Below are 287,925 nucleotides of genomic sequence, written 5' to 3'. Positions count from 1 at the left end.
AGTTATTGCATTTTAAATTGATATGTTGAACGTGTTGGCAAAGTTGCCTATTTACACATCCAGCAGATACAGAGAACCTGTAGCCTTCATTTGGAGGTGTGTCTCTGTCCAATACTCATCCTTCTTTTAGCTCTGTTTTTGGTCTCCACCAACTCCTGATGGCTCTTTAGCTGCTAAATGCTCCACTTCACCAGCTAACTTTGTCTGTCTGCTTTTTTTTGCTGAAAACAGCTGCTGGTTGCAACCCGAAATCCATGTCGATGAGAGCAGTGAGAATGACCCAGAACGGTAAAGTTGTGGGCAGTGTAACCAAAACAATGAGCTGAAAGACGCTGCAATGCAATGAGACTGTCCTGTGATATTTCTCTGTGAGGTCATCACTACCAACGACCCTGTTCACATTAAAGTACTTACATGATCCACTGTTAATGTAAAAATATTGATTAAGCTGCTTTAATGAACTTCAGCTTACATAGTGTGATGTTGCCTACAATTAAAACTCATATTTATCTTTATTTAACCTTCAAAGGTGCAGAAAATCTGTAGTGCTTTAAAGACATAATGGCACAAACTATCTACCTGCCAGTGCGCAGCATTTCTTTAGATAACATGCTGCATTCATTGCTACAATGAAATCAATTATGCTTTATTTATTTTTTATTTGTTATGCACTAATTATGCTTATTAGTGGTAACAAAGAAGATCCCTACATTTTTTCTTGAGGCAGGCTCTTGACAGTGTCTTTGCTGCTTTTCTTATCATCAGATCAGGAATGCAAAGCACTATGGGATGTTTCTCTAGACATTAGAAAGTATGGCCTAGACATGGAAAGTCCTTTCACTCAGCATCTCAAACATTTGCTTAGACAAATGTGAAGGTAAGCTAAACGTGCGCTACCTCCCTCTCTGCCACACTAATATGTATTTCTGTTCCAGAGATGCTGCACCTGGGAGATGGTAAAACACAGAGCAATGACTTTATCTGTCGGCTTCAGTTTTTTGATGCAGAAAGCAACATAGATTGATGTAGAAAATGTGCTTTCATGCTTCTGTGTTGAGTTCAGGCTTCAGTATGTTTGTGGTGAGGAGGTGGCAACATGGTGGCTATGTGGCAATCAGGCCAAAGCTCTATTGAGGACAAGACTACACTGATCCTCACTGGCCTCATTGGTAGTCTTACAGCAGACGTAGAAAGTACTTGTGATTACTTCCCCGCAATCTATGGTCTCATCTCAGGGTTCAGGAGTCACTTGACTCCTGTTTCTCTTGTCTTGCACTTTCTGTTCATTTTACTCATCAGCTCCTCAAACCCTGCTTCTTCTTTGTCTATTTGATCCTTAACTCTTTCACACAGTGTAAGTGCAGTGTCAAGAGGATTGTCAAGGGAAGCTGTATCCTAGAGACCACCTCATCACTGATAAAGACAACTGTTGAAACTGTGGGATAACTTCAGGGAAAGACTCCTGACTTGGATTGCCTTACTTGCAACAGACGAAAACACCTGAGGAGAATTCCACTGTCTGACATAACAAACATGCAAAGGTTAGTGCAACAAAAAATGTTTATTTCGTTCTTTATTTTTAGGATGTGTGAACAATAATTTACTGGCAGGAATAATTCCAGAAAACAGAGCCAAGACAATTAGGATACTGCAGTCTTGAACTCAGTAACTTTTGGATCTTTTGGATCTGAGCAGATTCCACTATTTTTAGATTCTGTTTATTTAAATCTTAAACTATGTTTGACGAAATAATTTTAGAAAAGAAGTTGCAGTATTTCCCCATCTGTATTCCTCACAGTGCGCAGGGAGAACACATTGAAACAGGATTCAGGCCCTCATCTTGGGGTCAAGAGGTCAAACCTGTGGCAATGAGACAGTAAAGGATTCCAGTTTTTGTAGAGCCAGGATTCAGTATTTCTCCACCAGAATGTTATTGTTGGCAGCTTGGAGTGGGATTTGAAACCTTATTTAGATCTTGGCAGATAAAACGGTAGCACTTTATTTTACTGGTTCGTAATTTCCTTGGAAATTTCCTGGAAATAACTATGTAATGTGGTACTAATTATACAGAAAGTTCAGCTATTTTAGTTAGAGTTCAGTGATTTGTGTTGTTTTTCAGAGAACTTTCCTCAAAAAAAACTGCACACAATTAAATTAAACTGCATAAAATTGAACATTTATCAGTAATCCAAATATTTAAGGTTTGGAGACCTTTTTGGTATGGGGGGCTTGGACTAATGACATCAGTATTTCTGGCAATGGCCCTGATCACAACAGAACTATTAGGAAATATAGAATCATCATTAAAACTAATAAGAATTGATACAAGCATTTTAATATATGCTTGGAGAGTGGAGAGTCCCCTTCCACTCAAAAATGCTATTCTTATTGTTCCTACGGTTGAATGTTTGAGTTTCACTGTACAGAATGATGTATGTGCAGAGTTTGACACTAGAAGGCTGTTTTCACATTCACCTGCTGACAATGTTAAGTTTCTCTGTGCTCATTGAAAATCCCATTTTTAGGGATGAGTATTATTTGTGACATCACAAATAGTTTGGAAACCAATTGTGGTCCAATATTCAACTCACACAAGTGTGATGGGGCAAGTTGAAACCTCCTGTGCACATACACTGACAATGGACTTTACCGAGAAATAGGACACATCTTGTGTCCAACAATTAAACCTCTGAGATGAAATATATTTGCATATGTATAGATTCTGAATTTGTTATGAGGGAGAAAGAATAGGTGTCATTTTAAGGATTTTAAAAGATAATTGAACTTTTTTGTGTAAAAACCTTTTCAAACACATTATTATTCACAGTAAAGTATTTTATATATATCTTAAAACATGTCTGGAGGTCACCTTTAAAAACAAAAGATAGAGACTAAGCTTACTGCACCACAATAAGTCATTAGGAATTATGCAGTAATATTACTATTCATCTTCTGGGCTGGTTTACAGTGATGCTTATTTACATTATAATGAAGCCATTGTTTACCCACCTGTTTTATAATTTAGCATTACATGACAGTGGCAGCCACAGGGCGGTGGTAAGGAGGGGTGCCTGTGTTTCCGCTCACGTCCTGTCTCGGAAGCATCGTTGGCTCCTTTAAGGAGGCAGCACTTACGAAATTTCCTCGGCCCTGCTCACATCCATGCCTGCTTTCTGCACGTTTCTGCGAAGCCTTATTTTTTTTCCCTACCTGCAATCCACGAAGACCCGCCCTACTCTGCCTCTGATTGGCTAATACCCGTTACCCTCGTTGGTTAGATTGGTTAGGTTTAGGCATGGTGAGTGAGATGATTGGGTTAGGATATGAATATCAGAATCAGAGCCAATCAGAGGTAGAGTAGGGGCGGGTCTTTTCAGAATGCGGGTGTGAAAAAAATAACGCTTCTGCGAAATCAACAAGAGACGAAGGCAGACTAGTATCTGCAACCTCCGGGCCAACGGCGCTGGTCAGGGCTGCTCTCTCTAGGGAGGAGGGACGCAACTGGTATTTTTTTTCCTCTCTCACAGAGTCTGTCTAACCGCCCAACACTCAGCAGAAGACGACATTTAGTCGGTGAATGGTAACAAGCGGATATTATCGGGATGGACGGCCCAAGTGAGCAGCTTTCGCCGTGAGACTGGCGTTAATTTGGACGTCCTGAGCAGCAGGTGTAACTGAAGGATAAAACAGTCTAAAGGCAATCTCAGTGTTCATGAAACTTTGCTACGATTTACGTGCTGGGTAAGAAGACTTGTTTTTAACCCCTCATTTATAACGTTCCTCAAATGTCTAGTGTCAAATAAAAACCAAGGGTATTGTTTTATGACATTCGTCTGTCCCGCTTCTCCATCTTCGTTGTCATCCAAAATGCGGATTATTCGGTTTTAATGCTGCGTCTCGTCACGTTATGGATTTTAAAAAATGTCCGACCGTTTAAAGGTTTATTGAAACAGTTAACTCAAGGCCTAACTTTAAACTACAGCGTTTAATTCAGTAGCTGCCTCAATTTGTCAAATATAACGGACACATTTGAATTCAGCATAATAGGCTAGCTTACATTATAGTTAGCTGTTAGGCCTTGTAACGTTAGGTTAACGGCTGCAGTGTTGGAGCATGAACATCAAAGTCTAACGGTCGCCCGCTGTCAATACAGTAACGTTATTTTCTTAATGAATGTCTATTGCTGGTTTTGTAAAGGACCATTTCGTATTCCTGTTTAACCCCTAGGTACAATAATACCCTATTATTATTATAATAAAATAATGATGTAGTTAACTAATTAGCTACTTTGTTTTCATATTTTTGAATTTTCAGGAATCCATTAATTTAGTGTTTCATTCATTTTCGAAGGCAACAGTTTGAAAATGAACTATCAGAAGTGAAACTTCTCTTAAGTAGATAGTCGACAACCGTCAACAACATAATTCCTTGTTTTATGTTTTATCAAAGTTTAGCTTGCGTTTGTTGAAAGTGCAGGATCATTTGTAAAGTGGTGATGTGTTCACATGCCAGTAGAAGGCTCGGGCATCCTAGATGAGAGAGTATTGCTCTAAAAGGTGCAGTCCGACCAAAATTGTCCTCCCAGCTCTTATCTCTCTCAGAGGGGAATTGGGGACAGGCTTTAGTTTCCTACAACCAGTTGATCTCGCCCTTTACGCTTCACACAGGGTTCAAATTTGATTGCACTTGTCCTGTCATGTGAAATGCCAAGAGTCACCATTGTCCAGCCAGTTTGAGAGAGAGAGAGAGGGTGGATTGACCTATTGTTCAGAAAGTATTGATTGTTTGTATGTTTTATGTAACTGCGTGGTAAAATAATAGCAGCAGAGAAGGAGGGATGCTGCATGGTTGGCAGTGAGTGCAAGGACAATAAAGTGTTTTGATTATACAGGTGAATAATTTTCAAGCTGTCTCCTGAACAATTCGTCATTTCTGGTCTGATTGTCCCCTAATGTATGAGGCCACCAAATTTGTATTACCCTTTTCAAAACTCTCATGTGTGAACATCAGTGCTCATTAAATTGCTGCAGGTGACTCTTAAATCCATCATCTTAATCCAGCCTTGAATGCACCACAAGGGCATGCTTTCATTTGGCTCATTGTCATTGTCTATAATTATGTGTTCAAGAAATATGACGCACTCTGACATTTTCTAAAAAGAGCCTGTGGAAGTTGGTTACCTTTTGCTTAGTCTATTGAGCACTTTTCTTTTTTTCCTCATTCCTTGGCGCAGAGGTGTAATGCAGAAAACCATGAGAAAAGGGACAAATCATCAGTTACTTTTGTTGTTGTTTGCATGTCAATGGTGTTTATCACCACTTAAATGTCAAACGTATCATGCACACGACTTACCATGTCAAAAAAACACAAACTGACGAGTGCCATTCAAAAGCAGCACTGACAAAAACTAACCCAGACATGAAAAATACACACCATAACTGACTTTTTACTTTTGCTCAGCCAACTACATGCTGCCCAGAGGGTTGCATTAGTGGACTAGATACAAGCTCGTGCTTATTCCTACCATTTCTGTCTTATTCTTTCCTCCAAATTTGTTGACAAGGACTCTACTCGTGTGCATGTTTCTCCACACTCGAGACCCTTGTTTAGCCTCCAACTACAAGCAGAGTAGACTGTGTCTAATTGGGTCTAATTAGAGTTCATCATCCCCTCCCTTCATCCTGCTCCATCCCCAGGGTTGACATCAAATAAAAAGAAGAGGCTTGATGAAAACATCTATAACAACAATGTCTGTCAAACTTGATATTATGTACTACTTCTATTTGGCAGAACTTTCGCAGTTAGGTTGGAAAGGTGATACAGTAGTTGGCTATTGGCCGATTTAGAAGATATTAATGTTTCTGTCCTCTTCAATGGCACCTGGCAGCACACCTTTTCTCACCAGGCAGTAACTATTTAGCATAGCAGTAACCTGATGTTTTTTTCTTGTTCTGACCATCTGTCGCCTGTCACTTCATTATGAATGCAGTAAGGTGAACTGAACAACAAAAACTGGAATGCCCTAGTCAATGCGGGCAGATGAGATATTTAAAGTTCATGTTAATCCCTCTCACTGTCTCTCTCAGTGTCTTAAGAAACTCATTGAAGTTGAGAATAGCTCCACAGGCGAGTGTCTTCCTATGCTGAGCAGGATGGGCTGCATGGTTTTAAACAGCGCACTTGAATGAGAGCACCTGTTAAACGAAACAAGGTTTTCATCATTCACCAAAGCGGAAACACTACACCGTGGCATTTCCGTCTAACAAGCATTTATTGTCAAACTTTCTATTACTCTAAAGCAAAACCTGACTGCCTAATGTCCCAGAAAATACACTTGCACAGAAAGTGGCCTACTTGTACAAGTGCTCTAGCCTGTATTGCACAGTTTGAGTGCTTCTATTGCCCCCACCCCTTCTTTCCCTTTCATGCATGGCTGATAGGCAACAGTGATATAGGATGTAATTGTAGGAAGAGCAACTCCCATCTCATGTGGCTACCATACCATAGATGTAGATAGCCAGGGGTGATGGTGAGGCCATGCACCTTTTATAAGTATTAAATCACCATGTACGAATAGTGGGTTTCCAGCAATACCATTCAGTGTACATTAATAGCCAAACAAATGTATACTTTGATGAAAGTAGCCATGCCATGGTACTACGAACATAAAAGAATGCAGTGACCGTAATAGTGCACATAAAAAAACGCATTATTATGGTTTCTAATAAGGATGCATATCTGGTAACATGCTCTGCTTGTAATCATGGCTTGTGATCAGTGTACTGTGATGAATATGTACGGCTGCTCAGCTAGATTAAGTTTGCCAGATTGTTAAGATCCGGAGGGCAAGCCATTAGTCGTTTCATCGATTAGCCGACTGACAGAAAACCAACTATTTTGGTTCAGTGGTTTCAGCTTCTAGAATGTGTTTCTTTTCTGGTGTTCTTAGTCTTTTATGACACTAACCTGAACATCTTTGGGTTTTCAACTACTGATTGGACAAATTAAAACAGGATTATTTTTTTTAACTATTTACTGACATGTTATAGACAGAACGAACTACCAAGACAATAATTGGCAGATTAATCGATAATAAAAATGATTTAGTTGCAGCCCTACTTAATTATTTGAAACAAAATTATGTCACATTTTTGTACTTTTTTTTTTTTTTTAAATATTACATATAACAGTGGATATTTTAAATGTTTTTGTCATTAAATACTAACTGTAGAAAGTAGGGCTGCAACTGATTGTTATTGTCTATATTGATTAATCTGTTGATTATTTTCTTGATTGATCTTTTGGTCTATAGAATATGAGAAAATAAAGAAAAATCCTCAGTGATGTCTTGAAATTGCTAAGTGTCCATAACCAAAAGATATGAATTTACAATGATATAAAACAGAGAAAAGCAGCAAATCCTCACTCAATCCTCACAAAGATTACATAAAAGATAATTCAGTTTATCAAAAACATTTGCGATTAACTTTCTGACAATAAACTAACTGAAGTACAAATGACAGTTACAACGTTTGATGAAGCCTTTACACAACTGTCTTGTTATGAAATGGAGAAACAGTGATGTAGGGCAAAGGGCCTTCAACAGCCTGATATCTGTGAATGACTGTGACTGGCTGTTGCAGTGAGTGTGACCCGCATGGCCAAGACTAACCTCAAGCCACTAAAGGTCATTAGCAGAACATAACTCAGAAAGACATAAGTGTCCTCACTCATACTCATAGTATATTAGGCTTGCACCGCTGATATACACCGGGCTTGTAAAGCTACTCACCCTTGACTAATGTATGTAGTAATAAACAAACACTAGCACAGTGTTTGTGTGTTGTTAAGCTGTTATTTTATTTTATATGCATATCTTTGTCTCCTTGTTTATGTGTTATGACTGCACCAGCCTCTCCCCTAGCCCTAGAAGTGATGCATGGTTAAGTAAAGGTGGATGGTGTCTTTGTGTTTGTGCATAGTTGAGCAAATGAGTCATGAGGGTTGTTTGTGTGTATTCCCGCAGTAACATTCACATCAGACCTTGAGCTACAGCCCCCCCACTCCCTTCCCTTCCTGTCTTCTCTTTTCATTTTTTCATCCTCACATTTAAGAAGATGTTGTGGTTGAAACTGCCTCTAGACCGGAGAAAGCAATCCCTCAAAAAGAAAACAAGACAGAGGTAGCCTGAAGAACACAACAGTGAGAAGGAGGCAAGAAATAGCATGGGAACGAGTAATATGCTCTTAGAATAGAGTTTCATTTATACAAATGACAGCTGTCTTTTGTAAATATTAGCATTCACTTACAGACTGAATGGCTGTTGATTTGTTTATAGCATTTTTCAATGGAACTCTGAATGCAACTGTCCATTTCCGGGGTGTTATCAAATTGGTAGAACGTGCATCCCTATGCTTTCATTAGTCACTATTATTATGGCTGCATGAATTGGTAAACGTAGGTAGTTTGAGCTGACCAGTGACTCAGTGAGCTGTAGCCTCAAGCAGGCTGCGAGTGGATTCAGGTGGTTATTGTGAGAACAGATCTCACTCTGACAGATGTCTCGACAATAGGAGGGAGGCGTTTATTAACCCGCCACTCAAAATGTTTCCACTCAGCCCTCAGGGAGGAAAGATCAACCCACCAGTCTCTTCGGTAAATTCCACTTATACGTGCCCATATGGGTGGGTTGTGCACATGCGGAAATGAAATATTTGTTCCTTAGATTTCAAGTTCACAAACACTTTTGGCTGCTTTTACGCCTTTCTTCTTGTCTGCTTGTCTGCCGGTACATCTCAATTCCCTTCATTACATCCACGTTTTCCCTCACCTACCTCTCACTGAAGAAACGAGGAGAGGTGCAAGGGAAATATGCGAGGCAAGAGGAATCAAGGAAACACGTTTTCACATGAATGTGACATGTGACAATGTGACATCCTTCCCTCTGAACCATCATCTGAAGCACCAGCTTGCGGATTAGCTATTAGTCTGCAGGGGTTAGAGCTCTGTAGCATCTTTTGATGCCTTGAAGTTTGTACTTGCACAGATAATGTGATGTTCTGTCCAGTTAATAAGAGTGCATTGCTACCACTGCCAGCGCTATTATTTATTTAATTTTTTCATTATTGATGTCCTCCCACAAAGCAAAGCAGAATATAAATATTATTGGGTGCATGTTTCCTAGTAAAATAACCAATTTGTCGCTGAAAGAGTACAAACTGTCCTCCTCTCCCTGAGTACAATATAATCTAAGATACAGGTTTAAAGTAGAAATGACAGATCAGAAAACATCAATCTGTCTGACAAATGAAGAAAGTTGTTTATGGTTCCTTTATTAATCAGTAGTAGAGGAGTACGTCTGGTAAATAAGACCACTGGAATGTCCTGCATGATGACGGACTGGATTGATTTCTGGATCATGCGAGGAATCAAAATCAAAATTGTCTGTATTTATATGAAGACATCGAAAAAGTGATTTGGTTCATATCTTTTCAGTCATGCAGAAGACCAGGCTATGGTAGGTCTAGGATGTTTTTGAGGAATGGAGTGAGTAAGCAAGTTACACTAGCACCGAGTCCCACACCAAGCCAGTCAAGTTAGCCAATCATTCACAGAAAAACTGTCCGACAGCTCGTCAGTCAAATCTTGGCAGTATGACAGCCAGTCAAGCAGATTAAGTAATCTCCGAGAATTACACGAAGAACTACACTTAATCCCTTTCCAAATGACAAATTGCAGCAGTCAAAAAACAACCCAGTCATGTTTACTACACAATCTCTGGCTCCGCATGCCACTGCTGGAAATGATGATGGATTGTTGTGACAATTTTTTGACGCGGTGCATTCGGTCAATTCAGGAGCGACCTCCTCGTAAGCTTGCAGTAATACCATGGGGGAATCTCACTCTGATTTCAGACAGTCAGCAGTTCTCATTCAAAGAAAGTGTTTAATGGAGGTGGTGGCTAGAAAGTCAACATTTACCTGCAGGGTGCAGACAGTCAGAGTTTAAACATTTGGGAACTGGAGACTGGGATATTATCAGTGTTTGCCTGCAGATGTATCGCCAGTAACAGTTTCAGTACCTGTTGGGGTTTAAAACCGTCTCCTTTTTGGATGCTTATTATGATGTACACTGCACAGTTGTACTGTGTCTGGCTTTTATTGGCTTACTTTTGGTCAGCATTAAAGAGGTAATAAATCCTGTCTGTGTTTTGTCTCTATCTGCGCTTAGTTTTACTGCAGTGTCAGGCCACCGTTGCTGAGCACAGAGGAAACACTGCAGTAGCTTGACTCCTGTGACTCTGGATATGATGACCCGAACAGCCTCTGTGATCTATCTGTCATCATTACATCTCAGGCCCCGATACCAAAACACAACCATTAAGCCTTCCACAACCGCTCCTGCCATGGAAATTAAATCAATAAATGAGGTCAGCAGATCCGCTGCTGTCAACTGTTTGCCAGAGGAGTGCGAGGATGTGGTTGTCATGGGTAACTGGTTCCATCTCCTGTGTAGGCTGAAAAGTAGAGCAAATGACAAACACTGACAAGGTTAGAGATTCAATAGCATTAATGGCTAGAGGTTGGCATGTGTTATGTCATACAGTACAGCATGTCACCTTCGGGAATGTTTGCTGAGGGCTTGTCTGAAACACGTAACACCTACTTTGATAAAATAATTGCTATGTGACCACAGCAAAACGCCGTTGTTTATGAAAGTAATTGTCTGTATTGATCTTTCACTTCCTGAAATGAAGCTTAGTCCCTGTGCTCCGTGTCCCTTTACAGGGTTGCCGTCCGCCATGTTAAGGTAAAGCCCAGGTGCGCGGTGTTGACCATGCTAAAGCGCCTGGACAAGATCCGCTTCCGAGGCCCCAGGACGAGAGAAGACTTCCCGGATCTGGCCGAGTCGCCACCCGCCTCCGACAACGAATGTAGCGACGACATGCAGCTGAAGCCCAGAGCAGCTCCTCGAGACACAGAGGACCTCCTGCGAGACCCTGTGAGTGCTCATCGTGCATATGTGTATGTGTGTGTTTTGTGTGTGTATAATACAGTACAGATGCACGTTTCATGAGGGGGAAGCAGAAAGCGATTTGTTTCTCATCCCCTTATTTCTTTTACTTTTTCAGTGTCTTTCATTTTTACATCATTCATTTTGTCTGTTCATTTCCTTCCCCATTTCTTCTTTCTCTTTCTCCTAAATTCTGTCACTCTTCCTCTTTATATCACTCTGTTTCTGTATTTGTCATCCGTATGCCTTGATTCCACCGGGCACAGCTGTGTTGCGTTCTGGCTGTGATGTGGTTTTGTTCCTTCCTCCTCCACGGCTTCACACCCCACTAGGAGCAGTTCAGAAGCTGAGCGTTTTGCCTTGACTGGCTATGAAAAACACACATAACGGCATTGTTCTAATGCACTTATAAATCATTCTATCATTTCCAGAACAATATTTCCATTTCACCTTTTTTGTTGTCTTGATGTTGTTTTTAGCATCCTCTGCTAGCTTAATGAATCTTTTTTCTTTGTTGTTTATCTAAGCCCAATTTTCTCTGCTTTTGCTTTGTGATACTGAGTTGAAGAGAAAGGGAGAAATGCTGGAGGGATGAGTTGTCATGATAAAGAAAAATGGAAGAGATGAGAGAGATAAAGATCTTCAAATGGGAGACATGAAGACAAGAGCGGAAAAAGCGAAAGCAATGGTGAGATGAACAGATATTGAGCAGCAGAAAGGGAATGAAAAATGGATTGAGAGAAAAGATTAAAGCAGGGAAAGTGATAAAGGAGGCTAGAGGACAGGGATTGAGTCTCAGAAGACTGGACTCTTAAGAATTCCAGAGGGGAAGAGATGGACGGGATGAAGATGAAACGGTTTGGAAGGAATGAAAACACTCCCAGAGTACAAAACAAGAATCCAGATCATGTTTTCGATATGTCCTCCCACGCTAGTTATTGTTCATATTTTATTGCAGAGATGCTCTCATGAAATCTGCAGCTCTATCTCATCCTTGAGGATGACTAAAGACACCAGGATTGTCGTCATCATGCACATGCATTGATAGGATGACCGGCTTAGAAAACACTGGATTAGTCACTGTATTGTATCATTTCCTGAGTGAAGGCTCCAGAGAACTTCATTCCTTTCATTTGTTTTCTCAGTCTTTTGAGTCTGCATTTTTTCTTGTGTCCCATTGAAAGCTGCACAGGGCCTGGTGGTGAATGAGTGATTCTTGGTTCACTCATTCACACCATAAAAGGTGTCTGACTAGCTGACTATGACCCCTTTTAGCATACTCTGTGTGTACACAACACATGTCTATATTTGCATCCGTGCACTTGTGCTTTCCTCTGTGCGCAAGTGTGCCTGTGAGCCGGTGTTAGTATGTCTGTGTGTGCACTGGTGTTTGCCTGCATGAGTACCAGCCCACTGGGAAGGCATCGCCCACATCATGGCACTGATGAGTCAGAAGCCCCAAAATAGAGCTAGCTCTTATCCCTGCTGTGACACACATACACACAAAAACACACATGCGTACGCGCACACACACACACACACACAAGGCATGCACTTGGTGTCTCTCCCACAAAGCATGCAATTGCATTCAATATCCAAAAGCTGCTACAGCTTGGTGAAAATCTCATCTTCCCTGCGTGGCGCCCTTCATAGGTCCTGGCTGGCACACTGGATCCTGCCCAGACTGTGCTGGTGTCTGCCTCTCCATCCTCCAGGACCTGATCACATGACTTAGGTCTAAACTTCACCTTCATTACCTCATCTTTTAGAAAGAGGACAGAGTGTGTCCTCAGGCTGCAGAATACATGCACTGAGACTTTTTGACACACTAGCCCGTCTTCCATACTAAACAGGAGGAATGTCATGGGGCGAATGCTGCATGTTTGCTTCCTCACTGCATTTGTCATACTTTGTGTCAAGGTATCATCATCTAAAGTAAATGACTGAATGCAAACAGATAATGTCTATTACTCATTCAGTATTCAAAAATAAAGTGATTTTGCCTTGCTGAGCATCTTGCGTTTTTCCGCCCTATGCATTTTGCGTTTTTGCAGGAGCGCCCTGAATGTCTCGAATGGAAAAAATTTCAACTCACCAGAGCAGAAAAGCACCCAACGTCATTAGCATTTTTCCCCTCTGTCCAATCGGATGAATTGAGAGGCGGGCCTTCCGTGGTGGTGATGACAACAAGTGGACATAACCAGACCGGTCTGGGACAAACTGGTGGTGGCTGTTGCTGGATACCTGGTGCTATATGACTTTATCAACCATAGTTACCATGATCTGAACAGAAAACCGCAGGCCTGGAGTGAGTTTACGTCACAGCCTAGCAACAGTTTAAAAAAACAAAAAACAGAGCAAGCTGCTCTTTTTTTTTTTTTTTTTTTTTTTTTTTTTAAATGGTAGGCTTCCACAGAAAAGGCAGCACGCTATGCCTTGCATTTTGCAAACTGCAAAAAGCACTCTGTTTGACAGGGGCCCTACTCTTGGTTAATTAGAAGTCTCTTAAAGCTACAGTATCATGTATTTCAAATCATCATTAGAATCCACTTAACCAGCCGTCAGTGCTGAACAGCTCTTCAACTTGCTGCTCCATGCAGAAATCTGCACTCTCATTGCTGGTCAGGAGTACTTGAACCTGTAATCATATCCTTAGGATTTAATATCTCTTATCTCTTTCAATGTCACAGTAAGGCTACAGATTTATTCTATAATAGCAGAAAAATCTCATAACAGTCTGCTGCTACAATCAGTTTGGATTACAGTGCTACACTTTAATCTCTCCATTGAAATGTAAACTGTAGACAAGCAACAAGTCATTTTTTAATGTTTTTATACTAAGTATCGACATCCAGAATACCTCATACGTGGGTTTAAATTTACCAACTAACTTTAAGAAGACATGTAGATTGCGCCTTAACAGCTGATGACACTTCATATGACCAAGAACCAAGAAGACCTCTGTTCAGATCAAATGGAGGTTCTCACTTGTGTTTTGTGGTGGGAGATGTGTCTCTATTCTGATCATACCTTTTAATGTAGCAGCTTTTTTTTGTTGTTGTTTCGTTTTCATAGTTTGTTAAACTGTTTCAATTTTATGATTTTTTTTTTTTTTTTTTTGAGCATGCAAACATGATAAAATTGCACTCCTACAAAGTCTCAAATTTGAGTTCTTCTCAGACAGGTTTGCTATGTGTACTATTCTGAAGGCAAGGAAATCATAGGGTTTATAGGAAGTCAGGTTGGGTGGGGGTGGGGTGCATGGTTTCACTGGCAGGAAGATAAAAGTGAAAGTTGAACACGCAGATGAGATGGGCCGGCTGATCAAAAGTACCACAAGCCTGCTAGACCAACATATCTGCCATATTTAGAGAAGGTTTCTTGTGACATTTGTGTTTATGAGCAGAAAAATCACACCTTGTGTATTTCACCTCCTACTGTGAGACTCACATTTAGCCTCATTAGAGAGTTGCAGGCATAAAAAAAAGCACAAGCCTTTGTGCGTAAGAAGCATGACCAATTGCTGGAGCTATTCTGTAGGATAGATCAGACATTTCTAGACCATGCAGCACATTGTCTTTTTCACAGGATGAGTGCAGATGAGCTTCAGTAGAGGACGAGCATGAGCAGAAGGTTATGATCAAACATGAAGAACTATCTTAAAACAAGAGGTAACACAAGAGGTGGCAGACAGCGTTGAGATCTTCACTGACCCCATACAGAAAAGTCAGGCTGAGTTCATCCAACTGACTGAAGAGAAGCGGAAAATAATAGAACCAGGATGAAAGCTTTATTAAGGAGATGGAGCAGGAAATTGCTGACCTGAAGAAGAGATGTGCAGAGCTGAGTTCACAGTGGGCAGTGTGGAAACTGTGCAGAGAGCTGTGGCTGAGCTAGACAAGGCGTTCAACAGAGAGCTGTAAAAGCTCTCTGTGTGTGTGTGAGACCAGCAATTAGAAGTGGATGTAAGTCTGGACTCTGACACAGCAAATCCCAGACCTACCCGGAAACAGAAACAGGAAAAGTGTAAATTACGGAGATATGAGAAAGATTGTCTAAATGTTTCTCTGTCTTAGGAGAAAGGAGCTTATGAAAAACAATAATAGTTAATTCTTCTTTTAAATGTCATAAATGTAGATAGAACTAAAAAAAACTAATTATCTACTTTATTATGTACTGTTTCATTGACAAATTCTACATAAAATGTGTAGAAATGCAAGATGTGCTCATGTAAAATAACCCTAAAATGTCATGGATACATGTGGATATGTATCCTCTATAATATGTTTTGTGGTGGGCAGTTGATTGCAATTCACCCAGTAGACATCACTGGGTGTTTACCAGAGTTGTGGATTGTGGCTCATTTGCAATTCAGATTCATAATACTGATGTAAAAACTGTCTATAGCAACATCTGTTCACGTCTATTCCGCACCAGACAGAGACGATTAGTCTTATATTTGTAACGCATTCTGCTCAGTGACCTTACATAAAGTTCAACAGAACCAACAGCCAATTGATTGTAGGCTGAGATTGGATGTTAGGGAAATTACATTAGCTATATCACTGCACCGTTCCTTTACGGATCTCATTAGATGATGATTTTCACTTGTTTGTATACATCAATGCATTCAATGATGAAATGTTCACAGCATGTATGTAGAAATGATGTTTTAGAGCGAGACAGTGGGATTCCTATGCTCATATCAGCCACAGTCCTTAAAGAGGGAGAGGAGGAACACAATAATTAATCAGCTGTTAATCGTCCAGGGTGACGTCAGGGCTTGACCTACTTTTGATAACCAGGAGGTTCTGACTGAGGATTGACGACATCGTTACCAGCATAAAGGTGTGCTTACGTTATGTACTGCGTATCGTCCTTGGACCATTAGCGCAGTGACATTTTGAAAAAGCAGCGCTGACAAAATTCAAACCAAAGAGCATTGTAGCCGAGCGCTCGTAATGCAGTAAAACTTCTTTTCACTCCTCACATCTGCTCCTTTCATCTCCTCCACGTCCTCCTCGTTTGCTTCTTTTTGCTTTCTTTCCCTCTTTATATCCTCCCGTCTCCATTTAACTTTCATACCCTCTTTGCCTTTTTCTCTCCGTTTCTTCCCTTTCAGTCAACATCCTTTTTCTTCTCCATGACACACTTCCAGAAGGCTCTCATTTGTTTTCTTTGAAGTGCTTCTTTATTCAGGGACACTCTCCTCATCGCTGTTTCTCCTTACGTGTTTCTGTGTCTGTCCGCCCGCCTGTCTTGTTAGGCTTTGGCTCTCTCCCAGAGCACATTTTTTCAGGTCACTGTCAGTTTTTGTGCTATCTCTCTCCCTCTCTCTCTCTCTCTCTGTCTCTCTTGCGCTCTTACTCTATTGCAGAGAGCACATCAGCTAAAGACATTGCAGTGCGTCTATGCAGGCACACAAACCCTGCTGGTTACTGCCAGGCAGAAGCTGCTGCAGCGTGTGTGTGTGTGTGGCAGGAGTCTCTTAAAGGACCCTGGCTGTAGTCGAGCAGCGATGCTCAACCTGCAGTGCTCATCATCCGCTCGCACAGCCATCTCTCCTCTCCTCTCACTTTTTCCTCTCCTCTCCCTCCGTCACACACTCACCCCTTTTTCCTCACACGTCCCTCATTCCTCACCTCACGCACAGTCGTCATCTCTCAATCATTCGCTTCGTCCACCTACACACACGTTGTGTCGCTAGTTGTTGGTGTGTGTTAGAGTTAAAGCCCTTAGTCAGAGGAGTGTGAGTCATCAGTGTTGCTGTAGTCAGAAGAGGGGGATTCTCCTCTTTTTTGCCTTCCTCCTCCTATATCGCTTCAGCTGGACTTAAACCGGAAGAGGAAACATTAGCGTGAGTCATGGCGCCATTCTAATATGTGTGTTTGTGTGTGTATGTGTGTGTTACATCATATGGGATATCCCTGCTTGTGCTTTCTTGTGTGGATTTTGTTGTCAAGTGCATGTACCAGTATACTAAAGCTAAATCTCTCTTTCTTTTGCTTTCTGTCTGTGTGAATGCAAATGTATATGTGGGTGTGTGCTTGTATGTACGCTTGTGTATGTTCTGTTTGCATGAATGTGTGTGTGTGTGTGCGCGTGTGTGCTCGCACTCAGGCAGGTTCGGGGTCTCCCACCATGGCTGCGGCCATTCAGGACTTCCAGAGATCGGAGTCAGACCGACTGAACGAAGTTAAAGGTCACCTGGAAATTGCCTTATTGGAGAAACATTTCCTACGTGAGTACGCACAAACACACACACACACACACCCCACCAGGCCTAGACCAGATTACACTCTCTGGTCTTCTTTTAGAGCTATTCATTCACAATTTACTGAAAGAATTTGTCTTCACAGTCATCACAGGCATATTAGTTGCTTTGTTGTTGGTTGTACAGACCAAACGTTTGCTGGAAGTTCGTTGAAGTTAGCATAAGTCTGTGTTGTTCAGTGTTCAAACTGTTGTATTTGACTTTTTGGTTTACCACAAGAGGCCTTGTGTACCTTTTTATTTTGGTTAGAGATTTCCTACATAACCCCATAATCCCTCTTGCCAAGTCCCAGAGAAAAGCACTGAACTTGTGGCATTCAGCTTGTGGTTATACAGTATAAGTGGGTGGGGAGATTGCTTACAGCAGTGACAGCAAGAAGTCTTGCAGTGGTGACATTTTTATGTTGTGGAGATATTGTTTTCTCTGCCTCTTCTATAACTCCTGCCCTACAGTGCCTTTCCTTCAATTGATTCCTGTGTTACTGTTGAAAACTGATGCAAAATTTGAAGTGTAGGAGGAAGCCCTGTCTTTTTGATCCTGAGTGACTTCTTAAAACTTCTGGAAACGTGGCTTGAAATCATAAAAATGCATGTATGATATCAAAGTTGAGTGTCTCATTAAGCATCCACAAAAATCTGAATGAAAATAAACATTCATAACTATTAGAAAACCTAGCTCAAAAACAGCTCATTTGGCTGCTCAAACCATTTCTCAGGACTGTGTGGGCGTGTTCAGATCATGTTTGATTGACAGCTCACTTTCAGATCAAGTACCACTTTATTTTCTATTCATTCACTAAAATGTTTTGCTGATATGGAATAAACTACCAAATCTATCAAATGGACCCTGCTTGGTTAGAAAGCTTGATTAATCGACTAACTAGCAAAACAGGTTAGACCACCCAAATCTTTGTTTTTATTTAACTATACCTCCCGGAGTATGATGCTAATCGTTTTAGCATTCTCCACTCACATACATGAAACGGTTAGCATAGCTTAAACGTTTTGCTATTAACTACCAAATCTATCAAATGGACCCTACTTAGTTGAAAGCTTGAATAATCCACTAACTAACAAACTAGGTTAGACCACCTGAAACTGTGTTTTTATTTAACTATACCTCCTGCAGTATGGCGCTAATTGTTTTAGCATCTCCCATTCACTTACATGAAACGGTTAGCATTAGCTTTTCTATTCAAAACTTTTGAGCTTATTATCAATTACCCCAGTGGTCTACTGGTCATCTTGACTAATCGGCTAATTAGCAGACTAGAGTAGACCACACATCTGTTTTTATTTAACTATACCTTCCAGACTACGAATCTAAGTGTTTTAGCATCTTTCATTCACTTACATGAAATGGTTAGCATTAGCATTACTATGCTACACTTTTGAGCTACTTATCCATTCCTGATGAATACAGATTTGGATTGTGTACCCAAGTCTGCTAGTTAGCTTAACACAGTAACTTCCAAACCATATCAGGCTAATTTGAATTCTCATTCTAGCAAAAAGCAAAGAAAATTGCACTGCATTGTTTTCTCTGAGAGTAAGTGTTGTGAAGTCAGCTTGGCCGGATAGCCATGTCAATCATCTTTCTCTTAAATATAATTGGGCAGATATTAATTACGTAATAAATTCCCTAGCTTAGCCCCGCCTAACTGCAACCCAGTAACAAAGGAAGGGAGAGAAACTTTCTAAAGAATTACATGGACTATGTCAAAGGCTATGTTCTCATACTTTTTAGGTGTTTACTGTATGCACATTAGATCCCAAATTACATGATTAATAGTCAGTCATGGATTTGCCTTTGCAGGGGCTTTAAACTCAATTGCACCTGAAATGGAAATCTCTCCTCGACACACCATGCTGGCACTTCATTAAATGAATAAGCATTTCTTTGGAGGAATGCACTTAAAACATTTGATGACATCTAGCTTTCCTTTGGATGCACTTATTGAAATGTGCTTTGGACAAAAGTATCTGCCAAATTAATATAATGTAATGCACTATACTAATATGTGTATACTATGCTGTTTCTCTGACAGTATATTTTATTATCAGTCTGTTTTGTGGATGAACAGTGTTGCTGCACTGTTGTTTGCTGCGCACCTTGACTCAGCTTATTCAATTTAAAAGCATTTGTTTCAGTGCTTTGTCATTTTGATTACTGCTATTATTTTTCATTTTACATACCAAAACCTGGGAGTTTTATCTTTTGCCTTTTTTACCTTCAAGATGGCTCATTGTAATGTGCACTCTGTAAAAGCAAAATTCACATTTCACCTGAAATTAGTAACCCTGAAATTACACAGGAAGCTTAATGGCAGCAAGCAGCTGCTGAGCTACTTGTTAGTCAATGTACCATGCTACATGAGAGAAGTTAATTTTGTAGCAGTGAATCAGAAATTACACTATAAACCTTTTTATTTATCTATTATTTATTATTTCCGTATGTCTACCATTCGTATCCTTGCATCCATGCAATCCAGAGTATCTGCAGGGATGTTAATAATGAAATCTTAAATAGCAGGCAACATCATGTAACACCAAACTCTTGCTTATTTTGTAAACCTACAGCACTGTTCCCACGGTCAAGACTGAATGAATTATGATCACGAATGATGAGTTCTGTATGAAAACGCTGATCACAATTACGACTCCCACTCAAGGTTCAGCATTCCTTGGTGAAAGAAAATGTTCTGCCTCTGTTTCAGGATTCAGAGTGAACTTAAAACTTCTGCTAATGGCTAAAGTAAAAATATTAATTGACTAACTGCACTGAGTCGACCCACTTAACAACACACATTTACAAGCTTATCTATCCTGGTATAAACTGAGGGGCACTGGTTGTCCTTTACCGTGCAGCACGTTGACAGTCCCGTGGTGTGTAATGGACTGTTAAGTTTTTTTCCCCTTCCCTCTACTGTGTATGTCTATTAGAGAGAGAGAGACACACACAGGGAGAGAGTGTGTGAAAGAAAATACCTCAGGCTATGTCCTCTCCCATAATGCCTGTGCCTTAGCTAAAAGGACTGGACTTATTGTCACAATGTCAGGATGCTAGCTAGATGAGCTCCCTCTTCCTTCCTGTTTGCCCTTTCCTTGCTTGTGTTCTGTCCATTTTTTCCCCCTCCTCCTTTCCTTTAAAAAAAAAAAAATCCTCTAGAGCTCTCTTTGCCTTTTTCTCTCCATCCCGCTGAGCTGCTCTTTCAGATCCTGCCTGCCACTCCCTGCTCTCCATCTCTCTGGAGCTCTCTTTTTGCTCATTTGTCCCCCCCCCCTCCCTCCCTCCCTCTCCTCTTTCATTGTGCTTTTGATATCCCTTTCCCTTCATCCTTTCTCTCTGTCAGACACAGTGATGATGGTATGATCTTCTCGGATTCCTCTACGATCTGACAAACACACATGCTCGCACACACCCGGCTAAGTAAAACAGCTGTGACAGCATCATGCGCTATAAGAGTTAGGAATAGAAATGTCATCGTTGCTCTACCTAAGATGGCAGCCACTTGGCATTTTGTAAGGGGATTCTGAAGGGGAGGAACCCTAGTACACGTTGCCTTCTTTTAATGTTTTTGTTGATAGTGAAAGGGTAGTAGTACCTCTGGGTAATGTTGTTTTTTCTACTAACATTACCTCAAGTGCTTCATCTTTTTATTCCCTCTGCTTTCTTGTAGCTCTCTGCCGCTCCTGTTTCTCCTTTCTCCTCTCACTCTCTGGTTATCCATTTCTCTCATGCCTCTCAATCTATCGTCCTGTCTCCGGCCGGCGCAATTGTACTTGAGGGAACACTGAAGCGTGACAATCCATTAGCACCTAATGGAGTCCTGAGCTCTCTGCTCTGCACTCTAGTTACTGTGTATTCTATTTCTACTATTTTCCTTCGCATTCTCCTCCTCCTTTCCTGTCCTTTTGTGTAGTCATCATACAATAAACAATGGACTGGTGAGTGTGTGTGAACCCTCCACCAGTATAGCTTGCTTTAAAACTTACAGAAGTGTGTATTCATCATGTTCTCAGTTATGTGTCGAGAACAGATGAATACAGACTTATATGCTTATATATAGGATGTTGTTAGGTAAAGCTAATCAGATTAGCCAGGCTAAACAAAAGATTTGTTGTAGCACGAAGTTATGGGTTTATGTGTTGTGTAAGGGCTTTGCTGGAGCATATGTAGTGTAGGAAAAGAACATGCCACACTGTGAGAAGACTAGCCATAGTTAGTGTAAGTGCAAGGATGTAAAAAGAAGAATAAGAGTCTTTGTGAAGCTGTACACAGGGAAAGTGGTGCTTTGAGCTAAATGCTAAGGTTAGCATGCTAACATTTTTACATTTAGCAGGTATGATACCGATACCATATTGGCTGGAATATAAGATGACACCCCATCCCCTTTTCCAACAGCTGTTTTTGGAAAGACTTTTTGAAGATAGAGCACACTTTCACACTTTTCCTGTTGGGAAAGTTTCCTTAAGATACTATTTACCCAAGAAAGTCCTCATCCTTGAAGCCTTCCTCTAGTAAAAAAAAAAAAAAGGTTTAATACTTCCATTAAAGGAGAACATAGATTCCACATTTGTATATTTTGTCTATCAGTCACATACTTGCATTCTCTCTCCTGCCAGGCTCTTGGAAACGGTCAAAAATATTTTTTCCGACAGTTAGCATTTTTCCGAGCGTTTGAGCTCATAATCATCTGTGACAGCAGTATAATTCTTGGCTGCTTGACAGACGATTTGGTCCCCGATCTGTTTCTGCAGTAAAGACATCAGAAGGCGCTTCAGACTCATTTTCATTTGTAATGAATTTATTTCCTCCACAGCAGAAAAACAGGTTAGACAAACCTTAAGACACTCCTGTAGGTTAAACTTAGCTCATTAAACACTTTTAGGGCTGACTAACTCCAAAAGACACTCTATAAACAGACCTGAATACACTTGCTAGCCTAGCAACATTAAGGCTACAAACAACCCATAATGCAACACTGTTGTTGCTCTCTGTAGGAGCCAGTGTTATAGTGGTACACTCTCCATTCAAATATAATATTTGATCTTGTGAATATGTGAATTGTCTTGTCCTCTAATATAAGATGATCCCACTTTTTCAAATATAATTTCCAGAATAAAATATCATCTTATATTCAAGCCCATACGGTAGTTATGATGTCAACCATCTTAGTTCAGCTACTTGCTACTTAGCACTAAACACAAAGCACATCTGAGGCTGTTGCAGCTGAGGATGTCAGTAGTTTTGCACTTATTTGGTGATAAACCAAAGTATTGGACAATTTGAAATTCTGACTCGATGATGGTGCTAGATAAAAAGTCAGGGGATCAGCAAAGTTATATTTCATCCTAAGGGGACATGCATGTAATACCAGCTTGATGGACTTTTTTTTTTTTTTTGCTATTTTAAAAGGTCAATAGTGAAAATAATTATTAGCTGAATTCTTAACTAACTCAGTCATAGTTCATTTAGAAGACTTTCATAATGTAAAGGTCACAGATTTGAACTCTAACAGCCAGCACATCCTGCTTGTTAATTTTAAGTTGCTCTAGATAAGACCATCAGCCCAGCACCTTAAATATGAATGAGTTCCACTTCTGCCGCTGCTACCTTTTAACAGCCCCCACCCCCCCTCCAGTCCACCCACGCCTAATTTCAGTTTACAGTTCAATTCTTAAATTCTTAAGTTCTTGCTACACTGATTCTCAAATAAAGGCAATAAAAGAAAAAAGTTCACAGTGGGGTTTCTTTCACTGTGGGGATGAAAAGATGTTTTGGTCTTTTGCACATTTTATATTATTTTAAAATGAAGCAATGTTTTGGAATAGGAACTAAATGAACTGAGACTCATTATTCCCAACCTCGGAGTGTGTTTTGGTTTAGTGCTCATTTCTCTAATGGTGCATCAGCATTTCACCCAAGAAATGATTTGGGCTTCTCGGATCTGTTTCACACTCAGAGTGAAGTGGGTGTAGGCTTGCACTCTCTCTCTCTCTCTCTCTCTTTCTCTTTCACTCTCTGACGTATCTCTCTGCTCCCTAAAATAAAGCTGGAGCCCACGCTTTATGCTAAAACAAACACACTGCTTAAGTATATTGTGTCTTGCCTTCACAGGAGGCATGAGTTTCCATTCCAGATGCTGTGTGTTTATGTGTGTGTGTGTGTGTGTGTGTGTGTGTGTGTGTGTGTGTGTGTGTGTGTGTGTGTGTGTAGATACAGTGATCCATGTCTTTCCCCTTGGCATTTGTTGATGTGATTGACCAGTGCTATTCTGAGGGCACTTAATTGGTTAATTTGTAACCATGTTTCCGGACATGAGATCACATTGAAGGCTCACACACTCACACACATATGCAGCAGGGGTTCATGATGGCCTTCTGCTGTCTCACACGTATGTTTCCTTGCGCTCTCTTCTTCGTTTTCAGCAATTATATCATGTGCCTGGTTTGTGTTATTGCATTGAATCTCTTTATTTTGCCAATATGATAATATAAATACGTTGTAAATCAATCAGTAAGCTTTCCTCATGGCAATATTGGATTAACATTGTTGCATCAAGTTGAAGGATCTTGATCTGTCAGGTATTTTATTCAGTGGATAAACCAAGAAACATTCTCATCTGGTTATTTTATCTATAGGTACTTTTTCGATTTACCTTCAAGGAAATGTAATGTGTAATAAAATTACATATATGATAGAAGATTTTATCCATATCACACCAAATGTCAACAGTATGTACTTTTTTGTGTTAAAATGTTTTTTGTAGCACCTTTTTTTTTTTAAAATGGTATATCTTAAAATCCAAAATGAGAGAAATTTCAAATCATGAATTCTTAGTAGTCAGATACTGACTTGATCAGCCAGTTCTTTATTATATGCAGACTGGCTGCTTCATCCTCTATTCTGCAGAGCTCTGTACGGTAGGAAATTTATAGCAGCAACCACAGAAGACACAAACATAATGGAGATGTAAATCATGCAAATGTTTTAATATAAAACTGCGCTTGCTGTGTGTGTGCGCGTGTGTGTATACGTGTGGGTGTGCAATGACCATCATGGGAATATGTGGAGGTATGTTTCTGTGCCTCTCAGTCTGCACACACTGTACGCCACTCTGAGAACACAGTTTCCTTGAGTGATAACCTTGTGATAGTTATATGATTATAGTAGTATCAGACGTAAAAGCAGAGGAATATATCAAATAATATGTGTCCCGTGGGCCACAGAGCTGAGCTCAACTGACTGGTGGTAAAAGAGCAGAAGGGCAGAAGTGGCAGAAGGGAGTGCCAGTGGAAATCACCTCATGTACAGTAATTATATGAGCTGGCTTAAAGTGCTGAGCTTTTATCACCTCCTTTCTCTGCCTTCCCATAGCTCTCTCCTCCTTTCATCCATATTTTCTTTCACTCCTTCCTCTAAGGGCCACTGTCTTGTTTTTCCTTTCCCTTTGTGTCCTTTTTGCTTCTACTCCCTTGCCTCGTTTTTATTATTGGCTTATTGAAATTTGTACTCCAAAAGGAATATTGGCAAGGTAAAAAAAACAAAACACATGTAGCTATGGAGCACACGAGTCAAATTGATGATCACGCAGAAGCACGGGATTTTTTTTTTTTTCTTTCTTTTGACATCCATCCTCATCCCAGTGTGCCGAAGCGTGTATGTGTTTGTTGGGCTTCCATATTCTCACATTGCTCTGTGTTTACAGGCAGGCCCTGTTTTTAATTGGGTTTATTGGCTTTACCGCTCTTAGTTCCATAACATTTGAGAGATGTGTGCGAGTGAGAGTGAGGCTATCCTGTTTAAGGTCGTGTATTGAAGGTCACTGCAGGGGAACAGGCCTGACTGTGTGCTCTACAGTGGCTGGCTGATCAATACAGTGTCCTAGCTGCTGTCCTACTTCACAGCGGGTAGACGAACACACACACACACACACACACACACGGCACAAGGCTACACACAAATGTTCACAAAGCAGTAGCAGTAGCAGCAGCAGCACAACTGATAGCTAATGGATCCAGAGATGAATTGCAGTAGGTCTGTAATGCAATGAGTTTTTCACAATACCATCTGGTGCTCGATAAATCTGCTGGTATTGGGAAACCACGCAGAATAACAAGTTCATCCCAGTTCAGTATTTCAAACAGACATTAGGAAATGTCTCATTCCCCACTGATAGACATAGAAAAAATAATACCTAGCTATTAGTTCACTCACACATGTTCACTTTGACTTTATTTAACTGATCAGACCTCTTCTTATACTGTGGTGTGTACAGACTGTGCTTGATTGACAGCTCTCTCAGACCCCTGTTAGTTTTGTTGCATTTCTAAGGGCGGGACAGTGTGCAGTACACCTTCATCATTGTTATTAGTTGTTTGGTAATATATCATGTAATTCCCTGCATATTTCATTTCACATTTAATCTTGTTTTAGTAGGAAAAAGCACAATGTTATTAAAAACATTAACAATGGTTCTGCTGTATTCAAGTGTCCCACTAAGCTCTGACAGTGAGCCAGCACACAAAAACCAGGACCCTGAAACTGAAGTAGCCAAATGGAATTCAACCATCATTAATCCTGTTATTTATACCTGTGCTTTTCCTACTGTGATATGTCACAATGTCTCCTTGAAAAAGGCCAGTTGGCCAGAGTAGTTGAAAAGGTCGGTCTGGGCTATTTGTCTTTGTTCTGTTTTTTCGGATGTAAAAACCCTAGACACGTGTTGACACATCCTGTCTGCGTTTTTGATGCATGTTTGTGTTATGTGCCCTCTACCCTTACCAAACTACATGGGGAAAAAGAAATAAAAAAAAAAGTTGATGACAAAAAAAAAAGACATGATGGGTCATGTAGATGGGGCGGAGCGGGGTTTTTTTTTTTACCTACTTCACCAACTGTGTCTTTTCATGTTAGCTGTGGAGATTTCAAGTAGGATACTTTGGAAAATAAAGCATTTGCCACTTAAACTCATACAAAATTCAGACCTGTCTACATGTGTACTATGGATTTATTTTCGTATGTGTGTTTCCAACTTTGAAAAAAGCCTTGATCCAAGTCCTTGTTCATTCCTAATGGTGTGAGAGTCTGTAATGTAGTAATCCAATATGCTTCATGTTTCAGGAGGGCTTCCTTTAAGTTACCTCCTCATCTGGAAATTTGAAGTCTATCGATACCAGTATAACAGTATGAGGTCGGGGGATGTTTCATATGTGCAAAATGAGGGCAACTGAACTGTCTTCGTTTGCATTTCTTATAGAAGAACGATGTTCGCCATTCTAGTCTTAAAATATCTGGTTGTCATGCCGATGTATACTTTACCACTAGGACACTTGATGAGATATATGACTCCAGTGGTTGTACAGGAAATTGTGCCCCGAATCTTATACTCTTTTCCTGTTACAGGATGGAAGAAGGATAAGCACTTAGTTGTGTGTTTACATTGAGTTCATTGACTACATTTAAAATGACCCTCTGGTAAGGGTGACAGCAGTTGGTTTGGTTTAGTATAGAGGCATTCTGAGTCTACCAATATGTCTTTACGGTTTCTTCCTCTACGAAAGGTTATCCTGGGAGGTTCTTTGTACAGTTCACCATCTTGTGGGTCACTGGTTAGGATATGCTTATGTTTTATGATTGAATATTCAATTCGCTGTGCTCTGTTTGAGTATCTAAGAACACATATCATGGAAGATTTGGCAGAGGCTTTTTTTACTTTTGAATCTCCAAATACTTTATTCAGTGCTGTGTTTAGTTGTTCATCAACATATCCTCTCTCCTTGATTCACCTTCATAATATCCACATGTTGTTCCAAAGACTCTGGTGTGCTACAGATCCTTTGTAGTTTGTGAAACTGACTAACGGGGATAGCATCCTTAATATACTGTGGATTGATGTCTGTTCTGAGAAGGTTATTATGATCTGTGGGTTCAAGTAGTTTACCTCCAGCTTGAACTTGAGTGATGGACCTCTGTCGTTCAGCTATGTGGTGAAATCAAGTTTCTGTTCACCATCTGTCCAGAGAAATGTTATATCATCAATAAACCTTTTCCAGTAGATGATATGTTTCCGATAAGGAAGGACAACATCGAGTTTTGCGTAGTTTGGTGCCACAACTGTGCCCATAGCACAACCACAGCGTTGCCAATAGAAATCATTCCCCACACCGTCTCTTTCCATGTCTGGTCTTTCTCTGTCTTTTGTTCCGCCCCATTTTTCGGCCTAAAAAAACTTCTGACTTCACTGATCCGTCTGATGTATATTCACTGTTGGATGTAGTGGTAGGGGAAGTACCCCTTTTGTTTGTAAAAGTTCCTGTGAGTGTTGTATTCTTATATTGCCAAGTATAAACTTCATCCCGTTGAAATTTTTCAGTTTTTTTTGTGATCAGGGTGTCTTCTAGTTCAAGCTTCAATTTCTTGACCATCTCCATGTTTTCATTGAATTTTGTTGTGTCTATGTTGTGTTTTTTTTCAGGTCCTCTATGATTTCACTGACAATTAATGCCATTAGATTGATTGAGCATTTATTAAGTCCATTGTTTACAGAAGGGCTCATTGTCTGTGCATAGAGTGGATTCCTTTTGAATTCTTAAACTCCGGGGTATGATTTTCTTGGCAAAGTTATTGGTCAGGGAGATTCTGTGTAGATTCATTCTTATTTCCTTTCTGGTCAGGTTTTCCAATTTTCAAAGAGAATCATCTGGTCCAGTCTCATTTGTCCATAGTTCAAATCCATCAAATATTCTTTCATAGTCTTCTGGTGCGAATTCAGATGTTTAAACGAATTCAACAGGATTAGACATAGTTACCAGTTCAGTGTGCGGGTTGTTTAATTGCGGGTGCTGTGTTGAAAGGAAAGGGAGTCCTGCTGTGTTGAAAGGACGGGAAGTCCTGCTGTGTTGAAAGGAAGATCCTTGTATTTAAGCACTGTGTCACTTTATGACAGATATGTCTTGAGACTTTCACACCATTAGGAACTAGGACTTGGATCTCGGGGTCTTCCTGTAAAATGTCCTGTGAAACAAATCCAACTTACTGCCAAATCCCCCCAAATAGTTTGTGTGATGGACTGTCATGGAGTTATGGATTGTATTTAAGCACTATGTCACTTTATGACTGACCTTCTTCAGAAAGGTCCGAAACATTGACACTTTTTATTCAATCAACGCAGAGGTGATAAGTGTGTGTGAGAATTTACTTTTTTAACTTTGAAATTGATTCCCTTCACCACAGGAGAGACTGAGCAAGTGGTGTGCGTATTGCCTTCTACTCTTGAGACCTAACAAGCAAACTTGTTTAAGGCTTCTTGAGTTATTCAATTGAAAGTACAATATAAAAGAGAATGGATTTGAAAAGTCTTAAGTTTTATTCTTCTGATTATGCAAGTGATTGAGTATTCTGTGGGATTCTGTCTCATCACTTGTACTCTGATGATTCACTCTCTTCCTAAATAGGCAGCTACAGTGCATACCGCATGAAAATGAAGAAATCTCGCTCAGTGCCTGCTAAGGAGGGACTGCTCACCTAAGACTTTTCCATCATAGATGAGCTCTTTTCAACAGGGAAATTAAATCATTGAGGCAGAATGGGTCTCGACAGCTCTTGGAGTCCAATATAAGAAGCAGAGGTTTTTTTTTTTTAATGGGAGTTTCGAGTGTCATGTTACAGTTGGACCAGATATCTAATTTTACATTAGTTTCATTCACGGTACTTTACTCTGTATATCAGTTCTTACGTTTAAATGTTGTTGTACGTCATGCCATCATGTTTAGATACAGTAGTGTTTAGTCATCATTCAGTAGCTGTAGCTGAGCGTGTGAGAATGCAACAGGTGGCTATGTGGGCAGAGAGACTTAGTTCTTAGAGAAAATTCACAGACTCTATCTCTTAACAAGGCAGCTTCTACTGTATGTGTGCTCTCAGAGAAGAGTTTCTAGCAAATGTGCACAGTGTTGAACTCTGAAGATGTCATTTATTTTCCAACATATTTTCCTGTGGATGCATCCTGTGGTGCTTAAAGGAGACTGCAGAGCCTTGACCAGATATCTCTGATATAATGAAATTTATAATATGATTACTGTTCTCTAAACAGCAGATGCTATCCTCCCTGCTGACACAACATTGGATTATGGAACATTGTTTATCTAGATAATTTATTGCATGCTTTCTTTCACCATATAAATATTTCAGCATGCACACAAACACACACACAGTAACATGACTATCCTGAGAAAGAAGACTGCCTGTCAAGGGGTTTGACTCTGTGTCATGTGAACTAGAGATGAGCAAAGATAGCGTGGCACAAGAGAAAAAGAGTGCTATTGTTTTTATGTTGCAGGGAGAACTGTGAAGTTTGAAATTAGCCACGGAGTCAACAAAATGTTTTAGAAGCGGGGGGAAAAAGTGAAACAAGTGATTGGAATCACCCAGAGACATCAGGGCCAGAGTGAAAGAGACCACAGAGAGAAGACAAAAGACAAAATACAGTACTTGCTCTTTGTTCATCACAAGTACAATCTGAATTACAGTGTAATAATTATAAAAGAAAAAACAAATTGGAAAGAAAAAAGGAACAGGCTTTGAGTAAATCATTAATATTTAGGTCAAATATTTGATCATTTGGTGCTGGAAGTCACATAGAAACACCTGTTTAGGAAACTCAAATGTTATGAACTCGACACTTTACAGCTTTAATTAAGTTTATATCATTTTCTTTACCTTTTATTTCCTTGCGTGTCAGTCAGTGTCTTAAATGGTGTATTGACATCTGATCATTGGCTGGTGGCCATAAAGCTCAACTTTGCTTTTTACTCAAGTCAGCCAGTGTTGTGGCAAATACTGTGAAGAATGGGAACAATGAGAGGCCAGTGTGAAGCGGCCGGTTCTCCGTCTCTCTCTGTCTCTCTTTTGCTGAACCCCCGCGCCCCCACCTTCCTTTAATGAAAGGAGCCATTGTCTCTGGCCTGGATTGAAAAACTCACACAGTACTTTTCCTTTGAGGTCTTAAACAACTTTGCCTGCTTAGATGAAAAGCGATTTGCTGTGCTTGCATATGTACAGTATTCATGCACCCTTGCACATCATCACACACATGCTCTTGCACACATTTATGTCCATGCACAAACCAAAACACAACAGACACTTAGCATATGATCCCACTAAATGTACACAACCACATATAAACCCGTACTAACACATTAACATGAATAATGTGTGTGTGTCTGACGGCTCCAGTGTGCTCAGAAATCTCAGATTCCAGGCCCTCTTAGTCTGCTGGCCACCCAGCAAAGCCCCACCTCTCTTTACCTCCGCTGCCCTCCTTCTCTTTTCACCCAGATCCTAACACACTCAGACCAGCTGGGATCACTGACCATCACTCTCATTCTGTGGAAGCCTATCAGAATAGTATATTGTGTTGCTAGTGACAGATTAGTCCTGAGGAACCTGTCATTGGTCTTTGCTTTGTCTCTGAATGGAAGGATGTAAACATGGAGCCTATACCTAAACTTTGAGGAGTTTTGAGGTCATCAGGTGGCAGAGGCTGCTACAGTAAACAAGCTAGGCTGGACTAGGAGAACCAGCAGCCATGGCTCAATTTCAAGAAAGAGCCAAGTCGGCCACTCTGCCACCCCGATTATGCTCGAGTGTCCCGGGGACTAGCCGACTACCAAGACGGATGGGTGGGTGCAGGTTGGAGGACTTAAGCTTTGACAGCTTTGAGCTGCTTTACAGTGGAGCTGTTGATAAGATCAAAAGCCACAAAAGTAACCTCAACCTCAGTAAGTGTCAACCTCAGGAATTTTTGGGCAACTTCAACTCATAGTAATTATGTTTTAAACATGAATAAAATAACTTGAGCTTCAGTAAATAGACTATCCTTGCTGTTTGGCAACTAAACTACCATATAAAGTTATTTATAGTGAAGTCTCATGTTAGGTAATGTAAAGTTCTGTTTAATTGATCATCCCAAATCGGGAAAATAGTTAATACCAAGGTATTTGATAACCTTATTTTTATTGTAATATCAGTCAATTTAAACGTCAGCAAGTTAGATAACCCCAACATGTTGGCTCATAAACTTTGAGATCTCAACTTCAGTCTCTATTTAGAAGCTAACCTCTATCGTTCTCAGATAAAACTTTAGTAACCCAAATATTATCAACTTCAGCCAGTTGTTAACCCAAACTAATGTCAGCTAAATGTTGTCTCTAGATACTGGTTTCAACAAAACATGGACTGTATTGACGTCAGCGTGGTACCAAAACCCAACTCCTGTATATGTTAGTGTCATAAGTTGGGTTTTAAATGGTTAATTTCACTTCTTCTGTTGTATTTGCGTCATGGTGTCAATTTTGAAATGTAAGGGATATAAAGGAAGTCGCTCATATGACACTCAGCCGTGGCGATGCTTGCTCATGACACCTCAGCTGCACCCAGGCTACGCAATGTTTCCCCAACAGATAATCTGAGTCTCAGCAATTTTTCACAGCTGTTACTCTTAAGTTTTCCAAACAGCTCGCCAAAAGAAACCTGTTGAAGGCAATCAACTTCTAACTTTTTAAGATTCAAGCACAGCATCAGTGAGTTTTTTTTTATTAGTCCATTTTAACCAAATTCATTCAAACAAACCCAGATTTAGCCCATGGCCATGTTAAAATTGTGTCAAAGACCTCACCTTTCAGATTATTTTATTCAGCCTCAGCCATTTTCATCTTCTGACATTAACTTTATCTGGTCCTTCATGAACTGTATTACCACCAGTATTTTCTGCTGCTGTTAAACCTTTATTAGCAGATAGTGTATTGTATGTAACTCAAATTGCTGTTTTTTGTAGCTTTTTTCCCAGAGATTAGTTTCACGGAAACCCTGCATGGGAGAGAAGGTCAGCACTATTAAAAGTGACATCTCCTGGCATGGCATTTAGCTAATCCCCTCTCTGTGTTACAGATAAATGGTCTAGTTACTAGACTTCAGAATGGCCAAAGAGACCCTGTAGATTTATATATAGAAGAGCAGTCCAATTTTAGCTGCAGAACAGGAGTGTTGACAGTATTATTAATATGCTATCTGATGTAGAGGGCCTCTGCGGAACAGAAAAACGATTGTACTCTATCTCTCTCTGTCTGACACACTTAGCATATTTTGTCATGCTTTGCTGTATCACACACTTGTGGCCCCACATCAAATACAGTATTAGGGACTCTGAGAATAAGCCATCTCTCTCTATGCTTGTTAAGAAGGAAACAGTCAGTGTGGAAAGAAGGAAACTAAGGGGGGAAGGAACAGGGTGGAGAAAGGGTAAAGGAGTTACAGAGGATCATATATGCACAGGGAAGATTGCACTATGGGGACAGGATATTGGGGGGGGAAGGAAGGGAGTGACAGTTTGGTGAGCTCAAGTGTCAGAGGTGAACAGTTTCAAGGTCTAGAAGGTATAGACAACAGTAAGGTGACAGCAGAGTTTGAGTACAGTACAGTACACTCATTGTGTGTCAACAGTAGTGGAATTCACTCTTGAGGGAATGGTTATGAATGGTTTCAAAAATAAAAAGTTGCATCACTGTAAATCACAAATTGGGGCATCCCCCGACACCACATTGTTTGCCCTATATTCTGAAATTGAGTTTTAGAGTATAGTAGCTGGCAGCAGGACAAATGAATGAAATCACTTGAGTTACATGGTGCGATGTACAGTTTACCAACATCACATGAATTCAAGGTGTTATCCTTAAATTTCAAGCAATTATCTATTGCTGCATTTTGGAACGAGCCACGCATCTTAAATAAAGATAGATTAATCTTTGAAATTGCTGTAATTCTGTTAACCAAATACTGAAATTACTTAAAGCTGCACAGAATGATGACTATGTGTAATGTGAAAGGTGTCGCTCATAGTGATGAATTGTCAGAGAATAGTTACCCAGCACTGTAGTTTCCCTCAACTCAACAGAACATTTTAGCGTCTTTCAGACCTTTATTGTGGTTTTGCAGCCGGCAAATGTATTGGCTTGTTTCACTGTCAGCTCTCATGAACCTCGTTTTGATTTTTATGCTACTGGTCTAACACCAAAAGACTGACAGACCCACTTAGCAACTAGCTGATGCAGATAGTGTATCATTTAACTGTTAAGGAGCCAGATATTTCCCTCAAGAGTTGGTGGACCAAAACAGAGCTAACTTTTTGTTGCACTGCCAAAAAAAAATCTACTAGTACAGTTTTAACTTAGTCCGCTTTGACATAGTCCTGTCACCCTTCACGGTCCTTTGACTGGATGAAAAGTCGAAGTAGCCTTTTTTGTGTATGTGTGTTGCTTGGCTTTTTGTTTTTGTTTTGCTTTGAGTAACCACTAATCTAGTTTTGCCTACACCACCCAGGGTGCATTGCTGCTGTTGCTTCTATTTGTCTAATAGGTTTACAGTTGGCTGTGGAACTCCTGGCACTGGGCAGCCTAGCCAGTACTAATCTGCTTAGCCCATAGAAACCTTTGGCCGGCCTCCCACTTTCTCTGTCTTACGCACATGCAGACGCATGCACACTCACTCTCTTGTATTGTTTACATACTATACAGTAAACAGATGCTACAGTTAGCAGATAAGGAGAAGGGAGACAGGCACACTGAGCAGATGGAGGAATGAAAGTGTGTTAGAGGGGTCATATTACATACATGAAATAAGAGAGGAAAGTTACCTACTGTATGTTTACGGTTATCCTCCAATGCACAAGTTTTTCAAAAGGAAGACCAAAATGGCTCTTGTTAAACCAGAAATGTAAAAGAACATGTTAAGCAGGTACATTATATGGAACCAGGTGATAAAGTATATGTCGCCTCTCAGTTCAAGCACACAGCATTGCAGCCAATGCTGTAGCTGCAGGAGGTGCGGGCAATGAATGTTTTATTAGCCTTAATGGGAAGAGATAAAGGACAAGAGTGAGATATGAGATTAGGTGATGAGAGAGAGAGAGAGAGAGAGAGAGAGAGAGAAACTGGCAGCTAAATTCTGGTAACATGAGTCCCGGCTGACTGTTTAATGAAGTGTTGTGCATGTGTCAGGCTGTGCAGTGGTCTAGCTAACATTTTTCTGTGTTTTTAGTTGGAGACATTTTGACCTTGGTTCTCGGTGGCACAGCCAGTGCTTCTTTTATCAGTAGATGTTGTTTCGTAGTAGAATTTTCCTGTAAAATCTGGGTCTGTTGGTGTTTCCATTTGAAGTGGTGCCACAGCTTAGAATGGTGGAACTCTTTTTATGCCTCTGTGCTGGTGACAGCCGTGGCCGGAGGCATTATGTTTTTGGGTTGTCCATATGTATATATGTACATATGTACATAATGTCCGTCCATATGTCTGTCCCATCCTCATGAATGCAATATCTCAGGAAGACCTTGTGGGAATTTGGTACAAACATCCACTCAAACATCCCAAGTTGACTCCCTGTTGGGCCTAACCATCAGGGATTTAAAAAAAAAAAAAGTACTTTAAGATGTTTTCTAGTAGCTCCTTAAAGGAATAGCTCAGCGCGTAGCGAGTGCGTGGTCTAGAGAGAGAGCGAAAGTGTGTGTGTGATGGTGAGGCTGCAGCGACAGGAGCAACCAGCCTACCATCCGAAAGTAGGCCGAGAGTGAGAGAGTTTCTGGCGAAAACAAGCACCTAGACTTGGAGACATGAGAGCAGCTGTTCGCTAACAGCTACGTGTGTTTACAGCAGAGAGCAGGAGGGAGGACAGACATCTCATTCCTCTACCCTACCCCGGGCCTAACAACTTTTCTGGCGGAAACCCTGCTCAAGGGCGAACTGATTACATTTTGGTGGTCAAAGATCAAGGTCACTGCTACCTCACATCCGTCCCTTTCTCTTGAGAACAGGATATCTCAGGAACGCCTTGAGGAAATTTCTTCAACTTTGGCACAAATGTCCACTTGGACTCAAGGATAAACTGATTAGGTTTTGGTGGTCAAAGGTCAAGGTCACTGTGACCACAAAACACGTTTTTGGGCATATCAAGAATTCGTATGGTAATCATGACAAAGTTTCACAGAAATGTCTAATAAAATTGTAAATTGTAACATTTGCTTGGATACTGAATTGGTGACACTAATCTTGGGTGCCCACCTTGAAACTGTGGTGATTGTTTAGATCTACTGTGCTGCTGGTTTGAAGATGTGTGTGAAGCATCCACGTTTTGGAATTTGTAGCTTCTTTACAGCAACATCCATATCTGAAGCTTTGTCTGCTGTCTACAACTTTGTGTTCTATCAGAATCAGTTTTATTTGCCAAGCATGTGAATACATACAAGGAATTTAAATATGACTAATGATCAGGTCCAAATGCCCCTGCCTCTTTCCAAGAGTTTTCTTCATCTTCCAGATCTCATCTTGACCTCCTCAGTTCCCCTAAACTGCCATCTCGTAATTACATTTCGCACTGTGACTGCAAACTGACAACACTTTGCTATCCTCTTGTAGCCTTCCCTTGCATTTTGGGCATCAATAACTTTCATTTTCAGTCTTACACTGCTGCTTAGAGGAACCCATGATTGCTGAGTGTTTGCACAAGGTTTGAAGAGTCAGAGTATTTGTAAAGCTTTGAAACTGGCACCAGCTGACATTTCCTAATGACAGTTGTTGGCATGCCACAGGTCTAACGAGCTGATTAAGGTCTGAGACCTTGTAAAAAGAACCTGAGCCTTCAGAACTCTTAGGGTGCCCAAACTTTTGAATATGCCACAATGGTGTTTTTCTTTTATTATTTGTGTTCAATATATGACATAAAAAGTAATGTTTGCTGAACATATTTTGTTTTATGCTCCATATCCCAGAGAGGCTGTGTTTACATCTTTTATTTAAAAAAATCACAAAAATGTCATTTATCAAGGGTGTCCAAACCTTTGCAGACAACTATAAATGCTTGCAGGTAATCATTCATTTGTGCCTCTGCATGTGTCCCCACTTTTATTACCTCTCCCCCTTTAATATTCATGTGTCCCTTTAGTCAGGGGACAATAGACAGGGAGGAAACACTGCTGATGTTGCACCCAGGCTTAGAAAGCCTGATACCTGAAACCACTTGATGCTAGAGGCTGACTGACAAGGAGGAAGAGAAGGGGATAGGTGGAGGTGAAGGTGAAAGGAGATGGACTGAGGGAGTGATGGGAAAAAAGAGAGACATAAACGAAAGCAGGGCTTTGAAAAAAATAAATTCTATGACTTCAAATTTGACCATCAAAAAATTATTTTTTCAGATTAGATTGTATTTTAGAGTTATTCAATTTGAAGCCTTTTTAAAAAGAAAGTTTGGATTGTGTTTGTATTGTTGTTCTACTGGTGCTTTTTTTGTTGATTTACTAAAACATAATAAAATTTAAATGCTGGATGAAATGTTGGACATAGATTACTCAGCAGACGCCTTTTTCATGACCATGAACATTTGTGTGTGGAGCTCTTCTGGTTGCATTGTTTTCAAGATTTTTGATACTTACGTCCAGTGTTTGTGTTTGTTTTTTTCCAGAGGAGGAACTGAGGAAGCTGCGGGAAGAGACCAATGTGGACTCTCTGCGGCAGGAGCTGGAGAGAGAGCGAAGCAAGCGTTTAGACCTGGAGCAGAAGATGAGTGAGGTGCTCAAGTCCAGGTAAGACAGGAGAGCAGAGTCAAAGTGAGTGACGTGAGCGACAGGAGATGAGGACTAAAATGTGCGATATGGGAAGTAATAATAATGACGGAAAGACAGGAAATGGTGACACTACAGCTCAGCAGAGTTTACCATGGGTTAAGTCAGACAGGGGGTGTTTGTATGTGTGTGTCAGTCAGTCCAAGTGCTACCCTAGGTTTCTGTTATAAATAGAGGCCTCAGCAGCTTGGGAGGCGGGGAATTCCACAAGGAGGTGTGCTTGAGTGTATGTGTTTTGATGGCGATGGAAAGAGAGAGAAAAAAAAAAAAAAACAGCAACGAGTCACGCGCCAGTCTGTGTAGCCAAGCGCACACTGTCACACCGTCGCTATGCTGGTGACAGGAAAAGCTTGCGTCTCTTGGCACCCTTAAAGCCAACCCTAAACCCAGGGTGCGCATGTACGGCTGTGCGTGTGTGATCAGATGATGTTTCTGTGCCTGCCAATGGGAAATTCCACTGGTGCTCTCCAAGTGATTACCAACACAGAAACACAGACCCAAGAATGTGAGACTCAGTGCAGGATTTTGTAAGAGTTGAACTAATGGACCATGACCCGGGAGTTTTCTTCAGTTAATCCTTGGTCAGCAGCATCCAGCCAGAGAGATGTAGACGAGGACAGCAGATTACAGTCGTCTTCTGTGGCTGTTATCCAGGTGCCAGTGAGCAAGGCAGTGGAGTACGGTGGTGACATTTAGAACACTCTGGTTTCACTAGGAATTTTCCAGGTGTGACTAGAATAGGCTCCTAAATTTAGACTGTACTATATCAGTACACTGCAACATCCCAGATACAGATGAGAAACAAATTAAAGGAAAAATCCACAAGCGTTTATTTAGTCACCACGAACCAGAACAGCTTCTGTGCTCATTGGCAGATATCCTACAAGTCTGCATGTATGTGTTCAACTGGGTTGTTGACTGCTAACACCATACTGTAGCTTATGATTCACATCATTTTCATACTCATGAAACCATTCAGTCACACCTCGTACTCTGTATGGAAGCATGTGAATTTGTTATCTACTCATATATTCAAGTTTTTCCTTCCTTCCTTTTCCCTTTGTCTCATGTCTGTATATAACTGCAGCAGCTCCTGTGTATAAAGTGGCAATGATGGTTATGTGGTCATTAGAACAAAGGTTAGTTGATTAATTGATTAGTTAATCACCAGAAAATTTATCAGCAACAATTGTATTCGTTTATTCATCATTTTGAGTCATTTTTATGATGAAAAAAGCCACATTTCTCTGATTTCAGCTACTCAAATGTGAATATTTGCTGGTTTCCTTAGTCTTCTATGATTGTAAACTGAATATCTTTGGGTTTTGGATTGTTGGTAGGATAAAACAAGACATTTAAAGAAATCACCCGAGGCTTTGGGAAATTGTAGAGGGCGTTTCTTGACCATTTTCTGACATCACATATTCAATTAATTGAGAACATAAATAGCAGATTAATCGATAATGAAAGTAATCATTAATTGCAGCCCTAGTGGTCATTACTAGGTAAGTTAGTTTCAAATGCTATTCTTTGTTTTTGTCTTTGGATGAAAACAGACTGTAGTAACACATGGAGGCTGTTATTATTGTATTGTATTATGTACATTGTTTTTCGAAGCTTGTATTTGGAGCCTAAAAATCTAAATTTGAGCTGGCAGCCATAGTGAAACTGACGTGGGACAACCAAATGCCAGCCACAACGTTTGTGAAAAGCTAAGACACCTGTTCATCAAACAGTTGTTTTGTATTCATAGAGAGAAGTTCACCCACAGTCTTACTATTTCTTAGCCATTAGCAAGAAATACGACCACCATTAAACCATTAAAGATGAAAGGACAAGATGCTTGCCAACGCCAATATCATCTTGGAATGTGTTTAATCTTTTAATTGATTTCTATTTTTATTCTGCATTCATAACTATTCATTCATGTCAGTGCAAGAGATGGAGACCTCTTTAATGATATATTTTGTTTTGCATAAAATTTGCTTGACAGTTGAATCAAAACATAGTATGAAGCTAATTTGTATGGTTATAAGAGTATGCATGCTTAGTTTAAGGAAAGGCTGTCCTCTTTCTATGTATCTTTCTTTGTGAAGCCACTGCTAGACATTTTAACACTGAAATTATTCATTTCAACAAAGGCAGTTTGAGACTGAAATGTCTTCTCATTCTCTCTCTGTCCCTATATGTGTCTGTCTTAGCTCAACTCAGACAGCGACTGATTTATCCAAAGCAGCAGCTTTCTTAACATGAACTTCCTGAGACGTGCCTGCTATAGCATCTGCAGCTCTGGCAACAGAGAAGTGAGACTGACACTTGAAAAATCTCTCTCTTTCTCTCTCTCTCTGCCTCTCTGTCTCTCTCTCTCTCTCCCTCAGGCTGGAGGACTCTCCGCCACAACCTCCCCGAAAACAGCAGTCGCCCTCTAACAATGGAACAGGTAAGACCCCGGAGGGAGAAAGACAGCCAGGCGAGTGAGAGTCAGGAAGGGGGGTGAGTGGAAAGGAAGACTTTGACGTCTTCTAGCGTGGGAGTAAATCAAGAGGACCGTTCGTGTGTGTGTGTGTGTGTGTGATGTAGGATGTATGCGTGGAAAGCTTGAAAGGAGGGGAGTGTGTCAGAAGTGCAGATGGGTTATTCCAGGGCATATAACAGTGTGTGGTGTGCGTGCGCTTTCTCATGGCAACAGTATTACACACTTATGGAGACTACAGGGTCATTTTGAGTTTGTAATTTGTTGTCTGTTGTGTATACATTGCACCAAAACCTATTTAGTTGTTTTCATTAAGACAAAGCTGCACTAACAATGTCAGTGCTGTCTGCGTGTGCGTGTTTAAACATACGTCAAGGGGAGGGGAGCGTGTGTATATTTTAGAGAGAGAGAGAGAAATGGAGCAAGAGACAGAGAGACTTATTTTGGAAAATGGGTTATGATTGTAGATCACTTCATCTAGGGCAGACGTGCCTGATTGGACTGTGTTAACTGTGTAAACTATAAATGAAAATGGCTTCTAACACAATGTCATCATCAGCACAAAGATACTCGTGTTCATAATGAATGTGCAGCAGGAAAAAACCAACCCTGCCAGAGCTTTCACTTTGCCATAATTACATTCTTTTTTTGTTTGTTTGTTTACGTATTCATCCTCTCAGTGACCGAGCATACAGGCTGTTCTTTTTTTTTTTTTTTTTATTCAGCTGCATATTCACAGTCACATTCAGGCGCGGTTCTGCAGCTGCATTAGTGTCCATTAGTGTACGACACAGGGGCATTTCAGCATTAGTAATTGACCGTTTATTAAGCCCCACCCACCCCCGTAGGCAATGTTGCTACGCCTGTCAAGCTTTCAGTTCTTGTGCAACACATATGTACTTCATAGTAATTACAAGGGCCGATTTACTACTAGAAATGTTAAGTATTTTCATAATCAATAGGTCAGCATCCTCACCAGCTGATGATCCATTTAGAAAACATAGAAATAAAGGAGCAGCATAATTCTTGGATTGCATGGTAGAGTGAGTTAGCCCTAGTGTCGCAGTACAGTATTTCAATAAAAGTTTGTTCTAACATAACTCTAGATCACATTAGATCACCACATAGCCATCTTTTTATACAAACAACAGATTATTTTATGGAAATCGATCATTTCGGGAAACACACAAACCTAATCTATCTGTTCTCTTTAGCGGAGAAACAGCAGAAGGAGGTATGGAGTTCGCGGCTGCAGAAGTGGCTGTACGAGCGCTTCGGGGTTTACATCGAAGACTTCCGTTTTCAGCCGGAGGAGAGCACTGTAGAGGCTGAGGAACCGCTAAGTGCTAAAAGGTGGGTGTGAGAGCCGCTCTGAAACAGAGTATAAAGGGTCTGTCCTCAGGTATTGATTCTGCGGTTGTTCAAGAAGATGTGGAGTCAGACAGCTAGACAGCAACCAGGGAATACTAAAGGTGTGCAGCCAAATACAGTTATCATGAACAGTGTCACAGTTGTCAGGGAATTGTATTTGCTTTTATTTGATGAATAGAGTCATATTATAGACCGTGAATGCACCATAGATTAAAAAAAACTGTTGTACTTCAGTGTACTGTAGCTCCCTTGAACTGTGCACTTGCATTATGTTGGTTGCAAGAGGAGACAAGTTCAGAAAAACATTTATTGTGCAGGAAGAATTACGAGAGGACTGAGGAAGAAAGCTCTTTTCTTATTCCTCCTCTGTAAAGGCGAGTGAGTCATGCCAGGCTGATTAAGGCCAAAGTGTCAGCACTTCCTCTCGCACACAAAATAGCATTTTCTTTGTGTGTTTTTAAACATGAGCATCTGTATGTGTTCTGACCTTCACTTTTTGTGTTTGTTTTACATCCAGGTTGACAGAAAATATGAGGCGACTCAGTGAGTATTCAAAAACACACACAAATAAATAGAAAGCTACAGTGGAAGTACAGACTGTTTTCTAACTTTGCTGTCAGTTTATTATTAGGTTTTCAGTAGTTATTTGTTGCGTAGCAGCTTCTGCAAAATTCTGCAGTGCTACAATATCAACCACAGTGAAAATTATGCACCACACACACCCTGTTCATGTTATTTCCCTTTTAACATGAAGACATTTAATTAATATGGATGGATTGAAAGTAGAATTTAACCATCCAGAACAGATTTTCACTGTGAAAAAACTAATTCTCATTTAAGAAATAACATTTTTCATACATTTAAGTCCTACAAGTCACTATTCATAAATTGAACTAGAGGTGTCACGATTCTCCAAATCCACGATTCGATTTGACTTTCGATTAAACTTTTTTTTTTCCAGCACTGACGGCTATGACATTGTTAGACTATGGAGTCTTGATTTGTAAGGATCAACAGATCCTGTATGCCCTGACAACTGTCATTTACATTTTTAATTCTTCTTTAAAAGGATAGGCTACATGGTATCAGGTGTGATATAACCGCCATATTTTTTTGGAATGTACCTTTAGGCCATATGGTCAAATTTAAATAATTTATTTAAAATTTAATAACAATAACTTCTTTTATTTCACCAGTCAATTGGGCAACACAAACCTGAAAAGAAGAGCCACTAGATGGCAGAAGGGAACTTTACAACAACAGCTGGTTTAAGTTTAAGTTTTGCACTTTTTAGACGGTCCCTGTGCACTCGTCTCACAGCCGGCTGTACATAGAGGCCAATGTTATTTTCGCTTATGAGTCATTGATCCGGGAAGTTTGATTCTGTCAGTATGTTTCCAACTTCACTGAAGTGTGTATAGCATAGCCTACGAACTATAGTTTGTTGTTTACACAAGTTATGGGAAAGGCAAAATGTTGCCACATGGGTGACAGTTCTGTTGTTTCTCCATCATCTCCAACTCCAGTAGTGGCCACAGTGTCTCAAAAAGTAATGCAGCTGCAGGCTACCTGTAAGCTACCTTGTGTTGTCTTTGAAATGTTGTTTTGTTTTTTTTCCTTCGGATAGGCACAGGTAGATGGGGTTGGAGAGAGAAAAAATACTGGTAGAATCACCAATCCTGCTTTTGATTTCAAAAGTTGAAATCAAACACTCGTTTCAATCGATTTTAGAATCGAAATCCTGACACCCCTAAAATGAACACACACATAAACCACATTGAATATATCCCTTTACCCTTGTTTTAGAGCGAGGAGCCAGACCTGTCACCAACTTCTTAAGGAACCTCTCCGCCTTATCTAATTGGCACTCAGTCTACACCTCAGCTATTGCCTTCATTGTGAGTATTCACTTTTCCTTCTCATCATTTCTAACACTGTATTCTTATAAATTCAAATTATTTGAGCCGGTTAAGTTTAGCCCAATCTTACACATCCAACACGTAACAGTGAAATGAAAAGAAAGTCATTTCTGCACTGACAGATTGCAGGGGCCTCTGCCAAAAGACCGCAGAGGTCTCATCAGACCTTCATTAATGTCCACAGCCGGTGATTATTTTAAATCATCTTCAACCCCATTGATTGTGGCCACACATGCCAAAGCCATCTCAGATTCTAGTGATGATCCCGCTATAGTGTTGACAGGAGACTCTTAATAGCATCTTTCACTGCCAGTGAAGTCTCCAAAATTAAAATGCTTTGAGTCAGTGTCAGGATAAGCCTCCCAAATCATAATTGAAGGAAATCTTTATTGAGGTCTTGTCATCAGTTTGTCTTTCTCTCATATGTAGAGCAACACAGTGCTTTTTTAAGTAGAGGCCTGTCAAATAAACTTGGTGGTTATTAAGAATATACCAATATGTTAGAAAAGTAGAAAGGATACATGTTGTTAAACTGTAATTTGAACGTAATTTGAATTGAACACATTGTTGTAAACTGTGATCATCACTATAAAACGAACAATAAAGCTAAAGTTAACCTGCTTTATGTTGTGCTCTGTTCTGTTGCAGATCTACATGAATGCTGCTTGGCATGGCTGGGCCATTCCCATGTTACTCTTCCTGGCTATCCTGCGCTTGTCCTTAAATTACCTCATCGCCAGGTACAACATTTCTCTTCAGTGGACAGTCGTGTATTAGAGAGACATCCACTGTGCCATTTTTTAAAATCATTTAAATTGGAGCATTTCGAAGATCATTATGAAATGAGGGCATATTAGTATTTGTCAGACATCTGTCTGGACTTGGATCTTTAAACTGGGACACCTGGTCACCTTTTAAAGTAATAAAAGTTGTATAGATGTTACTCAAAAGTAACATAGTAGTTTTGTAGCTTTGGTTTATAAAAGTGCACACCTCTTCTTACTTTCCAGAGGTTGGAGGATCCAGTGGAGCATTGTGCCTGAGGTCTCTGAGCCCATGGTAAGACGATTTCTCACTGCTTCCTGTTTTCTTTGTTTCAGTAGGAAAAATCTATGAGTGAGAAGCAAAGGAGAATATTAGTATATAGTCTCACTAACCTGTTGTCTTTTTCGTGTTCTGCAGGAACCTCCAAAGGAAGACTTGACTGTATCTGAGAAGTTCCAGCTTGTACTTGACGTTGCACAAAAAGCACAGGTACAACATGTTACTCCTCAAACCAGTGTGCACATATAGTGAAACTGAATTTGTTCATACAGTGTTTCAACTCTCCTTGCAGAACCTTTTTGGCAAGATGGCGGATGTTTTAGAGAAGATAAAGAAGTAAGTTTAATTAGTTGTATTTTAAATTAAAACACTTTAACTTTTAGACCATATTGACAGATATTGTTTCTCTCCTCCGTGTGTGTGTGTGTGTGCGTGTGCGTGTGCATCTGTCTGTCAGCCTCTTCATGTGGGTGCAGCCGGAGAGTACCCGCAAACTTTACATCTGCCTGTGGGTGGCTTTCATCACCTCCTGCGTCCTGCCATACAAACTGATGGGTTTCATGATCGGTGAGAGACACACACACGCAAAGCTTCTCTATCCTTTTGTACATAACTATGCAGGATACTTGAATGAATGCAAATACTTCTATTCAATCCGGCGCACACAAACAAATGCATTCATAAGACTTGTGTAACTGTTCTCCCTTTGCCTGTGAGGGGCAGCTGTAGGCTGTTTACATGCCTGTCTGATAATATTAGTTACTGCTACAGTATTTCTTGTAAACAAAGTGTCTCCAAACGGCTTTCCTCACAAGATGCTTAGAGAAAATATAGTTGTAGACACAATGGCTGTGTTTATTCAGTCAGCAAAATATATTTGTCTCCTCATGTGAGCACTAAATGAACTTCATCTCTACTGTAAATGAGTCAGAGAACCAAAATCAGGTGGTCGATTTCTGCATTAGAAACTAGCTGTCGGCGTTTTCACTAAAAGTATGACATCTGCAGCCAATCCAACAGAATTGCTTACACCAGTTTTGTGGCCCGGCATACAGACCTGAACCAGATTTTATTGGGATCAAAATGTTCAAAATGATCAAAAGCAGACTGCTTCAGTGCCAGCCATCAGATGTGTTCAGTGATTAAAACAGATAGGTTGGAGAAACAACTGACCAATCAGAGCTTAGTAGGTGGAATCAAGAATGGGGATATCATCTTCTTACATAGCTAGCTTGTTAGGTACCTAGCTACATTTATGAAAAGTAGCGTCAGGAAAACGGCGATAAGCGTAGATTAGATCGACACAGCTGCACAAGAAGTTGAGTGTCTACATGCAGAAATAACAACTCATAAATGACTTATTTCTTTAACCAATTTGGCAAGCGTGGAATTAACTGTTTGTAGCTACTTCAACTAACGGAAATGTCGTCCGTGGCCGGTTAAGTCACTCACAACTGATTTTGTTATGATAAAACAAAACAAAATAACCCCTCACCCCACTACCAACACAAAATCAGCTGACATGAGCTGATATATATCAAGCTGAACCAATGAAATGAAACAAAATGACAATTCAGTCTGTTTATCAGGCTAACTGTAGACCTTTATCACAGCAGACCTTTTGGAAGCATAAAGCACAGGTGTAAATAATAACATTAGTGATGCCTCAGCTCCATTTAGCTGCTTCAGTTTCAGGATTCTGGTATTGTGCATGCTGGCTCTCTGTCACTGCTGTAGCTTAATGGCACATTTGAATAAGTCAGAGACATCGTTAATGATATTAGTAACACCTGTGCTTTTCCTACTGTGAGTCAAAATATCTTTGGCTACTGCATTTTGAATTTTGTTGTGTACTAAATGTCCCTGTTATCACAGGTGTTGTTGTCAGCAATAAGTTATTAAAGAGACTTAACTCCATTTGTACACTCAGTGCCCATTTCAACCTGTTATGTTGTAATACGTGCAACATAACTCAAGGCTTGTTTTTGTTAATGAAGACAAATTACAGTCCCAACCACTCTTCATTGTGTGTGCTAAACAATATCGAAATGTGGAGGTAATTGACACAAAAATCATTTTCAAAGAATATAAATGATGTGAAGGATGGAAAAGGACGCACCATGAATGCCACTGAGACTTAAAACGATAAAAGCTTTGAACTTTGAAATGTGGAAGGCCTTTTAAAAGTGACGTTATTGGAGGCCATGTTTTTCACAACTTTGCCGCACAGTACAAGATTTAGATTTTCTCCTCTCACCGCCTTGTCCTCTCCAGGCCTGTACGCCGGTATCAAGTTCTTCATCATAGACTTCTTGTTTAAGAGCTGTCCGAAGCTGCGGGACAAGTATGACACTCCCTACATCGTGTGGAACAGCCTTCCCACTGACCCCCAGCTCAAGGAGAGGACCAACGCCACTGTGTCACGGCGGGTGAGGAGCAGAAACACACACTTCATCTACTTCTTCATTGCCTTCTCCTGCTCATTCATGCTTTCTCAGACTAATTAAACACACAGACCATTTGACACAGCTTAGTCTGAATCCTAAGACAGAACATGTCTATAATGCACAAAGCATAAGATTATTCATGCTACCTTAATTCTCTGTTTAGGCCCTCCTTGTTGCTAACCTAAAAAGCTGAAGTTTATACCTACAGAGGCATCCCAATCTGTCTAGCAGCTACAGCAGTGATGCCGTTGAGGTCCACTGGAGTTCAGTTACAGGTTCAGTCTTTCATGTTGGCAAGAATCCACCTGCTGAAGTGTCAGTCTAAAAGAGAAAAAAAGGGGTCAATAACGTCACAAAATATCTTCACTCCTGTCAATAGTACATTAACAATCAGCCACTCACTGTTATAATCTAATACCAGAAAGTGTTTTATGTAAGGTTGAGTGTGTGAGCATGTGTGTCTTTGTTGTGGCATCAGTCACAGGTGTCCTCTGTCATTTCTCTCTCTCAGCTGTCTGCCTCTGAGAAGGTAGGGACTCTGGTGTGTCTCCCTTTGGTTCCTCTACTGTGCCTGGGTGTGCCGCCAGCTCACCTCAAAGCGTGTGTGTGCGTGTGTGTGTGTGCGTGCGCACACGATGTGTGACACACCATGGGACTGGCCGCTAGTGTAGAGAATGGATCAAAATGTCATGATAGCCAACAATAAAGGTTTTTTCCTTCTAAAATTGTTTGTGACAGTAAATTAAGACAGTGAGTCTGTGTGTAAACTTTAAAATAACGATTGACATTTTTGATCCATTGTCACAGATGCTTTGTGAGAAGAAGTAGCAGTGTGTTTACTGAGTAGTTAAAATGCACATAGAGTAGCCCCTTTACATAGTTATTTAATATTAGCTCAGTAAATCCTCCCTGTCCCACAACTGTATGTAGTAATTAACCCCAAAATGTCATTGCTGTTAGCTGTTTTAAATGTTGGTTCATTTCCTACAACCTAATTATTATAACATAAACATTAGTGCAGAAAGGACTGAACAATACATAAAATGATCCCTTTGACCTTAATATGTAAATAAAGATGCATTTTTAGTAGAATTATATTTTTTTTCCACAAATTAACAAGTACTTTTTGGCCTATAAACTGGTTATGTATGTTGAATGAATGATGGCCTCACTCTCTGCTTTGCACGTTACACCTGAGCCTGCAGCAAACAAGTGCACACGCAGAGAAGCACATAACGCAATACTGGAAGTGGAAGAGCTGTTTCAATATCGGCTACTTTTCTCAATATTTCTGGGAAGCTGTAGTCTTATCGGACATGACGTGTAGAGATGCTTAATGTTAAATATTTCTCCCTCTCTTTCCTCCTTTCCCTCATCATCATCTTTTCTTCCTCTTCTCCCACGTGTCCTTTCTGCCTGTGTTTTGTCACCCTGTCTGTTTTTCCTTCCTCCCTCCTCCTCCTCCTCCGTTTCCCTCCAGGTTCAGCCGGTGGCTTCTCGGAGCAGCCTGGCCACCGTGCCATGTGGGGTGAGCAGAGAGGAGGAAGCAGGTCGCTCCCACAGCACCAAGAAAGGAGCCTTTCATGAGGTCTTCAACCTGGCGGAGTCAGAGCGCCCTCTGGCGGGTGAGACCACTTACTGTATCTCTGTTTTTCATTTGCAATGACATCTCTCGTGTTCAGCTGCATTGCAATTTGTACAGCTGACATCTTATTTGTCTCAGTTTGTAAGATAAAGTTTAAAAAACGCTTCATCCATCTCTATGGTTGGAAATGATTGACTAAAGTTGCAAGATAAAATCATAACCTAGCTTAGAATAAGAAATAATCTAATTTTTTCTCCATCCTGTGTGTTTTCAGTGTGTGATAACGGCTGGAGGTGTTGCCTGATAAACAGAGACAGGAAGATGCCCACAGACTACATCAGGAACGGAGTGCTTTTCGTCACAGAGAAGTAAGTGGGACATCTTCTCTCAAGAGAACATCTTTTATTGTTAAATCTGAGTGAACGAGAGAAAAAAATAAGTTCTTAAAGGTGCAGCAGGGAGGAGAAACAGGAAACCGAAGACGTTTTAAGTAAATGAAAAGCTATTAGCTTACTAGCAGCTATACCACATCTCTCCCTCCCTCCCTGTCTCTGTGTCAGTCAGTCAGCAGTGGATCGAGTAGGACAGCCCTTCCCCCAGAGAATATCCCTGATCTTTAAATCTCTTAACCTCTCTGGATATGTAACTGACAAGCAGTCCATTCAGTTTGTCGTATGTTTTGCCAGCCTGTTTGTTTTCTGTTTTCTCAGTTACTTGTGCTTTGAGAGCTCCAGCTCCCGATCTGGCTCCTCCAAGAAGAATAAAGTTATCAAGCTGGTGGACATCACTGACATACAAAAGGTAATCACTCTTGAATAAACTCCAAAGACATTTAAATAAGGGGCGGAAACACTTACCGTTGATCATTAAGATTTGATTTTTAACATTTTTTAATAATGTGCGGTAAAAAAAAAACCCAATAATGACTTCCTGTGTTTTTTCTCACCACTCCAGTACAAAGTGCTTTCAGTCCTACCAGGAAGTGGGATGGGCATCTCCATAGCGACTCCTTCTACTCAGAAGGTACAGTATGTAAAGACTGTTGTACGAAACACCAAAACACAGCCAAAAACACAAGATGCTATAGATTGAAATCAGGTTAATGTATTCAGGTTTTGCAGCTAAAGTTCACCATGTGTATGAAGTTTTTCAAATGGCTTATATTCAGTTTAGTATGCATATATTAAAGCTATAAGAAGTCTAAAACATTTGTAGTAACCTAGATGTTATTTGTGTCTGAGTCCTTGCCATCAACTCCGAAAATGTCATCAATAATTGCTATGAATTATTAATGAATTAGTAAGCCAGAGAGATAATTATTAACAGACTGAAATGTAATGTTGAGGGATGTAATGAGACATCAGAACTAAAACAATGGTCAAGATGCATTCTGTAAGACGTATACCAACATACACATTGTATACTTGACTGGCCAGCTTTGCACATTGGCGCCCCCAAGTGGAAACATGAAGACACTGAAAATTTGAGGTCTTCGGAGATGTGACCATGTGATCAGTATTTAAAATTAAAATATATATATATATGTTTTTTACTTATCACTTAAATGTATTCTTGGTTATTGGTTGAAGCAATGAGCTAAGTGATGACTCACCACCGTTTCTGATAGTTTTCTAACTATGATTAATCATTCATGTGTGCTGTAATTCATCATCAATGACCATGTCATCACCGTGCAAAACTAATTTGGTGTAGTTTCTGAGATAATGTGAGAGATTAAGAGTTCCTCTACGGAGAGAGAATATTTGAATCATTCTTAATGTAAATAATCCTTTTAAAGTAAATAACCAGCAATTTTTTATATTTTTCTTAAACTGATTCTACTTAGAAGTGTGTGTGTGTGTGTGTGTGTGTGTGTGTGTGTGTGTGTGTCCAAAGTCTAATATACTGTATCTTATTCCTCTGTGCTGTAGACCTCTGTTGTCCAAAAACTATTAACAACATGTCAAGGAGTCACACCGTTGCGCTGGCTAACATGTGCCTTCGCCCCAAAGATTACAGTCATGTTAGTTTGTTAGAAACCTCCAAAGATTAATTAACAGCGATCACGTTTTCAGTCTTCAGTTGCCACACATGCTCAGTGGTGTCTGCCAAACAAGGCACTTCTCTCCTGAGCCTCAAAACATGATCACTATATTAGTCTTTGGAGTTGTTTCTAAAAAGAACTCTAGTAACCATTGCCTTTGGGGACAAGGAACATGTCACCCAGTGCAGCAGTGTGGCTCATTGACGAGTTTTTAATAGTTTTTAGACAACAACAGAGGTCTACAGCACAGAGGAATAAGATATATCAGTCTTTGGATACACACACAATACTTAGGTAAGTAGGATTAGTTCAGTTTGGTTCTGCACATCCAGCCAAACCCTTCAAAAACCACTGGGATTATCTGAAAAATGCATGATCACAAAGCTGGAAACAGGACTGTTCTTCTTGGCTCATATAGTTACATATTAATCACTCAGCATCTCTGTCTCCCGCAGCCACTGGTGTTTGGCGCCATGATGCACAGAGACGAGGCTTTCGAGGCCATCTTCACCCAGTACATGAAGATCATGACCACCACCAAACCACCAGCCAGTGCAGAGCTCTAGACGGCCCGCGTCCTAATCAACACATCTCCACACCGGGGCTTAAGTCTGGGGCCGAGAGCCTCCTGAGTTTCAACTGGACTGGAAGATACTTTGAAACACCACACTACTCCTGTTCTGAGCGAGCCTCCTCCTCCTCCTCCCCCTCCTCCTCCTCCTCTTGTGACGGGCCTCCGCTTCCTCATCGACGCTCATCGCCCAGCTTTGATTGATGGATTCCCTGTTTAGTCCACGTCGGAGGGGGGATATGTGGGAGTATCCGCTACACGTGTAGTTGGGATTTAATGATCACACACTTCTTGCAGGTGCTGGGAAAACGGACAAAATCCACTAACTGGTTCCGGGAGGAGTGAGGATCAGTGTGGTTTTTATCAATCAGCAGAAGGCCGGTGAGGGGGCTGGTTCTCCTCTCCCACCTGACTGACCAACTAACTGGCTTCCTGACGTAGTCGTTTCCGTGTTTGCATGTGTGAGTGTGTGTGTATGTGTGGGCAGAAATTGTCTTAAACTGTGTCAAGTATCTATTTTTCTCTTCACTCCTCAGTCAGTGAAGAGACTTCTGCTGTGGTAGGAAGAATTCAAAAAGTGCTCATACGTAAAACAACTTATATACGTAAAAAACAATATCATAACACCTGGAAGATTTAAAAAAAGAAAAAAAAGTTCTTTAGGTTGCCAGACATCTGTAGAAACCAATATGTAAGTTTAGCTTTATAAATCACTGCGAAAAACAACTGTCAGTGTTGAATTTTTAGACATTTAAGCTCGCTGATTGGTGCCTAGCCCAACAAAATTATAGTCGTGTGAGCGGTCAGTGATTGTTTTTTTTTTTAAATGTGTATTAGCTGTGAAAATGTCAGACGACTACTTGTCTGACACAAAGCCTTTCTGTTAGTTTACATTGCTGCTGTCAAAATTTTTTTTTTTTTTTTTTGAATTTCTCCTCTTCTTTATAGACACAGACACATCTCAGCAGCGACAGTACGTTTTAGTTGTTCTTGTCGGTTTAACAGAAAATCTGCTGCGCTCAGCATCCGCTTCAGTGTTTTGTAAGTGTGCGTAACGTGTAGTGAAATGTTTTTGTTTTTGTTTTGTTTTTTCAGAAATGCCTTTCTTTTTGAAAAACGTCTTTTCTTTTTGTCTTTTTGTGACAGCCTTTGGGATGAGGAACCGGTCCAGGAGCTGTTGATTGTGTCAGAAATGAGAGCACAACCACTGTTACAGTAGATGGTTCAAACACTGACTGCCATTTAGAGTTTTGACACAGACCTCCCGTGTCTAAGCTTTTCTTTTGAAGGCACAGTCTGTAAATATATAGCGAGAAATTCTTTTTTTTTTTTTCCCCCATCGATGGTATTCTCCCTGCACTTTATTAGAAAGTTAACTGGCATTCCTGACATTTATGCAGTTGCAGTACAAGCTCATTACTCACCAGTTACGCCCTACGGTATTTCACTTCTGTCTACTTGGGCCAGCTCAGGTTCTTTTCCTGCTGGTGTTAGTGCAACTCAGCACAGCACAAAGCACATTGTATTAATACAGGATTGATGTCTGCCACAGGGAGGATATTATTATTATCATTATTATTATTACTATTATTATTATTATTATTGTTATTGTGAGCAAGACAACTTTCAAGCTGACCATAAAAGAAGAAGGTACTTTGACTTCAAACGATTACTTTCACATCACAGCCCACAAAGGGCTCCCTCACACATTCAAGTGTTGCCGTATTTCAGCGTTTGACATTTAAATCCGACCTTGATCGCCTAAGAACAGAGGAGAAATAACATCATATTCACTTTTTAAAATCAGAAAAGAAAAGACATGCCTAATAAGTTTGTTTTGTGTTTTTTTTGTTTTTTTGTTTCTGCTTTACTGTAACGCCACAGTGAGTAGAGATTGACTTCTGGGTGCTCTTCCACTTGTTCCAGATTGTCTAAATGTGCGCTTTTTTTTTTTTTTTCAATAGAATAGTATAAAGTATATTGAACTGGATATTTCAACGTCACTTTATTTTAAGACACCATTCACAAGAGTAAAGCTGGTATTTACTCTTGCCGAATGGTTTGATATGTAGAAATATAATGCCAAACTACGTCAGACACTTTTATGTGTTTTGTGAGATGAATGGAGATAATGGATAATGGGAGCTGGAGGTGACGGATTTCTCTTCAGATTTCTAATGAGAGACAGTAGAGTAGCTGTTTACTGTGTGTCCAGCAGCACAAGCTTTAGTTTCCTTGTAAATCTTACAAAACACTGTTAAAAAAGGGAGACCTTGACATTTAAATATTGACATTTATTCAGGTAATTTTTACTCACAGGCCACTTCTTTCTAGTTGTGTCACCATTCCTCAAGAAAAGCAGAGGATTTCTTTCCATTATCTGCCTCACAGGTTCCAGGTAAAAAGATAAAACAGACTTAAAATGTCAAGGTTTCTCTCTTAAGTCTATACAAATCCTCTTGTCATCATTATCAATTAGAATCAACTGAACTGGATATGAAATTGCCAGAGATGCAGTGGACCAGTTCAAACATTAGACATTAATATTATTTTTAGTTAAAACTAATTAAGAATGGATATTTTTCATCCGTATGATTTTTTTTGGACCGGGCTTGTTTATTGATAGGCTGCCTTCCCAGACATGGATTTCTATTTTTGTTTAGGAATAAATTTGATCCATGAACGGGTAACTTGGATATTAGAGCAGGTGAAGTCAGTAAAGTAATGAACGCTGTCTCACTGTGTGATTGGATGGCACGCCGTAGTCTTAAAAGCTTTTACCTGAAGCCTTTTGTAATCTGTTAACTCTGAAAACCAGCTCTCTGTTAGGTGTTGGAGACCCTAACAAGGCTGCATTCAGACAAAGCACAGAATGTATCACGTTCTAAATGTCTAGGCTACTTTTTTTTTTTCTTTTGCCAAATCTTTAATTTTCTGTCTGCCATATTCTGCCTAAGCTCATGTTTACAGAAGGTTGTAAAAATTATTTTGTTCTTTTTTTTTTCTTCTTTTTCATAACAACCCAGTTTGAATTCCTTTGACTTTGGAGTTATGAAGACTGGACTGCTGTTGTTTGAAATAATGTCTCCGCTCTCATCGGCTCCACACCACTCACATGACTATCTCTGCTCATCTTTAACCAATAGTAAATCAAAACATAGTGACAACAAGAGCAGTATTTTAAACCTCATACAGCATGTAAATGGTCATATCCAACATCTCAGTACTTGGTTACAGTGTAGTGGAAGTTACAGTAAAAAAAACCAGGTTCACAGGCTTCATGCAGAGCAGAGATGGTCATGGACTGAAATGGCAACATCAGTGTTTTTGACATGTAGTTCCCTTCATAGTTGTGACACGATGCACCTTTTTGAAGAGTTATTGAGAGAGCCAGAAAGAAAACATTGTTTTTTTAAAATGAAATAAAATATATGCACACACAATACTGTAAGGCACTTATTAGAGAAGCATCCAGAAAAATGCTCAAAGGGATTGTTGAACATTTTGCAAAATACAGTTATTCGCTTTATTGCTGAGAATTAGACGAGAAGATTGATACCAGTCATGTACAGTACAGAATTTGTTAGCCTTAGACAGAGCCACTTGCTAGTAGATATTGTTAAAACAATTACTTTGTGAACTTGGTTTTGTCCATATCCACAATATTCATAAACAGTCTAACGTAATTTTCCCAACTTTTTAGCTGTAATTTTTTCTGTGTAAAAACGTCTACATTAGGTTTTCTCCCTCCTGCTGTTATTACAGAAATGTCCCTCGACTCGCCCATGTTGAACTTAATTGCTATTATAGCAAATGTTAGGAACTTTGACTAGCCTTTTTAGTCCAGCCAGGACATTTAACCTTATGGGAAATAGTGTTTGTTAAAGGCTGCTAAAGACTGAAATATTTAATAAAAATTAATTTAAAAAAAATACTGTCCTTATCTAAACATACAGTGTGAACCACACAACATATTGTTAAGTAAAGTCATGTTTCCAAACTGAATTTTTAATTATTTGCGTCATTACAAATCAGGGTGATTTTGAATGAGGTTTTCTGGAAGAGAACCTGGAAGCAGTTCTTGCTTCACTGTGACAGTCAGCTCTGTTTCTCACTGTCTTCAGTTAATTTGGTTGCTGGTTCAACCTGTTACATGCAGTGCAGTACGATTAGGCCTTTACAGCCATTGTTAATAAGATTAACCGCTCAACAGTCACCTATTTGCACCTGAGATTTGACCGTACATGAACACACAGGAGTGTATTTCCCAAAATGTCTAAAAACTATACCTTCAATGTAATGAATTGTAAGATGCACATAATGACTGCCATACTGTGCAGAGGATACACAACACTCTAATGAACTGCTGTTGTAAGAGTAACAGGGACCATGTCAAAAACAGTGGTGTTACCTTCTCAAGGTCCCCTCCGCTGAATCTGGTGTCCTCACTGTTGTATTAAATATGAAGTTCCTCTAACTGTGTGTAAATGTTGATTTAAGGGTTTTCTAAAAGCATTTCAACATCTAAGTGATCCACTTTGAATGTACAGTACTAACTGTACTAGTTTAGACAATTCACAAATGAGTTGTCTCATGGCTGCAAATAGCCTTAATCTGACATCATCACAATATGACCGAAGTAAATTTAAAAAAGGTCAAATAAATGAATCTCCAGGATTCAGTCCTGTTTTATGGACTGAGACAGAACTTGTAACATTTGCTACAGTCAGTGAACTGCAAATTAAAGCCCAGGTGCTAGCGGGAAGACAAGCCCATAGCATTCACTGCAAGGAAACACTGCAGTCATTACAGTGAGTCATTTGTCATCTGTGACAGTCGCTATAATGACTTCTCTCTTTCTTTTTTTTTCCTTCTTTTTTTTGTCAAAGAGGAATTTGTATACAAATTATTGAAATGTACAGTGAAGTAAACGAAAACCACCGAGTTTTTAAAAGACATGTCTATTGTAAAAGATAATGTGATGTACATTTTTTAATTTAAGTAAATGAATTTAAGGTATTTTGCTCTTGTGTCTGTCATCTTTTGTTATTGGGAAGTTTATAAAATGAACAATTGGTGAGTTATACAGTTGGATGTAAAAGTTTTGGCACCCCAAGTGTTCCGAAGTCTTAGGTTCTTTCTACAAGGTCTCAGACCTTAATTAGCTCGTTAGACCTGAGGCATGCCAATAATTGTCATTAGGAAATGTCAGCTGGTGCCAGTTTCAAAGCTTTACAAATACTCTGACTCTTCAAACCTTGTGCAAACACTCAGCAACCAACTCTAAGCAGCTGTGTGAGACTCTGAAAATGAAAGTTAATGATGCCTACAATGCAGATAAAGGCTACAAGAAGATAGCAAAGTGTTGTCAGCTTGCAGTTTACACAGTGTGAAATGTAATTAAGAGATGGCAGTTTAGGGGAACTGTGGAGGTCAAGATGAGATCTGGAAGATCAAGAAAAATCTTTGAGAGAACTGCTCGTATGCTGGTCAGAAAGGCAAATCAAACCCCCCATTTGACTGCAAAAAACCTGTAGGAAGATTTAGCAGATTCAAGAGTGGTGGTACAGCGTTCCACTGTGCAGTGATGCTTGCACAAACAAGACCTTCATGGAAGAGTTAGTAGAAGAAACTTACCTGCATCCTCATCATAAAATCCAACATCAGAAGAATGCAACAGAACATCTGTAGAAGCCTGATGCCACAATCTTTGGCCACAATCAGCAAAGGTATGTCTAGAGGAAAAAAGGAGCAGCATTTCATGAAAAAAAAACACCTTGTCAACTGTTAAGCATGGGGGTGGATCTATCATACTCTGGGGTTGTGTTGCAGCCAGTAGCACAGGAAACATAACACGGGTGAAGTGAAGAATGGATTCCACTAAATACCAGCAAATTCTTGACGCAAACATCACACCGTCTGTAAAAAAGCTGAAGCTGGAAAGATGATGGCTTCTACAACATGAACTTCTCATAGACTACCTCAAGAGATGGCCCTCATAGTCCCCTGACTTAAACATAATTGAAAATCTGTGGGTCAAGATGTGACAAAGGGAGATGCTGGTTTCTGTAAAGGGAAGTCAGGGGATTAGCAAAAGTTAGTAAGAATCATTCTCATGACCACACCAATAGTTCTTCCAATAGTTTTTGAGATATTTCTGTCTGGACCAAAGGTGACGGACATATAACCATATCCCCCGCATGGCTACAAAGGTAAGGATACGACAATCGGCACATTCTGGAGGAAAATAATATAAAGTAGGCAGGTAGAATCATGTTGACGATTTCTTATTTTCGCTGTTTGTCTTACTAGTTTTGGAACAGTTTTCCTCATGTGATGTTCCTCCATTCTGAGACACTCATCTCTAGTTGAATTGCCTTCTGTAATGCACTTCTAATCCCCAAAACAATCAGTAAAACAACTACAACTCATCCAGAACCAGGAAGAGTGAGCACATCACACTGATTTTAGCTACTCTACACTGGCTCCCAGTTACTTTTAGAATTGATTTTAAAATGGTTTACAAAGTACTAAAATGGCTTGGCCCCAGCCTCTATTGCGGAGCTATTAAACCACATGTCCCAGCCTGTGCCCATAGGTCCTCCAGTACCCTGCTGCTGCTCTCACAGTACTGCACCCATAAATACACTGAGGCCTCCTCTGTTTACCCACCTAAAACCTGGAACACTTTACCATCAGAAATTAGAGGTGACCTCAGTGAGTACTTCTAAAAGCCAACTAAAAACCTTTTCAAACTGGCCTTCAATTAACTTCCTTCCCAACATTTATTTATGTGCATTGCACTTTAATTGCACTTTGCCTTATTTTTAATGCATTTTAATGTGACAACCACTGTATGAAAAGCGCTGTACAAATAAATAAACTTGAGCCTTAAAGTTGGACAAAAATTAGGGTTCTTTTTGGCTTGACACTGCAGTGCCCATTTATTGCCACATGAGGTCACTGTAAGACCTGTGTCAAGACAAATCAGCTAGGCATTATCATTCTTCCTTCCCTCTCCACAGGGAGGTCAAAGGTCAGGGTAAGCTGTTTTACCCTCTTGCCCTCACTCCCCATCATGGTATGGATTCAGTACGTTGCTCAAGGATATTTCAATATTTTATTCTACATGTAGGAATAAGAAAGTGGGTGGTTTGATGTGTTATACATTCCTACCCAATGTCACCTCATTTCTATGCTGATTGGACGATCAAGGAATCAATGAATAGGTGGATGATGGCATGTTCACACAGTCTCACTCTTGTGACCTCAGCAAATCCAGGCAGCGTTTTTTTTTTCCCCCACATGTCACACAGATCAGAGTAGGAGTGATGAAAATGTAAACAGGAGGAAAACATATATAATCTTATATATTTAGATCTGTATTGAGCCACTTTCATGTGTGTAATCAATATTTCCCAATGTCACATCAAAACACACATTTTCCGGTCTTTGCAGTTCATTCTGAGTGCACCTCGGGTGTTACTCAACTAACAGAGAGGGGAGAAAAGAGCTAATATTGCCTTGCAGAAGACTACAGGCTGTTGCAACTTTAGCAGTCAATATTTCTTGGTATGGCTGATGGGAGATATATTCATCTGACACTTCTGAAATGACAACTGCATTTTAAAACATTTTGAAAATTGCATTTTATGGCACTTTCTGTGGACACATGAAACTGTTTCCTCTTCATACGTCAACGGATGGAGTCTTTTACAAAGTTCTGCTCTACATTCCGTGCAGTTTGGCTTGAATAGCACAATTTCATTTCTACTTTCAGGTAGTGGATGACATTTCTTTTTGTGCCACAGTAGAAATGAACTTCATATACCGGATTCAAGCTGTGAAAATCTTCACCTGTCTGTGAGCCCTGATGGCAAGGTAACATGTGACACACACACACACACACTAGTATTTCTGTGCAGGTAGAGGATGTGACTGCACATCAAAAACATGAAGAAACCTGTGAAATATTCTTCTTTGGGTAGATCCACAGAAAATGTTAGAGTTTGGATTTAAATGCAAAATAACTTTAAAATATTGTGCATGGAATACTGATAATATTATTCATTGTAAACACAGAAGATTAAATGCAAGGGTGAAAGATTAAAAGTCTAAAACTGTAGAACAAACATAAATTCAATTCAAACATAAACTGAAAACTTGACAGAAAAATGAGGCTGTTAACATTTTATTTTCACCTTGCCTGTCCCCCCATTTTCATTTTAAGAATCCTATTTGCAATTTTTTACTTTTAAATTACATTTTGTGTGTAAATGAGTCACCAGTAAGTGCTGTCATTCAGCGCTATGAAAGGTGGAGTGTTAAGATGCTCTTTACTTCTGATTTACATTTTGATTGAGATGTGATTATTCCAAGTAGACGTGCAAATACTAAAGCTCACTATTTCATCCATATCCACATGAAGGTACTTTTGGCAGAGAAATTGATAAATACAGTATACTAAAGGCTAAAATGACTTTTTTAAAAATGTATTACTTATATTAAACTGGATTTCACTCCAATCCAAACCTGATAACTGATAATATTGTTATTGTTATCTCAAAATAACAAAAAACCATCTCAGCTCATATACAAGAAAAGCAATATACCAACATTAACAGATTTCTTGCTGAGGACCTGTCAAAGCTCAAATTTTTTTTCCATCAGTTTTTGAGACACATTCACTGATCTGTGTTGACTTCTCTTTGTTCATAAACGCCGTATTTCAAGGCAGAGCAAGAGACGGAGTGTCAGGAACTTTCATACAGTTAAAGGCGGTTTGAAGCGACACTCTGTAAATGACACCTCAGAGTCATTCAGAGGCTCCTGTCTACCCCGCTGCTTTGCTTGATGGATTCAGTGTATTTTTAGTCTGCCCAAAAGAGACATTGCCAAACGGGGCACCATTTACCATTTGTACACTGCGACAAAATGGTGACACGGTTTGACAGCTCAGCTTTGTCTCCTTGTCCATGTCGGGGTATGTGTGTGTGTGTACGTGCTGTACACATAACACACCGAAGCCCATAACTTTACTTGAATAACTCAAACTCTAACTATATCCTTTTAAGTCCTTTTTCTATTGGCATGTTATACGCATTCAGCTGTGGTGAAGCAGCACAATTTGGAGCACCTCATTAAAAGACGCTTTTAAAATCTGTCTTCAGCCATTAAATTCTCTAACCACATACGGAGTCAACCTCCCTCTGATGAAATCTCATTGATTCATGAAAAAGTAAATCTCTTTAACTCTAAATTTAAGATCTGCTCTCGACATAGTGGCCCCTGTGAAAACTAAAAAGAAATCACAGATTTAGGCCTTGGAAAAACGAGCGAATACGTCTGCTCAAGAGGGAGTGCCGCAGAGATGAGCCAATGTGGAGGAAAAACAAATTAACAATCCACCGAGAGATCCTTACAAAATCCCTATGTGTCTATAACAAAGCTGTATGCTGTGAGAGGCAAGCATACTTCTAAAACTGAAAGTGGGAACAACCCCAGAATTTTATTTCCCACCATCGATCGCCTTTTAAATCCTTCCCAGCTTTGTGAACAACTCTGCCACGCCTCACAGTCAAAATGTGAGGAGTTTGCATCATTTTTTTTGAAAATAAGGTGGTTAATATCTGAGCTTGTATTGCAAATAATCCAAAAAATCTGACAATCAAAAAAATCTGACTGTTAGTGCCTCTCGGGAAATTTAAACTCTCTTTGTAAAATTAGTGAAGGGGAACTCATTCTGCAGCTGAAGTCTTCCACTTGCTCCCTGGATGCAATTCCCACTTTCTTCCCTAAGGAGGTTTTAGAAAGTTTGATTTGTGAGGTACTGGACATTGTAAAGTGCTCTCTGGAGACAGGCATCTTTCCAGATGCAACCAAAACAGCTCTAGTCAAGCCTTTACTCATAAAGCAAAATCTTGACCCTTCTGTTTTGAGCAACTTTACAAAAAATGAATGACAAAAAATATAGTGAAGTAGCTTTCTGTTATTATGCACCAAAGGTTTGGAACAAACTCCCATCACAAATAAGACAAGAAACCTCGGTTGATAGTTTTAAGAAACAGCTCAAAACATATTTTTATGATCTTGCTTTTAATGAATTCTACCTTTTTTTTAAAAAATAATTTTTATTACTTGATAGCTCTTTTATATTTCTCATACTTGTTTTATGCTTTTTATATCTTAAGATTGTTTTTACTATTATCAACTTGTTTTTATTATTAGTATTATCCTTTTATTTTAAAATCTCTGGATTTTTTATTTTTATCTGTACATTTCGCTCCTTGTATCTCCTGTTTTTAATACCTGTCATTGATTTCTATTGTTTCTCTTGTAAAGCAGTCTGAGTTGAATTTATGAGATGAAAGGTGCTATATAAATAAAGTTTATTATCATTATTATCATATTATTTATTCATATATCATCAAGCTTAGACTGCTTACCCTTGTTTAGTAACAAGAAGGGCTTGAGCATATATAACTAAGTTTAGTTTCAATGGAATTTGTCGTGATCAGTGAATTTGCTTTAGGTAGTTGGATGAGTAAAAGTTTAGCCTGAGGGTAGTTCAACAATGCTTAAAGCTGCTCTGATCAATATTTTGTGGATGGAATTACTAAAATATTAAAGGGTCTCACAGGGACAAACCCATAGAGCACATAGAGCATGTTAGCATCTCTTAGCTAATTGTTTTGTTTTCACAGCCTATTTCACTGTCTTGCATTCATCGAATCTCCAAATGAATGCTAATTCTGCTCCATGTCTGCTGTATGTGTAACTAGGCAGCTGTTTGCTACCACTTTCCTCATAACAACAATATGAGGATAATATTTAAATGTTTACAGCTTGTTGCGCTGCCCCCAAGTGGACAAAAAATTAATCAATGCTGCTTTAAGTTTGGCCTGAGGGCGGCTCAACATTGCCTAAATATCAGTAGAGGCTGCATCCTGTCAGACTGGTGTACTCAGGCTCACTTGTGCTTTGAGTTGAATACTAATGTTAGGATGCTAACATGTCATTTTAACCACTTGTTGGTGCTACATAAAAGTCTTGGTATCACCAGAGTCATTAGGATTCATCCTGTGGTCAATCTGTACCAAAATTTCACGCACTTCTCCTGGCATTATGTTTATGTATTAAAGTCAACGTGCTTAAGAACAAAATAATCAATACCTGAAAAGGCCTCAGTTTTTATTTACATGCTCATCAGAGGCTCTTATTTCCTGCCATTATTACACACCATTGTCAACCTGCACAGCTGTTTTCAATGATCTGGTGTGATTAAACCTTTGGTGAATTCCGATACTCATACTGTCATACTATTTAGTATGCCAGCAAAAGATTTAGTATGTCCCAATGCATGGATGTCCTACTACATCCAGTCGCATTTTGCAGTGTGCAAGCCAGCATGCTTTTCTGGTGATTCTGACCCACAATCTTCTGTGCAGTGAAAGATATATCGCAACAACTGAGCTGCAAAGAGAGCATGGACCAATGACAGTGCACTGACAGTGCAGTGATGGAAGCCAGTGCAACGATAGAAGCTGCAATGACAGATGAAGAAATATGTCCCAATTGTATGCATACTGCATGCAACAGTATGCACTTTGTAAGGACAGCTGCAGTACATACTAAAAGTAAAAAGTAGAAGTATGCAATCTGGTACGCACTGCTTGTCTCAGGATTGTGCGAGCTTGTACAGACTGTGGTTGATTGACATCTCCCTCACTCTCCTGTTAGATTTGTTGCATCTGTTAGGGTAGGACAACTTAAATTTTTATCTTTTTTTACAACTATGCTAACTTTGAAGACTCCACAATTGCGCCCAACCTAAACCCGAGAACAGATTTATCAGCCATCAATAACTGAAAACACCTGTGTTGTGTAGGTGAACAGAGCTTTGAGTGCTTCTGAATCTGAAAGGTCAGGAAGATACAAAAGTTGTTGATTTTTCCCGGAAATAAAAAAACAAAACAAAAACAACTTTCACTTGACACACTGCAGGCATGTTTGTTGATGAACTCGTAAGTCAGCAAGTTGAGTTTTTAATATTTTTGATGGCACATACAGCAGGAGGCCTTTAAGTCTTCACATACACACAATCGGTGTGGTGGATGCTGTGTGGTGTATGCTTGCGTGTGTGATGTGGCCAGTGACTAGCTGTGGAGGGTTGAGGTGACCTCTCTGTCTCTGCGTGTGGTAGTGTGTGTGCTGGAGTGGAGAGGACAGGCATTTGGCTGCCCGGCCATCAGTCATTAGTTAAATGTTGAAACGATGCTTCCCCTAAAGGATAGCAGGCCATGCTGGCCATAGCTCTCCCCTCTAGCAGCTGTCAGCGCCCAGCATAATGACTCACACACACACACACATAGGCATACAGTCTCTCTCTTAGCATGATACATCGGCTTGTCTAACTAAAGCACTCATCATGGATGTTAATGGCAGTTATTATAAAATAAAACCAAAGTTCATACTGTGTATGGGTGTAATAAAGATCTACTATAACTGAATGAGGAGAAATTAAAATACAACTCAAGAACAATAAAATAAAATGATATTGTCTTTTGGTCAACACAGTGCATAACATAAATATGCAGCAACATCAGTTGTCTCCTCCTAATGTAATTCTCATCTTCCGCTCTCAGACACACACAGCTATACTGTATATAGGCTGTTAAATGTGATCTAGACCAGAGCACCAATCAACGTTTAGTAAGCACACAGTTCAATAATTGGATTCTCACCCAAAACAGCTCCAAGCAGCAGCAACAACAACAACTGTCTTTATGGGTGATACGTCTTTTATGCAGATCCGGTGTCAGCTTTACCCTCCCTGTGAACCTTTTTGCTTGTTCCATGTTGAAGACTACAAAGCTGTGTTGAGAGGTACACCCGCACTCAGAGGAAGCAGCTATTTCTGTCTGCAGGGCCACATTGTGTGCTAATTCACAAAACACACCACATACTGTTTTTACAGCAGCCAAATGAGGTTTTTCAAACTGTGTGGAGGCTGCCACAGATAGACAAACACACCAGCCATAGTAGACCTCTAAAAGCCTCTGGCTGGTGATAATGGCTGATGGAAGTATTGTCCGTAACTATGGGTAATTAGAAGTTAGTCAACCTCTCTCTTTCTCAGGCACAGGACCGTAGAAAGGATTTTAGAAATATTGATGTCATGAGTCAAAAAAGGTTTGGTGAAAAGAAACCAAACCAAGGAGAAAATGCACCAAGTTTACCAGCTCAACTGATTCAGACCAGAGCAAATTAACTATAGGTTTGAAGACACCCGAAGTGCCCACAGAACTTTCTAAAAAATACTGCTCAACACAACTAACTAAACTTTCTTGGAACTCAGATCAAAGAGTTTTTTTCCAGAAATCTTACAAAGAAATTATTTGGGAAATATGGACATGTAAAATGAAGCGTTACAGTTTTATTTCCCAACATGAAGGTATACAGTACGTGCTGTTTTAAAGTCCTCTCCAAGCTGCCAGGAATTCAATTTCGTTTGAGAAATACTGAATCCTGGTGCAAAAATACTAGAATCAACCTTTTAAATATGGAAGCAACAGTAATATGTAAAGTCCCCCCAGGATGTGAAATGACCTCATTGTCCTCAGTAGTGGCTACAACCCTGCAAAATTTGTTTTACAGCATGTCCCTGTCCTCATAATGTGTTCCACAAACAGCGTAAAATTGCACTAAATGCAGAGGATTAATAGAAAATATATTTTTTTCAGTATGTCCTGCCAAACACTAAGTGACTGTATGAAAATTATTGTTGTAAGGAGGGGAGAGGAACCTTATGTTTAACTTTCTAAAAAAAGCAAGACCCTCCTTGACTTTAAAAAAAAAACAAAAAAACACCAGCAATATCTTCCCTCCAATTAAAAAAAATAATGTTGCAGTATTGGTTCTGCCCAATTCATCATAATAACTAATACAAGCAAAGCATAATTCATTTCTGTCTTAATAGAATAATGTTTTTGTTAATAGAATAATAATTTCTGTTATTTTTCTATTTCTAATACAGAAATTTTCTTCTTCTTCTTCTTCTTCTAGTCTTCTTATTCTTATTATGTTAATGGAATAGGAATTCATATTACTTTTCTATTTGATCCTTTTTTCAACACTTCTGCAAGGGAAAACTGAAAAAATAAAAATCTGGGGTAAGAAAAAATTTAAAGACCCTCTCCTGACTTCCCTACCTTCAGCAAGAAGAAAAAAAATACATTAACCTCCCCCTCCCTATCTAATAATTTTCATACAGTCCCTAATAATAGAAACACTAACATTAGCCTGTGAAGAATAACCACGAGTGCAGAATATGTGTGATAAAACATCCCCAAAATGTGAAATAAATATCTTCTATGTGACAGCAGAACATGTCATGAGATATTAAAATATGCAGTATAAATTAGGTGGAACCGTAATAAATGAGAGCCACTTGAGCTGCTTAATGTCCCACCATATCTCCGTGATATATGGAACATAAGTAGTTATGTCAATGAGGTCATTAATTAAGCTAATTCGCATTCATTAGCAAATAATTCTATGTCAGCATACTTGTCTTCACATAATGGGCAGTATTAATGGGAGCTCTGCATCTCAACTTATTAAGGAGTTATAGTAGAAAACCGTTTTCTCCTCATTTATGTCTAAATTTATCCAGTTAGGTGTTTCACAGTCTTGTCTGATCATGGACTTGTGTGTGTGTGTGTGTGTGTGTGTGTGTGTGTGTGTGTGTGTGTATATATATATAATGTAACACTAAGGGAGATAAATCTAGAGTCACCTTTACCAGAAAATCATCACTTTGGGATTTAGATGTTTGCAGTCTCCTAGCAGACATTTTATGTTATCTACTAGTCATAGTATTTTTTGTATGTTCATTTTAATAAACTTATTATATATCTCTCCATCTTTCCAGTCTCTGTCCTCATTGCCTGCAGCACTGGGATGCTAAAAGTCACTCAGGGGTCGGCAGACTTATTCGCATTCATGCGCCGCTCCGTTTGTTGAGAACAGGGAGTTTTGACGTACAGGGGTGCCAGCTTGGTTCACGGGAACATTTGACATGCCGGTGCCAATTAGGTCCAAAACCTTCCCTCAGGACTCACACACACCCTCACACATAAACACTCACGACCTTCCCCGAGGCCTCCAGCTGTTTGCTGTATAATGAAGATTGTGAAAGTGGAGGAGGGAAAGAGGATCTGTCTGTGTGCTGTGCTGCTACCTCTGCTGTTGCTACCTGGAGCCATTTGGTAGCTAGAAGTATTTGATCTAGTGGCGGTACAATCAGAGTTTATGCTATAAAATGCGTTTTAAATCGGTCTAGGATCAAATAAGTCAAGCTCCCGCTGTTGTCTCACACAATCAACCCCTAACATTTGAAAAAGTTATGCTACAGTTTGCACTTTTGAGTTCTTGCTGCGACCCGTCTCTGGATTCTCTTTAATGAGGCACTTGTTTGCTCTACTCAGCTGTTATCTTAAGCTTTGTTTGGCTTTTGTCTGGTAAATCTCACATACACATCTCTTGCGGTGGTGTCCTGACACACTGTGTAATTGTATCTTTTCCCATATTTCTAATGTGTTGGGTTTCTTTATATTTTACCTCCATAGAGACCTATAGCCACATTATTATTGCAAATAAGATTTTCTCGAATTTAATATTTCTTTCATTTAAGGTAACTCCTCAAAGAAGAAATACCACAGTTTTCCTTTTACAAATGAAAAGTTCAGTTCATAAGCAATAAAATGTACCCTTTGCTTAATGAATACACTTGGAGCTCCTCCACTTAGTCTAATATTACCAGTAGCTTATGGTGGCTAATGTTAGCTCATGTCAGCAAGCTTGTGAGCCAGGTCACCTAATGATGATGTCAAATTACTCAAGAGAGTCTCAGTCTGGTCTAAATCCGACCCACCTACAAGGCGTACTTTGCGAGTTTGAGCTCAATAGTTCCTGTAGCTAGGTGTGCTTTGCGTACTGGGATGCAGATGAGTGAAATCAACAGTTGCTAGCAGCTAGCTGGAAAACTATTTTTGGCCAGGACACCTTCTTCAAGACCATCTTCCTGTGTTTATGATTTTGGTACCGCCCCAGACACATCTGACCAATAAGCGGATTGAAATAAATTTTACTTACTTGACTTACTCATTTAATATTGGCAGTAATCGGCAGGACAACATCTTTCATCTGTGCTTTCCAAAAACGTTTTAAATCACTGCTAAAAAGATATTCTGTTTTATGATCTGACAATGCTAGTTAAGGTGTGGTTAAGTTTAGGCACAAAAACACTCGGTTAGGTTTAAGGAAAGATCATGGTTTGGGTTAAAATGATCACTTTGTTAAGGTTAGAGAAACGTGGTGTAGGTTATTGTTACTATTTCCTTAAAGTAAGGAGACCTTTGTCATCATGGCAGCAATAATAACCACGGGGCTAAGGTTAGGGGACGATCATATTCATGATTTTTAAAAAACTGTCCCGACTCGCAGTTGTAAATGTGACACTTGTGGTTGGAAATGGGAAAAAAACAGCAGTCTCCTGTGGCCAAGTCCACTGTTTGCAAGTTTGGTTTAAGCCATCCACCCAATCCTCCACCCCCAATTACGCCACTTCTCTGGGTCATAATTATTACAGCTGTTAGATGGCATCTGTCACTCAAACTTAATGACAGGTCATCTTTGGCCAACTGAGGTTATGACCTATTGTTTCGTATTTCTTCGGAGGACAGTCTCTGCATTTTGGTTCACTTGGATTTTTCTCTGTGTGAAAAGAAACCAAACCAATGAGAAAATACACCAAGTTTACAGACTCATCCACTGATTTGGACCAGAGCAAACAAACTATAGGTTTATATGCCTTTAGTCTTGCTTTAATAGTTTAAAGGATAATGCTTCCAATACGGTATTATGTATTTTTCTTGTTGTCAATAAATCCCATTAAAAGACACAAAACCAACAATGAATTGATCCTACTAACAATGATGGCCTGTGCCAAACCTGATATAACTTATTCCTGTGCCATTGACCTCCATTGTTGTCCAAAAATGATTAAAAACCCCATCCTACTGCTATAACTAGCGCAACAAATGTATTGTATTAATCTGCCACTGAAAATAGTCTTTAACAAAAATACTATTTACTCCTGTTTGAGTAATATTTGCTAAAAACTCTAGCGGCCAGCTGTTTTGGGAAATTATTGAGCCTTAAAAAAAAGAAACAATATGTGTTTGACCTCTTAGATTTGGAGTTTGAGTTGTTGCCAAAAAGAAAAATCTAGAACATCGCAGCCTTATCCTGGAATCATGTTATTGGCAAATTGAATATACTCTGAGACGTAACCAAGGCTTTTTTGGACATTTTCTATCATCAAGCAAACCTTCAAATGTTCTTATTTCAACATTTGCATCACTACTGCAAAGGTTTCAAACCACTGACCTCAAGTAACCATTGCTCTCCAGAGCTTCTGCTCCCATTTTAGCTCACTCTCCTGTTTAAATGAGCTCGACCTGACTCAACCTGCTGCGCCCCACTGAGGAGGCCACTCATGAATATTTTAACAGAAGTTTGCTTATTGCACAATGAACTGTTTTCCCCATCGCTTGAAGCCACATACATGCAGGCACTCATGCGTGAGGTTGAGTGAGTATATACACACACACGTACACACATGAACGCGCAAAACTGTATTTCCTTCTTACTGTACTTCTACGACGTGCATGAACAGATGCCTACACATACCCACACATGCAAAGAAGTCATCACACACACTCAGAAACACTCACACACCACACACACTGTGTAATTTGATGACTTTGGATGCTAATGAGCTGTTGTGGTGTTTACCCGACATGCATGGTGGGTGTCGCATTGGGGCAACCGCCGCCTGTTTTTAATGATGTTTATTTGGCACACGTCTGCGGAGTGAACAGGGGGATGGTGTGTGTGTGTGTGTGTGTGTGTGTGACTGACTGGCAGATGTTTAAGATTAGGGAGGGAACGCATCAAGCAGATAACTCCCGCAGATAACTGAACAGTGTCGCGACCCGGCGTTCGACGAATGAGAGAACATGGTCGCCGCTTTGTATCTATGATGTTTGAGTTTTTAAATAGCGTGTTCTAATTGTTCTTCTCTTGTCTCGCTGACTGCTGAGGCATGTTTGCCTCTTTGAACAGAGACAGATTTGTTGGGTCATCAAAGGGCAAGCTTCAACTCGCATTAATGTTTTGGTGAGCAGAGCGCCGAAAAGAAAACCAACCCTGAAGACAATTAGCGGTGCAGCCTAGATTGTTTTAGACGTGAGTAAATCTCTTCAATGAAAAAGAAAGGGGGTTGTGTTTGAAAGTAAAAGGTTGGCACGTTGGCTGGAGAATGGACCAGCCTGATTACTAATAACCAGTGCATCCTTGATGAAGACGAGGACTGATATTTGCTTTTGAATGAAGTGTTTCTTTGATTGATTTTCAGGAGAAAAAAAAAATTCATTTGATGTCAACAATAGAGGTCATGGTATTTGTCCAAGATCAGAATCGAGGAACAGAAGTATCAAAAGCTATTTTGAGAAACTGAAACTGCCCATATGTACTTCCAATAAACAGTATGTTATTTATAGATGATGATTAAGTGATTCATTGATTACCATGTTGGTTCATTGTCTATATGCCTGATGATCCAATAACTTTACAGTCCAATATGATAATTTTATTTTTGTCTCTCTAAAACAAAAAGCAAGTGCTATGGAGAGAGCATCTATTTTTCCTGCACCAGGGACAGAAAACAACATCTCTCTGTGTACATTATATCTAAGGTCATGCTTATCTGACAGGGAATCTGTGTGTGTGTGTGTACGTGTGTTGTGTGTGTATTTGTAATACAGAGTGCTACTGCTTGTCACCAGAAGAACATTGGAAAGGCTGATGAAAGCTGCTGGCTGTTGGCACCTTAATTTCTGCTGTCCTCCAGAAGGACGACACAGGATAGAGGATGTGTGTGTGTGTGTGTGTATGTGTGTGTGTGTGTCTGTCTGTGTGTCTGTGTGTGTGTGTGTGTGTTCTGACAGGATATAGATGGCTGATGTCAACTTGTGTCACTCTACTGAATTTTCTTTCCCTCTGTGTGAGAAATGATGACCACTTTCACCTGTGATGTTTTAAAAGCAAATGAGAACCAGCTGGTGATGGTTGTGAGAGAACATTCTGTCAGGCTATTTAAAGCTGCACTAATAAATATCTTTTATATTAACAACCGGTCAAATCACTATGTGTAATATGAGCGGTGTCGTTTGTAGTGACAAACCCACAGAGAATTATCACCCGACTCTACAGTTCCCTTTAGCTCTGTAGTACGTCGCGTTTTAGCATCTTTTAGTTCATTGTTTTGGTTTTACGGCCCAAAACTTTACTGTTTTGGTTCACTGTCACTCTCACCAACCTGGTTTCCAGTTGAAGCAGGCAGCTGTTGATAATAAAAAAGTTCTGATAAACCATTGTAGCGACTAGCCGATGAACATAATAATGTAATATAATGTAGCATTTAGCTTTTAAAGAGCCAGATATTTCCTTCAGGAGTTGGTGGAGATCCAAACAGAGATAAAAGATGACTGAATATTGGACTAACATTTTAATCAGAAACACGAGTGCTGGTGTTGCTCGGGATGTGCAAATAGACAACGGTTTGCTGACAAGTTTGCCATTTCAACTTTATAAGGTGATAATATGTAAATGCATTTACAGCTTTTTGTGCTGCCCCCAAGTGGCCGAAAATTATAAATTAAGATCAATTAATATTGCTTTGAATGTAAAATACAATGGAAACGGCGTGCGCCTCATCTTTCAGGTGATGACAGATAATGAGTGTCAAACTACATATCTTGGTAGTTGTAGTGCTGATGTTTTTACCTTTTTCTGGGTTATATTGAGTTTCTCTGTTGGCAAATGTATTTGTTTAGTTTTATTTAATTTATTTACTGTCTTATTTAGTTGTTGTGGATCTTGTCACTTGTTGTCTGTTTTTCTGTGTGTTTTTTATGTGTCCATTAGAGAGAGAACTCCAATGCAGTCATATGTTATGCCAGTAACTTCTTTTTCATTAGAAGATTTGTCAGCTCCTTAGTTGTAAATAAACTTATCAAAACTGTTACTACGATGTTAGGGTTAGGTCCTACATTTTTCTAAATGTATTTTTGGGGGGAACAAACACTGAAGTTCTTTGCAGTGCGGGAGACGCACCACACCTGTTTCCCCTTATGAGCTAATTCAGCATCTTTGTTGTGATTGGCCAGTTTGAATTAACAAAGCTAGATGATGTTTATAAAAGAACACCTGTGCCAGGTGCTCTGGTCTGTCGTTCTCTGACACAAGACAGTGGAGATGTGCTAAATGAGTGGGAGATTTACCGCTTTTCTTCTCTTTGTGTGTGAACGCTGTTTAGTTTTACAGCTAGTTAGAAATTACAAAGCTGTGAAATGTTTGATTTGTGCCCCTCAATTTTTATGTTCATACACTTAAATCACAAAGCTGCAACAAAGAAGAGCATCTCAATCCCACTAATTGAGTCTTTTTGACTATTTGCTTTAGTTCATTTCCAATATTTGGTATAGCCTCAGGCATGAAATCCACTCTGCAGGTGATGATTCAAAGAAAAAGATTAAAAAAAAAAAAAAAAACTGAGGTAGATAGGTATGAATCTCCACACACATTTAAACTCCTCGATGTCGAGAGTTGTGTGGTGACTTACATGGTACTGGGAAAAACTAAATTGGGAGGGACATAAAATTGAAGTAAAACAGCTCTTTAAATGGCACTAGAAAAGACTTTTTTTGAAAGAAATCAGCTCTTGTAAAATATGAGGCATCCAGACCTGCGGAACTGGTAAACATAAGCCAGCTTTGTGCAGTTTACTGACTGCATTACATGATTTTTGTGTATTCAAGTGCCAAATTAAAGTCATTTCTCGCTGCCGTTTGCTGTCATTGGTATGTACGCACAGTGCATCTTTAGGTTTCCATCCAACACTGTCCATCTCTCTCTTCTTTCAGTAATCAATCCAGATAACAGAGGTTCCTCACTTCATCTCCCATCCCATCCGTCTCATTTTCTTTTCTTCCGTCCTGACACTCAAGTTATTTCCCAAGCTTTTTGCTGTCTTGATTTTAATTACACAGAGTCTTTTGAGTGGGAGGGTTGTGCTGCATCACAGAGCTAGAGGTAATCATAAAGTGGTTATTCATGTCACATCCAAGGGAAGGAAGGTGGAAGTAATTGAGTCCGTGGCAGATACACGCTCCTCTGCTGAGGCCAGAGGGTAATGAGCAGAAATGTTGTGGCGTGTTTGTGTGGATGTTTATCAGTCTGTGTATCCATATGTTTCTGTTTACTTGTCAGTGTGAGGGGATGAGAAATCAAAGTTGCTATATGTATGTTTTGTGAAGTTTGGGGAATCATCATTAAATTAAGTTTGATTGCTTTCGAAAAAGGCCAAATCCAACAGATTAGGAGAAGTACAGTGTGGAACTTATTTCTAGCTCTTGTAGAAGTCTGAAATGCTCTTTCCAGGTCAGTTGCTAACTCATTTTCCCAACAATGTGCCAATTATCAATGACAGACCTCATATTAACATCAATAAAAAAAAAACCTTCCACTAACATTATCATCTTCTGAGCCTCAAACATGACATCAATCTCCAATAATTCAAATTTATAATACTACTGCTTCTATAAAAAGAGTTCTGGCTTTGTATCCTGGGTTTTTTAAAATTTTGGACAAGGTGATGTTACGGACATGTTGACTATTAACTATGTGCAGTAAAGATAAAATGATCTATCAATAACTATTATTATTATTAATGATCACCTTTTTGAATCTTGCAATCTGTGTGTCAAATGCTAAGGAAAATCTTTAAACTCGCATTGGAATAAAGAGTCAGATCAGGGCTTTCTTTTTCTGTCTGAAGTCTCCTGTATGTAGACATCATGTGGCTCAGAGGTGAGACCGTATCCATTCTCATAGATTTCACACCCACGAATTCATACTGCGTAGACAAACATTGTTCAAAGACACAAAGCTTTAATTTTCATATGTATATGTCACGTAATGGTGCACAAGACATCTAGAATATTTCCATTTAATGGAATGATGCAGCCATAAAAACATATATATACGTTGGCTCAGCGTTAAGCAGAGCTTCAGTGAATATTTGCAACAAGTCGATACTGATCTGTAAGATGCTGTCAGACTTGCCTTTCAGCAACAGAAAAATACAGTATTGATTTTTCTGCTCTCATGCCTATTTCATAATCAACTTAATCTAAAGTTCTGAGAAGGATTGTCTTTAAACCCGCATCAGGACATTTGGGAAAATAACTTCTCTATCTTTCCTACAATGAACAGCTCTAAAACTGATGTTACGACTACATGCTTCATTAACTTTATTAATTTTCATGTCTGTCTCTCTGACCACCGTTTCATTAATGTGACATTTTGTCAGTGTTTCCTCTCTTGACTGTGAAGTACTTTGAAACTTTCATTTTTAAAAGTGTCAGTAACGTCTCAAATTATAGTGATTTATTGACGTTAAAACTGCTGCTCCCAGCACCTTTTTTTTTTAAGCAGGGTTTTTTTTTTTGCTTTTTTGTGTCTCTAACAAAGCCTTAGTCAGGAGTAGATTGCACTCTGTGGTCAGCTATTTTCACATCTCTCAGCAGCACTCTATTACACACTGTACTGATGATAGTGATAAACGAGGTAATCCACACAAGACCAACATTTCACTAGTCCCTCTGGGCCGAAAATGAGATGGTGCACTCCTCATATTTATATCTGTGTTGTGATTTAGTGAAGAGCAGGCTGATCATTCAGAACTGCTTACCTTCATCATTACTGGCTGTTTTTAGGTGGTCAGCATTTGTCTGTGCCAATGTAAATATGTGTATTGAGTTAAACCGTCTTCACTTTCCATCATTTTGTTTCATCATATTCTGCTAAGTAAATCCATCTCTCTCGCCTACTTGTGCAGAGTAAAAAGCTTAAGTAGGATTTGGGATTTTAAAATAAAAATGTCTTGCTTAAATTAATATAATCTTTGTAGTTCAATTATTACTGGTGCAGAAGGAGGAAAGTGCATCACCATTACCTTGACCTGCCTCTTGATGGCAGTGTTAGAACACAGCAGCACTTGGTATGCCGAGGAGGTTGATGTGCATGCATACATGTGTGCATCTTTATATTTGTTTGTTGCGTCTGGGGAAATCTGCAAATGGTTTCATAGACTGAAACATGTATCTGGATATAAATGGGAATTATGATTTCCCCAAATATGTGTTCAAATTTTGACTGTCCTGCGGAACTGAAATGATTAGGGATTCAAGATTCTTTATTGCTACATCTCATTACAAATGTAAGAGCAAAAAAAATTAATCAATCAACGGATAATCTGTGATTATTCTGATAATCAATTAATCATAAGTCATTTTTCTTAAGTCAGAATGCCAGATATTGTGGTTCCAACTTTTTGAATAGTCGGTCATACAAGATTTTAAGACAACATTGTGGGTTCTGGAAAAATGATGATCCTTTTTTTTTCTGACATTTAATAGAAAAAAATATTCAAGAAAATGCACACATGCTGCAGCAGCTCCAACTTACTTTCAACTTTATAAAGTCTCCACCTTTCAAATGGCTCAAATTGTAGTTTGTTAAATCCAAGCACCAAGTCGTCTCAGTCAAGTTTAAGTGTATCAGGCGGCTTGCAAAGTGTCTGATTACTGCCTCGTCTTTGGGAATTGTCTGTTTGCGGATTAGACTGGTGATGTGCCGCCATTGTGATGCAACTAACTCCAGTGACAACAACTTTCTGTCTCCGTCCTTTTTATCTGTATCTGTAAGAGTGAGCCTGTGTAACTTTGTAGCTGAACAGCAGCCACACGGTTGCAAGTTGTAATTACAAGAAAATGATAAAATGTAATATAACAGTAGCAAAGATGGAGAAGTAAAATCAGCAAACTGACTTCAGTAGTGTCCGTTACAAAGCAGTTGACGTTAAGCTAACATTAGCCACCCTATGCTTCTGCTCATACCAGACCAAGAAAGGCAGGATCAATAAAAGCCCTGAGTGTATTGAATTTAATGAGGGTGCATTTTATTGCTCATTAATTCAACTTTTCTTTTTTTTTTAAGTGGAAGAACGTGTGTGTTCTTTGAAAAGTCATAGTCTTGCTTTAAGGTGAGGACAGGATTCCACATACAAAAAATAACACATCCTCAACATGTGTCTGTCTCTGCTTTGACCATCAGGTCGCCATTCCGGGACACTTGGCTTCTTACCAGGTTTCAGGTTACCATAGCGACATGACGTGGGCGAAAGAGCGAGTGAACCGGCAAATGTTAGAAGATGAAGATGAAAGGAGGTAGAAGGCTGTAATCAGATTGTCTCCTTCGGTCACGCTTCGGATCCATCTTCTCCCCTCCACCGGCCTACGTCCCGCACACCCGAACCCACCACCACATAAATCACAATCGGCCACAAGTCACCTCTCATTGCTGCACCAAACCACAGATGCAGAGAAGAAAGAAGAGAGAGAGGGGAGAGAGAGGTTGACTTCAACCTTGGCCATACCCAGATTCTGGCTTGTGGGTTAAGGGATGCTTTAGTGGTCCTGGTCCTCACTCCACCCCATTTCCACAGTCAACTTTGAGAAGCTCCATGGCTTCTTTACTGATATAGTTTCTTACAGCACAGTCAAATGAAGATGGATTGAGGGTTAATGGTGTAATGATTCTGTTTTACAGGCAGCTCACTGACACTCTTCTTGGTGGAAAACCCTGCTGAGAAGACTGCAGCTGAAGGACGGTTGTTTCTGTCTCATTGTCTTGTGTCAGCTCTCTTTACTCTACCCGCTGTTTGTTCTTTTCTTCTCACTTCTGAAACCTCTCCAGCAGCTTTTCTTATTGACTTCATTCCCCCCTTCTCACCCCAACCTTTCCTGTCTTTTTCCCTTCATCCTTTAGTTTTCTTTTTGTCACCACTCCTGCAGGCTATAAAATAAAATAAAAGTTTCGATGGTCGAAGCAGAACCACCGAAGTGCTTCATAATTAGAAAACGGCTCATAATTACAGCGTGGTCACAGGCTGTTAGCTCGCTCACTCAGCTGCCCTGCGTGGGATGGCGGCCTCCTGCGATGTGTGTTTGTGTGTGTGTATGTGTTTGTGTGTCAGCTCCCCTCAGAGAGGTCAGGCTGAAGTTGAGAAGGATAGCAGATGCGCTACCCCATACTGCCTATACACCAGCTGGGTGCTCTGTCAAAATACTATTAGTCACAATCAAGGCAGTGAGAACATGTGCATATCATAGCAGAAAACAATGCGGATGACGCTTTCTTTTTCTTTTTATTCTGTTTCATCTTGCTTTTAGAAGTTCTTTGTAAGCCATCCAGTGACTGATTTCATTCCATGGATCCACAATGTGTTAAAAGCAATATTAACTAAAGGCCATCTTGATAGAATTGTATTTGTTGCTGGGCAACGTTATTTCATTACCATTATTTTAATAAACACTTTGCGTAGGAGTTTCTGACATTCTTAAGGGATTACAAGAAGGCAATTAGGGCTCCTGTGAAATCAGTGTTACACTATAACAATTTACTTGAACAATCCAATGCAGACCCTCACAAATAAAAAGATTATCAACAACAAATCACTTCTCTATTTGCAGCATCTTTACAGAATGAAAAACCTAACCCTAACCTAAAGATTGCTATCTAAAGTCCCCCTCCATTCAAAAATGTGTTCACCTGAATGTTTGAGCTTCACTGTGCAGAATGATGTAGTGAGTTTGACACTAGAAGGCTGTTTTCACATCCATCTGCTGAGGGGGGAAAGTTTCTCTGTGCTCACTGAAAATCTGAGTTTAAGGCGAGCGTGATTTAACTAGTTTGGAGCCAATCATGGTCCAATGTGCAACTTACACAATTGTGATGTGGAAACTTGAAGCCTCCAGTGCACATCTTGTGTCAAGCAGCAACTTTTAAAGAAAAAATATTTGCACATTCATTGATTCTGGATTTTTCAAGGATTGAAATCGAGTAAATGTAATTTTAAAGATTTTAACAAGGTAATTGACCAATTTTTGTATGGACAAACCATATTAGACAAACATTTTTTTTTTATTCAAAGCTGAGTGTTTTTTATATGTCTTGAAACATGTCTTGAGGGGGTCTTTAAAGTCTTGAATCACCTGAAACTATATAGATATTTTACTGACATGTAATACAAGTCCAACATGAGCTCTGGATAATCCAAATAAGGTGAGATCATTGTATTCCTTTAGATAATTTTATCAGGTCATCTTTATTGAGTTTGACTCCTGTTTGGCCTTTTTAAATGTTGTGAAATATTTTGGGGTTGCTGCCATGTGAGGTGTTTACCTGGGTCGTTTGCCAGGCGGGTGCAGCCGGCCCCCTCTCGGTCTCCACGGGCAGCTCCAGATATGCTGGTTTCAGTGTCAGCCATTTGGCCTCCATCCCTTCCCATGATACTGGAGCATGTTAGTGACAATGGCCACAGGAGTGGAAAGTGGACATCTGGTGCACCTGTCCGACACCACACAAACACTCATACACACTCCACCATATCCACATCTCCCCTTTCAGTGAGAATATGCTCAGGTTGTGCGTGCGTGTGTGTGTGATAATTTGGCGGTCATGCGTGGTGAAGCTCAGGATCATTGAGACCCGACGACTTGCCCACCAACCAACTGGTTGACCATATGGATAGAAACTAAAGCCCTACACTCTGCACACCTTCACTTCTCCTTTCTTCTCTTCTCCCCACTCCCCCAACCCCTCACACCCCCCTCACATGTCCAAGTATCCCTCCTCAACATAGCACTCCTGCTGACTTGCTCGTTTTTTTTAATGAATCATTGGGTTCACCTGCACCGGAGTGGAAATTCCACCCTCGTCATCCCCCATGTGTCACACTGGATTTTATTTCCCAGTGACATGATGCATGGAAACTATAAGGTGAGATGAGATTTTAATCATTCCCTTGCTGAAATGGGGTAGTTACATTAACAAATAGTAATAGAAAGGAGAACAGAGTTTTAAAACATGTTTAAAAACTGTCAGATACCATGAAAGAGGCTGTATGGAGACCTAAAGTCTTATCATCACTTCCTTGCTAGCCAATGTTTCATTAGTTTCTCTAATACAGTGCAATCTCACATTGTGGATTACTTTGTCTTTCTGAAATTGTTAAACTGGGGTTTACCATTAATTTTCTAAGATAAATATAGTATCAACGACAGCATTTGATCTCAGAATTCAAACCATTTGTGATTTTACATATTTAAAATGTTAATTTGTTAACATTCAAAGTACAGCTCCCATATTTGTTTTTTACCATGTGCATGTATTAGAACTCCACTTGACTGGCATTAGTTTGTCAAACTGGTGGCTGCTACAGTCTTGGGATTCTGATAAATGGTGAATATTAAATATTTTTAAAAATATGTTAGTTTTGAAAAAAATTACCATAGAAACATGGGGTGAACTGCATGATTGTTGAGCAAAGTTATTTTGTAGTAAGTTACTATTTGTAGCAGTGTTTTTGTTTTTTTGTTTTTTGCCTTTTTTATGCCATTTTTGGTTAGCACAGTGTAGCTGCCCTAAACGCAACATTGACATTATCACCTTTTTTTTGTAGTAGTTATGGCTAACGTGTTAGCAAACAGTTGCTTATTTACACATTCATCAGACACTTAGTAAGATTAGAAATCATTTGAAGCTGTGTTTTTAGCCACCTGATGAATGTAAGTCCAATATTTCGCTCTGTTCTTGTCTCTACCAACTTCTGAGTAATATATGGGTCTTTAGCTGCTAAATTCTCCTCTATGTTCACCTGCTAGCTGCTTACTTTGTCCATCTGCCTTTTGGTGCTAGACCAGTAGTATACTGTGGCTTTATTACAGCTTTTTCACACAAACTACTCCTTTCCCATTACATAGTCATTTTTATTATTGAATGGCATTAATTTAGTAATTAAGCTTTGAATTGGGTTTTCATACTTTTAGTACTAGCATATCATTATTAGCATCTACTGCGGCCTTGCTGTCTCCAGCACGGGAGACAGTTCGCTACAATTTTGGCCTTAATGTGTAAAAAAAAGATGACACGTTACTGATAACCGAGAAAACTTGAATTTTGTTTTCAAGCTCTGATTTGTTTCTAAGCAAACTAAACAAACTACATGAAAAAGTGAACTTTTTATTTAAACCAAAGGAAAACAAACTGTACATGTAATGGCACCTTTTTTTTCCCTGCACCTGAATTCCCCTGACACTGCACCTGTTTCTCCATGACACCTCTCCAAATGGTTCCTCTGCCCTCTTCATGACAAAAGTAACAATTAGTGTGAGTCCCATAGCAGTGCTGGCTTCACACTTTACTATCACATCACCCTGAGCCTATATATTCCCAGGCTACACACAGGCGGCTTTGGCACAACGCTATTACCAGGCCAGCCCATAGGAAATAGACTGAGAAGAGAGCTTATTGATTGTCTCTGTGTGAGAGCTGGTTGATTTTCTCTCTCACCTGTATCACCCCTCTAACTCTCTCTTTCTCTCTCCTCCTTTCTTTCCCCCTTCCTCTCTTCCTGTCTGTTGCTTTCTCTCTTCTGTCTCCCTGTTGCTTTACAATCCTAAGGAAGAGAGAGAAGAGAGGAAGGGAAGAAAACAAACCACACGATGACACAGAAATACACAAAACCATACTCGTGTACATTTTATCCCTTTTCTTTCTGTCTGCTACTCTTCTGCAGACACAGACACAAATTCATGTGCATACATTTCACTTTCTGTAGTGTGTAACCATATAATGTCAGCATGTTACAGAGAAGGAATGTGAGTGTGTGCATGTGTGTGTGTGAAATGCTGTGATAAAACTAGCTCAGTAACTCTCTGTTATCATTATTAGCCCTTATTAAAAGTGTGCGCGCGTGTGTGTGAGAGAGAGAAGGGGGGAAAAGGAGAAAAATTGAAGCCATTAGGCCTCTCCAACACTTCACCATGTAGTACTCTCGCTGTATCTTTTCGCGCGGGGAGAAGCTTTTTGGCATCGGCCGTGAAAATGGAGTTAATTTATTATCTGCCCTTTCCCACCTAATTCTGTTTCAGTGCTCACTAACACACCACTGTTTGATTTACAAGAGGCCATTTAATATTCATGCGTGCCTCGGAGACATCAGCCAAACTCTCCGGAGACAGCTGGAGATTTATTGGCTTTTGTGTGCTTTCTCGCTTTGTGTCTATTTGCAATCAAACGGCAAACTTGTTTCATCTCATTCTGAAACTGTTGTCTTTCACATCTCTATTATCTAACTTTCTCATTGTCTGTCCTTGTTTTCTTTCATCTTTTTTTTTTTTCTTTCTTTCAGGTTCCTTTTTTTTTTTTTTCCGTCCCCACGTCTTGAAGCTTCCTGTTGCAGCCCTGAGTCGTAAATAAAGAAACGTATCACTGATGATGAGATGGGAGACGGGTCCTTCCGCATCTCCTGCAGGCGCCGTGCCATATGCCCTGACTTTTAATGACCCACATGCTCCTTCAGGGAGTGCGGTGGAAGAGATTAGAAATCAAAGAACATCCAATATTTCTGAATGTCATCAGCACTAAATAGCAAAGTCCTTTTAGCTCCCCAAAAGGAATGCATGTCAACCTCAACACATGCTGCTATGAATGCATGATAGGGATGAAGATGTTTCTGTGTGTATGTGTGTGTGTATGTGTGTGTGTGGTTTAACAGCCACGTGTTTCTCTTTCAACGTGTGCATGTATCAGTGTGTTGGCACCTATCAGTGCGTATGTGTGTGTGTGTGTGTGTTTGAGCCATAAGTGTGTATTTCTCCTTTAATATGTATGTGTCTCAAAGGTGAAGTGTATTCTAGATTGGCTGGTGGTTTGCGACCAGATCCTGCACCTCCTTGTTTGCACTGGCACCAGACGTAACCTTTTCCATGACGGATCCTCATCCACCCACACACACACACACACACACACACACACACACACACACACACACACATACACACACACACGCATGCCTACATACACACACGGGACTGAAGAGGAGAAGCCAACTGTCAGCAACAAGAAATCATCAGCACCATCATCTGCTCTGTCCCTTGGCCTCGTGTTTGTGTGTATATATCTCTGGTTCTGTCTGCATGTGTGTGTGAACATTTGTCTTTGAATTTTTGTGTGTGTGTGTGTAAATCCTGTCTGGCTGTGTATAGGGGCTGAGGTGAGTGATTGCCTTGTTTCTGTGGGCGGCAAGCTGTGGCGGTTTGCTCTCACTGTAAATTTAGAAGAATTCTTAATGGAACTCCAGAGCTGTCAGGCCTCAAAGTGTTGCACTTTTTTTTTTTTTTTTTTTTTTTTTTTCCAATGATAAGAGCGTTGCCAAGATCCTCAATATAAAACTTTATTTTCAGTGTCATGAGAAGTAAGGTGTCAGTAGTTTGGATGCATATGTGTTGTGAGATATACCACAGTGATAACATTATGGCAGAAAGAAGCAGAGTATTTCTGTGTAGAATAAAATGAATAAATCATATCATTAAAACGAGATGGATGTCTGTCAAAAAAAAAAGGTCAGCGCTTTGCCCGCCAGTCCCATAAATTTCCCCATAAATTTCAGTTTGTCTACAATCTGTTGTATTCTGCAGACTGAATGTGGGCAAAACATCCACACTGATTTAAAAAAAAGAGTTGAAGACATCTTTGCACTTCTCACTTATATAATAAGAGAAATATTATCAGCGCACTAAAGGCCTTCATTTAGCAATATTTGCTTCACTGTAAAGAAAGTCTTCTCTTTCTGTCTATCATGAGTCCTTTTTTTTTTTTTTTACAACCAGTGAAACCAGTGCAGTAAATATATTCCAACATGTCTCCAATAGAATGTAGTTGTGTCAGGAATTTTCTAGAAATGAGTGCAACAAAGAATAAGGCTGCTGATTGGACAACTGCAACACTGGACTAATGTATTGTACATGATCAGGCCATCTGATCATGTACACTGTGTTTAGTCTTTCATTTACTCTGTGATGCAGAGTGAGAGTGGGCTGCACTCGTATAAAACTTTATTTAAAGAAATACTTGAAACAAGTAGATTTTCCTTGGAAGTGAGTGAACATACCTTTGCTACCCTGGCAGAGTTTTCCATTATCTTGAGGAAATGAGACTTTATGAACTCAGTTACAGGCAAAAATCTATGAGATTTTTTACCTTTTTTCTGTGTTGCTTTGACAAATTAACCACTACAATCCCTTAGAATTTTCAGCACTCCTTGGCGTAGATCCACCAACTCTCTGAAAATGGAGGGACTAACAGCATTCCTCCAGATTTTCCCTCCTTCTGTGTTTTTAATGATGGTGGTGGAGAGCGATCTCCCATAGGTGCTCCCTTGAGTGGAGGTCAGATGATTGTGAAGGCAATCACATTTGATTCACATCATTTTCATACTCATCAAACCATCCAGTGATCCCTCGCCCCTGCATTCGTTATGTTTCCCCACTCATGTATATCCAGATCCTCATAGCAACAGGAACTGAAAGGTTTATCTAACACTCCACTCAAGTCTTTTGCAGTATTTTTCCCAGGTTTGTAAATCACCCATAGATCTGAAACGTGTGAGCCAAAGACGATACCTCTGAGAGAGAGAGAGAGAGAGGGATGATGAAGGAAGGAAGGAAGGAACAGAGACACGACAGGCGATAAAAACGGGGCAGCAGATTAGTTTTTGATAGTCTGTATGGAGCAGGAAGGCGACAGCCAAGATGGATATTTGATTGGCTAATGCGATGAGGCGCGTAGCAACAGAGGGCATCCCGCTCTGGCCCTGCTCTCTCTCTCTTTTCTCCTCTTCCTCTCGTTTTCTCTCAGCCTTGACGGAACAAGACCACCCATTGGGGACGTCTCTGATCAATGCAGTCATTATCCTTGCTACACACACACACACACATACGCACATGCACACACATACACAGACGTAGGGGACAAATGAGGGAGAGATGTGCTATGACTAGGTCAGAGCGGTAACAAATGTAAATGTGTCCGGTGAAATATGCTGGTGAATGTCGCCCCATTAGCCAGGCTGCAGAGCGAGCCGACTCTCTGGCCTCAGGTACAATAACAAGTAGAGATTTAGGTTTGTCTATGCCTTTCTTTCTGCTTGCTGTCTTTGCTTTTTTCCCCCCCTCTGCTCTGTCTGTACTCCATTTTTGTTTCTTTACCTTTCTTTTTTTTCATTTTCCTGTCCTCCCTCTGTCCTCTCTTCTTTAGCTGAGACAAAGCAATTATAATCCCTCCTGATATGCGCTTCCTTCGTGTATATGTATGCATACATTGCCATGTTTATGTTTTCCGTGTACCGTATGTGATTTCATCTGTATTTGTGAGAGCGTGTGTGTGTGCCCATCTGCGCATATGTGGAGGCTCAGTCCCAGTGGAACAGTGTAATGATTCCTGTCTGTTAGCTCTGCGACACCTGTACGCACACCAGTGTTTGCAGACCCGACATGTCTGTTTGCCATTTCTTAATGGCTTCACCCAATGGCAACACTCCATGCTTTCCTGAGACACACAACAAAGAGAGAGAGAGAGAGAGAGAGAGAGAGAGAGTAAAAAGAAAAGAGATGTTATAATGGTAAAGAAGGTGGGAAACAAATGAGATGAGCATGAGGTATTGAAGATGAAAGAGAAGGAGAGAGGTGGACTGGAAGTGCAGAGAAGATCCTGATGGGGGCACTGAAGGACCTGCTATCATTGAATATTTTGCTCAGCTATTGGAAGCAGAGGACTGGGAGACATGGCTCCATCTCACATGCTCCATGCAAGCACCATGGGATGAGTTAGTTTATGGGAAATAACAATTAAGCCTGATTCTGGTTTTCTTACTGAACATCCTGTAAGAGGTTGTCAGTCTTGTGAACATCTATGAAGGAGTACTTGAATGCAGCTAAAATGACCCTCGTGATGCACTAAGTTGCAGGTACAGATCGCTCCTTTTGAGATGCACAGTTCTGCTTTCACAAGTAATGGCCACTTGTATGAATAAGATGCTCGAGGAAGATGTAGTTAAACTCAGAGACAGCTCAGCAGATTAAGATGCCGGATGCTCAAGTAGCATCTCTTTTTCTGAGTGGAGCTTTGATAATGCAAAAAACCACTCAGCAATATGCCATGATGAGCCTATAGACAATTTAAACAAATGTAGGTTATTAGATACAGACAGGAAGTGCAGTGTTGTACATAACAGAGGCAGTGATTAAAATAAATGCAATATAGTGTTAATAAGTGTAATTCAGTTATAGTTTTAGTCACTGATAGGGAGGCGGTGTGATCATAAACATAGGAGCCAAAGCCAGTTTTATGTAACCAAAAGCACAGCTTACACACACATCTCAAACAGTGTTTCCCAAAATAATTGTCACTCTCAAATTGCAGATGAATCTGCATGTCCTGCAGGGTTCTTTTACGCTCATGCACAGGTTGTAAGTGTTGCATGTTTTTTGATAGGTGAAACGTGTCAAAATGAGCAAGAGGGAAGGAGTTCGTGTTGCAAATCAGTGCTTACAAATTTGTTGAAACAAGAGCCTGATAACAGATTGACTTGCCATTTTGTTTCACTTCTTCTTGGAACTGCAGGTCAGTGAAACTATTGCCAGAGAAAGTCATATCTACGCCTTTATCGCTCCCATTTCTTGCTTCGCTAATCATTCACGTTTCAGTAGACAAAAACACAAAGAGTGAGTCACCTTATAAAGCAGCAGAGAACTGTGCCCGTGTTCACAGAACTATCATTACAATATGTAACCATCTTTTCTAGTTTGTATGGGTAAGCAGTCGGAGTGAGTACGGTAAGTTTGACACTTGTTAGTCCATGTCCAAAAACTAATCATGGTGTTGTGTTGATGGTATCATCAACCCTGAGTCTAGATATTGGATTTCAAAATGTTTGGACTTTCTAATAAAAGAGAACACTCAGTGGCTGCCATAAACTTCATCACAATGATGCTCTCACCAGCTATTTATCAAGAATTATAGTCACACTGATAGGGAAAGAAATTGTGGATTCTGTCAGTAACTGTGACAGTCAACCATCTTTTGAGAAACTCTGAACACACTTTCTATTTGTCAACCCATCTCAGCTACAACAGCTTGGTTTCTCAGAAAACCAGAGATAAACATGACATCCCAACCCGTGACACAGTATAATACCCTCGATGATTGTCTACAAAATATCTTTCCTCCCTCCATCACCGCCTTTTTCTGCGTCCATCTTCTGAGTTTGACAGAGATGGCTGGTTGCACAGTAAAGTAGGACGCCCTATGGTCCTGTCACTGCGGGTAAATCAGAAGGTCTCGTATCCGTTCTCACCCACGGCACATCTTTGCACCAACATATTGGCCTGTTTTTCTCCCCGACACCGCTGAGATAAGATGTCTACCCCTAGGGAGAAGGCTGCATGCACACACACACACACATACAAAAAAACCCACATACTCAGACATTCACACTCATCCCCCCAATGTCAGTTGAACCCCTCTTAGAAGGTGACAGTTTTGTTTGTCCGTATCCTGCTGCGTTCTCCCCCGGAGCAGAGCTGACACCGGAGCAGCGAGCCTCAATCATCCACAGTCATAAACAGAAAACAAGTCTGTGACATCAAATGGATAAGGAAGAAGAAGAAGACAGGAGAAAGGAGGAGAGGCATAGACACAGGAGAAAATGACTTAAACAAAATATCCCTCAGGGGGTTTGGAGTCTCGGGTCGTAAGGGTGATTGGAGAGTGGAGAGAGGAGGTATCAGTTAGAATTTTCTTGAGGGCAAACTGCCTCACAGCGGCAGTCATTTCAGTCACACTGGCTGAGGTGCATTAATATTGGATTGTGCTGCATCTTGCCTGTAAACAGTCCAAGAGAAAGGGGAAAGAAGAAGTTCTATTCAAAGACAAAACAGACACCATTGCACCATGTTAACGGTGTGGTTAAAGGTCAAATAGAAGGCTTTGAATAGTAGGAACTAAAGGTGACTTAACACAACATTTGGGTAAATACACTCATTTGAAAAAGCTCTATGGCTCTATAGATATAAAAAGAAAAAAATGAAAAAGCCTATCAGCACCTCTAAAGCTCACAAATGAATATGTTATATCTATATGTTATATCTTGTTTTCTTTTCATTCGTACAAAAATGGTGTAAAAACAAGAAGTGGTATTATGTTAAGCTAGGTCAACAGTCTCCTGTCTGTAGCTTCATATATAACTGACACAGTGATATTGCTAGACACATATTGCTAGATTGAAGACTTCTCCATTTCCTAACACAGTGAATCTTTGATTGTGTTGGTTGAAATTCGCAAGGAAAGGTTGGAGGAGATTGCACTGATATCCAGAACTTCTAAATTGAAGATTGATCGGAGGACAGAGCAAATATTCGGAGGTTGAAAATGTAATGCAATTGTACTTTTTATTGTGGATGTACATCTTTGTTTTCTGATATTCCTCTAATCTGTATTGTTCAATAAAGTTTTTGCCAAAAGGTCTGTTGGATATTAAAGCCTGTTTTCTCCCTAACACAAACACTCATATACAAACATCTGACAATGGCTATAACTAATAATTTGTTTGTGTGTTTACTCCCACTGACCAACTTCCCCTTGTATGCAGTCAGTTAGGTTGTTGGTGAAGCATGCCTCATATTCTCGCACAAGAAGAAGTGATCGCAGATGCCTTCTGGCTAATGGAGTCATTTAGGGGAGAATGGTGGTGTGTGTTTGGCACTTCCGAGCTACCATGCTGAGGCTTGCTGGAGAGGACTAGACGGCAAGTAACATTACAGGGTGTAATTACTTCAAGCACCATTAGGAACACAATAACGTCTGTGCTTAGCAGAAAACAAAGTCCAGCATGCTCTCTGAATGTGTTTGTGCACGTGCAACTCTGTTTATGTGTGTCTATACAAAAAGGTCCTCCTATTAAAGTGATTAACAAGTAATGAGTAGACCGCTCCAGCAACAGATTCCCTGTTTGCGAACAAAGCGCCAACGAAGGTAATGACTTGTCACAACAAAGCACTCTGCAGTCACCTGCTGGCAGAGGCCAAAGTGCCACTGTGGATTGAGCAGGTACAACTGCAGTCGCACTTTAGTTCATAACCTAGCTTCATTGTGCAGATATTGTGTTGGGTGTTGTGGTCAGTCTTGGGGATAGTAAACTGTTGGATTTTTTCCTATGTCAAAAAAGATCTATGTATCTATCGTGATCTGTAGGTTACATAAATGATTAATGGATTAAATATAAGAATCTGGAAACAACCTCAGAGACCACCCTGATGAAGGCAAGATAGCTGAAATTGTTGTGAATAAAACTGTTAATTTAGATAATTTTGCATTGAAGCTCACACTGAGCTGCATCTGCATTTTCTAAGTTGGAAATATGAGGGAAATAAGACCGTGATAGGAGGCAAACCATTAAAACCATTATAGTCTACACACTAAATCTGTGCAGCAGCCAGCTCTGCATTTTCCAGGAACTTGTCAACTTTTTCCGTCTAAATTCAGTAACCGTTATAACTCACAGCTAGATTATAGTGTTTAATTATGTTGTCACTTGTCCATCCTCAACATGTTGTTATGTCTATGTTGGTCACTCTACAGACATCCTGTCAGGCCTCTAGTGACTGGGAACATCCATTAATATCATGCATAGATGGCGTGGGTGGACATTAGTCTATTTTATGGCAAAGTTTTGCTGTATAAGTGTATGTGTGCAAGATGTCTGTGTGTGTGTGTGTGTCTTTGGATGCACAAATAATACAACTGAAGCCAGAGATAAGTGAAAAGCCAGCTCATTCAAAATGATAGTACCACAGGCAAAAAAGTTTTCACCCCCAGTGCACATTAGACTAAACTTCATCTGAAATTAATGCATTGTTGAGTAAATTACATATCACAGCGTTGCTTTGAGAAGATTATTACGATTTGCAAGATTAAGAAGACGCTGGGTGTATAGCTTTTCTAATTGCTGCATTAATGCTGATTCAAGGGCCTCTCACTTTGAGTGTTGCCTTTTACTGGAAATTACCATAATAAGGAAAAATGGTTTGCTGTAAATGTAAAAAAAAAAAAAAAAAAAGGGGGGGGGTGGGAGAGAATTATTTCGTTTTGATCTTTTACGTGCTGCTGCACAGAATGGTCCTAAGTTCACCTGACAACATGGCTCACTGTGTTGTTTTTCTGCTTTAGTTTCTGATGAACTAAAGAGCTGTTAAGCACCAATCAAAGGGAGTTTTCAAAATCTGTCAACCACAGAGTTGTTCATATTAATGGTTTGTACTGAAATATCTATAACACACTAAAGTAGTGAATGTTGAGTTTGACAGTTCATTCTTGACCTTGGAAACAACAGCTGACAAACCAATCTCAACTCAAGGTCCACAAACACTTCAGCTTCTGACCATGGTTTTCACCAGCAGCTGGAGTTAAAGTTAAAAATTCAAACTGTCTATTATCTGAGCACTTGTTGGACTTCTTGTGCACATTTTTCCTTTAAAGCTTTTCTTTGTAACAGTAATATTGATGGAAAGCTTGACAGTCTTCATAAATTCCATATACTGACGACCATGAAATATGATCCTCTCATGATAATCCTGAGGAAAGGCGTGTAAGTCGTCCTTGAGTCAAGATTGGTTTTCCACCATTAGTAAATGATTTATTAGCTATTACTAAGGCATGTGTTACAACTTGGGCCGCAACAAACTTTTCCTTTCTCGGTGAACTGATAATCATTTGGCTGTAAAATGTCAGAAAATAGTTTAAAATGCCTCACAATATCCCAGAGCCAAAGATAACATATTCAAATTGTTTGTGAAAACCCCAAACATATCCACTTTACCATCCTACAAAACAAGCAACAAATCCTCACATTTGAGAAGCTGGTTGGAAAATGACTCAAACTATTCTGAAAACAGTTGCTGATGAATTTTCTGTTGTTCGACCTTTTTAATTGATCAGCTCATCTTTTCGGCTCCATAGTCACATCTTCTGAAACTATAAAGGGAGCCTAATTAGAAAATGGTAACAAAATGTCATCATCAGATCAGGTAACATTAGTGCAAAATATTTTTTTCTGGAGTAATTAAAAGGGAAGTGCTCTGATTTTACACATCAAAGTCTGTTTACAGGTAGTACTGCATATATAAAACATTGAATGCAGCCTTTTGTGGCTCCATAGGGAGCTGTGCAAAATCTCAAATTGCCTCAAGTGATTTCAATAGAGTACAAATTTGAAAATGAAAAACATCTGGGGGTGTGGGGTTAGAAAGAAACAAGGTTACCATACCTCTGTAGCCCTCTTCTCCTCTCTGCTTGAGGCTACATTAGCTGCTACTACCATAACATACATCAATCTCTGATTTAACTGTTGGTGGTCGAGTTGCAGATTTGTATTATATATGGAATATTGTTTGGACTTTTTTTTTATTGTATAGTGATATTTCAGTCCATAAACTAACTAGGTGAAGGGTTTTGACAAGGAATAAGTATATGCATGGAATAAAAAAGAATCTCTCTGGTTCTGCTGCATTGACTTTCATACTGGTGTTGTCAGTTGGACTGGTATGACCCGAAAAGCCTGAATATTTCACAGTAGAAAGAAGCATCTCCAACAGTTTCAATGTTTCATCTCCACCATTCAGAATGGATATAATGATTTTTTTTTTTTTTTTTTTTAATTACAAATTTCAGCTTTATGGTTTGACCTACAGCATGTGTGAGTGCATTTAGTGAGTTGAAACGCGTGAGTATTGGTGTGTGTGTGTGTGGGGGGGTGATAGACAGAGAGGGAAGATAAGAGGCCGGTAGTGGCTCCTGACTGAGAAGATTGACTGTTATGGCCTCATTGATCTAAATCTCTCACAAGGAGACTATTCCAATCAATACAGAGAGAAGTGGGTTCACTGCTGCTGTTTGGACCACCGCCCCTGCAATATCTGCTCGCTCTCTCGCTTTCTATCTCTCGCCATGTCTTTTTCTCACCACCCACCTAATTCCCTTTTAGTCTCTCGCACAAGCAAATATCACTACTTTTGTTTCGCCCTTGTTAGCTGAGCTGCAGTGAGAAAACAGCAATTTTCCAGATATGGTCGCTGTAATTATTGGTGTCATACCAGCTCGGCTGGTATAACACTACCTGTAACACTACAGTGCAGCACCTTATCTGACCTCACCTTTCTCTGCATGCTACGAGTGCAGAACAGTTTGTCTCATTTCTGAAGCAGACAAACAGCAGGAACACCCAGCCTATATACACAAACAAAGGTTAGGAGGAAAACAATATCTGCACTGGAGAGAGTTGTTAAGGTACAAAAATCTGTCACACTTAGCTCCCAAATGGAGAAACTGACTGAAAAGGCCAAATCAGGCCAATAATAATGAGAATAGTCTCAAAGTAGGTCCATGACACATGTCGTAAAGTCGCAGGGTCCCCTGAGGGAGTGTGTGTCGGTATCAGGGACAGAAGGAGAAAGGATGAAACTGTGTAATATTTTAAGTGTGAATCTGTGGGAGAAAGAAGACAGACATGTTGATGCAGGAGAAAGTGTATGTGTGTATTTGTGAAGGTGAGAGAGGGGCAGAGAGTGAATGAGAGTAACACCAACTCTTTCTTTGGGTAAAGACACTGGTGAAGTGTGTGTGTGTGTGTGTGTGTGTGTGTGTGTGTATGGTAGGTGTTTGCTGCTGTTTCGTCTCACCTTGCGTCTCAGGTGGGATGTGGGAATGAGATAGTGACTCTCAGTGGGCTGCAGACAAGCAGATGGTGAATAAATCAATAAGGAAGTAGCATAGCAAGAAAATTGAGGGGGGAGGGAGGGGTTGGGGGGTGGTTGAGGGAAAACAATTTGTTTGCCGCTGTGGACAAGCGAGGCTGGAAAATCCCTCTCGTCTACGTTGCCTCATATTAGAGTAATGTATGGCACACGTTACTCAATACCTGCTAGAACAGCAGGTCACTTTGGTGGCTACAAGTTGTCGCTGGAGATAACTCTTAAATCTTTATGAATGTAGGGAACACGAGTGAATGAGTGATGGGGGTCACCTTAGTTTTTACCCTTTTGGAAAATACTGCCAAGACACACACTCGAAAACTGAGGTACTGCTAAAGCTGGTAGTACTACGTGTCCTGGCTCTGACTTTATGCTCTTTACTAACAAATTAACTGTAAAACATCAGGGCACTAAATTAGACAGATAATAGTGTCTTAACACTTTTCTGACCTTGCTAGCCAAAAAAGAAAAAAAACAACAACTGGCATTTCAATCAGCAATATTGACTCTAATAAACATTTTGAAAAAAGGGAGATGTTTATTTTTGTTAGTGTGCATTTAATTTTAGTGGAATAGTGGAAGTTTGTGTAAGATGCAGGAATTTACTATGTTTTCATCTAGTACTCCATATGATAACAACATTCCTCTGTGTGATGTGGGGTAGTATTTAATATTTCCATTGCAATGTGCTGTTCACTTCTAATTATGTCCTGATATAGATTTAAATTTGGTGATTTGTGATTTTTGTCGTCTGTGTTACTGTTTTTGTCTCTACTTTAGTATTGTAATATTGCAATTCTGTGTTAATTTAAGAAAAAAAAGTAAATTAAACTTTTAGATATTTCTTCAACACTGAATTACACTATTCTTTGTGCTATTTTAACCCACTAACATATGTAGACTTATTTCAGATAATCACGGGAAATCTGACATGAATTCAACAACACACAAAATGCGGTGATGTGATGGTACTTGTGTCATTTTGGCACGGTGGAAATATCTTGGAAACTTTGGATTACCTGTGGACGCCCTGTAAGAAGTAATAAAAGTACTGGGGGTTCAGTGGTTAGGCTATTTCCACTAAATAAACTCAGACCCAAGACACTTAAGGAATTGCTTTTTTATCACTTGTTCATGGACAGAAAATTCCAACTGGTGTTTGGTTGACTTTATGAAGTAATTTACAGCTAACTGGCCATGAAAACTAACTATAGGTTCCAGAGAATTGTGCCTGTTGACTGACAACAGGTGAATAATTTGCACCAAAGTATTTGCTAATATTTGGTTAGACAAGAGTTATATTATAGATATTTTGGCATCAGAATACATTTAATCCACTTACTGTTTTGCACAACTTGTAACCTCACAATTTATGGGATTATTTGGCACCAGTGTGATTAGAAAATGCAAACAATGAATATTGCCAAATTCAAATCACTGCGCTCTTTTGCTATCCAACACTTTGGGATTTGTGGTATCAAAAAAGAAACAAGATTCAGACTGTGGGCAGAATGTGCACAGCTTGAAATACCACTCCATCTCAGCAGAGACCTTTGATGTCTGATGTTCTTTAATGAAACATCTCGCTCACATCAGAGCACCCTATTAAACTCCACTCATACAGGGAGACAGAGAAAGAGTGAAAGAGTGAGACTGAGAAAGCCAGAGCAAGAGAGCGCTGACCTTTTGTGTGCATGCGTGGGAGTGTGTGTGTGTGTGTGTGTGTGTGTGTGTGTGTGTGTGTGTGTGTGTGTGAGGAAGGAAAAGGAGGGAATGAAACATTACTGGCATCATGCGCACTATGAAGATCAAGCAAAAGACGGAAAGCAAGAATTGATGTTCAAAAGCACTTTATTAAGCATTTTCATCATATGAATCACATATCTACTCACATCACAGCTTATTTCTGCATTTCCTGAAATATGGAGAACACAGCATGACTGAATAAAAAATAAATATTTGCAATGTCAGTCATAAATCACTAAATTCTTTAGCTTTTCAAATCTGTTTGCTCATAGCTGGAAACAATCACAGCACAGTTTCTGCATGTAACTGCATGTACATTGGAGTGTGTGTGTGTGTGTGTGTGTGTGTGTGTGTGCATGTGTGTGACAGAGTGAGAGTTTAAAAGCATCCGACTCTTTGAAAGAACATCATGAGTTGACAAAAGTGAGCGCTGAAGGTGAAACATTATAGACATCCAGGCTCGGTATTAACAGAGTTGGAGAGGATTCAAAGAGGAGAGGATGCTTTTATGGTGTTAAAAGTTAAGGTGTGTGTGTGTGTGTGTGTATGTGTGTGTGTGTATGAGTGAGTGTGAGACAGAACGAGACTGAACATCAGAAACATCCATTATAGAGAGATAGAAAGGGTGAGTGTGTGTATGTGCTCGTCTATAGGTGCTTGTGTTAGCGCTGTGTTGGCTGCAGTGAGAGAGCTTCTGCAAAATGGCAGTCGTGAGGCTAACTGTGACAGAGCTAACTCATCACATTGTCACCTTCACAAACACTCCAACAACTAAAGGAATTGTGAGAGACACTTAACCCTTCACACACACACACACACACACACACACACACACACACACACACAACTTATCCTAACATATGATACGCTGTTTAATGCAGTTTTATCAATGCAAGAGTAGCAAAAATAGATCCTTCAGCAAAATTTACACTGAAAAACAAAACTGCTTCTTTGACCTTTCCTCCAGACACATCAAGACCAGCTTGACCTGCTACTAAAAGGAGCTAAATCTGGATAATTTCAGAGCTGCACAACAGATTATCTTTAATAACATTAATAATGTACAATTCAGACTAATCCCAGGTGAACTGTTATTGAACTGTTTTTTAGCCAGAAAGGAGCAGAGCTCAGAGCCACAGGTGCGGCGCAGCAGTGCTGAGACACACCAAATCACTTAGTAATCACTTTGCCTTATTACCCAGAAGCCACCAGGGTCCTGTTAGTGTATTAGCAGGCTATTCAGCTCTTTTGATTAGTGTCCCTGGCTCATATCGTCTTTCACCTGGGTCACAGATGAAATGTTTTTTTTCCCCCCTATTTCTTCCCCTAAAGGAAAGATGAGGTGCATGTGAGTTTTTTGTTGTTGTTGTTGTTGCATTTTAAGTTTAAATCAGTGTACTTGACGAGCATTTTTCTTCATCCTTCTAACAAAGCTGTATCTCCTTGGCTTTGTTCTCCTTCATGGCTGTGTACAGTAAAAACCTTTTACTGACTGTCGTGGCTGAGTCCAGTTCAGTCCAGTTCAGTCCTGTTTCATCTGACTGTGTGGAACACCCAGGCTTCTTGAGATCCTCTGAGCTTCAACATCTTCATTTTTCAAAAAAAGTACAGATAAAAAGAAAAAGTGGAAAGTTGTGTTTGAATGTGGCAGCACTAAAACTAGCAGCTGTAGCATATCATATTTCAGTTTATTGAAGCTGTATGAGGCAATTTTGCCCCAAATGGCAGCAAGGAGATTGAATTTTACTGTCTTCAGGAGGCAGAAATCATGTGATGATCTATTTGGAACTCCATTTTTTCCTTTTTAAAGGCTGGTAATGGCAGTTTTTTATCTTCTTGTTGGACCACATCTGTGAGTTTCATTCCATCACTTCTTGTGTGTGAAGACTTCCCACATGTTTCATTTAGGTGAACACACTAAGGATGGATGAGACGCCAGCATTTGGGATTTAAACTGAATTTCTTTAGGAAAATATTGCCAAGTGCAACTCAGTTTTTTGTCTTCTAGCAGCTAAACGTCCCGTCCAGCTCTCAATCCACTGACTAGCGCATGCCTGGCTCCAGGGCCCACAGTGTACAAGAGTCTTCAGACACACACTGCTGCTGCTCCTCGATACCACGGGCAAACAGCCGGATCAACTGGCACTGGACACTGCAGAGAGGAATACACACACAGAGGACAGACACACACATACAACGCATCATTTAGCCTGAATAACAAACCATCAACTTAATGACTATGCTCCTTTCAATGAGACTTTACTGTCCATGTGGCAGATATAAAAGCAATGGAACGGCACCCCTGTGTGCAGACTTGACACGCAAACTTGAAAGTGAGACAATCTTTGTAGCGTGTAAAGTATAAAGACCTTTTAAAGAGCTGCATATAACAGATGTTACAATACAGATGGGGGTGATGCACTTAAATGACACGCATAACAGATCCTGATGCATATAAGCTAAAAGTATACGAACAAAAATGTGTACAATTAAGATGCCTATTATGGCACAGTATGTTGTATAGCCTCAATTACTGGCTATGCCTTTGTCTGCTAAATGACACCTGTATTTTTACCGGAATATCTGATGTTTACTTGCAGGCTTCGCCAGCAGTTGATATAATGGAATAGCATAATACCATATCATTTTAAACGCTGTGTGAAGGGTTTATTTCCAGCCTGCCATTCAAACGTGAACAAAAGTTCAATGCAAATTCATGTAATAACTCTAAAATCAAGGAAGCACTATGTCTGGGTTATAATTACCCGAGAGAACCCTAGCTTGCTTTATTTGTCTGGTTCAATCATGTGTTCACCTTGAGTTTCACTTTTTTGCAAATGCCTATTTCTCACTTCTAAAGCAAAACTCTTCACTCTTTCTATCTTTCTTCCTCAATTTCTTTCTGTTTCGCCTGGGCTATTACCATTAATTATCCAAGCAGCACTCTGGCTGGCTCACTCACTCCAAGAACGATTAGCGGAGAGGAAGAGGCAATAAAAGGATGGACTTCTGCTTTAATTAAAGGGGAGTAGCCTTTTAACATGGGGAGGGCTGTTAAATTAGCAACATTACAGCGCCATGCATCATTGGCAAAGTACAATGGAGCATGAAATAAATGATACGTCAAGCAGTGCCATACCGGCTGTATAGAGATCTGATAGCGGGGAAAGCTGAAGCATGGACATGGCCAGAATAATGAGGGGGGCTAATTCCATCCAGTTGCCAGGATCGTCCAGCAGGGAACAGTGAAAAAGATTCCTGACCAGAGACTGTAGGACATTCGCAGTGTTAATGGCGCTGCTGGTCTCATCTCTGTCTGGCTAAGTAGGAAAATGTCTTTATTATCAACTAACTTCTTCTTTATGATGACAATTTACTCTATATACAATATATCCTTATATTTTACAGGCTTAAAACTTTAGAATGTTGTTGTTGTTGTTGCGAATCATTTATAGTCATCCCTATTTCCATACAGTGTTGTACAAATATAACAAGACTAAGAAAACAGCCATGCTAGCAGCTCTGTGAGGTTATACTTATGGAGCTCGGCACACTCCAAGTCTCATGTCAAATGCAAACAATTAACATGACTAAATGCTTCTTTGGATACATTAACAAAACAGAGGAGGATAAACGACCGATACATCAATTTAATCAGAATATTACACACAACAGCCTATTTCCACATTTCTGATAGCCTATGTCATTCACTAATATAGCCTAACCTAAGTAAACAGTATTCATAATGAGAGTTTTATTCATTTAACACTATTTGAAACTTCTGTGGAGGTTGCCATTGAGTGTCGTCAGAGTATCTGCTTCTCAGTGAAGTTGGGGTGCATGAAATTGGCCCAAGTCAGCATTAGGCACGGTGGTGCATTGAGCTAAATACAAATGTCAGTATGCTAACCTGCTCACAATGACAACGCTACCATGCTAATGTTTAGCAGGTAAATTGTTCAAGTTTCTTATTGTTACATCAAGTATAAGAGAGTAAAAATCTTTAGGTTTCAGCTCCTCAACAATGCAGTAAGGGAAAAAAAAGGAACATTGCTCTCATTTTAGGGCAATTTAAACTGGATAACAGATTATAGTTTAAAGAACAGTCTTAACTGTGAATAGCAGACCACAATGATGCAATAGGTATGATGAGCCCTGCAACTATGTCAATACTTTATCCATTATACCGCTTCTACAATATTACAGTATGTGAGCAGATTCAAAGCCATTTGCCAGCCCCCATCTATACTGAGAGTGATCTTGACTGTCTTCAATGCCTCAAAAGTTAATTTTTTGTCACAGGCTTCATAAAACGGAAGATAAGTGGGCGCAGTGGAAAAGTGATTGAACTGTGCCTGTCTTGAGCAGTCAAATGATTGTTTCAGTTTTACAGCATTAAAAGGCTATATATGTAGGCAAAACATTCATCATTAATGGTAAATAATGATGCATTTTTACTGGTTTTTATGGCATTGCCTGCCAAGTTTCTTTAGTTTTTCAGTTGAGCAACTTTATTTCAAACAAAATAGGGAGAAGCATGTTAAGTGTCTACTAATGTATGTCTGGAGATGTTTTGTACATTCACATTCTGTGATCATGTACCTGACTTGGATGGCAGCGTGAGGCAGGATCTCCCCGTCGCAGTTCCAGCTGCTGCGGGCAGAGGTGTAGTTGCAGGTTGTGGCGGTGGAGCATATGGGACTGAAGCTTGTCTTCTTTTGAGGCTCGCTCAGGTCCTCCAGGGAAACCAGCTCATAGTGCCGCGGCTGGAAACGGAACTTCTGCACTCGGTGGACTTCCACGAATGAGTGGTCAAACTGGGGAGGGAAGCAGCGGTGGATGAGAAATAGATGAAAGGAGAGATGGAGGGATAGAGGGATGAAGGAACAGATGTGCCCACAGATGGTGCAGATGTTAAGACGCCCACTCTCCAGAATCACAAGAGTTTCTTTTTTTAGAGTCAAGGGTAATAGAAAAGTTGAAAAAGAAAGAAAGGGTCTTTATTTTTGTGACAACCCTTTGTTTCCATGCACAATTCCAGACAAGTGATTCACACACTTGAGGGAAGGTAACATAGGAACAAGTCTACATTGGCGGCTATATGAAGCCGGTACTTAGTTACTGAGATAAATATTAACATCAGCATGCAAACATGCTCATGATGACGATGCTAACATGCTGATATATAACAGGTGAGAAGTTTTACACTTATTTGATGATGGCACCTGTTGAAAAGCTAAGGGATCAATACAGATATTACAATTCATCCTGAGGGGGACATGAATGTCTGTACCAAATTTCATGGCAATTCATCCAATCATTTTCAAGATATTCAACTTTTATATTTAATATATTATTATATATTATACTGTATTTAACCACAAATGAAAAGTCATCACCAAAGTCATTAGGATTAATGATCTGAGAAACATAAATGTCTGTACAAAATTTTGTGCCGATTCATGTCGTAGTTGTGATGTGTGATGATATTAGACAGTATAAGTGATTACTGTCAAATAGCTGTTGTGATTTTTCAGTCTGGACCAAAGTCTAGATAAAAAAAATGAAAATAAAGGCTTTTCTTGTGCTTTGGCATGAAACTTCACTATTTGAAAAATCAAGCCCCTGGAGAATGGGGGTGAAACTAACAAGCAAATATGTGACACAAATGATGTAAAAACATGATATTTAATACCAAGAAATGAACCTAAAGAGTTTTCAGTGAGCCCCTGCTGGCTTAGAATTGCATTCAACAAAAAAGTTTCCTCCCTTCATCTCTGTTCTCCGTCAAAAACACAGAGTAAAAAAATAAAACTGCATGAAGAATCAGTTTTTCTAATTGCCTTTAACGTTTTGAACATTTAAATGTCTCAAATTTAACAAACTACTTAATTATATAAACAAAACAACACTGAATATGGGCAGAGTGCCATATTTCTCTGAAAAATGATGATTATATTGGCTTGTTAAATAATTCCTAGCATATAATTTTTTTTGTTTGTTTGTTTACAGGCTCCTGCAGGGTGAGGTAAAAAGTTAATTTCTCCTCCATTGTCTTTTTATGGACGCCTGCTGATTTTATAATGAAAAGCAAAACTACATGTGGGATTTTCCTTCATTCCCCCACATTTATGCAAAAGAAAACAGCAAGCAGGGGATCAAATGCAAAATGGAGGGAAGGAGGGGAGAGGTCAGATAAAATGGAGGTGCATAAAAATGGTGTAAACGTCAGAGGAGTGAAAAGAAGAAGAAAACGCAATGAAAAGAAATTATTTTGTCAAAATCCCCTTTCATCTCACTCAGTGTCGCAGAAAGGTTGAGTTTTGTCAGGCGCACTATTTTCTTCAACTTCACGGGGTGCCACTTTCTCTCTATTCTCTTCTTTTTTTTCTTCTCTTGTGTTCTGTTGCGCTCTCTCTCCCCTCCTTCCCTCCCTTTCTTGGCCTCTCTCATCCCGAAAGAAGAGTGACAGCCATTTATTTCACATCAGACCCACTTTATGACTGCAGCCGCTTTGCATTCATGCTGGACGGTCTGCCTAAAAGGCTTTCTGACAAGGCCATGAATACGCTTAGTGGCTTCTCACTCCTTGTTTCTCTCCGCTTGGTTGGACAGTGATGCTGATATTAAGTGAACTCTGATGCAAAGTCCCGCTCACCCTACTCATACAACGACTTGTCTACCTTACTGTGTTGCAAGTAAAACAGCCTGAAGCTAGAGATGCACCACATAGTGCGTTTTTACTGTTGGTACTGAGATCTGTAGTCATTAAATAACAGTAAAGACATAATCTTTTTGTCTCATGCTCTGACATCTGAATGTGTGTGACAAAAAGCAAAACAAGAGTCTACAGCCATGCTAGCAGCTCTGTGAGGCTGTACTTAGGCACAGTGCTGATTTCAGCTAAATGCTAATGTCAGCATGCTAATGCTTGCAATGTTAAAGCTTACACGGTGATGTTTATCAGGTATAATGCTCTCAAATTGCTAATTAAGGCTAAACACAAAGTAGGAGTGTAATTAGTCGCAAGTATTTGGTCATAAAACAAAGTATTGAACAAATTCTGAGATATTGAGTAGCTGAGATATTTTAGTGTGCACCAAAGTGGTGGGCAGACTGACACTCCGTTTCATCGAGCCATGGTGCTAGCAAGGCTAAAAATTTAAATTGTCTCAGATCTTACTGGGGAGCCAATGTCAGCTCATTAGCAAGGTAGAAAAAATGTTGCAAACAAAGTGTTCAGAGCAGGTTGAACCCCTGGCTTTTGACTTGCAGGGAGCATTTCTGCATACCTTGACCTCAAGTTTTGGAACTTTGACCGTGTTTAACATAGATATCCCACATCATACCAGTATACAAATAACAGAAAACCAGAAAAAGCTAAATATGTCCCCTTTAAATGATGCCTTTTCTGCTGCTGAATCCTATAACTTTTATAAATGCAAATACCTGATATCAATCTAATCTAACTCCAAAGTAACAGTCATCCTTGTAATCCAAACACTGGGTACACAAGTCAAAATGTCCATCTTTCAGAAGTCACCTCTGGATGTCAATGTATATAATGAATGCGTCTGTTTTTCTTAGTGTGTCTGTTTTATCCCTGTGTAATGTGCTGTCATTTTTTGTCAAGATTGTTGTTTTTACACTTTTTGTTATATGACTTATTTGTTTGCAGGGCACCATTGTAAATTAGAGTGTTCTTCTCAATTGGTTTCCCCTGAGTAAATAAAGGTAAATACATAAAATAAAGTGTTAATTCAAAACACTGTTGGCAGTTTTACACTTTTACCAAGGCAGCTACTGCAGATGAAATTACTTACAAGATCCTCCTAAATGGGGATAAACTTCCCGAGGTCCTTCCTGAGGTAATAATTACTAATCACCAGACTTCCCCTGTTAATACTTCTGCTATCCTGAGAGAGCATTAGTCTAGTATCAGCCTGTTCTCCCGTACAGCATATCCCTGATGCAGCGATTACGGCTGCCTCTGTGGACCATGGTGGAAGTTATTTATGATACATGGGAAGGCACAAGGGCTAAGGCATTTGAACTAAAGTGAACCATAGTTGGGAAATTGAGCAGAGTCAGCAAATTGAGGTGCTAGCACAGCAAGTGGGCTGCCTTCTGCTTGGACTGACACACTCTCCATTTATCTGTGCACAGATTGAGCAACTCCTGATGTTGAACTGAGACTTCTGCAGCAAAGTGATTGACGAGAGGCTTTTTGGGAAAGTTTTGCTGTTTTTTTACAGTCTTCCACCACTCTTTGGATAGACCTCTTTTATCTCAGCTGGATCCAAATCATGTCAATTTTCTTTGCTGATTTCAGTTGCGAAATATTTTTTAATGCATGATTCATGCACAATGATTACACTCTCTTTCGAAGTATGAGGGGATTTTTTTTTTAAAAAATGAAGTAGTATTCCCATCAGGTGATACCTTAGAAGCTACATCAACTCCTTCATTCCTACCTGGTCCTCTTTGTTGGTGTGTCGAAGAAGGTGTCTGAGGAAGTCCAGTCGGGAACACTTCCTGACCAGGATGAGGTCTGTGGTGCCGTCAGCGAGGTGGGCGGAGGGCGACAGGCCTTTGGGACTACGGGGACATGCACAGCTCATACTGGCAGCATTGATGGCGATGAACTTTCCACGGATCTCACTCCAACTCCTGCTACCATCTGAAACAGAGGAGTCCCCCATCACTTAAACTGAAAGTACATCATGAAGGGATCTCTTAATGGCCAGTATGAACAGGAGGAATGATTATAGCAAGAAAAACATGTGTCAGCGTTCATTTGGATACCTGATTATTGTTTTAGGACAGACTTTAAAAATTGTGAACCTGACCTTTAAGACCACACCTACACAGCTAACTCTACTTTTGTGTTTGTTTTATTTAGGTTTAGTGCTATATCTCACCATATTTCTCTGTGTAGCAAATTGGTTCAGAGTTCTAATATATACAGGCAGCAAAAGTCTTATCCTCAACCTAAGATGTGTTTTATTAGCATCCTGAGGCAAAAATGACATTTATGAATGAATGGAATCATCTTGCACTGTTATCAGATACCTAAAGCACAGTCTTCTGCTATAGATCCTGTAATACAGTTCATACTTTTTGAAATCCATAGCCCATATTTCTTTGTAATTTATAACATAGTGACACTTATGCACTGTTGTGTAATCATGTATATTTACTGTGTATACATACTGTATAGTGTAATATACTATGTATGCTGAGCATTAAAGTTCAAACCTTTGTAATCTGAGATATTATTCTGTATTTTTGTGTTATTACAACTATATATTAGGTTGGCAAACTTGTATTGCATTGTTCTCCACTGCTGGAATGAACCACACTAACGGAGCAATGTTTCAATACTGATATATTATATATTTGGTGTGGGCTCCAAGCTGGCTGCATACTCCAAATATTTTTTATTTTGCTGCTTTACAGAGAGGAAAATGGTGAATTTGCAAAAAAAAATCTAAATGGTTTACCAAAGCCTCATTCACAACCCTCCAACACACCTGCAGTTGGTCAGAAAATTCTCTAAACTTCTTATTTCATCGCAGTGTTAAAGCTCCTCCATCTGATACTGACACTTTAAAATGAACAGACCTTGAGGTGCATTGATTGTGCTGAAATTTTGTTCCCAGTGTTGTATTCATCAGCATTTGCAAACATGCCACATTTGATTTAGTTTGGAGTATTCTGCCAGCCTTAAGCTACTTACTTGCACAAGTTAGATAAGAGATACTGTTGGTATGTGCCACAAATGTACAGATGTACTGAATCCAATAATCTGTGGATCTCCAAAATACCATCAGGAGTTTGGTTTTGAAATTATATTGCGTATTATTCAAGTGCTTTATGAGTCATGAGGTTAAATTCCGAGCTTATCACACAACAGCAGCGATGCTGATGAGGGTCCATTAAGATCCAGATGTCTTGGCAAGAATTCTCAGAGCAGTTTTACCCCGATGATTGAGCCAAGATAGAAACTTTGATGCTGAAGGTAATGATATTACCCTTGTAGCAGGGCTGAAATTGTCTTATGTTCTAAATTGCAACTAAGATTAGCCAAGGAAGGGTTCAGAATATCTAAAGAGGAAGTCATATAGATAGAAGACTGATTGGATTAACCTCAAATTTGCTTGTTATGATTAAATGCGCACGTGGCCTCCAAATCTCAAATGACAGACGTGATGGTTGTTACACTTCACAAATCAGCACTCTGCTCCTCAGAGATTAGCAACTGTTTACAAGAGATGGTGAATCAAAGACACAGTTTCACCCACGGGACTGCCAGCGCCTGTAACCAGGGTGATAGTCATTGGAATAAGCTGCGAAAAGTGATCACAGACGTCCAAATTAGCATCTGACTGTTTTATGAGCACCTCAGAGGGAAAGTTATGTAATCTCAGAAAGCAAAACGATTCATTACCTTTCCCCCTCATTTCACCAAACAAATTTACAGAGGTGATAACGCGAACCACTGATAACAAGCCCGCTGAGACTACATAAAAACAACAATATTCTAATTGGGAACCAGTGATTAAAGCTAAATTAAAAAAAAACAACAACAAAAAAAAACAACAAATCCAACTGTGGACTGTAGGCTCTGCATTAGGAGAATGTTTCTAAATGAGTATTTGCTTTTGGAGGAGAGGCGGCTCATTTGCAGAGAGAGTGTGTCGTGCCTCATTGATTTAGCAGTTGTCTGAGATTTCCCTCGCCAAGAAGGAAAAGAAAAATAAATTCATAGAACAAACGGCAGCACTGGCGTGAGGCAAACCCCCTGTCAAAGCTGGCAGAGCCAAATTCCTTCCTGATTAGTCTGTCACACATCTTACACGCACAAACAGGTTACGCTCGCTTTCATATTTATACACACACAAAAAAATAGACACATAGACACACACTCTATAGGAACCCACAGTCCCAGATAACCAGGCTAAGACAGAAAATCTTGAATTTATAATCACGGCACTAATTAGAGAGAAAAAAACCCACAGAGCTCATCTGCTGCTCAAAGTATGCACACACACACACACACACCAGTGGACACGCACAGGGGTCAGTATTTCATCTGCCTCCAGAGGTTTGTGCTGCTGTGTTGAGAGAATTCTAGATAACGAAGTGTGTGCGCGCACCACCGCTGGTCAGCGGGACAGACGGGGGAGCGGGAGGTGACGTTGCTCTACTCAAGGCTGAGAGGACAGACACTGGCCTTGTCAGGCAACATGTAATCTCATCATGCAGACGCACAAGTGAATGCCGGAGATTTGGAAATCGACAAAAGAGCAGAATGTAAATCTCTTCTCAAGAATAAAGAGAGCCGATGTGGGACTGTCTTGTCTCCTTTTTGATTTTTGTCTCCTCTCTCGAGCTCCAAGCCTTTAGACATCCAGTTTGAAATGGTTTCAAAATAGACAAACAAGCAGATAACAAGGCAGAGAAATAGAAAAATACACTTTCTGGTTTTATTAATATGACACATTTCAAGTAATAAACCCGACCTCCTACCTTTATCAGACTTTTCCTTCCCTTCTGACATCTTGCAGTGCATGTCCTTTGATGAGGGCTTGTGCTGACAGATGCGGCACCTGAAACACCGGCATAACCTTGTTTTACAATCATCAAACCATCAGCGTTGCTGAGACATTCAGGGTTTTAACAAGCTTAAATGATTCATTAGGTGGGGATAAAATCAGTCCCTGTTAAAAAGACTATTAGGCCTATAGCTATAGACACTGCAGCTATTTAAATATTAGCAGCATTTGGTAGAAATGCTCAAAGAAGTCTACAGCTAGAGAGGCCTTTTGTAGCACAGTCATATCACTTTTTATGGTAATGGAAGTTGTAAAGAAACATGGCGTTTTTACAGATTAATGGTTTTCAGCCTCTTTCAGTCACCATAACAAATGCAAACAATGTCTGTGCCCAGCATATCAAAAAACAAAGCACTTAGTCAAGAGCTTTTTGGAAAAGACTGAATGGGCTCTCAGTCCACAATAAATCAGATAGACTTCATGACAACATAAACTATCCCATTTAAGCTCTAGCAGGTGCACTGCTACTATTGAACTACATCAGATAAGTTACTGCATTGTAAAATACTACAAAAAGCTGCAGAAATGGATATCTCTGATCTCTCTCTTAGCCCTGTGTGGCTGCATTTATTTACCCGGATCGACACTGCAGCTTGTCCCTGGGGTTTCCCATGTTGTCCTCAGCAGGGAGGAATGAGATGGTGCCTTCATAGTAGTTGTGACTCAGAAAGGTTTTAACTCCTGGAACAAAAACACAGTGTGGGCAAGAGAACGTGTGCCAATGTGTTTTATTTGTTGTGTTTAATTTAACTCTGATTATACCTGAGAAGACAATTTAGAGTAAAATTGTAAAAGTGACACATCTGCATGACTAATTGCTCCACTATTCTTTTTCTCTAGCGGCTGGGTAACAAAAGAAATGATTGTTGCAAAGTTTAGAGATAATGCCACAGATTAAACACAGCTGTATTTAAAAGCCTTGTTGTGTTTGGGGGCCCTGGGCGCAGCCTAGGGGCCTCATTTATCATCTGTTCGTACAAACAGTTAGTGGAGGTGCTTAAACCATGCCTACGCTCGTTTCGACGCATAGAATCCAATTTATCAATTTTCTCTTTTGTTTGAGAATGTGTATACAATTAAAAACCACTCCAGACCAGGCACATAAACAAACCCTTTGTGATACACAATTGTAATCATTGGTAAACCAATCCCTAAATTGTAATGTGTTAGATTTATCTGTTTGATTTAGCTGAATTTCATTTCATATTGTGACAAACAGACATTATACTGAATGTTTATGAGCGCCAACGGGTGCTGCAATGTTCTAACCAACAGGTTTTTGGCAGTTTTGATGCAACTGGGTGTAGTGCTGTCCTCTGCAGGACAAAAAAAAAGAATTACTTTGGTACAGGTTTATATCCAAAAATATGAACTGTGATCAAAGAACTGTTTTTGTAATCAGTTAGTGGTTCACATGTTGGACAAAGAAAGCTTTACTTGATCTGATAATCTCTGCATAAAAGTATTCCTTTCAATGTTATATTTGCTACATTTTAGGAAAACATTGAGTCTAGTTAATTTAATGACATCCCTACAAGTTCCTCAACAACCACAACAGGTAACTCTAGGACTTTCTACTAGGACTCTCAAAAGTATATGGTTGACCAAAGGCACATTATGGGTGTTTTGCAGATAGATATAGAACAGGTGAGATTTATTATTGTTTATTGCTTAAAGTAAATACCAACTTTTCTGTTCCTACACACACATTTAGAACGTATTCTGTGTAGTTAGCCCCAGTTTTATTTAGCAGTTTTGCCAGGTTTGTAACTTGCTGGTTAGTGAGCCTATTGGCTTTAGTGAGTCTCACTCCTGAGCTACACAACAGCTTGCACAGAATCCACAAGCCCGAGGCTGTGTGATAGATTTATATCTTTAATCTTCCAAAGTCCAGACTCAGAGCAAGACCAGCAAGCTCCGGGATAAAGTCTAGGTTATCTGACATTAAAATAAACTGGTGTGAGCTCAGTAAGCTCCAAGGCCAGTGAGCCAAGGGTTAAAGTGCGAAAGTGGACTTAGCCTTAAAAAGTTACTCATGTTTAGAAAATGATGGCCTTCATACCTGACAGGTCATATCTAGCGGGGCCCAGCCATCTCTTCCTCTCGCTCTCTGTCAGGACATCCCCATAGAAACCGTAGCCAAGCAATGAGACAGAGTATCTGAGGAAGTTGTTGTTGTGATGAACTGAACACACATCCATGGGCTGGGAATCGCCTGTTAAGATACACACAGCAAAGCCATAAAGCCACTACCTCTGTGGTTACTACAACATGTAAAACACATGAACGCGAAATTAAAACCACTTGCTGTGATAACTGTTGTAAGGTTGAGCGTACACTATCTTCCTGCACAACACTGATAACATCTGATAAAGTTAAAACAGGATGCCGCCTCCCTGAGCACGGAGATAAAAGACCCATGTGCTCTAAGTCTTTAAATGACTTCTACTCACCCACAATGATGTGTAAAGCAGAAGTAACTGGATCGTTGGTTCCCACTGTGGCAAAGCAGATACAGTCAGTGGACCCTGTTGGATTAGAGACACATAGGTCGATGGTCAGTCATTGTAAACCCGGAAAAGACATGTTAGAGGAAAAAAAAAGAAAAATTACTTTTTCAGCTTAAAATTCTAACAAAATGGCATATTTTTATAGCAACCCCCCACTATTTCAAGCCACAGTAAAGAGATTTTCAATGTGTGGAAAATGTTTTAACTTTAGCCACCCCTCAGTGGTAGGATCAAAAAAGACATTGTGGTAGCGACCCCCCCCCCAATCTGACCAGGGGACACTCAATAAGGTATAAATAGACACCAATTGTCATTTAAATTGTATAATTTTCTACAAAATTGTCATATCAGAAGTTTTTAAGATGCTATAATCACACTTATTATACACACAGTGGCTGTATTCTTTCCTGGAAAATGCTTTGGTGGAAACTGCATGGCATACTTGTAATGACATACAAACTAAGGACTAAGAATCTACAGCAATGCTAGCAACTCTGTGAGGCTGTAATTAGGCACAACAGCGCTTTGAGCTAAACGCTAACATGCTCATAATGACTAGTTGACAAAATGACTCAAAATAACAAATGTGGTACTTCATGATGGCACTAGAGGAAAATCCAAGGGATCGTCAAGGTAATTTGAATATATCATCTGGAGACCATGAATGTCTGTACAAAATTTAATGACAATCCATCCAATAGTTAACACATTTCAGTCTGGACCAAAGTGGTGGACTGACTGGCCAACAAATACACTGACATCCCTAGAACCACACAAATAAGGTGGTTAAAAATGTGATAAATAAGACCATCACAGGTTGTATACCTTCCCACGCCAATCAAATAAAACTTCCCTTCTCACACTAATGGATGTCCCTTCGGTTCAGGTAACATGTCACGTTTGGCATCCCCAGTGATGCCCCACCCTAACATCCTCATGTAAAGGGACAGTTCAGTTTTAGAGGGAGTGTTGTATGGAAAAGAACTGTCATTGCTGAGCTATGTGGTACTTTTGTTTTGTTTTGTTGATTTTCATGCATCAGTGCTGGTTTGGCCGGTCCACCCATCCCAGCCTGTTGTTGCAGGGATGGCTCATGCCTGTTTTTAAATCTGTTTCTTCCTCCATGGCCACAAACAGGAATCAAATGCTCGATTTAATCTCACATCTTTATGAAATAACTGAGTTTATAAATGAATTACAGTGTAGCATTTGGTTTCATTAACCTTTTATAGATATAATTCATTACAGACCTCCTGATACAGTATCATATGGATATTAAATATGATTTTTTGTGATCTCTGGTTACTTTTTGAATACTGGTGCGATGTGTATGATGTCTTTTTTGTTTAAGTGTTATTTAATCAGAACATACTGCACAGACATGTTGCCAGCCTCTATTGGCATTTGAAGCAAAATGTTGTTAGATTTCCTTTTCCTCTGCATTTAACCCTGAATGGTATCACTGATAATTACACGTGTACTTGTCTGGTCCTTGGTAGAGCTACATGTCATTCAAAGCAGCAGCCATGTAAGAAGAATTCAGTTGAATGATTATGTTAAGTAGAAGTAAGGAGACGTTTCAGTCATAGAGTTAACTAATCAGATAGCTCCAGGCCTTAGGCTATCATCAGCTCTCTTCAGCCAACAAATGAAGGATAAGAGGCATCCCCTGCCTTGAGAGATATGTTGAGTTAGACATTAAATCTTTCAACTTGAGAGGTAATAAGGCTCTATATCTCTTTCTGCGCCACATGCGCAATTTCAGACCTATCTGCCCTACTTTGATCATCTTCAAGTGGTGAAATGGACCTACTGCTGCTGATAAAAGGCACAGAGAGTGAGGGAGAGAGCAGGAGAGCGAAGCAAGAGAGTGAAATCTAACTAGTGATGTTTTGAGCTGGCTCACAGAAGTGTGACAGAGTAGATCAGGCCTGTCATTCAGCAGCGGACACACAGATGAGTATGAAGATGAGCTCCCTCTCTCTCTCTATTTCTTTGACTCGCTCTTGCACTTTCTCTGAATATCACTTATCTGGCCTTTGCTTCCTCTACTCTGAGCTTCATAATCACATCCGAACACTTTCCAATTGCTCCCGACAGCCATGCACTGCCTGCTTTTTTTGCCGAGCTTAAAAAAATGGTGACATATGCCATTTGACTCCTCTAAAGCTACCCAGTAAAAGCCAACTGACTTTGAATGGATTTAAGTGGTGCACACAGATGTTCAATGATGTTCAGTCCTCAGATGTTCAATGTTTTATTCCCCTTAAGTCACTCACCCGCTGTAGCCTGTTGGCATATTCAGGGGAGAGAGCACAAACTGTCACAAGCCATATCCTCAGCGGAAAAGTTCCACTTTTTTATCTGCATCTACCCAAAACTGTCTCACCAGTAAGATCATCTTGGCAGTGAGATCATCTTTATCTCAGGGACAACAATGGAATCTGGATGCTTTTTAGTGCTGCCCCCAAAAATATTTTTTCTGTTTGAATCCTCACTACATAAATGTATTTATAGCTTTTCTTGTGACAGTGTCTTATAACGACAGCAGTGAACCCCTTTCTGACCTTTTGAACAAATGCTACATATCTAAAAATCATTATTATTTGCATTATGTAATAAAAATAGATAAATCTACCAACAAGCTGTAAAAGAAGCATACAATGTCTGGAAGTATGTGATAGAAAGAACATTTGTGTGTATCAAAGCTCTGTAGCAAGGCCGTAAATAAATTCATGGCTCTTCATTTGATCCTTGGTACACAGGACTTTGATACCTAAGTAAGACATTTCCATGACTTTGGCAGCAGTATTGAGTGTTTTATTGATGAAATCATAATATCTTGGATCACACCCAGATGACAGTTACACATTCATAATGGTACAACCACAGATCTACACATCGTGAAAGTTTACGGACACAAAGCAGACCAAGTGGGTGTGTGTGTGCGCCAACATGGCAGCAATGTACTTTATCACCATTATTTGAAACTTAACAGGCACTAAAAGGAAAGTTTCAGACTGCTTCACAATTAAGGGAGAGGAATGAATGAAAGATGAGTTTAATCAGTATGGTACAAGGACTCAGTGATCATTATAGGTCAATACAGTTGGTGAGGAGCAATGACAAAGTGTGGTTTTTTGTGTATAGCTTCTGTTCTACTGTATAAAGAAATTTGTTTAAAGCCCCTAAAAAGGTGGTCTCAAATCTTAAGTTTTTCTCTATAATGTTAAATACTCATGACTAAAATCAGCAACAATCAAAGTTAAACTTTTTTTAAACTTTAACATTCGAAAATTTCTTCATGAGGACCTTGATCAGATTTGATTGATGGCAGCCTAGTAACATAAGCAAACAATCACACAACCGTCATCATAGTTTGATGCACATATATACATGACGTCACCTCTTCCAACTCATTCCCTCCCCCTTCAAACCAGTGAGAAAAGCAAGGACAAAATCTCCCATGTGAAATAAACCGTTTAAAATAAAATAAAAGTTTTTATACATTAACAGGTTTACTGGGCCTTTAAATCAATTAGCTAGAAAATGTCTTTAGGCCTGTTCTGGAATAAAGTACTGAGCATTAAAGCCATACCATTATAAGAGAATTATAGCATACTTTGAGTGTGCTACTTGAAATGAATCTGACCCATCCTGAATCTACAACATGTACTCTTAGTCTTGGTTTTGATTTTCAGGTAGCATATTGATGAGTTACACAGGAACTTGAATGTTGTTGCATTATACATTTGTGGAATTAATTAATGATAATAAATTATTCTCACACAGGCTGATGTTCAAGAACAGAAAAAGACAAGCTGACATACACTTCTAGTGGCTATAGTGGCTCAAGACGCTAACTCTCTTCCTTCTTTGGCCAAAATGGTCTCTGCACTAAATAATTCATGATCATTATAATATTACTGGTGTTGTTGTTATTCTGATAAATGTCAGACATCTCCTGTCCCATTATTAGCAGTTTCTTTCAGTGACTGAGTCTACAGTTAGAACTTGAAGGTGCCCCTTTTTAGCCGTGATGGCAGTGTGGCTTTAAGGATGGCAATGTTGGTCGGTCATTCGGTCAGTCCACCACTTTGATCCAGGCTGAAATATCTCTGGTTCTTCTGTTCAAAATATTAATTTGTTCAATGCTTTGTGACCAAATGCTTTCAAAACAAATACCTTTCCAATCAGCCTAAGCTGCACTCTGTGTCAAGTGCTAATTAGCTAGGTAAATGGGAAGGTAAATGTTACCTACTAAAAATCAGCATGTTAACACTGTCATTGTGAACATGCTAGCTAGATGTTAGTATGTAGCTTGAAGCCCCACTGTGCCTAAGTACAGGCGCACGGAGCTGCTAGCGCTGCTGTAGATCCTTAGTCTTGTTAATTTAGCTAACTACCTATCAAAATGTCTGCCCTCATGCACTTCCTCTTTAAATGATTGCAAAAACCTGCCATGAGCTAAAAGTACTGAGGGGAGGTTGGTATTTGTCATTTGAGCGCTTGTTTAACTCAATATTATAATTAAAGCAAACCAAAACACTTTTAATTCAACTATTAAAGTCCTTGAATTGAAATGGTATACCACTTAAAAAGCACCTTTGGCACACTTATTGCACATCAGCTTGAGAGTTTACATCCCAGCGGCCCTGTGTTTTTACTGACAGTTTAATGTATCTGAGCTGAAGTGTGGTGACAAGATGTTAGACCTTTGTACAGGTCTCCATGCAGTTGTGTGAACAGATCAGACATTGCACATCTGACGTTTTCATTCATCGGTTTGTAAAAAGGCAAAAAATTTTGAATCAACACATCCAAATCATGGTTCTATCGCCGGACAATTTTCTGCTATAACCATCAAGCTGTGCATCAGATTGCCTCCTATTGGTCTTCATGCTCTGTATTCCTATCCTCATGAAAATTACAGTGATTTCAAAATGTCACTCAGCATGGTTCCGTTTATGGCACTTATAATGATTGACCCTCTGCAAGCCTCCAGTGGGACCCCCTGTCCTGTTGCCATAGAGATTCTCTTATGTAACTCAGCAACCTGGGATTAGTAGGGCTGACGCTCCTCACAACTGGAATCAGTAACAGTTCTGGCGAGTGAGATTTTTATGCGCGGGTGACCCTTTAAGTCTTACTTTTTTCAAACTCTAGCACATCTTATGTACAATTTGAAACACAACATCCATCATGCACTTAAATGTTGTCAACACAAATACACGTACACGTATCTGTACATGCATATTCATATTCTGTGGGACTTGGTGATGTGTGATTTACTTTATAATGGAGTCACTTTTCTTTAACCTGTCATGTGTACAGCTAGAGATTTCCAACATTTCTCTGAGGGACTTTTGACAACTTTGAGAGACCTGGTGTGAACTTGGTACATTCAGCTGTGGGTATTACTGGATGTGTATGTGAGGAGAGCAACAGCGATGGTGAAAGTGTAGCAAGAGTTTTTCCATTTGAGAAAAAGTCAGTCATGTCCTTTAGGCAAATTATTACATGTTGCGCCAGCATTACATTATGTTGTACAAAGGCTGCTGGTGGAGAGAAGTGGTATCTGATTTTTTTTTTTTTCCTTTGGGACTCAGTGTAGAAGCAGAATGTTGAGCTTTAAAAGAAGCCCATGCTCTTTACTTCTGGGGAATGATGCTTACCTCTGAAAAGTTTGTGTAGTTTATTCACCAAAAGATAAGAAAAATACCTCCAACATATTGGAAATGCAAGAAGTTTTAGGCGATAATATTCCTTTCTTTCCTTTCTCTCAATCCTGTGCAATGTTTTAGAGTCATTCACATCATTCACACAGACTTACCAGCATGACATTAAGTAGTCATGTAATTTGACATTTAGACTAGAAACCATTATTGCACAAACTGCTATTTATGCCCTGCTGTCTCAAAACCCTTCTGTGGTATAACACAGAAAGCTCACCTGCTGGGATGATCCCTATGCGTAGAGAGCACGGCACCAAGTCAGCATCTGATTGGTTCTGGTCCACCCCTTGGTCCGTTTGGGTCCTGGTGACCAACCCATGCAGGATCTCACTGAACATTCCATCTCCACCCACACACACCACCCTGGACACAGACATGTGATATACTGTATATCAGCAACTTACACACAGTACACACAGGTTTGACTTATGCTCTGTGATGGAACATTGTTGATGATAATTTCAGGTCATACAGGTAGTCTGGGTGGTTCAGTTCAATCTCATGTACATGTATTTGCAATAGAGTGCAGATTCAAAAGAAAAAGAACTACATAGCCAGAAAACCTTGACAATAATACACCTAGGCAGCAGGTCTAACTGTAAAACCTTTCAATAAGTAAGAATATCACGCTATGCCACCCAGCATTACAACTTTCTAAGTCTATCTCAAAGCCTCACAGAAATGGACCTATAAATTATATGAATTGCAGAGTAAAAGGATAATGGACTCTAACCCTGTTCTGCTGGACAGAATATCTGATAAATAGGAGCTGGAGTTGGCGGCGTGCTCAGCAGGAAAAATCTTTCATGTTATTGATGCCCTTTATGTTCCACTATCAACTGCATTTTACCCTCACTCACTCCCTTTACTCACAAAAGCAGCAACACTGTGTGCAATGTGATTTCAAAACATAAAGTTGATTTATGTAGGTGATCTGTATATATAGATTTATTCTACAGTTATTGCAAGTTATTCTAGAGAAAATAATCAGCTACATGTCTGATGATGGTAAATTTGAAAATTCAAATACACTTTTCTAGTGACATCTGTTTTATTGCTTAGGATCTTACAGCAGCTTTTTGGATACACTTCACCACTTGATTTTAGTTGAACGTCGTAGGCATTGGGTAGGCATATGGGGTACGGTTTTAGATATCTATTAGGTTTTATTCCTGTTTCTCTGAAAGGACCTATTATGTGGCTTTAGGGAACTGTCAATCCTCAACTAACCATTTCACTCATGGAGCACAGCAGGGATCAGTGCTTGGTCTTTTACTATTCTCGGTCTACAAGCTTCCTTTAGGTAATACATTTCAAAAGTATCATATCAGTTTCCATTTTTATGCATATGACTCTGAGATCTACTTCTCCTTCTATCTGACTAATATCATGCAACTGAGCACAATACAGGTCTGTCTATAGGAGTCAAAAACTAAGAACATCCTTCAGCTAAACTCTGATAAACCAGAAGTTATTATCATAGGTTCAGACTATTCAGTTAGTCTCATACAACTGTTAACAAGATCCAATAGAGTATAGTTTATAATCCCAATTTTAGGATTTCTACATTGGCTACCTGTGCATTTTAGAGTGGATTTTAAGATTTTAATGACTCATGGGGTATCACAGGTATCAGTCTTAGGTCCTTTATTATTTGAGTCTACAAGCTACCATTGGGTCAGGTATTTCAAAAGCTTCATATCAGTCAGGAGCCAGCCCCATACATATACCTACAAGGCATGTTTGGGACAGATTCCTGACTTGTTAACTGCATACAACTCTGAGTGTAGCCTGGTATCAGTCCAGGACCAGTCTCTGCAATCAGGGTCCCTCAACCTTGGAATGATCTACCTGATGACATCAAGCAGATTGGCTCTTTAACTTCATTTATATCTCTCCTAAAACACATTATTTTGAAATTGCATTTTCAATATTAAATTGTTTTTTTATTCCATCTGTTAAATTGCTATTTATTTTAATCTTATTTTATTGCACTATACATCTGATGATTTTGGGGTTTTTTTGTGAAGCATTTTGAAACTTGTTTTTGAAAAGTGCTGTATAAAAATATTGATATTATCATTATTATTTCTGACTGTTTGCAAACTCATTATTGTGTTTACTGATGTTTGTCTGCAAAATGTTAGAAAATCCTGATCTGAAGAGAGAAAAACAGATTAAAAAAAATCACTTGTGAGGTTCCAGAAATCCAAATCTCAGGAAATTCTGAGAGAGAGAGTCTGAGATCATCAGAATGACTTTAGTTGTTAAGCATGAGAAACACACTGCCTTTGTCTCAGTGATTACAACAGATTAGAGCACAAAAGGGCCTCATACCAAACTCAAAATGTGCAATAACTTAAACATGGCTCACAGGCAAGTCTCTCAATAGCTTTATTACAACAGACCAGAGTAAACTCAATGTCACAGTGTAGAAGTGTTGGAGTACTTACCCATCATATTTATCTAGATTGGCCTCTGTTTTCAAGTGGTCTCTGGCATGATTAGCACGCTCTGTAACTATGGAGACAAATCAAATGACAAGTGTGTTGCTATTTGTTCAATGAAAGGGAATGTACAGGCAAAATAACTAGACTCTTTGTGCCTTGACTAGTATAAAAAGCATGCTATTACTGGCATTTGAAATACAAGACAAGGAAAATGACTGCACTTTTGAGGTATTCATTGGAATCTGTCATACAGATTAATATTCAGAAAAAGCATAGACACAGTGGCACACAACAACCTAATTCAGATATTGTATATTAGCCCATGAAATGAACCCTAGGCACACAAAAACAAAATTTCGACAGTAAATCTGTTTACTAGACATATAATATCAACATAAATACAATCCTGCAATTCATAGCAGCCGTAGGAAGCCCAGAGTGAGTAGTATTCACTCTGATGGACCATCAATACCCAGACTATGTGTAGCTGTAGCAAACACTTATTGAATAATAGATGTGTTTGGATACCCAAGCTTATCAACTATCACAGCTTCCATTAAGTTGGTGGTGTGATTAATGGCACTATAAGCCAAATCATATCCTTGCATGCCTCTTCGGTCCCTGCGAGACGCCACGTGGCAGTGGAGATCTATATGGGGGCCATCGAGACTCATTTTTTATTTAAATGTTGAGGTTTGCTACTCATAGGAACCCACCAATCACGTCGGCCAAGATGCAGGCGCGGCGAAACAGTGGAGCCACCTTCTGCTCGTAAATACGCTTCCCGAGCCGCTTCCCTCCGTAGGGATTGATGTACACCAGGAGGCTCTTCGGCCGGTTGGCTGCAAAGTGAGGGAGGGGTATGAGACAGTCATTAAAAAGGGGTCTGTGTTTACCTTTTTTTTTTTTTTTTTTTTTTTTACAAATGTGTAACTGACAGCAGCTTGATGAAGTTTTCATTAACCAGAGACCTTTCTCAAAATGCTCAGTCAAACTGACTGCTCACCAAAACACGCCTGCTCAAGAAATAAATGGTGTGTCTACTGACGATGGGAGGAGTGTGAAGCAATTCAGAGGTACTGCATCATTTGGTGATAAACCTACAAAGTGCTGCAATGGAGAATACTAAATGGCTTGTTTATGGCTGTTGTGGCGGACTGCGTTAAGAACAACAAACTGAGATACAGCAACTGCTCAAATTGAAAATGAATGGATTGGGATCAAGTGTTAAATTGGAACAAAGAAATATAGGGTGTGATATTGTTTGGCAATAAGACAAAAGTTTCATTAGATTACATAAATGGATTGTCAATGGGTGATATAAAGGTGTACTGTGGAGCACACTAATGCTATTGAACACAGTAAGACTTCATCTTCACAATGAATGTGGTTCATTTTCTTGGATTGATTCATCCTGCCAGGCAAAATGTGGCCAACTAGACCATTTCAAATGGGTTAAACCTACTTTACTCTCTAATTTCCACATGCTGGATACACACTAAATCCTGTAGAACCCAATAATGTAATCACTTTGCAATCATATTATAAGTCCCAAAGTATAAAACACTCAACTAGGTCACAAATGTAATAAAGCAAAATATTCTCTGACAAATGATGTAATAACATTTTAATGACTATTTAATATGTTAATAAATCATTGGAAAACAGTATGTTTAATTCCTTACATCTGATTGACCATGCTTTTCCAAAGGGCTGAATTTTGATGGTTGATGTCATGTTATGTAGGTCTACATTTTGTCTTTAAAAACCAGTTGTTTTAAAAGTCAACATGGATGAGACAGATTTCTACACATGAAGCTGGACTTCAGCACTAACATGGACATCCTTTAGGCCAGACAAAGATATTTTTTACAGTACACTCTTTTAATGTTTGTAATACCTACATTTATATGTATGTGCCTGTGGCTGTCTAGAAGAAAAACAAAGGAAGGCCACCTATATTGTAGGTTTGCCTATGGACTCTCCTGAGGGCACAGGTATAAGACACTGCTGAAAGGAATGAAATGTTTTTTAAGGATAATAATGCCCACCTTCTTTACTGTGTATTTATGAAGCAGAGGATCTTTTAAATCACACAGTGTGAATCTGAGAGGTTCATATTTGTTTAACCTGTAACTAGTCATACTTAACAAGGTGATAGTCTCAGTACACAGTGAAATATGATATTTCTGGTGGGACAAGGGCAAAGTTTTCCTTGAGTGCTACAGTAAGTGACAGTGTGCTGGTGTCCCAATGAAGTAGTCCATAAACTAGTCAGAAAATGTATAAAGTTGCATATCCCACATGCACATTGCTGTCAGGTGTTAAAAGTGTTGTGGAAATACACTGCGTGATCCTCTCAGGACACCCTGTGCCCTCAGAATGTGAACAGTCTCCATGTAGAATGAATTGTGCAGCACAGCATCTTCTAGTCCAATTATAGCCTGATACACAAACTACAACAGTATCTGTTTCTAAACCACCCTCTCAATGATAAACGAAGTCTAAATATTTAGCAAGGACCAATCATTCTCCAAAGTTCACTATGGAAGACAGTGTGTTATGTAATTTGTTCCCAGTATAAGTTTTATATTAGCTCTAGATTTGCTTTTAATGATAAGGATGAATAACAGCCACTCGACAGCAGATAAGGAGACAATGTCTTGCTCATTATATGACTCTACATCTAAATTATTTAACTGTTTTGATTAAGGTTAGCTTGCCATGAGTATATTTCAACCATAAATAGTGCGGCTTCATGCCTATCTGTACTCTATCTGTACACTATCTGTACTCTATCTGTACTATATCTGTACTCCTGGTGTGTGGCACTTTTATGGCACCTAGTACATAAACTGATTCTGATTAAGACATTTTAAGTCCAAAGTACTTTACCAGGCCCGCCAAAGAATAACAAACAGTATACGTACGGAGAAATGATAGCTGCTCATTGATAACTTGGATCCACTGCTCACAAAGTCCCTGATTGGCGCAGTGGAAGGTGACATTGCTACACCGCCACTGGTGCTGCCTTGTCCTCCTCACATAGGAAACTGTAAAGAAACAAAAAAGAAAGGGGGAACAGAGGGTAAGCAAGGGAAAAAAACAAATGAAATTATACTAAAATATGATGGTTGCCGGACATTTTTGACTGAAGTGTCAATTACATTTATTATCTATTAATCAGCAAATTGTTATCTTGATAAGTACATGGACAGAAAATGGTGAAAAATACAGATTACAGTTTCCAAGAACGTAAGTTGATGTACTCAAATGCGTTCAAAACCCAAAAGTATTCCATTTAGTTTAACAGAAAACAAAGAAAATCAACAAATCTCCACATTTGAATGATCAATTGATTATCATCAAAATTGATTTCTGTCAGTGGACTAGTCAATTAATTGACTAATCGTTTCACTTCTAACTCCAACTTGGTTCATCATATCTGTTGATGGAACACAGTGGTTGTTGCAGGGATTAATCCGTCAACCGCTCTGTTAAACATCAGTCTCTCTACCCACTCACCAACCAACACATCATAGTTCTAAGACAGAATGGAAAAAAACTGTCAATAGCAGAGAAATGCTGTCATCAAGATAAGAGGATTGCTAATCAGATTTCATGAGATAACAACAAATGTGCTAAATAAAGCCACTGATGATTTTTTTTGCCATTCCCATCATGTTTGCCACCCATTATCAAAACACACCTTCCCAGATATGAATCACTGCGAAACGCCCGTCATAGTGTCTGATCCACTATTCTGTGAGTATTTTAAGGCTCTAGGGCAGGTTCTTTTTACGTCAGCAGGGAGGTGTCCATCCACTCTTTTTGTAAAGACTACCTGGCTTTGCTACAGAAAAGATTTGGCCTGAGAAGGACTCCTAGCTTTCCGCGTCACCAGAGTCAATCAGATATGTGAATGAGTAAGAAATGAGGGCATGTGGGAAATGAAGAAGTCAGTTAAGTAAAACACGCTTCTGCTGATAGTCGGACAAAAAGTAGAGATGGAGTCACATTATATCCTACGAGGAACATTACTGAAATATTTACATTAAGGGCCAAAAATTCACTCACTAAGCACTTTGACAGCAGATTCACTCACTAAGCATTTCAAAGTCAAATTATCACACTAAGCATTTTTTTCATCAGATAGAAAAGTTAACTTTCCAGGCAAGTTCTTCAGACCAAATTGCTTACAGTACCTTGTACTTACAGTCGGATAGGCAGAGAGATGTTCAGAGTGGGTGGAAAATCATCCTTTAATATGTTACATAATCAGGATGTAAGTGATGGGACGTGTCTTTGAAGGCAAGTTTCTAAAGAAAGTGGGAATGCAGTCGTGTCAGACTCGACAAACTCTAATGCCAGTAAAAGCTCACATTAGTGAGGTAATTTTTAACATTTGGCTGTGATAAATAATGTAAATCCGGTCTTGTTTGGATATAATCTAATGGCTCAAAATCAAGCATTAGCCCATAAGTCACTGGCATGCTGCCATCTTAGACCCAGTCAGCTAAGCTGTGAGGGACTCTCTTGTTAATGCATTACTTTCAAACTGTGGAGCTGTCTATGGGCTTTTTTCCAGTGTTAGATCACTTGTGATTGGTGGAGCTCAACACAGGCTCTTGGCACACTTACCCAAAATGTATCTGTGATGTGGTATTAACCTTCTACAGTAAAATGAAAGTGACAGTGATGAAAAGTGACTTCAGGCTATGCTTTTGAAAAGAACAAAAGGTGCTGTATCTATTTCCTACTTCATTGATTTATCATTGCACCTCCACAAAACTGGAAGACACAGACAGAGAGATAAAAAATAATGATGATCAAAATTAAAGCTGCAGAAGCTGAAAAATCCTGACTTCTAGTCCATAGTATAGGTCAAGACCAAAAATCACTGGATCCTACACTTCCCATAATGAAACTTGTAATTTTCATTATGGGACGTCTTCTGTAGCTCCTCCAGAGCTACAACTCTTTTCACAGGCTGAGTAGTACTCCCTGTGACTAGTAAATTAACGGTGTAAAATTGGTTGTGCCCCTTTAAGTTTGTATACTAGTGTAGGTTTAGTACCTGTAAATGCATGTGGATACTGCTCAGAGTGCTGCTTTGTTTTTTTCTGACTCCTCCTGGTCTCTGTGTCGTCTTGGTCGCCTTCTTCCGTCTTGCGGACAGCCACTATTTCACACACCAGAACGGCATGGCTGTGAGCTGCAGAGACATAAGCATATTCATATTTTAACCAACTGCTCTACACAATAACCAAAGCATGATGCCCTTTTGCCGGCACAGTTAGTCTGTATAATGACTTATTTACTTTCTTGCACCTTCACAGGCACACACTGACAGACCAAGGCAACTGTGGAGCTGAATATTATATTATAATATTCTCCACTCCAAGCACAAAGGAAATGTTCACCAGAAAAAAACATATTTTCTATATTAAAGCTGCTATAATAAATAGTTTTATATTAACAATTGATCAAATGACTACTGTAATGGGTCAGTCATAGTGACAAACCCACAGAGAATGATCCTCTCAGCTTTATGAAGCCTTTTATCAGGCTTCATATAATTTAGTTTTATGGCCCACAATTTTAATTTTTAGGCCCACTCTTAACAGTCTCATCAACCTTGTTTCCATATTAGGCAGCTGTTTCAATGAAAAAGCTTTAAAAAACTCACTGTACGCTACCTGCACAGCATCAAACGACAGACAGACAAAGTTAGCAACTAGCAGGTAGACCATTTCCATGCTAAAGACCCAAATATTTCCCCCAGGAATTGGTGGAGAACAAAACAGAGCTAAAAAGGCAAATGAATGCTAACGTTTCTCCAGTATCTGCTGGATATATAAATTAGCAACTGTTTGCTAACAAGGTGGTAATATGTCAGTGAAGGTTTAAGTAAATTTAGGTTTCCCCATAAAATTAAATCAGCTTCATCCATCCAGTTATAAAGGTAACTTGTCTTAAAGTGACTTTTACAATCGCAGCCTATCAGTTGTGTCACAAACAGTTAAATGAATGGGAGGAAAACACAGCCATATCCCAAGAGAGCTGGTGAGGAAATGGTGAAGGAACTGCATTCCCTTGTTCTTTTTTCCCACGGGAACTGGATTCAGGCTGCTAGTTTAGAATGACTTTGGGGATGAAAGACTTTGGCAGCGTTTAAATGGTTTGTTCATTAACAGAACTTGTCAAGAATGGGGTGATCTGGTTCCTCCTGGCAGTGAAAAGACGGGGTGGGTCAGTCACATTAAAGAGCTGCTATGTGACATCAAAGAATTTAATAATAGATATCCATTCATTTTACTGGAAGTTTGGGAAAATATAGGGAATTGTTGAGGAAATGGTTTCTTTGCGCATACATCCTGGTAAGTGATGACAAATTGGCCATTAAACAAAAATATACATTAAGACAATTAAATCATTTAAAAAACACCTACGACATGGACTCCAGAAAGGTGCAACTCAGTGCTAGGAAGGTAAATATTCTACACAAAGTCCCACAATATAGTTATCCATCTTGGATCCTGAGCATCCAGGATAAATAAGCTACAAACTCAAAAGTGCACTTTTGCACTGGGAAAGGACAATATTACTTGCAATGAATTTAACTGACCTCTTCAACTGCATCACATACAGACATTCCAGTCTCTCCTACAAATTTATTCAGCTGATATGGTGAAATGGATGGGAGGGAGGCATGGCATATTATTTCTCTCCTGGGAGTCTGAGGGAATAGGATTTCATTTCTTTCTCAAATAAAGATGATGCGCCATGCAGGCATGAATAACTTTATGGCCATCGATATTCACACTTTGACAAATAGGAAGAAGAGTTATGGCCATGTGGGTAATGGCTTTATTCAGAAAAAACAAGAATGAGAAGTTTCACTCCAGCTATTTGAAAAATGGCATCTATTGCTCTGCCAAAGCAGTTGTTGGTGTTGAATTAAAATATAAAATGGATTACTGAAAGTTATTGTGATTTATATATTCTATCCATTTTCTAAATCGCTTATCCTGTTCAGGGTTGCAGGAGGCCTGACAATGTGTCACAGGGGCTAAAACATATACAGTTGCCAGGCACACACATATACAATTTAAAGTTTTTATTCCTCCTATCATCCAGAAAAAAGAAACCAGAAAACCCGAGGGAAACTCAGGCAGGCCCTGAGAGAACATCAGCAGATTCAAACCATCTTACAGTTACATTAAGTAGTTACATCAAGTACAGTAGGCTGCTCTATTCTAGTTTCACTTTCATTTTTATCTTATTTTTACCATTATTATTATCAAGTGGGTTTTATTTACCATCTTATGTTAAATTAACGTTTTAACATGCTTTTATGTTTATGTCTATTTTCATGTAAAGCACTCACTGCATGTAATTTCTTTATTGTAAAGCCTTTGAACTACATTTCTTATATTAAAGGTGCTACACAAATAAAGTTTATTATTGTTATTATTACATATTTTCATGTCAAATAATTCAGATCACCAACTGCAAATGCTGTCAGGAATGTTTTAATAACTTAGCAATAAAACACAGCTTTGTTCACTTCATTACACTCAGTTTTTTTTGCTGCTACAGCCTTATTTGATCTGGTATGATCAGTAGCTCATGGTAGTTAATGCTAGCAAACCTTAGATAGACATAATGGTATGTAACTGACATTACTGAGTCAGTTTACTGATTTTATGTCTCCTCTCTACATGTGCTCCTGTTACACTATGTTTTAGCGTCTTGCATTATCCTGTAATTGCCACCTGTGGCCAGAGTGGCTGCTGTTTTGCAAAAGTTGCATAGACTCCTTTAGGTTTTTCTCAGATAAGATTTTTCAAAGCAGACTTTTTGACTGTCAGAGTAGAAAACCACAGGTGTTACTAGTAACATTAACGATAACTCCGTTCTATTTAAGTATCCCACTAAGATATGACAATGAGACAGTGAGCCAGCATACACAATAACAGGACCCCGTATTGTGTTGAAACCATAGAAGCTGAATGGAATTCAGCCATCCCTAATTTATTATTTACACCTGTGCTTTTCCTAATGGCATGTGAGAATGTATTCTATGAAAAAGGGCCTATAATGTCTCATTATTGACAAAGGAATTCAGGTTGCTATGTCACACTGACCAACACCAATGGGTGTTTGCAGTGAGTCTTAAGTAAGTATCTTACACAAACAAACCAATAGGAAAGCTTATTGTTTGAGCTCTTGATTTAAGCACACCTTCTATGCATGTGCATGAGATTGTGGAAAGTACAACCCAAAAGGAAAGTAACTTTGGACTCACATTAACATTTACAGTTTTTTTTTCGTATTATGCAACATGTAATACTGATGTTTTGATTTATCACTGCTGACAAAATAGACACAATGTGTTGAGGATGATGTTCTAACATGTCAAAAATCATTTGATGCACATAGAAACAGATAAGCAAAAACAGATTATCTTTGGTAAAATGTTGCATGTTAATAGAGATAACTACAGTCAGAATGAACAAAAGATGACAACAAATTGTATTAGATTTGAGATAATTTAACATGAAATCTTAATTTTGCGGTTTATTTTTCCAGCGCCAAACTTGTACCCAAGATATGCCAAAACACAGAATATATTATAATATCTCATATCTTACACATTTACATATTTGTTATCTTAAGCTCCCTGGCTTACATTGAAATCCAAAAAATGAAAAATGTATGAAATCATTGTAATGGCCTGTTAGGCAAATTGACCTCCATCAAAGACAAAAAACTATCATTCATGATTGAGTCAGTACAGGTGGTGTTGCTTTCTAACTGCTCAAACCCTACTCTGGTCAACTTGGTCAAATTAACCCCAAAAACGAAGCACAACAGCAACAGTTCCAGTGACCTGTGTTAGGGAAGGAACTGGAAACAATAGCTAACATTCCCACATTCCAGCACTGCTCCAATAACCCTGCCACACACACACACACACACTCAGATAGATATGCACACACAAGTACACAATAATCCCATAACCACACACACAGAGAACACATCCCCACACACAAATTCCCTACTTTTTAGCTCAGTGCAGTCCCTAAGCTACACGCTAAGCCCTCGGCCATACAAGGCAGAGATCCTCTCTGCTCTGCTCTGACATACTTTTCTTTGTGCTTGAAAAGAATCTTAGTACTGTCAGTCAGCCAGTGTGCGCTGCCTATTCATACCACAGGCCAAAGAGGTCTGCTATCTGCAAAAAGTCAGCTTTTCAGGAACTGGAGGGGAAATGATTTATTTTCTAATGTCTGGAACTTGTTCTGCACTTGAAGAAAGCATTCAAATGTTTGTTTTGTGATACCTGGGTGTCATTTAGGGTCATCTAGCTTCCATTTCCACCAACTGTCTTAGAGTGAAAGGCATATGTAATTTGTTTTTTGTCACTAAACCATTGTCTGCCATTACTGCTGCTCCAGCTTAAAAGACTTACAGTAAATGTGAAAAATAAGTGTAAAAAGAGAAGCTCCAACATCTCAAACTATGAGCTGTATTGAAGCAAACCACAAATAATGTCACATGAAGGATTGATTAACACAAAATTAAAAACAAACGCTAGTATTATCATTCAAATAATATCGAACACATAAGTGATTAAATTCCTGTGACCTGGAGCGTGACGCTCAGTGTTTGTGTAACTAACTCATGATTCTCAGCAGAACCCAGTCACAACAACAGTTGAGACTGCAGGGATATGAATGTTTTCATATAAAGCCAAAAAATATTAACTGTGTTAATAGTGAAAAGGAAAAAGAAACTTAAAAAATAACTTTTCCAACTTTATTATCTATTCTGCCTAAGTGTAGCTTGTGTAAAAGAAGACTATAAATCATTTACAGTATGATTTATGTCTGAACCTAAAAAACCTAAAACCAAAGCTAAAGTAGTTGCTTGCCCAACAATTATCAAATTAACTATCAATACTCACTTGAATTTAACAGGAGACAAATACAGTGAATTACCTTAGAGGTATAATTCAGTTATTTTGAAAAATATGCTTATTCACTTCCTTGCCGAGAGTTTGATGAGAAGATTGATACCACTCTTGTGCCTATAAGCGGAATATGAAGTACCAGCAACAGCCAGCTAGTTTAGCAATGGACTGGAAACAGCTAGGGAAATAGATAGCTTACAGTAGCTCTATTCAAAGGTAGCAAAAGCCGCCTAACAGCAACCCTGAAGCTCACTAGTCATTAATAGTTATAAAAACAGAAGTGTAAAATTAGTCATTTTATGGTTTTACAGGGTGTTTAGTGCAGATTTGAACAGAAATGTGTTAAATTGTAAGCTTTAGATTTGCTAGAAGGCGGGTTTTGTTACTTTCAGACAGAGCTTGTAGTAGGCAGGCAGTTTCTGATCTTTATGCTACGCTAAGCTAAGAATCTCTTAGCTGTAGCTTCATAATGAACGAACAGATATGAAGAGTATTTCCAAAAACATCAAAATATTGCTATATTCCTATAACATTAGAATCTATGTCTGGATTGAGATTGTTCTTATGTTTGTCATTTGGGAACTCGCAAATTGATACTTTACTGTCCAAAAATTTGTATGATGTACGTATTGGTACCGTCCGCAACTGCATACCAGGTTTCAGTTTCCCCCCTTGAGAGCTTCAAGTTGCCAATGGGAGTATTGCCAAGTTCAAAGAGACAATCACATGGAATAAGTACAAGGAGAAAGATAGAAGATGATTCCCTAACCCTGGCATGTATAACTCTATCAATGCGCAAGACGGGCAGTGGGACATCGAATTCTGGCAATGGCAGTACATTGCTTTGCCCGAGAATGAATGTAATCCCTAACTCTGGCATTGTTAGTGCCTTTCTCTAGTGAGCCAGAAACATCCAAGTCCTTAGGGCACAGGGTGCCACTGGTTTCCATTCTAACCACATGAGATGGATTAACACCTGTGATGCAATGTAAACACTATTAAAGGACCAGGACCAGTTTGAAAATCTGTGAATTTGTTATACACGTGATTGTATATACCAGTGGACCTTGTTGGCTTGTAACACTGAGAACTAAGTTCTGTCTTTTTGCAATCCCTTGTCACAGGTTCCATATGTCTACAAATTGTGATAATTGACCATTTCATAGGCCTAAACAGGTAAAAATTACCCAGTAATTCTCAACAAAAAAGCAAATATTAAAGGAAAGTCTGAAGAAAAGAAGAAAAATTTGTTTTTCTGCTCTATTATCCTGTTAATCATTCCCTGACACCCCAGGTTTGTCTTCTGATAATTGTTGGGCTTCCTTTAGGTTGGGAATAACTACTATACACTAATACATGCAGTATACATCAATACAATCTGCTCTATCATTTCCACTAAATCCTGCACCTGACAATACAATACAACCATGAACAGTAGCAAAGCATATTTTTGACCAAAGGCCTTAAATAATTCACTTAACAATATAAAATGGAGACTTTGTTAAAAGAACACTAAACCTTTAGTCTCCATTCAACCCATGACTGTATCATCCTGGTGTTCAATTTGGGACGTGAACAGATCCTGTCTATGAGAGAGAGCAATGGCAAGTGTAGTGGGTTTTTTTGAGTTTCACATTATAAAATGAAAATAGCAATGAAGTTTAAAATCTGTGAAGTGGCCCTATAACTGCTAAAAATCCAGCAGTACTTGATGAGGATTGAGAGCCATGGTCTTGGCAGTAACTGTATTCTATAACAATGGAACAAAGAGGATCTTTGTGTTAATGTAATGGAGCTTAGGAGGTCACCTAAATTCAGCTCTTTTGGTAGCAAATACTATCTACCCTGTAATTCAAGAGCACGGTTCTGAAGAAGAGCCATTGTTCAGAAAAAAGGTATATAAAAGCTTGCCGCTGGGGCAGAACCCAATGCAAGTACCCTTCTTTTTGTACTGTTGAAAGTGCTATTATGTACTGCAAGTAATACAAAATGTAACTTTTTGTATTTGTCTCATTTTCTATCCATTTGCAATAGCCAATCTCATGTCAACAGCTTCCAACCACAGTCTTGTGGTCTCACTCTCTGTGGTCGTGGGTAAGTCTTTGTCCCCTTATTGAGCTACCTTAACTGATAATAGTAACTATACCCTTAGGTCAGATTGAATTGGTACAAACTTTTTTTAATTTTTTACTTTAAACCTGTATTTATAATGTTTTGGCCACTTGTGGGCAGTGGAAATAAGCTGTAAACACAACACTAACATATTATCGCCTTTAATTTGTTAGCATAACAGTTGGCAAACTTGTTAGTGTAACGGTTACACATCCAACAGATACCAAGCAATATTGATATTCATTTGGAGTCATGTTTCTTGCCACCTGATGAACATAAGTTCAATATTCACTCTCCTTTTAGCTCTGTTTTTGGTCTCCACCAAGTCCTTAGAGAAAAATCTGGATCCTTAGCTGCTAAATGCTTCACTATGTTCATTAGCTGGGGAAAATGTTGGGCAGGTAGTGCACTGTGGGTTTTCAGAGGTTTTTAACATTTGCTGGAGGCAACACTAAGAGAGCAATGAGAGTGAATCAAACAGTAAAGCTAAAAGTCACTACAAAGCTTTGTAGAACTGGGGTGATAATTCTCTATGGGTTCATCACTACAAGAGTCAACTTTCACTTTCAGTTCAAGTTGTTAGTTGCTATAGTTAATCTTTTGAACATTAGTACCTTTTATGGTGGATCAGAAGGTACCTGAGCCTGATACGGTTTATATGTGAAAAATATTTTTGCATGATCCTGCTCATCCCGATTCCCTAAAACAAGGTGGCATCCCATCTAACAATTCCACTGTAAATACTGGTTTCCTTCACACTGTCTCAAATCAAACATACCGCCTGTGAATTCCTTGTTACACCTTAGATGTTTCACGCATGGATGTTAGTTACCTCAGACATTCTCTCATCAGCACAGATGTAATTTAAGATGGTGTGCCATAGATACAGAGATGATTGTCCTGAATTTGATCCTAACATAATATCCAATGTGCTCATGTGTGCATCAGAGATTTTGTGTTTGTGTATATGATATCTCTGACAGCCCAGTGCCTGGTCTCACCTTCTTTTAGTCCTCTGACAACAAGCTGTCATCATATTCATATTCTGCTGTTGTTCTCTGCACCCCTCCCTGTACACAGTGGATCAGAATGTAATCCCTTTATTGTTGCTGAGGTTTGGCACTAACAATGTGTTGGAGGACAAGCCAGCACAAGCTTAAGGAAATGCTTGTGTTCTTAGGTGTTCCCACACTATTTATGTTTTTGATGTCATTCCTGTTTTGCTTTTACATATTGCATTTCAAGTGGCATGCAACACAGATGCAAGAGAGGAGATTTGACTGAGGGTGTAAAACTGATGAAACTGTTTATGTTGTTAGGTGATGCACCCTGATACATACAAAGTCTAAAATCTTGGCCCTATGTTCGATATAAGTTGCAGATGAGTCCTTCTATCCAAAACATGAATTACTACACAACAAGGATGCTGTCCCATCATGGACAGGATAGTTATGGACTTCTTTGTCACTTACCCACACCAACCTGCTATCGCCCAGGTCAGTGATTCATTATGTGACTGTTGCCAGCAAACAATTAGTTGTCTTTGCTCTATTCACATTTTTGAAGAGAGACATATCATTCCAGTTACCATTTGTCTGTAATGGGTTATCATAATTTTAAAGATGTGGCCTGATGCACTCAATTGGCAGTAAGTCTTCAATTAAATTGGATTGCAACCAATTTGGTAAATCTTGTACATGCAGCCATAATCCACAAGTTTGTTGCCTTTGATACAATTCTACTAATTTCTGTTGTCTTTAATAAGATGAAACTTGGTAAACATGAGCATGGGCTTGACATATTGAAGCATGGCACCAATATGTACGCCCTGTGGCCATTAATAAAACACCACAGTATTTCTTGAACACATTATTCAGTTATCGCTGATTTTGGTTGGTATCTTCAGACGTCAATCACTAACACTTCTTGCTGGGACTCTTTCAGAGGCTGGGCCCGCGAGCATCAGCAGCAACAGCATCAGATGTAGCAATCACACGCATTTTCTTCAGGAAATACAAATATTCTAACTAGCTTTACAGGTAATGCTCTTTAATACTGACCCAAGCTGCAGGTAAATAAATGCAATCAATGTAATGAAAGGGCCTGTATTGCTGCCAGTGATGCAGTATAAACCTGCACTGTTTACCCAATCTCCAGCTGTCGTTTTCTGGCAGTGTTTTTTTTTTCTCTGTATCTCTCTCCCTCCCTCAGCAGCCGTCTCTCAATGTACAGACAGGGCTGTGCATTGAGCACCAGCTTTAGATTACAAAGCGCAGATCTGCCTGGGTACACATGGCAGTGAGCTGTCAAACAAGACATGTGGATTTCTCCCAGGCACAATGGGTATGTTAAGGCAATGCTTAGACAAACAGATGGAGAAAAAAGGACAAGCAAGGTGGAAGGTATAACAGAACAGTAGAGGGTCAGTAATACTGCTTTGGCACTAAAGAGTATATGCCTAAAGTACTGGATGGTACAAGTCATTACTTTCAATTGAAGATGCAAACTTGCTTTTTTGTAACCTTGATTTTCTGTATTGAACATAAACATGCTCTGGATTTCCCTTTTCATGTTCTGCTTTTGAATTTTAAGCCATGCTAGGGGTGACAAAATAGGTCGGTGGGTCCCGCATTTTGATTGCAGCAAAAATATTTCAGCAAATATTTGATGAATTGCCATAAAATTTTGCACAGACATTCATGTAGAGGTGAAACATTAAGTCAATTAATCAATAGAAAGAAAATGAATCAGGAACTATTTTCATAATTGATTACTCGTTTAAGTTGTTAATTATGCATAAGCGTCAAAAACATACTGTCGACAGCTTCTGTTCTAGTTCCAAATGTGAAATGTGCTGGTTTTCTTGTCCTTCAATAATAATAAACATAATATCTATGGGCGTTGGACTTATGGTTTGACTCATCATGACTCAAATCATGCTCATCATTTAAAGACGTCATCTTGAACTGTGGGGACTGATGGACATTTTTTACAAATTTCTGACTTTTTTTAAACAGTCAATTAATCAATGAATCAAGGATAGAATTGTTGGATTTACCAATAATGAAAATAATAATTACTTGCAGTGCAACACTTGTGTTCCGCAGAAGATGAAACCTGATGACTTTGGTGATGCCCTGACTTTTCCTCTAGCGCCACAAGAGTGAAATAGACTACTGGGTGGATTGCTACGAAATTTGGTACAGATATCTGTGATGTTCAGAGGATGAATCATACTAGATGTATTGGCACAAAACCAGACATTAACAGTCCCCAGACAATGAATCCCAATGACTTTGGCAATCACATCCTAGTTGTACTTTGTGTTAAGTGCTAATCAGCAAATATTAGCTTGCTTAAATGTTACACTAAGATGGTGACAATGGCAAGCATTATACATGTTAGTATTGCTATTGTGAGCATATTAGCGTGCTGATGTTAGCATTTAGTTCAAAGCATCACTGTACCTAAGTACACCCTTACAGAGTTGCTAGCATGTTTGTAGACACTGTCTTATCTCTCTCCATTTCTAAAACTTTGCAGACTTACTGTAGTTCTATGGGTGACTGATGCACACAATCATTTTGTTTCTTTCTTAACTTCTTACATGTGCAATGGGATTTTAGTACTGGGGAAATTCTGTGATGCTGATACCCTATTTTAGCCTGATTTCCTATACTTCCAGTATCACTATAAGTGAATCCCTGGCTGTAACACGTTGGATCTGTATCCAGCTCTGCCATATGGGAAAGCAAATATCTAAACCCCCCCTGGCCAAGAGAGATATCCAGGCTTAGAGGGCCTGAGGAAGTACTACTCCCTAAGCATAGTGATTTGGAGGAAAGGGAAGACGCTCTCTAAAGCATATGCCATGATTTATTCAAGATTTTCCTCCAAGATGGGAGCTCACATTGTATCAGAGGAGTGACTCAGGCATTATGTGGACACAGGATTTACTCGAGGCTCAGAGGCCATGCCATCTCAGTGATTGGATTTTGTTTGTGTGCCTGTGAGAGCAAGTGTGTGTATACGAAGAACAGGCCCAGCTAGGATACCCTGTCTTGTTCTCTACTCAGCACATCTGACTGACGGATGCTCTGATTCGACCAAATCCACTTAAATGTCAAGCAGTTACATTCACTAATGTTGTCTAAACCAAAGCATCAGGGCCAGAGTGATGTTTACCGCTCATAGCAATTCCTCTTGGCATTTAAGGCACTTGTGTGTCAGTTTGATGTTAGGGAAAATACATTGGACAAAAAATTGAAAATATGAGCTGGGGAGGACCTGTCAAATTTGAGTCACGCTGCATGATTTTCTGCTATCAGCCAAGATGAACTTTTTCTGTCTGCTTGGAGCTGTAAGAAAATTTTCTTAACTTATAAACGTTACGTGATAGAAACTGTCATATTTGCACCAACTAGTATCTGTCCTTCCATCTATCATGTTTCTCCTGAAATCCCAGCTAGTTTTCGTAACATTTTATCTTTCAATTTCAATAAACTACTTTGGAAAATTGTATTCCAAGTGACAAAGAAACATAATCCATCCCACTCCTGACTTCCTGCTGTTGTGGGTACTGGACCTGTGAGATTTTACAGATGCAAATCTAAGGTAAACACAAGCGCCACACAGAGAAGGAAGCGTGGCTGGTTAATGCAGCTCATGATGTAACTTATATGACGTTAGAACATTTGCAACACGTGGATTCCAGAGATAAAGTGTTCCTTATTTGCAAACAGAAAAGATGTAAGAGAAAATTTCACTCACCGCCATCCCCACCTTTACCTTAGTCACTGATTAACTAGATTTTATTGACTACTAATAATAACTATACTCCACTCAAGGACTGCATGTGAAATAAGGTAACTATAATTAGCCACTTAATGCTTAAATACTTAATGTCATTCAGTGTTCTCAGAAATAAATGGGACTCCATCCCTTTTCTTTTCACGGTGGTGTCTGATGTTGAACTAACTGCATATTTATCACTGGCAAAGTCTCCCTGTTTGATCCCTAACTCCAGGGTAAACTGACCTGCTCTTGTCACAGTGATCACTAGGGGGGGGATTTTGATGTAGCCGGGTTGAACATTGACTCAATAAATGGAAGTCTTTATGGCAGGTTATTATAGGGCACTTGATACCACTTTGAGGAAGGTCAATGGCCAGGTTTAAACTGAAGTCTGCAGTGCCAGCTGTAATCACTTCACTCGATATGGTACAGTAATTGCAGACCAGGGAACTCATCTAGACGAACAAACATTAGCCTCCGGGGGTTATAAGGACGTACGGATGAAGTGGAAGTTGTCTGATGCAAAAGGATGGAAAGGGCTGCTTGAGAGCCGCGGTTATAGTAAAGAAGACTTTGGGTACCAAATATTCATCCAGTGCATGCTGGGATTGCAACTCACTGTGACCCTGGATTGGGTTGGTAAAAAGTTCTAACAACTATTTGTTTACTAAATCAGGTTCTGCCATTAAAACTTAAGAAAGGTGTTAAAGTAACTAGTAAAATCTTTAGTAGGGTGTAAATTGGTTGCTAGAAAACATCTGTAGCACCATAAAATCAAAAACAATCAACTATGTAAACACACAATCATAAACTGGAGCAGTCAACCAACCAAAAATAACAGTTTTAAAGGGTCAATCAATGTATTAAACTTTACTAAACATTCTTTGTATGAATGATTTGTATATGTATGTATGATGTAGTTTTATTCATATATCAGTAAATGGAGAAATACAGTATGTATTTCAGAGGAGAGCTGCAACAATTAATATATCAATCATTTAGTTAATCAACATAAAATTAATAGGGAACTATAATAAAATAATTGTTTTAGTCATTTTTCAAGCAAAATGCTTTTATTTGTCAAACATGATAGTAAACTGAATATTTTGGGGTTTCGGACTGTTGTTCACATCTTTGACTCTGAGAAATAGTTTTCTGACATTTTATAGACAAAATTAAGATTAATTGAGAAAATAACTATCAGATTAATTGATACTGAAAATAATTAGTTGCAGCCCTATTTCAGAGTTAGTTGTATTCATGCAGTTAAGAATGAGTTGGGACCTAACCAACAGTCATCAAGTCTGACATTATTAGCGTAGGCTAGTAGTATAGGCTATTTTTGTGAAAACGACATCTTCCAAGTTTACATTGTTATTGAAAAGCATTTTAATCTAGTGACATGTCAGATGTGTTGACCAAAACACTTTACTGCTTATGTTACTCATTAGTCTAAATGGGCATATAATAGCTTTGTCAGTTAGCAAGACAATAGTTACAGCTGAGTGAAAATATTAAGTAAGAATTTGTCTGGTACGACCTGTTTTAATTTAGTGACATGTAAATCTCTACTTAGTTATAACTGGTTTGAATTTATGAAGAGCTGGTGCAACTGACTTAAACAGATAGAGAAAACGGATGAATGGATGAACAGATATAATGAAGAAACCCACACTTTAATCCACTTTAATCCACTTTAGCTTTTCAGTTTTAACTTCAGCTGAAGAAATTCATACCTTGCATGTGTTTTGAAAATTCTGCCTCCTTTTGCCTCATCAAGCTCTCTTGAATAAACTTCTAGTGAACAAGCTGAATTCAAGGCAAGTTTCTAAAAAGCTGATATTTTATAGATTTTAAATGAGCTCATTGGGGCAGAACCTCCTTCTCACCAATGATTGAATAAATGAATAAATGAACTTTGTCTCATGTCACTGACAGAACCCATTCTTCGTGGGAAACATAGCTTACTGTTAATTAACAGACAGCCCCTAGTAGTATTTGCTTGTAGGAACAAAGCCTCCCAATTATCTGTGACTGGAAACCCACCTGTGTGACCTGCTCTTGTCAGCGTACAGACCTCAGCTACAGTAGCTACATGACCTGACTGTTGCTCCCCCAACATGTGCATGATCCTGATAAGGAGAGCCGAATGGGAAGCTGAATTCAGACCCCTTAACACTCCCTCCTCCCACCTCCTCTAGCCCCCCTCATGGGTGACAATACATTTTACCAAAGGCAAATTATTTGCTGCTAGGATATGTAAGCTTTAATACAACTAAACAACGTAGGTTACTTCATACATTTTTGTTTCGTTTTTTTAAATTTGTATTCTTATTTATTAACAACTATTTATCATTCAGTTTTTACAGTTGGTAATATATATATATATATATATATATATATATATATATATATATATATATATATATATATATATATATATATATATATATATATATATTTGTTTTAAGTTTTAAGATATGTGGCACAATCTGCTTTGCGTGCGATGACACCGCTATCATACTCACTTCAGCGTTTTAGACATACCTGTTTCAGAAATGTTGCTGATACCAGATCTTCCTTTGCTGCTCTTCTCAGCGTCCTTCCACGCCAAAACACTGCGATTAAGAAGAACTTCCACCTGTCTGCGCTTCAGCAAAAGCTTCGATGATAGTAATTTGGCTTGTTTCTCCATAATATCGCTCAGAAGTGTCATCGGTTACGCTGCCGTACCGACAGTTCTGATCTCAACTTCAGTGACGGCCCGCATAACAAAACGCGTTTGGTGGCTGTAGTGTGTGGAGGCAGAGTGCCGGCCGGCCCCAGCTGTCAGCAGGAGAAGGGACTTAAGACAAAGATCGTCTATAAGAAAGACGATTCACTCGGTAGGAAAGATGAAACTGGCCTACTTTCAACTCATGAAAGTGAGTTCTAACCAGCACTCCTCCTATTGGCATATACTACTACTACTACTACTACTACTAATAATAACAATAATAATAATAACAACAACAAGTACTGAAAGACGCTTTACACAGAAGCAGAAACAAATAAACAGACACACAAACAATTATAACAATCCACAGTATATATAAAACACAATAACAGTAATAGCCTTTTTTAATAATCGGGTTATTATCAATCTATTCGGAGCATAAAAGTCCCTAAAAACCAAATCAAAATATTATTAAAGTATTTGTAGTTTTTGTTCCTGCAAAACATAGAAAAATTCTGTGGTTCAAACTCTGTACTGACAAATACAAATCCAAAGCAAAAATAGTAAATGTCACTACATTAACATGTCATTTTCACTGATACTTAAAGTAGGCTACAAGTTGTAATGTTTCTTACCAAAGAAGAAAAATACGACAATGATGGCTGATGCGTTTGTTGATCAGTAACAGTAAATGATGCTACCTTATCAAGGACTTTAATTTATTTTTTTTAAAGATGATTTTAGTCTGTTTTGGAATTTCCCTGGTGTCCCTGGAGCCTACATTCACACCTGCATAATTCAAAACCTTTGAAATGTGTTATTAACATTCATTTTAGTTTTTTTTTTTAAAAGAAGAGGAAGAAATAAACTTTACATCACTTTACATATTTCAACAAAAATATCCGCAACTTTTCCAATAACACCAATAGCCTAACAGTAGACATGACGCTGGTAGTACCGGGAAATGGGGTCAGAGTGAGAGCTCTCGCATTTCGTCCTCTGTGTTTCAGTTCTGTGGAACACACTGCATCAGCACTTTGCATAAACACATCAGCTTTCTAAATCATGACTCAAAGCAGTCAGGGGTTTCCATGCTCTTCCAGACTGCATGTTTGAATAACAACCTTAACCTTTATCACCTTCAAGCAGCGATCATTATGAGGCAAACATCAGCATGAACAAAAAATGATGAGTAAACTCCAACTGTGTTTAAGTGCCTTCCACAGCAACCCCAAACTCTGCTTTTAACTCAGCGGAAACTGAGCTGATTTTAAGATGATGTAATACTATAGTAATAAAGATATCTTATTTTGCCCCATTTCTCCCCATAAGTTTGTCATTTCCTTTCATACTCTTGGTTTGTGTGTGCACGTGTACACACACACAGTGGATGTCATGTGTGTGACAAAGTACAATACAGTTAATAAAAAATATAGGTTTTTTTGTCAAAGTAAAGTTTGTCTTCTTCTTCTTCTAATATTGTCAAACCAAACAGGTGGATGTCTCATTTCTGAAAAAACAGCAAACAATTTACCTGGATAGATTTTAAACTGAGTAAACAAATAAGGAAATTACATTGTGATCAAAACTAATATTTTACACTAGCACGATTTATGTGCTCACTAACGAGGTTCATCACAGTGACTGAGCGCAGTAAATTTTTGAGCTGATCATTGTTTTGTATTTTTGACACATCATGAAAAAACAGGATTTTACTGTGGTAGTTGGGAATGATTAATTACTGAAGGTAACTAGTCTAAGGTTGTGTGACATTTTGTGCATTTTTCTTATGTGTATAATAATTTCTTTCTGTTCTTTATTTTTTTAGACTTTAGAAGTGTTGTATCATAAGCTCACTTTGTAATTAGAAGCAAAAACATTTGGGACAGGATGTATCAACTTCAATATCCTACTTAGGTTAATGGTGAGTAGGTGGAAAGATGCCATACTGCATTGTGTCAAGAGAAACTCCGTTATAAGAAGAGTGAATTGATTAATTGGCTTGTTGATAATTTTGGGTCAGAGAAGAAAAGCTGCAGTCAGTAATAATAATAATAATAACTTTATTTATATAGCACCTTTCAAAACATAGTTACAAAGTGCTTGACAGTCAAAACAAGAAGTAAAAAGTAATGTGAAATCCTAAACATAAAAATCAAGATAAAATAATCCAGAATGGATACACAAATTGTGAAGAGCCATAAAATAAAAATGAAGATACTGAGTTTGGGATTAAGTCATCATTCCGTTCATCAATATAAAATTATATTTCTAGAAAAGCATTATTTTATGTTCTGTAAATACCACCACTTTTAAAATTTGTGTTTGAATAATAATGTATGGCAACTGTATAAATAATGTTTCACAAACAATAGTAACCCTGCCGAAACTATAGATACATCAAATTATCAATATAAACTATTCAGGAAATGGCAAATATTCTCTCCCTCCCAGCTGGTGGTCCTGATGCTGGTGGTCTCTCTTCTGATTGACACACAGTTTGTAGTTTTTCTGTCAACAAAGCAGAAGACAGTGCAGCATGACGTCACCAGCCTCTACAGCCACCTAACAGCAGATCTCACTTGTGATTGGCCCGCGGCAAGGAAGTGCTGCTCCAAGCCAATTGCAGCCGCGTTTGCTCACCGATTAGGGCAGTATCAACATGGCAGCTTTTTGAGTTTTAGAGGAGGGGAGCTGGTGTAAATAAACACAATATTTCACGTTTTACAAATAACGACAGCGTTCGGGTGCTTGTGTTTAGGGCTGTCAAGAAAATGTCGAGTGACGGAAACAAGAAGCAGTTCTGGAAAAGAAACGCAGCGAAGGTTCCCGGCAGGTGAGTGACGTGTTACCTCCTAGCTGGATAGCTTAGCATAGCTAGCCTTATTCATCTGACGCCGCACTGTTGAGCTTCAAACGCAAAAGTTTCACTTTCACTGACTGGCCTGCGATGCTGCACACAGTTTGCGAGTTTCACACCCTGTTATGTAGCATTGTCTGCGGCGAATTAAGTCTCACAGACACAGTTTACACCTCGCTGCTCGTAGCTGTCGAAGAGCTAACTACGTTGCTAACAGCGGCTAACACAGAGTTGTAACTAATGACACATCAACCATTTTATATCACGGAGTAGCTATGCCCTTACAACGTAATGATGCTATTTCTTATAAATCACACTTAGTCGCAGTATTACAGCGTTAACTGATATTGTTTTGAATATTAGGGAAGCTAACATGACAACCACTCATGAATTAGCTCATTGGTTTACATTCTCTCTTCTCCACTTCCTCAGCATTCAGCATGTGTACGGCGCACAACACCCACCTTTCGACCCACTCCTTCATGCTAAGTAAGTTAAATGCACTTTGTCATGGTTGGTAAGGCTCACTGTGATTTTGTTGGAGTAGTTTGGCTAGTTGTAATACTTTTGCTCCTCTTAGTTTCTACTATACTTGAAACACTAGCTGAAGTTCTTGGCCCTCCTCTTTCCTCCCACATATTTTTAAAAGCTGATGTGACAAATTGGTTCTTGGTGAAATATTAGATGAAAGTATCTCCCCATATCTTGGAAGGCTCCATCAGTGCTCATTAATTAGACTACATTTTGACAAATGAACAAGTTTTTCTGGCGTGGATTAGGCCAAAGGGTACACTCTCTCTCTCCATCTTCAAATGGAAGGGGAATGATTAATCATCTGTGAGGTTAATGTGTCGATAACCATGATGGCTTGATTACCAAATGATGTGATTATCATATGGGATGACTTGTGATGTTTGGAAAAGTATAAAAAGTGGTTTTCAACCCAGTATTCCTATTTTGCCCCAGATGAAGGCGTAAGTTGAACTGTTGGGCTTTGATTCAGCACAGTGCTGTTTAAATAAAGCAGAAGTTGATGAAGCGAACAAGTCTGTGCATAAATGTGATGGGGTTGAGGTGCTTCCTCATTTGAAAACCACCAGCACCTACCTCATAGTTGATCACACAAGACCTTTAATGAACTATTAGGCTAGTACTTTGGAGTTTATATAGATTTCTCACATCCCAATTGACTGGCAGTAGACATTTAAGATGAAAAAAAACCAAACCCAAAACAACAAAAAAGATCTTAAAGAGCAGCTAACCAGCCACTCACAGAAGATAGGAAACAGCTGCTGCACTATCCTCCATGGATTGACACTTAACAACATGTTGAACTTTTGGCCACATCCCAATCAGGAATGTGGAAGCAGCTGTTTTGCAATTTGACAGGTGACTGAAGACGCCGGCTTGTGACATCACAGTTTGGGATGTTGCCAACATATTTGAATGTGTGAAACTATATATATTATATTTGGTCTTGCAGTGTAACTTTTTGCCTGCTCTTCTTCTTATGTCTGAGAAAGTGAACCTACCAGAAAATCTTGTTGGTATCTGGCTGCATGAGTAGCTTTAAGGAAATAAGGCATGCTTTAAGTTTGTTTCATTGTAACTAAGTTGAAAAGCTTGTAATCATTCTCAGTACAAATGATTACATGATCTAAGAACTGAAACAGAAGTTGGAAGTTAAATATAATTTTTTCCAGACTATAGAGTACCACTCACAGGTCTGGGATGTGTGACAGTATTAAAATAAACGACTATTCCCCATTCCCTCAAACACCCACACATTCAGAAATAGAACAACTGACTATTATTCCATAGTAATCCTTTTCTTTCTTTTGACTGATGTTTAATAATATGGATTTCCACAGAGGGTTGAGTTTAATTTGCTTGTTTTTTGTCGGGGCATAAGTTCAGGCGCTCTCTTTTCTTCTAAGTTGTGATGGAAGTCAGCTAATATTGACAAGTCTCCTGCTTTATTATGGTAATCCTCGTCTTTGTAAGAAATCAGAGCACTACTTTTACTACACAGAGCACTCTTTCCTCTACTGCCCGCCTCCCACCTCCCTTTTTCTGCATTGCATGATAAAACAGTAAGTTAGTAAAGCTTTATTTATATAGCACTTCTTAAAACACACAGTTACAAAGTGCTCCACAAACACACACACACACATACAAAATTAAACAAATAGATTAACAAAATAGTGTAATTTACAATATTAAAATATAACATTGCACAGAGAGAAACAGACCAAACTGAAATGAAACAAGATATGAGAACAGGAATGGAGGTCTGTAGAAAGGCTTGCCGATATAAATGGGTTTTTAGGCACCACGTAAAACAGTCCAAAAGTTCAGCAGATCTAATTGATTGTGGAAGATGATTCCACAGAGTTGGGGCTAAGACTGCAAAGGCGCGGTCACCTTTTGTTTTGTGGTTAGTGTGGGGGATGAATAAAAGGCTGACGTTTGAGGATTGTAGTGGTTGAGAAGTGGAATGAGGAACGACGAGGTCAGAAATGTAGCTAGAGGCAAGGTCATGGAGTGCTTTATACGTAATCAGCAGGATCTTGTAGGTGATTCAGAATTTTCAGGAAGCCAGTGGAGGGAAGCAAGAACAAGGGTAATGTGGGACCCACGGCTGGTTCTGATTAGAAGTCTGGCTGCTGCATTTCGGACTAACTGCATGTTTTAGAGCAGACTGACTGAGGTATGTGTAGAGGGAGTCACGGTAGACTAGCCGGGAGAAAATGAATGTGTGGATTAATTGTTCAAGATCAGTAGAGGACAATATAGGTCTTATTTTGCAATATTTCTTAACTGATGGAAACAGGACTGGACAAGCTTATGAATATGATGGTCAAATGTTATATACTGGTCAAAGATGATTCTTAGCAGTGGATTTAATGTTTGGGTGAAGTGGCCCAATAAACTGAGTAGCTACAGTGGCAAAGTTATTAGGACCAGGGTTTAGGTGGAGGAAATTTTGAGTCGTCCACTCTTTGGTGTCGGCTAAACAATCATGGAGAGAGGACAGTTGGTTCAAATTATTAGGTTTGGTAGAGAATTAGATCTGTGTATCATCGGCATAACAGTGATATGACTGACCCAGAGGAAGCATGTATAATGAGAACAGGAATGGCCCAAGAACGGAACCCTGGGGGACTCCGCACTGGAGGAGAGCTAACAAGGTCACATGATTACTGACACAGACATTAAAATATTTATTTGTTAAATATGAATGAAACCAGTTTAAAGCTGTGCCAGAAATGCCCATCAAGGCCTGTCAAGTTAGATGGCCTGATTGATGGTATAGAAGGAGGCAGCAGTTAAATCAATTAGGATGAGAGTGGAATATTCCCCTATGTCTGCATGCATGAGAATGTCATAAGTTACTCTAAATAATGCAGTCTCAGTACTGTGCTTGTGATGAAAGCTGGACTGAAAATTATCAAAGATTTTATGATCCTCAACCAACTTCAGGAGTTGGTCAGTAACAATTTTTCAAGGATTTTGGACAGGAAAGGTAACTTGGAGGTTGGTCTATAATTCTCTAACTGGGCTGGGTTGAGAGAGGGTTTTTTTTAAGGAGAGGCAGGACACTGGTGATTTTAAAATAATCAGGTACAGACCCAGATGTGAGAGAATAATTAATAATGGAGAGCAGGCTTGGAACTAATACAGGAAGGACGGATTTAAGAAATTCAGTGGGGATCATATCACATGAGCTGGAGGAGGGACGCATTTGGGCTACAGTGTTTTAAGGGACTGGAGGGAAATGGGAGAAAATTAGTAAAATTAGACAGCTGAATGGAGGGTAACACAGTAGGGGTAAAATGCAACCTCAGACAATTGATCTTGCCAACAAAGACAGATAAGAAGTTTTCACAGTCAGAAGAAGAAGAGGCAGGAATGGCAGGAAGAGAGGGATTTACAAGCTGGTTGATAGTGCTAAACAGAAACCTTGGATTATTTCTATGACTGTTAATTAAGTCAGAAAAGTAAGCTGTTCGCGCATATTTAATAGTTTGATTCAGTTCAAGCAATAACTCCTTCAGATGGAATTGATGAACTTCAAGATTAGTTTTTTCCATCTATGTTTTGCCTTCCTGTATTCCCTTCTTTGTTTTCTGATACTGTCATTGATCCAGGGAGTTGTGTTAATAACTGGGACAGACCTGGAAATGAATGGAGCAGAAAAATCAAGAACTGATGCGCATAAATCATTAAACCAACTAACAAAATCATTAATATTAGTGAAGTGAGGAGGGCAATAGGCCAGACTAGAGAAAAAGCTTAAAAACAAGACAGCTGATTATTCATTAAAGATGTGGGAGCAGATTTTACATCTCTGAGTTATTGTAGTAGGTAGTAAGTGTACACAAAAGATAATACATTTATGGTCAGAGACTAAATCAATCGTATTCAAGGAATTAAGAGACGTGTCCAGAGTCAAAACTAAGTCAGGGGTGAGTCCGCGGTTATGGTTAAATCCAGAGACATGCTGCACAAGTTTAAAAAAATTGCAGATGTTTAAAAAAATCCAAGGCAAATGAGTTAAATGGATTGTCAATATGGATGTTAAAATCACCAACTATAATAGCCTTGTCAAATTCAACCACAAGAGAGAACAGCAACTCTGAGAATTCATCAAGAAAACCCATTTGAATTGGGTGGTCGATAAACAATTACAGAGCAAATTGGGTTGTCACACACCAGTTTTTAAAAGAAAGAATTTCAAAACTAAAAAGCTGAATGGAATACAAATAAAATTATTCTTAAAAACGGTTGCAGTGCTGCCACCATGACGTGTTAACCTAGGAGCATTCAGAAAATTATAATTGGGTTGGCAGAGCTCCACTAGGGGGGAGCATTTCCCAGGTTTAAGCTAGGTCTCAGTAAGGAATAGGAAATCGTAATTATGGGCTGTAATTAGGTCACTGAGAATAAAAGATTTGTTAGACACGGATTGAGTGTTTAAAAGAGCAAAGACAACAGAATCGAGTGACTTAGCTGAACTGGAGTTACTACAGCAGAATGCAATCAAATTATCTAGCCTAGCAGTTGAAAACACAGGACGCATAGGATGGTGGGTATTAGATCTAGGTGTAATCCTAACAGGGATACTGTATGAGGCCAGGGAGGAACAATCAGATGGATTAACCATGGGTCAGGAGGAAGTTTAATTGAGATCGGGAACAGTTAAGTTTAATTGAAATCTCTTTTTTTCTGTTTCGTTTCTTGTTCCCATTGGCAGAATGAAATGGTGTCCTTGCAGCACAAAGAAAGCAGCTCAGATTCAGTCCTGTTAGGTTTTAGAGACCTGCTTTTGATTAAGAGTCTGTGTGTGTAGAGGTGCTGACTGTGTATTATCACTGGTAGTACTATCAATTTCAGTGTGTAAAATGTTAATATTTTATAGACTTTGTTCAGGCCAAATGTTAATTTATTGATTTTTAAGCTCTTCACTTTTTTCAAAGGGCTAGTTTTTTTTGTTGCTTTTTGTTTATGCACCTGTCAGTGTTTAAATGATTCACTGTTCATATCTCTGTCTTTTTCCCCTTATCCTCACTGTCTGCTTATTTACCTTATCACCCTCTCCTTTTGTCTCCTTCTCTGCCTCTTTGCCACTTTTCCCCTTTCCCTACCCCAACTCCACCCCCACTTGCCGTTCTTTCAATTTCTCTAATCTTATCCTCTTTCTCTTATCTTCTCTGTCTTCATGGTCACGTCTCTGTTGTCCAGCTTAATTAAAGCAGGCAACAAGCCTCCTCCAGCCACACCAGGCAAACCCAAGAAGGCTACCACCTTTCAGGAGTTTGAGAGCATCACAAGTGACGCCTGGGATGTCGGGGACGATGACGACGAGTTACTGGCCATGGCTGCACAGAACCTCAACATAGAGGTAGTCATGGAGACTGCCAATAAGGTGAATGACCAGATGCAAGAGCATCATAATCAGGAGCAGTTGCTAAAAATCACAGTTTCTCAAACAAATGTCAGTAAAGGCCATTTTGGAAGGATTGAAATTGAAGTTAGGTGTCTGTAAGATATACTGCTGTCATTTTAAGATTGGTGTATGCAAACAATTTTTAGTATAGTCACTTATAACCTTAGTCACTATAAATCTTAAGTTGCCAACTTTGTTTACCAAGTAAAGAGAACTGCACACTTTTAATATTTTACATGGATTTTTAACAAGTTATATCCAAAATCAGTAAAACCTAAAGCTCATCAGTACCTTGTTTTTTCTGTCAAATGTCCAGGTGATTGAGAATCACAGCAAGCAGCAGGAGAGACAGCGGCAGGATGACACAACAGAGCTGGAACAAAGAGAAGAGGACACACAGGAGGAAGTGGCAGAGGATGAGGAGGAGGATGAGGAAGATGAGGAGGACAGAGTGGAGGAGGGAGATGTGACCAGTCCAGAGGTGTCATTTGCCTCCCAAAGCAGCCCTTACACTGACGGTCGCCTTGTGAAGTCCCACAGCGAAGCTCCAATTGGGTCACCTAAAGGTTAGTGAACACCATTGCTCAGTGTCCAAAAAGTTTTTTTTTTTTCCTCACCTGCATAATAAAAGCTCGACTGCTTTTACTTTTAGAGCACCAGTCTTATGGAATAATAAGACTATTATAATCTAAAGCTGTTAACTGTTATTCCTGTGCCATAGATAGAATAAATGCTTTATAAGATAGAAAATATATGCTTTGTGAAACATTCGCTCCAGAAAATAAACATATTCAGGGTCTTAGCTCATATCTTGCTCACTCATACAACACACTATATAATGTTTTTTTGTCTGCATCCGTTTTTTTCTTCATTTACTGTGGCATCACAGCTGCTGTGCGCCACCATATTCAAATAACATCATGTTGCAACAGAACCACCCAGCAGAGTCCAAACAGCAGAGAAATAGGAGGAAAATGTTTTGGCAGATGTTATCTGTGAGCAGAGCAGACTGCCAGTGTTGAGCTTTGATTTGACTTGCTTTTGGTTTATGGAGTATGTATAGTGCTCAGCATTGACACAGTTACATACAAAGACTGAAGTCTTTATAACCAAGGCATTCAAGTTTTAATTAAAGATACTGTTAAGTGTGGAAAATGATCCTTATTTACATATATTAGGTGTCTTTCAATGTCACTGACAAAATTATCTTACATAACATTTTAATATTATTAGGGCTGCCGCTGACGATTATTTTCATCATCGATTTAATCTGTTGATTATTTTCACAATTAATGTCAATCAATCAATGGTGAAAAATGTTGATCACTATTAACATAGTCAGTTTACTATCATAGAGGACTAAAGAAACCAGAAAATATTCACATATGAGAAACTGGAACAGGAGAATTTGGGGTTTTTTTATTAAAAAAATTGACTACGATTAGTCAATTATCAAAATAGTTGGCAATTAATTTTCTGTCAGTCAACTAATCGATTAGTCGACTAATCTTCTCTCATAATCACAATAAAAAAAGCAAGAGAAAAAAAATCTGCTGTAGTGAAGAGCAATTTTCAGTCCTTGAGGCAGGTGTTTCTGCCCCTTCCTCTGCTTTTACCTTACTGTGCTCTTACAGATAAACATCAGATGACAGTGCAACCATCCCTTCTTAGTTTGAGTCTGTTTCTCCTGAGCATGTCCTTTTAACCTACACAACAACTACTCTCAAAAGAGGAAAGTTGTGAAGAGATTGTACTTTTGCTTTATAGACTGTAACATCAGTAGCAGCGGCAGACGCTGTACATCATGAACGTCTGGCTGACTGTTGGCCCGTCTTGTAGGTCGTCTGCCTGCTTGTCTGCCATTCGGCTTGTTGCTGAGTGTGTTTAGATATAGATTACGTAAGCAGTTCCTAGGCAGTTCCTCTTATCTCCTCAGAGGAGACACAGCACAGGCCTGCGTGCGCTGTCACGTCATGCGCGGACAAGGAGATCTGTAAGACGACACCCTTTACGCCTTTAGTGGGTATCTTGAGAAAACACAGACGCTTATCAATACAAGACTTAAGTAAATACACACCTAATGTACTTGGCGGGTGGGTAAACAATGTGACGTACAGTACAGTAAGTCAGACAGCTGGTATGCTGTGTTTTATGAAACTGTATATTTGATTTTCATTTATTCCAAGGCTTTGCCCTCTCCTCTCGTCACCTCTCCTCTCCTCTCCTCTCCTCTCCTCTCGTCACCTCTCCTCCTTCAGAATGTATGTACTGTATGTGTGTGTGTGATGACAGTAAAGGATGCTTCGCCCAGCCTAATTAGATACAGCATGGCTGTCATTAGAGAGCCCTGGACTCCCTCCGTATACTCATATACAGTATATACTCGTACTTGGCACTCACCATGCCACTACTCTGGAACTAAGAGAACAAGGGCCTCACAAACACACTCACACAGAGAAATCGGTGGCCAGTGGGCTCTCTGCAGCCTCTTGCGTCCCTTGAGTGTTCTGGAAAAAAAATACACACTATGCTACAGTAATTGTCCATAATAGGCGTTTGGGAGAGTGCTCTCTGTTTGTTTGTGCACTTGCATTCATGTATTTTTCCTTTCCTTATTTGTAATAAGTGATGCAGCATATTGTGGCAGACAAGTGAGCATTACTTGTCTAACTTGGCTTTTTCTTTTATGGCCCTTTTGGAAGATAAAATTTATTAAATGCACTATAAAGAGGGCATATTGTTAAAATCACACAAGAGGTTCCACTACAAAGAAGCTGCCACTGGCTTTAATAATCTTTTTTAATTTTTGTAAGTGCAAATAAAGCAGTTGAGAACAGATTGTAGGTTTTTATTTGTTCTTGTAAAAATTGAAAAGGATATTAAAATAGGCACCATTCCAGTTCTCTTAATTGCAATGTGGTGTTTGTGTGACTCTACCTGCAGCAGATTTGTGGTGATTTGCGCTGAGAAATATTGGCAGCACTCCTCACAGGGATCTTTAATAAACTTTTGCTTAGCGTCCAGTGTGACAGTATGCATCCCTCTCCACATCGACGTCCCAGCCTCACCATCTAGCTTGTTCATGACTTGTCTGCAGTGTCTCTGTTTCGCTCTGTGTAACTCTGTCTTTTTAAGTGCATCTGGGGGAACATGTGGTCCTCAGCAGACTGAATTAATATATTAGTCTACCCATTACAGAGGCTGCACAGTTGAATCACAAAGATTTTGCAACAACTGCTGCCATCCTGGAGGCTCATTACAAAACAAGCCACAGTAACTGCATTCATTACTACTGGGCTAAAAAAGCCAAACAATGTTATAGCTAAAAGGCAATAGTCACATTGGTTTCTAAATTTACGTTACTGTGGCATGATGTAGTACATTGTCTTGTCTTTGCCATATTCCTACTCTCAAGTGCAATATGAATTACACGTTGCATATCGCAGTATACTTAATATAGCTCAGTTCAACTGAAAAAGCAGCCCTTCTATTTTTTACTCTTATAACAAACAAGCTAACAAGGAAGCAAACCAACATGGAAAGTTACAGTACATTAATACAGGGATACAAAAACTGTACAAGACAGAATCAAAGAAGGCTCTGTTCAGACGAAAGTTAATGTTGGACTACCATGTAGCTTTGGTGTAAACCACAGGGTCTTTTGTAATCACAATTATCCTGGGCACAGTTCACTGATTAAAGTTTTAAGGATGGCGATGTTGGTCTGTTGGCTGGTCGGTCCACCCCTTTTCAGAGTTTTCAATATCCAGTGAATCATGTCAAAATCTACTTAATGGATCAACCCAAGATTTGGTGCCAACATTCATGATCCCTTCATGATGAATTGTAATCAGTTGGTGATCTCATGACTTCATCTAGTGCCATCAACAAGTCAAATTTTGGGTTTATGACCAAATACCTGCAAAACTTATGAGTTATGACTAAACTTAGTGCTAAGTAGCATGATTTGTGTGCTAAAACACTAAACTAAGGTGGTGGTGAACATTGTAAACATTGGACCTGCTGAACATCGGCATGTTAGCTTTCTGACATTAGCATTTTTAGCTTTAAGACGAGCAAATTCTTTGTTTGGATACAAAACTTCTCACACTCTCCAAACGCATAATCCCCGATCCCCAAACATTGGTGTTTACGTGTATTGACAGATGTTCTCATCAGTTTGGAAAAAAGCTATAGACCTTTACAATACCCACAAGATCATGTGCAGCATCATCTGAAAGCCCTCTGTTTGTTGTCTCTGTGTTTATGTAACCTTTTTCCCTCTCTCATCTCTTTATCCTTCCACCAGATGCAGCTGGTGAGCACGCAGCTCTGCACAGACAGCGGTCTCTGCCCCACCGGCCGCCCGTCATCCCGCTAGTGGCTCGCATGGCTGACCAGAACACATCTGGCACTCCGGCCATGACCGAGAGGGAAGCATCCCGTCTGGATAAGTTCAAACAGTTATTGGCTGGGCCCAACACAGATCTGGGTAAGAGATACTCATCCTGCAGCGTCCACATAACTGTTAGTGTGTGTTACAGTGTGTGCTCTTGCACGGTCCACTTGTCGCACTACTGTTGTGTGTCACGCTACATCTTTGAGCTTTTTTTTTTCTCAATGCTCCTTTACTTTTTCATTTCCTTGCGCTCTTTTGCTTCTCACTCTTAGTTTGCTCACTCTCAGTCTGCCAGCTGTGCCGCGCTTTTAACGATGCTGTGAGGGGGAAAGTCATCCAGCCATCTGGACATGCAGATTACGAGGGGAAAAAATACCACCAACAACAAAAGCAAATGACAGGCCTTTGTTCTAAGCAAACGACAGGCCTTTATTGTTTATCCAACCCTAGAGACTTTGTTTCCTACCACTGGCACCCCAGTGGCCATGAAATCCCCACAGACCCCCCTCTCAGCAGATGACTTTCTGTCCTCTGAAACTAACTTTTGGCGACTGCTGCGCACCAACAAGTCTGAGTATATGAATGTTTAGATCCATCCAGCGACCAGTCTGTAATTTAAAGAAAGGATATTATGTGGTGAAGTGCTTACACTCGCGGAAACAGAGTATTAACTGTCAAGGATCTATAGAGTTATATGTAGTTATTAAAGCTATGGTTGCATGTCAGGAAGGTGGAAAAGCAATTACTTAACATCTGGTTAGACCACAGCAGCATTTTCAGTTACACCAGCTCTTTTATAGAAACAAACATTTAGAGGATAGGGCTGCCAAAGTAGCACATTTTGTATTTAAACAATTGGTAAACATATATTGTTGGTATATCATTAGTAATAAGACATTTAATTTAAAATGGAAAATAAAAACTAAAGATGTTGATGTAAAATGCAAACTGTGCAGTTAAATATTGTGTTCCTTGAGTTAGCAATATTAATTATGATTATGAATTACAATCACAATCTATAGGAAAAGTGTGGTTATACTTTTAGCCAAATGAAATCCTGTCATAACAGTTAATTGCCTTAATGATGCTGTCAACATACAGGTTAAGACAACGTATTTTTATCTGTATCATCTCATTAATTTAGCAGTCATAGTTCTCGGATTTCCAAATACTGTTTTCATACACTGTGTGCTCTGGGTGTGCTGTTAAAATTTGTGCCGAAAGAAAAATATTGCTTGAAATTGTAGTTGGTAGCTTGTCGCCCTGACCTCAGCTAGTCAGTTTGGTTAAAAGCACAGAGACTTACTCATAAGAAAATATCAGTGATGTGCTGATTATTAGTGGATGGCGCACTCTTGAACTCGCTGTAAAATCTCTGTTAAAAGCCTCTTTACCTTCATATATGCTCGATGTTAAGACTTAAAATGCACATCTGTTGTCCTTGAGTAGAGTGTGAGAGCGTGACAAAAAGGGAGCATGAGGAGAAGAAGAGTGCCTGAAGAGAATCAGAAAAGTGCTGTGTTTAACAAATAATGGCTTATGCGCCTAAATACTCTAAATATGCTAAACACCAAGAGTGTGTCAGAAATATTTCAGTGCAGAAATGACACAGTTTAAATACCGTAGCCTCCTTTCTCAAATAGTGGCTGTGGTCTTAATTTACCTTTACTGAAGAGACTAGCAGGCATTTATTTGAGGCAGTGCTGGGCCTTTTATTCAGATTGACTCTTTTTTATAATTGTATTTATATTTTAGAAAGAATCTTGTCAGTTTTATTAATCTGCTCTTGTTTCTTGGATAATTTAATAAAAGTGCAGCACCTTCTCCATCTGTTTCACATTAAAAGCCTTTCAGCGTTTCAGAAGGCATTGATTTCTGAAATATTTGCAGTGTAGCTCGACAGATAACAGATTTTTGAGGCTGACACCGACATAGATGTTTGAGAGTTTAAAAAAGTCAATATCAAGGGATCAAGATAATAATATAATAGCTGATATCATTAGAATTTTTTTAAAGGAACAAACATTTTTGATGTTTGCAACAAAGATGCGTACTAAGCAGATATGTTTTACAATTGATAACATAGTTTTGTCATTTCTGTACTGACATTTCTCGTTACTTATTGTCCTACATATATGGCTATATGAAAATAAGATCTCAAAATATCAGCATTTAGCCAAAATATCGGCTTGGCTGATTTATCCGATTTGCAGAAAGTTGACCTGAATTGTGCATTTAAACTATTTCCCAGTACATTTGTGATATTATTGTTGATTAATGATGCCACCACTAGATTATCTTGTCCACTATGTTAACATGCATCCGCAGATCCTATGGCATTGGCAGACATGGCTGATAGATTTGCATTTGTTTCAGTTTGGACCCCTGGTTCCCTTTGCTTCTGCTTTACCTGGCGCATGTAGATTACTCTGAGGTACACACAATAAGAGCATTGGCTAAGATCCTAAAATGTAAATGCTAGATTTCATTAAGTTTGAATGGCCTTAGTCAGCACAGCAGTTCACCTCTACGTGTGATCCCCTTGAAAACTTTTCAAACAAAACAAACTGGTTCACAAGTCATCAGCGTTGGTCAACGATGGTTGCGGCCCGCTGGGGCAGAGTGTATCCTGTACATCAGCAGAGTGTCTTGAGATGTCAGCCCTCATTAGGGCCTGCCAGGCATCACAAGCCGGCTGTCTAAATTTAGTTTAGTCTCAGCGCCATGATTAGATAGCCCAGAACGGGCGAGCCACGCTGCCGGCTGCTGGCAGCATGAAAGATGAACTTCATTCACGGGACATAATTAAGTGAAGGATAGGGGTGTGGGGGGTGATAGGGAAACGGAGAGGGATCGGGGCAGATAAGATAAGATAAGATGAAACTTTAATGATCCCCGTGGGGAAATTGGGTCATTGCAGCAGCAAAGAATGGGATATAGATGAGAACACAAAACGAAAAAATGAAATCGTCTGAAGGAATTTAAACCTAATGTAACAAAATATTTTTGGGACAAAAGTAAATATCACTGCTCTCATAAGTATGAGTCACTTTTGGACCTTGGTTTGCAGAGTTGCCCTGCTTTTGGGCATCAAAATATCTGAGTTTGAAATACTGATTTGATTAGGTTGGACGAGTTCAAAATTGTGAAAACAACGGGGGTGTTTTGAATACACATTCGTTTGACATTTTCACAGGTAATTTGTTAGTCTGTCCCTCTCGCCGCAGGAAATAATGGATTAATCCCGGAACGCCGTTGATGTAGCATTTTTCTCCTTATGAAAGTTACACAGCAATTATTCGACCAATGAGAATTTGGTGGGATGAGAGCATATTGACCAACTAATCGACCAGTCAACCAGGAGACTACAGCCCTATTTGAGCAGTGTACAGTTACAAGAGCGATTTAAATCAAATCCCACACATTCAATTGGACCGCTAAAAAAATGGGTGGGGCTTAGAGTTTCATGTGATGCAGAGCTGCAGAGAGAAACGGAGCTATGGAGGACTGTTGGCTCCACACACACATCCTCAACTGTTGTGAGATCACGAGGGAGAGATGAATGAATTAGACCTCAGCCACACTGTTTTGGAAATGAAAACAAACTTTTTGCCCACTGATATCCAAACACACATCTCTTTCTGTCTCTCTGAATACTGCTCTGTTAGCTGCTACGACCCACAAGTGGTGAATTGCGGTTTTATATGACCAGAGTGGCTAGCTACTCACCCAAAGTCACATTTGGTTGAATGAACTTTTGTAAACACTCCTGAGTGCAGGATGAGTCATCAAACATTTGAAAGTGTTTTACAGACAGAGAAAAGACACAGATTTTGATGTAAAAATACACTGATACTGATTTTTTGACATATACTTGGCATTTAACAAGAGATAAATGAAAAATTAACACAGGGACACAGAGTTAAAACTGGGAAAATGTATTTTTCATTGCATGGGGCCTATAAAATAAACTTTTTAGCCTTTAACTTTTCACAGAAAGAATAGGTGAAAAGGAAGATGACATGACGGATTAAACTCCTTGTCCTTAAAGGGAGGTCATCATCCCTGTACACGGCAGGGTGGGTAATTAACTTTTTAAAATGTGAACATCTACCAGCCACTGACAGATAAATGTCCAACTTCACCAGCTACTCAGTAGTAAATCATTATTTTGTGTCTGAGATCTACCAGCCACTTTCATATTTTACCAGCATTTGGCTGGTGGCCGGTGATAATTTCCCACCCAGGGTCTGCGACACATTTACATTCATACAAAATTCTCGCACTTACCAGCAGACGCTGTCGGTAGGGATGACGCCCCCTTGTGTAAAAGAGAAATTCGACCGACTGTCCTTGAGCTCAAAGGAGGGGTGCAGGGATGATCCATTGGCTGGTTCCTCACTTGAATGGTGTAATTAATTGCAGAGGCAGCCATGTTTTTGGGACAAGCCCCCCGACATGTCAGGGCTGGCAGTCTCTGGAGTCCACAGGTGTGTTTGTCTGACTGTGTTGGTCAGTGTGTTAATGTGTGGGATTTTTCTAAAATCGATGGACAGCATTACAGCCAAGTCGGTTTAGTGGTACATCCAGGCCAATCTAGTCAGGGACTGCAGCAGAGTGCACTGAGCAGTGTAAAGTTCTCTTCATGCTTCGATACTTTGCCAAACTGGTAGTTTGAAGAATATTGTATTGAATTTAGAGGGATGATGGTAAAGAAAGACATATCCATTTTCTGCCTTTTTTTCCCCCTCACTTGTCAGTTTCTTCTTCTCTATTTCTTGATCATGTAAAATCTGCCCAAGTTGCTTTCATGATCTCCTCTGCATTCTGATCCTTCACACCTATGTCAGCTTCCTACTATCTCTCCCTCTCCCTCTCTCTGTTTCTCCCTCTCTCTCTCGACAGGTTGTGACAGCGGTCTGTTTAGCATGTAAGGTCATGTAGAGGGTGGTGACCTGTGCGTGTGCGAGAGCGAGGTGATTGATGTCAGGTTGATCTCAGCTAATTATTCCTGGTGTCCTGAGGCGAGCGTGTCTGTTGTGTGAACCTGAACACAGCACCCACTGTATGCACAGTATGGAGGGAGCTACTTCAGCTGAAACTGAGGGAAAAAAATGAGCCGATATAGCTAACCCCATCATGAGTTTCACTTCTTGTTTCCATAACTGAAGAGTAAAGTCAGATTGGAAGAATATGCCTTAATATTTTGCCAATTACTAGACTTTCCTGCATAACTCGACCCAATCCAAAACAGCTCTTATGAGTCCAGGTGAAATGAAAATCATACCTTGATGGACCAAATTTCTACCAAATGACAAGGGGAAACTGCTTCACAAATGCAATACTAGGTGATGTGTCTTATTGTTTTTAGCTGTTCAGTTTTCACCTTTTTCAGTCGCTAAAATTATCTGATTGCCACCTGAAATTCAGGAATAAGCAATGTTTGTGCCTGTGTGTGTGTTCAAATGTGTATAGCTATAAGTCACAAGGCCAGATTTTACAGACTTTGTGCATAGCTTTTTTTCTTTTTAATAGATTTTAAGACTCAGAGCTGGCATCTAACATCAAGCAGTTATTGCTGGATGGCAGAAATACTGCTGTTGCTATGGCAATGGTCCTTTCTCCTCTTCTCTTTCCTGGCAATTTATCCTTACTCTATCTTTTACTTCCTCTTTTCATCATTTCCTTCCTTTGTTTGTCTCATTTTCTTCTTTTTTTTCCCCTCTCTTTTTGCTGGCTCTTTGTGTTGAGATCACCTCACACATGTACATATTACAAAAAAAAAGAACTGCCCACACGAATACACACACATTTCCTTTCATCGCGTTGCTGCCTGTCGGTGTGTCTCTACCCTCTGTTGGGGGTGCTGCAGCTCTTTGTTACACCTCCACCGCTACAGTATGCTTCTCCCCAACTGCCGTCACCTTCACTGCAGCAACTACGGTTAGGAGGCTTGCTACTTTCTGCCACGGTTGCTCGATTCAAATTGTAGTGCTACAATCCGCAATCCTGTTACACAGCAGCCACCATATGATAGGCTTACCATCAGCGCTGTTTGCAAAGTTAATAGCCGCCATCAAAGTGGGACGAGGCGATGTAATTCAATTTAACTTAGTCCTAATGCCTCGTTCAAAAGCACTGTCCATGTGTGACAATTTCAGAGGTGTCTGTCACAGGCTGAACAGTGTAGAAGAAGAGATAATTTGGCATTAGACTGTGTAGGTAGATTAATATCTGGGAAATATGGCAACTTTACTAAGAGGAAGGTTTCTCTGGAAGGTTTCTCTGTTTTGAAACCTCAACAGCATCTATTTGATTATAATTATACTCCACTATGTGTTCCTTGCATAGTAACTGTTTTAACAATCGGGGGCATATGTATGTGCGCATGTCATGAATGTTCATGTGTGTGTTCTGCCTCCTAGCATGTCCCCAGGCAAAACACCTGACTTAATAAGGTTGGTCCAACCACCAGCTGTCTCCTGTGTCAGTAGTCTCCCGGATTGTCTGGCTTAGTTTATTCATATGTTACACCATGCGGTCTTCGGTGTGAATTTTTCATCCTTTCTTCTCTAAGAGAAGGTTGACTGAGCACACTTTTTACAGCCCTTACAGTTCACACCTGTGCTCTGCTGGCCACCGGGAAGTGAAGAATTGCTATATGTGCACGGAAGACATTTTGTGCCCAGAGCAAAACCGTTTCAGTATAATCCTACAATTCATTATCTACTTTTAGTGATTTATTAACTCAAGGATTTAGAAAAGAATGACACCTCCATCTAATTAGATATAGCCAGAGGTTTATTTGTAAAAAATTCTCTTAAGTCTACTCATAAGCTAAAACAGCATTGTAAGTTTAGCTCTGATTAAAAGCACAGCCTCATGTCACAAGCCTGCTTTAATAATGTTAAAGTTAATAATACCATTTTCTATACCAGTGCTACTGATTCATCCAGTAAACAGATAAGTAAGCTGGAACCTTGGTAGAAGTAAGACCAGATATAGATATACAATAGTTCATGAAAAGCATCAAGGTTTGACATCTTGTCTCACCATAGTAAATGCAACTATGGTTTATGGTTTGAGTAACCTACTTGAAATAGAAATAGTATGTATACTTAACTGCATAGACTGTTAAAGTGCAGGGAGTAATATAAGCCTTTGATTGACAAAAAAACAACAACATTCCAGTCAATTTATTCACCATCTTTTAGTTTAGGAAACAAAGTATTCACCTACTCTTGGTGATTTAAAAGCCTTTGGAGAATTTGGAGGGGATAATTGAGCATTGACAGTCTCAGTATGGCATTTTTTGGTCAATGCCACAATGTGGGGAGCAGGTTTCTTTGTAACTTAATATTACAGCCTCCCTATTAACATTATTTTCACTGAATTCCACATCTGCCAGTTGCACTGCGGTAGCTCATTATCCTTTGAATCTGCACTGGTTTCATTGAGTGTATTAATTATTAATTTTTTCTTTTTAACAGTTCCTCCCAAACCAAAATATTCATTACCTGCAACAGTAACATAACTGAAATTCTGAAATGTCTGCATATTCCCTCATAAACTTTGCGAAAAAAAAACCATAGAGTCACCAGGTCAGATATTTTGGAACCTGTTTCATCTAAATCACTTAAAGGCAAGGCAAGCTTCAGGGACTTGACTATACAAGTCCTTGTTATAGCACACAAGAGAACACACACACACATACACGCACACTCCCACACCTGTACGCTCATCTATGCTCGGTGTCCTCTCCCAGCCATCTGGGCCATCCATCAGGTCTCCTGAGCAGGTATAATCCAGGGGGAAGTATCTTTTTACAAGACTCCCATTAGTTTACGGGCCGTCTGCTCCCTGGCGCCATCACTTTGTCCTTTAGACGAGTTAGACCATTCAGGACTTTCTCATAGCATTCAAGGTTTATAGGAGGGGAGCTTAACTTTTTAATACACTGCATGATAAAGGTGTCTGTCCTTTATAGTATTGTTTTTCTGACCTCAGTCGCCAATTGCGTCAGATGACACTGGGACAATGTCTGCAACGAGGGAGAAGAAGTGATGGCGTTAACCTACTTTTGATCATAGCAATAATATCTAAGACAGGTGCTTTGGATGACACTACTGGCACACATTGTAGTAGCGTAGAATACACCTGTAAGTGTTCTGACTTTTCCATATACTGTGGAAAAGCCTTTATTCTAATTCCATATATAAAGAAGATACAGAGATGGCTTTTAAAGACAAAGCAAGAGCTACTAGTTAATGTTGAGGCTGTGCTTGTCTTTTAGTTTGGTACTACAGTAATGTCAAGTATATACTACTGTATTTAAAGCAACTGACAAAATTATTGATAGCTGTGCTACTGAAGTTTCAGCCCACAATACATGTGAAAACCTTAGTGCCACAGTCCTGATGTTGGATTTGCTGAGGCAGCTCCTGTTGCGGAATATAAACGCCATTTTTTTTTGGCAGGTGTGTGTGGTATTCACGTGCGCGCAAGTTGCCCAGAACCTTGTGGTGTTTTGCCCCAGTGGTCGCGCTCCGTCTGAATGATGCCTGAATAGTGCATGGCTCCGGCCCGCCAACCGTCTTCCCTCCTGCTCCCGTCAGCTCCCTGCTCAGCCAGCACTGACTGACAGCACTTTTTCCCTTCTCGCTGTCTTCTACTCTTCTTACTGGCCGTCACACAGAACCATGCACACAGGGCAGGTAGACTGACTGACAGGCAGGTAGACAGACAGACATGGCAGTGGTGCAGGTACACACATTGACATACACACACACTTACAATCACCCATATACACACTTCCATACTTCATTTGATTTTTTTTTTTTCCCCTCAACACAAGAGCCCTCTTCTGGAGCCCTATTGTTTCTGTCCTCTCAGGAAGCAAACAGTCTAATGAATGCATGCATGATTCTAGTAGTGGTACTTAACTGTATTCTTGGCTTTTTGTGTATGAGATTAAGACCCTAAATCCTTAGATCCAGCCCCAGTGTAGGCCCTTGCCTTCGAAAAATGTTGTCTTGTCGCCAAAATGTCAAAGAAATGTTCCTCTGACCCAAATGTAAGTGGTTCAAATCCCCAACCAGCCTTGGAGAATCTGGGCCAGAGAGGTGAATAAGACACATTCTTTCCTCCCTCAGCAAGTACAATCGAGGTGGCCCTTATCAAGACACCCAACCCCATCTGCTTCACTGGAGCTGCTGTCGGCAACGGTACATGAGTGCCTGCACCGGGAAACTCCATCATTTGTACATCTGATGTGACCTTCCCTCCTCTTCTAACTACTCTCGAGCCGCATATTACTTTTGATTATCCTGGCTGGTTAAATGAATGAAATACAAACATGATATTTAGTTGTATTTTGCCCTCTGAATGTTGCAAGAGTCATTGAGCATTCATTAGCTGTGAGGGTCCCATATCAGAGCAGCTGTTGTGGGTGTTCAACAGAAGGTACATGGTGTCCTAATCACCCCCTGTGGTCCCTAGCTTAACTCCAGCCAAGACAAAGTGCACCCCTGTAAGTTCATGCATAATGGAATACAATAGTCAAGAACACAGGGAAGACTTGCAGCAGTTGTCCTTGAGTCGCACATTACCGATGTTACAGGTGTTTTTCATGCCAGTGAGGAATACCGCTTCCTCCAGGGCTGAGTCTGTACCTCCAGACCAATCCCCCGAGCTCTGTGCCTGCCAGCATGATAAACACCCACAGCACTGATCACACTAATTCCAAAGCATGTATATAATAATGTGATGTTTTATTGGTCCCAGTAGGGAAATTCTGTTTTCGCTTGGCCCCTGCTTGCACTTGTATATGTATACTTTAAAATTTGATTGCCTGCAGGGTGACTTGACTGTAAATTGAGTTTTAACCTTAGTGAGTTGCCTCTGCATAGTTTCTATAGAGACCTGTTAAAGGAATGTCTTCACAATTTCAATTAGTAGAGGTTTTTTTTTTCAATAGTTATACAGATTAAAGATGTGTGAGGGGGGGAGATGACAAATTTGTCAGCTAAAAATGGCTTGTTTGCATTGTTAACTTTGTTCACCGAAACTGACGGGGACAGCTAGTCCCTCGCCGCCTCGAGGACAGTTGCAGAAACTTTTCGCCCACATTGTGACAAGTGCCCGCTGAGCAAAAACAACAGATTAATTTTCAAAATGTCACGAAATGCCTTTAATTTATTCTAGTGGAGCTAGGGCCCGGCTGTCTCATTCATAATACACAAGAGATGCCCTAGAGAGTCAGATATGTTTTCTGAGAGATGAGCTAGCCTCACACTAATGAAACGACATCTGCAATTTAGCCTGTACGTCAACTATGCTCATGTCGCCTTCTCTGTCTCTGCCCACGGTAGGAAATGGAATTTTACTCCTCAGAAATGATTTCCCCGGCATTGGAGCGGAGATGAGTATGGCTATAGAGAAAGCATTTAGGAAATGGGGGGGGGGGGGGGGGGGGTGGACATATTCCCATGTGAGTGTATTTGCATTAGAATTAAGCATCACCACAGAGTGTATTTCACAGATGGATGATAGATTACATATTTCCTTCTGCAGATCTCCTCTCAAATCAGCCTTTAAGGCAAGGACTAATTAAAATGTGTGAAACTGGAAGAATAGGATGAAACATTCTTTCCTAGTAGACATTGTCCTTTGATATACTGTACAAGCGCAGTGCATCAGTACTCTGACAGTCAAGCTGTGGGTCTATAAGTCATCTAGACTCATCGGGTGAACTGTGAATTTGGATTCCGCAGCGGTCCGGCTCACTGCTGGAGTGTGAGGAAGGCAGCGAATTGCAGGAGTATAGAGGCTGTGTCTGCGGTTTTCTGTCTGTGATGCATGGTTCTTACCGGGCACATCTGCTTGTTCTGCCGGCCACATGGTGCCAAATAAATAAACACCCCTTACTTTTTCTACACACTTACACATGCCCACACACATACACTTGCATAGATGCCCCCCTTCGACACACACACATTCTTTCTTCCACTAGCTGTCCCTGCAATGGTTAAGTGTTTGACCAGAGGGGACGGGGCTCTGTGGAGATCACTGCAGCATCAGGATGTAAAGACCATTAGCCAACTCGTGCCTCACGCCCCTTCACCCCTCCTCTCTATACCCCCTATGGTGAGATTAATGCCAGGTGGGGGAAATATAACATAGTTTAATTAAGCCCGTGCCCACAAGATTCATGGACTCATTTCTTTGTCTGACAGTGCAAATGAAGGTTCAAAGGGTGCTAGGCAAGAGGAGAGACACCCTTGACTTGCTGTTAGGAACGTAATGAATGTAGAGCTGCACATAGGATAACGATTTCACCCTTAAAGACTCGGACTTAGTAGTTCCTACGTAACTTCACTGCAGCTGACCCGTTCCACATAAAGGTGAATGTCATCGAAAGCAGCCGAATGGTGCATTCAGACATTTTAATGTAAACACGCACACATGAGATTTAAAGATATAAAAATTCACCCAGGCGATAAAAGGGATCTGTGAAATTTTTATGCTAATTTCTTAAATTTATGCAAGTGTCCTTTGACACGCAGTAGTGTCAATCAATAGCCACAGCTCTCGAATCAGTCTTTCATGAGCCTGCAAAACGGGATGTACCCTAACAAACCACATCGGGACTGGCTGTGATTGCAGCACAAAGACAGGACTGCAATGCCAATTAAGTTTGCTTGCACTGGCTATTATTGTATTATTTATTATATGTCAGTAACATGAGGTATTGTATAATAAAGAGGATTTCCTTACAAAACAGAAAAAAACAGCAGTTAATGAACTAATTTGTAAAGTGCCATTATACAATGGTACTCTGTCTTTCAAAGAAAAAAAAAACCAGACAAATTGAATGGAGAGTATGTACATTGAATACTACACATGCCTAAGAGCTCCTGACTCAGAGGGAGGCAAAACATGGCTTGTTCCTTTTTATCTGTATGTCTGAACTCACACCGTAACTCTGCGCTTTCATACATGTTGCCTTCCATTTGTAGTCCTTAGGAGAGGAGATAGAGCCAGGAGACACGGAGAGAATCAGTGGAAAACCTGCAGCACCTTTCCTTTTTGTAATTTTTAAGGTGTGTGTCACATCTGAGAGACTTTTTCTATCAGTTTTTGAATGAGACTTGCTGCTGCACAGGTAGCCTTGGGGTAATCGAAACCTTCCCATACTGCTGGGCTCTGACTCCCTCCAAACCAGCAAAGCCACGCTGTGCACTAGATCACTGTATTGAATATCTATATAATTAAAGTCACAAGGGACAAGGTAAGGGAGAAATTTTAAGTGGAAGATGCAGAGGAACTATAGTGAATAAATAGCTACTCCCATCAGCCGAACAAGCTCTAATGCGTTTCACTCAATTTAGCCAATGGACTTAGCCCATTGCTGTTTATCTGATTGCTATTTCCTATTCTGCTATCTGTCACTGACGCTCCGTTGCATTTGCCTTGAAGAACAGGCAAGGCAGAGTCATTTGGCAGCACTAATCAATACCGTTCACTCTGCGCGAAGGGCTTATCAATTTCCAGCCAGCGCCTTGAATAAGAGTCTAGGAAGAATTTGGCTTATTCATTAGGTACATTTGTTTTTTTTTTTAACCCAGAAAAGTATGTTAAGGCAGTGCCATTTGATTTGCACTGAAATCAATTTCCCCTCTTTCCCTTCACTCTTGGAACGCAGGTAAAACAGTGGCAGTGCAATTACAAGTGAAGAGATTTCCACTGCGTTTTCATGTTTGTCTCAGTTCGGCTGTGGGAACTCATCCTGTTGAATGCTAATGGCTGTTTGTAGACTCGCAGGGCCTGGGCAGAGGGAGACCTATCTGTGAATAATGGATGAGTTAATGCTAGCGAGAACCCATCCAGGAACCTCCTGCTTCTTAAAAAACAGTGGTGGACAAGCGCACAGTCATACATCTTGAATATCCTAAGCTGCCTGGTCTCAGTAGATAAGATCACTTAATAATTTAACTTGCCTTTCAGGGCAGTTATTTGGATATGTTGTGAAGAAAATGTATCAAGGATCCCACAGTTTCATTATTTCTGTGGATCTGATGATGTAAGACAGATTACTTTCTACTTGTGAGGCTTAATTGTTTTCAACTCGTGTGACTTGACTATTATGTCATAACACAAAAGAAGCCCCAAGGTGGGTCAGAATCAGGCAGACTGACAAAGAGTGTGTAATGCACTGGAGGTAGACATCATGGATAAGGTAAAGGTAAACAAACAATAGCTTTAACTCTAATTACAAACATGATCTCTTTATGGTGCAGGGAAAATTATATCCTACATTCTTATTGTAGTCTGGTTATTATATTTGATTCACTGAAACTAGGATGAAAGACAAGACAGTGTTTCCCCTAGGATTCTGTTCAGTAGCTGTGCTGTTGTTCGCGCAGAATCCATGTTGCCAGGACCCGTATTTGCGCACACTAGCAGTGAAATAACTTAAAAGTACAGATAGATAGATTTATTTTATGTTCATCGAGCCATGTGTGTGAAAATTTACAGGAGCTTTTGACACCAGAAGCACTCTGGAGGCCCAGATAGTTATAGTTGTAATAAATGTCAAAGAATGAAAGGCCCCAGTATAGTCGGGGGAGGGGGGGAGTTCTTTCTCTTGATGTTATTTGACTAAAAACTATGCATTTTCACATCATTTTAGACCTTACAATATTAATAAAAAAACAACACTGGTTGTAGTATTTCAAATTACACTCAGACATTAGCAAGAAGTGAAGTGAAACAAATATGCTCACTGATGAAGTAAACACCTGAAGTAATCCTAATTAAGAGCAGGATTAGAATTGATTTATATTTTAAATATCACAAAATATTGTTTCCAGAGCAGCAACTGTAATGTTTACAACAGCAAAGTCACTGTATAAACTCAATAATATCTCACTGCAAAGAAAAATAACATGTCAATAAGATAAATGTCTCTGACATGAAAAATACTGAGTGAAGTTTAGAAACACTTAAGAACACAGACATCAGTCACTGTCAGTCATTCATCCTGTCCGGCCGCTTGAAGTGGAGAAAGCGTGCGTGATTTGCATTCGTCATGACTATTATGTACAATGTGAATTTTCAGCAGTGGCTTTCATCATTTAGCAGCAATGCTATGCTGCTTTTAAAAGCATATATGAGAAACACTGCAAGATCCAAGTTACCAGATACCACAAGACAATGTATTTTCTCTTGAGCCACTGTTGATCTCTACCTCACACCCTCCATCCCCTATTACTATCAAGATGAGTGTGTCAGAGAGGTTGGATGTAATATGTAGCATTGAGCCATATTTTCTTGGTCTTCATGGACCCATAGGGAACTGCTCTCCTCCAATTCAAAAGTTCAATTTGCACCTCTCCATCAGATTTATTTTACGTTATAGCCTGCCGGCTCTCCCACCTGGCCAGGAGAGAATGTAGTTAATAATCCACTTCTAACCCCATCAGATAATTTCAGCGAAGACAGAGCGAGAGGCAGGATAGAAAGTTTGGACATTGAGGACATGGCTGGTTGGTCGGTTGATTGATTGATTGATTCAGCTGCTCAAGAATGACTTAATGATCCTATAATGATTTTAAAATTGTTCTTAATGGCTCTATTTTATGTCATGGTAAATTGATTTCTTTTATCACAGTGAGTCTGTATTTGTTAGCATACAAGAGAGGTTATGACGTCAGTATTTGGTTTGCTGCCATTACTGAAAACAGATGGGGCAATCATTTATGCAATGAGTGTGTACTGATAAAAATACAAACTGTTATTGTGGAATTTTATTGTTTATTTTGCAATCAGCTCAATAACTGATAATGAACACATCTACACAGTGGATCACAGCTGCATGCTGGTAAATACATATGTTAAGCCCGGTGGAAGGAGGAGAAAGCTGTTTTTTATCGGAGGCTGAAACAGAAAACGTGGTTCTCACCACCATGAAAAACTGTCGGCAACGAACAATCTTGGATTGTATTCCAAACTGGATAACTGTTGAACTGAACATCTAAGTCTAATAAATCCCTAAATAAATAAATCAGTAAATAAATCAATCTGGATGAACTAGATTCGGTTTTCCAGAGCAGCAACTGTAATGTTCACAACAGCAAAGTCACTATATAAACTCAATGATATCTCACTGGAAAGAAAAATAACATGTCAATAAAATAAATAATATTTCTGACATGAAAATAGTGAGTGCAGCTTAGATAGGATGAAGAACACAGACATCAGTCACTGTCAGTCATTCTGCTGCTGATGTGATTCACTGCTGCAGGTATCACTGGTAGAGGGAGGGGCTGGTTTTAGAGGGAGGGCTGCCATATCTGCTTGTAGCTAAGTTGACAAGAATTTGCCAAATCAGCCAAACCAGTTAATCGGTCGACCTCTACTTGGCATCGCTCTCAGGTGGACAAACTATGTGATAGAGACACTGTTTATAAATGACCTCACTCATATCTCTGGTTGTCTATCAGCTGACATACTATATATATATTGCCTCACCATTGTATCTGTCATGCTCTGGAGGGGAATCGAAGTCTTTGTCCAAAAACTGCTCAATCTAACATGGACCCTTTGGGATTTTTTGTTGTCTTTCTACAGAAGAGCTACGGAAACTCAGCTGGTCAGGAATCCCACGACAGGTTCGACCAATCACGTGGAAGCTCCTTTCAGTAAGTTCCATGTAGACACACACACACACACACACACACACACACACACACACACACACACTGCATATATATGTTCAAATATCAGCAACATCCTGAAACAAATACAAATTTATGCAAAACGTGAAAACACTCACAACTCACAAAAACACTCGGATACAAGCACACTCAGATGAAAAACTATGTAACCACATACATAAACACCAATGTGAAGACACAGATTCATCAAAAGCACACACACACACACACACACACACACACACACAAAATTGCACAAATAATAAACCCATTACAGATGATCTCAACCACTCACACCCACATGCACACAAAGTTGCTGTCATGTTCTCTCTCCCAACCCCCTCCCCCTTTTGATTTATGAAGACTGGTAACAGTCCTGCTTTTTTTTTTTTTTTTTTTTTTTAACTTCAATAGGGAAAATTAATTGCGAGGCACAAATAATTTATTCATGAGACGCGTGGTGTGTTTACTCATTAAGCCATTGTTGTGGTGTACAGCTCTTAGTCTGCAGAGAGACGACTGGCTTTTTGAACGCCATGACTCTCCCATTAATTACCGCACAATAGCTAATGTGCCGCAGAAAAGATGTCATTAAAGGTGTGTGTGGATGTATGTGTGGCTGTTTGTGTTTTTTGGTGGTGGGAGGTTACCAACTGGGCGCTTTAAGCATTAACGACCGCTTTGTTTGGTACTCTGTTGAAGTGAGGGCTCATAATGTCGTATGAAGTTGCAAAGCATTGGCTGCAGTGTAGGCAGCCAGGCATAGGGGACGGGAGGGGCACCTCTGTACTTTAGTTAACTGTTTGTGTGTGTGTGTGTGTGTGTGTGTGTGTGTGTGTGTGTGTGGATGTTTTAGCTAATGTACCATAGATAACACCCTATTAATGGTTTGTTTGTGTCTGTGTGTTGTGTTTGGCTTTCTGTGTTTGTGTGTATACATATTACAGTATATGTGGGTAGCTATTGTGTGTGCACATGTATGTATGTATACGTACATACAGTTGGTACATATATATGAATGAAGAGAACACTGCTGTGAACTTTGGAGTTGCAGAGCACAGCTGCCCTGTAGCCTATATAAATGATGGTTGGACCGCCTCTGCTTCCCTGCAGATGAAAAGATGGAAGGATCAAAGATGAGTATTGTGTGGAGGGCAAAGAAGCACGAGAAAAACACAAAACACAAAAAGCTGTGTTTTTATGTTGTAATGTTAATAGGAATATGAGAAAGAGAAATACAAGTATGATCCATCCTCTGCAAGGTCTTCCTTCTCTGTTACGAAGCTTCGTCTGAAAGGAGTAGTTTGATATTTTTGTCATGTCTTGTGATTTCTGTTTGTTTATGTTAAATAATCAGTTAGAGGTGCTGTATTTTTCTAAATTTTGATAGGGCTAGGCTAACTGTATCCCACTGCCTCCAGTCTTTATGCTTCATATTTACCACAGAGTCATAAGAGTGGTATCAATCATCTAACTCATGGCAAGAAGGCAAATAAATGTATTTGCCAAAAGTCATACTTCATCTAAAATGCTTGAGTGTTCATATATTCACCCTGTGTAGGATTGCAAGTTGTAGTTTTTGTCTTTATAGATGAATTAAATGCGGTCAGCTTGAATTCTATGGAGAGAGTTCACAGAAATCCCTCAAACCTCTTCTGCAGTAATCTATGTGTCTGTTGTCCAACAGTGTACAAAATACGTTCCAACAGTCATCTTTATGCCACAATAAATGCTGCTAAATGCATAACTGCAGTGTCACACTCACCTTTTTTAAGCTCCGAAGCCTGAAAGCACCTCAGTTCAGGAGACCGTCTCAATATTTGATTTGCAATTTTTTCGTCTGTTGTTAAAAACCAAGGTGGTGCTTTGCTCTCCAACATGGTTACAACAAGCTGTGAAATTTAAACTCTTGTGTCTCTCTTTCAAGGACAAATTGGAAGTGAGATTTTAACAAGTTGAAAAGAGCTACTTCATTGAGGATATTTGTCTCTGTATGATAAATATGTAGGGGCTATTTTGACCATGATGATCCATATCTGAACTTATCTCTGCCCCACCTTGCAAGATTTTCAATAGATTAAAGCAGGAATAATCCTCAGGTTAAACCCAAGGCTTGGATTAAAGCTAAAAGTGGGCATAGTGTCAAAAGCACTCATATCTTCTGAAGTGTCATAACACTTGACTGCCTTTTCTGTCCTGTCTGGGGTATGATCCAGTGGAGAAATAGATAGGAGGGATCAGGCTCGAAAAATCTATTCTCTGTCTCGCACGCATACACACACACACACACACACACACATTCAGACTCCCTGCCCACGCTGTATTCCATAAACTTGGCAGAGGCACCTAATAAAACTTCACTCCAGTGGTGTCCCTTGTGCCCTTCTCCTGCTCACCAGTGTGCACCAACTTATTTGATTTTTTCCTCCCCTCCAGCAGGCATGCTTGAGCCACGCTCGTCTTTGCCCGACAAAGACGAGAAACAAGTTTTCCCACTGCGGTCAGAGCTCGGTAATGCTCCCCCAACGGCCCGCATTTACCGCCACATCACAGAAATCGTACACAAAGGTCTCCACTGTTATTAACCAGTGTGGAAATTAAAAAGCAGGAAGCAGGTGGAAAAAAAAATGGAGAGGGAGAGAGTAGTTTTTATTCTCACTAGATAGCTTCCCTCCGCCTCTTTGCAATATATGAACATGAGGCTTCATGGGTTGCCCCTGGCCTCAGAAACACATCCGGTTGAACTTCCCATTATTTCAGAAATAATACCATCTTATTTCATTTGTTTAAAGAGCACTTGGTGTTGGAGCCTGAAGGAGAAGGGAAAGAAATTAAATGGCTTTTCTGCTTTGTGAAAGAATGTCAGCCTGTGGCAATATGTACATTTGCTAATGGAGTGTGGCTGTTAAATGTGAAGTGGTGGGAGAGGAGAAAACTAACTGGCTGTGGAAATATTGATAAGGCTAAAGGGTTATATGAGATGTATCAGGAAGCACCGGCAGCAGAACTGATTTAGAGATTATTATGTTTAACTGTTACTGTATAACAGTACATATAATTATATTGCCAGAGAGAAAAGAGTAGGGTTGGTTTTTTTTTTTTTTTTTTTTTTGTCTGGGTATGCACAATCTTAAAGCCATCTCACACCTCGCTAGAACACGCTGTGCCTTTTTCAGTACATTCATAAGAAGCGCAGATTCACCTCTCAAGATTACCAACTAAGTCCATAGAAAATAGTTTTTCGTAAACAAGACAAGAAGCAGGAGAAAAATGTTGCCTTTGTGTACACGGAACTTCAGTTTGTACATTTGTGAAGAAATACACTCTGCGTCTCACCTACTCCGTTAATGAAGATCAACAGTGAAGATGAGCCAAAAGCAGCGCTGCCCACCACTGACTGCATAGTACGTGGTCCTCTTTTGGATCATATCAGTGGTGTATTGACAAAGAACGAGGGGGATGTCATTTTATTTTCTCTTAAAAACTTGAAGGGCTTGACTCCAAAGCCTTCTTTAAACCTTAAAGTCTCCCTCCAGTCATAAATGTGTTTTTCATGTTCTTCCTTCAGTCGGATGTTTGAGCTTCTCTGTGCAGAATGATGTATGTGCAGTTTGACACTAGAAGGCTGTTTTTTCATTCATCTTCTGAAAGCGGAAAGTTTCTCTTTGGTCACGGAAAATCAGAGTTAAAGGCGTGAACCTACAGGCAGGATTTGTGACATCTCAACTAGTTTAGAGCCAATCGAGGGCCAGTATACAACCTACACAAGTGTGATGTGGATACTTGAAACCTCCAGTGCACATATACTGAGAATAGATGGTAAATCCATTAAAAGTCCACTGAGGTCTTCTATCAGCCTATGTTGGCTAAAGTCGGTCATTTTTGGTTAAAAACCTGTAGCGGCAATAAATATGACACAGTGAAACCCCAGTGAATCTTTTGCATATTTATATTTGTTTTAATTCAGTTTGCAAAAATGAATTTAAAAAGCAAAACTTGTCTCACAAGATGCAAGTGCAAAATGGAGACAAATAAACATAGAGACGAGCCTTTTTAAAGTAAGATAAGTTTTGTTTCTTCGACCTTTGCTGTTCCCATAGCAGGACAGTTTGTTTCCAGTCTACTTCCACGATAATGCACTCCTGCTAAGTAAAAAATAATTTAGATTCAGAGTAAGCTTACTAAAAAAAAACCCAACAAAAAACAATTTCATTTAAATTCCCCAAATGGATTCCCCAAGCATATTTGTCCTGTTTTTTTTTACAGAGTTTACTGAAGTGGAGGATCCATTAGAGGGATGGAAGGATTGAGGAGTTAGGAGATTGATGCAGGGAAGAATGAAGAGATGAAGTTTATGCAGACAGATTAACAGAGGCAGGAGGAAACACTGCACTGCCACATTTTGTATCACTGGCAGGTCACGCAGATCTCCACTCATTCACCCTTTTTAACCAGTAGACCAAGACATATTGCAGCAGACACATTGAAATGTTTCAATTATGATTAGTAATAAAGAGTAGTAATGAAATAAAACCACCAAGTTGTGCATGACACACTTAATTGTACTACCACAGTTTCGTCCTCTTCATTGTCTTCAAATCTCCCTGTGTGTGTGTGTGTGTTTGCGTTTGCGTGTGTGTGCATGGTCCTGCCCTATCAAGCAGTAATGCAGCTGCAGTGATTGACCTCTATTAAGCTGTCCATTAACCTTCAACACACGCATGCTCTCTTCTTCTTCATTTGGCAGAGTGCACATAACACCAGAGCCTACTGTTTTGTAGCTGGCCTGTTTTGTCTTGCGTGTACGCATGTGTTTTGTGTGTGTGTGTTTGCATATGGAGCAGTTTCAATATGTGACGGATGGGCTTTTTGGCAGACAGCTACTGTGAAAAAGTCACAGTCATTGCTTAGGCGGATTTTTGCGGGCAGAGATGTGACCGTCTGGCTGACTGGCAGCACCAATGGAGAAGCAGCAGTCAGGTAGATGGGACGGGAGGTGTCTGCCATCTTTTGGTTGTGAAAGGCTGACAGTTTTGTTTTTCAGGGCTAGTGACTTAAACCAACAGATAAAGAGAATGAGAAATACTTCGAATGGTGGTGCTGTGAAGGGTTGGGATAAGATGGATGGGCTGACAGAGAATATAAAATGAGATGTGTGTTTATATGTCATATCATGCGCATGTGAGTGTGTTGAACCAGGGTCTTACTGAGTGTATTTTTCACATTTTAGTTCGCCTATGACGTTTGTTTCCAGTGTTTGTATGTGTTAGCCATGTGTGTCGTACGTGTGTTTATGTGTCTGCAAGCAAAGTTGTTGAACGCAACAAATAAACCTCTAGACTCTCCAGACATCTCTTGGGGTCTTGTCTAGGAAAAAAAAGAATATCTCTCTATATAAAGCAAGGAATCTCCTTCTGACTGTTTGTATGTGTGTTTGTCCTTCGCATATCTTGAAAACCATTCGTCCAATCTACGTCATACCTGGTTGATGTATTGCTGGGGACCCAAGAAAGTGCAGTGTCAAGTATGAAGTTGTTTGGATGAGCGCTTCTCGAGAAATATATAAAAATACCTCACAAACAACATTGACTTACTTTTTCTTCTGCTGGTGGAGTCAACAGGTGGAAATATCAACAGCGCCATTGCAACCCACATTGTGGTCGGACCTCGAATTTCATTCGTTGTGGACTTGAAAAAGTTTAGGTGACTTAAGCACTGCTATTTAATTGTGAAATGTGAATGAAACTTTGCATGTCCGTTCAAGACTTACTCAGGAAGTCTTGAACGGGCACTGCAGTTCATCTAGCTAAAAAGCAAGGAATCTCTGTCTGTCTGTTTATATGTATGTGTGTCCTTTGTAGTGTCAAATATGGTGCAATTTGGACATGTGACATGTTTAATATTAATGAGCTTTGACTAAACAAGCAAACAGTGAGACTCTCAGCTCCGTGTCTGAACGCAGCAGGGGCTGTTTGATATAAACACTGTCACGTCACAGCGGGGTCAGTTAAACTGTCCAAGAAAGAAGAATGAGTGCACACAGGAGAAAAAAAACGGAGGCGGAGTCAGTAAAACTAGCCAATAGGAGTGCAGGCACGTTTGATTGGCAGCAGAATCAACCAATGGAAGATAAACTGCTTGTGCAGTTCAACCTCTGTTTAGTCTTACTGGTAAAGTTTCTTTCTGGATTTAGACCATTTAATTTATTAATTCCTTAAATTTAAATCCTTAATTACAAACCAGTTTGCTGTCTCTTTTCCATGGATCTGAAACCTGCATCTCCACTCTTCATATGTCTGCTCACCAAAACTTCGTTCAGTGCTCCATAAGAGTAGTTAGCGTCATGGATATGATTTGGATTGTGATATTAAAAATAAGATAATAATGTTAAATGCGACATGATGTTATGATATTGTTGTACCAAGCACAGACACACAGACGTGTGCTGTGATGTAATGCCCCCACCCCCTCCTTCTTCTGCTGCCCCCTTGGTATTGGATCTCCTATCAGTGATCTCGATTAGCCACAACTGGACGATATGAAAATAGAAATGATCTCCCAGCCCTTTAACAGAGTCACAAGAAAGACAGAGGTCCAGGTAGATGACAAACACACACAGGAAACATCAACCTTTTAAGGTCTGTTATATTTTTCAGAGACTGTGTGTCGGTGCAGGTAGATGAGTTTAGTTTGGTGGTGATTCCACTAAAGCCAGTCCAAAACAGAGTTAATCTCAGATGTGACTGAACAGCAGCCAAATGTGTTCTCAGAAAAACGCGCTTCCAATTTAAACAGTTTAAATTGGAAGTGATGTCAAATAAATGAGAGACAGACAGACTGATAAAAGGGAGCAGGTATACAACAGTATCTGTCTACTTAAAAAATCCTTCACAAGGGAATACAAGTAAGATTTGATCATAAAAAAATATTTACTCAGTGTCCAATTACCAACTTTTTCCTTTCAATTGCCTCTCATGTCAAGGTCTTCATCAGTGAATGGAGTTTGCTCAGTTTTCATGGAGATGGCTCAGTAGTTACTCAACAGGTGGTTGTTTATCACGTGACCTGTCATCATATGGGTGAAGGACCATGTATGCCTTTTTAAAAAAAAAACTTAAAGGAATAGTTTGACATTATTTCTTTTGTTGCTGAGAGTTAAATCAGAAGATCGCAGTAGCTGGAGCCAGCACCTGGTTAGCTTCGCTTGGCATAAAGTCTGGAAACAGGGAAAATAAGCTTGCCTGGCTCTGTCCGAAGTTAATAAAACCTGCAAACCAGTATCTCTTAAGTTCATTCATTAGTTGGGCTTTAGCTAAGCTAACAGCTTGGTGGCTATAACAAAGTGATGTCAATCTTTGCAACTAACTCTGTTATTCATAATGTGCACTCAGCTCTTGTCTTGTCAAAAGGAATGATACAAAGTAGAAAAATCGATCTTAAGTGCTCAAAAGGGTAACAAAATAGATTAAGTTAAGATAATGAAATTATGAAAGATTAATTAGGCTACACCCTACTCAGATGAATGTGATGAGTAACTTTTATCATCATATTGTTGAGAATTAACATAAGAACAAAATATCCCTAACCAATACACGCACATGCAAATAAGACAATTTAAAACACATCAACAGCTACGATATGGATGACAAGTTTTCAGAGCAAGCAGGCGTGTTTGAGCTCTGTTTTGAAGACTTTAACTTTGTGAATATTTTAGAGCCCCTGGTCCCAGCTCTCGTTTTTAATAGACTTAAGATTTGTTGTTCAGTTTGGAGTTGACTTTCTCCTCATTGCATAAGCCTGACCGCACAAGGACAACGAAACACACTTTCACAAATGTATGCTCACATAAATTGTCTGACAAACATGTTCCCAGAAGTATACACATACACACACACACACACACACACACACACACAGAGAAAGGTAGCTCCCTTAAGAGATGGCAAACATTTTGTCAAGAAAGCAGAAAGTTTCCCTTGCAAAGTGAAGTGTGTCATTTACAGACTATGTAATCCCAGGTGGAGGAGTTTGGTTTGTGATTGAACTCGGCTAACAGACTCAAAGCAAACAGTCGAGGTTTTAAAACAAGAGTTTAGAAATAAAACCTCATTAAATAGTGAATACTGACAGACAAATAAATAAGAAAGAGACCGACAACATAAAACGCCATGTGGTTTCAGAAACTGAAGAGACTTTCTTACCGAATATCTACAGAGCTGAATTAATGAGTCCCATGTGGAACCCACTAGCACTAGCGTGTGCGAGAGTGTGTCTGTGTGCATGTGTGTTACAAATAGACAGGTGTGTTAGTAGAGGCCATTACCAGTTACTTTCTAAAGTTTTTATTTGGGCCTGTACAACTATCTGTACACAAGTGCCAGGGAGTTATGGTAATGCATATATAAAATGGTTTAGTGCTTTTAATTTTGATGCAATGTTGTACCATGGCTTAATTGGACAGTACAATGATTGAAGTTATTGCCATTTCAATGAGAACAGATTTTATGATGTTGGACATTTAAAGGCATACTTCAACGTTTTGGGGAGTATGCTTATACACTTCCTCATGGACACAGTCAGGAGACAGTTAGCTTAGCTGGGACATAGCCTGGCTCTGTCTAAAAGCAACAAAATCAACCTACCAGAACCTCTAAAGCTCAAAATAATGCATCATAGCGATTGTTTAATCCAAACAAATCCGTTTTTCGAGACAGATCCGAAACGTAATTTAATCTAGTTAGTAAGAAGAAATAGATAAACAGAGAAATACTGTATTTTGGACAGTATGTATGATATTAAATATGGTATATCAAAGAACAAAACAGAGGAAAAGATTGTATTTCACGCCAAATTTAATTTTTCATCACAAAAGAATATATTTTTCTTGTTCAATCATTATTTTTTCATCAGTGTAAGCTTGTAAGACTGAATTCTTTCTTCTATCTCCTCTATTTCCTTTTCTTTCTCTGCTTCCTTTCTTCTCCTGTCTCTTTTTCAAACTCTCTCTCTCTCTCTCTTTCTCTCTCAGGGTTACCTGCCAGCTAATGCAGAGAGGAGAGAAAGCGTCCTACAGAGGAAGAGACAGGAATATTTTGGCTTCATCCAGCAATACTACGACTCCCGCAACGACGAACACCATCAGGACACATACAGACAGGTATACATGCTCATGCACTCCAAACCACACACAGACATATGTATTTTTTCTTCATGTAATGATTTCTATTACATTGCTTTTTTCCTCCCCCGCACACCTGTCTGAATCCCAGAATTTGAAGGACAGGAATGAGAGAAGGACAACAAAAGGCTCCATTTCCAATTACAAGAACAACTTCTTGTCACTAATGTATTCCCTCAGCAAAAACCCAGGACACAAAGATATTCATGTGTATGTTTGTGTGTGTGTGTGTATCTGAGAAAGAGTGTGTCTTGACAGGGTTGCGCCCTGCAGCCTGGATTACTGAAACCAGTTATCTGGCAAAAAGTGCTTTTCCATGTTTTTTTCCGCTCTCTGTCCCTTCCTTCTTCCCCTCATGTACTCATAGGACCGTTGTCTGTCTGTCTGTGTTGACATGGAGGCAGTGTGGTCGAGCTCTGTTCACAGAGCAGACACAACCCGCCCCGAGCTTCAGAGAGCTGCTTAAATGAACTCTTGTGTTTGGCTTTGAAAATAATATCTAGTTTTACTGTCTTTTCTGTCTGTATTTATCTCTCTCTCTCTTTCTCTGTCCCCCCAATACTCTTTCATTTTAACACTCAACTACTTCCCATTCATTTCAAGCCGATAAGCAACATCAAAGTGGGCTGTAGATAGCGAAAACCCACATTTTTCATATTCTGTCCAATTTCCCATTGATCTCTTCTGCACTGTGCCAGAAAGCCAGCATACTTTGTTTTGATGATTGTTTGGCTCGCATCTTGAAGCCTCTTTTTCTGCCAAATTCCGCTCATTCAAGCACTGTTTGTGTTGATGGAGAAAGGGATGATTTCTAGTGATTTTTTGTTGTTGCCGTGTGTGATTACGTGTGTTTGTTCATATGTCAGTTTATGTTTTGTGTCTAATGTGTTTAAGTGGCTTTAGATATATTTACGTACATGAACCTATATGTTTGTCTGTTTATGTGTCTGTATTCATACAGGATGGTCCATCAGCCAGTCTGAATTTCTCCATCTGTGTCCATAGTTTGTGTCTCTTCTCGTGTCTGTCCATCTGTCTCCTTAATATATCCGTTTATGTAGTTGGTAACCTGCCCAAACAGCTTCTGCATGTGTATACATATGCATATGGATGTAGCCACTGTAGAAGTCCCAGCCTGCACCGCAAGCTTTTTGAAGTACTGCTGCAGTTTCATTCCATCCCAAAAGAAAGTGTTAAAAAAAAAAAAAATCAAGCTTTGCCTTTTATAAAACTGTCAGAATACACAAGATAAGTCTGGTAGCTTGTTGGATGAAAGACACTGGAGATGTGTGTTTGAAGCAACTGTTAAAGTTGCATTAAACTGCCCCCACTAAGGGGCAGTAAAACCAAACATTTGCTTGTTATATTTTGGGTTTGTCAAGCTCTGGTGGCTAAAGTTTAAGCAATCATCCAGCAGTAAAAACGTTGGCAACCCAGTGGAATCCTTCCCGCTACTGGTCAGATGTAAGCTCAACATTCGTTTGCTTGCTTGCTGTTTGTCTTGGTTTCTTCCACTCTTTTAACCAGTCGCTCATTGACGATGTCACTCAGTCATTTTGCACTTTGCAGAGGCAGTTTGAACTCAACCATACAGGCAAGCAACTCAACGAACTGAATGCTGCTGGAAGTTGTATAGAAATGTTGATTCCCAGTGGGATCAGTAGTATAAGCATTATATGGAATCATTTTACTCAGTGTCATTTGACTAAGTTTTAATATCACACATAACACCCCTCGAGGGCAGTACATTTGCATTCACTTGTTGAAGGAAAATTCCAGATTTTCTTTTGTAGGTAACTGTATTGGGATCTACTTTAGTCAGTAGATCCTCAATTATTAGAATAAGACCCAGGTCGATGAATCTAAGAATTTTCCTTTAAGTCTTGACAAGCTCATTTCCTACAGCTAGTTAAAAACTGCACTAAATGCCGAGGACAAGAGCATGAAGGGGACTTCTACAGTGGTACTCGTGAGTGCAAATGTGCGCGTATGTGTGTGTGTGAGTGTGTTTATCTAACACTTTCTCTCCCATGTTGCTGTCAGATCCACATAGACATTCCTAGGATGAGTCCTGAGACTTTGGTGCTGCAGCCAAAGGTGACAGAGGTAAGGTGGACAGGACTGTGAATATAGCTCAATCCCCCAGTCCTGTCAGCAACAAGCCACACACTCTCGCAAACAGTCCGATGCAATCTGGACTATTTTCAGTTGGCTTGGCTCCAGCTGCTGTCCCGCATCCGTCTGGCTCCCTTCTGACGAATCTGTCCTCCTGTTATATTGTTAATCTGTGGGGTAGACACTCTGAAATGGTGGAAACGTGGTCTTACACACACACACACACAAGCACATACTGTACTATCACAGATCTAACTTGACATGCATAGACACATATAAGCATTTAAGATCACTGCCGCCATCCATTTCAGACCACCGAAACCCCCCGTCCGCCTTCAATCAAGGACACCAATCCACTAACTGTTGCTCTCTCTCTCTCTGATCTGTGCTAACCTGCCCGTTGCTTCAGTGTTTGTCTTTTTTCTCTCTTTCTCTCTCTGCAGATTCACATTGACATACCGAGAACTAATCCTCTTATTCCTCTCTTTCAACAAGCTTCTGTCCAAGAGGTGAGACCCCCCCTGCTGCACACACACCACCTCACCTAGCAGGGTTTTCCCCTCTGCTTTTGGGCAGATTTGGGTGGTAGCCAGTAGCGAGTAGCTGTATGACACACTGACATTGTATGAAATACAGAGAAATAAGGCTAGACTGAAAGTCAATGAAGAATCATAGTCTAGATACAGAATAAATGATCTTATGGGGTGTGTTTATGGTATCAGTGGGTGTCATGTTAGTATAATCATAAAACGAAAGAAAAGAACATTCAGAAAGGAGAGTGCAGCATGAAAAATATTCATGAGTCAAGAACAACACGTAGAGTTTTTTTTGGTGTGTTTTCCTTTAACATCTGCCTAGGAGTTTGAAATGGGAAAACCCTTGCTGTTGCACACTGCATGACCTGGCATGGACGAACAACAAACACACATACAGACGGCCCACAGAACTAAGAACACACAGAGAAGAACCGAATCATACCTGCAGTCATGCATGATATCAGATACACATAAACCTCCACCCTGCATGGTTAGCACTCTCATGAAAGCTTCTTTGTTCTGCTTTGTTAGTGCTACTGAACAAAGCATATCTTGTCACTGCTGGGTACTGTGTTGTAGGGGATATAGAAACTAATTATCTTAAAAGCCTCTTAAGCATTATCTTTGATAAAACAATAACTATCAGAGGTAGTTAGAGCACATTAGAAAAACATACGGCAAGGCGGACATTACTGGACCAAGATGCTGAATCCTTACTCTTTGTAAGTTGCTTTTGGATAATAGTGTTACTCACGGTAAATATTTGAAGTGTAAATGTGGTTCGAGTCACTTTTTGTTTCTGCTGCGGTGTAAGACTAAGCATGTGTGTTAGAGGTCGGCTCAGCAGGCCTACGGGACTATTAGCACAGCTCCTCAATACAACTTAACACTAAAATTAACTCGACGCCATTCATTTCTATGGGGTTAAGTAGATCGTATTATTACAGTGCTTCTGGGAGGCCCTGCCATACATAGAACCACTGGCCTGAGAAGCAGCAGAGGTAGAAATATCTCACTCGCATATACACTCCGAAAAGCACAGACACCAACGTATGCATGGTTATACACACGTAAATAAAGGCAATCGGAGCACAAACTCATACATAAGCACATGAATTCATACACACTCAGTCACACACAGTTCTCCAGGTAACGCCACCTCCCGTTGCCCCTGTATTGTTAAGGATACGACTCTGTAACCTGGGTGGTAAGGAGGGAATAAATAAGATCAGACGAGGAGAGTGGCTCTGTATGCTTACCTCTCTCTTTGCTTTCTTTTGTACAGTATATACCATGGCCGTCTATATTCTTTTTTATCTCCCCCCTTACCTCCTTTTCCCCTCTTGTCCTCCCAGAAGCCGTGTCTCTCTCCCTCGCGGTCCCTGTTTACCAGCTCCCCTCTCTTTGCGTGCCAAATGAAAGCCACCAGAGTGCATTGAAATATTCAGGCAGCGTTGCTCCTCTTATATTTTTGTATTCAACTGACTCCGATGGCCCCCCCGTTTTTTTTTTTTTTATATGGTTATACTTGCTGCGGCGCCACCTGAAAATCACCTCTGCTTCATTTCATTCAGTTGTTTGTCTCTGCGCTCCCCTCATGGGGCTCGGGGAGATTTAGCCAAGATGGAAGGCAGTCAACAGTCTGTTCCATTTTGGGGAGAGAGAGATATTGAAGCAATTCTGCAGTGATTTCCTAAGTGGTATCTAAGTGTTTGAGTTTTTCTTGTTTTGGAGAACAATGCAGTCTTCACAAGATGCAGATAATCAGCAATTACAAGTTCCCGACGTGAGAAGAAAACGCTCACTTTTGCCTCCAAATTGTGATTACAGGCTGAATGAGCAGGATTTATTATTAGCTTGGTGTCTTTTTTTTTTTCATTTAAACATTTAACTGATGCCTTTCAAGTAAAGAGTGAGTGCACATGTAGCAATTTGAGATACTGAACCTATCGTCTTTTGACAGTGGGATCGTCTTTTAAACCTCCAGACCCCCCTTTTTACTCCTTTTCACTTTGTGTGTGAGATGTCAATGAAGAGTTCTTTGACTTGACACCATTTTTGTTGTATCAATTTCCTTCCTACCCCTTGAGATTACCCTTATCAGGGTCCCAAGGGGTCTAGAACTAATGGGATGGAGCCAAAGCATTATGACACAGGAGACTCGGGAAAGCTGATTTCCTGTCCTGGAGATGCACGGCATTACCAGAAGAATATGAAATTAATGTGAGATTAACAACATTTACAGGAATCTAGTTTGCCGTCTTTTGAAGACTAAATGAACTTCGGTCAAACCTGAAGACAACATTGTTCGGTTTGAAGCCGGTGCTTTCTCCTTGTCTTGGTTTTCCGTCATTCACATTCAAACGTTGCTGCACGCAAACACACACAGGTGGGATTCTTTGCCAATATTAAAGTGGGTGTGGGAAGGGTAGAGTGTTTATCAGTGGCGGCTGGTGAGGAAAGGAGGAAAACCAACCCACAGTGTCTTGTTATTTTAAACTAGTCGGCTATTTATCTCTATTTTCTTTTGTTCAAAGTTAAAAGGGGCACATGGAACAACATTTTAAAACACCATACACCAACATAATTTATAGCATAACATGTTAAATAATAGCAGCCCATATTCAAACAGAATGTAACGTGGAATATTACAACAAACTGTATCGTACTATATCGTTGTCACCCACCCGATGAAATTGGAGGAGGGACAATTTTATATAAAACAATTTGCTTTCAAAAACGAAAACCCCCGAGTGGTGAAAAGGCTGCTTCTTTAATGAAATGTAGCATATACATATCTTAGTATACAGAAATATCTAAAATACCACAAAGCTTATAATGTGATACAGGTACAGATCAGTGCTGAATACAAGAAGTTACTTTAATCTTATTACTCAATATACAGCTCAGCTTAAAAACAAACAAGAATGAAGAAACTGTCAGAAGCAAGCAGTCAGACCTCCTGCACACTCATTCACTAATCACACAATATCAACAGGTGACTGAACAACAACTCAATGAAAAACTGGATCAATTCCAAAAGAATCAGACTCCTTCCATGTGAGACGAGACAGCTCACTGTAACTTCAACAAGCAAACTACCTGCAGCACATTATATGATCTCTGCTGCATTCTGGTTAAGGAGATAAATTATCACAACAGCCGCACAGAGAGACATTTAACAATCCGAGATGAAATTAGCGACCAAAGAGACAGAGAGAGAGAGAACATGTATCTGACTCCCGTTATCTGATGTCTTCATCCTGTCATGGAGATGAAGTATTCATGCCATAACACTGCATTTATGGCTGTTGGTCATCTTGTTTGTTTGTTAACAGAACTGTCGCTGCTGGTTAACCGGTCTGATATCATTAGCAACAATGACAAACAAGCTAACTCTCCTGGTTGTTTCATTTAAATAATGTTGTTAACTTTCTATTGTTGATGAGAGGAGTTCACTTTAGAACTCCACCGTAGTCCCGCTGTGTGTCGAGCCCGGACAACTGAGGCAGATAGGCCCGAGGCTGCGCCAGCAGAGCATAGCTCTCCATCCGCTCCCCTTCAGCTTCCTGCCACTCTTGCGCCGCCACTGTCCAAATCTATTCTCCCGTTAGCTTAACTGCAGTCCTTAACAGTCCTTCAGGGCTGCAACAACAAGCTAACTGTTGCGTTTGCCAACACAAGTAGCTATCTACTGCTCTATAAAAAAGGGAAATGTAAATCTGAAAGAAGGAAATTTGGACTCTGTTGAAAAGGTCTAAATAAAATGTAATTTCTTAGTGATGTGTTTAAAAGTAGTTTGCAATTTGGACATTATAATTTCTTCTCTAATATGCTACTCTATGAAATATGAATCTATTGCTTCACTGCCAGTTCATCACACTCACATACAATACAGTGGTGGAGAATTGAAGATGAAATTTGGAAATGATCATTGGATCAACACGATGTCAATATTGTATTCTGGTTGTTGATTTGTTAGGGAGGACGTCCTTTTGCAGTGTCATTTTACTTGAATTGGTCCATAACAGATTAGCATGAAAAAAATGAAGTACATGAAATTGATATGAAATCCCGCCCTGAGGAGGACAGCAGGAGCCCGTTCTCCTCCTCCGCTCTCCTCTCCTCCCGCCCTGCAGGTGTCCCTGTTGAAGCATTTTAATCAGCATTTCAATAATGGATTTTTTTCCAAAGAAGACAAAAAAAATATGTTATAGATGACACTGAGATTTGGTATTGGTTTATTTCAACCAATTACTCTTTTTTTTATATTTTGGTCTCCCTTTTACCTCTCAAAAATAGAGGAGGAGCAACCTCCTCTGCCTCTATGGAGGAGCCTCCTGCCGTGTATGTGTGTGTGCATGGGTTCACATGCAGCGCTTCTCTGTGTCGGTGCCAATGTGAAATATGTATGTCAGCTTTTGAGGTTGCATGAAAAGAAAGTCCCATTACCCACTCCCCCTGCTAGCACCAGCACCTCTCCATGTTTGATGGATAGGGCTTTGATAAGGAAAGAGGAGGTGAGAGGTGTGGAGGCAGGTAAAGGGGATTTGAGGAGAAAGTGGCACAGGGAAAGCCAGAGAAAGTTGCATCTTCCCAATCTGTCTGACTGTCTTAATGTTGATGGAATTACTTTAAATAAAAATGAGGGGTTTTGTGCGCTCAGCTTTCAAAAAAACCAATATCACCATGACTGTGTTTTTTTCCTTAAAACAATGAGCTATGAGGTTATTTAGAAAGTGACAGAGACATGACATACCCCCCAAAAAATATGAAGGTGTTTGATGGGTGTGGTGCAGAAAGGTGTGAGTGGGTTTCTGTATTTTTGGGAAAATCCATTTGAGCACTAGAAAAACAAGCTGAACATCAAGCCTCCTCTAATTCACTGGGGCTGACAGCATTAAACAGCCACCCATAACGAAGATGGAAGTGTTTGCTTTGCAAAAAAATATTGAGGAGCAGGGAGAGAGCGGGAGAGAGGAAGAGATGGAGGAGGTGCTCAGATGGGAAAAGCGAGAGACAGAGACAAACTGAGTGAAAAACAGAAGGGAGGAAGGAGGAGACCAACAGCAAAGCAGAGTTTATTAGATTTCACTGTGATTGTACCTTATATGATTACATGTGACAAATAAACTTGATTGATTGATTGAGAACAAAGTTCCAAGTGAGCTTTTGGTGCACAAAATAATGCAGCTGAGAAAGTGATGCGTGAGGTGTTGCTCTGTGCTGAGAGAGAGGCTTTAGCAAAGAAAATGCCATCATAGATAAGACTCTGCTCACCCAGTTTTAACATCCAAAATCCTTAGTGCAGATTCTTATTCTAAATAATTTATTTGAAAATCTTTAATTAAAAAAAGTTATTTGGGCAAACAGTCATAACCTAATTTGAAAACAAGTGTTTTAATTTACAGATTACCTAAAATACATTTAGACAATCAATACCAATATGAAGGTGAGACTATTCAAATACCTATTGCACACACGCAGACACAAAAAAAAAACAAAAACAAAACAACACATACATTAAACATTTAACTTTAAAGCTTGAAGATAGAATATTTTATTCGCATCTCATGTAACATTGAACTCAAGTATTGAGGGTTTTAAGTCAGTGTTTTGTGATGCTGTTGTTAGAATATATGCTATTAAAGGTGCCCTGTGGAGTTTTCTTATAAACACAAAAGTTTTTTTACATAAATTTTTTTTTACTTAAATGCAGCGTGTGTATCCTAGAGACCTGATAAACATTTTGAAGGCATTTCCTTCCTCATAAAACATTTAAAAAACCAATTTTTAAAAAATATTGTAAATCCTCCATCGTTTAATCAATGTTTCCTAACACGCTTCTCTTGCTTGTCTTTGTTGGCGCATTCCTTCGCTTCTGTGCGCATTACTACCATCAGCTGTCAATTAGTAGGATAACTAAGCACATCTGTGACCTGTGTTCATAATACAACCCCCCCCCCCCAAAAAAAAAAACAAAAACAAAACAGGACATTGCTCTATAGCACTACTAGTGTTCAAAAACTTCACAGGGTACCTTTAATGATGTTCTTCCAACACATCCACCAACAAAGGAGATGAGGTTAAACAAAAATACGTCTGTGTTCAGCTTATGTGGAATGATGACTGCAAAAAAAAAGTCAATGTTTGAACCAAATGAATAATACCTTTAAAAAGGAAAGTCCACATCTATAGTTTTCCAACAAGGTCGTCCTCATTCAGCCGCTTTCCTCTTCTGGAGCTTGGCATGCCTCAAATTGTTTCGATTTCTATTACCACTCCCCACACCTCACTCACTTTCTAAAGTGTACACGTTTATGATTGAAACCTGTAATTCTAACCAGATGTTTTCCATGGCATGCCTTATTTGCTGTGCAAGAATAACTTTTAAAGGTGTCAGACGATGTGAAATCTTTTACAGTGGAAGTGATAAGTTGATTTTTCAATTGGTTGATCGATAGATAACTCAAAAGATCAGGGGAGGGTTCATTGTTAGAGTGTAATGTTTTAGTAAAGTCATTTTATACTAAACATTTCCAGATTTTAGCTCTAATAGAGAGGTTAAATGCTTTTCTGTTTGGTGTTAGTGTAAATTCAATACATTTGTGCATTAGAAGAGTTTGGGTTCAATCTACAGATTATTCTGACAGTATGTCTCTGTGTATGTTTGTGTGTAAGATTTTTGAACGGATCCTGTTTATTTGGGCCATCCGCCACCCGGCCAGCGGCTACGTGCAAGGCATCAACGACCTGGTCACGCCGTTCTTCGTCGTCTACGTCTTCGAGTACATCGGTGAGTAGCACCTCTCACTCTCTCGCCTCTGATCTTTCCCTTTTAAAACTCCTAAATCTTTTATGTGATATGCTATTTATGTGAGGTCATGTGTGTCATCTTTTTTCCTGCCCCTCTATTGCAAGTGCTCCTCTCCTCAGTATAGAGCGGCACCTTTTGTAGCCGGCAAGACTCCGGTTTATTTGCCGGTTCATCACCACAGGTCACAGGGAGTCGACCCCAGGACTCTCAAGACAGTCTGTGTTTTAATATCTTTCTGGCCACGGAACTATTCCTCCACCTCTGCCTCTTCTTTTTTTCTTCAGTTTATGTTTTAAATGCGCTCTATTTATCAAAGCGCTGTGTTTAATCGTTATGATTAGACGGGATGTGTTGAGTATGAGCGAGAGAACATGACATGTGTAGGCGTGTGCGTGTGCTCGTTTGCGCACGCTACATGGTTTTCTCCAGAGTTCTCCTGCTGTGTGCGTTTATGTTGAAAGTACAAACATACTTCGTCAAATACAAAGCACACACAGACTCTCGGCAGCTGAGACGGAAAACCAACAGTAAACGTTTCAGGAATGTATGTTTTATGGATTGTATGGATTGTATGGATTGTATGGATTGTAATTGTAAAAACTGTTGAGCTTATTTTCCACCTCAATAATACTTTTTTTTCCCTTGTATTTTTTCTTTTATGAGATAGTTGACAGTATAGAAAGTAGTGATTCTGTGTTTGTATAGACAACATCAAATGCACAAAGTTACTATTGGTGCATAACATACTTTATAGTCAGTGTTTTTTTTTGTTCATGTGTCAAGGATTCCTCCATATTTTTCAGGAAGTTTATGAACAAACCCCACATATATTTATTATAAGTTTCTTTCACTTACTGCAAAAGTTATTTGTTTCTATAGAATGAGACCACCTACTGACAGTTGTTTTTCTTCCAGCATAGAGCGAATGGTTTATTTTTGCAGCATGCGCCTATTCTTTGTGTGTTTTGGTGATAATCTGCAGTAAAAATAGCTGCTGAAGTACACACATGGTACAGAAATGCGACCGTAAGCAATGGGAATTGACCCCTTGCTGTCATGACAGGTTTTTAAGTAGTAACAGCTCTACCGGACATGTCCAGCCCCTATTAATGCATCCCAGCAATATACTGTGTTTGTGTAGTTTTTTTATTTTTTTTAATGTTTTGGCCCATCAAGCTCTCTTTGAAGCCATTCAAAGTAGAACTACCGAATGGAAACCACAATGCTCTGTGGAGTACCTTGCACACTCTGAACCAGCAGCGGTCACGGAGGTACAATTAGGATCCACACGTTAAGTGCTTGTAAGCACGCAAGAGGTTGGAATCTCTGACCCCTGTGCTCATTTGGCACACAGCACTTTACTCAGCGTTAGTGAGAGTTTAAAGAAAATCTTAACTTCTACTTTAACTTCTTTTTAGTATAATGCAATACAGTACAGAAGCAGCAGCACAAGCTACAGTCCAACCTTCAGAATGACCATGAAGTTCAACTTGGAGCCCTCCATAAAACAGTTTCAACAAAATCCTGAACATTACACCCTTCACGAGGATATGATTTATTGCTTTGCTCTTGTATTAGACTACATTAGTTTTTATCTAGCTGTCCCTATTAAACTGTAAACTATTCCAAAATGGGATTTCTGCCGATTGAAAATATGACTGATAATTAGATCCAGTTAGAGCTGCAATGATCAGTCGATTCATTGATTAGTTGTCAACTATTAAATGAATCACCAACTATTTTGATTCGTTAATCATTTGTGATCATTTGTAAGAAAAAAAATTCTCAGATTCCAGCTTCTCAAAGGTGAATATTTCTCTCGTTCGTCCTCCGTGATAGTAAACTGAGTATCTTTGGTCGGGACAAAACAACATTTGAGAACGTCACCTTGTGCTTCAGGAACAGTGATCGACATGTTTCATTTTCTGACATTTTTGACAAACAATTGAGATTAAATGAGAAAATAATGGACAGATTAATCAATAATAAAAAGAATCATTAGTTGCAGCCTTAGATGCGGTACGACTTGAAGACATTCACTCACAAAACAGGTTATAAAACAGTGTCTTACAAATAGAATTATCTATGAATATCAAATCTTTACACATCAAATGTAATGATTTTCTTTTACGAAACAGTTGGTAAACAGCACTGTTGTAGTGAGGAAACATACGCAGGTACATAAAGACTGCATGTCTCTTAACCACAGTGACTAGTTGTGAGCACAATGACGTGTAAAGACGTGACCCACCTGACTGTTTTTTTTTCTTCATTTAGCCTCTCTTGTCCTTCACTTGTTCCTTTCTTTTCCTTTATCATATTCTCCTGTGTCTTGTTCCATCTGCCTCGTCTGTAACTCTTTCATTTTCCGACTTCTCCTCTTCTTCATCCCTACCTCTCCCTCTCTCTCTCTCTCTCTCTGCATTTGTTTCTCTTCCTTTCTTTGCCTTTTTCTGTGGGCGAGTCAGATTCTTGTCAGATCTTCAAAGCATCACCCCGTGCTTTGTTCCCCTGCATCTCCATGTGCTGATGAGCCTCGAATAACACACACAGCCAACAAACCTTCAAATGTGCCTGGCTGGCATTGTACATGATGGGTTGATGCGCTGTGTTGTTGTTGTTAGGTGCTCTTGTTTTCTGATGCAGAGAGAGGTTTGGCTTTTTCATGGGCCTAATTTTGGTCCTTTGTGGAGGAGTAGGAAGTGTGAGATATACTCTCTGATGCTTTCCTGTTCTCTCGCACTCTCTGGCTGTCTCTCTTCTTCTCTCTCAATCTCTCTTTCCCCTCCCTGCATTGTAAGTATGCTCATGAATGCATCTTGAAAGTGGGAAGTTTCTTTTTAAGTCAGAATGTATTTCTTCAAGAATCATTATTAAAAAAAAAAATACTCATACACCCCATGGGTAACGCAAACATATAACTATCACACTTGGCACACAAACAAACATTAAAATAGTCATGTTTGAAGGTGTTTGTAGGTCATACACCCGAGATACTCATCTCTACGACTTTTCCTTTTCTTCTCTGAATGAGGTCAAAGATACAGGAGGCCTGAGAAACAAAAGGGCCTTTGAATTTCAAGTGAATTAAATCTATAATTTAATGTATTTTTTCTCTCTATGAATCTCTCTCTCTTTTTATTTTTTTTAGCATGACTCAGCAGCCGTACACAATGTTACCTCCACGTGGGGAAAACATGCGCAGAAAGACTATTTATTCCAATCAGGGAGAAACAATACAGATGAAGTGTTTACACGGTTATTAGGTGTTAATATTTTCTTGTTGAAAGGATTATCAAAGGTTTACACCAGCCCTCTCTACCAGATTGAAAATTCTTTCCAGTCGGGCCGGTCTCTTCCGAATGAAGTGGTGACACAAGGGATTTTTATTCTGATTGGACTCTTATTCTGATGATTAGTGGACTATTAGGGTCCATGTAAACGTAGCCTATGTCTCTGTTGTTTTTGAGTCTCTTCAGTCATTATTTGTCAAAGGTTTTTATTTCTTTCCGCCACCACATCTGTACAGGTGGCCCTCAGCAGCAGGCAGGGATTATGTGGCTTGCTCAAGGACACACCAATAGTGAGGAAGCTTGAACACAGGGTCAAAGAAACCACCCCCCCCTAAAATGTCAGTCAAACTCTGCCGCCCACAAAATGCCCCTGAATGTTTGTTAGTTTGCGTGAATCAACTTGTCTTCTTTTCGTCGTGAGATTTTTAAACTGTCACTTTGTTAGCGTCTCTTGTTTTTCTTTTTAGCTCCTTCGCTCTATTTCTCTGTCTTCTTTTTCCAAGTCACATAACAGCCTCAGTCTGGCACTGCAGCGCTTGTTCAGCTGCCATACACTCCATTTACCTTTTGATGATGCAATACAGGGTGATGGCTCGACCTCTTAAACACTCTACACATCTTCGCAGCACTTCTCCTTTTCTTCCTGTCGCCAGCTTTCATCAACACCCGACTGTTAATCCAGACTGAAAAGTTCCAATTGGTAGATTATTGATAAACTCCTCCGATGCCATGAAAGGAAAAAATACCACTAATGTCGTTGTGTATCCAACTGGACTGTTAAGCAATCTAGCAGGTCTCCCTCTTATCAAAGGAGAAATTGATCCGGAGAGTCTATCGTTCCTGTTCCCCAGCTGTGAGGCATTACTTTGCTTTTGTCTCCTCTCTAACTTCCACAGTGTAGTGCCTCTCCCATTAGTCGACAATAATAGTCATCTAATTAAGGCCAGGATGGGCCATGACGGGCCAAGGAACAGGGCCAGTTCTCCTTTAATGTGGAGCGGAAATTGATCGGCCAGTGGATCCATAATGTAATCTGCATGCCAATGTCTAAGTATGGATCCACACTGAAGAAAGATGAGAACAAGAGAGCAGGTTAGTGAGACAAGGAAAGAGATGAAGTAGTATATTAGAAGGTGGCCAAAAATTAAAAAAAAAAAACAAAACTCAAGAGAGGTAAAGGTTCGACAGAAAGAAGAGAACAGTGAGTGAAAGATAATCAGAACATGAACAGAGACAAACACAGCATCAGAAAATAACAGTAGCCTCTTGGTGTCTCTCTCTTGCAGGCTTAAGAGAGAGAGAGAAAGAGTGAGGGCATGTAGAATGACAGAGAGGGACAAACAACAGAGCAGGAAAACAAGATTTTCAAAAAAGGAGAAAATGACCAGCTTAGAAAATGCCCCCATGCTGTCAGGAAGCAGCCGAGCCAGGCAGTCCTTCCTCCTATCAACAAAGAGATGAATGGCCTGGCGCGCCCTATCACCATTCTCCACTTTGAAGCTGTACTTGTCATAGCAGGCCGAAAGTGGCTAGCAACAGCTCCTCTGTTAACAGCTTCTCTGTTGCTAGGATTTTATGAAAAAAAGTCAGCAATTAGCTCAGTTCTGAGAATGTTGGTCACCGCTGTGAGAAAGCACTGTATAGGATTTATATGACACCCTGAAGAGCCAACCAAGAGCTTCATGTATATACTATGGTTCATAGAATAACAGTACATACATTTTTTTCTTCTTTTTGTTAGCATGAAGGGAGTTCTGAATGCCAGTTTGACAGGATATTTTGTAAAATATGAACCACAATAGCTCCTTAAAGCTGCTATAATCAACATTTTTATAGTAATAGTACATCAAATGACTGTTTGTAATGTGAATGGTTTTCCAGGTAGTGTTGAACCCAGAGAGAATTGTCACCCCAACTCTGTAGTTCCCCTCAGTTAAACGAAGCTTGACAGCGCATTTCAACTTATCGTTTTGGTTTTCGGGCTGGCAACTTCACTGCTTGGTTCACCGCTCTCATCAGCGTCCAGCATCCAGCTGAACTAGCTCTTGGTGCACGCTACCTGCCGAGCACCAAATGGCGACTAGCAGGTGAACTTAGTGGAGCATTTAGCTGCTAAAAGAGCCACATATTTTTCTCAGGACAGCAAAACCTGACTATAAAGAGAATGAATATTGCACTCCCATCCATTAGGTGGACACAAATATCACTCCAAATGCTTATGTGGCTCTGTATCCCTAACAATTTACACATATCAGCTTGAAAGGTGATTATATGTCAGTTTTGTATTTTCTGCTTGTTTCACCTGAATTTCATGAAGATGTACTGTGTGCAGTGTTAATGTTAACACACTTTTCACCACATGAAATACAACATACGGGCTCATCAGTAACATAAATTCCATTCAATTGCCAAAAGACAATGAAACGTAGTGTTTTTTGGTTAACTTCTGCAAACCATTGTCTATACACCATAGACTGTATATAAAGATGGATGCAGCGAGGTGTGACATCACCAATTGGTTTGCATTGGAGCTGGTCTGAAGACCAGTGTTGCAGCTTATTATGCACCTTAGTACCGTTAAAGGGTAGTACTTATTATACAGCCAAAGGCAGTTACCTAGAGAAAGAAAAAGCACTCTGTATGCGACATTAGAAAAAAAAAGAGTTTTAGCAGGGTCAAAAGTTCTCAAACTTTTTCTTAATTTTAAAAAATCATGATGTACTTTATACCATTTTGTAGGCATATGTTGGAGCTCTTGTAGAAATAGGATAATGTAGTGAGCAGGGCCCTTGAGGAAGAAAGGACGAGGACAAACCTAAAATGTTCTAGGTTAAGTGTATTTTGAAATTTTAAATGCATTTCATCGCAACAGAAGCAGAGGCTCTTCATAAAACGGAAACGGTGAATTACTCAAGAAAAGGGTTTGAAACGCAGTAGGCACTTACACAACTCAACTCACATCACTTAGCGAGGGAGGCAAACAGCCGTAAAGGGACAAATAAGGTGTCTAACCAACCAGAGCCATCAGTAAAGTCAGATTCTGCAGATGTGTTCTTGTGGGTTATTAAGGGAGATGGAGGAAAGGAGGAGCAAGAAGAGCATTATGCCTGTGTGCTGGTGCAACCGGAGGTCTGGATAGTGGAGCGGAAGATTGTGTATGTGTGTCTTTCAGCCAGCCTTTTTAAACCATAAAGCCTCCTCAGATCCCTAGACATGTGCCTTTTTCTCCAGAAGCTACTTAAAGCTCTCACAAATGCAGACAAATATGTACTTTTCTTCACAATATACTCTTCAGCATTCGCTTCTGTATCGCAACTGGTGTCTGCCTAGGGCACATTTGCAAATTATACATGCAATTTTTATTCAGCCTTTCGTATGAAAGAATTTTGTCACCCACTTTTTCTTTGGCATTTTACAATGTTTTAAGAAGTTTTTCTCAGTCACTCGTCGCAAAATGTGTTTTACAAATTGAGAATACTGCTCAAACCAGAGAAGAAAATGGGAGATGAGTGAGAAGTGCAACATTAGTCTTCTGTGATGATGTTTATATATTTTCCTCACTCAAGGAAGAGAGGGAACTGTTATGCAGCTATTAGGACAATGTGTGTGTTTTTGCGTACCTGGTCTACCTGTGTGTGTGTGGTGTGCATTTGGTCAATATAAAATTAAACGTGCTGTTTTCTGTTGAGAAGTCTTTCCTACTTTTTACACCTGTTTTCATTTTGACATTGGAAAATGAATGTCAATTACAAATATGCCCTTTTCAGATGGGGGATATATACATTTGCTGGCTATATCTATTATTTAACAGGGCTTTTGGTGAGTCAGATGTGAGTGTCTTTGATGTAAATCTTTCTTACAGATTTATCCAGACATGGCAGGATATTCACAGAATGCAAAATTGGACACCTGATGCACAAGAAGAAGTGGTAGTACAGCTGGAAGAACTTAGTTTAAGGAGTTATGATATGAGAGACATTTTAAAACGTATTTTGCCGCTTAAGCCTTAAAATAATTCATACATTTTCTCATCAGTTTCAGCGCACACGTATTGCACGGCAAGATTAGCTCACATGCTATAAGTAAAGCGTTTTGCCGGATAGTCATTCATTCATTTGTTCAGTTAGCTTTAATGAAACTTGAACATAAAGAGAGAGTGTGCTACTATGATTATTATAGCGCTTGTACATGTTTTTTTATCGCCTCTTCTGCCTTCTTTTTTTAACCTCTTTGTTTATAGACTGATCTCTAGGAGAACGATCCCCTCAGAGACTTCAAATCAACTCATTCACAGTGTTTATTAACAATTTTATTTTCTTAGCGCACAGGAGATAATTAAGTGATACATTTATTGCAGTGATCTTAGAAGGCAGAAGAAGAGCGCAATTAATATCTCTCCATGCATGCTTTACCTTGTGCTGCTGCAGATTTTACATTAATATGACACCATTCAATTCAGACCTGTGAAGTGTTTTACAAGCGTTAGAGGAATATTACTGTCGAGACTTTTCTGATAAAAGTGACTTATTCACTTACAACGTCCGATGCGTCTCTTACTTTATTCATGCACGTGTCTGCGCTGGCCTTATGTACCATCCATTCCACATAATGCTAACGTATGGTAATGCAGCATATAATTTTCTCCACATGAAGCCAACTGGCTGTAATTGTAGATCCTGACGGGGTCCAGCTGTGAAACTACATGCTACTAATGTACCACAAGTTGGTTATTAAAGAACATATATCTCTTTATGGAATTGTACAATGCCTCAGAGCTGAGGGAGGGAGCTCCGCTGGATGTCTCTTTGAGAAAGTCACTTATACATGCACATACACACAAGCAGAGGCCCTGCATTGTCACTGTGAGTTGGGGGAAGAATGTATGTGTGTGTGTGTGTGTGAAGGGCTTGGAGTGGGAGTTGGGGGGGTTGGGAGGGGTGCAGTATTGCAGATAGACTGGCTAGGTGGAGCACCCAGGGACAAAGCTGGGAAGATGGAAACATAGTGTCAGTCAGCTGTGATGAAAAGCCTGCAGGAGTGTAACACTACACACACAAACACAGGGCACAAGCTGGCGAGCCACCACTAACACAAACACAGACCGAAGCCGATATCTCTCTTATGTACAGAGAAACTCAGATGAAAACAGAAACTCGAATCCGAACGACACCGGAATTGAAATTCTTCTTCTTTTCTGATGCTTCACTCAATTTTTGTCCATTACATCTTCATCATCTTTTTTTTTTCCTCCCTATCTCTTCTCCACATCATCTCCTCTGATCTGTTGTTCGTCCACCGGCATGAAGCTTCAGTCACTTGTATTTCAATTGCATCCTCACATCAGGAGAACACACTACCGAACCATTACGTAACGATCGACTCGACGTGCGGTCGTGGAAAGATGGTGACAATTTTAGAGGACATGCGGGTCTCGGTAGTTTTTTTTTGTAGCTCGAGTACAACATGAGACAGATAGGAGCAACAGAGCTGTGATGAATCGTGTACTGCTGCTTTGAACTAAGGAGACACCCATCAGACTTGTTCTCCTCCAGTACTGATACCTCAACTTACGGTATCCGCAGTCACAGAGTACAGATCCGATGTCAGTGCTTTTTCCCCCCCGAATTCAAAATCTTTATACCTCACCGGAACGGAACTCAGTAGACTCATTTTTATGAAAGGTAACTATAAGATCAGGGACTCCTCTCCTCTCCTCTCCTCTCCTCTCTTCATCCATCTGCCTGTTTGTCTGTCTATAGATTGAGCAATCTGTGGAGTGGATCTTGGCCAGTAGGCGGTTAACTAATATTGGCTTCTTTCTCCCCGTGGTCTGGCTACTGTTGGTCGAGCCTTCTATTCTAAGTCTCCCTCTGATTAACGGCTGTTATTAGCTCTAATGAGCTGCTTAGTGATTGCCCAAGCACAGCTGCTGACATCCAGCAGGAACACTGTCTTTTCTACTTTGTTCCTTATCTACTTTTGCTTTCTCTAATTTCTCCTGCTTTAATCATTCATTGAGATTATTGACTCGGCGTAGGCATTATTTCCCCCTCCTCCCCAGACAGTTTGAGATTTGTTCTTCAATATTCTTTGACGCTGTCTCTCTTTGTTTCTCTCCTGGCTTGAGCTTTGTCTTGGTCTCCTCCCCTCTCTTTGGTTTAGAATGCAATCACCATGTTTTCTGGGGTTAAGTAATAGCATTTGGAGCGGCAGAAATTGAATCAGCTGTGCGGTTTTGACCCCTCAGTCTCTGTCTATCTCCATCTTTAGCTGTGTCAATGTCTCTATTTCATTCCTCCTAAATTTGTTCTTTATTTTCAGGCTCTTTTTGATGGTTGTCATTTTACATTCATTTTCTAGCTATTTTTCATAAGTGGTGGAATGTTTAACCTTTTGGTTGTGGAGCACCATAACACTTGGTTGCCACTGGATTTCTTGTTTTCATGCAGAGAGATTTTATTCCTTTTTATCTGGTTGTTTATGTGTTTCAATGTGTCCATCTAACAACAGCCGTGTTGTTGCTTTCTAAGCATGCTTCTGTTTGCATTTTCTTAGAAAGGACTGTACACTATTGACCACACTATTTAATCTGGACCAGGAACAAAATTTAACCACACTTGACCTCACATCTCCTCAGCTATCATCATTCAGCCGTCCACTAGGTGCCGGTTGTTGTTTGCAAGGTTGTTGTGGAATTTAGGAGCTCTGGTTGATAAAGTAAAACGGCTTGTTCAAAACTAGCCAAAACAAAAAAAAAGAAAGGTTGACAGTGAAAAACATGCGCCTAAGGATGACTGGACCGAGAAATATGTGTTCATTTTTCCCCGAGAGAAGTAGGAGACCATTGTGCTTGATTTGCAATGAAACAGTGTCCATAGTGAAGAGTGAGAAAACGAAGCACCACCACAACACCAAACACGCCTGTTTTGAACAAAACTATCCAAGAAATGCAGAGGTAAGAACCACAAAACTGAACCAGTTGAAGTCATGAAATCAAGAATCCAGCAGAATAAAGTGTAAAATCAAACATTTTCAGCAATGAATGCAGTGAAGAACCCATTAATGAACACTTACATCAGTGTCTCTGCCTGGCCATCACACATTTTTATCCTCAAGTTTAAGGACTCGGTTACACAATGAAGGTGTCAAGTGTTCTTGAGTTTATATACTGAATTATCATCATGTAATGCACCCTTACTGGACCTACTGGACCTACTGGACCTTTGATGCAGTGGATATTTATTAAGTGGACTTGTATTTAAGTACCCCTAAAGAAATAGTTTCAACCCAGAGGTGAAGGGAAGCAAGGAAGTATTTTAGCCATTTAAAACAAATTATTTTCACTGGTGTTGTTTCTAAAAATAAAAATATGTGACAAAAAATAGGACACAACTGTGGTAATTGTTTTCAGGAATGCAAAAAATGCTCAGTAGGAAGCGGCATAAAATATGATTACAAAACTGTAATATTGTATTACATGGAAAATCTCCTCTTCGAGCTATTTGATAGCCATTTGCAAAGGGAATGTACCACATTTGTTGCTTTGTTGCTTTTAATAGTGTGTTGTGAAGTGTACATGTTTTAGCCTGTGGTATAGAAATGACCAGTGAAGTCACAGAGACCGTAGTCAGTGCTTGACAATAGGATATATAAAGCCTGAAAATCAATAGCTTTCATCTGCATCCGGCCTGATCTTATTTCCCAGCATTACCAGAGATTCTCTCATCGCTCCTGATAAAAAGCAATAGAGCTCAGAAATGATCCAGAGAAATAGTTCTGTCAAAAAATGATTTATCTTCTGTGAATAATCGCAGGGGTTATTGAATATTTTTAGATCAAGTTAATTACTTGACTATAAAAAGCCATAAATTGAAGCTCTCCTCACTGAGAAGCTTCAGATCCCTCCAAGTCTCTGTTTCTCGTTCTCTCTGTCAGCCGTGTGATTGGGAAAAAGAAAAATCTGTTTTATCATTCTGTCACCAGCGAGACGCGTTCCGCTTGACCTGATGCAATTGCAGGCAATTGAAACAGTCATCTTACTTGCGCGGCTGCGATGGTGGTGTGTGGTGTTTTGGGTTGCATCATGACCATGTGCACACGCATGCACACACACACACACACACACACACACACACACACACACAGATGTATTCGCACGTTTGCACAGACACAGATATGTTGGCTCTTTTGAAACAAGTGAACTCACCCACAAAGACATTCACCCATGTATACAAAAATACACACAGACACAAAGGATTTGGACCCTTACATACCGTATATGCACACACATACACGCGGGAATACACTCTCAACAGTGTATGCAGCAGCACAGGATTACATCTCGAGGTGTCTCTTTTACCGCCGCGCCTGTGTGTTCAAATGTGTCTGCTGCCGTTCATAATGTCTGCTTATTACTGCTCCCCTAATGTTTTTTCTTCCCTAACTAAGCCTGCAGATTACACACGCTAATGACTTAATGGACTGATCCTTCACTTACATCTCAGGAAACTTTCCTTCAGCTCCCAAATGTGTCTTGTGCATTAGGCAGGCAGATTTATTATGCTTCAACTGGATTGGACATCTTAAGTGATTAAACAATGTTTATGCGTGTTAAAGGAGGCAGCCTATATAAAGTGGCAATGAAGATGTGATTGAATTCTTCACTTTATCTGCTTGGCATGTGTGCTTTTAAACCATTTTAATATAGGAAACCTGTACGATGATGCAGAACCTAGTTATGCATCATTGTGCATTAGGCTGCTTATAGAAGTAGAAGGGTATTACATTACATGCACTGAAAGAAATACTAAAAAGAATAGTCAGTAGTAAGACAGTTGGAATAGTATAAGAAATAAATAAGAAATATCAGTTTAAATATACAGTATAAATATACACCACGGTATTGCACAGTTGGATTGTTGCACAAAATTTTTGTACTGTTAAGTCAGTATTGCACAGCTGAAAATATAAATTATAAATGATGGGGTTATGAAGCTGCTGACATGGGTGAAATAAATACAAAGGGCCAGTCTATTGACTCAGAGTGTCTGACACTCTGAGGGAGGAGTTGAAAAGTTTGATGGCCACAGGCTGGAACGACTTCCTGTGGCGCTCTGTGGTGCATCTTAGTGGAATGAGTCTCGCACTGAATGTACTCCTGTGTTAGACCAGCGCATCATGGAGTGGGTGGGAGACATAGTCCAAAAATGACAAGTAAGTTGGACAGCATCCTCCTCTCTGACACCGCCGTCGGACAGTCCGGCTCTACCCCCACAACGTCACTGGCCTTGCTGATCAGTTTGTCGAGTCTGTTGGCGTCTGCTGCCCCAGCACACAAGAGCAAACAGGAGAGCACTTGCTACCACAGACTCATAAAACATCTTCAGCATTGTCCAGCAGATGTTGAAGGACCTCAGCTTCTTCAGAAGGTAGAGACAGCTCTGGCCCTTTCTTGTAGAAGGCCTCAGTGTTCTTAACCTAGTCTAGTTTATTGACGGTGTACACTCCCAGGTACTTGTAGTCCTCCACAATGTCCACACTGACCCTATGGATGGAAACGGGTCACCGGTGCCTTGGCCCTCCTCAGATCCACAACCAGCTCCTTTGTCTTTGCCATGTTAAGCTGCAGATGGAGCTGCTCACACCATGTGACAGAGTTTCCCACCACAGCCCTATACTCAGCCTCTTCAGCCTTGCTGATACATCCAACTATAGCAGAGTATTCAGAGAACTTCTGAAGAAGGCAAGACTCTGTGTGGTAGTTGGAGTCCGTGGTGTAGAGGATGAAGAGAAAGGGAAGAGCAGTATGTATCCTGAGAAATAGTTACAGAAGGGCACAACTTAGAAACTTAATTAGTTACTTGACTAAGCCAAAAAGAACAAGATAGAAATAGATATTTAGAAAGTGCGAAAAGAGCAACTGCATTAAGCGGCTGTCCCGGTTGATGCCTGTGTACATACATGCATTCAAACCCATCTTACTCGACCAACTCTTCTGTCGTTTGTGACAGAACAAGTCATTTCCAGTGCATAGAGCAAAGTAGGGCTGCAGCTAATGATTATTTTAATTGCAGATTATTCCGTTGACTATTTTTCAGATAAATTGATAAAACTTTTACTCTTTAAAATGCCATAAATATTTGAAAAATACCCATTGCAAAGTTGAAACAGCCCAAGGTTACATCTTAAAATTGCTTGTTTCATCCAACCAACAGTATAAAACCCAAAAGTATTGAATTAACATTGATAAGAGCAGAAAACCCTCAAATTTGAGAAGTCGAATCTGTGTTTTAAATCTTTTTTAAAACTTAAATAACTTCTGAATGAATGAATTTTGATTAATATTTGGTCAACTAGCTGAATAATAACTTAATCAATCATTTCAGCTTTATACTTCAGATTCATTACTTAATACAAATGTTAAACAATACATATCTGGTTAATGAGACCAATTGTTGCCTCATTTTTCAATGCCTGCTCCCCCTTTTGTGTGTCACCACTGTAGAATTGGAAAGCTTTGGTGTAACGCACAAACGAACCACATCCCAGGCAACGTTGCGTCTCTCTGGCATCGCTACGGTGACACCATCGTAGAGCTGAGCATGTCGCCAGCACCGCGTATGTTAAATCACGTTTTCACACACATCTGCATTGTACAAACGCGCCACTGGCCAATATCAGGGGGTGGCGTTGGGGAGGGCTTGTAGTCTGAATAGAGACATTGGCAGCAGTAGCAACAGTTAATGCAATGCGGTGGCCTTAGCTTCCTCATACAAGACACCATCTCACCTCGGGGTAAGTGGATCGTTATGTGTCTGCACATAGGCAGATATGGTATTAATAACTGTATTCCATTTGATGTCAAGGACTTACATTATCTTGCCAACAGCTGTGGGGCCTACTGTTTGATGTATGGACACACAGCTTATAGTGCTGATAGTGGGAGATGGGAACATGGTTGTAGTGATTGTGTAGATTTTATGGCCTAAAGCCTTCCTTATCACTGGCGAGGCTGATGTTCAATGCTTTGAATGAGTAAGCTTTGTGGTGTACTTTGAAGGAAAACCTTGTAACTTCTAAGAGCTATGAAATAAAGACATTAGATGACTTCCCATTGACTTGCTTTTTTGGAAACTAGACAGCAGACTACCAATAAGTTTCTTGGTCTCATGACGGCAAAGATTCATGGAAATCAAAGGGCTTGTTTCACGAGAAAGATTATTCACTCAAATTATGGAAACAATTATCTTTTCTTTCTCCTCCACTCATATCACCTGTTCTCACACACACACACACACACACACACACACACTCCTACCCTTACCATCCTTCACCTCCAGCTGTCTATTTTCATATCTTCACATCTTGTTTCTTGCACCACCATAATTCTATTCTCATTGCACTCTCTCAGTCTCCTGTGTTTCCGTATATTTCCATATATGTGTGTGTGCGTGTGTGCTGTCAGTGCGGTGGTGACACCAGGTTTGCCAGGTTGACTCGCCTCTTAATTATCCGACAGTATGAATGCCACCTCTCTGGAAAATGTTCAGCTCTCATTAACAACAGTGTTATCACACTAATTGTACCACGGTGAGGAAATCTTTTTTTTTTTTTTTTTCCCCCCTTGCAGAAGCCTGAGTGAGAGGTGGGATGGGGGTTCGTCTGAGGTGTGGGGAGGTGGCAGTATTACATGTCTCTCCAGCAGCTAACGCGTGTCTCATTTTTAAGTGTCAAGCCTTCGGCTCTGTCACTTGGGTGTCATTCTGAAAGCGGAAAGTGGATTGTAACATGTTTGGAATCCGCACCCAAATTGTAAGTCATTAGATTCATTAGATTTAAGCTGAACCGCTGCTGTAAATGATAAGTAATGACTGCACCACTTCATGTGATCTTATGAGCTTTGGTGGTGAAATCTTGTTAAAACCAACAGCTCTGGCGGTCGGCAACTCAGGTTTGCTTGTGATTAATCTGAACCAACAGAAGGTTGTCAAATGGGACTGTTTTTTATTGCCAATTGCTGTCTGCACAGACACACTCTGACTCACCACACACACACACACAGACTTTATGATTACATCAGGCTAAACTAGCTCGTTTATCATCTTACATCACATTACCTTGTGGCCCATAGTTGTAGAGGGCAGATGGCAGCACTGGCGTGCGTGTGTTTGTTGTGTGTGCTCGGGCGCGTGCACGCTTGTGCGCATGTAGGCCCCCGCACTCGGTCTCCGGAGGTGTAACCCGGCTCTGCATGCCAAGCTGTGCCAAGTGCTCACAGCTGGCAGTGACCAAGCAGTTGGTCTCTCTGGACAAGTTGCCCCCTGCGCCAGGACAAACAGGAAATGAGCCCTGGGGCCTGGCAGGAAACTGGCTCTGTGGCCACTAGGAAGGAGAGGCGTGGAGAGGGGCAGGAGAACAGCTTGGAGAGGCAGCAGGGCTCGAGACTAACAGCGTCCTGTCGTCCTGGGGATGGTAGAGAATGTGTCTGGGACGAACAGAGATCTTCCCTGGGACGCCTCAGGGACGAAAGGGATTATTTATTTATTTATCTGTTTGTTTAAAACTACTGCAAATGACAAACCGAGCTGAGCGCGTCTTCTCATGCTCTTACTATAGTTACTATCACTGCACTGGTTAAACTAAACACAGTGCTACAGCGCTGTGTGTGAGTATATTAGCTAAAGCATACAATTAGACGATTTCAATATATTATTCTGGTCTTTTTTGTTATAAACTAGCCTTGAACACTTCAGGTCATAAAAAGTTACATTCTGATTAATAGCAGATGGCTCACGGGTAGTGAAATAATACACCATTTGTAAGGAAAATATGAATAACATTCTCTAAAATGTGAACATAGCAGAGAGCAGAGCAGAGCTGTTGCTCAGCTTCATTTTTCGTCAGGCTCGAATTACTGACTCACAACTAAGCAAACTAACAACGGGGAATACTAGGAAATATACAGACACTAATAACAATCATTTTTACAATTATACAAGAGAGGTTACAGGAGAAATTGGTGCAATCTTGCGGACCACAGGGATTACCAGGAGCAGAAACGGGACCGCAGCAAACATAGTACATGAATATGAAACTGTATTACCAAGGTACAGTTCACCATGGAAACGTTCACAATTACTGAAAGAAGCATCTCTAATCTTTAAAGTAAAAAAACCACTCATACATCAACAGTGGTGGATTTAGTGATTTGGGGCCCCAGGCAAACTCTGTCTTGCTTTACAAAGTAAAGAAACAACATTTAGATTTTTGGACGGTTTACATTCACTTCGGAGAGATTCGGGACGGTGGTGGAAAAAAGTGCCCTGAGAGGCAGGATAGCGATAGCAACAGAATAGATGTCAAATGGTTGTATAGAAGAAGTGGAGGGAACAAGGGAGGAGAGAATGTGGAGAGGAAAAGCACTGATGTACCGAAGGAGAGATCACCAGACTACTAGAGTAAAGCCAACATATAAAATGAGATAAGAGAAGGAGACATGAAGTGGCAGAGTTGAAAGTATGTCAAGAGAATAATAGTTCACCTAAAATTCGGGTTGTTGGAGAAAGTTTGGATTCCTGAATTAAACATTTCCCTCCGCAACAATCAGTTTTGGGGTTTTTCTCTGTCACATCGAGACCAAACATCAAAGAAAATGTATGATTCTGACTTCAAGCAGACAATTACAGCTCTGTGTTGTGTACGTTTGTTTCTTCTGTGTGTGTGGATGCATGTGGCACTCCTTGGCTCTGCCTCCCGAGTCTGTGGTCTGCAGTGCCGTTCTGCCAATTTGATCACAAAATCTTTCGGAGCATCTTTGTTTGCGCCGAGACAAGCGAGTTTGTTTGTCTGAGAGAGTTGGCTTCATCAAACAAGCCCTCTTCTCCTACTAAGGTGAGTTCACGCCAGACCCGCTTTTCTCAACAGCTGCCACTCTTCCTCTGAAGAATAATATTTGGTAAAAGATGACTTAAGGGGGGCCCCATCTCACACAGAACTAATGCCACTGAGACTACCGTCCTCTGGTGCGAGGCTCACTGAAGCTTGAACTTCCACAAATTCCCTTGGTTCTTATTTGTAAAGAATTTCTACTGAGACACGGATCATGTCCCAGACATGTATTGTCAGCTGGTCCTTAGTGTGGAGGCAGAGCTCCAAAAGTAATCACCAAGAGAATATCTTGAAGGAATTTCTACTGAGGCATGGATCTAGTGAAAGTAATTAGCGGTTTCTTCTTTTGAAGGCAGGGCAACTGAGACACACACTCCGAGGTATTCAAGGTGGCCTACTGGGGCCTTTTTTTTTTATTATTATTCTACCAAAACACTAGTTTAAAGATGGATCAAGTGGGTCATGAAAACTGAATTCAACTACTCGGTGTTAAATTATCAGACATTTAGCACACAGCTTTGATTCTTTTATCCTTTAAACAGTGAACAGAAAGAGCTGTCTGGACTACCTGGCCATGAAAATGACTAATGACCTGAGCTTTGACTGTTTTTGAGCATTCATCCGTGTAAAGCCACTTATTGGGTGTTATAATCAGTTCCACCAGTGATCACAGGGGGCACTGTTGCCTCGCCATCCAGCCGCAGTGAGTCCCAGCGCGCGGCCTCAGTCTCTCCTCCTCTTAGCCCTTCCTCATGTGTGTCCTTGTTATTGTGATGAGCTATGCCCAGTTCCACTATGACCACTGGATTCTTGGAAGCCGTCCCTTTCAGTCTGCTCCAGAGTCAAGGTCTACGGTTGAAACCGAGCCTGACAGCAAGGCTTTAGCCATGACAAAGACTGATTTGAGACTTTGGGACACTCAGGGTCTCCCCAAACGGCAGAGCGAAGGCACTTCAACACCTTGTTAATCAGCAACGACACCGTGCGAATTGCCAGTCAGATTGTTTACAATTAATCTTTTCAACTACAAATTTAATACCACGACCGGTGCCCAGAGCCACCGCATCCCTCAGAGAAAGGCTGTATTCATGTAACGTCATTGTGTTCTGCATGACTATAGAGGAGCTATCAAATTAAATACTGACTCAAAATTGGTCAGATGGTGGCCTCCTTTGTCTCTGCCTTGCTGGAATAGCAAGTTGCTCTGACACTACATTTAGGTCTAGTTGATTGTAGTTGACTTCTGCTGTGGCCTCAATTTAAGAGTTTTTATCCCATCAGCTGTCTCTGACTCATAATATTTCTTGGTGGATGACCTCTTCTTCTCTGGTTACACAATCCAATACACTGGGATTTTTTTTTTTTTAAGATCTCATTCCAATAATTGGATTTTATGAGATTATATATCTGTATATTTTACTAATAATAGCCGTTATGTGTCCTGCAGCTGTATTACATTTTGCTTTTCTGTTGTTTTTTTTCCCCCTCTTTGCTTGTGTTGGTATCATGGTTAGAATGAACTATGCTGACATTTAATCAGAATACAGCCCTGACCACTTCCATATCTGTTATTAAAGATCTGGTAGCTATGTGAACAAAATTTGATTTTTGCACGTCTGGAGACCTCGATCCGTCCCGGTGCGATAGGATGAAAGGTCTCACTGAAATGAATGAACTGTAGCCTCTTTCTCTGCTTTCTGTCCGTCCTAACCTGACTTCAAGCAGACCATACAATGATGAGAGCGCCTCCATGGCAGGATGTTGGAACGAGCGCACACACATATACACACACACGCACGCGCATGCAGCCTAGTTGTTAGTGGCTTTGTAGTCCTGGCCCACTGCCAGCTCCCTGTCTGTCTGTCTGTCTGTCAGACTGAGCATGCTCATTACAACCTTGACAACATTCCACTGGGGTTGCCAAGGATACCAAGCAGAGCTGCCAGGTCCTGTGTATGTGTGTGCGTGCGTGTGTGTGTGTGTCTAGTAGGAACGCACTACCTCGCACAAATTCATATACCAAACTCCGTTTTTTTTTTTTTTTTTTTGTAATATGACCACACACACATACACACACTTTCCTTTTTTCTCTCTGTCCTCCACTCTCTCTTTTCTTCTTCTCTCTAGATCATTGTTAATCAGTCTCGTCCCATCTCCTCTCCACTGGCTGTCAGTGGCTTGTCAGAAGCCCGTCAAAGCCCCTGCAGTCCGTCACACACTACTGCCGTTAATGACATCTGATGACACCCATCGTTGAAGTCACCCACTGGAGATGACTGGGGACTCAGTGTGCTCGCTGCTTGGATATTGTTTTTCGCTGTGTAGTTTTACCACATTTCTAGGATATGTCTGAAAATTTTAAAAATTCTGCTTTATTTATCATCTTACATATTTCATTTCCCTCTTTACAATTGCTGTGCCCGCGCCCCCCTCCCTTTCTAGTCAAAGTAAAAGTGTGAAGTCATAAAATGCAGACAAATCTCAGCAAAAATAAAAAAAAAAGTATAAGAATGCAAGGTAAAACTAAATAAAGAGTGCGTTATGCAGTATGGAGGCAAGACTTGAAAAACTAACAACATGAGTGGTAATTTAACTTCAATAAGTTCAGTCGCTCAGACAGAATATATGTTAAATACATTCACTGTGTCCGCAGTATAAAAAGTATATATTATGCTGTGTGCGTGGAGACCGTGTGACATTTTCTAAATGCTCAAAGTAGCCATGGAAAACGGTTGAAGCGCTGTTTTAAAAGATGATAATCGTTTGGCTGCTCCATTACTCTTTTACTTCGCTATTTATTTTCTTCCCACACCCTCAGCCGCCGTACTCTCCGCATTGTTTCATCCCTACTTTATTCTCGAGCTTCAATTTGTCAGCTTCTTCATTTCTTTTCATACACCTCTTTCATAACCCGCCCCCTTACCTCTTCCCTCGCTCCCTCACTCCCCGTTCAGTTTGTCCTCCCTTCGTACCGCTGACTTTCTTGTTCCCTTCCTGAGTGGTGGGCTTATGACGGAGCCCCTGCTGAGCTGGTAGACCTGAATTGCTCTTTACCTCTCTCTCCCCATTCCCTATCCCCCCCCCCCCCCCACCCCCACCCCCGCCCCATTTTGCTTTCCCGCCTCAGGCTGTCTCTCTCCTTCTTTCCATCTCTTCCCACTGCACCGCTTTTTTCTCACTCTCTCTGTTCTCCTTTCTCTTCTCTAGAGGAAGAAGTGGAAAACTTTGACGTGTCCAGTCTCCAGGAAGAGGCTCTGAGGAACATTGAGGCTGACAGCTTCTGGTGCATGAGCAAACTGCTGGACGGCATCCAGGTAAGCATATGTGTATGTGTGTCGAAAAGATGTAGGTTGTCTAAGAAGAAACTCTGATAAATCGCTCACAATATACTTTTATACTTTCATATCAACACACTGTACATGCTCATTCTCCCACTGTCTCCTACAAGAATGTAGCCCATGGGTGAAATCTTACCAACCATATAGGCCGTTGATCCAAAAAGAGAGGTTTTCAAACTGCGAGGCGAGCCTCCCCGGGGTGGCACAAGGGAGTTGAAGGCAGGCGGGCGCGGTGGGAGAGATGTGAGGCGCAATTTGCGTCAGTACTCACACTCAATACTCTGTCTTTGAGTCATAACTCAGTCAAATCTGAACACACAGACGCGATACACGTATTTTTATGCCTCTGTGCTGCAGACAGCCTTGGTCAGAGGCATTATGATTTCAGGTTGTCTGTCTGTATATCCATCTCATTCTTGTGAACACAATATCTCAGGAATGTCCAGAGGGAATTTCTTCAAATTTGGCACATACATCCACTTGGACTCAAAAATGAACAGAATTTGTTAGTCAAAGGTCAAGGTCACTGTGACCTGACAAAACACGTGTTTGGCCATAACTCAAGAATTCATACACTAATTATAAAGTTTCAGAAAAAATGTCTAATAGGATAAAATGATGAAGTGATGACATTTTATATCCCAGAGGTCAAAAGTCAACTTTTCAGCATAATGTTCTGCAAAAACACTTTTCTGGCCATTATTCAACACCATAAGTCACTACCAAATTGGTGACCCTAATCTTGGGTGCCCACATTGAAACTGTAGTGATTGTATAGATCTTCTGTCCTGCCGGATTGAAGGTGTGTGTGAAGCATCCATGTTTTAGAATTTGTGGCTTCTTAGCAGCAACATCCATATCTGAAGCTTTGTCTACTGTCATGGCTACAACTTTGTGTTCAGAATCAGCTTTACTGGCCGAGCATGTGAACATATACAAGGAAAACACACTTAATACTTTTTATTTCATTCCTTTAAGTCTTCACTACAAATATTATGAGTCTGGACAGACATGTATGTAAACTGCAACTTGACTGTAGACTGGTTGGTGGAGGCATACTTACACTTCCCAGATATATCACCATATATGATGTGCATCGCAAATAAACCATAAATCCATAAATCTGCTAAAAGCCAGAGCATTATGGGAACTGTAGTTCTAAAACTGAGAGCATGATTATCCCTCAAATCGAAGTAAGACAAGCAGTTGTCTCAACATTGTCTGAGAGCGGGACAACAGTGTCAGACTTTGATAACCCATGATCCAAAACAATGAGCTGACAGTGGCTGGAAGCTGTGTACAACAGTATGTTGGGACGTTGCTTCTCAGTAGTATTAACAGCACTGGCGAGTCCTTCACATTACAGGAAGGTCATATTAACATGTGGTTTTAAGCTAAATCACTTGTTTCTTTGTTGTTAGTGCTGTAGCTTTTACATTCAGTTTATTGCAATTTGCATACTAACTGCTCGGTACCACTAAATCCTACACACTGGTTCTTTAAACACCCAAGGTTGTATTGTTGCTCAGCCTTGGGCGTGTGTGCCTGACATATCAATACAAAAAAACCTAAAAAAGCATGTTTACATGTACAGTGTTAAACGTTCAGGTGGTTTGAGACTCCTGTTCCTTGTGAAGCCTGCAGGACTTTTACAGTGTGAGCATTGCAGTATGTATGAAGCAGCTTTTCTGTGGGTTTAAGGAATATGATTGTCTTGCATATTCTAAAGCAGGCTTGAGTGTCTGGAGACCAGATAATTGCATACGGACCGCAGCACAAAACTTCATTTTGTTTCATCATTTTTTTTTCTCAAACCCTTTGCCCACCAGCTTTCTTAATCGACCTCGCTCTCAGCAATCATGGTTGAGCCATCTGTCAATTCTGAACGTGCCTGCCTGGGCTGGCGGTAGATTCTCCCTCAACAGCAGCACTGTTACTTACAATCCTCAATTCTGTCTCGGTTGTAAAACACGTTTTAACCATCTCTCTATGCTTGATTAAAGCACCAATTCTTCTGCAATGCAGCAGAGTACCTTTGTCTGCTATTATTGCTGTGAGGAAAAAGTGGAAAACGTTAAAACATTTTGACACATTCGACTACATTCTAATATCTTTCGGTGCTGAAAATGATTCTGTTTGGTTCTAATAGTTATGGCCTGAGTGTTACAGGTTGTGTTTGTATTTCAACACAGCTACTCTAATCATTCCTTTCTGGCACAGTTAAAGAAGCATGTGCCAAGTCTCCCCAGCTGGGTCAATGACCCTAATCTAAAGTAACACTTAAGAGGAACAGCCGCAGCAGTTAGTCTTTCAACGTATTGATTTGGCAGTATGCTTACTGTTGTATGGAAATTAGTGTTAAAGGGGTGAAAGAAACGCCCTGAGTCTGGCTGTAGTTACATTTTCATATTGTGCGTCAAAAATACACTACATAATATGAAACCTGATATATTGCCCGGCCCGACACTAAAGGTAATTGTGTGTGTGTGTGTGTGTGTGTGTGTGCACATCCATAAATTACAACCAATTGCTAGGCTATTCATTTAAGAAATTAATAGACACTGTGGCTTGTTGCCCCGGAGAGAGCAAGAAGGAGAGAAAGCAGAGGAAGTAAAAGAGAAGAATAGGGTGTGTGTGTGTTTGTTTGTGTGTTGTCCCCGTGCTTGTGTTTGTTTGTGACCTTGGCTCCGAGCTAATTATGTGCAATGCATCAGGGAAGGCCATGTTTCCCCCCCTAATGCTTTCTAAACAATCTGACGGAGGCTGAGTGCCTCAGCACCGTAATTAGTTGGTGATCCTTTGCCCTGACCTCATCTCAAACCCTCTCACATCCACTACACACTACACTTAACTGGGGGCCTAAAGGTGGGGGTCTGGGGGTTAGAGAGAAAGGTAGTCTGTCAGCGCAATTACATTTTCCCACTGCCTTTAAAGCACCTTTATATATCCAGTATATCCTCTGGAAATGGTTCCACACTGTTTTGGACCAATTTGTGTAAAATATTTAAAGGAGTTTAATTGCATCACAATGCTCATAGAAGGATGCTTTGGAAACCACTAAATGGTCGGGAAACCTTTTCGTGGTTTGTTGTGGAGAGAAATTAACTTTTTCCCATCCATCCATGAACCACAGCTAGTGTGCTTTTCCTGCAATTTTATATAATTACCTGATGTACAGTGAAAATACTTGAAAGTTGTTTTTTTTTCCTTATCTTTTAATACAGTAAATTGGCCATTAACTCTGGTTTTAGAGATTCACTACCATGCTTCTCTATATACTTACTTACTTACTTATACTTCTTCTATTTTGGCTGTCAATTCACTTAAGCAGCTTCTTTAATGAGCTGCTGTTTTAATTGGCAGCGCCGCAACCCCCTCCTCCAAAAGCGCAGGCTGGGGTAGAAGGTAGTTTAGAGCGATCAGTCGTTTTCAGGCAAGTTTAATGTCAGATTTACTTGTAAAGATGTCTTGTACAAAAAAAAAAGGATGTTTTATTTTGTGAGTAACACATTTTTTCTGTTAGACTTCACACTTCAAAAGGACTAAAATGCACAAAAATTGTCATGTTCACATCCTTGAATGCCCCCTTTAATGGCTTGGGACTGTAAGACAACCATTGATAAAATTAAAGCTGTCATCTAGGCCTACACACACACACACCAGAACATGTTGCACACAATCCTCCCCCCCCCCCCCCACATCGCTTGAGCAGACAGTGAGTGACAGTTTCAGGGGTAAATGAGTGAAGACAGCAGTTCCTCTATCCTGGCACGACCTTTAAGGCACCGTTAAACGGACAAGCATTGGTGTGAGCGTGTGTATATGCGTGTGTGCCATCACACAACAGCATCAACGGGGTAACAGCACACACAGCTTCTCCACAGCCCATTTACACATCAAACAGGCAGCTCACAGTAGCCACATTGACTGTAGTTCTGACATGATCAAAAAACATGTCTGAACCACCTAAGCTAGCGGACTGGAAAGGGGCACATTAGTCATGTTGAAATGGGCCAGTGTTTGTTCATTATTATCCAGCCATGTGATCCATTAAAGTGCTTTTAAAAACTACTCTTCCTCACCTGCTAACCCATCATAATTATCTAAGAATTAGGATGAATTAGATTGACAGCTAAACATAAAACCGATGAGCAAAAATGGATCCTCCTCTACATTTACCCATTTGAGACACAACTCTGTTAATTCGACCTCAATGTTACCCCAGTCTCTCCAGCAGCCAATTAGTCTGTGCTGTGCTAAATTGGACAGCGCCTCTGGCTCACTTGATTAATTTAACTTGTTAAAATGGTTCCATATCTGCCGTTTCAAAGACTTTAAATGGAACTGTCATCTCCGTCCAATATTGTGCTGTTGATTTAAACATGTCCTGTTAATCCCAAACCGTAATGTATTATTAATGTGCGCAGTAACAGTCACTCAAAGCGTCAGAGTGATTCTAATCTTCCTTACAGTTTACAGGTATAGACAGCTGGAAGCGCACTCAGTATGTAACAGCTATGTGCTGCCCATGCACAGCCGGCGAGCGCGTGTCTTACCTGCCATGCCCAGAGAGGGAAATGGAAGTCAAAAAGTTTAAAAAGTCCATTATTCCACCAGCACACCCCCGAGGGTTCTGTTTTAAAGCCAGCAGATGAAAACCTGCCTTTTATGCTAATTCTGCAGATATGCCTTTTACAGCAGGGGCTCTGAAATGTATTTTTTCCACCGAAGACCTAACTTTGAGAAATTTAATTTCACCCTGGGATCTGAACTTATTATATTTCAATGCTAGTCATGACAAATGGGGGTCCAACACGAAAATGCCTCTGACCCTTTTTTTGGTTTGCATGCCGTAGTTTGACATACTACTCTGTTGCATGATGCAAACTTGTTAGGAAATCTGTTAAGCAGGCACACAGTCGGAGCTTTTAATTTAACCTCAAAGAACATAAAAGATACTTGTATACATTCAGTTGACTACAACTTTTTGGCTACGAAGTTTTACCTAGCAATAATAATAATTAAAGTTTTGAATCAGGTATTGTATGTCAGGTTCTCTGCTAAGATGCTCCAGATGCTAAAAAAGATCAGCTGTTTAACTTTATCACAAACTCTTATCAAGTGAACCCGGCTGCAGTTAAGGCATCAACACAATCAATAAACAGAATTTAATTAGTGTAAAATATGCAACGATTTAATGGTCAACAGCTCCTTCTCTTGCTCCTCCACGTCTGAGCTGTCTCCATCCCCTCCCTTGGAGCACAAACCAGTCGGTGTGTGTCTGCTCATTGTCAAGGCAACCATCTGTTTCCACGGTGCCAGCTAGAGATGGGGTCTCCCTCGAGCGGGAACAGGGGTCCGAGAACCGACGTCTAGCAGACGGTAGCCAGACCAAACCAGACGCCATGTCCTGTTCTGAGGTCCCAAAGGGATCCCTACCGTCACCTTGGGCTGTCACTCAATCTGCCACCTACACACACACACACACACACACACACACACACAGCCAGCTGGTGTGTCTATGTGTGTGATGCTTGACAGCGTTCTTGTATACATGTTTGTATTGTCTGTCTTCCGAGCCTTATTGGTGTGCAACTAAATGTAGCCACTGTTAGAGAACAACTTAGACCTTAAAACACTCAACCTCCCTCTGATTTTCTTGTTCTCACTTGTACATACTTTCTCTCCTCTTTGTTTCCTTTTCTTTCACACATTAAAAGGCATCATGTTAGCTAAGCTATCTTACATGCAGGTCAGTAGAGATGGAAGCAGTAACAGCTGCTGGAAGGGGGGGGGGGATGAGGATAAAGGCTAAAGCTGGAAAATCAGGCACAGGAAGGATGGATGGAGACAGTTATGTAATAAGAGTAGAAAATTCACTGTTATGCTGGATGAAAACTTGTTAGCAGACTGACAAGTGGTGTTGATTACGTTACGGGGTCACGAAAGGCAAGACAGGTTTATTTATATAGCACAATATGTTCACAAGGGCAGTATCAAAGTGCTTGTTAACTATCTCCAACATGTACTTTCTTGTGATAGAACAAAACAGCTGTTGAATTTGCTGTTGTAAATAAGCAGTTCTGGGTTGGTCTTTGTGGACGATGTGAAAGCAATAGGTCAACGTTTTGAGAGTTAGCCAGTGTTTCATTGCTTTAATATTAGCAGTGCTCGGTCAGCAGGGATAAGACATTGCTGATCTGATCTATGCCTCGAAGTCTTCTACCTCCTCCAATATACAGTATCTATCAGATGCAGGAAAAACAAACAGAGAGAGAAAGCAAGAAATTAAACAAAGATTATATGACCATTATGTTCCCATCATCCATCTCAACAAGGGTATAATAAACCCTGTACTTCAATAATTTTGTGTTTGGCTGTGAAGGTCCATGATATCATTAGTTCATAGTCTATAGTGAGTACATGAACAACCCAGACTGTTGAACAGAGTCTGTTACTTTCTGAAAAACCAACAGTCCAACAAGCACCTCATTCAGCCTTTGGCCAGATGTGCAAAATGTGAGAAAGTAGGCATTTCTTTTTCAGCTTGTATTTGTATACTTTTTTGTGTGTAAAACCGAGTGCAACACCATGAATTGCACGCTTAGCAGCGACTGTGTGAAGACCATCATTTGTAAGATGAATTGCCTCTCTCTGATGGCAGGCTTTTCACACTTGTTTGGGATGTGGCCACTTAAAACCGCTATTGTATGCTTGCTGGGTCTGAAAGTTGTGGACTGCCAATACACAGTCAAGTTTACTGCCCTCAAACTTGAGACCATAAACGTTCACACACACACACACAGACACACACACACGCACACGAGCGAGACAACGGACTGAAATATGGCCAGTCCTCTTGTAGCTTTGAACAACTGTAATTACCTACACCTTTGTCTACACCTTATCGCAACCTGTCATCTCTCTCATATAATCACTTTTCTGCCTCTCTCTCTCTCGCTCTCACACACCGACACACACGTACCAGAGAATAACGGATCACTGCCCTGTCCTTCAGTCTTCTCTCCAACAATGAACGTCCATTATTGTCTACCCTTTATCTTTACCTGTCATCTCTCTCTTTCTCTCTCCTCTCTCCTCTGTCCTTACGTCTCTTTTTCTCCCTCTCTCTCTCACACACACACGTACCCTCGCAGCGTTGTTGTGTTGGTTCTGTCCAACTCGCTGATAGACATCCGGTGCCACAATAGGAGGCAATCTTAGTCCAGCGTGGAGCCATTGTTGTCTCTAATAGAATGGACTGAGAGGTGAAGAGGAGCTATTGATTCAGCTGACTGAGAGAGAAGAGGGGGAGAGCGAGCGACGGAATGAACAAAGAAGGAGAGAACGAGAGGCTGTTGACACCTGGATGAGAAAGAGAGACTTTATGTGCTTGTGTGTCCTTTCGTTCAGCGGACCGGGTCGGTTCCACTTTTCTTGCTGGGTCAGATTTAGTGGATGGACAGATGGCGGGAGAAGAGGAGAATGTATGAATAATGAAGATGTGAGAGTTTCCTCCTGTTGCCTCAGCTGATCAAAGATCCAACATATTGGATTTGACAAAGAGAAGGGAGTGAGTGGAAGAAGGAAGGCATAAAAAGGGAGAAAATAGAAAATGAGACCAAAAAAAAAAAGGATTAAGGAGGTGAGAGAGTGAAAGCAGGGGAGGGGGATTGGAATGGGGAATAGGAGAGGAGAGGAGGAAACAAGGTGAGAAAAAAGGAAGGGAAGCAGGTGAAGACAGAATAAGAGGGAAGTGGAGGAAAAGAGATTAATATGATGGAGTAATAAATGTGCTGAAAAGGGAGGAAAGAATGTGAAAAAAGAGAAATTTCTCCATTATATCTCATGGGGGGAAAAAAAATCCCCAAATCTAACTAAACATCAATCGATCACAAAATAAAATGCAGTGCAGCATGGAACAAAATAAAACACCAGGGAACAAAACAAAGCAGAGGAGACATAATCACATGTTCAAAACACTTACTCAAGTCTAGCCTCATTAGCACCACCAGAATGATGAAAATAAACAAGGAAATGAAAAATGTGGGCAAGGGGAAGAGTTGGAGTTTGATAGAGGGAAGGAGGAAAGATGTAGAAGATGAGGAAGGGGGATAAGTGAGAATAGAGAAAAAAGAATGGAGAGTGCAATGAAGGGAAGGGAGACAGTCAGAGAGCAGCAGAGGGTCAGAACAAAGGAGGTAGATGAAGCGAGGAACCTGAAAGCACAGATAGACAGGAGGTTTAAAAACCTCCCTGCCCTTAAATGCATTACCATCTTTTTCTACATCTAGTTGAGATTACATAACCCGAAGTGGGGAAAAAAAGTAAAATAATCATAATAGCACAATGAGATACTATTTATAATATTAAAAGTAAAAGTCCTGCTGATAAAAGTTGACTCGGAAGAACATATAATATTAAAGTACTTATTTGGAAGAATTTTAGCACAACTAAGTCCTTTACTTTGCACTTGCATAACAGGAACTGTGATCAGAATAAAAGCCATATTTAGAGGGACTGCAAGCACACACAAAGATGCAAACTGATTCCAGTTCAGTCTCAGTGGTGTGAATCAAGGCAGACGTCGGTCTAAATGAGTAGAAATTGGTGGGAATAAATAAATGAATAGAATAAAAATAAAAAGTACTGTGTCTGCACTTCACTGCTTCCAGGAAATGGTCACAGTCTCTCAGTCTTAGTCCATCATTGACAGCTGCTGCTGCTACCATCTCCTCTACATTCTTGCTGCCCTCAACATTTCCTATACATGCTGAGCTGCTGCACGTATACTGAGGAGACCGCCTGGGTGCTTTGGGGCTCATCAGTTTGGCAAGATTCACTGCTGTAGTTTGGATGATAGACTAGTAATGTGTGTGGTTACTGTCTCCATTCATTTGTTGCTACTGCAGTCATTAAACAACATACATATTTGTTCATAGAATATTGTAGATTAACTGTAAAAAAATAATACACAAGTAGAATTAACACAATCATTACAGAAAGTAATGTAAAGCACGCTGTACTTCATAAGTTATTAGCTTAATGTAGACTTCAACTTCATATTTTGGAAGCATAATGAAAGTAAATTGCTTGATTTTCTCTCATTACCAACACATCCTGTTAGCTTTCGCTGTGCCGTGGCCTTAAAGGTGCACAATGTCTTATACTCAGAAACCTGAAAAACTTGAACATTTTATATATTTAGAGATATAAGCTCTATAGAAATTTGCATACATTTTTAACTGAAAGATCTGCCAGACAGGATGTAAAATGTTAAAGCTGAGAAACAAGAAGAGCAGTCATACCTTTTAACAACAACTTCATACAAGTAATCATTTTATAAGTCGAAAGGTGGAGACTGTGACAGACAGATAGACAAAGTGAAATTGTCTAGAAAGCCAGACAGAGGTATGAAATATGAAGAGAGTGTGAAAAAAAAGTCACAGAAGACAGAGGAATCACATCACCCCTGTCCTCCAGAACCTCCACTGATTCCCTGTCCTACAACCCATCCAATTCAAAGACCTTCTCTTCACTCATAAAGCCTCCATAACCAGGCCGATGTGTGATTAATGTTGTGTGTTATGTTTTTGATTTTGTCGCTTTCTTATTTTAACTTATGTTAAGTGTCTTTGAGTACCTTAAAAAATGATCTATAAATAAAATGAGATAAAAAGAGAGAGAGAGAGAAAATAAGAGTGATTGAAAAGCATTACAGAGAGTGGCAGGGAAGAAAGCACGAAAAGTAAAGTGAGCAGTTGAGAAGGGGTATAGAGAGTTTTCAAAAGCAAGATAGAGAACTTGAAAGTGTTAGAAGGTGATTTTGAGGGAGGTTCACAGAAATGAACAAAGAAAGAGGAAGCTGGTGAGAGAAGAAGAGAGAGAGAGAGCAGGGCAGTTGATTAAAGCCAGCAGCTTCAATAATGCAAATGTAATTACTTGTACCGGCCCTCACACTTGCTTAGCACCTAACCACGTTAACGTCGGTGTAGCAGAGAGAGACAGAAAGAAAGAAAAGAGAGAGGTAAAGAAGCGATGTACAAAGAAGAAGTGACGACGTACAAATGTAAAATTCACAAAAAAAGCAGTGAAGTAGAAGGGCACAGTGAATCGGATGGTGGAAAGAAAAGTGCGATGGAGGAAATATGAAAAATATATAAAGGAGGAATCAAAGAAAGGTTGATGGAAGGAGGAGGAGGACAGATATGTGAAGGAAGAAATGGAGTGATGGAGAAGAGATGGGTACAGAGCCTGGCAGGTGTCATGGGGGAAAGATTGGGAGGGAGACAAATTTGTGCACACGAATTTATCATTTGTGGTCTTGAATTAACAATTTGTGGGGGCAAATGGCTACTTATTACCATAGCTGTATTATCTACTGTATTAGTTACACTGGTCAGTTAGGAAGGAGAACCAGAAGTGTTAGCGGCTGACTAGCGGCTATGTCTATAAATAGTGAATAAATTCCTTCATATTTACATCGTTAAGTCATGGACATAGTGTGGATTTTTCATGATAAACAAAGTGTTATCTTAGATATCACTTCAATGTAGAGCTGCAGTGATTAGTTGATGAACAAAAAATTAATCGGCAACTATTTTGATAATCAAATAATGGTTTTAGTGATTTTTAAAGCAAAAATGCCAAACAGGTTGCAGCTTCTCAGATGTGAGGATTTGATATTTCTTTGGATTTTGGGCTGCTGATTGGACAAAACAAGACATTTTAAGAAGTCACAATGAGCTGAAATGATAACAGGCATTTTTTACTATTTGACATTTTATAGACAAAGTAATTAATTGATTAATCAAGAAAATAACTGACATATTAATTGATAATGGGAATAATCATTAGATGCAGCCCTATTTGTATGTATGTTAAAATATTAACAATACTGTACATCATGTTGTGTTCATTCATTTGCACAAATTCAAAAATTTGAGAGCAAGAATTAGAGATTTGTGCACACACGTTATAATTTTTCCCCCCTATGACAGATAAATGGATAAAAAAAGGGATCAAACAAAAACATCATCTGATGAGGAGCAAGAGAGAAACTTAAGTCAATGAGAAAGAATGGGGAGAAGAGGGCTGCTATAAATGGAGGAATGGAAAAAAAAAAAAAAAAACCAGGAGAGAATGCGGTTTCTACCCTGCCAGCCTCTGATGGACTCAGGAGGACACACACGCCTTGGTTCTGCTGAGCCTGAAGGACAACCGGAGCTGTTTATTACTAAATGACCCCCCTCCCCTCTCTCTCTCTCCCTCTCTCTCTCTCTCTCTCTCTCTCTCTTTCTTTCTTTCTTTTTCTCTTTCTCCTTCTCATTTTCTCTTTCCATCCCCTCTCCCCCTCTCCATCTGTTGGATAGTTTGCCACATCAGCTGTTCTCTAGCCACACTGAAATGACCCCTCAAGGAAACGTAATCCTCGTTCTATGTGTGTGTCTGTATACACACCTACAAAATGCTTATGTGCTGTTCTCCCATGCATTGTATTCTGCAAGTTCAACCGCCCTAACACTGCCCACACACTGTTATTATATTATGATTCTTTCAGTCTGCATATCCTAAAATATCTTAATTAAAAATCATTTTTATATGCTGTTTTAAATAAAGACAATTTGTCATACATATGTTAAAACGCACAGATTTTTAATTAAATGATAAAAAGGTGACGCATAGACATGTTTGAATACATATTGAGTACTCTAAATTAGTAAAATGACAATAAATCATAGCATGTTAGCAGCCAGGAGTGGAATAAAATCAGTCATAAGAGTCACAGCGTTAATAAAAATCAGTAAAATGATATCTTTTAAATGTAGCAAAGCTTTTCTAGCACATAGAATATTAGATTAATGCTTAAATGACCATTTAGGACATTAGAGACTTAGTGTCCATTTCCCTACATTTGGCTTCACTTGTAGCTTTATAAACACCTCTCTTGCCATCTAATTTTCAAGCTTTATTAACCAGCTGGCATTAACCAGACTGGAAATTGAGGCACAATAACTACTTGAAGGGAATGAGGAGTGAAATGAAGTCCTCAGCCATCAGCTCTTTGGAAAATTTTATTATCTTACCACTTCACACCAAATATGAGGCCAGGACCCATTCATGGCTCACATGTTATTTTTTTCTTATAGCCGCATTCACAGTCAGCTCTCCACTTTCTTTTCAAGGCTACATGTTTTGTCATGCCAGCGTTAGTTAGGCAGCCTATTTTTTTTTTTTTTTAATCTTTATTGATGGCTCAGGCTTTGTGTGAGGTGTGAATCGCGGCCCTGGCAAACACTTGAGATCTGTAATAGTTACTGCACCTTTCTGTAAATGAACCATCAAAGTGAAAATGTGAAATTTCAAACCCCTTTGAGTATGTGCTATGATACAGGCCAAACGGCCACAAAACGTCAATGTGGAGACAAATCATGTTCATTTTCTCAACAAGGGATCAATTTCACAGTTTATCTAACTATAAAGCAAGGAATCTCTGTGTATGTCCTTCAAATATCTCGAGAACCATTCATCCGTTCTACTTCACACTTGGCGGGTGTATTGCTGAGGACCCAAGGAAGTGCAAGCTCATTATACTCATTATAACTGATAAATTATTGAGAATTATTACATTTTGACGGAGCGTTTCTCTTTTGACGGGCACAGCTTTTCCAGCCTTTACGGCACTGGTTTAGCGGCCCAGGAAACTCATAGACCAGTTGCATGCGTTGTAAATCATCTCATGTGATGCCACTCAGCCAATCAAATCTGTGCATTCTGACATGCACACATGGGAGATTTTTCTCATGCATTGAAGCAGCAATAACAGAGGCCAAGCAATCAGCCCGTTCCAAACAGGCCTGTTCTGAATGGGCACTGCACTAGTCTAAGAGCGAAATTACAGAGAAATATCATATGTAATGTAATTTTTCAGTAATAAAATATCTGCTTGATTGTTTCAGCTCTAGTTTCGGCTGCTTTGCCCTGCACTTACTTGTTATGTGGTCATTCTAGGTTCAAAGAGTATTATCCACTTACCAGTCTGACCTTTGTACTCTTTAGTGTGGGTTGCTTGTAATAATTAAAAATTGTCTTTGAAGCCAATTTAATTCCTGCATTTATTCACTTAAAATATTTAAAATAATCTATATTTCAGACCAATTATTTTTAGTTTTTTCACTGTTGTGGATGTAGAGAGCCTCTGTCCATATTGACTCTCTCTGGTTTTTCTACTTCTCAGGACAACTATACATTTGCCCAGCCAGGCATCCAGAGGAAAGTCAAGGCCCTGGAGGAGCTGGTCAGCAGGATTGATGGTGAGTCATCTGCCTTGCCTCCATCCATCCATCCTTCCACCCATCCATAAAGTACTTTCTGCTCACAGCCCTCCCATCTTTACTTGATTTCCACTTACTTTTACCTCTTCTCTTCTTCTCTCCTCTCCTCTCCTCTCTTCTGCATATCAGTTCAATTTTCTCCCTTTTATTTTGACTTTCGTGAATACCTAAACTTTCTTTGACAGCTTTGTGTTAGAACTAGATACACACCAGCAAGTAACATTTGTTTTCTCGCTTCGATTCTTCAGTGGTTTTCATTGGCTTGTAATTGCTCGACACTGTGATTGCGTCTTGCTAATTTTCATTCCACTCGGCTGTCTGGTAAATATGGTGATTATTAGTACAAAACAATGGCCTGCTGAGGGCTGGAAGTTAATATATGCACACAGAGTGTACTCACAAACAGCTCGATGACATTTCACATACACTCCCAACTTAGTGTTAATTAACAATGCACTTTTTTTCATTACCCCCCCTTCCCTTTCCCATTTCGTCAAAAAAAAAAAGGTGTAAATATCACCTGGTTGGAATAGTTTCTTATCCGAACTTGCCTTTGCCTTCACTGAAGACGTATGTGGCGTTTGCAGCAGCCCACAATGCATTGTGCAAAACAAGGTCTTATCAAAGCAAGGCTTTGTACAATGGTCATGTTCCTGGCTAACCTTGGTGCTGTCCGACTATCCTGTCACCCGCTCTGTCAGCCAGAGGGAGGGGAGGACTCACTCGCTGAATTCAAATGGATGGAGAAAGTGCGTACATGTTTGTCTCTGTGTGTGTGCGCGAGGGGGTTGGGGGTTGTGAATGTCAGAAAAAGTTAGTGTGTATATACAAGCCTGTCTGTTTGCATGTGCGATTGTGACAGGGCGAACTTGCAGAGGGCATGTGTGTTGTTGTTGTCTGCTTGTGTGAAAAAGAAACAGATATACTGTAACAAGCGTGTTTTGTACCTGAGCGTGTGTGTGTGTCCCGTCTGTGTTTAAAAAGGAATAAAGTGACAAAAAGGAGAAGAGAGTCCTCTCACCTCGTCCAAGCAAAGACATAAAAAATGATTCAACGTTCTTACTGTAACTTATTCCATAAGTGCCCTGTCATCATGGTTGGGGCAGAGACATTTTATCCCTTGCTAGCTTGACATTACCACCTCTAATGAGATCACAGATAGCTTTTATCTTGCGTTACAGGATTGTTTTTCGCTTGGCTGTTGACATAATATCTGTTTTGGGAACAGTGGCCTCTCATCTCTTCCAAAATTACCTATCAGCGCTTATCAGATGCAGGGTTATCCAGAGTACGGTACGTCTTGATCAAGGGTGGAGTCTGTCATAACAAGCTGATGGTTTGGCAACTTGTAGAAATGTACCAATATTACTTCTTCACTGCTGATGCAAATCCCAAGTCATGCAATCAATTTTTTATGAGATTGTTTTTATTGTTTCTCAGTTGTTTTTCTCTTTGTGTTAATGTTGTTTCTTTTCAGATTACCAGTCCATTACTTTCCCAGCACTAATAGTAGTTAATCTTGAGGCTCATTATTTTGACATCTGTTGGACAAAACTTATTGCAAATTAAACTAATTTATTTTTTTACATTAGAAGGAGCTAGAAAACTTTGGAAAAAGCAAAATAAATTGCCTCAGCTGTTGCTTGAAGACTTTTTGTTTCAGCCTTGTATCAGCTGGGTATCTAATGCAGGGACAGATTTGTTAAAGGTGTGGGAGGAGAGACAAGAAAGGCAGCAGGGCTGAAGGAGGGAGTTTGGGATGTTGTTGACCTCAGCCCAGTGTCATTGCATTAATGTTCGCAGTACTGGATCAGCAGGTGAAGGAAATTGCTGATCTGTCTTTCCCTATTGTTTGTCACCCGGCAATGACTGCGTCCATTACTTACTATATCTTTTAACACAGTGGGGGAGGGGGGGGCGAAATGATAAGACTCTGGATCTGTGCTATTGAGGCCTCAGTCACTCTTCCACAATGTCCTTCCACTTCTCGTCCTCCCTGCTTACCTACTGTAAGTTTTTGGAAGAACACACTTTGAACTGCACATTTGATGGAAGCAATACAGTGATGCTGTTGGATCCACAGGAAAAAATAGGATTTCAAAAATACAAGTACACTGTACAAATGTTTATACACATTTATATTACAAAATGTGATTTAAACTTGCCTCAGTCATTGTAGAATTTTGACAATGTATTTTCTTACTTTTGATAGGAGCTGCCACGTCATCAGATACACATCAATGCAATCACCCATGCCCTGTTAAGATCACCATTTAACATACTTTCAGATTGGAATAATTACTTATTTCAAAGGCAGCAGCAATTAAAACAGCTTGATTTGTAGTCTAAAGACACTAATAAATCACACGTTTTTAAGGATAAGGTTTAGTAACCTTAATGTCTCCAGTTTATGTCCTGGAACGGCTGGAAAAACAGCCCCTTCTGCCATAAATGTTCAGTAGCTTTAAAAAAACCGAAGGTCACTCGGGTGATTTCTCAAAAGAGCAAGCTTGCTCAGTCAACTTTCCCAGGTCAATAAAGCTAAAAAAATATATTTTTTGCACAAAAGATACTGTTCTTTTATGATCAAACATAATTCATATTACACTTTTTTCCCTGTGAATTCAGCCGTACAGTGTCAAATCTAATTGAAGTTGAAGTAAGGAGGTCACAAAAACTGCGAGGATTTGTTAAAAGTTAAAAATCAAAGGTGTTTATTTCTTTGCTTTGACTCTTCTAGTTGAAAACAGCTGCTGACATTGTTGAATGGCTCTTACTTACTGAAATTTCCTTTGTTTCTCCGTGCTTACCTCCCCCCTTACACACACCCCCTCCCCTCTGTAATTATCCTGCTTGTAATAAATGACGCTAACTCCCATTAGCCTTGCTTGATGCTAGCACATGTACCTCCTCAAAAGACAAGCCACTTTGTCGGCATGCTTATAATGTTTCTCTGATCTCTTTATCTCTCCCTTATCTCTTTCTGCGTATTTGTTGCAAGCAAGTGCATTAGCACAAGTTCATCAACATGCAAATTGCCCAAAGGTGAATTTAGTTATGCAAATGAGAGGACGTACTAGCAGCGAGCGCTCTGAGCCTGAATTGTGTTAAAAGGCTTGTAGCTGGATTGTAAGACTGTATTGCATAATGAAAGGCAGAAAAAAGGCTAGAGTATGTTTTTATGGGTTTAAAAAAAAAAACAAAGATAATTTGCCTTTTTGTAAGAGCAGTCGCTGTGCGAAGTGGCCGTGCATTTTGTATGCACAGTATTTATTCTGTGTATATTTATGGTAATGTTTTTGGGTGGTGGGGCAAGATTTATATTGCAATTCACACTTGTATGTGTAGCTCTAGCAGAACGTGTTTTGATTTTTATGTTTCATGTCAACTTTTAAAGCCACGTTTCAGTTCAGGTTCAGGCCAGCTCTGCTGTCTTTCAACCTGGCCTGAGGTCAATTACATCAGCTCTTCCTGCCTTCCCACACAGTCCTCCACAACCTATAGACGTCACTCCTACGATGTTAACGCACTCTATTCTTTTTGCCCACAGCAATTTGACATTTGACATCTTGTTTTCATAATGTGTTGCATGTTTTTATACACATTTTATTTAAATGAATGTACACGTCACCATTAACTCTATTTTAAATATTCTATACCAAACCAAAGTTGTGTCCCCACAATCACTTTGATTTTAAATTTACACCCCCTCTGAGAGCAAGGTTTGTATGGTCAAGAAAAATCTGGAAAAATCATGGAATTTGAAATTAGCAATTACCAGGCCTGGAGAAGTTTTGAAAAAATAAATAAACCCAGAAAGTTTTGGAAAATTAGCTTCACAAATACCTGTATATGTGACACAGATAAGACTGAGGAAAATCTATATTGGTTAGATGACTTGACGTTATGTTGTTCTCTGCTGCACATTCCAAAAAATATAATGATTTTTCTAGCGCTATATGTTAATTGTGCTCATTTAACTGTTCTTATGAACACATACTCCTTCACAAACAGCCAGTATTCATCATGTTTAAACATCATTTACAGTTTTCAGATGTTAAGTTTTTGGAATATGAAATGTATACATACAGTACGCTGAAAAAAATGACAGAGAGAAGCACTGTTGATATTTGAGAACGCACTCATATATGTACAGTAACACCATGAAAACATATTATCTTCCCTCACCGTTTCCTGCGGCCTCCCTTGGGCCAGTCAGTAACAAACGTGTGACCTTGTGCTTGTTGATTATGCGAGAGGAATAATTAACCGAGCGTCACTCAGCGGACACTATCATTTGTACTTGACTCGGTTATTAAACTTTCATTTCATTTTGACCTGTTGTAGCCGCACCGTGCTGAAGGATTTCGCTCTTTGTGCGAGAGACTAACACATTTATTCAGAGTGCAAGCACAAAACGCGCACACCTGCTAATATGTATACACACACCTGCTATTATTTGAATACACTAACACAGACTCGCAAATCCAGGTTGACACACACAAGCACAACAGAAAGTCCAACAAATAATACAAGATCAACAGTTGTAGACAATATACACAGCCCAAAATAGACTGGTACATACATAGTGGTGACATAGTTGGTATACACAATCCTGGTTACAGTAAATTAAACATTGGTGAGCAAACAGAGCCTTATTGCCTGTTTTGTGTCAACAGTTTGATCTGTTTGAAACCTTTTTCGAAAGCTGGCAGGGGTATAGAGCTGCAATGACTAGTTGATTAATCCGTTAGTCGCCACCTTTTTTAAATAAATCACCAACTATTTTCAATTGATGAATCATTTTTTAAGAAAAAAACAAACAAATTCTCTGATTCCAGCTTCTCAAATGTGATTTTTTCTAGTTTCTTTAGTCGTCTATGACAGTAAAATGAATATAAACAGTTGGTCGGGATAAAACAAGACATTTGGGAATGTCAATTTGGGCTTTGGAAAATAGTGACAGACATTTTTCACTATTTTCAGACGATTTATGAACTAAACAACTAATCAATTAAATGAGAAACAGATTAATTGATAATGAAAATCATTGTTAGTTGCAGCCCTACAAGGATAAAATAAAAGCAAAATGCATAAAGGTTTATGTTTACAAAAGGAGGGAGGAATGGGAACATTTGACAGTGTAAGAGCAAGTAAACGACACACAACAGATTCAGTATAAAGCAGGTGTGTTAGAACTGTGAGGTGGTAGAAGAAGAAAAAAAAAGGCAGCAGGAGAGTGGGAGAGGGGGGAGAAAAAAAAAGTGTGTAACTGTAATTACGTTTTGTACCAAGGAGAGCATGAAGTCAGGCAGTATCGGCCTCATCAGCAGAATCCTGGGAGCCGCTCACTAGTCACTGTACAACCTCCGACCTTCTGCTGTCCACCCTCACTACACCAGCCACGGGCCGCAGTCCACTGTGGAGAGCAGACTAGCCGGCATCATGGCCTCTGTCCTAAACTTTACCCAGCAGTAGGAAGGAAGACAAGACTCATCAGTCAATCAGTGTCTATGAAAGATGTCATCCTCAAGCTCCCTCAGCCCCCGTAACTACGCTACCCAGCATGCCGAGCTCTGTGCCAGCTGGACAGCAGCCCAGGGTTAAAAGAGTCACAAGTTTTAGCACTTTGGTTCATTGTTTATTTCATTCATTTTTTTTCCTGTTGTGCTTTTTTTTTTTTTTGGTATTTTAATTTTAGCTCCTCTCTTCTCCTCTCCTCCTGCGATAAGTCGTCATGACAAACGACCGTTCCTTCCACCACTCCCCCATAGTGCACCTCTTCCTCCTTGTGTTTGGTGAAGTCGCTAATATTAGGCAGAGCAAGTTCATTAGTGTAATTTAACATTGTCTAAAGTTGTTCCACTCTCTCTCCCTCTGTTTGGCAGCTAGCTAAGATCTGTCACCATGATGCATTCGTCGTTAATGAGCTTGCCTTGTTTATGCTTTTACAGCAGCATGTGATAATTAAACTGCAGAGAGGAGTGTGAAATAATAGCTTTGTGTTTACTTCGCGCCCTGCTTATGTGGTGGAGTGTGTGTATAATTGTTAAACATGCTTGCGTGAACATTGGTACACAGGTGTCATTCAAGTGTTTGCTGTGTGTGTTTGAGAGCAACAAAGTATGTGTTCTTGGCTAGATATATCTTACATAATATTCCACCAATTAAAGCTGTATTTGAGACTCTGTGTGTGTGTGTGTGTGTGTGTGTGTGTGTGTGTCTGTGCTTGTCAGTCAGCCCTGATTAAGAGCACAGAGTGTGAGAGGAGAGGATGCTATAGTTCCTCCCTAACTGGCTTTTCTCATAGATTGTCTGACAGCTCAATAATTACAGCTCTATTATGAGATGTGTGTGTTTTTGTGTGTGCGAGAGAATGAGTGTCATGGGTTTGATGACTGTGAAATAGGGAGTCACTGAATACTGAGTGGTATTTTTAATCTTTTTGTTATGTAAAGACGCATAAAACAAACATTTATCAAGAACAGAGAAAAGGATCAAAGGCAGCCAGCCGTTCTGTGTGTTACAGCCTCTTATGCAGTAACTTTTCAACCGGCATTTTACTCTTCATCTATTCCTTTCAGCGAGCGTTCACGCCAGCCTGCCGTGCCACGACACCGACTGTAACCAGGTTACTCAGAGAAACCAGGTTACGCGGGTCATTTTGTTTACATGACAGTTGAGAAATCATCTTACTGGAGAAAGCAGACTGTAACCCGGTTACTTAAGTGCATGTAAATTCACTGATTGATGTCTGAACATCACATCGAGAGCATATGGAGACCGCCTGATACAACTTATGGTCCTCTGTCTGATGAGAACATCATCTTGAACCGATTATAGAGACAAAACAGACAAAACAGAACACATTTTATGGACATTAGTAGGCAGATGTGGACATCTAATAGCCAGCTGATGTTTATGTTTGGAAAGCCAACTCTGTTCAGCTGTATATTGTGTGTTCTCAGCTGGTGTCTGGTGATATATATTTTTCTTACTGTCAACAAATCCCATGAAAAGACCAAATGCAACAATGAAATGATCCCACTAACAAGTAATGTCAGGCCAAAGTCTGACATAGATTATATGTTTGTTACATAGACCTACATAATCATCCAAAAACACTTCAATGTGTCACACAGTTGCACTGGTTGACATGTCCTTTGTACTGCCATAAATACCTGCTACAGAATCAAATGTGTATTAATCCATGACTGAAAGTAATTAAATTATTTTTTTATTTACTCTTTGTCATGTAACGTTAATGAAAAACAACAGTACCCAGCTGTTTAAGGAAATTATTTATTCTGTATTCGTGTCCCGTTTTTTAAGATTTACATCTTTATTACCTTCAGTAGATTGCGTATGATTTGTTGACGATAACAAAAAAAATGCAATCAGAGCTGATGCACCTTAAAGGTTCCATTTGGAGTCATCTTATAAACAAAGTTGTATTTAAATTCAGTGGCAAAGCTCCAGAATGTATTTCCCACATGAAACTTTTGCAAAGCTGATTTTTTTTTTTTTTTTTTGAACCACACAATCGTTCACAACCAGTTTGCAAGCTTGCAATCTTCTTCTTCCTCGCCCTTTGTTGTCAGATCGCTACATTTCTACATGCCATCAACATGAAATCAGCAGCAGGAATGTGTATCGCTGACAGAACGGTGACCCACTTGTAAAACATAGCCTCAAAGGGCTTCTAGCGGTCAGCTCCTCAGGGCACCTGTAATGTGAAATGCAGCTCGCCACACACAGCAACTAAAGAGGTACATCTTAAAATGCACCGTTAACTGTTGGGACTGGATTTAAAATATGGAAGGACCAAATAACAGCTGGTATTTGTGACATTAATTAATACTGAGGTAGGGGAAGAAAAATGACACACATATGCGCTTGGTATGGGATTAAAATCTCTATTGAGTGCGAGAAATATTCAAATCACATAGACAAAAAAGACGGAGGCTTGAACAGAATTAACTTGTATGACAGATTAGTAATCAGCTCCTACCAGAAGCAATAACAAAGAAAGGCAAAGAAATAAAAACACTATACATTCTATAAACATGCCTTTTATCCTCTCAACCAGATGTTATTGACCTACAATATATGCACCCCCATTCCTCACCGGACTGACATGCAATTGCTTTGGAACTTAATTTAACAAGGAATACACTCTTTCTCATCCCATTTTGGTGCGTTGCTTTTCCCAGACAATTCTGATAGCTCTGTAATTACATCTCTATTATGAGATATGCGTGTGACACTGACTGCTGAAGTTATTAACAGAGTTATGAAGGAATCTATCTACACACTTGTCACCATTACTTTACACAGATTCTGAAGAAGTTTTTCTGCATCTTCACCCTTTTCTGTTGCTGGTTTTAACACAAAGGTAGATGCAAGCAGTTGAACCTTAATCAGTGTGCATTATTATTAAAAGAAAAATATATTTTTATTTTGGCAGAGTCTGTGCATCGCCACATGCAGCAGTACGAGGTGGAGTACCTGCAGTTCGCCTTTCGCTGGATGAACAACCTCCTGATGAGGGAGCTGCCACTACGCTGCACAATCCGACTGTGGGACACCTACCAGGTACAGACATGCAGCAAAGCTACTGTTGTTCGTCTTTTTGTTATCTGTCCATTTCTATCTATCTGGCTCTGCGTGGGATTTCAGAAAGGAGGATATTCTCTGATAATGACATCTATGATTGCCTCAGAAGCAGTGCTTTTGTAATTCCTACCATTATATCTCAGCCAACCGTAGCGGCGCGATGCAACATAATACAGATATTTTTTCTGTAAAGGCATTCAAACACGGCAGCTCTTTCTATGATAGTCTTAATTATACAGAGCCAGTGACACAGCCTTAGTATGCCGCTTGGCCCCGTCGCACAGCCCATACAACTGACAAATTTACACTTCAGTTGTTAGTTTAACAGGATGTGTTGATTTGTTCACACATATGGAGTGAGATAGTGCTGCGTTTATGTATGGTAGTAATACAAAGAATACATTAAAAGGATGGAAAGAAGGAAGGATAGAAAAAAGACAAATGGATTAGTGACAAAAGAAAAAGAAGGAAGAAGAAGCCAAAAGCTTATCAAAAAGTGTGAATGAAAATACATTCCCTGAGACAATTTGGAAGTGAAGGATTGTGAAGGATTAGTTAATTCAGTAATAAAAGAATGATGTCAGTAAGTCCTTTCATAGACGGAACAAAAGTTTTTCGTGGCAATACTTTCTATGACGCCCATGTCTATAATGCATTATAAACATAATAATGTATTCATAATCTGCTTATAGCTTTGTATAATTATAGTTATAAGCATAAATATTCATAATGCTTTATAAAAACAATCATAACACATTATAAAGCATTTTATAATGACTTAAGGAACATAGTGTATTATAATTCTCATAGTTTTAATACAAATAAATAAATAAAATGATTATAAGTTACTCTGAGTGGTCATCAGGTGCTTTAAGTAAAGTGAGACAAATATTAAACCTATGCGTAGTGAGAAGGGGTACCTCACCGGCTCTTGAACTGACCACAGACGGCTACGCTAACTAGTCAGCCGAAGAATTAAACCGTTAGCATGTCTAGTCATCCGTGGTGGTTACTCTCTAGAGGGAGCAGGCCTGCACCGTGACACTATCCAATAATAACAGACAAAAAGCTGTAAAATTAATTTATAACAGAAATCAGAGTACTCCAATTTGACACAACTTTTTGATTGTCTCACCACACAAGCGTTTCATCCCATTTCAGGTATTATCTTTAATTTGAGTCAATATAGTGAGTTTTTTGGGGAAACGTTACATCAGTGAAATGTAAATGTTCATCATTCAGTTGTTCATCATCAAAAAGTTGTGTCAAATTATTCAATTTCTGTCATGATCCATTAAATATATGAATGAATTTTACAATGTTTTGTGTTATTCTTGCACAGTGTCAGGGTGCAGGACCGTGCCCTCTAGAGAGTAACACCCACAGATGAGTGGACGCGCTGGCCCTTGGCTAACAGCTTAATTCTTTGGCTGATTGGTCAGCGTAGCCGTCTGTGGTCTGGGAGATGAGGGTTCGAGACCCAGTGTGAGAACCCTCCTTCACTACACATAGATTTAATGATATTTTTCTTACTTTACTTAAAGCACCCAATGACCACTAAGAGTAACTTATAATTACATTATGATGCGTTATAAGTGATTATAATGCATTATAAAATGATTATAATGTATTACAACTATGAGAATTAAAATACACTATGATCCGTGCAAAAAAAAAGTCAGCTAGTGACCAGCAATTAAGAAGTATTATGATACTTGACCTTATGTCATTACAAGATGCTTTATAATGTGTTATGATTATTGTTACAAAGATTATGAATATTTGAGTGCTTATAACTATAATTATACAAAGCTAAAAGCAGATTATAATGCATTATAAGTATGTTTATAATGCATTATAGACATGAGCTTCCTAGAAAGTGTTACCATATTTAACTTGGGGTTTCATTTTCATTTTGCCCATGACTATGTTGATGTGTAAATGTGTGTGAGAGAGCACAATCTTAATCCCATTTAAACTCATCTGGACCTTTTCATTCTGCTGCCCTTTCACATTTACACACAGCTTTAAAGGAGGCACCTACAGTTAGGCTAGTTGTTAACCTCAGTTGGCGTTGTCAATAACACCTAATGTCTGCTATTGATTCAGTGAGGTGTGTGTGTGTAAATGCATATACGTGTACGGACGGCCCAGGGCTCAAGCTGAGTACATATAATGGATTTTCCAGTTGATGCAGAGGTTGAGAGTGTAAGACATGTGATCGCAGTGTTTGATTAGATGAGTAGAGAGGTAGCCTGGAGAGTTGAGGTAGGGTTTCAGAATTAGTGGCACTTGAACTTCCAACTGTGCCAGGCACTCGCACAAACATATGTATGTGTCTTTCCTGCTGTCATCCTAGCAGCAGTGTCTGCAGCTGTTTACTCCTGTTGTTCTTTCTCCTGCTTCTCTCAGCATCTTCACCATAACTCCGTGGCTCTATCTCATTTTTTTCCCTCTGCATATTCTCTTTATTTCTTGGAAGCTCATTAAATCGGGGTTGGTTTGTTGTTCCTTGTCATAACCTTTGGTTTATGTCATTTATATTTACTCGACTCAAAAGTTTGACATTTGCAGGTCTAACTATTAAGTCTGACATTTCCAAAACTCTGGAGTCACTGGGTGAAAGTAGAATGTAGCAATGTGAAGTTTATTGTTGACATTCGTTGAAGTAGCTTCATTTTTGTTAAATTTTCATTTTTGTCAAATTTGATCGAGTAAAATATAAACTTGCGTTCCTTCAATGGTATGGGACCATTTGTATGGGACCGTGAATGCAGATAGAAGGGGAAATGTAAGAGTGTTAGATACAGAAAGGGACGAAGTAAAAACAGACAAGAACAAAAATAAAGAAGATGTAGGAAAGAGAAAAGTGGAGAAATTTTATAAAAGTAAAAAAAATTAGATATGCACACATTGCATAGCCCACAGCCTTCAACAAACCATAGCTTGGGTGAATAAATACCAAATGAATCTTGTCTAAATCTTTATGAACTCTGACTGACCTTTGGTCAGCATAAGATAAATTTCAACTGACAGATAAAAGCCTCATAAGCTCATGGTGGAGCAGTTTGGCCTTTCCATTAAAAAAAAAAAAAAATCTTATGTCAGCATGTCTTTAATATCCATTCCCCATTTATATTGTATGATTAATAAAAACATACACATTTTCTTATCATCTTACGAAGCTTTTATTTTATACTAATTGCTTTATTTTAATAATGCAAACTATTATATAAGCACAAAGTGACTCAATCCAAGACTTTTTGCTTCACTGTTGCTTCCATAGATTTATATTATTTGATCTCTGCCAGTACTTTATTTTTTTTGTACTTTCTGTCTCCTCGATGATATAAAACCGCTGGGTCAGCTACAGTCCACTCCTTGCGAACCAGGAAAAAGCACCTCCTGAACACTCTTAAGTCCCTCCATTTTAAGTGCAGTCTCTGCACTCAGCTGACTTACGTGAGCATCGGTGATTAGGCAGCCGAAGAAACCTTTTTTTCTCCGAAAAATCACTTTGGCTGACCTGACAGCAGCACTATGTTTTCATGAACCCCCCTCCTGCTCAGCCATCCCTTAAAATTACTGACAGGCATTGGATTTTACTGTAGTGAAGGCTTGATACTAAATCATTACAACAAACTCCAGTGCCTCACTATTTAGGAGGTTCTTCTTTGTGCATTTGCGGCTAAACCACTGAGGCAGACATATCAAGAGGTGTAGATCTTGAAAAGAGTGCCTTGCAGGGAGTTTTGACATTTCAGAGAGTGGAATGGCAGATAATACGGATATTATATAGTACAAGCCTGTCCTGTTCATGTCCTGGCAGGTTATCTGACACATTTCCTTTAGATGGACTCCTGGTCATTTAAGTTGTTCTTGATGAATGGATTGATGGGTTGAATTAGTGAGGAAGGCAAAGAATGAGAGACGGAAGGGGAAAAGGTAAGGAAATGTTTTTCTGTACATGCCTGGACATTCATGAAGAGAATAAAGTCAGGACCAGACTGGGTGACCTTTACAAGACTTTAGATCAACCTAATGAAGCAAATGAACATATAATTGAACTCATTTTGAACACAAGCTCGTGGCTATTAAGATATAGCAGATGACCCAGTTCTGCTCTGTAGCTGACCCAGCTCTACTACATAATAGTCTCTATTATACTTGATGTCTATATGGTGTCCATAGTAACAAGCAGTTATTTTTCTATCATGCATCATCAGTTTAGAGCCCAGTGACCCATCTAATCATCATCCATTTGAAAGAAGGGAGGAGGTAAAGCAGAAAAAAAGCAAAACTGATGATCAAAATGGAAATACAGAAATACAGTATATAAAGGGTGGTCTGAGACATGGGCTAAAATATAGTTACTGTTTTCAAAATGGATTTATAGCATCATAAATTACTCGTGTGCCAAAGAAATATGCTCAGTACCTCCTGCCTGACATTTAGTCACAATTCATGTCTCATTTCCTGAACATAATTTTCATCTTGACGTCAGAACAGCGGGTACACTGATAGATGAGTTAACACCACAGGGCTGCCTTTGTTTAAATTGTCTTTGTTATGATTTTGAATAATTGTCATGATTTAAAAATGATATACAGTAAAATAGGCACCTAATCACAAAGGTATTCGGATTATGTGACCCACTCACCAAACACAGCATTGATATTGGATATTACTGAAAAACCACAGATTAGCTACATTTAATGACTGCTTTTTTTTAATGTAAATTCAAACAATTAGTATTCCTACAGTGTCCATGCTTGGCAACAATAGACCTGTAACACAACCGTCCCCGAACCAACCCTTAGTAACTTCGTTTTTGCTGTGCTACATGGCACTGAGAAGGCTTACAATCGTGTGCCCAGGGTTATCTTGTACTGCAAGATTATGGGGTACTGGGATCATTACTTCTAGCCATTCTGCTGTCTCACCAGAGTGAGAGCTGCATTCACATTCTCTAAAAAGAAGTCGAGCATGTTCTCAATGAGCATCGGGCTCAGCCAGGATTGTGCCTTGTCACAGATTCTGTTCGCGATTGTCACGGACAGAATCTCAAAGCACAGCTGAGGTGTGAATAGTATCACTACGGGTCGGGAGTGAGTCCCTTCCCCTGAGAGAAGGAGTCACGATTTAGGGTAAGATGGAGTGTGAGACTGATAGACGGATTGGTGCCACATCCAAATCTCACCTATGGTCATGAACTTTTTGTAATGACAGACTGCAGAAACGTGTCCTGGCTCACCCTTAGAGATAAGATGGGGTTCTCAAACATCCAGAAAGAACTTCGAGTAGACTTCTTCACGTTGAAAGGAATCAGCTGAGGTGGTTCGGGCACATGATAAGAATAGGTGTTCCGAACGTGTCCAACTGGGCGGAGACCACAGGGCAGACGAAATTACATACCCCATCTTGCCTGGGAACGGGATTCCACAGGAAGAGCTGGAGGATGAAGCTAGGGAGAAAGACATAAAGGTTACCTTGCTTAGTCAGCTCAGATTTGAGAATAATTCCTAGGGAAACGGGCTGGATTCATCCCAACTTCAACCATTTATTGTTTGAACTCACCAATAATAACATACAATGTATTAACTCAGTGCAGCATGATGGCTCGCACTGTTGTTTTGCCTTCAGAGTCTTGGGATCCGAACCTTTGTGAATTGTGCACGTTTTTCTTTGGTTTCCTGCTACCCTGAACAGGAATAAGTGTGTTTAGATGGAGTATATTGTCACGATTGTAGTTTCAAACAAAATACCTGTAACCGAACCACACAAACTACCCCCATACGTACACCGACCACCATAACTCTAAAAAAGAAACAATGGATGAATGATTAAACTGTGTTGTTGCTTTGTCGTGACTTGACAGCAACCCAAGTACACATTGTACTTGTAATCCATCCTCTAAATATTTGATGTTTTACAATGTCGTTTGGATTGCAGCCCCAACACACACACACACACACACATGCACATGCACAACACACCCAAACACAACACACATACACCTATTTTTTTTTTTTTTTTTTCTTTTGGCAGGCTCTGTCACAGTCCCTCACCTCCAGTCATACCCCTGGTAGGAGAATTAGGCCATTTCCACTCATGAAACTTTCAGTAGAGCTGACAGCAAGGCACAAAGCTGTTCTTGTCTGTTCTATTCTATTCTCTTCTATTGTCCTTTTTTTTAAAAAACCAATCCTTTTCTAACCTTCATCTCCTCCTCTCCTCTTCTTCACCATAGCTGCACATAAACGATGCTTATGAAAAACAGTTCACAGCATAGACCTAGGCGGACATTGAAGTGCTGTGCTTGTAGGTAAAGAACCACAACATGTGATTTCTAACAAGCGGCATCCTTGTGTGAATATACAATGTATTCCTAAACTGAAGCACAATGCTCTTGAATCATGAGTGTTTGCTTTCTGTTCAAGAATTCATAGATTGACCTTGGTTAAAATGCTTTTGTTAAAACAAGCTATTATGTGTTTTGTAAGCGCTTCCTTTACTTGTCTGTATGTTTTGCTGTGTTTGTTTATTTGAGCTTACATCACACCATACCAACCTTACCTCTGACGCACAGATATTTACTGTTTGTCGGTTGTATAAGCTGCTTTTCAACAAGACCAATTACGCATTATGTATTAATATCTAAAGAAACTTGATTTCCAAAACAGACTGCTACAGCTTTTTGAGAAATGTCCTTAAAGCATATCCATTAATCACCACAAAATAGAAAGATGTGTTGGGACAAAAAGTGTGTTTGGGTCTCTCACAAATGCCCGTAATAAACAGAAAGACCTTGCCCTTTGCCACTGAGCTTCTGTCTGTGTGTGTGTGTGTGTGTGTGTGTATGTGTGTGTGTTCCAGGGGAGATTTTAACCTGAGTGTTGTAATGTCTCCACTGTGGTCTTCTCTCTGTGGTGTGGCCATCTGTTCAGCAGCCTGATCCAGCACAAGACAGCTCTTACTCTGTCTTTCCCTCCATCTCTGTCATCTTCTCTCTCCCTGTCTTTCCACTATCTGCTGTGTTTTTTTTTTGTTTGTTTGTTTGTTTTTGCTCTTTTTGCCTCATTTCCACCATACTTTCATTATATTGCTTTTTCTAGATATCTTTCTTTTTGTTTTTCTATTTTTCTATCACTTTTTTTTTTGCCCATTTCGCCCTGTGTCTCTTTCTCCCTTTAGTCCTCTTTTCCTTTCTCACCATTTCTCTATTTGTCACTATTGATCTCAAGAAGAGAAGGAGAAACAAAGAAAGAAAGACACAAGGAGGGATGATGTAGAGCGAAACAAATACACACACACACACACACACATACACACTTCTCCGCCCCGGCAGGAGGGCAGACAGAAAGACAGACAGACAGGGACCAAATTATCCCTGTTGCGTAGAGCATGAAATTAGCAAGTAGCACAGTGTGGCAGCATTAGCATGGCTGTTAAAGGGATACCGTGACATTTTCAGGTTCTGAAACATGGTCCTTTTTCCATATGAATGGTTAAATTTACCAAGCAGGAAGCTGTTTAGCGTTGTTAGTGACCATGTTTAAATCCACTGTGTAAGATGTGTGCAAGTGTGTCAATTCCTGGTGTGAAATTCGGTAATTCACAGCAACACGGATCACAAGATTAGCGACAATTAAGATTAAAACAGCACAGACTAACAAATCAAACAGAAGTAGCCAGATTCTACATGTTGTATTCGTTTTACACGTTGTCATGTCAAGTTTCTTCTTACTTAGATATGGCTTTTCTTTGCTGGTCTTAGTTACACAGCTGTTACCTCGACATATGTTCTAATCTATTCTACCTTAACTCTAATGTATCGCCCTCTTCCTTTTCATTAAGCTTCATCTTCTGTCAAGGTGAACTTTTCTTTGTAAAGCATATTTTTGACATGCTGTATTTTTCTTCATGCCTCGTATGACCTCACATAATGAGTATTAGCAATTGGCTGGCTTCAGCACGTTATCTTTCATATTTTAATGTGAACTCATATAAAGGAAATAAAGGAAGTAATGAAGGAAATACGTAGGATTAAATTAGATTTAAAGATAGCACTTCTAGGATGTTAACAGAAGATTAAAAGCTCCTGGTAAGATGGCTATTTATATATATATACAGACGTATTTGTAGCAAACCAACATATTGTATGCATGCGTGTTTGTGAATGACAGACCCTTAAACTTCTAAAATCCCCCTACTACTAAGAAACCAAATATTAAAATGTTGCATAGCCTTGAATATTTACAAAGCAGATTCATTCTTCCTTCCAGTTTGACTGCCATAAGCAAGGAAACAGCGGTTGTTTCAGTGAAAGAGATGCAGCCCTTGAGCTTTAATTTCTTTGACAGCATGGTTTAATGAAAAATAGAATTGTTGCTCTGAAGTAAAACCAAGAAAGAGATGACATTTTTACCCCAGTCCTTAATTCAAACCCACTCACGAAGTTGCGCCAAAGTCAGTTATCAAACCACACCATAGGTTACATGACTTCTTACATGAAAGTGAATAAAACACGTACCTGCCAGCTAAATAACTGGATGTGGATGTGTGTGTGAGTGAGAAAGAGAGAGAGACGGAGAAATAGATTGCGCGGCTGTCCCAGGGGAAGCGGCCCCTCTCTCTTTTCCTGCCTCTCCGCCTCCTATCTGTGGTAATGGTTGGCCCCGTGGTCATTCTAAACAATAATGCAGGCCTCTGTAGACAGGACCCTGGTCATACACACACACACACACCAGGTCTTACTGTCATCCATAAATTCACTCCTACTGGCGTGAGCATCAGTATTTCTCTCTCTTCCTTTTTTTTTATCCTCTCTCTCTCTTTCTGACACATTCTCATCATGAAACAAACGTCGTAAGTGTCACAAAGGTTAAATTTATTGCAGAGTTAATTTACCGGGCTTGAGTACATTGCTTTTAATTTTCTTGTCAAACGTATGTTTCCTCTTGCATACATACACATTATCTTCATTTTCATATACATAATTTATATTCTCACCTTACAATTTACACTTTTTTTTTTTTTTTTTACCATATTCAACATACATATACAGAGTGAGGTTGAACAAGCGCAGCAGGTACTAATTCCATAGCAAGCTAGAAATTCTGATTTTATTATTTTTTATTGCTTTCCCCCTATCTTATTAACCCTGATGCTTAGTAATTTAAAATGTTGCCTTAAAGCAAGACACATTGGAGAATCACACGCAGGGACAAAAACCTATGCTCTAGTGGATTTCAGTTTTATTTAGTGCTAGAACAGAAGCCAGCCTAAACTTTTAGCACATATACCTGTCTATAAACTTACCTCCTTCCTCGTCTACGGGATTGCACCATAACCCAACTCCTGTCATCAGTTTCTTTTTCTTCTTTCTTTTACTGTGAGATCCCAAACTGTAATTTAAGATTCAAAATGTCCCTTCCCTGCCATATATACCCCTTTTCGACCAAGGCAGTTCGAGGGCCGGTTCGGAGCCTGTGCCTTATCTCGAACCAGTACTTTGCGTTTTGACATCTAAAGAATGGCGGGGATTTTGAGCCAGTCTAAAAGCTGTTAATATTTCACTCTATTGAGTTTTAATATTTTTTCAGGCGAGAAAGTAACCATGCAGATTCCCAATATGGTCGGTTTATCCAAATAACACCTGTTTGGGAATTTGCTGAAATGTTTGTCAGAGATGTGAAGATGCTGCTGGCTGGTGTTACACGGTATTTGGTGACCCATTAGATTCTGTGACCTGCAGTGTTGGAACAAGTATTCAGATTCTTTCCTTAAGTAAAAGTATCTGACATTAATTAAATTTAACAAAAAGAAAGTCATTAATACGGATGAGTCAGTGCATAAGCAGCATTGTAATATATCAGTCACAGCCCAGTTTTCTGCAAAATTAGTACTTTTAAACGCAGGATTTTAACTTGTAATGAAGTATTTTTACATCAGGGTATTGATAGACTACATTTACTTAAGTAAAAGATCTGAGTACTTCTTCCAAAACTGCAGGTCACAGACTCTGATGGGTCACCAAATACAGTGTAACACCAGGGGAGACAGCCATCAGTCTTGTCATACAGTCATGTCTTGCTTGAGTATACTACAGTGTGACCAGTCTGCTGGTACAGTCATACTTAATCGTTCATTTAGTAAACAGTATGCAGTAAGCTGTGATGTAGCCTGCCCTGTTGTTGTTGTTGTGCTTGAAGTTCTTCTTCTTCTCTTTTTTTCAGTTTTATGGTGGGTGGCAACCAGCGTTACGGTGAATTACCGCCACCTACCATGTTGGAGTTTGAAGTGCTTGAAGTTAGCGTTAGCGTTGCTAGGATACCGGAGGTGTGTACAGTTATGTAACGACTTGGCTCTCGAGCCCATGGAAAAGCAAGCCGGTTCTTGAAAGGTTCACTAGTTGAACCAACTGCGAACCAACATCAGCATTAGGTTCCAGTTGGTGGAAAGGGGGTATTAGTGTTTAAATTCCTTGCACCTACACTGTAGACACTGTTCCAGCCCCCAGGGATGAATGACAATGGCTCGGCTGTGATTGCCTGAATGCAAAGACGTTACTAGGACGAGGGGAGGACATTTCTCTTCATTTGCTAACGTTAAAAATAAAGTTAGACTTTTCTGTCGGCTTCCCGACTCATTTTAAAAAAAGATGAGAGAGAGAGAAAGAGCTAAGAGCACCAGCGAGAGAGAGAGAGCAGCTGTGGTTGAGCGAGCTAGAGAGTGAATGAAGAGAGGGAGCAGTGGTAGCGAGAAAGCCGGTGAATCAGACCGATGAAACGTTATTTTCTGTTTCCTAGCGTTTGCATTCTAGAGCACAATCGCGGCCACGCCCCCACACACCTCTGCTCAACCCTGCAGCGGTACGCTACAAAACCTGATTTGGTCTAAATACGGCCTGACAGGCATACAGCACGCTCTCAAATGCACCCTGAATGACAGGCACACAGAGAGGGCTTGCAAAAACAGATATGTTTTGATGGTCCACCAACCCAAAAATGTATTTTTTGACAGCTCACTGGGACGTGTCCCAGTATGCCTGATGGCCAGTACGCTCTTGCCGTCACACAACCCCCACGAAATTACTCGTGTCATTATCAGAATTGGATCCATTCGGTCCGATAACATTTGGAAAGTCAAGAACAGCTGAGCGATTAATGGCTAAATGCCCAGTGCGGGAATGTCGCCCCTGACATGAGATTTAAAAACTCTATATACTGTGAAATACAGAGAGATTTATCTGGCTGTTATAGCCTTAATCAGCATTGTGTGACCTTGTTTGGCAAGGGCTCGACTGTAACAGACATTCATTTATATGTAAAAGTTCTGCACTGCAGGTTTAAAGTTAGCACTCGAGTACCGGCGCTTCATCATATTCTATCTGTGTAATTATTACATCAGTTTAAATCTGCTCGTTTCACGTTGCATCACCCTGCAGCACCATCACCTTTTGACCTTGTCTGGAGTCGGTTCGTCAGAGTATCGAGTTAGTCTCACGTCAGGCCGGTTTGTTTTGGAAGGATGAGACGTTTTGACTAGTCAGACAGCCAACGCAGCAGTTTAAAGACACTGTGACATTGCAATACTCCTCACTCTCACTGTGCATTTTCCTCCTCTGTTCACCTTCTGCTCTCGTAGCCTTCTACCCCCGACGTCTCTCATGCACTCCCCCTGACTTCTCCTGCTTTTCCCTATTGACTTCTCTCTCCCCCCCCCCCCCCCCCCCCCCACACACACACACACACACACACACACACACACTCCCTACTTTGATCAGCAGCGCTTGTCAGTCAGAGTCTCGCCTGTCTCAGCCAATATGGCTGCCCTGACACAAGGGGGGTGGAGGACCAGGCATAACAATGGAGGAGGAGAGAGGTAGAGACAAGTTTGACGGAGTCACCTTGACTCCCATGACAAACTTTATTTTGCAAATCATAATGATGAGAAAGCCTTGAGTTGAAGCAGCAGCAGCAGCAGTGAATGGATAGGGCAGGAGGGAGGGAGGGATGGAGTGTCAGAGAGAGAAATGGGTAGTAGAAATAGAGCAAGAACAATGGGTGATGGGTAAGAGAGAGAGAGATGTTGAAGTTTCAGGCTGTAACATTTATTTTCATTCACAAAATTTAAATTTTTTCTACATTCCAGTGTAATAGGTCGGACTGAAACTAACAGTTATTGCCATCATCATTAATCTATTGATTTTTTTTTTCTTACACACGAGTGCCTGAAGTTTGTTGTTGTATACATTTATAGAAATAGTTTTACATTTTGGGCAATATGCATATTCATTTTGTTGCCAAGAGTTGAATGAGAAGATTAATATTAGTCGTGTCTGTGTGTTAAGTACGGAGCTAGAGTCAGGGATTAGCTGGGCTTACTCCAAAGTTCAAAAATACACCTACCAGCACCTCTAAAGCTCACCAATGAATATGTTACATCTCATTTGTTTAACGTGTGAACAAACAGAATGTACAAATGGCAAGTTGTGGTTTAACAGGAAGTTACATGCTGTAACTATTTCTTGGCGACCAGCAGCTGGGCTAGCTGTTTCCCTTCGCCGTCAGTCTTTATGCTAAGATAAGCGAATCACCTCCTGGCTGTAGCTTCATACTCAACGCACTGATATGAGAATGGTATGGTCTTCTCATCTAACTCTCTGCAAGAAAGCAAATAAGTGTATTCCCCAAAATGTTGAATTACTCCTTCAGAGAAGTCAACCTGTTTTTGATTTTTTTCACCAATCATAACTAATTGTTTCAGCACTGATACAACATTTTTTGTCAGTCTGCCAGTCAAATACATACAAGATATTCTGCTATTAAAGAGTATAAATAATGAAATATACATATCATTCTGATTGTGCATAATCATTCCACAATGTAATGTGCCTCTATTGTTTTTCAGAGCTCTTTACTAGCTCTGACATTACAATAAAAGAGTAAGAAATTTCACTTTAAATACTAACGCTTGAGTTGCACTACAACAGAGTGAACGTTTTGTTCTTTTTCAGATCTTTTCTCATTTTGTTGGCCATGATTTAGCTGTTAGAAGCACATCACAGTGAGCAACAGAACAAGTCATATATACTGTCATTAGTTTTGCTACCGTTCCTGCCGCAGCCAGCAGAGGCAATGGATTTTAAGTTAATGGCAGATCACCATGGAAATGATAGGTGGCAAATCAAAACATCAAGATTGCTTGTTAACAGAAGTTGTTTTTGATAACGATGAATCACTCTCTCATTAGTGAAATATTCCTTAGTCATATTAATGAGAAAGAAGAGTGGTTGACGGACAGTCGGTGAATTAGACTCAAAGAGGTGACAGATGGCGAGAGCAGAGGATAGATGGAGGGGTGTTTGAAAAAGAGCGGCAGAAAGAGAAATTGAGTGGATTTCAGAGTTTTATAGAGTTCACCGTTGCCCTCAACCGTGAACTCGCACTCACACACACACACACACACACAGACACACACACATAGACTCACAGAAGAAAGGAAATTAAAACTGTGCAAATCTTTGGGGACTGATAAACATTGCGCTCCCGTATGCCAGTCATATACTCACTCATCTGTGTTTGTGTGTGTGTGTTTGGATTGGAGCGGCAAGGTTAGACCAACAAGCCAATCACCTGCCAGTTTACAACTCACATCACGCTATGCTTCACTGTTCACAAACCTCTCTCTCTTTTTTTTTTTTTTTCTCACAACACACTATACTCTCTCTGTATTACTCAATTTATTTATTTTCCTCTCTCACTCTCTCTCTCTCTCTCTCACTCTTAAACACACTCTCTGTTGGGAAATTCTGAAAAATTGGTTTAACTAAGTGGGAGGTAAAGCAAGAGGAAACCCAAACACCAGGAGATGTACAAAAAAGGAAGTGGGGGATCAATCTGTCCAGAAAAAAAAAAAGAAACAACAGCGTAGTAAAGAAGTAGCGCTCCTGTATTTTTAAGATTATCACAACATCCCTGTATTAAAATCCATCTACATACCATTAATCTGTTTATTTCTTCCTTTCCTCCAGTAGGGAAATTCAATTATCACAGCAGAAAGGCAGTTTCTGTTAATTCCTGCTGCCTAATTCCTTCCAGTTATGGCTAGGCCTCACTCTTACACACAAATGAGTGTGGTGATTAAAGAGCTGCACTTGCAGTTAGTTTAAGGTTACATTACCCAGACAATGTGGAAATGAGTAATACTTCTCCCTTTGTGTAATTGAAATCCTGTAAATTAGCAGACAAATGTGCTAAACATGGTTGAATTATTGGAACGTGAGTTATTTTTTTTAACTAGCTCACCTGCGCTGAAGAGACCACAGTATAATATAGAATTTAAGACTGTTTCCTTAAACTCAAGGTTGGAAAATTGACATCTATTTGAATCTTTGCTACTACATTCTATCAAAGTAGACACATCAGAGAGCGCGGTTGCAGAATAATTCATGATTTTGTGCTATTACTAAGAGTTTGAGTGTATTTGTGTGTGTTTCCTCCACTCATGTACATCTACATGTTGGGTAGTGCACACACAAGAGATTCACGAGTGCAATTCCACACTTTAATTCCATGAATTCTAAGCTAAAATAACATACGTGTATGCATTCTGACACGCTTGTCAGAATGCATTCAGCAAAGCTCAACACATTACATTGTGTCCCAACCTTTAAGGGGACATATACTTCTAAGTCACTTGCATTCAAAGGCCTGGATAATTATCCTCACTGTGATAGGGCTCTGGAGAAAAAATGAATAGAACAAGGAGCATCTCATCCTTTTGTCTCTCTCTCCCCCTCTTTAATTCCTCCGCTCATTGCCGAGTCATAAAAAAGTGAGCCGCCAAACGTAACGAGGGGCTGAAATAAAAAGCCGTGCAAAGAAGAGAGGATTTGTATCTTTCTTTGTCTCGGTCGCCCTGCAAATGCAAATTTCTGGATTCTGACAGAAAAAATGTTTTATATTCTGCCTTTTTTTCATTTCTTGTCTCACATTTTGTGTATACGGCAGACTAAATACATCATGTAAAAATGGTTCTAAATCTTTCAAATGAAATTAGATGAAAGGCGAGAGCTATTAGAGATACATCCTGAAAGCTTTCTCTTGCATCCTTAATCTTCTATTTGAACAATATAACATATCTGTGATGGAGGTGTTCGTTTTAAGATGATTAAATGTTAAACTGTAAATCAACATCTGTGCTCAAAATTTTTATCTCTCTTTCTCTCTCTCTCTCTAGGCTGAACCAGAGGGTTTCTCCCATTTCCACCTCTACGTGTGTGCTGCATTCCTGGTGAGGTGGAGGAAAGAGATTCTAGAGGAGAGGGATTTTCAGGTAATGTGCGCACAAGACACAGGGGGCGCTGTAAACCTTTGTGTTCCTACTTAGAAGTGGGACACAGACCGGCATGCACGCATATGGTACACATATAAAGACATACACACTTCTGATATCCAGCTGGTGACGCTAATGGTGATATTCTGTATATAGCTGTGTATCTATGTAAATTCATCTCAGTTGTCCTGGTTGTGTGCAAAAACCAAATTAAAGCAGTCCACCAGACTGTTATTGTAGAGTTGTTCATGGCCTACATCCTTCTCCATTACCTCCCTGGTCATTAACTGTGAGGTTCAAAAGTCGTTGTGAGTGCATTAGTAGATGACAGTAGACAGCTGCCAGAAGGTGACTTTGGTTGCCAGCTCACTGGGGGACCTGGCTTCTTAACGGTAGCAACACAGTCTAATATCATCACATACAAACATCATCTCTGCTCTTTGGCTGCTCCCTCCTCTTCTTCTCTACTTTTATGGTGCACAATTTCTCAGTTATCTATTCTGTCTTTTCTGTTCTTTTGACTTCTTCGGGTGTTTTGAGGTTTTCACCTTTTCCTTCTTTTCTTCTACTCACTAATAAGAGAATTTCAAAATGCCACAATAGAAGAAGAAAGAAGAAAACTGAGAAGAAAGAAAAAGATAGAGGAAAGGAAAAAAAAAACATAGAGTTAAACATCAGCTCACATTCAGTTTGAACTTAATGGAATCCATAAGACAACGTCAACCAGCCTATTAGATATAAAATGCCTAAAGGGGAACTGCACTGATTTAACACATCAAAGTCTGTTTACAGGTCTTGAGAAGTACTACTGCATATGTGAAAAAAGTTGTATAAAGCCTTTTGTGGCTCCAGAGATGGGCAAAGTGTGATGAATTGTCTCAAGTGATGTCACTTGAGGCAAATTGTCAGCATCAGTTGGGGCTGAAGACTACAAATTTTGAAAATGAAAAAAATCTGGAGGTGTTCAGTTAGAATGAAGTGAAGTTGCCAGAACTCTCTAGTCCCACTCTTCATTTCTGCTTGAGGTTAGCGAGTCAAAGCTACTTTAGCTGCTAGTAGCATAACACACCCAAAAATGTACAAGGCAACATGCACTGTGGGTAATGTAGACACCAGGTCTTAACAAGGAAGAAGGATGCATGGAATAAAAAAATGTGCTCTGTCAGGTGTGACATTTCCAGCAGTGATGCTGGGTGTGGTCAGAGGTGAAACTTTCAACCAGAGAGGGAAGTAAAACATTGCTTTTCAGCCCAGTGTTAAGTTATTGTTTAAGTACTCCTTTGCTTTCCCCTTATGTCTGTGCACTGTTTATATGTGGTTTTAAATTTACCTATTTTTATAGTACCCTTTAATTCAGTATGATCTTTATTACCAAACATGCAAGCACTCATTTCTCCCATCCATATAGTTTTACTCACTGGCTGGCTTGCCGTGCAGACTACCAAGTGGTGCACCAAGGGCAAAGAATCCATCCTCATGAAGATGAGAGGAAAAGAGGAGGCGTACAGGGAGGAGAAGATCAGGGTGGCAATGAGAGGGTTGAAAGAGGGGTTGGAGTAGAGAGAATAGTTTTTACAATGAGAGTACATTCACGGAGCGGCAAACCTTTTATGTAATGTTATACCTCTATGCTGTAATATCAAAGACATTTTATTATGAGCACTGTTACAATTGATTAAAAGAAGCTAATACGCAAAGGGCTGCAGTTTGTACTTTTAAGGCTTAAAGGCTATATCCACCTTTCTATATGGATACAATGATAAACAAACAGACTGCTATATTATCAGTTTCCAAATAAATAAAAGCAAAAAGGTTGATAAGAGAAGTTTTTACCTAGGAGAAATTGAATTAAAATGTAACAACTTTCATAAAAATACTTAACATGTAGGTTAAAAACATAATTAAAGCAACTTTCCTCAGCACTGCCACTTACTGACCAAGCTTTTTTGAAACGAAGCGGGAGTTCTCAAAGCATGTCATAACAAATCTGAAAACAGCATTTACCTACAATGCAAGTAAAGAATGAGAATTGCTGTGAATGACACCTCGGATCACAGTAGCTGTCCTTGTGAATATTGCCATTATGCTGTTTTTTTACTTATTAGATCCCTGTAGAGATGTATTATTTCTTGCTTGAATGTGGAAAGACTTTCGGCACTTTACTGTTGCTGCCCTCAGATGGGAACACCGCAGAAAAGACGGACAAAGCTGATACACTCACCACTAATATAATGGGGCTAAAATTAAAAATGTGTGTTCCTGACATTGACATTCAAGTCCCCTACTCCATCTTCTCTATGATAAATCAGAAGAAGTGTTCAAAAGTGACAGCAGTCAGAGGGTTAAGGTTCTAAAGAACTTGGGTTTTAGATGGAGGCCAGTTGATTAAAGCTGTTTCACCCACTGAGTCAGACACTGGAGGCTGTTGGAGGTTTGAAGATGAGACATCAACTGACTCATCTGTTCTTACTTTCATACTCTTCTCACCCTCTCTCTCTCCTTACCCCTTTTCTCTCACTCAGGTTGAAGCTTAAATAAGATTGCTACTTTTTGTTGGATTCCATTTCAGATTGAACTTAAGGTGGTTATAGGTTTTTTAAGTGGATTTCTGCAACGGTTTTTGAAGTACACACACAGAAAAGCCTTGCTAACCTTTGTACAGTTACAGTGTGTCCGCTCTTGCGTTAAAAATGGTAAAAGAAAAAAAATGAATGCGTTTATGGAAATTTTCACCATTTAAACAGGACTATGTAGGCTTATGGAGAGCAGATAGAGCCTGTGGGGAAGTCAACAATGGCACATTCGACAGACAGCTAGGTCAGCTTAATTTTGTGCATGATCAGAATGTGTGCAAGCACAAATATTAAAGAAGCTCACATTAATAGAGGAAGAATCACCTTTAATCTCTGCATTTGAAATTTTCTCCCCTCGTTTCTTATTCTCTCTGCTTAAAAAAACATGTCTACCTCCAACATGTACTCAGGCTTATACCCCATCAGTACAAACTTTCCTGCAGTAGTAGCTCTGGAGTCTGGACTGGAGAAACATATAATATGAGTATTGTATACTCCTCATGAAGACTGCAGGAAACTTGCTACAGTAACCCAAAGGCTGTAGATGCTTTAAACTTTCAAATAGTGGCATCAACTGCAGAGAGAACCAGGCCATTATTTGAAACCGTCTTATATTAGACACTCAGGCCGTCAACAGTTAACTGTTAATCAGTTAACCATGAAAAATATATTTTACTGGTCACGCATGTCGGTCTTTAGGTTAATTTGCATACTAGGGTTGGGTACTGAATTTGTTACTTCACGTTATTTATGTTCTAAATGTTATCAGTCTGTGCCAAATTTCAGTAACTCGCGGGACTGAGAGTGAGCTCAGCCTCGAAATAAGTTTTAAAAACACACATTTACCAACTGAAGCGTCTCACACGGAAGCTCCGACACTGACAGGAGCACCAACCCGCAGAAACAAAGAGACGTGACAGATCCATTTTATCAGCCTGCACGGTGGCTAGCAGCTAGTTAGCATGGCTAGCATCATTAGCATAGCTGCGCTGTGCTGTGTGTATAAGTGTATAATAAGGTGTAGCTGCGGTGTCTCCAGTTTAACAGCACCATGAGAGATTGAAAGAACTAGTTCAGTACCTCAAGCCCAAATACGTTCTGCAATCGAGCGCTACTGTGACTTAACGCATTGAAAGCACTTTGAGGTGAAGAAGTATGAGCTAAAAGTCAAGCTAACCAGGCCAGACAAGCTAGCTCTGACCACCAACTGCTGGACAGCTCTCACAAACGAAAGCTAACTCACAACTTTTCTTAAAAATTAACCGGTTAAACTGACATCCCTATTAGACACAGACCCTTATTCCTAATTTTCTCTTTTATTTTTTGTTTTTATCACATTTTAGTAAGACATCTCTCTGCTTTCTCATCTGTTCCCATTTTCATTTGCTGTTCACGCCATTTGTTTGTTATTGCAAACCTCCATGTTTACCTGTTGTCTTAATAAATCCAGGATCATGTACATCTCCACGGTACTAATTCCATCAGCGCAACAGTCATGCCATACACGCTGTTTCTCTTGTCATTCTCAGGAGTGTGGTCTCGTCCTCTTAAAATCCAGCTACACACACACACGCATACTCAAACACAGCCAAATGTCATCCTGGCATTTTCCTCTGCCCAGTATATAGCAAATGAGCTCTCATTGCCTATTTGTTAATGTCTTCACAGGATGTCTGTTGTCTGTGCTTAATGGAACACAGATGTCCTGTCTGTCTGTGTGTGTGTTTGTGTGTGTTTGTGTGCGTGTCTGGCTGAGTTTGTATGTGTCGCAGAGTGGATTCATATATATTCAGATTCAAGATCTGAAATTATAATATAACAGTGTAAATGTCTGAATTTGAATTTGCTAGAAAACATCTTGTTGGCAGGTCTTAACAGTTAGTGTGCATGCAATTGCACATTTGGCTGGTGTTGTTGGAGATCTGGTTATGAGAGCAAATTGTTCTTTTTCACAAACTGATCTACCAAACATAATATAATTTACTAAGTATTTTGACACAGATTAGTGTCAGTGGGGAAAGAGAAAAGTAAAGATTTCTTCTCTTCTCAGCTTTAGTGGTTTAATTCCAAGAGATTTCTGCCTCTGATCCACTGAGTCTCAGAGTTCAAACGTAGGCCTGCCAGGTTCTTAAGGGCCTGTTGAACAGCTCTTATCTCCTCATGCTTTACCCAGCAACCCTCACAGCTTCCCTCTGCTCTCATGACTGCCTTTTTTTTTCTCTTTCTATCTTTCTCCGTCTCTGTCGCTCGATTACTATTGCTTATTCCTTGGCACACTGTTTTTGCTACTCCTTCTGTCTCAGTTTTTGTCTTACTGTCTCTTCTTTTCTTCAATTTTGTCTTTTCTTGCTTAGTTTCTCTTTTTTCATTTTTTAAAAAAAATGGTTGTTTCTTTCTGTATTTCTCTGTTACTGATTCTTGCTCTTTCTTTCTTTCTTTCCATCCCTTCCTACCTTCGCCCCTCCCCACATGGCACTTCATTCATGACATCAGTAGATGATGTTTTTTATTCCAAAGGGCACATATAGCAGGATAAAAATAACACTTGAATCCAACTTAAGCAAAAGGGGGAAGTCAGCTCAATGTCTTCCATTACTACTTGGCTAATTTTACAGTGACAGTACAGAAATTGCCTTCAAATATGTAGCAGACACATCCTTAACTTATCTGAGTTAAAGGCATACTCTAGAGATTTATTATAGCACCTCAAATGACTCACATGAGGTGGATTAAAAAAAAAAAGAATGGTCAAAATCGACGCAACAGGGACCAAGATATGGTGACTCACTCTCTAGCATGAGTAGAGCTCCAAAAACATTGGATCTTTCAATTCCATAATGCATCTTCGATAAGATCCCTCTGCCTCCAGAAGGCCCGCTATCTTCAAATCCCACATCTCCAGTTTATGATGCAGACTTTGTGTAAAAAAAGAAAAGACATCTCCAGCCCAATCTGAGATAATCCTGATGACATTATAACAAACAAGTGTTTTCACTGGTGTCTTCACAAGTTAACTGAATTTCATTTCAAATTGGTGGAATGATTCATAAGCACATAAGTAACAAAACTGATGTGCACAAATCAGCCTAGCCTTTCCAGCCCAGCACCTTCCTGCACACATTCAAACATATGCTTCAAGCAATATAATAAAGGTTTTCAACCCGTTCTCATCAATCTCCTCATTATTATACTGAAACGCTACTCCAATTTCCTCAACCCTGGAGGCTAACTAGCCTTGTAATAGCTAGTTATCACAGCACATTAACAGCTTGTTGTTTTGTTTCATAGCTGTGAATTTACTGTTTTGATTGATTCTGTGCTTTGTTTGGAACCCGTGGGCCCCTGAAATACATTAATAACTTATATTCTGGTTTGAATACCTTTTCTTTGACTCCGCCACAAAGCTGTGGAGACTTTCCAGGTGTGGGTTCAAACCTACTCCTGGAAATGTGGGAATCAAGAACCAAATGTTCTGTTAAACGGGTAACTTTTTCATTTTTAAGACAACACAGAATCCTCTAAATCTGCTCAGTCACCACAGTCACTTTGTGTAAAAGTATGAGCTAATTGTCTTTTAATGTAAAATGTAGAACGCGAGGAGCAGCGGTGTATGACAAACTGCTGGCGAGTTACATGCTTGAGGTCCTAAGAGGGGAAAACGAATGATTGATTCAGTTTAATAGTTTTAATTAAAAAATGCATGCAAAAAGTAATTTCAAAGGATAATTCATGCATTGTTATCAAACATAGTAAGGAGAGTAACTGCGAATCTCCTCTCCTGTTGGTGGGATTGGATTGGTTAAGCTGCTAAATGAAAAGCAGGAGGAGTATGGCACTCCCCAAGCAATCTGCCTTCCACCGTTCCACCTCAGCTAGCACACTACTGCTAACTGCAGGCCTGGACTGCGCGGATAAGTTAGCTCGTGCACACACACACACACACACACATTTTCAAGTATTTTCTCTGTCACTCAAAACCACACACTCTTAGACACTACAAACTAAACATGCGCACAAACCATTCTCTCTGCCCCCACGCACACATTGTCGTTTTATTCACACATTTGTGAATCACCCGTCACACACACATTCGACACACACACACACACACACACAGCACACACGGTAATAGGCAAGTGGTGAGCTATTATGCAGCTGTGTGCACTGCTGTTTTTTAGGAAGGCCAGCACAGTCAGCGCCATTTCCCATTAGTCTACTACCTGCACATACCAACAGGGCCACTGCAGAACTGCTTCTAAATGACTGTGAAAAACCTCTGCACTCTGGTTTTTAAGCCTGCAAATGTGGATCTATACTTGGGCCTGGAAATTTGAGAACAGACCAATCCACATTTGGAAAAACCCCTCAAGGTTGAGATGCAGCAAAATAACCATGTTTTTCAGTGATATTTTGAAACGCAGCCATAACCACAACCCAGCAGCCAGAAATTCAGGTTGAAAAGGGTTTTTGTCAGGTTGGTGCACAAATGTCAACTTATGTATACCGGAAAGAAGTGAATCACTGCTATGTTGACATTTTACTACTATTTTTGCATTTCGCAAGTCATCTCTAAAGATGACAACCTCATAAAGTACTAATTTACTTCACTCCCAGTGGTGAAAAAGCTTAAACAGATGTGCTTTTTTTTGAAGCAGTGAACGCTCCTTTGCTTTTAAGTGTATTCAACATTTTTAAGCACTTCCAAATCAGCACTGCATTTTTCACTCAGCATATATGATACGCTAATGTTTATATTCTACCTATATATTCTTTCAAGTTTCAAGAGTAATGTGAATGGATGAGAATACAGCCAGCAACAGAAATGCTACACTAGTTTTTTCCTTTACCTAAATCCAGAGTTTAGAAACAGAACATACTAAATAAATAAAAAAAAACAACACATTGATAAATCCTAAAATAAATCCAATAAGACCAGTAAATTGGCTGAGTGGGCTGATATCAGCTTAGATATTATCATATAAAGATTGGTATCTGTATATGTTTGCTGATAAGTAATGTGAAGAAATGCCAAAGAGGTGTTTGAGGTACTTTAGAAACCATGTCTCCATTACATCCACCAGAAACCACCGACAAGTTTGTTTTTCACCTGTAAAATGTCCCGCTCAGGACATATGTCTACTCTCGCACCATAACAACAATGAAGACGCATGTTATGCACAAACATTAGTACACAATTGCTTAATAAAAAGTGATTAAAGAAACAGCTGGCTGCTAAATTATGTGTGAGATCTACCCCGTAACTGTTGTAATCTATACATTTCCCCATAATTCTCATTCATTCTTTCTCCTTGCCATATTCACTGCTCTTAATTTCTCATTTAGTCAAGTCATTTACACTGGAAAATGTAAAAAAAAAAAAACAAGCATGTGCTTTAAATTATTAAGAAATACAGAAAAGAAAGCAAACACAGTCATTTGTTAAGTTATAATTAGCAAATATCTATTTTTTACTTGACAAATGACTTGATAAATTTTGACTGCACAACTAATGAGTTATCTTAGACTTCAGTGATCATCTATATTACTCACAAAATGTTATTTTTAGAATTGAATTATGAAAGATTAACTAGTCTATTGTGGAAGATGTCTTTTGATTCAGCATGTTCCAGGATGTTATACTGCATTGTCTGATTGAATGTTTCATGTCAGAGGTCAAGCAGTGCTAAAGATTATCTTTGGTCTCACAAGGACATGCTCACATTTGTGCTCATTCACAAACAAAACTGTCTATATGGATTTCATGGCTATCAGTGTAACGTCTTGATTATGGCCATCTAATAACGTTTTCCCTGAGATTTCATTAGTAAGTGTTACTGAATAGGCCCCATTGTGAGGATCCAAATTCTGATCGTGAACGTGAGGTCAAGCATTTCTGTAAGTAGAAGCTATAAGTTCTCTGAAAATGGAATCTCATCTTCACTACACATTTTTCCCCAAGACATGCAGGAGAGCTGTGGTGAGGAAAGGAAGTGAGAGGTGGAATTGCGAATGAGGGAGACAAAGATTTGTTTTCACTTTAATTAATGGTGTGTGAAAAACTGTGGACCTTTGTAAATGTCAGCGTCTGTCCTCAGATCAGTTATGTGTGGAGAACGCCTTGGGTTAGGCTGCCTTGGCAATAAAGAAAAGGAGGGCACTCCAAAGGAACTAGAGTGTTCTGGAAATGTCAGCAGTATTTCAATCACCGTGACCAGGAACACAACGTTGTTTACGATTAATTTTTACATTTTAGAGAAGCTTAAACCCTGAAATGCTTGCTAGAAAAGTTTTTGCGGTGTTGGTTTGCAAGTTTACTCTGTCGTTGTTTTTATATTTAGTTTTTTCTGTAGTGAAGGGACAGTGATTTTGTATATTTTATTTGAGACCTCAGGCATCATACACAGGCAGGCTCCAACCTGATACTTCTTTTTTTGTATGTGTAAGAGAAATAGAATGGGTTAGTTAGTAACTGCAGCATCTGCACAATGCACATACTGTACAATGTACAAGAGTCCAAATTACACTGCATTTGTAGAGCTGATGGCACTACTTGAGAATAAAACAAAAAATTCCAAAACTAATGTACAGAGAGACAAAGAACAAGTGCACTATTCTCCACTACTGCCAACGACAGTTTCTTTTCCATTTAGAACACTGGTATAAGCTGTATGTAGCTTTGATATAGCCTGATATGACTGACTGTTCTCTACATTGATAAAGAGGGTGAGAAAGACAGTTTGTGTTCTTTTCACCCTCCTTTTTGAGTGTTAATTTACCCCACCCATTGTTTTGATAAAGCCATAATTTGCCTTGGTGACATATCTCACAAAGATCTCTTTTAAAAGTTTATTTTTGGAAAAACAAAATTTCCACTCTGTCTAATTATCAGGACAAAGTGTGTCTCTGTCAGGACGCCAGGACAAATGCTTGAAAATTGGAACTCTCATGATTTAATGGGACATCTGGTCACTCTAGATGCTTTACTCTGCCAGCTCAAATGCTGCAGAGTACTGTAAACAGTGTAGTACACAGGACTCTCTGTTGGAGCCCTCTTTTAAATCTGTATTTACTGTAATCTATCCTACATGCACAGTTTTTGTCATTTTATGATGTGATATGAGACAATTACAGTATAATTACATAGAATCAAGCCACTTTTGCCTTGTTCAGGCTCTGTACAGTACATGCTCATGAGTACAGTAGAGGTACTGCTAACTGTATTTTAAAGACTACTAGTTGAGTAACTTGGAAGGGAAGTATATCATTTGTGGAGGGAAATATTGTTTTAATTAATAAGTGGCATTTCAGTTTTAAGATCCCCTCCAGATATTTTAAGATCAACGTCAAATCCAAAGGATGTGACGTTTTTGCACGCTCCCAAGTGTCAACAAACAGCTGGCATCTAACACAACAAAAAACGTTTCCATCCGACTAGAAACACCCTGCAGATATTAGCTCTCCGGTTAATGAGACAGCTAGCTGCCTCCGTCAACCACCACATATTTCACAACAAAACTCCATACAGCTAAAACATTATTTCCTCAACAAAGGAGCAGAAAATAAGCTCCAGAGCATAGCTTACCTCTTGTTGTTTTTCTGTTGGTTGTCCAAAGGTGGAAGACTGACTGCAGCTCACTTAATGGCCACCGGTGTCACTAATGAGAAGGAATTTCTGAAAGTTACACGTTGAACCTTTAACTGCTTGACACAAGATGTCTCCTGCTTCGCTGAAAAGCCCATTGTATGTGCACTGGAGGTTTCAAATTTCTACATCACACTCGTGTAAGTAGTTTTCTAGTTGTGATGTTACAAATCATGTTTGTAGGTACAAGCCTTAAACTGAGATTTAAGGTGAGCACAGAGAAATTTTCTGCATCTGATCTGATTCCATGATGAGTATGGCGCAAGCAGTTTTCCACACAACAGTAGAGCACAGCAAAATTTGTTACTTCGCTGAGAAGTTGGAGCTGTGTAGTAGGGCTGCCCTCTAAAAGTCGCTGAGTCGATGCATCAGTCGATAAACCCCTGAGTCAACTCGCATTTTGTCAGTAGTATTGCTGGATTTTTTTTAAGCCACATCATTATACACAGAGTAACGCAGGGTGACAGCATGACAGGCTGTACATTTTTACAGATTCTTGTCTCTGAATGACCTAAATACATAACTGTGATGGAAACAGAGAGGGATGATGGAAACGGAGGACAGCGAGACGCAGAGCGACTGTGTCTCCTGCTCCGAGCACTCAGCTCCGGTGTTAAATACTGCGAAGTAGTTTCTTCCTCTACTGTCCAATATGATCTACTCCTTGGCTGATAGCGCTGTCAGCAGCCAGGCAGGAGGGGCGCTTAGATTTTATAACTTAACTAAAACCAGGATGCACACTTTTATTTCTTTGACTGTGTGGAAATCTGACATTTTAACATCACAGATGATGAACAACAGCGTTAAAATGCAAGTCTTACATGAGACTCACATAGGCTGTTTAGTGTTAGGCGGCTGCTCTGCAGATGCACTTGATTGCACTGTAACTGCGTTAACTGGGCGGAGATATGAATACTATTTCTCATAGGAGGCTGCATTGAATTAGTATGTAGGCCTATAGATTGAAATACATGGAAAGAGAGAAATATAGAGAAATATAAATCATAATACACGTGACAGTATTAAACATGGTATGAGTTCATGAAAATCTTAAGGATTATAACTTTAACATTAGATCAGTCTTTTCTGTCAGTCTTTCCACCATGTGCAGTGTTTCCCATATATTCATTCATTCATTTGGTGTACCGCTGCAGAATTATGAGCACCACTGCTAACATTTCACATGATCATCAATATCAATGGGCTACTAATGATTTTCACTCAATTTTCATCTGGCAGTAAATGTACGGTACAGGCTACAGCTGGTCAGTTAATAAATGCTGCAGCTTCTCAAGACCAAGAAAACTCTTGTTTGTTGTTTCACCAACCACTGGAAAAGAGAAGGTTAGCCTTGAAGTAAGCGACAATGGGATAGCCTAACCTGACCACGCTCACTTAAGGTGGACTGACCTTTAAGTTGGACCAGCTATTCTCATTTTAGTGTCAATCTCAGCCGCTCATGCTGTAAAAAGAGAACGGAGAAATGTCTGGCTGCTCAGATTCTCTCGAGTTTGTTTCATCTCCCCCCCCGCCGCCCCAAAGCAGTCAACCAAGGGGAAACACTGATGTGCATGTGTGTTCCCGTGTGTGGAGCTCTGATAAATGTCTTCACTGCATATGTGTGTACCTCTTTTTATTTTTTTACCTGCATGAGCAATAGCAGTTCCCCATTAAGATCACCACCTTGCAATTTCCAGTAAAGAGCTTTGTCCCTCCTCTGATTAATTCCATACTTTTCACCCATTTATCATGACAAGACCTCCTCATTTTCTCCCCCAGAACTTTCTTCCCAAACTTGGCTTGCATTGAGCAGACCCTCTCAGGGGTTTGCAGCTCTCTCTGATGGATGGCACTGTAGTCAATAGTGTTGAAAGTGAGACAAGGCCACCCCCAGTAAACAACTTTTAATAATCACCCAGTTGATGGAGTGCTGCGCCCGATGTGGCATATGAATCTATTTGTGCCAAAACAAGAGGAGAAGAGAAAAAAATGAGAGGAAAACAGAGGACTTAATATGGTGGAAGTAATTACGTAGCCCTCCACCCCATCCTGCCTCTTACTCTGTGACATCCTTCTTTCATCGCACTCCTTCCACGTACATACTCTCCATCACTGACAACTAAAGTTTGCTGTAAGGCTAACTTGTGTGGGCCTGTACGCTGAATTATTGTGGTGTACAATTTTGATGACCAAAGCTGCTTGGAAAGTCAGTAGCGATCAGTCATTGCATGGCATTGGTTAGACATAAAGTGAATGTGTGTGTGTGTTTCTGCTACAATGTGTGCACAAACGCAGTTGTTTATTAGATGTACAACTAAGTTGTGATGTCGCTTCGTTGATGAATGCATACAAGCACAAGTTTGCCATTACGAGGAGTACCCTAAAAGCATTCATCAACCCAGAACAACGGTGTGTGGGATGATTAGCTGTCTGGGTGTCGTTACTGACATTATCATTGGCTGAGGTTTATCTATAAGAGAGAGGAAAATAGAGATAGGAAGAGTCAAGAGTTTTATGGCTTTTTTGCCCTAAGATAACAGTAACGGCTTGCTCTGTCAGTGCATAAGCCAACTACATAGGCCCTTGCTCAACTCAGTTAAGATACAAAAATGCCAAATAAACTGCAATATCGACCCACTTGTAAGGAATAAACAGACTGAAGCAGCAGCAGGAGGAAAGGGAGAAATAGATTTTTAAGAAAAAGAGAAGAAAAGAGATTTGAGGAATAGGCTGGGTCTTGAACTCAGACATAAATATTGAATTTTAAATTTAAATGCTCTTATATGTAGTCAAAGCGAGAACTGAGGCTTTTCTGCTCCTGGGTTTTTTACAGGGATTGTGAACTCTTGATTAGGGCGGCATTAACCTTTCTGAACTTGGCAGTGGGCGATGGCTGCACTAAACTGTTAAAGGCACTATTTTTCCTTTGTAGACTTTAGTATGTCATGGTTCATAGGCCCTTTGTTCTGTAAAGTATCCATTAAAGTGTTGATACTGCCCATTTTTCAGAGTAATGGTCAAAACAGTATTCTACAAGCGTAGACATACAGTATAAATTAAATCACTGCATTGACTCAGACATTTCTGAAATATTTTTGCAGGTTTGACGCAGTGCAGAAACATAAATGTTTGGCAGATGTTGTGTGGTCATAGTAGATGCATTGGTGGCAAGAAATGAAATATCCATTCATTCAGACGTCAATAGTGTTTTGGAGCCTCTGTGTAGAGCTGTTCTGAAACTTGAGTAAACCTCTGTGTTGTTGCCTGGGAAACTCTTAGTAGTGCAGCTCCTTCAAGGAATAGGAAAGAGCGCAATGTGTGTGCGTAGCGAGTGTGTGGTTGAGCAAGTGGAGAGAGCTAGCAGCAGAAAAGTGGCTGTTGTGGAAATGTGCTATACAACTAAACTTGCTTTGCCATGAAGACTGATTACTGGTGAACGCGAGCGTAGAGGAGGAAAAGGTTAGCAATAACTTGTCAATCTGGCAGTAAATGTACAGTACAGGCTACAGTGTGTCAGTTGGTAAATGCTGCAGCTTCTCAAGACCAAGTAAAGTCTCATCTGTTGTTTCCTCAACTGCTGGAAAAGGAAAGGGGGTTAGCCCCGAAGTTATTGACAATGGGTTAGCCTAACCTGTCCAGGCTCACTTAAGGTGGACTGACCTTTAAGTTGGACCAGCTATTCTCATTTTAGTGTCAATCTCAGCCACTCCTAATCAGAGAAAAGAGAAACGTCTGGCTGCTGAGTTTTGCTCAGTGCACCCCCCGCCCCCCACACCACCACCACCCCACCACCCCAAAGTGGACAACCTAGGGGGAAACACTGCTGCTCTTGAACTTTGAAGCTGTATGTGCTGAAAAGTGAAACTACTCAAGCAGAGTGAAATATCACTGTAAATGCTTCGATATACAGAAGAAGCACAGACAGCTGTTTTAATGTTTAAGATTGCTTCTGGCTGTATTTTTCTAAAGGTTATGAACTTCTCACTGGGCTGGCATTGACTGGTAGAGAATGGGCACAAGGCTAAAGCCCGCTCACTTTTAGGGTGGAATGTTCAGAGCAAAGAGATCCAAGTTCCCGTTTTCATAAAAGGATATCCATTTACTCTTTTGTTTAGTTGTAAGTAAAACCATTAAAATATAGATGGGTGACAAATTAAAGGAAAAAACAGAACAAATGAGTGGAGAAACATAACATGTATGGTACAGTTAATCGGTTCATATCCAATCATGCTCTGTAGCATGTATAAAAATGCTGAGCAGGCCCAGTTGATTCTGATTTTGTATGAAGATGGCGAGAGGAATAGGGTCAGAAACTGTGGTCGACAGCGCACGTTTGATGACCGTAAGGAAATACAGAAGAGGAACTCCTCCTCAGGTGACTGAGAATGTCAATATAGGACGTGATCAGACTGTGTCAGCAAGAACAGTCTGTTGACAATTACATAGAGAGGGATAATAGAGTAGGGTTGCAACACATAAACCCCTTATTACAAATATTAGGGCACTTTTGAGAGTTCAGTGCTGCACAAACCATAGGTACTGGTCTACAGACATGTGGAAAAATGTGATATGGTCAGATGAGTCATCCTTCACCATATTCTTGAAAAGTGGGCGAGGGCATGTGTGATGTTCACCAAGAGAACAGTACAGGCCAGAATGCTTGACCCCTACAGTGACGGGATCAGGTGGCTCTGTTATAATGTAGGGGGCATTTTGCTGGCATGGTTTAGGTCCACTTGTACCCTTGGAGGGAAGGGTCACTGCAAATCAATATAAAGTTGTTCTGAGTCACTAAAAGGATGTGTTAGACAGCGCTGTCCACCACCACCATCAAAACACCAAATGAGGGAATATGTTTTGGAAGAATGGTGTTCATCCCTCCAGAAGAGTTCAGAGACTAGTAGAATCAATGCCAAGATGCACTGAAGCTGTTCTGGCAGCATGTGGTGGCCCAACACCTTCCTAAGACACTTCATGTTGATTTTTCCTTCTATTTGTCACCCATCTGTATCTTTCTATAAGGTGTCAGCAGAGGTTGGAGTATCCAAATGTTAACCTCAACACCAAACACCCACGCCTGTGGTTTCATCTGTACTGAAAGCTTTCAACAAATCTGTCATCCACTCTCTCACGCTTTAATCTTATTCACATTCCCACAGTATTTAAATTAAGGTTCTACCCACATCCTACATGTCTCCTTAGTCTTTTCCTTTCTTAAAAGAGATAGCAGGACTTCATGAATTAGTTTGATTTCTATAATTTGACTGATATTTATATCGTGCACATTAAACATATCAAAAATCCAGATTAATTTACCCACACATCTTTTTTTCCTCCAGTACATTTCATGACTGTATGATGTTCAAATAGCAAAAATACATAATTTACTATTATCTATTAAAATTAAAGGAATATTTAGATATTTTGAGAAATTTGCTTATTTGCTTTCTTATGGAGAGTTTGCTGAGAAAATTGATACCATTCCCATGTCTGTAAAGTAAATATAATGTTACCACCAGCAGCTGGTTAGTTTAGCTTAGCATAAAATGCTGCCAGTCCCTCTAAAGCTCACTAATTAAATTAATAAATCTGTACATGTTGTATTTTTACAGGGGGTTATGTGCTGGACTATTTCTGTCCAGGTGCAGTGACTTTCTAGGGTCTCCACTTGTTACCTGGCAACTGCTCCTGGTTTTTGTGAAGATTAAATAGAGAAGATATAACATGTTTATTCATCTAACTATTTGCAAAAAAGCGAATAAACATATTTCTCAAAATGTTGAACTACTCCATAAAACTTCTGATAATGTTTTACCTTTCCATGCCTAATAAATTATAGCTCAGAAAATAATCCCACCAGTTCACAAGTGCCGGTTTGTAAGCAGCATGTAAAGGGATTTAATCATTTCTACAACAAGTTAACTGGTTGCTGTAAAGACTCAATTAAATCTCAATAAAAAAACACCAAATTATAACTCATAACTACTAATAATCTCTTTAATATGTTTATTTAGCTAAAGAATGACCCCATTATCCTTAGGAACAACTTAATATATCCTGCTAGTCCTGCTATACATTAATCTGCTGAAATTTTAGCGACCACCCTTTTTACAAGACAACTTGCATGTGCCATCCTACATAAGCCCCAACCACCACCACCACCACACACACGCTACAGTGCCCGACTCCTACTCTAGCATCCACTGTTTGCCAGAGTGCCCATTTTGTGTAATTATACAAACTACAGCAAGCTAATGGCCCTGACAGAGCAGTGCCGAGGCCCATTACACCTCAGGGTGCTGCAAAACACCATTACCACCAACAGCAACCTGGAGTGTTCGAGCAAGCAGGTGATAGTCTGTGTGTGTATATGCGGCTTCATCTGTATGTCTATGGTCATGTATATAATGATGGTTGAAAGGGGTTCGGAGGTGGAATGATACATGTCAAAGAAACATAACAGTTACTACGGACGATTGCCATTTTTAGGCACAAATGTATCTGTTGCTGTGTTTGCGCGTGCCATACCTGTCATCTCTTCCCCATTAATTTCTCCAGGGCTTTTGCTGCTCGCTGCAGTTGACACCACAGGAAAGACAGGCTCATTGTACTCACTTCACTTAGCACCATCTCATTCTCCAAGCAAATAGACTATCCAGCTCACAGGCATATTAAGCTTTGACTGTGTTTTATCTATGTCTATATATATATGTGTGTGTGTTTGTGTGTATGTGTGTGTACGTTTGTCTATGCGTCCAGCAGAAGCCACTATTACTGCCGATAACTTCAGTCAGTGCATTAATAGTATTTGAAGTTATATTTCTCTCTGACTTCATCTGACGGTTCAGCTCTTCAACTAATAGTCTTCTGATTCAGTGCTCACAGTATGACTCTAAACTCTCCCTGGTAAAACATATTTCAAAGTCTGGTGTCCTCATGTTTATCACCCCTGCTTTACCTTGAGTTACTGTGCGACTTTTGTAGTACCGTATTTACTCCATACCTATTATAAGTTTAGCCATTTCTGACAGTGTGAATCAGCAGCACTCCCACTCGCCAAGGTGGTGGGTTTTACAGTGAACATGTCTTGCTGTGTTAAATGTGTAGTGCAGTTGAGGATAGAGTATTAAATCAGCTCACCCCAGTTAAATGCAGGTTAAAACAATAACTACACACTGAGCAAGTAAATTTCACTTGACAGTAGGGCTGGGCGGCATGTATCTCTACAGTATATCTATATTATCTCAAAGGACATATAGGATGAGACATTACTGTTTAGATCAATATAGTTTGATGTTGCATTAAAATACATAACCCAGTGTTTGCATCTCTTTGATCTCACACTCTCCACGGAACCCTGGCCCCACTCTCCCCCTGCGCCTTAAACTGGCCCCACTCGCTCAAGATTGTTGGAGATGGTTCGGATTTAAAAGATCAGATGTGCAGCAGAAGCATATCATTTGTAGAGAATGCCATAAACAGGTTGCATCCAAAAGTGGAAGCACTTCAGATATCTTCCATCATTTACAACAGCGCCATAAACTGCAGTACGAAGAGTGTATTAAACTTCGTGCTGTTACTGCAACTTCAGCTGCAAACCCCTTCGCAGCCCAAGCTTCATTTACCTGTGGTGTGCCTTATGAAAAGAACAGGAGGCTTTAAAAAGCTGCTAAAAACCATTGACCCAAGATACCAGTTGCCCAGTCGCAACTACTTTGCAAGTCAAGCACTGCCAGAAATGTACACTGAGGTTGGACAGAACCTTACCAACTGGTTCGCAAAAGTGACTCATTTCGCACTGACAACCGATATGTGGTCAAGCAGGACATGCAAGCCATATATGAGTTTGACAGTACATCTAATTGAAGATTGGGAGATGAAAACTGGGCGTCTCCAAACGTCTCCAAAATGCCCTTACAAACAGGAAGCTTGACAAAGAGGGACTGGTTACTATAACAACTGACAATGGGAGCAACATTATCAAAACGGTGCAACTAAAGAAGTGGATGAGGATGCAGTGTTTCGGTCACTGACTTCCTCTGACCATTGGTGAGTGCAATGTTAAAGGAATTGATGCGGAAAAAAAGAATAGATGGCAGGCCTATCACGCTCAGCAAAACAATCGTTTGCAGTAAGAATCACTTATAGTAATATACCTAATGACCATAAGAAAATCTATTTTAAATGTTGAGGCTAAATGGGGAAGCATCAGTAATACAGTACAGTCATTTCCATAAACTTGCACTTCAGACATATCGTCGAAGATACCAGGGATGCGTTCAAGTGCAACAGCGTTTGAGAATGCACATATCTAAATATACAGCTGCTTTCACACATTTGACTGGTGATTTTACCAAAATAGTTTCACCGAATAGTATTTCCTGAGTCGACTAGCAGGTGCAGCAACATTTAAACGTGTAGTCGTTTAATCACGCACATCCCTATTCAACACAAGTGATCTGCCTCTTTAAATAAAAAAATAAATAAAATGAAAAAGATTTTAGAGATATTTTTCAGTTTTGTATTACTGGACATGTCATGGATGACAACCACATCACCCGGACCATTTCTCTTTGTAAGAGGATTGTCAGCAGCTTCTCTTACAGCTGGAGGAAAAGAAGAGAGCTGGCTGAAGTCCAGATTCAGCTGGGTCTGTCGGCTCACCGGCTCATCACAGAGTCAGCCACACGCTGGGGATCAAGGCAGCAAATGATCGAGAGGGTCCTGGAGCAAGAGGGAATGCTCACAAAAGTCCTGTCCACTGACCAAAAGTCCAGGCATCTTGTCCCCACATGCCAGGACATAGAAGTCCCGGAGGCAGTCCAGAAGGCTCTGAAACCCCTTCAGGACTTCACCGATGCTCTGTCAGATGAGGAGTATGTCACCCTCTCATATGTCAGATCTTTTCAACAAAAGTCTCCTGGCACATGGAGGGCAATCGTGAACTGTGCAAATCGATCAAGACCTGCACTGTGGTTTACTTCAATGCCAAGCATGTCGATCCAGTATGCCACTGTTGGACATGGCCTCACTTGTGGATCCACGGTTCAGGGCCAAATACATCCCAAATGAAAAGATCGATGCATTGAAACACAAAGCTGTCTTGGAGGCAAAGTCTCTGCTGGCCAGTCAGGGCAGCTGTTAGCCTGACCCAGCTGTGCCCGCTGTGCCCAAGCCTGCAGACCAAGAAGCAGCAGTGCCACCAACAGCTGAGAAGAAGAAGTCAACAGCAAGCTTCTTCAAACAGAGCAAAGCCACCAGCGCTGCACTGACACAGAGGGAGGCAATTCAAAATAAACCTTCAAGCTACAAGTGATACAGATCCTCCCAAATGGTGGAAGGAACATGAAATTGTCTTTCCAGCACTGAGCCACCTGGCAAAGAAGTATCTTTGCGTACTAGCCACTAGTTCCCCTTCTGGAAGGATTTTTAGTTGCAGTGGTAACATTGTAACCTGCCACAGGGCATCCCTGAAGCCTGAGGCTGTTGATAGGCTAGTTTTCCTGGCACAAAACCTGTAAGAGATGCACAGGGCTACATAGCAGGAAATACTTTGTCTAGTAAAGAACCATTTACCTCAGTCGACAACCTGACTACTTTGTCAGAGCAAGTAGGCCTGTTATTTTTTTTCTGTTTACATTTTTATCGTTATTTGCACAGCTGTGTATTTTGTTAAGCAGGAGAGGAAAACCTATAAATGTACTCTTTTTAAATCAGTCTGTTCTTGTTGAAAACAACTGAAGGAGCATTCCTAGAGATAGGCCTGTGTTTATTCAATTATAGGCTATTTACTTTATATAATTTTTCATCTACATGTTGATATATTGTGCAGCTGTATATTTTCAAACAGGGAAGGGAAGCCTTTGCTTGTGAATCTCCCACGTGGCTTTGACTTGCAACTGAACATTTAGCCCACTTCATAGAAAATACCAAGACATAAATTGCGTATCGCCATTCAGTCTACCGAGATTTTTGGTCTATATCATCCAGCCCTACTTGACAGTGGCTTTAGCTCTCTGTATAAGCAATATGTTATCCCATTTTCTTTTTGAAGAAAGAGCCTTAGCACTGATTCTATTGACAATCTGCTTTCCCCTCACTATCAATAGCCATTAACCACTTTAAGCCTTGCCAAGCGTAGGAGATGGAGAGCTAATTGCCTTTTTTTTTGGTAGCATACTGTATACAGTAATGGTGAATCAATGTGTTATTTAGTACTGTGGAATAAATAGATATTCATGCCTAAATAACCACAAGGACACATACACACATAAGAAGGCTACGTAAACAATACACACACACATCCTTCTTCTTTTTCTGTCTTGTCTGTTCTTCCATTTTACTGTTTCATCTCTTCAATTGAATCATCCCTAGAACAGAAACACATACCGTAGTAAACACTCATACATCTTCTTACACTCCACATTCTTGTTGGTCCATCTCTCTCCTTTCACCGTCATCGTCACCCGCAAACACCTGCAAAACATACATCGGATTTCACGGATCGCAGTTTCCTTTTCTATACACATCACGCTGACACTTGTGGCCTCTCAGCGTGGAGTGTTGCCACCTGTGTGGAGTGGAGTGAGCGCAGCGTTTCCCCCTGACAGCGAGATGTATGCAATTAAACCGTATTAAAGTCATTAGCCTAACAGAAGTGATAGCCAGCAGATGGTTACCACGCAGAAATATGCCCTTAATGAAGCTCCTCAGTTACTATGGGTGTGTGCTTGTGTGGTGGAGCATTCATGAGTGCACTCGTGTGTATGTTGTGTGTATGTTTGTGTGGGTGTGTTCCCTAACGGCTGTAACACTCAAAGCAGTACTTGATTAGACGGTGGTTGGTCCTTCTCCTGTAGCATAGCAATTACTGCCTATTGTTAATTTATAAAGATTGGTAGCACATGGTAAATTTCCCTCCTACTACTTATCCATCTCTCTGAGACATTGAAGCTGTCCATATTAATATTAAGATCTCAAATTGTTTTAATTGTCAGCCCAATCTCTAAATCAGAAAGGCTCCATTGTGCAGTGTAAGGAGTCCATAATTACCCAAAGCTCTGGCAGTTGATTTTGTTAATATTCATGGTCACTTTTTGTGTAAAGAACTAAAACTAAAAACGAACTAACTTGGTATTGGAAGTCTATTTTCGAAGCTCTCTCTACAGTCTTAACCGTTAAAATCGATCCAAACCCTCTTATGTCACTGTTTGGAATCATTCCTTAAGGGATGCAGTTACCTGCGGGGGGGCCCTAAAGTCATCGCTATCACTACTCTCCTGGCGCGCCGCCTGATACTTTTGAGGTGGAAGGAGGCTGCCCCGCCTTCAGTCTCCCACTGGATAAGTGATGTGTTGTCTAACCTGTAGCTTGAAAAAAAATCAGATATACACTACGGGACTCTGAAAAGAATTTTTAAAGTGTGGAGATCTTTTTTTGACGTTCTTCGACAAACCCTCCACACAAGCACAAGAATAAATAATTAAACTATCGTGTTTCGACCCCTGACATACACCTGGATGTGGTTTTTGACATTCAGGGATTGGACATACTGCCTCTGCTAGACCTCTCATTACAATTTAAATGCTATTCATTCTTCAATTTAACTCTACATTACTAAGTGCCCTCTATTAACTATGGTCTTTCATTATGTACACTTTGATAGACAGGCATACTATGTTGTACTTTCCTCTATAAAGAAGTTTAACCTTATCGTGTGACAGCAGGGGGTAGGAGATGTTCGCTGTGGGGTGGGAACGATGTTCTTTTTGCAAATGTATGTAAATTGCGAAACTCAATAAAAAGAACTGCGAAAGGAAACTCACAACAGGTAGTCTTGTGACCTCAGCGCTTCATACATTGCCCCATGATTCAAAACACAACATAAATTAGATAACATTGATTTTTTTTTTTCTTTTTCAAAAATGTATTTTAATTCCTGTAAGACTTTTGAGGATTCATCGATTATCAATAATATTAGGCAACATTTCTCATCCCTAGTATCAAAGGTTTGGCATAAAGCAACAACATCAGCAGCATTTTAATTATCTGGTACAGTTAATAGATAGTCCCACTCATGTCAGGCATCAAAATTCATTAAAAAAAAAAAAAACAGTTTGAAGACTCTTTTTGTCCAGCGATGCCTATCAGCATTTATTAATTTCACTGAACATAATATAATCAGAATAGTGTTGTTATTCCATAGGGAAGCTTCCTCTTTCTTTGAAGAGCCCGGGGCAGTGAAGTACAGTAAGAAAGGTACATGGTGTCTAGCCCCAGGCATCCAAGACCGCTGAGGTGATGCATAGAATACTTAAAGATACACACATGTTCATGTAAATACATACACATGAACTGTGCTCTTGATGGCTCGCAGACCCATAAACTACACAAATCAAATTAGTGGCAGCATGAAAATCTCTTTCTTTTTTAATAATTTATTTTCCTTTACCTGCTCTCTCTTTGTTCTATTTAAATGGACTATTAGTTAAGGGTGATTTGTCTTCATCTTTATGTGCCTGACAGATGTTCAGCAGGACATCTGCAGTTGTTTATTCAATTTTTTTTTTTTAAATTGAAATGTTTTTTATTGCATTTGATTGTTTTCACGCGAACAGACGTACCATTAACATAAATACATGAACCCGCGCACACTCACATGCTGTCCGTTAGCTGTGAGCAAAATTGTTGGATTTCGCACGTGCGCGTGCGTGTGTGTGTGTGTGTGTGTGTGTGTGTGTGAATGTGAGGGAGGGTGAGTGATGAAAGGGGAGAGCTGATAGTGATGCTCTATTGAATACAGATGAGAAAGAGGCAAACTGAATTCTGATCAGGCTGCCTCCTCTCTTTCTTCCGCTCTCCTTCTCTGCCCAACCCTCAGAAAGAAAATACTTCAGAGAAGTGCGTCTTTCTGAACTGAGAGGGAAGTCATTAGGTCAACCTTGCAAAGTCAAGGTCCAGGTCTTCTTCTCAAAGCAGCATCTATTATACTGTATTTTTTAACTGTAGAGTTAACAAGCTGCTGGATTTTGATGATAGTGATATGCTCCAGTATTTTAGAGAGAATCTCATGAACTGAGAGAGTCTTGTTTCATGTTTGACGACACCAGAGGCCGAATGTGTTAGAATTTTTATCAGAGCTCACTCACTGTCTGAGCATTTTTAAAATACTCCAACAGATTTTTAACTAATTTTTATAAGCCCAAGGCTCATAAAAGTCAGTCAACACAGTAATCAGTACCGACTCTTTCAGTTAAGTTAAGAAAAACAGCAAATCTATTTAAATAATCAAATTTGACTACATGTCAAAAATTAATGCAGAGCAGCGTTCAGTTATTCAGAAGACAGAGGTGAAACACAGCTGCAGCCTAATCTGTAAAATCTGGCTAGGATGGCAGCTTTGAGCTTAATTAGTTGAAGAAAACTTGTACTTTTCCACACTCACTCGGAATACAAATGCTTTTTGTTGAAAAGTCATCGGGGTCGTCTCACTGGCTCATTAAAAACGAGCAGGGAAGGAAAAAATTAATGGAGCCAAACACCTTCAATTTAATATGTACGAGGGTAAAATAATACAAAGTGCACTGCTGTAGTAAATATATTCACTTCAAGTTTTGTGTAGTTTGACTTCCTCAACAACAGTTGTGTAAAGATGACGGCGGATGTGTGAGAAAATTTTGTAGAACTTTCACATGCTCATAAAAAAAAAAAAGAAGGTTAAGTTTGAGGTTAAACGGACTTGTTACAATTCTATTAAAATACACCAACCATCGGTGTTAAAACACTTTCTGTAACAAGGTCACATCCTTTCAGAAAGCTGCAAACTGCTCAGGAGTCAGATGAGTAAAGACACCAGAAGACCCAACGTGATTTGTCCTTCGATGTGATTATCAACACCATGATTGGTTGTAAACCCTGTTGTCACGGCAATGATTTCGAGCTTGATAATGAAAGCTCTCGGGACACTGATCCATAGCATGCACCTACACACACACACACACGTACTTACACCCACACACACACACACACAGAATCAGCCTGTCGCACTGCTAACCAGTCTCATTCCCCTTTGAGAGGGAGGCATTAGTCTGGGAAATTGAACTTGTATATGTGTGTGAGTGTGTGTGTGTGTGTTGCCGTCGTCTGTCTTCTTACTTACACGGTAATGTACAGAACAGGAATCTGGGGAAAGGCTTGAGCTCGACTGAATTGCACTTGACACTTCTTTCTTTCCTGATTTTTTTTTTTTTTTTTTTCCCCTCCGCTACCATACCCGCACCCACCTCTTTATCTTTTTTCTCTTTCTCTCTCTCACAGCTGTTATTAAACCACTTTGACTGTGTTAATAACATCTGTGTCACTCTCACATACAGGCAGAGGCAGAGAGCAAGTGTAACTGTGCCTGTCTGCTACACTAGAATTACTCTTGTACGCACTAGACCCCAAAGGATATACTGTGTGGGATCACGAATGAAACTACAACCTGAGATAAAAATTTTGGCCTGCAGTTGCATTGATATAGTTGATTTTAGGCAGTGTATTTTATTCATTTCTTTTTAATTCATGTTCCTCGTGGGTTGCATTTACACCTTGTATTAGCAAGTGACCTCTATTCTGTCTTCATCTAATGTTCCTGTATCAGACAGTAACTTGAGGAGAAAAAGTGTAAAATACATTACAGCTTTTTTCTGTAGTAGCTCCATCACACTTTTACACTAATCTGAGATCCAATCAGAATGCCTCCTCCATCTCCCAATATGGTCTATCTGATTCGATAGCATTTGAGTGTGACGGGTTCTTTCACCTGGTATTAACATGTCATCTGGACATCTGGATACATTACCTGGATAATGACATCCAATCCACGGATATTTGCATTTACACCTGGCATTAAAATGTGCTCTCGTTTTCTCCAAAGTGCCTTTCATTGTGATCAGATCTCAATATGCAAATTAGCCAGGTGGAGCTGGCGGACTTGTCAATGAACATGGTGTCTCCCAGGTCAAGGAAACTGCTGCTTAAATGATCCGAATGATCAAATCTGTGGTCTGAATGATCTGATCGTGTTCTGACTGCATTTACACCTGTATTAACATGTGTTTGTCCTTATCCAGATAAAATATTAAATAAAGGATGCGTTATATAATTATAATAATTACTTTCATTGTCAATACCTCTGATGATTATTTTCTTCATTAACAGATGAATCGTTTGGTTTATTAAACATGAGAAAATCTGTTTTCCATATTCTAAGGTGAACATCTTCAAATGTCTTATTTTTTCTGACCAACAGTCCAAAACCCTACTATGTGTATGTTGACATATAACAGAGTCAATGTTTGCTGTTTCTGCTTGAAAAATGACTTAAATAAATGTCATGCAATAAAATATTATAAAATGCGTCACCTACCGCCTACCTGCCACCCACTTCCTCTCTCGTCTTATTTCCTCCTTTACACTCTCTTCTATTGAAAAGTTGCAGATTCATCTTTGCTTTTCTTTTCCTCCAACAGTCGACTCTTCTACTTAATATTTTATGTTCTCTCTTACTCTGAAATTGACTCAGTGTCTATTGTGCTTCTTCCTCTGTCTCCTCCTGTTATGTATTTTCTCTTTTCTCTCTAAATAATTTGTCCTTTCTGTCTTTCTTTCTTTCACTAGGGCCTGATGATTCTCCTGCAGAACCTCCCCACGATGCACTGGGGCAACGAGGAAGTAAGCGTGCTGCTGGCTGAAGCCTACAGGTTGAAGTTTGCCTTTGCCGACGCGCCCAACCACTACAAGAGATGATAAGCGTGGCTCTCCGCAGCTGCCCTCCCTTCTCCTTTTCCTCTTCTTCCTCCTTTCCTTCCCCACACTCGTCTACTGAACTTCGAGGCCCCTGCTCCTCCGTGGAAGGACTGCCTCCTTTTCTTAACCCCCTTTTCCCATATTGCCCAATGGGCCTTTCAGCTACTAAGAGATTTGAATCAACCAATGACTGAGAGGACGTGCTGTGTAGCACTCTTAACATGTTGATGTGGAGCCTTTTTTTTAAATTATTTTTTTTCTCTGATCAGCTCTGAAATGCGCACTCCTGCAGTCCAGCGCAGACCTCAGAACCCTCTTCATCAATGAAGCTTGATCCGCTCAAGCTGACGCCTCAAAGTACAACCTCAGGCGTGATGTAGGACCATGAGCTGTTGCTCAGCACCGCCTGGGGTTTTCTTCTGGCTCAGAAAAATGTTCTTTCCCGCTTATTGTTATTTCCAATACCATGGCAATACATTGTTGTTGTTTTTTTTTGGTTCCCTAAGGCAAAGATTTGACCTTTTTTGTCAGTTTGCCAAGACAAAGAAAGATGGCAAAAGGGCAGTGCGCTAGATGGTTTACATATCTGAGCCCTCTCTCCTGGTCACAACACAACCTGACAGAACGTGACCTCTCCTGTTTTTCTAGGGGTTTTATTTTTGTTTTTTTTTCCAGCGTCATGCCAGGAGGGACGGATTGTTTTCCTTCATGACAAACTAACACACTAGGATTCTACACAGAGAGAAAGATTATCTGTCTGCGAGGGGAGGATTGTCTCCCTCTTTCTACAAACCACACACACACCAACTGAGTCCCCTCCCTCATCCCATCCTCCAACATCCCAGTGTTTGAGTGTAAGACAAACAGCGGTAAGAGGCTGCAGGTCCGGAGAGTCGCACATACGCAGATCGACATAAAACAAAGTAATAAGCCATTAGGAGTAAGAAAGCTACTTATTCCCACTCATTAGGTTTTTCCCTATGAAGGGTCATGTCTTATCTATTAGCTACTCCTCCTCTCTGAACTTAGGACTACCTCAGAACACACGTTAACACGTAAGTAGTGAGAACTTAAGATCCAACTGACCTAAAAATACACACATTGTTGCATACATCACATAACGGCAAGACACGAACTACACATGCACATCAATTTGGGCATCAAAATCAACTATTAAGTTACAAATCAAAACAGTATATCTCCTCATGGAAGCTTCATTTGTTATTCACAGAAAAGAAACAGATCCAAATGTGAAATTTAGCCTTTATTAAAGTAAAAAATTAACTTTCTCTCTTTGTGATCTGTCAGCACCTCCTACGCTCCTGACCTTTCGGCCCTATTTTCAGTTTTCTCTTGGTTCAGTGTTTTGACTCCCTCTGCAGCGTGTTAAATACGGCATATCGGTAGAAGGGGTCCGCCACTGTTTGCTGAGAACAAACTTCAGAGCAACATGTCTGTTTTCGCCTGATAGTACAAATGAAGCACAAATGAAGACGTTTGGGAAGTAAATGCCTCTATCTTTAAGAAAGTCTTGCATCATTGTTAATGTCTTTCCCTAACTTGGAGAAGCTGGTCCGAAGTTCTCTCCAATATGAGAGGAGAAGATAACTATTATCCACCACAATCTTTCATTTTAAATATCCCATTCTTTTGCATATAGCAAGCTGCACAAATATGAACAAAAACATCTGGTGCGCCTAGATTAACCTCATTATTCTTGTGCACATGACCCTGAGCTTTTCACTGATCATCGCAGATGTTAGGAAAATACCTTTTTTTTTAAAAAATGTTTTTGTCTTTATGTTGCTCTGTTCGCGTAGAGCACATGGGATGTCTAACCCAAAGTCAGTAGCACCATATTGGTGTAATGTTGGGAGGAGGGGGCGGGATGGTAATCAGACATTCATGACATAACACAAAGCGGTTAGCGTTCAGAGCCTCCTGTCGCGACTCCGCCAGGATCCATTATTGTCACCGGAGCTCACAAAGATGGTGCGCGTAGGTGTGTGAAGGGGAGATGGAAGGAGAGAGGGAGGGAGTTGTGTTTCTTTGGAAGTTTCAGCACTTTTTCTGTGAGAGCTGTCAGTCTTTGATCACACGTTGGGATTTTTTTTTTTTTCCCTTTTTTTCTTTTTACACAATCTGCACCAGTTTCACAAGCCCCTCATCTCCCATGCTCTCTGACAAGGAAAAACTGCACTTAATTTAAAAGTCTATAGCCTTTTTTCCTTTTGTATGAGATATATTCTTTCAATCAGCGTTTTAAAGATTTGTCTTTCTCTTCTTGGTTTTATTTTTTTATGCTGTTTACATGACAAGCCTATTAAGTTGTGCCTGACTCTGGAGACACAAGACAACATCCTTGTTACGTTTTTGACCTCAGATTAACTTGAAAGATTTTAGATTTCTGCAAGCAATAGTATGACATTTTGAATTTGTTGTGAAAAGACAGAAAAATATCTTCTTTTTTTTCTTTCTTTCTTTTTTTGTACACATCAAGTTTTTAGGTGTGTCAACCACAAACTGAACTGCTTGATTATACACTGGGCATTAATGTCAGATTAATAGTTCAAACATTGACCACTCGATAAACCCCTCCCCCAAATAATGATTGTCCAATCATAGGCAGACCTGTCAAGCTTCTCCATATCTCAGAGCGATGTGAACGGGGATGTAGTAAGCATTTAAAGAGTTTTGAGACTCATATGTTTTTTCTCGTAGCCTCTCCAAAGCCAGAAACACAAGAGGATGTATTGAGTAGTGTGTTTGAGGTAAAATACATTCATTGGCATGTCCAGCTTACTACATTACCCTCCACAGTAGTAACCCAGTGATACTTCCAAGGTCAAGCAGCACATTACTAACTAACTACATTAGTTTGTGGGGTTACAGGTTATGTAACATCCACTGTGTAGTATTTCTCCACTGTGTGGGGTGCCTAGGATGAGTTTAGGGTAACATTAACAGAACACAACATTTGGGAAAGTTTACGCTCTAGCAACCCAAGCCAACATTACCCAAGATAATGTTATGTTTGCCAAATACATTGGTTTAATCATCATTCTCAGTATGTAAACCAAGCAGCCAAACAGATTTATGTTATGAAGGAAGTAACAGTCTTATCTTACATTTTTCTATATGATTACTTAAAATACTAGGACCAACTAACTAGCTTTAGACTATACAAGAACAATGCTGTTTCTTTACTTACATGTCTTCTACATGGACTATCAACTGGTGAGGATGCTGACTTTTTGCCTAGCTTTTAGCACATTATCATGTATGTTAAGACCCTTTTTACAGGGTTCTTGTTTTACAATAGGTCAGAAACATTAAAAACATTGAGAAGCTAACATTAGCTCAGTTTGCTGGCTAGCTAGAGCTAATATAACCTGCTGAGGGTAGTTGTCATTTCAGGCAGGAAAACTGATAGTCGCAGGCTAGAAATGAGAATCTGGCTGTCTGAAATTAAAGGAGTCATTATTCCATAATGTTTTATAAATTTTGAATAGTAGGCTGCTAATGTCACGGTGTGGGAATGGAAAGCTTGACAGGCGTAGCTAGGGGAGGTGGGGTTTAGCGAACAGTCAATTATTATGCTGTTAATTACCCAAAGCCCTACTTTTCAAGACGTTATGTTGCCTTATTGCACATATTAATATTAAACACTGTGAGGTGTGCTGAAAACTGAAAAAAAAAAAAAAAAAATTATTTAAACACAGACTGCCGTAATGGCCAACATCCTCAAAAATGACCAAAAGTAAAAGTTTTTTTTGCAATTTCTAAACTAGGTGGGAAGGCAGACGATGTAAGAATTAGCTGCCTACACAGACCTTTGTGAAAAGAGATGGTTTAATGAACAGACATGAATACGCAAACACCCAAATTAGCCTGCCTGTAACCCACTGTCTCTCAGCACACATACGTCTCCATGGTGATGAAGGCCTAGGTGGTATATGGCTGGAGCCTTCTTTCTATTAGCACGCACACACACACACGAGGAGGCAAACTTCAAACATTCTTTGCAGCATCTTCAGGAGGGTATCCTTAAGTAACATTTTCAGCTGCTTTCATTTTTTTTTCTTTTTCTTCTTCTTTTTTTTTTTTTTTTTTTGTGCTCTACTTCTCCAGACATGAAAATATGTTTATGAAAACCAAACTGAAAAGAAAAAAAAATCCTCCCCATGTCTTTTGCCTCTTGAGTACTCAGAAAATCTAATAATACTAGAGCGTGTGGGTGACAGGAGTAGTGGTTGTTGAATTTAAAAATGTGTACAGAGAAGATTTTCAAACAAAAATCTGTAAATAGAAAGTGTAAATAAATCCTATATATGACAAAATTACTTTGGATCTGGTGTGTAAATGTGTTTTCTTAGGGTGTGTGCTTACTTACGAGCTTCTGTCAGAAGATTTTGCTGCCGTGTGTTTATGAGAGAGAGAGAGATCACAATCAGAAGGTACGAGCAGAGTGAAATTCACAGCATCTCTAAATATTCCTTGTCCGACTGCAGTCAATTAAAGTCAAGGTACAGTATGATATTTCAGAACATCATGTCCCCAGTGCTTCACTATCTAAACAGCATTGAAACTTGCAGCAACACAGTTCTACAGTGTAGCGGTCTCTACCCCAGTGAGGCTAAAATAAAACCCTTTACTATGATGAAAACCCAGAAATGATACAGAATTTTTTAAATCACCTCTGCTGTGTGTTGCACATGTGTAAAGAATACAATTAGTGCAGCGGTGTGTCTGCGCATGCATTAGCCAGTGCAGCGAGCAAGCCGCGGCTAACAGCTGTGCTAATGTGCAGCGTGTAGCTAATTGTATCGGCTGTATTCACACACCATTCCCATACACCCAGTCTAACAGGTAAACACTTCTTGTCTGATCCCTCTGGAGGAAATGGCAGCACCAGCTTGGTTAATGAGACTTTCTCTGTCAATGTGTGTGTGTGTGTGTGTGTGTGTGTGTGTGTGTGTGTGTGTGTGTGTGTGTGTGTGTGTGTGTGTGTGTGTGTGTGTGTGTGTGTGTGTGTGTGTGTGTGTGTGTTTCAGAGGAGGGGAAGGAAAGCGGAAGACAGAAAAGACAAAAAAAAAAAAATCAGAGGCAGACTGCATTCACTTGCAAATGTGAGTGCGTACCTGTGTGTGTGTGTGTGTGTGTGTGTGTGTGTGTGTGTGTGTGTGCGTGCATGCAGCAGCCCACAGTAGAAGCTCCCTCGCTCTCGTTAGGCTGACTGATGTTCACTCAGGCAGCCAATTATGGAGTGCCGGTCACTGAGGACTCCAGTCACTTCATGGGAAATTAAAAATACATTAAAACCAACAATGGTCGCAGGAAGGCACCCGCTTGTGCCCGCGTGCGTACACTCATACACACACACACACACACACATATCAGGGTAGTAAGAGAATGAAAGATGAAAAAGTGCCAACAAAGAGCCAGCTGGAGCACACTATGAAGCAAAAGAGATACAGTGCAAATATTAGCATAATCAACTTTCCCTTAAGTCTTTTGCCCATGGCCATTTTCCCCTCACATATATATATCATAGTATTTCTTTGTATAGTAGGTCACTATTATAGTATCAGCCTATATGCTGTTTAACCCTCCCCCCTCAATTCACAGGCATATAAACTGCCACTTGCCAGCGTGAGTCCTTTTCATCATGGTCTCACTCAGGGTCTCACAGGCAGAAATGTCGAGACAGACTTCACGGCATTTTCATGGGATTCTAAGCCCACGTCTGAAATCAATTTCCTGATTCAATTTCAAAGAGAGGATCTGCACAGCAACAGCATTATTGTCACAATGAAGGATAACACGCAGATTGAGGATGTCTCTGGAGAGGATTTTAGATGCACTGTGGAGGCAACTGTGATGTAAATCAGTTTCAATTGAAAGTTTCTGCTGAGGCAATGAAGGGAATATTCTGGGCGTTCAATGGAAAATTATTTGAGGCTTCTTAAGAGCGGCAAATATAATGTTATGCATGAAATGTAAAAATATTTTTTTATAATGGTGACTTGAAAATTGTGAACCTATCCTTTAAGTCATCATCTCCATTTCATCTACAGAAGTACATCTAGCGCTCTGTGCATCTACAAGGAGTTACAGCTTCTAACTGCTTGAGTCCACAGAGCTTCATAGAGATATCAGCAGCTCAAATATTTCACAGTGTGCATCACATGTGAATAGCAATTTCTTTTTCTTGCAATCTTCTGATTTCTCATCCAGCTGAGGAAGTGCGTTAGAACACCTGCACACTGACCGTGATAATCTTTCCGGCTAAGAAACGCCGCAGGCACATCTAATCTTAGCTGGAAGATTATCATGGTCACTGCACAGGTGTTTTAGTTTACTCAACATGCTGTTAAATGCTGGCTCCGACTGGTAAGTTTGGTGTTTGATATACAAGTTACATTAGCAGGTGAATTGTCATGGTTTAGAATTCATGAACTGAATTACAAAGGCCAAATTTGAATCATTTTAAACTTAAAGAGTACCCGAAATAGACTGATCTAAAAATTAACTGATGAAAAGTGTTTGGCTAAGACTAGACGGTCGTTATGTGGTGAAAAATAAGACCGATAAATAACTGGATTTAAGATACATATTTTATTTTAGTCAGCTGGTAAAATAGTAAAAGTAGCTTAGTAACATTCGGATTTATCATCCATTGAGACAACCTTCCCTGCCCCTGATGATGTGGAACAGAGTGTTCTTCAGAGATTAAATTCAAAGGCTATTTGAAGAATGCATTGCATGCTTCATTTGAGCTCCTGCAACAAAGAATATTTTCAAATCTCGGTGTCTCAGTGATGTCTTTCTGAATCAAGAACTTTGTGCAGACAATTACACAACTGAAGAGTTCTGAACTTTGACATGACATTTATTTTACTTTCTTTCTGTGTTTGTCAGTGAAGATTTACACAGGATGTGAATATTTATTTGACTTTGCACAATTAGAGCAAGCCTTCAAACTCAGGAGACTTTGAGTGATATATTTGCTCGAGAAGAGCACTGAACTCCCCAAATAAACTGTGACTGCTTACTCATGACGTCAAGCTGAATTTCAACAGGACTGAACTCCCATCAAATCTACTTTATGTCTTCTCTTCATCACTGACAGCGTCATGGTGACGAAAGTTACAAGACTTTTTATATGTGTCACTCTCAATCCGTCTCCACACTAAGGCCCTGCTCAGACAGACATAAGCACTGAGTGGAAAAACTGTTGCCCTCTCGTTCAACTGCTGCCTCGCTACAACAGGTTCCCGATGCTGACCTAAACTTAAGCCAAACTTTTTCCGCAATCAATGCAACAACATTGCCTCAGAAATGTCAAGATGAAAGATGAAACTGTTGTCACTGTGTAAAATACTGACACGTAGTATTATAAACACCAGTGCAGTGTCTTGGCATATGTTTAGCCTTCAAACTTGTGCATCGATTACTCAAACCAGCCTTCCTAGATCATATTTCATTGTCTCACCAGCACCTGAAGCAACCAACATAGCCCCTTACATTTTTTAAAGGGGATGCATCATGCACATTTCCAGGTCTATATTTATATTCTGGGGCTGTACCAGAATATCTTTGCATGATTTAGAGTTCGAACAAGTCCTTATTTATCTTATACTAAGCCTTTTTTCAGCCCCTCAGTTCAGCCTCTGTCTGAAACAGGCTGGTTTAGCTCCTGTCTCTGTAGCCCTCATCTTACCAATATAAACATAGCACAATAAGGAAGGAAATTTGTGTTTGGTAGATTATTTCTTTGTTGTAACAATGCTTCTTGGCAATAAATCTTATACCGCTGGAAAGCCTGTTTATTTCCCTTTTAAATGGTGCCACATTTGTAGGGAACATTCATTTGTGGGATGAGCAGCAGAGTTGAGTATGTGGCTTGCGCCCATGAAAAATTTGCCAAATCTTCTCTGCCAATGCCAAACAGCTTATTTTGCTGTTGCTATTGACTCTTGTTTTGAGCTTCTGGTACCCCCAGGTGCGGCCAGGAGGCCTGCCATGACCCTTCACCGTCTGGCCCGTTTGCGCTGGTGTTGGCAACATGTGCACTGGAACCTGAACATGTGGAGGAACGTTATGTTCAGCAATGAGTCCAGATTCTGCCTACAGCAGTTGGATTGTAGGGTCAAAGTCTGGAGAAGACGCAGAGAACGATATACTGATTGCTGCACCGATAGAGTAACATCTTTTCGTGGAGGCAGTGTGACGGTGTTGGGCGGCATCTCCCTCGCTAGAAAAATGTGGCTTGTCATCATTGGAGGCAATCTCAATGCAGAGAGATATTGAGATTCTGCAACCAGTGGCAATCCCATATCTCCACAGTCTGGGACCGAACTCTATCCTCCAAGATGACAATGCTCGCGGGGTTTATCAGACCTCCAGAATTTGGGAGTGGAGAGGCTGGAATGGCCTGCCAGCAGTCCTGACCTCAACCCCATTGAACACAGCTTGGGCGTGCTGTTCATGCCAGAGTGACCAACACAACCACGTTGGCTGACTTGCGACAAATGCTGGTTGAAGAATGGGATGCCATCCCACAGCAGTGTGTGACCAGACTGGTGACCAGCATGAGGAGGAGGTGCCAGGCTGTTGTGGCTGTGTATGGTTCTTCCGCATGCTACTGAGGCTCCTGTTTGTTAAATGAATAAATTGTTAAATTGCCAATATGTCTTGTTTCTTCAAACCTCAATCATCCAAACCAAACACCAAACAATGTCAATGGCAGAATAAGCTGTTTGGCATTGGCAGAGAAGATTTGTCAAATTTTTCATGGGCGCAAGCCACATACTCAGCTCTGCTGCTCATCCCACAAATCCAGTTCCTTACAAATGTGGCACCATTTAAAAGGGAAATAAACAGGCTTTCCAGCGGTGTAAGATTTATTGCCAAGAAGCATTGTTACAACAAAGAAATAATCTACCAAACACAAATTTCCTTACTTTTTGTGCTGTGTTTATTTGAAATAAAAAGTAAAATGAAAACATATACTTTAATTCAAATTTCAGCTTTTATCACAAGTCGCATCTTTTTAATCATGTTGGTCTTCCAACAAACTTAGTCAAATTTAGATCTCGTCAAAAACTGCTACACTTGAAATCATCAGTCCTGTGTTATAGTGTGAGGAAACTGAACCTTCTGAAAATGTGTATGTCCTAATTTATCCAGCAAAAAGTCTTATACACCAGACAGTCCTCATATCTCGAAACAACTTGCCAGTCGACAGCTAAACTACATGTAATCTCACATATAAACATGGAATCTTTTGTAAACTCTCTCTTGGTGCGAGAAAAGTACATAAGGTCAGTGACAGGTGTTGTGTTGGAAGCATTAACACTGTGCCAACTGTATAAAAAGTCCAAGCAGACAGAGACACAAGTAAACATAATATATTGAAACCACGGACAGTGCTTCATGCCTCCACGTGTCACTGCCATTTTATTTAGGCCTAGGCTACTTAAAAAGAAGTTTCTCAATTTTTCATAAATGACTTCTTTAAATGTATTGACATCACTGTGAATGTTGCCTCAGTGTTAGACATACTTACATTCTGCAACACCTGTCATCTGTGACCTTTCTCTCACACCAAGCTTTAGTCTCACTCTCTCTAACTAAAACTCCATTGTGTGAAGTGTGAATGTTTTCTACCATCTCAAACCCGCACATATCTCTACATTTCCAGTTGCCATGGTTGTGTCCACTCTGCAGACCCAGTTTCCACTTTAGTTTTAATAGATTCAATATTGCAGCTGAAAGAAGAACGCTTGCTCAAGTGTTGCTCACGAGTGCCATCCAAGAGATGGATCAGTCTAACGGACTGTTGCCTTTTCATACCGATACAGATGTTGACTCTCCGTGTTGAGGAATAATTTTATCCTCTGAAACAACCGCGGGAGGCACCAGCATGGATTACTTGTCTGTTACAGAGATGATATAGCTGGAGCTGCATTCTTAGATGCTGCAAGTTTTTTTTTCCCCTGTGTGAAAATTCAGTGAGCAGTAAGCTGACTGATGATGAGTCACGCCTTGACACCTTTGGAAGCTGCTAAGAAACTGGTCTAACCATACTGTAACATACTGAACCATGCCACATCACGCCTTGCCACCCGTTCCTGTCTGATGTGCATTTTACAGGCTGTATCTCATAGACAGTGATAGACTGAGAGATTGTACTCATGAACTGTTGAGACAAAACTAAACATCACTTGTCTATTTGTTGAATATACAGTGCATTCACTTTTTTTCACATTTTATGTTGCAGCATTATGCAAAAACTTATTTAAATAAATTTTTCCCCTTTTCAATCTACACTCAATACCCCATAAGGACAAAGCGAAAATAGAATTTTTGAAATTTTTGCAAATTTATAAAAAAGGAAAAACTTTTCTGCTGTTCTTCTCTGCTGATCCTCTCAAGCTCTGTCAGGTTGGATGGAGACCGTAAGTGGACAGCCATTTTCGGGTTTCTAGAGATGGTCGATTGGGTTCAGGTCAGGGTAAGTATTTCTACAGTGTGTTATGACTACTTTTACTTAAGTAAAAGATCTGAGTATTTCCTCCATCACTGTCAGTTACAATGTATCCTGTAATTTCCTTTTCAGAATGAGAGAGCTTAAGGAGGAAGACACTATACATATAGCACAGCTAGATTCAGGAGTGAGATGTAAATGGAACTGGGCATGGCTTAAAGTGGAGGCAAAGATTGAGGTGAAGGGAGTCTGGCACACATTATCCCTTTCTCAGTATTTGAAGAAAGTAGACAAACTGGGACATGCTAAATGTACCCTCTGTTCAAAAGAGATAATTATGCCAACAAGGGTGTGCATGCCCTTTTGTCACACTGCCAAACAGACAAACACCAGCAGAAAGTGTGCACCATCATGACAACTATGAGTGTTTTACCTGAGAATGCAGTTTTCCCAAGGGACCAGAAGTCAGAGGAGAGTGAGTGCAATTGCCTGTGCTTACGTTTCAGCGTGTTGCAAATGCAGAGGTTAAATAGGCTAGGCTTGATTAAGCTACAGTAATTTACAGTTGATATAAAAATTGAATGAATTATTGATGATTAAATTTAAATTATAAATTGAAAAAAGACATTTTGTATTCATTTTATATCAGCCATATAATACGAAGACAATTAAACACAAATAAGACATGCTGTTTCATCATAGTAATGAAGGGGGGGGGAGGTTTACCATTTAAATTGAATCACTTTTTATTTGTTTTGCTTTTAGGCAATGGTTCTTGCTTCTCTGGCAGAACATTCACTCCCTTTCATTATGGCACCTGTGGTTATGGAGCTGGCACAGGCGTTGGCTGTTGCACTAAGCAGAATGAAGCTGTCAAGCACATCAGCATCTTATAAAGTGGTCAGTGGATTGTGGCAGACCATCACTGAGAGGATCTTCAGCAACACACAGAAGCATCCATTTTCCATTAACCTTGATGAAAGTAACTCCAATGGTGATAAAAAGGTGCTTTCCATCCTGGTTATCTACTTCAACCCAGAGAGGAAGACCAGTGATGTTGAGCACCTTAAGTCTTTTGAAATCTTGAAGATCACTGCAGGCATTCTGGAAAAGGCTGTGGATAAGTTCTTCAAAGATAACAACATCCTACGGTCCAACCTTGATGACAGATTCCTGTGGTGTCATTCAAGGCACCAAGATGGATCTGGAAACAAGAGCGTGACAGAACGACTGCCTAAAGCTTCAAAGAGGTTTTCAGATTCTTTCAACAACCATCTAGAACAGCTTTTCTATGACTTTCATGCTGATCACCAGTGGGCTTCTGACCAGGTTAATATATACAACTCATTCTCAGATCTACTGAGATCCCATGTGACAGCTTGTCATGATTTCATTGCTTAAATAATATAGCAATCTGCAACCCTGTAGCAATCAGTCTCTATACATCAGACTGATCTTACTGTATCATATTTCTTTTATTCATAAATACATCTTAAACAAAAATAAGTTTAATGTTTTGGTTGTCCTCTTATTCATTTCCTCTTTGATTAAGTATCATATGTAATGAAATCCATGATCCGAAACAGATATGTGTTTTTTCTGTTTTTGTCAGCAGGCTTACCTCCAAGAGGTATGTGAATATCTGAAAATTCCTGGATCAACTCCCAAGGGATTTGTCCAGCAGGGTTGGCTGTCAGCTTATGATGTTGGCATCGGCACTCAGACAATGCTTCCTGCCTGCAAAGTCCTGTACTACGGGTTCATGGATGAAGAAGACAAGGCCCTCTACAAGGAACCTTTGGAACAACTCTATGCCAATCACAGTGTGAACGAAAAGGCCCAGAGACGTATTCAGTCTTTTCACAGTGACCTCAGCAGGAAAGGTAATTCAATCCATTGTAATTGTAAATCAACTGGTATACAAGGGTGGACAAATTAATTGAAACACCCATGGTGTGCCAAATGATGTGTCAAAGTTGGTCCGAATGTCCTCTATCTGATATGTGCATTAACAATCGTATGTATGGGTGTTCCTAATAATATGGCCAGTGAGTGCATTCTAATTTTGTAGAGCTTTGTTTTTACAAATGTTCTCTTCAAGGAATGACACAGCAGGCCAAGCACAGGAAAAAAAGAGAGTGGTTAAGAAGGTGTGGCATTAAGTCACCAAAACAGAGCTGCATTTCAGTGTTTATACACCGGTGTCCTGGCTATTCTGAAAGAATACGCCACGGTGTTCCAGGTTTTTTTTATGAAATAAATATCCCACTGATTCACAACTAAGATAAACTCCCACTTAAACTGATTCTCTTAAAGCTGGATAGTTAGAAATACAACTGATTTGCAGCCCCAGAAAGGTGTTTAAAATTAGTCTCTTTAATATCAATCCAGATGCCAGAAATTCACATCCATCTCTCAGACAATATTACTTCTTCCTCAAGACAGGGACACCTGTGTCCACAAGTTGCACGACAAGCAACTGCAAGTTTTCACCAGCTTCCTTGCATGCGTTGTAAAGCCAGAACACCTGCCACCAGTCCCCAAGACCCATGTACACCTCTATTGCAGGCAGCAGTTCGTCTGCTGCCTGCAATAGAGGTGTACAAGGCAGACTGATTCAGAAGGGCCTATCCACAACACCCTGAGAGCAGTTGAACAATATATAGAGTAATATAGTACTGGACTATAGGTTTTATAAATGTTGCTTCATTATCACAACTAATAAAAATGGGCAAAATATACAACTGAGATAATCCAAAAGCTTTTCAGAGAGAACCTGAAACATCTGATGGTAGTTATAAAGGTAGTTTACTAGAGAACATTAACATTCAGAAAGGGAGACACTAACTTTTGAACCAAAGCAACTTTTACTACTACCAATAATGAAAGGGCACAACTAGGCCTGTATGTCATCTTTATTTCAGCCGCTGAAGCCCTTCATAGACCGAGTATTTCAGGCATACACTGCATGTGGGAAATACATGCAGAAAAACCTGCTACTGGAGAGCAGGACCCTGCAGTGCCTGTCTGCTGTCGACCCAATTGCAAGGGGGCACTCACAGACTGTATGTTAGCTGAGAAAACTAATTGAGATGTTGGGCCAGTTTCTACCTGGTAATGTGGATGCTCACCGAGAGGTTCTGCAGTATGCCATGGACCAGAGCCAGTCCACTTTTAAGGAAGGGGACAATGCTGTAAGATGGTTGGCTACTATCTTTGAGACCAGAAGATATCCGGCTCTCAGCCAAGCAGTGAAGGCTGCATTGTCAGTGCTCCATGGGCCGCTGGTGGAAACCTCTTTCATTCTCATGTCAGACATCATCAACCCGAGAAGCACCAGCATGAACATTTCCACGCTCACTGCAATCCAAACTGTGAAACACACCCTGCCAACCCGGAAGCTGACGGCAGTGGAAATGTTCAAAAGAGAAGACATTAAGTTTGGGCCAGTGGACACGAGGATGTGCCACAACATGACATCAGTGGGCACCAAGGACAAAGCTCTGATACAGCAAGCAGCTCTGAGGGAGAGAGAGCACAGGAGCGAGTTTAACTGCCAGCCATGCACAAGTGCTGCTGAAGCAAGACGAGGCATGGCTGAGCAGGAAAAGCTGGAGCAGCGCAAACGTGCATGTCAAACACTTGTACAGGAAAGAGAGTTTTTAAAAAATCAGAAAGAAAAGCATGATGTGTGTTTTCTTCTCTTCTTCCCCTCTCTCGCCTGTAGTTAGACATTCTGGTTAAAATAATCGAAATTCAGTTAACTTAAGTGTTTATCAAAACAAGATGTTATTTTCTTGTTTTATTCGAATCTCAAAACACAAAAAGGCTTTATTTGCAAATTAAAATCTCTAAAATTTACTTCCGATGGGGAGGATGCCCGCAGACCTCCCTACCTGTATTTTAGTTTCGTATCTTGTCACTTTTTTCGCTACTCTAGAGTTTGCAGGTCTGAACATAACAAATTGTGAAAAAAGTCAAGGAGTCTGAGTACTTTTTGAATGCACTGTAATTAGCTTGTGCACAATCTTTGGAAAAGTTTTTAAAAGCACAACATTGCAATCTCTCCCAAAACTAAATACAGCTTTTTGCAATGAAGCCCTTCAACCGGATAAGCTACCTACTGTACAGCACATTTACAGCACCTACAGTATGAGTTGCTCTCATCCCTTCAATGCTGTGGTGGCTGTTTTTTTCGAGGTGATTGGGTAAGAGCGGCTTTGAGTAGAAAAACGCAGCAATTCAGGCCCACATCAATATAAAAACTGCAATACGAATGTCTTAACCCTCATACGTTGGGGTGTATGTGCGTTTTATGTGTGTGTTTTGGTGGATGTGTGCACATCCTCTATCTGTGTTAGGCCACCAAGCTGCTGCGTTAGCTAAAATAGCAGCCGACCCCGCTGGCCTAAGCCTAAGTGACTCTGTAGCGATAAAGACAGAATGGTTAGCAATGACACACTCAGGATATGTAATTAACTGGTGTGTACGTGTGTGTGTGTGCGCGCGTGCTACTGTTACTCTCGCTTTTCATTTGGCAGCTTAACCAATTCAATCTTGCCAATTGGACAGCAGATTCTTTCACACACACTAATGGCAGCCCTTTTTGAATTAGCTGTAGGTTAAACAAATGAATTGGAATTTATTCTTTTAACCTTATCGCTGTGGCTCTGCAATCAAGATAACAGATTTTACACAGTGTGTGTGTGTGTGTGTGCATCAGTGTACTGTACGGACATCTATATGCATGTGTGCCTGTGAGAGAGAGAGAGAGAAAGTTTGATCCAGTCTTGTCATTTCTGCTGCCAAATGACAGTTTACAGAGTGCCATGCTGCATCGCCTTTAGCATTACAAAACCGCATACTGTGACAATGTGCCACCTGGCAAATTGCCACAGTGTGTGTGTGTGTGTGTCTGTGTCTGTTATATGAAAGAGGGAGAGAGAAAGTATAAGCTTAAGGCATGTTGTACTGTCTTTTTATTTGCAAAGAATTTGTGTATTCTGTCATTCTGTTCAATATCCGGTTAGAATTTTTTAAGACATACATAAAACTCAATCCTGCAGATCAGTTAACTGATCCTGTGTTCAGAGTTGCAGGTGTTATCTTTTATGTCCACAAGACACCACGTGTTTACTGTTTGCTGGTAGCGCTTCAGAAGTCGAGTGTCCTCAAGCAGTCTGTTCTTCAGCTGACACATTTCTAACATTGTTTAGAGTCATTTCCCAAGACCTTTTGTGTTTAAGAAGCATACTGGATACATATTTCCACCTTGCAGTATACTGGATATGTTGTAAAATATACTTGTGGCTGTTTTAATTTGACTGCAAACTTCAATTACTGTGCACAGCACACTGTCTTATCTGTAATTTGTATGTGTACATTTGTATGTGTACGAGAGTACATTAGCAGACAGATTTCATCTGAGACATGACATAAACAAACAAGAAAAACTAAATAGAAGTTTAATGTTGTGTGAAGATAGTGGAGCAGATAAAAGTGTTGTGAATGGATCGCTCTGCTCCCGTCTCCAGTAGCCATGACAGACCCGAAGTGTGATGCATCTAACAGGCATTAAGTTCTATATTTCTGATCAGAACAGACCCTAAAGCTGCCTTTAGATGATAAGAAATTTGCTCTTGCACTTAGTGCAGAGGCTCTCTACCTCCTCTGCTTGTGTGTCGCTTCTGGCTACATCACATACAGCTGTTATCTCATTGGTTGTGCTTTGAATGGTCAGCAGCAACCGAGGTCAAAGTTGAAATAATATGAACTTTGAGCACAGCTCCCAGTAGCAATTTCGAGCAGTGCACCACGTTAAGGGTAGCGTTTCTGCCTAGTTGGGCGCCACCGCTCTCCCCATAGGAAAACGACGGCACAGCCAGCACAGAGCGGTTTTACCGCTGATCATGTGTGGGCACCTTAACAGTGCATGTTTCTGAAGTTGAGCAAGATCCTCCTGCATGTTTGTTGCATCACTGCAATACATGACTTTCCATGTCAGATTTTAAAAACAGTTTAAATTATCTAGCTGTCGAGAGCTAGTTAGCCTGTCTCGCCTGGCTGACGGGTCCTCACATCTCTGAAAATGCCTGAGCAAATTTTCAAATGGGCATTATTTTCATAAAATGACCACATACTCAAAATCTAAATGGTTGTTTTCTTGCCTGAAAAAATGTTGAAACTTAATTTAGTGACACAATAACAGTTGTAAGAATTAAAATATAAATAAGCCTGGCTCAAATCCCCCTCTGTTGCTGCCAGTCGATGTGAAATGCATGTACTGCTTGGGCTGTGACTGATGTTTCACAAGAACATCAGAACACAAGTACAGTACAGACAAGAACACACCACACATACCCAAACACCCAATGCCAACACACATGTTTGTACTGCTACAGTATACTGCTATGTGGACCATCAATGACATTAACCTAAACATAATTCTAACCTTTAACGCTCATGTAACCAGTAAAAAATGAGGACCAGACAAAATGTCCTCACTGCTAAAGTCAAAAACGCAACCTCATTCTCACAGATTGAGCACAGTCCCTCTTACTCTCATCACTTTTAAACAAAAGTTGTTCACTTTGATGAAACTCAGAAGAGCTGAAAAAGAGCTAATTTGTACAAAATTTCAAAAGCTGGACTCATTATGAGCAGATTCCCAAGATAGATATAAAACCAAAAATACAATCTTCAGTGCAATCAGTGGTAATTAGGCTTCCTGATAATAATAATGTTATTAGTAATGCTTTGGTAAAATGTTACATTAGCATCATCCCATTTGCAACTGGTTTTCTTCTGCTTAAGAAATCAGTGCCCACTATGGTAGTTAATATTTTCTCCCTCAACTGTTCAGAATATAATCTGTTTTCACTCTGCCAACAAGTTAGACAGGCGAGGAAAGACCAGAGCAGCCAGCATGTTAGTGGACCTTTACATGTGTTTATTTGATGATTGGCTTTGATGTTTGGCTGGTTTAGTTTTCCCAAAGAGGTTCAGTGCAGGAATGTGTGCACAGAGACAAACATGCAATCAGAAATACACATGCTGTTGAGAAAACATGCAGAAAGTGATGTTTGACTCTGCATTTGTGTCTCACTGCGATGTTTTAACAGCCAGTTTACTTTTCTACCAGGCTAGTAGAGCCATTAGAGGGCAGGGATACTTTGTGGTTATCAAGTAAACAGTCTACCTCCACCTCACCCCCTCACCTTTTCCACTCCCACTTGACTACCCTGAAGAGTGTACAGCAGCCTCTACAGGAAAAAAACTGAGCCTGATGGTTTAGTACTGTGGGAGGACTTTGTTGTACAGTTTTTAGACCACCTTGGCTGGATTACACTGACTGTGAAGCACCAGACAGCACTACAGGCAGTCTGAGTGTGTGCCGGCTCAACTCCATCTTTTTGTTATATAAATGTGTGAGAGGGAAAACAGCAAGTGATTGTAGGAAAAAATAACTTTAAAGGCAATGCCACTCAGATTCAACTCTTCAACTATGCTGGACAAAATAATAAGAGTTAAAAAAACACAGGTTTTGCATCATTTTAGTCTACAAACAGTAAACCCAGTATGCTCTGAAGAAATTTCTGCCAAAGTGTTACATGCACATTCATTAGAATACATTAGTTAGGGCTTTGTGCAAATTGAGGCACTTCACAATTCTGGTTTAAACATTAAAGCCAAAATAAAATTTGTAAAATGCAATAAGAAGCACCATTTAAAATTGCCCCCTCGAATCTGATGTCTTACACAGGTGTAATTTTGCAAACCCACTTTCCCCTGTGAAGCTCAGTATTGAAATGGACTTACTACCCTCAGTTATCTGGAAGGCATTTTCATACCCAACCTGACCTGTTCCAGCAATAGAATAAGTTCAGAGCCGGCTGCTGGCACAGTCAGCACAAAAAAAGCAAAGGATACCAAGGGTACTGAAGAGGCAGACAATGGCAGTGGGAAGTAAAAGTTTCTAAAATTATTTTTAAATACTGCAGCGATGCACGCAAATAGCGGAGTTAAAGGAGTTTTTCGTGTTTTAATGGATTATGTTCCTTCGTTCCCGGTCAGAGAGGCACACACCAAAAACGATTTTACACACAACTCTTAGTTTAGGTAAGTACCAAATTATTTAAATCTGACTTTATTGGTTATTGATGTTCTGTGCTCATTGACATGCTACTGAGCTCTTCCAAAAAATTCTAATACTGTGAAATTGTTTTGAGTAGTAGCTGACTTTTTAAATTTAAGTAAATCTCTAAACCCTGAGATGTAAGCAGCTTTCCTCACTGACTTTTAGGATTGATTAAAATTACACTGTTACTGTCAAGATGGAAAATAAAACACTGTGTGAGGGAAATTACACATAATACACCTATAATCAACTTTGAATATCTTTATTGCAGGTTTGAACACAGTTACTGCACATGTAATCATGTTTAATTTCCACTATATTTGATCTTTCTGAATCTTACCGTGTAACTTTTAACTGAGAGAACTTTAGCCTGATTACATACTTATGTACTATCAATGTAACAACAGAGGGGTTCATTGAATGTGTTTCTTGGTTTTTTTGAGGTGTTAGCAGAGAGTTTGATAACTGTTCACTGTTTAGAAAGGCCAAGGCTAAAATGGTGTGTCAGAGAGTAGCAAGATTGCCACAGTACCTTAGATGGGAACAAAACTAGATGAGGATGTTTACTTGAAGAAGCAGCTTTGACAAGAGGGAAGAGTTCCAAGGTATAAAAGGTGTGAACAAACACTTTGTGCTGTGTACCCTGCACTGAGCATTACTAAAGTCTATCAATACTGCAAGAGATTTTTGTCTTTGTTACTCTTTGTCAGAGAGGAATTGCGAAATTGCCACGACAACAGCAAACCAGACATTATTTAAATTTCTCTTGTGTATTTTTCATTTCATTTAAATTAAAAATTACCTTTTTATACCCCACACGGGTTACTCATGGGTACCTGACTTCTGCTGCAGAACTCTAATTAAGAGGGGCGAGGGAGAAGATGCTTTCCTAGTCAGAGTAGATACTTTATTGACATCTGAGCACACATTATATAAAACACAGTGCCTTACTGAAGCACTGAAATTCAGGGATGTCTTCACACACAATCACAGTCCAGAAGAAAACATACTGTATATCAAATAGCTTTAAACAAACACTCAAATAATCCTCCTCAGCTAATAAAGACACAAAAAGTCTTGACCTATCAGACCTGCAGTGGCATTGCTGGGTCACAATTACACACTCAACCATTGTCCCATTGTTCCAGAGATACATCATGCCTGACCTATTGACACCTTTGAGCCTCAGTATCTCTTTTGCATCTGTATCTGTTCTTTTCATACCTTGCCCCCATTCCACCCCTCTTTTCTTCCTCCTCTCTGTCTTGTATGAGCCGTGAATCACAGTCTTTGGAGGGCTTGCTGCCTTATTAGTGTAGTGGGTCTGACTCTGTGTGGTGTTGTGTAGAAGGCAATGACATACTTCCCGGGACTGTCTCTGAGCAATTTATTTTCCAACCAGCAGTAACAGCTACTCTAGTTGTGACGAAATAAACATTCACAGGGTTTGTCTTGCATAAACGCTCTCAGCGCCTGTGTAACATCATGAGAAAAGTCACTAAATGCCCCACGCTAGCAAACACAGTCTCAACAGCACACTCTAGCATGACAAGCCACACGGCAGCCCTGCAACACACACAGGCCTTGACATACTTCTCCCCTAATTAGCAGATTTATACATGAAAATAAATAAAATTGCAACTCTAAAATGTAACAATAACTTCACATTCACAACAAAAACAGTGACAGTGCAGAAAGAATGAGTATCTTTCCAGGAAAAGTCCCGACACAAAGAGAAAGAAAGATTGTCGCTATACTTCAGATGATAACCCCCATTATTTCCCTTTATGGAAAGGTGTTTAACCTTAACATGAAACCCAATATACTTATTTACACAATTTCATAAGAACATACTGACGACATAACAACTCTTAAGGTACATAGGGAACATTATAGCGGAAATGCTAACTGGCATCCTTCAAAAAGGAAAGTCTGTGCTCCGATCAATATAGAATTCTTCCAAAATGTACAATACCCTGTTAACATAATATAACATAGCACAACAACATCACACTGCTGCATTAGCAGTGCTGACTAATCTTGAATTTTGGAGGAGGGCTAAACTACTGCATTGCATGGAGGTGGTGGTTTTAGGGATTGACAGGGATTTCGAGATTGCTCAACCTGATGTGATATACATACTGACATGCAACTAGCATGTTGTAGACAGTATTTCACAGTAGATTGTAATATAATAAATTACGATGTGAAAATGCTCATATAAATGTTTGTCTATATAGCTAATAGTTTTAATTAAATACGACTTTATTAAATTAAGTTACATTTGGATAAACTGTATGCCATGTTACACTATAACAAATCAGGTAAGAATAAAATACAATAGAATGAATAGAAGTGTCCAGTCACGTGGTCTGTGTGGCCTACATATTATTAGCCTATTGGCCCATGTTCAAGCAGTGTTTGTCCTTGTGCTGGAGTCAGTTATTTTAGGTTCCTGCCTCCTCCTCTGTCCAGTTGACAACACACTGAACCCTGTTTAGAGTGCAAGGTCACTGACCATCTTCCTTTGTCCATCTCCTTTGAAAAAAAAAACATAAAAAGGCTCACCTTGAAAAGGCACTAACAACAAAGAGTTTTATTCACTCGGGGAGAAAAAAAGAGAGTAAAATGTTTGATGTTCCCGATTCTCTCCCCTGAAAAGTTTTAAAACAGCAGAGCTTGCTTTAGACTGTAGACTTTTTAACTTCAGATTCAGACTCTTTATTTAAAGGCCTTGAGTCTCAGTTTCTCTGTTATGAGTCTGTATCAAGAGCAGGAGTTGAAGTAATGAATGACGTTTACCTTTGTGACTATAACAGTCATTTTTTGTGAACTTTTTAGTTTTTTTCTTTTTTTTTACATGAGAATTTTTTATTTCAAGTTTTGTACTTTTTTTTACATTTCAAGTCACATCAATTACAACAAAAGTCACAAGAAAAAGTCACAACAAACTATGTGAGAATGGAACAACAGAAAAGTGCCAAATCTGTACGACAGGAGAATCTGCTGGTGTGGCTGCAGCCACTGGGGGGCAGTGCTCCATGTCCAGTGACATAAACTCAACTTACATTGTGTAAAAGATGAGAGAGAGGACTCAAAAATTCTCTGAACTGTTAAATGTTTACGTATTATACATACAGATGATACATTTGTCCCAGCGCTTCTCCCATTCCTGGAAACATTTCTTGTAGTCATCTTTTGTCACCATGTCCAGAGCATCCACCAATTCTTCTTGGATTTCCTCTACAGTGGCGAATCTTCTCTCTTTCACCCCCAGTATGCTGTAGGCATAAACTACCTAGTGGCAAATCCCATAACTACACCCTCCTCCAGCGCTATCAGTGGCTTCTGGGAACTTTTGGGTCCCCCCTCAAACACATATGTTCACATACACAACAATGTTAATTAATAGAATGAATGACTTTCTTAACTTAATTAATCACGTAGCATGGGTACATGTGGTTCCTCCACTAGTGACTTCTACATTCACTGAGGAACTTCTACCTTCCGTGATGCATGAACCACCTCTCTGCTGTTTTTGACAAGTGCTGGTTTAGCTCAAAATTTTGGAGCTGTATGGCAAATTGTTAAGGACTGTGTTGCGCAAGGCTCACAGAATGCTGTTCAGACAGGTGAGCACGACAAGCTCACTGATGGTTGTAACTCCAGAGGAGAACGTCACGTGTGTGTATATGTGCATTATAGTTTATAAAGTTAGTACATCTCCCAGTTGTCAGCCTTGAAGATGCTTTATTCTGTTGTTTATCCTTTAAGAAGTAACAGCTATTTAATGTAGCTTAATGCTTGTTTTTCTGAGTTTCATCCTCTTTTCTGTTTAATTCTACTTCACTGAGTAAGGTGGAGGCTGTCTATAAGAAAAGGAATTTATTGTTGGTTTAGACATACTCTAAGGGCTCAGTGGAACTTTTCCTGTTTTCCCCATTC

At 39.9% G+C, this 287,925-nt stretch overlaps 3 protein-coding genes across 8 annotated transcripts; 2 read left to right on the top strand and 1 right to left on the bottom strand.

Annotated features, from left to right (window-relative positions):
* Window positions 1-3,412: 3,412 nt before the first annotated feature.
* Window positions 3,413-55,429, top strand: gramd4a (GRAM domain containing 4a). 4 transcript variants are annotated; one of them, XM_044342770.1, is made up of 20 exons: window positions 3,413-3,741; window positions 10,788-11,001; window positions 17,134-17,254; window positions 36,797-36,917; window positions 39,335-39,396; window positions 40,644-40,782; window positions 41,318-41,343; window positions 42,607-42,698; window positions 43,368-43,459; window positions 43,730-43,778; window positions 43,902-43,973; window positions 44,056-44,099; window positions 44,221-44,330; window positions 46,038-46,192; window positions 46,722-46,739; window positions 47,691-47,835; window positions 48,070-48,163; window positions 48,506-48,596; window positions 48,750-48,818; window positions 50,295-55,429. In XM_044342770.1, exons 1-20 carry the CDS (start codon window positions 3,713-3,715, stop codon window positions 50,403-50,405), a joined length of 1,854 nt encoding a protein of 617 aa, XP_044198705.1. In that variant the 5' UTR covers window positions 3,413-3,712; the 3' UTR covers window positions 50,406-55,429. The 4 variants fall into 4 exon arrangements, with proteins under 4 accessions (XP_044198705.1, XP_044198704.1, XP_044198706.1 ...); XM_044342769.1 differs by having other exon boundaries at window positions 46,722-46,751; XM_044342771.1 differs by lacking the exon at window positions 46,722-46,739.
* Window positions 55,430-92,139: 36,710 nt separating this feature from the next.
* Window positions 92,140-134,064, bottom strand: cerk (ceramide kinase). Its single transcript, XM_044344069.1, has 13 exons — window positions 133,798-134,064; window positions 119,443-119,580; window positions 117,296-117,418; window positions 115,082-115,207; window positions 114,369-114,435; window positions 112,133-112,278; window positions 106,124-106,198; window positions 105,733-105,885; window positions 104,246-104,351; window positions 103,585-103,664; window positions 100,527-100,732; window positions 96,655-96,869; window positions 92,140-94,204 (listed from the first exon to the last, which is right to left on the bottom strand). Exons 1-13 carry the CDS (start codon window positions 133,964-133,966, stop codon window positions 94,096-94,098), a joined length of 1,713 nt encoding a protein of 570 aa, XP_044200004.1. The 5' UTR covers window positions 133,967-134,064; the 3' UTR covers window positions 92,140-94,095.
* A 2,517-nt stretch (window positions 134,065-136,581) lies between these two features.
* On the top strand, window positions 136,582-269,701 carry tbc1d22a (TBC1 domain family, member 22a). Of its 3 annotated transcripts, XM_044343294.1 has the most exons (15): window positions 136,582-136,802; window positions 137,259-137,315; window positions 142,572-142,755; window positions 143,093-143,342; window positions 147,086-147,268; window positions 162,806-162,876; window positions 171,920-172,048; window positions 174,113-174,175; window positions 174,628-174,693; window positions 181,402-181,516; window positions 201,925-202,031; window positions 215,293-215,368; window positions 223,857-223,984; window positions 239,252-239,347; window positions 265,223-269,701. In XM_044343294.1, the coding sequence occupies exons 1-15, from the start codon at window positions 136,741-136,743 to the stop codon at window positions 265,349-265,351; spliced, it is 1,716 nt and encodes a 571-aa protein (XP_044199229.1). In that variant the 5' UTR covers window positions 136,582-136,740; the 3' UTR covers window positions 265,352-269,701. The 3 variants fall into 3 exon arrangements, with proteins under 3 accessions (XP_044199229.1, XP_044199231.1, XP_044199230.1); XM_044343296.1 differs by lacking the exon at window positions 174,628-174,693; XM_044343295.1 differs by lacking the exon at window positions 174,113-174,175 and having other exon boundaries at window positions 136,584-136,802.
* Window positions 269,702-287,925: the final 18,224 nt, after the last annotated feature.

The sequence above is a fragment of the Thunnus albacares genome, chromosome 23 (genome assembly GCF_914725855.1).
Source record: "Thunnus albacares chromosome 23, fThuAlb1.1, whole genome shotgun sequence".
Classification (NCBI taxonomy): domain Eukaryota; kingdom Metazoa; phylum Chordata; class Actinopteri; order Scombriformes; family Scombridae; genus Thunnus; species Thunnus albacares.
The sequence above is the reverse complement of the archived record's forward strand: the minus strand, read 5'-3'. Positions and strand labels throughout refer to the sequence as shown.

What these genes read in the sequence shown, in the direction of transcription:
- gramd4a (XM_044342769.1), top strand. Translation starts at nt 3,713, where the DNA reads ATGAAACTTTGCTACGATTTACGTGCTGG. An exon ending in AGAAAATATGAGGCGACTCA is followed by an intron (nt 41,344 to 42,606) that starts GTGAGTATTCAA and finishes CCCTTGTTTTAG; the next exon opens with AGCGAGGAGCCAGACCTGTC. An exon ending in GTCAGAGCGCCCTCTGGCGG is followed by an intron (nt 47,836 to 48,069) that starts GTGAGACCACTT and finishes GTGTGTTTTCAG; the next exon opens with TGTGTGATAACGGCTGGAGG.
- tbc1d22a (XM_044343294.1), top strand. Translation starts at nt 136,741, where the DNA reads ATGTCGAGTGACGGAAACAAGAAGCAGTTCTGGAAAAGAAACGCAGCG. An exon ending in ATCAGGACACATACAGACAG is followed by an intron (nt 172,049 to 174,112) that starts GTATACATGCTC and finishes TGTTGCTGTCAG; the next exon opens with ATCCACATAGACATTCCTAG. An exon ending in GACTGTGGGACACCTACCAG is followed by an intron (nt 223,985 to 239,251) that starts GTACAGACATGC and finishes CTCTCTCTCTAG; the next exon opens with GCTGAACCAGAGGGTTTCTC.
- cerk (XM_044344069.1), bottom strand. Translation starts at nt 133,966, where the DNA reads ATGACACTTCTGAGCGATATTATGGAGAAACAAGCCAAATTACTATCA. An exon ending in GTATCCACATGCATTTACAG is followed by an intron (nt 117,419 to 119,442) that starts GTACTAAACCTA and finishes GTTTCTTTACAG; the next exon opens with TTTCCTATGTGAGGAGGACA. An exon ending in AATCTAGATAAATATGATGG is followed by an intron (nt 112,279 to 114,368) that starts GTAAGTACTCCA and finishes GTCTGTGTCCAG; the next exon opens with GGTGGTGTGTGTGGGTGGAG.